Below are 255,080 nucleotides of genomic sequence, written 5' to 3'. Positions count from 1 at the left end.
CTCATTGACAGCCATAAAACATTTGTCTGGTAGAGAACAGCTTTTGAGTGCAAGAAATTGATTAGAAAAGATACAGTTGTTAATCTCATCAGTTTATTTTCAGATCAGATTTGCTGTTACCATCTGTGTTCTTGTCAATCAGGATCTGTAGGACATCCCTAGTTGTCTATGAGAATGGTAACTCTGCAGAATTGTTAATTATAATTGTGTCGGCTACAAATTAACAATTACATTTTCTGTGTCAAAAAATGGACAATAGTGTTTCCATGCATTTGCTACTCAGTGTCAGCTCTGTTCAGTCTCGATCCTGCAGATACAGGAAAATTAATACTTACCTACAGGGAATTTTCCTTTCCTGGTGCAATTCCATGGCAGCATACTCTGGGTTATGGCCCCGCCCCCTAACCCTATTGGACACCATAACTATAAGTTCTTTGCCTGCACGCTAGCCCACCATTCTTATAATTATTGTCCTCCCCACTTTGGGTGGGACTGTATGCTGCCATGGAATTGCACCAGGAAAAGAAAATTCCCTGTAGGTAAGTATTACTTTTCCTGTTTCCCTGGTGCTTCCATGGCAGCATACTCTGGGATTTAACTATCCAGAATAAATAAACAACAGGGAGGGAATGCATACACTATTTATTAAATAGCCGAAGCAGCATTAATAATTGAGTGACCAACAGTAGCAGTGGTAAGCATACAAGGATCAATTCTATAATGATCTATAAAGGTATTCGCAGATGACCATCCTGTAGCCTTACAGATGGACAACAGCGAAATAACCGCCAAAGATGCCCAAGAAGAGGCAATACCCCTAGTAGAATGTACTGATGTATTTTGAGGAGGCTGAAGTCCTTTAAATTTATAGGCGTTACAGAAAATTTTCCAAATCCAAGAGGCAATTGTTCTGATGGAAACTTCTTTCCCCTTTCTATAACCTTTGGGGGAGACAAGAAGATGGTCAGGCTGTCTAAAGGCTTTTGTTATGAACAAGTATCTTTTCAACAGAGAAACTACAGTGGCTTGCAAAAGTATTCGGCCCCCTTGAAGTTTTCCACATTTTGTCACATTACTGCCACAAACATGAATCCATTTTATTGGAATTCCACGTGAAAGACAAATACAAAGTGGTGTACACGTGAGAAGTGGAACGAAAATCATACATGATGCCAAACATTTTTTTAAAAATAAATAACTGCAAAGTGGGGTGTGCATAATTATTCAGCCCCCTCAGTCAATACTTTGTAGAACCACATTTTGCTGCAATTACAGCTGCCAGTCTTTTAGGGTATGTCTCTACCAGCTTTGCACATCTAGAGACTGCTTGAATCCTTGCCCATTCTTTGCAAAACAGCTCCAGCTCAGTCAGATTCGACGGACAGCGTTTGTGAACAGCAGTTTTTAGATCTTGCCACAGATTCTCGATTGGATTTAGATCTGGACTTTAACTGGGCTATTCTAACACATGAATATGTTTTGTTTTAAGCCATTCCATTCTTACCCTGGCTTTATGTTTAGGGTCGTTGTTCTGCTGGATGGTGAACCTCCGCCCGAGTCTCAAGTCTTTTGCAGACTCCAAGAGGTTTTCTTCCAAGATTGCCCTGTATTTGGCTCCATCCATTTTACCATCAACTCTGACCAGCTTCCCTGTCCCTGCTGAAGAGAAGCACCCCCAGAGCATGATACTGCCAATACCATATTTGACAGTGGGGATGGTGTGTTCAGAGTGATGTGCAGTGTTGGTTTTCAGCCACACATAGCGTTTTGCATTTTGGCCAAAGAGTTCCATTTTGGTCTCATCTGACCAGAGCATCTTCTTCCACATGGTTGCTGTGTCCCCCACATGGCTTGTGGCAAACGAGACTTCTTATGCTTTTCTGATAACAATAGCTTTCTTCTTGCCACTCTTCCATAAAAAACAACTTTGTGCAGTGCACACCTAATAGTTGTCCTATGGACAGATTCCCCCACCTGAGCTGTAGATCTCTGTAGCTGGTCCAGAGTCACCATGGGCCTCTTGACTGCATTTCTGATCAGCGCTCTCCTTGTTCGGCCTGTGAGTTTAGGTGGACGGTCTTGTCTTGGTAGGTTTACAGTTGTGCCATACTCCTTCCATTTCTGAATGATCGCTTGAACAGTGTTCCGTGCGATGTCCAAGGCTTTGGAAAACTTTTTGTAGCCTAAGCCTGCTTTAAATTTCTCAAATATCCGCAACATAGACTAGCTCAGCATGTGGCAAAGGCGGCTCGTCTCCATATAGCACGTCAATGGTTAAAATCTAACCTTTCACTGGACATGACGGACACCATCATCATGGACATACTCATCTCTGAAAGACTATTAGCAATAGTAAACGATGCGACGCTATCTTTTACACGCACCTGGCAACCATGGCTCTCAGCTTCCGAGTCTCTGGGACTACGGTCCTGTGCCCTCGCCTTTTAGGGGCTATGCCCGCCTCGGCGACTGTCCTGCATTAACAAGTAACAAACTGACCTGCATGTATAGTTTGTGCTGTTTATATGTTTATATGTTATGATGACAAACTGTATGACACCCTTTGTTAAGGGAATTTCTAAAAGCTGTAAGTTTTCTATTGAAATTTTCAATAAAATACTTTGAAACTAAATTTCTCAGTAACTTTATCCCTGACCTGTCTGGTGTGTTCTTTGGACTCCATGTTGTTGTTGCTCCCAATATTCTCTTAGACAACCTCTGAGGCCATCACAGAGCAGCTGTATTTGTACTGACATTAGATTACACACATGTGCACTTTGTTTAGTCATTAGCACTCATCAGGCAATGTATGTGGGCAACTGACTGCACTCAGACCAAAGGGGGCTAAATAATTACACACACCCTACTTTGCAGTTGTTTATTTGTAAAAAATGTTTGGAATCATGTATGATTTTCGTTCCACTTCCCACGTGTACACGACTTTGTATTGGTCTTTCACTTGGAATTCCAATAAAATTGATTGTTTGTGGCTGTAATGTGACAAAATGTGGAACACTTCAAGGGGGCCAAATACTTTTGCAAGCCACTGTATATCCAGGGGATGAGGATTAGTCTGATCCGGATTATCAAACAGAGCTGGAAGAGACCACTCACTATCTAAATGGAATACAGTTACTACTTTTGGTAAGAAGTTCATCATTGGTCTCAACACCACCCGGTCATGATAAAAGACCAGGAAGGGTTCCTTGCAGCCCAGAGCATGTATTTCAGACACCCTTCTTGCTGAGGTTATTGCCAACAAGAAGGCTAGCTTATCTGTTAGATTAATCAATGAACAGTCTTCCAGAGGACAGAATGGAGAAGAGCTTAGGAACTTCAAGACCACAGGTAAGTCCAATTTGGGAAACATATGTCTTCTGAGTGGTCTAAGTTTTAACGTGGTTTTAAGGAATTGTCGTACCAAAGGGTCAATAGCCCATTTCTTCCCCGACAAGGTGGATAAAGTTGTAGTGTGTACTTTTAAAGTATTATAACTCAATCCCATTTCGAGACCTGCTTGAAGAAAGTCAAGAATATTAGATACATTGGCTGTAACAGCATCAAAACCAAATCTTGATGCGAAGTCCATGAATTTTGTCCAGACCTTCTTATACACCACATTTGTGGAAGGCTTCCTTGCCTTTAACAGAGTATTAACGACTACTTCTGAACAGCCTAAACTGGACAGCTTTTGTGTGAGAAAACGCGGAAAAGCCGCCGCATATGCCAAGAGCAAGGCAGCTGACTCCGCGTCCAACGCGGTGGTTTGCACGCATAGACACGCGTCTGGTAGTATGGTGGAATGCGGAAAAGCCGCCGCATGTCCTGACAGCAAGGCGGCTGTTTCCGCATTCAACGCGGCGGTTTGCATGCAGCAGCGTGCGCTTGGTGTGGCTGGGACTGTTCGTGCACATAAGCAGATGGAGAGCTACGCGCGCGCGGGCCTGAACTCAGGACCTTTATACCAGCAGGGGAAGTGTCAGCTGATCAGGAAAATCAGCTGATTCCTGCAGGACTCATGATTGGCTGAATGGCTCGGGCGGGGCGGCAGAGTCTAGCAAATATATATTCTGCTGCTTGTCAGTTGCTGGTTGTCTGCCATTGCTAACACTTGCGTGAAGGCACTCAGACCATAGTCAGATCCTTACAGTGTGTTTGAACTAGGTGGACCTAGGAATTCACACTTAGCCAGATTCTGTTAATAGCTTAAAGTACTAATTGAATTGTATTATTTGTTAGACTAGTTCCAGGGTGTTGATGATCACGGAACTCACACCCAAGACTAGGGAACTGTATTGTCTTTGTGTTATATTCCAGACTAGTTCCAGGGTGTTGATGATCACGGAACTCACACCCAAGACTAGGGAATTGTATTATCATTTATGTTATACTCCAGACTAGTTCCAGGGTGTTGATGATCACGGAACTCACACCCAAGACTAGGGAATTGTATTATCATTTATGTTATGCTCCAGACTAGTTCCAGGGTGTTGTGAATACGGACCTCACACCCAAGACTAGGATTGTGCTACTACTGTATTACGTTAGCCCAGTTCAGGGCAAGACTTATATATTAGCAGCAGGGCTTCCTGCAACCCCAGCCTCGGTCCCTCGCTCAGGGGTCCACAGGCTACAGGAATATCACCCACAGTCAGGGGTGAATTCCTCAGGAGTCTCAGGCCGCCAGCTCCTCTGGTGGTCTTCACTCATAGTTGTTACTGTTGCACCAAACACACTCTCTCAGGTGTCTAGAGGTTAGACATATCTGATTATTGACGATTCCGCAGATCCTCAATAATCGGGTATATCTGTATTCTTGGGGATACTGCGGATCGCCAAGGATCAGATTCTCTCTCTGGTTGCTGACACCGATCGTTACACTTTGCCTCTCAATATCCAAGCTGCCAGGTGTAGTTTGTGTAGGGCAGGATGGAGAATCTCCCCTTGGGACAGAAGGTCGGGCAAGTCCTGAATGAACAGAGGTTCCGATTGGGCTAACTGTAACAGTAGCGGGAACCAGATCCTGTTCAGCCAATATGGCAGTATTGCTAGCACCGTTGCCGATTCCATCATCAATTTGCGTAGGAACCGAAATATTAGCGTAACCAGTGGAAAGGCATATAGAAATTGGCAAGGCCATGGCTGAGTCAAAGTGTCCAGTGCCTGAGTTCTTGGCGACAGATGTCTCGAGAAGTATAGAGGTAACTTGTGATTCTGAGCCGATGCGAACAGATCTATTTTCGGGACCCTGAACTTCTGCGTCAGTTGGAAAAAGACATCCTGGTTCAGTGACCACTCGTTGTTGTCTAGGGACTCTCTTGACAAGAAGTCTGCTTTCCTGTTCAAGTGCCCTGGAATGTGAACAGCTTTCAGATATAGTAGATTGACTTCTGCCCAATAGAGAAGATGACCCACTTCCTGGGACAAAATCTGACTAAGTCCTGCCCTGATTTTGAATGTATGCCACTGTTGTAGAATTGTCTGTTCTTATACAAACTGGTTTGCCTTTGAGTAGGGGAAGAAACGCCTCCAGAGCTAGGCGTGCTGCTCTCAATTCTAATAAGTTGGAACTGCACAGGACGACAAGGCCACCGAGCTTGGACTACGTGATTCTGACACCATGCACCCCAACTGATCATACTGGCCTCCATTGTCAGATAAATCCATGGAATTGGGTGAAGAGAATAACCCCTTTCCAGATTTTTCACCTCCAACCACCAAAGAAGAGAACTCTTCGTGGATTGTGAGATCATTATCCTCTGTTCCAGATCTCGTTTGTTCCACTGACCTAGAAAAGGCAGCTGAAAACCCCTCATGTGCCAATGAGCCCACCTGACCATAGGGATCGTTGCTGACAGGGTACCGAGGAGTTGGAGACACTCCCTCACAGTCATATGAGAGACTAGCTGAGTCCTTTGAATCCATTAAATAATGGTTGGTATTTTTGATGCTGGAAGGGAAACAGTGTTGTCTATGGAGTTGAAGAGAGCCCCTAAATAAATCATATTCCTGGTTGGAACTAACTGACTTTTTGGATAGTTGACAATCCAACCTAGATCTTCTAACAAAGTGAGACACCTCTTCACATCTTGGAGAAGATGAAGACGAGAATTCGACAATATTAAGACGTCGTCTGAATAATGATAGATTTGCACTCCTTGCAGGACTTTGATCTACTTCTGTGATCCCTCCGTAAGGAGCAATGCTTAGAAGATGATTCGTAGACTTTTGAACAGAGCTTCCTGTAAAAAATATACTGTAGTCTCGCGCGCGAGAAGACGCCAGCAGCGGCGAACGGATCTTCATCCAGCCGACACGCTACCCTGCTCACTCCCCGCTGGGAGAAAAAACCTGCCCGCACGGTCAGAGCGGTAGAAGGACTACTGCTCTGCTATTCATCTGCCGCCCAAGCACCAGGAAACTGCGACACTGGGAAGCCAAAAACGGGGTAAGCAGGAAATAGAAAAAAGGCAAAGTAAAGAAGGAATGCAGCCACGCACATCCTCTGCATTTAGCAGAGATAATGCAGGGACCACTCTGAAGTGCATTTAGCACCCACTGGAGTCTTCCCCAGGGAAAGGGATAAACCCTGGAGGATACCTGTTAAAATATAAAAGCAAAAATATAAATCTTGTCCATAGGAGGGGATGACAAGGAAAAAAAGAATGGTGGGCTAGCGTGCAGGCAAATAACTTATTGTTATGGTGTCCAATAGGGTTAGGGGGCGGGGCCATAACCCAGAGTATGCTGCCATGGAAGCACCAGGGAAATGAGTAATTGTGATCAGATACAGTATAACAGATTACTTACCCACTATTATCATTGACAATCTGTCCATCAAAGGCCTGTAATAGCCATACCCTGCTAAATTAGTATATGTGGCCATTATACTTGATATACTTGATGTGATCTTGCTGTTTTCTTAATGTAGTGATTTGATCTAAATGATCAAATGTTAAAGAGTAACTTTATTTTAGCTAAATTGTTTTGTTTGCTCACCGTTGTGAAGATGACTAGGTGTATGGCTTTTGGGTTTATTTTCATTTGTTTTTATTTTTGTTAACTGTCTATGTACCACACAGTAGGTAACATGTCAAAAAATGAAAGGTTATACAATGTGTCCCAGGTGAACAATAAAGTAGAGTAGAGTTCATACAATATAAAAGTTATAAAAAAAATCTTAAATTTATTTTTATTTTTCTATTTAGGTAAGATGAAAGATTGTTTTCTGGGAGAAAAGTGGATAAGGGGCAATATCTCTTCAAGGGAGTTGTCTACGTATATGTAAAAAAACAAAACAAATGTTATATACCACAAAAATGTGATTCGCCAAGTATATAGGTACAGAAACCGGTTTTACTATTGAACCACACAGCACTTCCCTATAACAGTCTCAAATATAAATAATACACTCTAAATCAGATACTATGCAAACTTGCATGCAAATAAGATAGTGCTGCACTTCCCTATAAAAAGTTTCCTGTTTAATAGTAGGTTTTACATGAGTCACCACAGTGTTCCAGACAGTCCTCAATCATCACATAGGATCTCCTCCATCTGTACTGCTGGGTTCTGTTCGCTCTCATGCAATACTCCAGTGATCCTCTAGATTAGTGTTTCCCAACATTTTAGTGGTATGTACCCCTTTTAAAACCCCATACTCACCAAGTACGCCCTAGCATAGTAAACGTTATCACAAGTACCCCTTGACAATTATATATTTGATTGTATTACTTGATAATTGGTTCTAAACAATTTCCAAGCATTTACTATTGCTTTTAATGAGCTAAAACGCTAATTTGGTTTTGCTTAAAGAGGAGCTGTTAGGTATAAGGTCTCAGAGAAAAAAAAACACATATATCAGTAGCTAAATATTGGCTGTACTTACATTACATATGCATTTCACTGTCCACGTTTGGATTTCACAGAATTTTTATATAGTATTTGCAGAGAATGATGCTCCTGACAGCTCATGGCAGGTTCCATGTTTGTCTGTCTCCTATGAAGCCAATTGTGTTGCCATGTCCTCCCTGCTTCCTGATGATTGGACTCACAAAAAAAGATCCTAATGGACAACCCTACTGTGCAGTGAATATTAATTAGCCATGTGGCTAGGAACAATAGCGGACTCATGCAGTATACTCTGCCCTGTGATTTTTCAGTGCTGTGAGCTGGGCTGCATTACAACAAGCTGCTGTAACATAAGCCTGTAATTTCTCACTAGCAGCCGAGGGGAGGACCCAAGGTGGGGAGAAGCAGCCCCAGAATGCTTTGCAGTATGTTATGCGGCCTCTCGTCCTTTTAAGAGCTTGGGAATAACAGCCTTGCTGTTCAGCACACGTCAAAAGTAAGAGAGATTTTTAACTTCAGTATTGCCTTTTTGGCTTCCTTCTAAACTGTTTAACACAGGAGAATAGAGGTTTAAATTAGCTTTTGCAGCCTGACAGTTACTTTTCAAAGCAGAACTGAAAACTTGTATTATACAATATTTTTTTCATTTCGTTATGTCCCTTTAAATCTCACATACCTCAGCGTTGTTTAGTTTTATAATTGCAGGCTCTCCCGGTCCCTAAATCCGCTCGTTAAAATCATCAACTTGCAAGTCGATGTTGCGCTGACAGGACTTGCTTGTGCTCTTCTGTCTCTGTGACCTACGCAAACAGCGTCTGCCCGCATTCTCATCCCTTTCTCCGCGGCGCCTCCATACTCGTTCCTTCAGCAGGATCAAATTTCTAAGTGCACAAAAGGACAAACTGAGCATGCTCAGTGCTAGAGTCCTCTCGTGCACATTATAAGGAGGAAGTGAATGGGTACAAGTGACGCGCAATGCCCTGGAAGTATTTAGGCATCGCGCCTATGTTGCCTGGATCACAGAAACTGAGAAACAATTAAAAATTCCATGATTGCGGCGGGGAGCGGCAAAAATTAAATTAATGTGTATAGAGAGACAAGAAGAAGCAGGTGGTATGTTTATTAATATTTCACTCAATATTTCAGTTCCGATTTAAATAAAGCTAAAAAGTTGAGGATGCAAGGACTGGGGAAGAGTCTGTGTTCATGGATAGGGAACTGGCTAATGGACAGAAAACAAAGAGTTGTGTTAAATGGATCGTACTCAAAATGGGAGACTGTTAGCAGTGGGGTCCCACAGGGGTCTGTTATGGGTCCAGTGCTCTTCAATTTATTTATTAATGACCTAGTAGATGCAGTAGTGAGCAATGTTGCTATTTTTGCAGATGATACAAAATTGTGCAGAATCATCAACTCTCAGGAAGATAGTACATATTGCAACAGGATCTGGATAGGATGGCTATATGGGCACATACATGGCAGATGAAATTCAATGTTGACAAATGTAAAGTCATGCATTTTGGACGTACTAATGGTCTAGCACCATACAAAATAAATGGGATACAGTTGGGGACATCAAACTTGGAGAAGGACTTAGGAGTACTCATTGACAACAAGTTAAATAATCGTACTCAATGCCAAGCAGCTGCAGCTAAAGCTAACAAAATTTTGGGATGCATTAAAAGGGAAATAAAAACTCGAGATGCTAGCATAATATTGCCCCTGTTTAACTCTCTAGTAAGGCCACATCTGGTGTCCTCCCACCACCAAGGTAAACCCCCCAGCCCCACATCCACCACCACTGTGGCCCAGCAATGTTGCCTCCTGGCCCCACAGGGCCCCCACTGTGTCTGCTCCGTCATTACCAGCCGAGCAGACGTGAAATCAGGAATGCTACCCCTCGGGCAACCTGGTCCGCGTGAACTCTGCTGTCCGCCTCCATTATGATACCCCCCCAGCTTTCTCAGCCTTCTTTCTACTTTCGCGGACAATCGGTAGCACCTGTCTTGTTGGGAGCGTGTCGCTGTGTAGCGTCCAGTGCCGAAAATGGCAGCGCTCATATCAGCTCTCAGGCTGCTCCTCCAGTCCCACTCTTTTCTGTTCCTGCTATCAGTGTATGTTTTGCTATGTTGTACTATGTTAACTGTATGTGTATGCTGTAATGCTCTCTGTTTTTGCTTTTGTTTTTGCTTTTTATTGTTTATATGTATGTACCATGCTTAACTGTATGCAATGCTGTACTCTGCTTAATTGTACGCACAAGCTGTAATGTTGTCCTATGTATGCTTGTCCCCTGTCTATGTATGTACCTGCTTATCTGTATGCTGCTTCTTGTTTCTTTTTTTTCATCGACGACCCTGTATGCGCCAAAACCAATTCCGGGTACAACCCACTGTTGTACTTGGCGATAATAAATTCTGATTCTGATTCTGAATATGGAATTCAGTTCTGGGCACCACATTACAAAAAAGATATTGCAGTTTTAGAGCAGGTGCAGAGACGAGCAACAAAATTGATACGTGGGATGGAAGGTCTCACTTATCAAGAAAGGTTAGATAAACTGGGTTTATTTAGTCTAGAGAAAAGACGCCTTAGAGGGGATCTAATTAACATGTATAAATACATCAGAGGGCAATATAATAGCTTGGCGGATGAGCTTTTTGTCCCTAGGCCTTCTGAAAGGACTAGAGGACATGATCTGCGCATGGAGGAAAAACGTTTTAGCCATTTATTTAGGAAAGGATTCTTTACAGTAAGAGTGATTAAGATGTGGAATGCATTGCCACAGGAAGTCGTTATGGCAAACTCTATACCTGCATTTAAAGGGGGCTTAGATGCTTTCCTTGCGTTGAAAGACATCCATGGCTACAATTACTAGGTAATGCCTAATGATGTTGATCTAGGTATTTTATCTGATTGCCATCTGGAGTCGGGAAGGAATTTTTCCCTTTAGGGGCTAATTGGACCATGCTGTGTAAGGGTTTTTTTCGCCTTCCTCTGGATCAACAGGGATATGTGAGGGAGCAGGCTGGTGTTGTACTTTATACTGGCTGAACTCGATGGACGTATGTCTTTTTTCAACCAAAATAACTATGTAACTATGTACAGTAACTATCATTTTCTAAAACTCTAAAGTTGTTATTTTTGGTTAAAGAGACTCTGAAGTTAAATTTTTTCCATGTTTTTTTAATTTAATCTTGTTAAGCAGTATAACCTAAGGGGAATCGCTGCAATCCCACCGCAAAACGAGTGTTTATTAATAGAGAAATCAACCTGCAAAGTTCCATGACAGATTGGTTGCAGATTGTGCTGCCCGGGAGATGCAGAGGTTTGCTCAGTAGCTCTGCCTCTCCACAATCAATCTCCGGCTTTTCCCCACCCCTCCCAGTGAAAGAAGACTGAGAGTGGCAGGAGGAGGCGGCGATCCGGCAGAGATTGACTGTGGAGGAGGCAGAGTTACTGCATGCAGCTCTGCCTCTTCAAGGAAGTAGAGCCGTGCGAGCATGGGAGCTTTGCAGGGCTATTTCTCTATTAAAAAACACTTGTTTTGCGGTGGGATTGCGGTGCAAGATGCCGACCTCGCCAGGTTAGCATCTACTGCGCCTGTGTGAGAGCGTCTTGCAGTCGCACTGACCTCATCTGGAGTGTTCTGCACAGGCGCACAATTACTGCACAGTACACTCCAGATGGCGCAGTAGACGCCGACCTGGCGAGGTCGGGATCTTGCACCAGAGGGGACCCCGGGACACTGACGGGAAGCAGAGCTGCGGCGAGGGCACAGGACGTCACCAGGGGCTGGAGGAAGCCCTGGGTAAGTAGATTTTTTTTTTTAATCCTCTGAGATTCTCTTTAAAGTGAACCCAAGGTGAGAGTGAAATTGAGGCTGCCATATTATTTCCTTTTAAACAATACTAGTTGCCTGGCAGTCCTGATGACCTATTGGCTGCAGTAGTGAACTGAATTACATCAGAAACAAGCATGCGGCTAATGTTGTCAGTTCTGACAATATTGTCAGAAACCCCCGATCTGCTGCATGCTTGTTCGGGGTCCATGGTTGAAAGTATTAGAGGCAGAGGATCAGCAGGGCAGCCAGGCAACTAGTATTGCTTAAAAGGAAATAAATATGGCAGCCTCCATATTATTTTCACCTCGGGTTCCCTTTAAAGACTGAGTTAGGGCCATGTCACTCGCCCCCAACTGGCCACACCGCGTAGTGCCTCCCTGCTTTAGCCCACATATCATCCAATCTCGTGAATGCAATTGATGTGCAAGAGTAGCTGGATTTGGGCAAACAGACAGGTCAGGGGGGAACGTGTGAAAATGCCAGCACTACTACATACAATTTTATGGTAAAAAAGCTGCTACCACCTCTCTATTATATGGGGAAAGGTCCCTTCTGCCTATTCTAAAGGCAGCCATACACTGGTCGATTGCCACTAGATCAACCAGCAGATAGATCCCTCTGTGATCGAATCTGATCAAAGATTTTGAATCGATTTCACTATGAAACAGATTCACAATCTGTGGCGCTGCCGCCGCCCCCTGCATACCTTACCTGATTCGGCCGGCGCGAGTCCCCCCGGTCTCCGCTGTCTCTACTCCGCTCTGGGCTTCAGCTTCACTTTACTTCCTGTCGGGGGAAGTTTAAACAGTAGAGGGCGCTCTACTGTTTAAACTTCCCCCGACAGGAAGAAAGTGAAGCCAGCTGGAGCCCAGCGCGGAGAAGGAACCGCGGGGATACGCGCTGGCGGAACAGGTAATCTATTGCCGCTAGTGTCGATCGCCGGACATTCGAACGCCGCTATCGACGCACTCCCGACCCACCGGCGATTGAGCGAAATTTTTCCACGCGTACAGATCTACGGGATCGATCGATTTTGGACGGAAATCGGTCAATCGGTCAGCGCTTGCGCATCGATTTCACAGCAGATTCGATCACAGTGATCGAATCTGCTGTCTATCAGTGGGAAATCTAGTAAGTGTATGAGCACCTTAAGCCTGCAGAAAGAAAAGAGTTAACATAACCTAATCTGATTAACACAATACAATCCTCTGGGTAGCATATCTTCAGTGAGGCAAGGGTTCCTTCTGTGCTATTCAAATCAAATCAGCCCAAAAAAATGACATTTTGTTGTTTTATTAAAGTTATGCAATATAAGTTAATACCTACAGAAAAATTATTATGAATCTTACTAATATTATAAATGTGAAAGTTTGGATGTTTGTTACTCAATCGCGCAACAATGGCTGAACGGATTTGATTGAAATTTGGCACACACATAGTACATTACCTGGAATAACATACAGGACACTTTTTATTCCCATAACCAAAAAGTGGGTGGAGACTAATACAAATTTCACTGGGAAAATGTAAACTGCAGCCATTCTTACACTGTTATTGGCAGGGATCTCACACTTTGCACAGTTGGTCACTGGGTGACTGGGATTAATATTCAGAAAAGTGGGTAGAGCCTACAAAAGCCAATCAAAATTCACCTATTGCTTTTCAAGGGGAATATTTAATTGCTGCCATTCTTGCACTGCTAATGACACAAGCCTCAAATCTGGTACAGTTGGTCATTGGGTGACTGGAGTACAAATTCAGAAAAGGGGGTGGATCCACAAACAGCCAATCAGATTTGTTTCATTTTAATGCAAATGATTGATGCAAAAGACTGCAAAGCTAACAAACTTGGTCATTGAGCAATTGTGTGTTAGGGTTAGAAAAAGTGGGCGCAGCCAACACCAGCCAAATACATACCCGGGCAACGCCGGGCCATCAGTGGACCGAGACAAATACTAATTTGGGGGGTTTGGGTGGCACCTGATACTGCTAACTTTAAGGGAGTTGGCAACTTGGCACCTCATACTGCTATTTTGGGAGTCTAGTGTATATGGGCAGCACATGATACAGCTAATTTGGGGGTGAAGAGGCCCCATGATAACATTTGCCCAGGGTCCCATTTTATTTTGTTTAAAGCACACCTAAACTGGAACAAATTTTTTTTTTTTTTTTTAGTTACTTAGGGCTTCTTCCAGTCCCTGTAGTCTTTCAGGTCCATCAGTGTTCTCCGCGACCCCTCCTTTTTGCTACTGCCCTCTCGGAAAGATATGTAACTAAGACTCCAGTCGCAGCTACTGCGCATTTGTGGTTTCATCCAATATTCTTTTGTGAACCGCACATGCGCAGAACGCTCCTGACCACGGGAGAGCATATGCAAAGTGACATGAGGAAAATAGAGCAAAGAGACAGGCACTCTAGATTACATCCGCACAGCTGTAGGGATAGTTTATAGCTGTCCTGTAGCCACCTCTGATATCACCGGTCAAGAAATTTGTTTTGCGCTTTACTGGTGTGGCGAAATATTTTCCATCCTGACAGATTTTGCAACTTTGCGTTCTGCACATGCGCAATGTACAATGGGATGCAAAAGTTTGGGTAACCTTGTTAATTGTCATGATTTTCCTGTATAAATCGTTGGTGGTTACGATAAAAAATGTCAGTTAAATATATCATATAGGTAGGAGACCCACACAGTGATATTTGAGAAGTGAAATGAAGTTTATTGAATTTACAGAAAGTGTGCAATAACTGTTTAAACAAAATTAGGCAGGTGCATACATTTAGGCACCACAAAAAAAGAAATGAAATCAATATTTAGTAGATCCTCCTTTTGCATAAATTACAGCCTCTAAACGCTTCCTGTAGGTTCCAATGAGAGTTTGGATTCTGGTTGAAGGTATTTTGGACCAATCCTCTTTACAAACCATCTCTAGTACATTCAGGTTTGATCTTAAAGGGACACTGTAGGGGGGTCGGGGGAAAATGAGCTGAACTTACCCGGGGCTTCTAATGGTCCCCCGCAGACATCCTGTGCCCGCGCAGCCACTCACCGATGCTCCGGCCCCGCCTCTGGTTCACTTCTGGAATTTCAGACTTTAAAGTCTGAAAACCACTGCACCTGCATTGCCGTGTCCTCGATCTCGCTGATGTCACCAGGAGCATACTGCGTAGGCCCAGTATGGTCTGTGTCTGCGCGGTACGCTCCTGGTGACATCAGCGGGATTGAGGACATGGCAACGCAGGCGCAGTGGTTTTCAGACTTTAAAGTCTGAAATTCCAGAAGTGAACCAGAGGCGGAGCCGGACCATTGGTGAGTGGCTGCGCGGGCACAGGATGTCTGCGGGGGACCATTAGAAGCCCCGGGTAAGTTCAACTCATTTTCCTCCGACCCCCTACAGTATCCCTTTAACTCACACCACAGATTTTCAATTCTATTCAGGTCTGGGGACTGAGATGGCCATTGTACTTGTTCCTCTGCATAAATGCCTTAGTGGATTTTGAGCAGTGTTTAGGGTTGTTGTCTTGTTGAAAGATCCAGCCCCGGTGCAGCTTCAGCTTTGTCACTGATTCCTGGACATTGGTCTCCAGAATCTGCTAATACTGAGTGGAATCCATGCGTCCCTCAACTTTGACAAGATTCCCAGTACCTGCACTGGCCACACAGCCCCACAGCATGATGGAACCACCACCACATTTTACAGTAGGTAGCAGGTAGTTTTCTTGGATTGGTGTGTTGTTTTTCCTCCATGCATAACTCCCTTGTTATGTCCAAATAACTCAATTTTAGTTTCAACAGTCCACAGCACCTTATTCCAAAATGAAGCTGACTTGTCCAGATGTGCTTTAGCATACCTTAAGCGGCTCTGTTTGTGTTGTGGGCAGAGAAAAGGCTTCCTCTGCATCACTCTCACATACAGCATCTCCTTGTGTAAAGCGCGCCGAATGTTTGAACGATGCACAGTGACTCCATCTGCAGCAAGATGATGTTGTAGGTCTTTAGTGCTGCCAATGTTGTCCGTATCGCTGGGAAGCGATTCGGACGGCTGCTGAGTTACCGCCTATGGCAGAGTTTCCCCACGCAACTTGCCTGCAGGGAAACTCTGCAGATTCGGCCCAATTTCCGCACTGGTGGAAACAGGCCCTTTTCCACTACACTGCGATTCAGCGAAATTGCAAACCATGAGCGATTTTTAAATCACTAGGTTTTGCTATTAACATAGCAATTGCGGTAGGTATTTTCCACTGCCGCGATTTAATTTTGGCCAAAATGCGATCATGTTCGTGATTTTTACTGCGATTAAGTGCATTGTGTATGCAAAATTGCGATTGGTTAAAAAATTAGTGACAAAACGCAATCGCTAGCGTTGAGCAATTGTGATTGCGATTCCTAGTGGAAAAGGACCCTTAGGCATAGGTAGTTAGGGTTAGGCATCGGAGGGGATGGTGGTTAAAATAGCCACTAACAGTCCAATTTCGAGCAATCAGAATTTCTGATTGGATTGGTTGTAAATATAATAATATATAATAAATCTCTATTGATGGGCAAAATCGATTACAAATGATTATAGAAACAATATTTCAACTGAATTTTTGTCTAACCAAAATTTGGATTTTCTTTTTGGTTGTGATAGATAGGTAGCAAAGATTGGTTCATTGATGGTGTAGTGAACGATTTTAATTCCAATCAGAATTTCTGATCGCTCAAACAATTTTTCGCTAGAAATTGGACCGTTAGTGGCCACCTTTAGGCCTCCTTTCCACGGACTGCTGATAGGCAGTGAAATGCCTCACAAACTCTGAGGCCTAGTGCACACCAGAGCGGTTCGGTTGCGTTTTTAGGAAAGCTTGCTGCTGAGGAAAAGCTTCGGTAATGTATTTCAATGGGCTGGTGCACACCAGAGCGGGTCGGTTTTAGCTAAAACACAAACTCTCGGGCTGCAGCATTTTTTGGATTTCTGAGGCGTTTCTGCCTCCAATGTTAAGTATAGGAAAAACGCAAAACGCTTGATAAAACGCCAGATCAGAGCGGTTTTCCAGGCGGTTTTGTTACTGTAGCTGTTCAGTAACAGCTTTACTGTAACAATATCTGTAATCTGCTACACAAAAACGATACCAAAAACGCTTCACTTTAAGTAAAAAACACTACACAAAACGCTAGCAAAACTCTTCATTAGAGGAAAAAAACGCTAGCGTTTTGCGGATCTACTAGCGGTTTTTGGTGTGCACTAGGCCTGACAACTGCTTGCTGCAGCCTGGTAACTGCTCACTGCAGCCTGGTAACTGCTTGCTGAGCACACAACTAAACAGTCCATGGAAAAGAGGCCTAATGCTGGGAATACAGGGCTCGATTCTGCGCCCAATCATTTTTGCAGCTCGATACTGCGGGTGATTGTCTTATCTTATGCTGGATCCACACGGTGCGTTCACACACTCGATTTCCCGCTCGATTCCCGTCGATTCGTTTATTTCCAACATGTCCGATTTGGATTTCGATGGATCGTTAGGTCGATTTGCCATACTTTGCATGCGAATCAACCTAACGATCCATCGAAATCCAAATCGGACATGTTGGAAATAAACGAATCGACGGGAATCGAGCGGGAAATCGAGTGCGCGAACGCACCGTGTGGATCCAGCATTACGCTCGTTTTTCTTATCTTTTTCAATTGTCCTCAATGCAGAATCGAGCGCAGAATTGATCGGAGGGGAGATCGGACGTGTTGGAAATCATCTATAGAGCCATCTAAATGAATTAGAATCAAGCTGTGTATTCCCAGCATAGGTACTGAGGGAGGGCTCTGTGTGAGAATAGGATTCGATTAGGTTGCATTTATAAATAATTGCAGCTTGTTGCGCAATCTGATAAAATAGCAAACATTTTCACCACACCGTGACCCCTGTGTGTGACGTCTCACCGCAATATCTGGACTTGGGGGGGGGGGGGGGGGGAGCAAAGCACACCTAAAGTAATTGCAGTGTCCGAGGTACCTAGGCACCCCCTGCTGTAAGCTCTACACAGGACGGAGGAACACGCCGAGAACGGAAATCTCTCAGTAATTACAGATTTATGGTGTAGGAAAGTCCTGACTTCTGAGCCCACTCCGTTTTTTTACCCGCAGCCCCTGATGTGTGAATGGAGGACATGCTGCAGCAGTGATGATGATGTGCCAACACTAGTAGCAGCCGCATCACACCTAGTTTCCCTGCAAAACTACATTCCCCAGAAATCTCTTCGGGGTGGTCACGTGACCGGTGAGGGTCGGAAGCTGGAAACATGGCGATCTTCAGCGTTTATGTTGTTAATAAGGCGGGTGGTCTTATTTATCAGCTGGATAATCAGAATCCCCGTGCCGAGACAGAGAAGACCTTCAGTTTTCCGATGGATTTTGTGCTGAAAGTGCATGACGAGCGGGTGCAGATTTCATTTGGTCAGAGGGACGGCATTAGAGGTGAGAGACCTATGGTGGTGACAGGAATGGGCCAATGCCAGGATGGCTGTGTGTGGTGACATGAATGGGCCAATGCCAGGATGGTTGTGTGTGGTGACAGGAATGGGCCAATCATGCCAGCAGGATGGCTGTGTGTGGTGACAGGAAATGCCTGATGTCCAGTGTCAAGTACCCACAGTCAGTGATGGTCTGGGGTGCCATGTCAGTTGCTGGTGTTGGTCCACTGTGTTTTATCAAGGGCAGGGTCAATGCAGCTAGCTATCAGGAGATTTTGGAGCACTTCAAGCTTCCATCTGCTGAAAAGCTTTATGGAGATGAAGATTTAATTTTTCAGCATAACCTGGCACCTACTCACAGTGCCAAAACCACTGGTAAATGGTTTACTGACCATGGTATTACTATGCTCAATTGGCCTGCCAACTCTCCTGACCTGAACCCCATAGAGAATCTGTGGGATATTGTGAAGAGAAAGTTGAGAGACGCAAGACCCAACACTCTGGATGAGCTTAAGGCTGCTATCGAAGCATCCTGGGCCTCCATAACACCTGAGCAGTGCCACAGGCTGATGATTGCCTCCATGCCACGCTGCATTGAAGCAGTCATTTCTGCAAAAGGATTCCCGACCAAGTATTGAGTGCATAACTGAACATAATTATTTGAAGGTTGAATTTTTTTGTTTTAAAAACACTTTTCTTTTATTGGTCGGATGAAATATGCTAATTTTTTGAGATAGGAAATTTGGGTTTTCATGAGCTGTATGCCAAAATCATCAATATTAAAACAATAAAAGGCTTGAACTACTTCAGTTGTGTGTATTTGAATCTAAAATATATGAAAGTCTAATGTTTATCAGAACATTACAGAAAATAATGAACTTTATCACAATATGCTAATTTTTTGAGAAGATCCTGTATATCAGTTTTACTGACCCAACTGCGTATGGTTCTCCCCCTCCGGTAGGCATACACCGGCAGATCCCCAAACAGTTTCCCGAACTCGGGATCCTGTCCAAGGATCGGCCAGTAGCTCCGCACCACAGAACGGATCCGCCCAGACAAAAAAGCAAAGTCACAAACAAAGGGGATTCTGCTAGAGCCCTGCTTTACTTTTGGTAACATAAGACTATTCCTGTCTACAGCCCGTACTTCCTCACTGACTCGTCGAAGGACACCTTCATCATAGCCTTTCTCCGTCACTTTTTTGATGAGTCTCTCAGCTGCCTCATCGTAATCCCCGATCCTCGAGGAGATCCGATGCGCCCTAAGAAACTGTCCCTTAGGGATACCTTTTTTCACTGTCGCTGCATGGAAACTGTCGGTGCGCAATAAATTATTGCGCTCCGTAGGTTTCTGAAAAAGTTTCGTATATAACCGGCCATCCTCAACAAAGATGGTGACATCCAGGTAATTAATAACTTCCTTTGAATATTCCGCCGTGAACTTGATGGTTGGGTGAGATAAGTTTGCCTCCTCCACCATTATTTAAAACACATCCTTTGGGCCATCCCAAAGGATGAGGATGTCGTCGATAAACTGAAAAAAACGCACAATATGTTTCTTGTATTTCACATTGTTAATGAACATGTCCTTCTCTAAGTCAGCAAGGAACAAATTTGCAAAGGACGGGGCCACCGGAGAACCCATGCTCGTGCCTTGACACTGATGTAGAACGCAAAATAATCTCAAGCGCATCAAGCAAAAAAAAAAGATTTTGTCATTAGAAAGTGCTGTTTCCAGCAACCTTTCTTCAATCCGACGCTTTCCCTCCTCATGGGGAATTGAGGTGAAAAGGCTCTGAACATCCAGTGTGCACAGCATGAAATCTCCGGACACCTGCCCTACACCCTCCAATCTACCGAGCAAATCTTTTGTGTCAACCGGACAGGTCTCAATATTCGTCACCAACTCCTGCAATGTGTTGTCAACATATTTTGCCAGAGGGTAGAGGACAGACCCAAGACCAGACACAATGGGCCGACCTGGAGGATTCTCCAAATTCTTATGCACTTTAGGCATAAAAAATTGGTATCTGCGGATTTTCCGTCACCAAATACGCCGCAGTCTGGTCATCAAGGAGTCCATCCTCCACCCCCTGGCTTATCAGCATATCCACCTTCTTTTTTATTTCCCTGGTGGGGTCATAATCACGTTTTCTGTAGTGGCCCTCACAGACGAAATGCTTCTTGTGTATACTCTGACCTGTCCATAACCACAGTAGCACCCCCCTTATCAGCCTTGACAATGATTATATCCTCATTAGATTGTAAGCTCCTTAGAGCTTCGCTTTCCAACACCGACAATATGTTACATACTTTTAACCTTTTTTTTCTGATCACAACGATCCCAAAGGGCCCTTACTTCATGCAAGACAGCACCCTCAAACATATCCACTGAGCTGTTTGATAGATCAGGAATCCAATCACTCTTTTTAACCCTCCTGGCGGTCTAATAAATTCCGCCAGGAGGCAGCGCAGCGTTTTTTTTTCTTTTTTTTTAAATCCTGTAGCGAGCCCAGGGCTCGCTACATGATAGCCGCTGCTCAGCGGCATCCCCCCGCCCGCTTCGATCGCCTTCGGCGATCTCCGATCAGGGAATCCCGTTCAAAGAACGGGATTTCCTAAAGGGCTTCCCCGTCGCCATGGCGATGGGGCGGGATGACGTCAGCGACATCGTGACGTCATTGGGAGTCCCGAACCACACCTCAGCGCTGCCTGGCACTGATTGGCCAGGCAGCGCATTGGGGGGGGGGGGGGGCGTGGTGATCGAGCGCAGGGCGGCGGCGATCGGTGTACTGACGCAGCTAGCAAAGTGCTAGCTGCGTGTAGCAAAAAAAAAGTAAACCGGCCCAGCAGGGCCTGAGAAAACCTCCTGCGCGGCTTACCCCGAACATACCGCCAGGGAGGTTAAAGAAAATACCTTTCTGTACTGAAGGTCCATCACTAAAAGTCATTTTCAACTTAATGGACCTAATAAACTTATAAAAGTCCACCTCCCAGTTGAATAAGTCCCCTTCAGTAGTGTGAACAAAGCCCAAACCTTTACTTTATGGCCTAATAGGTGGCTGCTGAGCTGGGGGTGGGCTGCAGCTACGTAGGTGCAGGTTGGCCGCAGTTTCGAAAGTACTTCAGACTCGCCGAATACAAAATTGTGATGAGACACTCCACCTGGCATCTATCCATACTTAGTATAACAATCACAGAGGTTTACACTCTGTATTTCATGTTTGGGATGTAATATTTGCTGCATTTCATACGCAGTGGGGTAATGTTTGCTGCGTCTCATGTGGCAGTGGCAATTTTTCCTGCTTTTCATGTATGTTGCATTTCATATCTGGGGTAATGTTTGCTGCATTTCATATGTGGAGGGGTGATGTTTTCAGAAATTTTCTGATATCCATAGTAACATTTGCTGCATTTTGTGTGTGTGTGTGTGGGGGGGGAGACTGCTGTATTAATTGTTAGATGGTTTTGGAGTTATTGTTGCAGCAGTTGGCATTTTTGAGGTTCGTGATTACTACTGCTACTGCTGTGCTAATAAATGTACCAAAAGAGATATGACAGGAAGATCTATATATTCTGTTGGTCACTTTATTAGGTACTTCTTGCTAGTACTGACTCGGACCCCTTTTTGTCTTCAAAACTGCCTTAATTCTTCATAGCATACCTCACAGATTTTGGTCCATATTGCCATGATGGAAACTAGCAGGCAGGCACGTGTTACCTGCTCTGTATCTATACACTATTCTGGCCACCAGTTGGTGTATTGGCTAAAAACTGCAAGCTGCATCTACTGGTGAAACCTAAGCTTCCTGTGCAAGCTGCTGCTTGATTATTGAGGGAATTGCCTATCATCTGTGACTTGCTTGTGCATGGCTACAACACTGCAGTATTATCCAGACTGCACAGAAATGTGGACAGAGAACCACACTATCAGTATTGTACCGGCATTAACTAGTGAGACTTGTGTTTCATGTGTGAGCTATTGCATGCAGATCCCTGCATATTGCACACTGTGCAATGTGATCTAGCTCACTTGTTGAAGCATTGAAAAGAAAAAAAATTACTCCTGTATGTGCTTGAGTTTGACGATTTCTGATGTTAAACTTCTGATTTAGTAAACTACTTTGCCTGGTCGCTTGACGTTTACGTTAAAGGATTCTACTCTAGATTTTACATTTGCTCCCTTTTTCTGTTTGGTTTCTTGACATTTCTGCCGTGTTCAGCTGTAAGGGCCCTTTTCCACTAGCAATTGTTAGTTTGCGCTAAACGCTAGCGATTGTGATTCAGCAAAGTCCTAATTTTTCCCTGCGATTGTGATTTTGCTATGCAATGCACTGCATAGCAAAATTCGCTCCATGGCACGATCGTGCTTTAGTAAAAAACGAATCGCGGTAGTGGAAATTACCTACTGCGATTCCTATGTTGTGTATCAAACCCTAGTGATTTTAAAATCGCTAGCGATTTGCGATTCAATATTGCAATCGCCTCTAGTGGAAAAGGGCCCTAATAGTTTTCCTAATATCCTGTGTATATCTCCTTCTAGTGGGACATGCTGTGCTCTCTATCAATGGCATTGATGTGAATGGAAGATATACAGCAGAGGGAAAGGAGGTTCTGGAATTCCTGGCAAACCCTGCCAACTATCCTCTCTCCATCCGCTTTGGCCGGCCTCGTCTTACATCCAATGAGAAGCTAATGTTGGCTTCCATGTTTCACTCGTGAGTGTTTGCATTTACTGTTGCATGTGTTTAATGTTTATTGTTACGGTCACTACAGTGAGATCAGATCACAGCCTTTCAGCAATGTGGCTAGGTTCACACTACAGGGAGAAACATACTGTTTCCCAGGAAGGGACATGTTGACAGATCCTAATGTTAAGTATAGGATCCATTCAGACATTTTCGTTGCTTTGACGCAATGAAAAATCCCATCCTGAACGACTTTACAGGACAGCGGAAATCAGACATGTCAGAGATGGCATACTATTTATGAGATGTCCGTTGCAGTACTTTTCCACCAAATGCATGTGATTCGCATGTAATTTGTCTTATGCAAGTTCGCTGAATTTTTTTATTTACGTTTTCATTCAAGAAGGAAGTCCCATTGACGTTATTGATCATGCACGTGTCTAATGGAAACAGGCCCATAGGGAATCATATCATTGCTATTTGAATTTGTGTGCCAAACAAAAACACTCAAATATGCACCTAGTGGAAACCTGGACACCAGTGGCAAGGACAAATGGGACAGTGACAGTAGATCATACATCGAATATGCTGTTACTGTCCATGGCACAACACCAGCAAGTGTTGTGTTAGTTGGCAGTGAATTTGACAGCAGGTAGCTGTACCAGCTATACTGGTAAATGGCTGCCTGTAGGTAAATCTGCGTACATCAGCCATAATCTTGATTATTAATCCAAGACGTTTTCATATGTTTGATATAGAAAGGTGACAAGGCGAAGGTTAAAAGAACCAACAGAACAAAGAATTCATGTTTATCCAGTCATATAAAAGTTCTTTAGATTCCACAGAGACCTGATCTAATATTTTTCACACTGCTGCCTCCTTTGTGTTGCTTGGTGCAAATCGAATGCCGTAGTTGTTTGCGTACAGCTTCTACCCACCATCCACGCACATTAGCCTGCAGCAAGTGCAGCCTTTCGCAACCAGTATTTGAGGAACCATCAGTCCTGAGGGGTTTAAATTTTAATAGTTTCATGTTAGTAGAAATGCTTTATCTTCCAATCTCAATGTAGTTATCACACTGACTACAGAATTCCTGGCTAGGACTGGATTACAGTGGCTGCTCCAGCGGATCTGTTGCCGGGCAGATTCTGTTCATTTCTCAAGGTAATGACAATGGACCCTCTGCTGAAAATGCATGCAGCAGTGCATCGTGTACTGCAACCACTGTGTTGCCATTATATTGTATAGGCAAAACATCAAGTCAGCAACTGGTGCATCCATTGTAAACCTAGACTAAGAGACATGGCTCCTGCAGTGCCTTATGGGAAGAGGTTTGTCTTTGACTTCCAGGTGTGTTAAATCCTGATGGGCAGTCAGTTATGAGGGGATAAGGGCTGCAGTAATGGTTACAGCATTTAATGTTGATGTAAAACTGCCCTAAATGGGTACTCGCCTCAGGAGAGGTGGCTTCCCCCTGTCCTCCTCCACCAGGCTGTTTGCCCCAAAAGACTTGCGCCTACGCAGTAGCACAGACCTGCTGGGGCTTCAGCAATAAAAGCCGGGTCTGATCTGGTCCATGCTGCTGCGCAAGGTATTTGCGTCTGTGCAGTTTCAGAGACCTATCCAGACTCGTCTTTATCTGCCGAAGCCAGAGCAGGTCCGTGCTACTGCGCAAGTGCACTGTGACCCCGATCTTCACTCTCAGCGCTGGAGCAGCCTGTCGGAGAAGGACAGGAAACCTCTGAAGGACCTGGAGGTAAGTATTTAAATTGTGGCATTGCAGATGTCACTGGAAAATAAAGCCAATATTTCTTACAGTATGGTAGTGTTGTTTGCTTGCGTGAGGGGTGGAGACTGCATAATGTACAGTTTACAAATCCTAGAATTCTGCTTTATTTTAAGAGACCGTTTCATTAGAAAAAAATTAATATGCAGCAATGTTTCAATTTTTGTTTATTTTCAGATTATTTGCTATTGGATCACAACTCTCTCCAGAGCCAGGAAGTTCAGGCATTGAAATGTTAGAAACTGACACGTTCAAACTCCACTGTTATCAGACTCTAACCGGTGAGTGGTCACCGAAGTGACTGCAGCATATAAACCTCTGCCCTTGGACCAGTTTGCTTTTGTGTTGGAAATCTGTTAATAAGTATAAGTTCACAGTTTAGTTTTTTTTTTTTTTTTTTTTTTTTTTAACTATCCATCAAAATTCTGCTATGGCCAAATTGTTTGTCACTCGTGTTTTGGAGAGTGCATCAGAGAAGGGATCCTTGTACTCACATTTGACTGTACGGTGTATTCTATTATTTTACAGGGCCTTAAAGTTGACCTAAACCATTAATGTATCTGTGCCTCTTTAAATACAAAGTGTATCCCTCTAACAAAACAACTGTGAGTACCTTATGTTCTCAGAAGTCACCCCCTGTCTCTGCCTGTGCGCACTTCCGCTTGCAACCACGCCACCCCCTTTAGAAAACTTTGCCATGGCAGTCTTTCATAGTGCAGAGAAAGCTCTGTCATCCACATTCTATAATCCTGTGTGTCAGTGTGTAGCTCTCCCAGAACCGCAGTCTTTTGCACAGCTCATCACTGCCTACTCCAGTCCAGTATGTTATCTGCCCATGTGAGTAACTGATGATTTATGACTTCCAGATATCCAGATATCCTTGAGACAAATTCTCAGCCCAAAAGTATTTGGATATCTGGAAGCCACAAATCTCACAAGGGCTGGAGAAAGAATTTTATTGTTTTTCATTCATTTAATTAAATGGTACCTAAAGTGAAAGAAGTTGGCAAACTTCAGCAGCAGTGCCCTTCTGAAAACTGGCCGGCCGATCCAGTCACAGGCTACTGTGTATTTGCAGCCCCGGCTGCGCACCTCGGGAGCTTAGGGAGCGATCGGTGCATCCACAATTGCATCCTTACTAACGGCACAAGCCCTGAACACTACGGGAGCACAATGAAGGAGGCCCGGGGTTGCACATGCAGCTTTTAGAGGGGCACAGTGGCTGAATGGAGCACAGCGGAGTGACTGCAAGAGACCAGCAGAACTGCAGGGGGCTGGAAGAAGCCCTAAGTAAGTTATGACCATCTTTGTTTCACTTTAGGTTTACTTTAAGCAATTGCATCAAATACTGTACATTCCATTTAAAATGCTAAGGCTAAATGTTAGTAAATGTAAATTATCATTTTTGTTCTTTATCTACAGGTATAAAATTCATGGTGTTGTCAGACCCACGCCAGGCTGGAATAGATGCTTTGCTTCGTAAAATATATGAACTCTATTCTGACTATGCCCTTAAGAATCCATTTTACTCACTGGAGATGCCCATTAGGTAAATAAAAAAAAAATTTCAATTGTTGGAGCTTTTCCTCACTGAGCACATAATGCAGTTTAAGCCATCGGTACCGCCCCCTGGTCCTGTTCTTAGAGCAGAACTCCAGTCAAAACCTTTTTTCTAATTCTGAATAGAGAAGAATCTGTAAATGTTGGTTCCGTATCCAAATACAAGGGAAGGGGATGCACAGTATTTGCTTTTAAACAATCTTCATTTGCACTCGGAACACAGGCCCACAACAAAGCCGTTACACTAAGGGCAATAAAAGCAACAGTTGTCAAAATGGAGGATCTTATTTTCCCCCAAAAATACTTGCAGTAATTTTGTACTTTTACCAGTTCACCTCCAGTTCTGTCCTTAGAACTGATCCCGACTGTAACTATGGCAGTCAACATGTAGGCGAACACTTTATGCTCTCAGTCCACAACTTCAGTAATCCACAGGTCACAGTTCGTTAGCCTAAAAGTAACAGGAGGTGCGTCTTCCACCAAGGATCTGAATTAAACCTTTGCCACTTATTTTCGCTTTTGAATTTCTTTAAGAAATGTAAACAATAAAAAAAAAAAAGTACGATACTGCCTATTATGAACCGTTATCCTGCACCACACCTGATTGCTGAAGTGCCAAACAATAGCTGTGCATACCCCCTCATCAGCATGTGCATGCAATGCGCTCACCACAGTGTAATGCTGACATATAACTTACTGAAAAAAATCAATGACCAGCCACCTACAATCCCTGAATCATTTGCTCTTTCCATTCTGTTTATTCACACTTACTTTTGGATTGGTCAACCCCATAGGAAACTGCCTCTGGTTACCAGCGTAGCCAACTGTCAGGTCAGAAAGTACTTGCTGTTTCCCCTTCTGCTCGAACATCCACCTTAAAAGGAACCTAAACTGAGAGGGATATGGATGTTTCCTGTTAAACAATACCAGTTGCTTGGCCTCCTGCTGATCTCTTTAGCTGCAGTAGTGGCTGAATCACACACCTGAAACAAGCATGCAGCTAATCCAGTCTGACTTCAGTCAGAGCACCTGATCTGCATGCTTGTTGAGGGGCTGTGGCTAAAAGTATTAGAGACACAGGATCAGCAGTAGAGTCAGGCAACTGGTATTCTTTTAAAAGGAAAAATCCATATGCTTCTCAGTTTAGATTCCCTTTAAGTAACTTGAAAAAACACCTCCATCGCATATTGTTAAGGTAAAAAAAAAATTACACATGTTCCAATTACAAAATGTGCATGTAAAATACATCAACTTCCGTCATATGGATCTCCAGAAATCCCTTCTTGGCATCTCCCCATCACCACCTCGCACTTCCCAGTGTGTTTCGAGGCAGGCAGTGCATCATAGGGCATTTAATATGTATGCATAAAATGTGTGTATAGATTGCCAATATAATTTTTTATTTTACCCAGAGCATGGTGGGAGAGATCAGGGATGTGGCAGTAAATATGGATGTTATAGGCGTAGAGGTGGTAGTTTGGGCCAGTTGAGGAGATGAGTTTGCCAAGGGAGGAGGTATAGAGGAAGAAGAGTTAGGGGGCTGAGGACAGAGTCCAAGAGTGAGTGAGGGAGGTAGATAAGGAGAAGGATCTGTTAAAGCAGCAGCCATAGAGAGAACCAGGTCAGGGCTGAGTGCTGGATACGGATTCGGTGTAGAGTTTGGAGCAGGAGGGGCTGGTTGACAGTGTCCAAGGGAGAGGAGAGGTCCAGGGGGTGAGGGCTGGCCCGTGTTTGTTCGATTTGGCTGGGATGAGATCGTTGGTGACCTTAGTGAGTGCTGTCTCTGTGGAGTGGGAATAGCGGAATCCAGGTTGTAGGGTGTAAATAAGGCGTTTGAGTTGAGAAAGTCTAGCGTGATTACATAGCATTACACTGCTAGTGAAATATGTGAATACGAACAATTGCCTTTCTTATATGGGTATTTGAAGTTACTGTTGTCATTGGTTTTCTTATTATATACTGAAAAGATGATTAATGGGACACTGTAGTGAGCAGGATATGGAGGCTGCCATAGTTATTTCCTGGTAATTGCCTGCCCGTCCTGCTGATCTTTTTGACTGCAGTACTGTGTAAATCACACACCTGAAACCAGCATGCCACTATTAAGGCCAGACTTAAATTTGCAGCACCTGACATTCATATATGTTCTGGCTCAGTGGCTGATGGTATTGGAAATACAGGACAGCCAGGAAATTGACATAGTTTAAAAGGTAAAATAAGCAGCCTTCACATCCCTCTCGCTACAGTATAACTTTAAATGCAAAACTTAATTTTACCCCTTACAGTTTGCTTCATTGAATTATTTCTTATTTGTTTCTTAGGTGTGAACTTTTTGACCAGAACCTGAAGTCTGCTTTAGAAATATCTGAAAAAGCTGGAACGTTTGGACCAAGCTCTTAGCCTTCTACTGTATATTACATTCTGCCTTACTTGTAAATAATGTAAAGTTTGTAATTTATGTCCGATGTTTAAAGAGTACATCCAGTGTAAAATAGTGAGACTGCAATTTAAGGCTGGTAATTACTGCTGTACGGATTGGCGGGTGGGAGGGTTAGTCACCTGCTTGCTCTTTATCAACAGTCTCCCCAACTTGACAAAGCAAGACTTCTGAAGCTTGTGGCCACTCCCACTTGCTGTTGGGGGCGGACCTCCACAAGCAGGTGGGGGTGGCCACAAAGCCTTGGAAGACTTTAGGAAACATGGCCACGTCGGTCTTACAGATGGAGGGGGCAAAGTTTGTCATTGATAAACTGCAAGCAGGTGAGTAGTTAACCCTCCCACCTGCTGATCCATACAGCAATAATAGAGAGCAAGAAAATAAGGCGCCATTAATCGTAATTAAAAGGAACCTAAACTGAGAGGGATATGGATGTTTCCTTTTAAACAATACCAGTTGCCTGGCAGCCCTGCTAATCTCTTTGGCTGCAATAGTGGCTGAATCACACACCTGAAACAAGCATGCAGCTGATCCAGTCTGACTTCAGGCAGAGCACCTGATCTGCATGCTTGTTGAGGGGCTGTGGCTAAAAGTATTAGACACAGGATCAGCAGGAGAGTCAGGCAACTGGTATTATTTTAAAAGGAAAAATCCATATCCTTAGTTTTAGGTTCCCTTTAAAGGGATACTGTAGGGGGTCGGGGGAAAATGAATTGAAGTTACCTGGGGCTTCTAATGGTCCCCCACAGACATCCTGTGCCTGCGCAGCCACTCCCCAATGCTCCGGCCCCGCCTCCGGTTCTCTTCTGGAATTTCAGACTTTAAAGTCTGAAAACCACTGTGCCTGCGTTGCCGTGTCCTCGCTCCTGCTGATGGCACCAGGAGCGTACTGCACAAGCCAAGTATGGTCTGTGTCTGCGCCGTGCTCTCCTGGTGACATCAGGGGAAGCGAGGACACGGCAACGCAGGCGCAGTGGTTTTCAGGCTTTAACCACTTGCCGACCGCACACTCATAACGTGCGTCGGCAAAGTGGCAGCTGCAGGACCAGCGACGCAGTACTGCGTCGCCAGCTGCAGCCTAATTAATCAGGAAGCAGCCGCTCGTGCGAGCGGCTGCTTCCTGTCAAATCACGGCGGGGGGCTCCGTGAATAGCCTGCGGGCCGCCGATGGCGGCTCGCAGGCTAGATGTAAACACAAGCGGAAATAATCCGCTTTGTTTACATTTGTACGGCGCTGCTGCGCAGCAGCGCCGTAAGGCAGATCGGCGATCCCCGGCCAATCAGCGGCCGGGGATCGCCGCCATGTGACAGGAGACAGCCTGTCACTGGCTGCACAGGACGGATAGCGTCCTGTGCAGCCCGGCTTACCAAAGGGGGCCAGGTAGGAGAGGGAGGGGGAGCATTTCGCCGCGGAGGGGGGCTTTGAGGTGCCCCCCCCGCCAGCCACTCGCAGGCAGCAGAGATCAGACCCCCCCAGCACATCATCCCCATAGGGGGGAAAAAAGGGGGGCAATCTGATCTCCCTGCCTGCACCCTGATCTGTGCTGGGGGCTGCAGAGCCCACCCAGCACAGATCAATCAAACTAGCGCTGGTCCTTAAGGGGGGGTAAAGGGTGGGTCCTCAAGTGGTTAAAGTCTGAAATTCCAATAGTGAACCAGAGGCGGGGCCGAAGCATCGGTGAGTGGCTGCACGGGCACAGGATGTCTGCGTGGGACCATTAGAAGCCCCAGGTGACTTCAACTCATTTTCCCCCGACCCCCCCCCCCCCCCCCCCCCTACAGTATCCCTTTAAGGCTCTTTGTCACATAACGCAACTTTTTTAGAGCATATATTGCATGACAGTCAAAGGGTGCTGGCTTCTTTCTTCGATTACCTGTTTGTTTCAGGACTGCCAAGACACCTCCTGACTCAATAGTGTGCATCTTCACTACTACTATGTACAGTAATAGAGAGCCTTACATTATAGGCTCTCCATTTTATGCTGGAACTATTCAAAGGACAAATGTGGAATGACTTAAAGCTGAACTCCAGGCAGTAATTAAAGTGCCCCTCTAAACACCCTTCCCGTCATATTGCTTTAAAGTTTAAAAAATAGATCTAAAAAGTGTTGCTTTAAAAAGTGAAATTAATATAATTAATAATAAAACAAGTCCATCAAATATTAGATGCAGAGATTTGCAGTGCTCAGTCTGGCTGGCTAAGCTGCCTGTTTGAATGTGTCAAAGCAGTGAGTTTTTCTGTTGGACAGACTAACTCCTGAATTCCATGTTAATTCTTCCTACTCAGTTTTAAAGGCGAAAGAAAAGCTAGGCTATGCCTAGGCAAAGCTGCTTATTATATTAACACAGCAGCAGAATTAAAAAAAAAAAAAAATCTTGAAAATATTTAAACCCAGCACACAATGCAGTTTACGTGCAGAAAAAAAACTGCAGTCTTTCAGTGTATTGTAAAGCAATATCCCTATAAGTGATATTCTAAATTAATTGCAAAAACGTAACAAAGGTGATTCTTTATATAAGACTTCCTGGAATTCTCCTTTAAACTGAGCATGAAGGCCTCCTGATATGATGGCTCATACACAGGGGGAGAGGAGTATTGTTATTGCTGCCTGGAGAAGTGTTCTAAGTTACTGCTGAAAGTACATGAGTTTGAAAAATTTATAAATAAATCTATTGACAGGGCTGTTACGTTGGTCACTTTCATAAGAGAGGAGGAATCCTTTATTCTGAAAGGAAAATATAATATCTATGGCTGGCTGTTTGAAAATGATACCCCATCAAATGTTTTTGGCTTTGTCACGTCATTGTGAAACACCCCAGTTTGAATCTAGACTGCAAGTTGCTGAGAGGCATGTGTGTTAGTGGTTGTGAACGCATGGAGAAGCATGTGATCAGTTTGGTTCTGGGATAATGCAAGTCTCTGATTATGTGCTAAAGCAAGATGTAATTTCAGCAAATCAGAGCTTTGCAAATCTTATCAGCTGATTAAATAAATCACATGCTTCTCCTAGACATGACCATCACTACATGGGCACTGGACAACCATATGCTACTATATAACTTTTTCATGTTTTGTTACAGCTCCCAGTAATGAATATAGAAACACCATGTGCTGCTACATCAGCAAACGATAATCTGAAATTTGTGAACTGAAAGTACTAATGGGCAGACTTTGGACTTGTCTGCAGAGGGTAGGTTGGACATGGATGCTTGCCAGCTTACCATCTGCAGATTAAAGTATAATTTGTATAGCACTGGACCTATTTCAAAGAGTGTTTTAAAGAAAAATATTCCATTTACATAAGCCATAAAGAGGGTGGTTTGGAGGTTTGTAGTTTTATCTTAAAGGGCCTTGCTACCAGTTTACTGGAGTGGACAAGTGTTTGGTGTGATGACCGACACTTACCTTCTGTTTAAAAGTAAATACATATGGCAGCCTCCATATCCCTCAGTTAAGGTCCCCTTTAAACAATACCATTTGCCTGGCAGTCCTGCTCATCTTTCTGGTCAGTAGGGTCTGCATCACACACCTATAACAAGCATGCAGCAAATTTTGGCAGAAACAGCTGATCTGCAGACCAGGGTTTGAATCTCAGCTCTTCTTGTTCAGTAAGCCAGCACTTATTCAGTGAGGAGACCTTGGGCAAGACTCCCTAACACTGCTACTGGCTATAGAGTGCACCCTAGTAGCTGAAGCTCTGGGCGCTTTGAGTCTGCCAGGTGAAAAGAGCAATATTAATGTTCTGTGTCTTGTCTTTAATGCTTTTAGCCATAGACCATGAACAAGCATGCGAGACACAGGATCTGCAGCACAGCCAGGCAATGTGCATTGTTTAAAAAATACATGTCATGCTGGATACACACCATGAGTTTCCGCGTCGCACGCGTCCGTCGATACGCGTCGATTCGAGCATTTCCGAGCGCATTTTGATTTTTAGGTCGAATGCCATGTAAAGTATGGCAAATCGACCTAACGATCCATCGAACCGCGAATCGGACATGTCGGAAATAATCGAATCGACGCGTATCGATGGACGCATCGAACGCGGAAACGCATGGTGTGTATCCAGCATCAGCCTCATTGATCCCCTCACTTTCGTCTACTGGAAAAAAATTGATGCTGTACTTCGCAGTATTTTACCAGAGAGCATAAAAAGATGGTTTAGGCTCAATTCACAAATCCCTGTTGGTTCTGCATAAGCTACCCTGCATGACAATGGAAACAGAAATGCCTAAAACTAGACAACATAATAACAAACATTAAACCAATTATAAAGAATTTTATTGCATTTTATATGTATGAAATTGTTAATTTAATATTATTCACAGAGGTATATATTACAGACGGTAGATGCAGAGTTCTTATTGAGATCACAGTTAAGGTGCAGTTACATTTCTTCCATGTAATGCAGCAATCCAGTTCTATGTTTCCATGAAATGTGTGAATGTTCCATGTGACTGGTGGTACAGTGTGCTCGACCTTCATAGCAATCACAAGTACAGCTTTCCATTCTCTCCTGCTTGTAGTGCAGTGTAGACACTTGTGAGTATGGTCACAGAATGATATCACTTGCTAATGGCATCCAGTCAGGACATTGCAGAGCCAGGCGCTGAGAAGCGATGATGGGAGCCATTCCCTACTGATTTTGATCCTTATCGGTGGAATTAGGGAAGGGTCCTTGACTTTCGTTTCAGTCTGACTTTTTGGGCAAACGTCCCATCTTAGTCTGGATGTTTCTTAGAAGAAAAAAGATGATTGTGATGGCTAAGCAGGCCATCTCTGCTGCCCAGAATGCTGTATCCCAGCTGTAATGTTTTGCAATAGTGCTGAAAGGCAATCCTGCTAGGAAACCTCCAACTGCAAGGAAAGAGGAAAGAAATGCTTCAAGTGCCAAATCATACAATAATAAAATATACTTAAATACATGTAGCAAACATTTCCTTATTTGTATTGCCCCTCTACCATTGCTCACCTACCCTAACTAGTGATAGAGAGTGAGCAGCTGATGTCTGAAATGGGTACAGGCACAAAGCTGCAATACCCAAGCAGGTGACATGTCTGATCTGTTGATTTTAAGACAATGCTAGGCATTGCTGGGGTAGCCATTGTGTATTGTTGAAGGATTTTTTATTTTTTAAACGCCCAAAAAATAGCAACTCTTGCCTTCAGTGTTGGGATTTGTATGGACTGTATGTTCTTCCCATGTTTGCTTGAATGGCGATTCAAGGACACTGCTAGTTAGGATTATGACTATAGATACAATTGTTTCTCAAATGATTTTTACTTTCGGTTTGCTTTAATGATTAACTACTTTAAAAATAGTTTGTTAAAGCGTACCTGTAACCTGAACAAATAAGTTAGATACCTCAATCCAGATGCGTCCCCAGTCTTCCTACATCCCTCCTTCGCTGTACTGGGACTCCCAAAACCCTAAAGTTAAAGATTGCTTGTGACAACACTCGAATCCGTGTACCACTGCCGCCACACTGCCTGTGCAGTATCATTGAGCTGCTACTGCGCAGGTACAAACCTATTGGTGCCTACACGGTGAAGCCGTGCTCATAAAAGGAGGGGAGCACAGCCGAGAAGATAACTGTCCCAGCCAGCAGCGGTGGGGTCGTGGGGGATCAGAGAAGCCTCTGGACCATCCAGAAACTTCCCCCTACTGATACTGATTTATTTATTCATTTTATACAGGTAACAGATACGATTTAACAAACCCTATTTAAAAGTAGTTAATTATTAAAGCAAATCTAAAGTGAAAATAAACTGTGATAAACAATTGTATCTATAGTCCTAATCCTAAATAGGAATGATGTAACACTATCACTTTTTTTTTTTAATTACAGGTATATTATAAATACAGAACCTGTTCCCATAAAGTATTTATAACGCCCACATGCTGTCATCCAGGCTTTACAGATTGATGTGCATTCCAGTTGAGGGCAGATGAGATTAATGATGTAATGCATGGCGAGATCAGGCTGGTTGGAGTGGAGCTGCAGAAAAACTGGTTATTTATGAACATAAAACAAAACTAGCGCAACTGCTCAGAACTCCCAATCAAGTTTCAACTGACTTATGTTTGCTGGTCGAACATTAGAGAACACCTGCATGAGTTGTTTTGTTTTTCATATAACCTGTCTAAATAGTCCCAGTGACTGCCACATTGATTATTACTACTCTAATGCTACGTACACACATGCGACAACGATCGTTCGTTGAGAATGACGAACGAACTTTTAATTGATGAAAGAACAACCTAAGTAAAGATAGTTTTCAAAGGTGTGTAACGATCTGATCGTTAGAACGAACGTTGCATCACGTAAAGCAACTATTGCGCCTGCGCATAAAAATTAGAAGTTTCACGGAGAAATAGTGAAATGCGCATGTCAAGCCTAGTACGAACGACCGTTTCCAACGATGTACTACTTTTGCAAACGATCGTCGTTGGTTAAAATCTGCCGAGACAGAACTTTCTTTTGTAGCGATTTGGCTCGTTCGTCGTTTGCCTTAATAGTCGGTGGTTCGGTTTTTGTAACGATCGTCGTTGGTAAAGATCGGGGAACGATCGTTACAAACGACTATAGTCGCATGTGTGTACGCACCTTAAGCTTCAAACACAGCTTATCAGGGGTTTTTTTTAATCTGTGTACTATTACTGCAACACACACATTTTCAAACTTATGCAGACTGTTCATACTCAGCAGTGTATCAATAGCCCCCCAACACCAGCAGCCAAAGAGCGCCTTCACCACCCCCCAACAATAGTTAAAGTGGCGCACTGGAGCCTTTCCTGCCCCCTGTGCCAGGCAGTCATCCCTCCTCATCTCAGCCACATGACTTGCTGCAGTATACCTGTGCTCCTATGGCTCCCAATGCATGTCATGTGACATGCACTGGGTGCCCAACCAATCGGCGGTATGGTACTGTACCACACATTGGTGGCTGCAGGAGAGAATGCACTGTTCAGCATTGGGAGCAGGTAAAGCTGCAGGGTTTTGCAGTATGGGAAAAGGGATTGTGGACTTGCCTCACAAAAGGTAGGGGGTAGGGATGCTGTGCTGGCCACACTTGTATGGGCAGGTTGGCAGTAGGGTTGCTATGCTGACCACACCATTTATGGAAGGGGGTTTATACTAGCCACAGTTGTTGATACGGTGTTGGGGGTTATACAGCTACCCATGCTGTGTGTGGCGGTAAAGTTATGATATGTTGTGGTGGGGGGGGGAAATGCCATAAGAACCCCATGGTTTGTAGTTGTGCCATAGCTGATACTTAACCTCCTTGCCGGTTTTCCCGACCTGAGCTCGGGGTAGAAAAAAGAAGCTATTAGCGGTGATCCCGAGCTCAGGTCGGGGTAGGCATTGCAGAGCTTTACCTGTAGTTTTGGAGTCCCGCGCGCGATCTCGCTGCGCAGCGGGACTCCAGCCTCTCTCCCCGGCAGTGTGGGGTCTTTCCCTGGCCGCCAGGATCCCCCATGTCCCCGCTATTCTTCCGGGGACCCGGCAGCCAGTTGGAGCAGCGCAGCCGTGGTGGCAGCAGCAGAGCGGTGGTGGCAGCGTGACGTCATGGGGGCGGGGCTAATATTGAAAACGAACTTCTCTATATTAGAGAAATATAGAGAAGTTCGTTTATATGTATATTAGCGCCATCTTGTGGGCAAAGAGAAAACTGCAGCACAGGAGCCCAGGAAGGTACTTTTTTTTTTTGCTGCAGATCTCCCTGCCAGAATGATTTTTTTCAGGTTTTAGGGTCTGAAAGAGTGGAAAAAAATTGCACCGCTTTTAGACCCTAAAATCTGGAAAGAATCAGACCGCCAAGGAGGTTAAAGGATACCCGAGGTGACATGATGAGATAGACATGTGTATGTACAGTGCCTAGCACACAAATGACTATGCTGTGTTCCTTTTTTTCTTTCTCTGCCTGAAAAAGTTAACATCAAGTATGTAAGTGTCAGTTCCTTTCAGGACTGGGTCAGACTACAGTGTAACCCTCACTGATAAGAAATTACAACTATGAAACACTATCCTAGCAGAAAATGGCTTCTGGGAGAAGGAAAGAGATAAAAGGGTAAACAGTTCATAGATTTTAGCTCTGGCATACTTCAATGAATGTGTCATTGAGCAAAAACAATAAAACAGTAAAAACTTTAAAAAGTAGATTTAAATATAAAATAAAACTGTGGAATATCTTAAAGTCATTTTTCTCAGAAGGAGGATAGATATAATTGTTTATTTCATTAGTTTATTTTCACCTTGGGTGTCCTTTAAAACCTGCAGAAGCTGGACGTCCAGCAAAAAAAATGTTCTTATTAAAAGCATGTTTGCATCTTGTGACTTATTCACTTCACTTGGAGATAAGGCCACATTTTCATGTGCTGTCTTTACCGATCTAACTTAGGTGCCTCTTGTATCATAATTATAAAAGTGACAGCTTTATAAGATGAAAGCTCACTGTTTATTCATCTCTAAGTTAGCCAATAAATAGTATCATCCTGATTCAAAACTCCTTGCTTTTACTGATGGCTAACACAGTGCAACACTCTACTGCTTTCTATGTAATGAAACTATATTCATGTAATGGTAATATATAACAGCAGATATGAAGTTACTACAGTCCAGTAAAATCAATGCATGGATCATCCATCATCAAACTTACTATTTGCAGAAAGGGCCACAATTGCATGAGAAGTGCCACAGAAATTGGATGGAGCGCTTTCATTAGCGATAACTCCAAACAGTGCAATGGGTCCATAGGAACAAAAGCCAAAGATGGCTCCAAGGATCAATATCCACACCTGAAAAACAAAATGGATTTTGGTATCTAAGAAGGTAAATGTCTCTTAGTACAGTTCATGCTCCGATCTGAATCCTTAAATTCCAATTCAGAGATAAAAGTTGAATTCAGGACCAACCTCTCTCACACCCTCTGAAGCCCATATTATATACTTGTACTTACCTTAATGGGCATACTCTTAGTGAACTCTTTCGAAGACTGAGTAGTCATGTGAGTAGTCATCCTCTGCCCCCTCCAGCCAGAGCTGATGCATGTTTTACTAATAAGTGGGTAATTTGCATGCATGGAGAAGGCTGAGTGTTGGTGTTCAGGTTCTGAACCATGTGGTCTCGTATTCAAACAACCTCGATCAGCACCAGACCGCAGGATGGCATGTGTTCCATTTAGCTCTGATACTTCCTGATTCCAAGGTGAAAGTATCAGCACTAAATGGAATGCACCCAGTCCTGCTGTCCGGTGCTGAATGCGGCTAGTTAGGTTCTGAACCATGTGGATCCCAAATTTGGATGCCAACACTAACTGAGACACCAGGTATGTCCTGAAGATGCATCAAAAAGGCACCAAACCAACCTGTTCTGATGACGTAAGCTGCTCCTAAATCCTTCTAGGTGGCTCACTTATGTGGGTACTTTCTGATAATGGCCAGTCATGTTGTCTAACTGCAGTTAAACTTGATTAACATGAGTTTACTTGATTGCCCACTAGTTATATTTTCAGTGTAATGCACTTGTTGGGTTGTCTGTAAATACTAAAAAGTAAATGGCATGCTTAACAAACATTGCGCAGTTTTCACAAGTTTGGTTATTTTACCATTACTTACACTGATGAATACAGTGTGTGTTGTGCAATTAACGACTTAGGTAACGTGAGTGCTGCTAGGGTAATGTGCACAACTGCACATATGCTACTTGAATAGTGGCTTGTGCCACCTAGGTCGCATTGGTTTGTGCTAATTGTGCAACTTGTGCTATTCTGATAGTGGAGGTAAAGGTAACATTTCTGTGCACTCACTTTACTGAACTTTTGTGAATATGAGCCACTGGGCTGAATGACTCTGCAGCACTTTCATGTTAACATGCAGCAGACATCTACCAGAATTTTGGTTGCTCTTCTACAGATATCCTACGTCAATCTTCTCTGGCAAAACCCCCCAAAAAATAAAATTAAAATAAAATAAACATGCATTGTTACTCATCTTTCTGAGCAGTCAGGAGGTGTAAGCTATTGATTCATACCAAAGCAACTGTGCAGCAGAAACAAAGTTTCCTCTCTTCTAATATTTCCAAAATTGTGTAGAAATATGCTTAGACACAGACACATGACAGATCACTTACTGATGAGCATATAGAGCAGGGATGTCAAACTTCAGCCCTCGAGGCCCATAGCCATGGCAGTGTTAAAGATGAACTTAGAAATGGAGCAATGTCGTCTACGTGGTGAACCGCAACTTTCCTGATTCAGCACCATCAATTAATTTGAGCTTTGCTAAAAATAGCCCTTGAGCACTGGAGTTCCGGTGTTGGAAATTTGGGCGCACTCAGAAACTTTGGCATTTATGGCTCTATCAAGCAACCAGTGGACAAATTGGGCGCCGAAGTAGCAGAGATTGCTGTGGCGGTAGGGTGCGTCACTGAGTGTGTGTGTGTGTAGGTGTAGATTAATGTTAGGGGTAGGTTAGTGTTAAGCTCAACACACACCATACAATCTTGGTTGTACAGATCTACCAAATCTATGTAGTATAAGGGCTAACACATTGAAAATAACTTGAATGATTGATTGGATAAGCTCTTATACTACATGAAAGTGGTAAGATTGAACAACCAAGATTGTATGGTGTGTGTTGAGCCTAAGGCCTAGATAGCAATATATTTTGTGTTAAATAGGTAAGGGGGGGGGGGGGGGTTAGTGCTAGGCTTAGATAACAGTAAGTTAGTGTTAGGAATAGATAGAGGGAAAGTTAGTGTGAGAAAAAGGCTAGGTGGAGGATCGGAACCGGTATTATGCAGCGCCTGATAGTAGAATATCGCCGTATTGCTGACATTCTACTAGCAGCTTCACCCTGCATCCAAATTTCCTTGACACTCTTCTTTCATATGCACCTGGAGTTTAACATCCCTGCTACAGAGGGTCTATGATGGTATTCATATTATCTGGGTAGGAAGCTGGATGTTTCTTCTGGCTTCCAGCCCTGATTTGTGCTGTAGTTTTTAAAAAGCAGGCCAATTTTATTTAATGCACAAAACAGGTTTCCAAAAGGCACCCATACCTATGCCTAAGAATTATAGTGCTGCCTAATAATAGTGAAATAAAGTGTAGAAAATCATAGTAGAAATGAAGATGAAAGGGGTGAAATATAGAGACCTCTTGTTCATTCAGACCGGACATCTCAGCGAGAGGCTCGAGAGCGAGAGATAAGATCCCATCAACCTGAAAGATCAGACAGCAAAGAAAGATGGAAGAAACAGAGAGTTTACTAATAAAGTCTGACTCATACAAAGAAAAGCATTCCTGACCAACCTGGTGGGAATAATGTGTTACAAAGTGAAATATCATGTTCAACAACAAACTCCACAAAGCGTTAATTAAATGTATGCACTAGTCATTATTGCAAATCATTTTAATGCCTTCTGGCCCCATACAGTGTTTTTATGCTATCCTACTAGTAATGTAAGGAGCTCAACCTGCCCCAACCTCAGGCACCCATCCGTATGTGTCCTTTCCCGCAATGGATGTTATTCTGCCATGACCTGGAATCTGCGTACAAATGGCTTACTCTGTTCTCACTAAGTCACAGAGCAAAAAATATATACAGTCAGGTCCATAAATATTGGGACATTGACACAATTCTAACATTTTTGGCTCTATACACAACCACAATGGATTTGAAATAAAACGAACATGGTGTGGTTTAACTGCAGACTGTCAGCTTTAGTTTGAGGGTATTTACATCCAAATCAGGTGAACGGTGTAGGAATTACATCAGTTTGCATATGTGCCTCCCTCTTGTTATGGGACAGAATAATAATCATGAACCAAACTTTCACTTTTTAATACTTAGTTGCAAATCCTTTGCAGTCAATTAGAGCCTGATGTCTGGAACGCATAGACATCACCAGACGCTGGGTTTCATCCCTGGTGATGCTCTGCCAGGCCTCTACTGCAACTGTCTTCAGTTCCTGCTTGTTCTCGGGGCATTTTCCCTTCAGTTTTGTCTTCAGCAAGTGAAATGCATGCTCAATTGGATTCAGGTCAGGTGATTGACTTGGCCATTGCATAACATTCCACTTGTGTTTCCTTTCAAAAACTCTTTAGTTTTTGTTTATGGTACGAGTACAGCATTAGTTAGACCTCGTTTTAATATAAACTTAAGCAACCAGAAAGTACATTTATCTAGCATTTACCAATCCCCATAGGTTCCAGATAACGGAGATGCTACTGTATATGAAGACACTATAGGGCAGGGGTCTCAAACTCGCGGCCCGCGGGCCATTTGCGGCCCTCAAAACAATATTTTGTGGCCCTCGCCGGCAAAAGCTTCCTTATAGTTCGCTTCAGTGCTCCCAAGTAATCCGCCGCATCCCCGCCGCTAAACGAGGGCTGCAGAGCCCCCAAATCGCCCGGGGGGCAATCCGCCGGCATTTCCTGGAAGAGGCAGAGCTTTCAGCTTCAGCTCTGCCCCTCCTGACGTCAATCGCCGCCTCTCCCCGCCCCTCTCTGTGAAGGAAGAATGAGAGGGGCAGGCAGAGGCGGCGATGCGCCGCGATTGTGAAATTACTTATGCAGCCCAGCCTCATCCTGACTTTGCCTTCTGCGGCCCCCCAGATAAATTGAGTTTGAGACCCCTGCTATAGGGGAATGATAGGCACTGATAATCCACTTGACAATGAAATATCACTAAAAGCTACGTATTGGCTACAACCAGACTAAGGGCTTTGGGGGCGATTGCATTTTGATTCTCGTCCTATTGAACGGGAATGCCAATCGCAAATCACGGTAAAAACTCTTTTTTGAGCCACAAATTTGTGATTGCGATCGCGATTCATGCTTCAAATGTGAACTATGCTTTCAGCAGCAATTGTATGTAAGAGCCTTTTCAGTCCTCTGGGACCAACCTTGGCCCTAGGAGATTAGCAATCTGCTATTTGTAAGATCCTCACTGTATGCCCCTGCAGCAGGAAGTCCTCAGATCCTTTCCAGAGAACAGAACAAGCTGCATAGATTAACCAAGCAGCTTGTTCATGCAGTCTATGGTCAGATTACACTTTGCACATCCAACAACTGTTTTATACTCAGCTTTACCTTGGGTGATCCAGGGGTGACTGTAATACGGAAGAGAAACATGGAGCCCACTATTCCGGCCATCATAGCGAGAAGTAAATTATGGCGTGGATTTCCATGGGTCTTAAAACCAACCTATAAAAAAAGTATATTCGTGAATAATTGTCATGTAATAAGTAGTCACATCATTTGGGTGATGGACATATGGCCATCTTCTTCAACACATACAGTATTAAAGAAAAACAATCTTACATCACGAGAAACCCTACGTGATCCTTTTTTTTTTTTTAAACCAAAAAACACGTTTATTGGCATATTTTCAAAGGTCACAATATATAAACATGTATTATTTCAGCATTGCATACAAAGTCGATTTTTCTACACAGCATAAGAGAAAAGGGACATGTACAATGTAGAATGTATATTACAGCTAATAGGAACGGACATAGACACATGAACGTTGATAACACAGTGCCCAGTGGTATATCATGTAGGGTGTTATTCGGTACAGTTAAGGATAAATAAAATAACCACCGTAGCACATACTGTATGTTTCCCTGAGGCAAAGTAGCTGTAGGTGTGGGTAGTCACCTAGACTTTAGCTTAGTTCAAATTCTATCTTTCCACCTATCCCATATTAGGGAGAATTGCTGTACTCGTTTTCTATGTAAATAGACTAGCTTTTTAAATGCAAGTGTATTGTCTAAGCGTCTCTTCCAGCCAGAGAGTGAAGGTGGTTCTATGGATAGCCATTTCAAAGCAATTTCCTGTCTTGCTGCAAACAATGTCTCATTAATAAATGTTTTTGTACAGGGTTAAGCGTCCTCGTCTATTTGCAGGCCTAGTAGGCACATTTTAGGGTCAAGGGAAACTGGGCAGCCCATTTTATCATGTAAAAAGTTGATCACCTGCAGCCAGAAAGCCACTAATGGTGGGCACTCCCACATAAGGTGATAAAAGGTGGGATTGGTGATATTGCACTTAGGACAATTTGCACTGGCTTCAGAGTTGTACTTGGCCACTCTAGTAGGCGTTAGATAAGCTTGGTGCAATATGTACAGTTGAGTGGGCCGCTCTTTGATGCATACTGAGACTTTACGCACGTTGCTTAGGGCATCTTCCCAATCATCATCGTCTATATCTAATCCTGCCTCTACCCAGTTATTTTTGGATGTTTTCGTGCGATCCACAGCTTTAGAGCTGATTAGTTCTTTATATATATCGCCTATTAGATGTTTTTTGGGTCCGCTTTGGATCAGTGTAAGTACCGGGTGTGCCATTGTTGCAACAGGGGCCTGAGTAAATTGTCTGCGGAAGGCATGGGATAGCTGTATGTAGCGAAAATACTGAGAGGATAGTTTTGGAAATTGTGCTGCGAGCATATCAAAGGGTTTTAATTTACCCTGGTGCAGTATATGCTTTAAAAAAATCACACCTGAGCGTTGCCAGAAAAGTGTGTCTGGGATGGTTATAAATTCTGCCAGTGTCTTATTGCTCCATAGTGGTGTGTGTGGATCAAGTGCTCCATTTTTATATAGAGAATAGGCCCTTTTCCATACCAATTGGGCTTGAGCGAGTATAGTATTCGTAGATTTACCCATGGGGATAGCTTGACATATTAATTCCTTTGCTACATTTGATTGCCATGGGTCCATGCTGTATCCCAGGGCTTCCGGGTTATAAAGTCTCTCCATAGAAAACCATGCAGATATTTGTTGTAGTTGGGCTGAGAAGTAATAATATTGCATGGACGGGAGTGCTAAGCCCCCAAGAACATTTGGGTTAATAAGCAGGGCATGTTTAAGTCTAGCTCGCCCATTGTTCCAAATAAAAGCAATGAATAGGGATCTAATGCGCTTAAAGATAGATAGTGGCATATAGATGGGTGACTGGTGGAGAACATATAATAGTTTGGGCAGAAGAATCATTTTAATTAAATTGACTCTTCCCACCACCGTGAGATACAGCCTGGACCAGGTTTTGCATTTGGTTTGGACTAAGTGGAAGTATTTCTGCTTGCATATATTGTTGGGGGGATAGATGTATCTTTACCCCTAGATATTTGAATGATTGGACTACCTGCAGCTGAATGGGTTGAGAGGGTTGATCCACATACATCAGAACTGATTTGCTCTTATTTAACTTTAGCCCTGAGTAGTATCCAGCTTCTTCAATGGTGTCAAGTGCATTCTGCAGAGATGAAGCAGGATCAGCCAAGTAGAGAATAGTATCATCCGCGTACAGGCCTATTTTCTCCTCAGTATTACAAGTGCGGAAACCGTGTATCTGAGGATGAGCCCTTATGCGACAAGCAAGTGGTTCCACAGCAAGGGCATATAGCAGAGGAGAGAGCGGGCACCCCTGTCTAGTACCGCATCCCAGCGAGAAGGGCTGGGATATCCAGCTGTTAGTGCATATTCTAGCGGTTGGGAGAGTGTATAGTAACTTTACCCATCTTATGAAATTGTCTCCAAAGCCAAACCTGGCAAGGACCGCCATCAAGTAGGGCCATTCTACAGTGTCAAATGCTTTGGCCATGTCTAGTGAGGCCACTACCCTGGACCCAGCATTGGAGTGGTCAGCCTGTAGGTTGGTGGCTTTGAGTCCGCAAGGAGAAAAGCGCAATATAAATGTTATTTGTCTTGTCTTGTCTAAAGAGGCGGCGTATGTTCATTGCCCTGTTTTTGCCCGGCATAAAGCCTGTCTGGTCCTCATGTATAAGTGACAGAATTACTGTATTTAGCCTAATTGCTAAAAGTTTAGCCAGTATTTTGATATCTGAGGGGAGGAGAGAAATAGGGCGATAGGAGTAGCAAAACAGGGGGTCCTTGCCGGGCTTGGGGAGTACAATTATCAAGGCCTCACGCATGGAACGTGGAAGGGAGCCCTTCTCAAAGGCATCATTAAAAGTTTGGAGGAGTAGCGGTGCTATATTTTCATCGTATTGTTTATATATTTCAATTGGCAGGCCGTCTAGGCTTGGTGCCTTTTTCTTTGGGAAGCTGGCAATTGCAGTGTACATTTCGTCTAGTGTTAGAGGCGCATCTAAAGCCTCCCGCTGGTCAGGGGATAGTTTTGGTAGATTTGTTTCTGCCAGGTATATTTCTGAGTCCGACTGGGTAGCAATAGTGTGGGAGGTGTAAAGAGCTGAATAATAGGCAGAGAAAACCTGATTAATTTCTTGGCAACCTGTTACAGTCTGGCCTTGTGGGTCGGCAATGTGTGTAATGACTGGGGGGGAGTTGTAAGTTTTGGATATCTTAGCTAGTAAGGTGCCCGTTCTCTCCCCCTGCTCTTAGAATGCCTGTTTGCTGAAGAAAAGCTTGCTTTTGGTTATTTCTTCAATGTGGCTTTTATGCTGTCTCTGCAGCCTACACCAGATTTCTTTATTTTTAGGAGTAGGATCATCAAAGTAGTGATCTTGCGCTTGCGAAAGACATTGAAGTAAATCAAGCTCTTTACGTCTAGAGTCTCCTTTGCATGAAGAGATAGCTGCTATCAATTCTCCCCGAAGGAATGCCTTAAAGGCATACCAGACCATGTCTGGGTTTTCTGCGTCTCTATGCCTGAATATATAGTCTTCAATGTGGGCAGCTATCTCTTCATGCTTGTTTATAAGTTCAAGCCAAAATGGGTTTAGTTTCCAGAATTGGAAAGGAGGTTTTTGGCCCCACACTAGTTCCAACTGAATTGGAGTGTGGTCTGAAGCCAGACGTGGTAGCATCTCAACTCGCGACACACTTGCAAGTGTGGCAGGGGTAACGAGAAAGTGATCTATACGGGATCTGGTGTCGAAGGTCGCGGAGAAGCAGGTGTATGCTTTTATATTTGGGTTAAAGTGACGCCAGGAGTCTGTTAGTTGTATTTCATTAATGAGATTATGGAATGGAGTGGGTTTATCCGTCCTGGGTGGGAATCTATCAACAGCTGGATTACATACGGCGTTAAAGTCTCCCATCCATATTGCATGATGGCAGGGGTACCTAGCACCAAATGCAATGCCTTCTTTAAGTACTGTCGAGCAATAGGGAGGGGGTATGTATATATTTAAAATTAATAGGGGGGTGCCACTTATATTGCAATGCAAAAATAGGCATCTGCCCATGGGGTCAATACGAATATTTAGCAGTTGAAAAGTGAGGGATTTTCTAATCAATAGGGAGACACCTCTGGAGTACTGTGAGTATGTGGAATGGAACATCCAGCCAATCCAGTTACGTTTAAGTGCCTGCACTTTATCACCCGTAAGGTGCGTCTCTTGGAGAGCCACCACGTCTGGTTTGTGCCTGTTTAAATAGTTTAATAGCATTTGCCTCTTTAAGGAGTCATTTATGCCACGTACGTTCCAGCTGATACATCTAAGAGTAGTCATAGGTATGCCGTGATGTATCTATACCTTCGAGTATGCAGCATAAGGAGTTTTAATAGCAACACTGAGACCTTGCATATTGACTGTGGTAATAGTAATAACAGAGAAAGAAAAGAAAAAAAAACTGAAAAAACCAAGAGAAGAAAAAGAAACCCTTGAACACCCATCCCTCCCTGACCTGAGAAAAATATCAACAGGTCCTTATAACCCTGAACAAGTTTTGTAAACCTGTAGAGCAGACCTATACCTTAGAGACAAGGTATTACAGTCTGCCTGGGGGGGAAAAGCTTACCAACTACTGCAGGAACACCTCAACTGGAGCCTCCCGCTCAACTTATAACAAGCATATGCGTACACACGTATATAGCATACCCCATCATCACCCAAAAGAAAAGAAAAAAATAAATAAATGGATGAACAGTATATATACACTTTTAGCAATATAAACCACTGTGCACATTTCTTCCTTCACCGGCCAGTTTCTACTCAGGGTTGACGGCCGACTCTACAAGCCATGACTTAGGGTGTTGAGAGTTAGGCAATATGGACCAGCAGCACCACTTAATAAGTTAATGTGTCCTCTGCAGGTGATTATTGCTATAGGGTACGTTGTAGGTAGTGCTGGCAAGAAGTGGTCATTTGCAGAGTTCCAGACTGAAAAGGCGGATGAACATTATCGTTGACTGTCAGTCCAGTGCATTGCTGGTGAAGGTAAGTAAACACTTATGTATGGGCAGTAATGTAGTAGTGTACTTTGTCCTCAGCATGTTTCAGGCGGAGTAAAAGGCAGTTCTGTAATTTTACCGCACTGATATTTTAGTTCGTTTGGGGTGAGGGGGGATAGCCAAGTGGGGCTCAGTAAACACCTTTTAGGAGGCATAAAGCGTTTCAAATGTGTGTACAGTACTTACAGTTCATGTCTCATTGTCTTCCCTTTGCGGTGATAGAGCAGCCGGCGATGGAGCAACCTTCGGCCTAGCATCCAGCCATGTCTGCGCGCCTTCGGGTGTGGTAAAGAAGTGGGGCCGTCCGCTATCACATGCAGTTTAGTAGGGTATAGCATTGAATATTCAAGCCCCTGGTCACGGAGCCGCTTCTTGACGTTGTAGAATTGGGCTCTTTGCTTTTGCAAATCAATCGAGAAATCCGGATAGAAGGATAGCCTCGCGTTTTCATACGTAACTTCTCCTTTTGGACGTGCTGCCCTGAGTACGGTATCGCGGTCCCGGTAATTCAGCAACTTAAAGATAAAAGTTCTGGGAGCCTGGCCCGGTTTGGGAATCTTGGGGGACACCCTGTGTGCCCTTTCAATAATAAAAGCGGAGGAGAACACGGGCCTACCGAACAGCTCCACTAACATCTCCGTGAATTCTTCCGGGGTTGTGCCTTCCACTTTCTCCGGCAGGCCGACAATCCTAACGTTGGAGCGGCGGTTTCTGTTTTCAATGTCCTCCTGTCGTTCTCGGAGAACCTTGATGTCTTGCTTAGCTAGTGAGGAATCACGCTGTAATGGCGGCAGCTGGTTTTCCACGTGGCTGATGCGCTCTTCCGTCTCCGACACTCTGTTGCGGAGCGTTTGCATGTCAGCTCTCAGCAAGGAGACGTCTGTTTTCACTTCCTCCAGCCGTGTGGTTATGGTGGACAGGGCCATCTGACAAGAAGCTACCCCTTTCCATAATCTGTTTTAGGGAGGGCTGCAGCTCTTCATCTTCCGAGGTTGCGTCGCCATCTTGTTCATGGCGATACTTGCGTAGCTTAGCCACCGCTTCTGAGCCACGTCTAGCTGTCATGGCTGGTGTCTACCGAGGACCCAGTGGATGGGGAGTGCAATGCAGGCCCACAACTGAGCTGTTGATTTAGCGAATTTCTATTAAAAATCGTGATTATAGGATTGTTGAGCGGGAGCTCCTCTCCAGCACGTCCTACTCCATCCGCTTCCGGTCAGGCCCCCCCCCCCCTACGTGATCCTTAGGATGGTGATACAACAAAATACTTTTTTCAAAAGGTAAAAAAAAATCCTTGTGGACTCCACAAAGCAGTCAGATAAAATGGATGCACTGATTATTGAATTTGTCAATAATATGGACCTGATCCAATTCACTTTTTCTCCTAGATGATACGCTAAAACTTGTCAGTGAAGTGTTGAAAAGTAATTTTCATAAGGGTTTTTTCCATTAAAATCCAGAGCAATTATTACTTTTCAGCACCGCTTCTACTAGTTCACCAATAACTTTATCGCTACTTATCACATCTAAATTAGCTATACATTTTTTTATTTGTTACCAACTAGGCTTTCTGAGGTTGGTACTTTATGCAAAGAATTATTTACTTTTATATGCATTTCAAAGGGATTAAGAAGAAAAAAAATTGAAAACGTTTTTACAAAATATTATTTCTCAGATTTCAGCCATTATAGTTTTAAAAACAAAATGTGCTCCTGTAGATAAAACCAACCAATTTTATTTGCTCATTTGTCCCAGTTATTACACAGTTAAAAGCATGTCCCTAGTACAGTGTTTCTCAAATCTGTTCTCGTGACCCGCCCAACGATGCATATTTTGCAGGCAACCTCACCTATGAATAGGCGTAGTAGTGTCTCAGCTAGGTGGATTCCATGTAGCTGAGACATAGGTGCGGTTGCCTGCAAAACGTGCACCATTGGGGCTCACGAGGGCAGGTTTGAGGAACACTGCCCTAGTACAATGTATGACGACAATATGTTATTTGAAAATAAAAGGTGTATTTTGGTTTTCTACAAGCCGTAGAAAATTACATAATTACAAGCAGTTATATGCAAAAAAATAACGGTAAAACACCCTCATGGCATATAGTAACAAATTATGTAGTGCCTTCTTCATTTCGTTTTTTTTTTTTTATGTGTGTTATATGGGAGGAAGGGGTTAGAGGGAGTTAATAAGCTTGTTATAGGAAAATTATAGTGCAATATTCTTTATTGTAATATTATTTTGGCCTCTAGATGTCCCCTGTCTGTTTGGAACACTGGATCTCTGCGTTCCAACCAGCAGGAAATAATTGTTTTTTAATTTTACTATGCATTGCATAGATTGCATTGCATTTACTATGCTTGAACATTTATACATTTAGGGCCTAAGCCCACTAACGCAGTTGTGTCCGCTTCTATCAGCTTTTTAGCATCTGTAACATTGATGTGTAACCGAAAAGCAGACACAACTGCGTCAGTGGGCTAAGGCCCTAAATACTTTGGTGAATAGGAACATAAGTTCCCTAAGCAAATCAATCTGTGCACTGGCGCTTGCTCGCAAACAGGTAGAGACTAGTATCTACGTCCCTGAGAGCTCAAGTGCAGTTTTCAGGGACGTATATAAGCATCCTGTGGGAGGATAACTGGTCAAGCCACGGGGCAGCAAGAAAATGCTCAGAATAATTTTGACAGAACTTCTTAACCTACTTTTGGTATTTTTTTCAGTTGCAGTGTTCGGAAAAGTTATTATAAATAGAAGATGAAAAATGATCTTCATATTTTTACATCCCTGAGTATACATGTCACTGCAGCAGATTATTATTATTATTTAGTATTTATATAGTGCTGACATCTTACATAGTATATTGTCTGGTCACTAACCGTCCATCAGAGGAGCTCACAATCTGAATCCTGCCATAGTCATATGAACTGTGTGTCTCTGAGGCATAATGTTGATGCAATTGTTAATAAAGTTTGGTACTGTATATTTCTTGCTCTGAGCTCCCTTAGTGTATTACTTCTAGAGATTATATTTTGGAGGTGAGATGAGTATTATATATTAACAGGTCGATATCCCGCATTTAGCATAGTCATATGTCCATTGTAGTCTAAAGGTACCAATACACTATAGAATATTTTTACTAAAATAGAAGTCGGATTCGACAAAAACATCTAATTGGGCAGAATTTGTTTACTGTATGTATAACCTGTTATATCTGGAACCCCTTGTGCGCATACTCTTATTGATATTTCTGCCTTCTTTTGTATTGTGATATTTTATTACTGTCCAATAAAACCTTTGCTGGGACCAATACTAACTACACCTAAATAATTTCTGCCAGGCAGATTCTTTTCAACCACACACACACTCATAAATTTCATTTTTGTTACGTTCCAGCTAAAACCTTTTTCCTTCAGCTGTTATTACAACAAGAAGGAAGAGAAAATTATCTGGTATTAGAGATGGCTTGCATAAGGCAGTGTTCTTACTTGAGCACTTCCTGTGCATTTCCTGTGCATTTCTCCTTGAGTAAAAACTAGTAGCCCATGGTAATTAATGACACCCCACGTTACCCAATGAGCTCATTCAGATTTAATGCTTTTTTCTGAATGCGGGGAAGGGAGGGGGGGGGGGGGACTTAACGCATGCAGCATTTTTCCGCACACTGCACACGTTTTTCACTTACAATCCTCAGCTATTGTGCCAAACTACAAGCATTACAAAAGAGACTTGGGTCATGTGCAGTAAAATTATGTGTCTATTGTCCATATGCTACAAGTGCGAACCTTCCCTAATAGGTACTTGGCTGAAAACTCAGCCCCAAGTCTCGTACACACAGGCAGCCAGATCAGTCTCTGGCCCAGGCACTAAGATAAAGGTCAGGGGCCACTGTATGTAGGCTAGGTTCTCGGCAGAGGTGGCCCTGTCTAGCGTGTGTAAACTCTACGTCTTTACTCTCTAGGGCAATGTTTGACAATATCATTACAGCATGTACCGCTTTGTGAAAGGTAATGTTTACCAAATACACTTTGTGTTAGTACTTGGACCTAATGCCTGATACACACCATGCAATTTCCCATCATAGCGACGAGTGAAATTGATAGGTTGCAACAGGTCCGATCTGATTTCCAATCATTTTTCTGATCGATTTTGTACAGGAGTAATTGGAAAATCAATCAGAAAAACAATTGAAAATCAGATTGGACCTGTCGGAAATTGTCGATTCGACCCAATGATCTGACAGGAAATTGCATGGTGTGTACCAGGCAGGCATTAGAGTGAATCAACCCAATCTTGCTGAATTTACAGTGATGGTTTGCCTTCTTAAAACATAAATTCACATTTAAAGGAGTTGGATTGTTAAAAAAACAAAAACTGACACTTACCTGGGGCTTCTATAAGCCCCCTGCAGCTGTCATGTCCCGCGCCGTCCTCCTACAATCCTCCGTTCCCCGCCGCCAGTCCTGGTCCAATTATACCTATGACACAAATGCGGCTGCGTGGAAGTGGCCGCACGTGTGCTCGCTCCCGCTCGCATCTCCGGGAGCTTACTGTGCAGGTGCAGTACGAGAAAACCTTGGAGCGAGCACTATTCATCTAGTTAGATGAATAATTGACCAGTGCCAGTGGCGGGGAACGGAGGGTCGTAGGAGGACGGCGCGGGACATGACAGCTGCAGGGGGCCAATAGAAGACCCAGGTAAGTTTCAGTTTTTTGTTTTTTTTATGATCCACAGAAGCCCTTTAAGTGTGTAACTGTGGTTACCCATAACGCACCACAGCTGAATATACAAATTATCTCTTCATGCCCCTGAAGCCAGGCTTACATCTAGAACCGCTGGTGTATAGCAAGGGAAATACAGTGCCGGTCCATCCACCTAGACCAAACTTTTTCAAACTTTTTAGGGATCTTTCTGAGCTCATATACCTGCTTAAAGGGAACCTAAACTGAGAAGGATATTGAGGTTTCCTTTTAAACAACACCAGTCGTCTAGCAATCCACCTGAGCTCTTTGGCAGTAGCAGTGGCTGAATCAAACACCTGAAACAAGCATGCAGCTAATCCAGTCTGACTTCAGTCAGAGCACCTGATCTGCATGCTTATTCAGGGGCTGTGGCTGAAAGTATTAGAGACACGGTCAGCAGGAGAGTCGGGCAACTGGTATTATTTAAAAAGGAAAAATCCACATCCTTCTCAGTTTAGGTTCCCTTTAAGGGTTGGTAACTCTTGTGCAATATAAGCCTCCCAGTTCACCGTTGGGGGGTCACCATGGTTCCACCTGAAGATTATAGTCTGGCTCTGTAAAATGTATAAGCTATAGGCTTGCTAAACACTAGCAGTTGTGGATGTAAGCCTGGCTTCAGGGGCATAAAGAGATAATTTGCATATTCAGCAGTGGTGCATTGTGGTTAACCGCGATGCACACATTTAAATCTGAATTATCGCAAATACATTCTGTTTTAAGAAGGCAAACCACACTAAGCATTGCTTTTTTAGTAGGAGGGCTTTTCGGTCCCCTATACTTTCTTAGTGTTTTTGTGTCACCCTGAGCTGCTTGGGTATTCTGTTTAACAGTGATCAAAACCATCACTAATAAACTTTTTGATCAGGCCAATAAGGTTAAAGGACAAATTAAGTTAGAGTGCCTACTTTTGCATACTTTTAGCAATAAACCCTGGACAAGCATATGCAGATGTTTCTGAAATTAATGTCAGATCTGACAAGATTAGCTGTATTTAACCACTGATTAGCTGTATGCTTGTTTCTGGCGTGATTCAGACAGACACTACTGCAGCCAAATAGACCAGCAGGGCTGCCAAGCAATTGGTATTGTTTACATGGAAATAAATATATATATATATATATTTCTTGCTTCAGGTTCCCTTTAAAAAGATATTTTTATAGTCATAAAGGTTCGTTTCTGTGTATTTCTTTTATTAACGGTTTATATGATACCCTGAAAAAAACATGCTGTAAGGTAATACAGTATGTTGTAGATATTTTCAATAAAAATTTGAGTTGCTAAAACAGTGGACATTTATTTTTATAAGAACAGGTTTTCCTGTCTTACCGGTTCACTATATCGCTACTTTCAATGACCTTTGAATACAATTCCCCCACTAACCATCCGCATTATAGAATGCCAATTGTGATTACTTGCAGTAGGACCCAAACAATGGTGTGATAAGTTACGTTTTCCCTCCCTGCTACAACCTGGAACTTCACTGACTGAAAGAATAATGAAAGCTCAGTCACCGTTGGCCCAAAGGTTTGCCTGGTTGGCAATACAGGAGAGCTCACAGTCACAGGTTATGCTAAAACACTTATGGTACGATACGTCTTCTGTGTAAGAAGGGTAATTGTTGCCAAATGGCTACTTGCACACTGGATGACTGGCTTAAAGGACACCTAAAGGGAGAGGAATGCGGAGGCTGCCATATGTATTTCCTTTTAAATAACGCAAATTGCCTGCTTGTCCTGCTGATCCTCTACCTCTAATACATTTAGCTATAAACCCTAGATAAGCAGTTTGACTGGATTTGCCGCATACTTCTTTCAAATGTGTGATTCAGACACTACTCATGCATGAAAGATCAGCATGCTGGGCAACTGAGGTAACTGCCAAGTACTACTAGTCAACAAAGAACCACTGTGACCACATTTTCATCACTGCATGCCAACAGGTTTCGCCTGTAACCCTGGCTTTCTCAAGGCTGTTGCGTTATCCTATGATAGCAGCTATGAATTGCACCAATCATGTAGGTGGTACCAGAATCATTTCTGAGTAAGGATATATACAGTCCTGAGGAGTAGACTTCTAACTACATTATTGGATTATTGATTTAAATACTCAGCTAGTTGTAGCTTCTTTTTGATGCATAATTCTCTAATAATATGACTTATCAGGCATAGGAAATGGCAAATAAGCGGTTCAATGCTTTGTAAAAAAAATATTCAAGATTCTTACTCTTGCTACAGCTCGGTCAGATAGCAACCCTGCTGCAATGCTCCCCACCAGACCACCAATCTCAAGAGCACTCATGTAGGAACTTCCTGTAGGAGACAAGAAAATGGAAATGAAATTATATGAAATGTGTCAGGATGACCTACAATTACTATTGTCTATATTTTTGCTTTTGGGCTTACCCTTGCTATGTAAGGATGACCTTATAAATAAGGTGCCCCAAAAATACAGTTGCAGAACTCAAGAGTCTTATTAAGTGCAATGATCACCCAAAAATTATATTGATGGGGACAAGACCAGGGTTGCTCTCATGAGTAACATTAAACAAAAAAAGTATCCATGGTCAACAAAGTCAAGCAACCACTGTCTTCATATAGAAAAAGTAATAAATATTATTGAAGACATATCCAAACAAATAAAAACAAGAACAAATCTCCAGTGTGGCTGAGAGAGAATGTATAATAATCAAATGATTGGTTAATAATCAGGCAATGGAGGTGAGGAAAATACAGGACAGTACAAATGTATGTCACCAAAGCAAACTGAACAGCGCCTGCTCCTGAATGTGAAATACCTGAACAAATGCATGTAATGGCTGTCAGTATTGTAAATATAAAAGCCTCACCGTTACCAATGGCACTGACCCTCACAGCCCCGCCGGAGACAAGAGACCTCACATGTATCGCACCTCACGGATGCTTCTTCGGAGCTTTTATATTTACAATACTGACAGCCATTACATGCATTTGTTCAGGTATTTCACATTCAGGAGCAGGCGCTGTTCAGTTTGCTTTGGTGACATACATTTGTACTGTCCTGTATTTTCCTCACCTCCATTGCCTGATTATTAACCAATCATTTGATTATTATACATTCTCTCTCAGCCACACTGGAGATTTGTTCTTGTTTTTATTTGTTTGGATATGTCTTCAATAATATTTATTACTTTTTCTATATGAAGACAGTGGTTGCTTGACTTTGTTGACCATGGATACTTTTTTTGTTTAATGTTGTGCAATATTTTCCATGGATATGGAAATTTATCTATTGCTCTATTTTTTGATGGTATGTTGCTCTCATGAGTAATCACAAGTGGTTACCCGTGATTCAAATGAGGCTTAATTGGTGCAGGTGTGCAGCAGGGATGCAAGGGGTTATCTAACCATAATTCCGCTGTCCGCCCTCTGTTCCAAACAGCTTGCACGCGTCCTATTGGTCGTGTTGCAAGCCTCACACCGGCGCACTTCCTCCTTCCGGCTTGAAGAAGGAAGTGCACCATGGTGAGGCTTTCAACGCAACCAATAGGACGCATGCAAGCTGTTTGGAATGCAGGGTGGACAACGGAATTATAGGTAAATAACCCCTAGTATCCCCGCCGCACACCTGCGCCAATTAAGCCTCATTGGAATCACGGGTAACCACTCGTGAGAGCAACTCTGGACAAGACATTGTTCAGTTAACCACACACAATATTGCTAAAATTGATCAATGTCATATGTATATGCTCAGGTCTGGATTTACCTAAAGGTATTGTAGGCATGTGTCTACAGGCGCCTGATGATGGAAAGGCGGTTCATTCCCCTCCTCTAGTGACTTTTCTCCTTACCTATACAGAGTCCCGAGCAGAGCGTAAATGACAGGTTACTCACCCACGTCTCTGCATTCCACTGACGAGATCTCCCTTCAGTTGGGGTCACCACTAGCTACTTAACCACTTGAGGACCTAGGGCTTTCTACCCCTTAAGGACCGGCCACTTTTTTTCCATTCAGACCACTGCAGCTTTCACGGTTTATTGCTCGCTCATACAACCTACCACCTAAATGAATTTTGGCTCCTTTTCTTGTCACTAATAAAGCTTTCTTTTGGTGCTATTTGATTGTTTCTGCGATTTTTACTTTTTATTATATTCATCAAAAAAGACATGAATTGGGGCGGCGCCTAACCTTCGTGCAGGGCAGACGCATGGAGGACTAGCTCCGGCAGACTTAGCCGCTTACAGCACGCCTGGACCCCGTTCCTTCTCCCTCCTCGCTGCGATCTTCTCCCTCAGGACCCCTGGAGCATCCTAGCATGGGTCCCAAAAAGAATCAGACGACCGCAGACCCAGGAATCCCTGAGCTCTTCTCCAACAAGCAGAAGGGGACTGCGACCCAAGATGGCGCCCGACCTAGCAGCGAAAGCAGCTCACACGGCGGTAAGAACGCAGACACTGATAGAGTCACTAAAGCGGACTTACAAACTCTGTACCTGAATCTTGAAAGGCTCATTAATGCCTCCAAAACGGAAACTGTCAAGCAGATCAGTCAGGAGTTGTCAGCCCTGGGTGAGCGTGTACACGAGGTCGAGGAGGGACTGGAGGGGGTTAAGGCCTATTGCAGCCAGGCCGACGCTGACATCCAGGGGATGCGTGCAGACATTGCTACACTATTTGAGGCGAGGGAGGACCAGGAGAACAGGGACAGGAGAAGCAACTTAAGGATCCGGGGGGCCCCAGAATCTATCACGGAGGTACGAGACTTTCTCCTTGCACTATTCCGCCACCTTGTCCCTGACCTCCCAGACTCAGAGCTGCGAATGGATCGGGCACACAGGGCCTTGAGACCTTTGCCCAAAGAGGGCGATCCCCCCAGGGACATAATCACCAAACTCCACTACTTCAGCTCCAAAGAAGCTATCATTATGGCCTCTCGGAACTTACCACATGTGGACTTCCAAACTCATAGGATTCTGATTTTTCCGGATCTCTCCCCCATCACCCTGAATAAACGCTGGGAATTCAAACCCCTGACCACCGCTCTTGTCAAACATGGGATCAAATACCGATGGGGTTTCCCCTTCAAACTGATCGTTCCCCATAATGGTCGGCAAATCATCATCTCCGACCCCAGCCGCATACCGGAAGTTTTCCACAAACTGGGTCTCAAATATGTTAAGCCACCCCGCGGAGAGGCTGCAGCTTCACCTAAGAGACTCTCTCCACCAAGGCCCACGTGGTCCACAGTCCCAGAGCGGAACCCCCAAGACAGAGAGCGCTCGGATGATCCTTCAAGCAGTCCTGCTAGCCCTGCTTCCCTGGGCTCCAATGCCTGACCATTTCTCACAGCACCCTGCATTTTGCCCTTATTAAGAGCCTGACTATATTTCTTAACATGCACAGGCGGCGGGCCATGACCGGCGCTCCCGTCAACCTGCCCTGGCACTTACTTGGGTGCTACAGCCCTGAACTCACCTGTAGTCTTAGCACTACAGTTCTGTGATGTCTACTCGGGGCACTTGGATAAGTGTCCCCCTTTCTTTTTCTTTTTTATTTTTTTTATTACTGTCTGTCTTACAGCTTAACGATAAGACTAATGTTATGCAGATATATGCTGTTCCTGTTTTTGGTGGTTCCTTCCCGGGTCACAGGGACCTTAATAGGTCTGGCCGCTTAATCTTCAACTTAACCTTCCTTTGTATTCTTTTTTGTTTTTGTCGGATCGCCGTAGTTTATAAATATGTAGGACCGACTATATATGCTGTTAGGGGGATGTTCGGGATGTACTTTCTCTTTTTCTTTTATTTTATTTTCATTGTGCTCTTATTTGCTTTTGACTCTCGTCTGGAATCATGGCCACACCAATAGTATCCTCAGACAGCCCCCTTAGCCCCTCAGCCAATGAGGCCCCCTTTTCGGCGCACATAGACCCTTCTGCCCCTATGACCATTATTACTCACAATGTCAAGGGACTAAATGCCCCACAGAAGAGGCGTCTAGCATCCCAGTATTATAAGAAAGCTAATGCTGATATCATCTTTCTGCAAGAAACACATTATGTCTCCAAAAAAGAACCTAAATACTGGCATAAACTCTACCCCCAGGCCTATTACGCTTCTGCCCCTCAGAAGAGATGTGGTGTGGCTATGGTTCTTCATAAGAGGCTCAATTTTAATGTACATAAGGTTATCCGAGATCCTGAGGGCAGATACCTAATTTTAGTTGGGGACTCCAACGGATTGCTCTTAACGCTAGTAGCTGTCTATGCTCCTTCTGAGGGGCTACGCCCCTTCCTCACCAACCTGTCATCCAAAATTTCCACTCACAGAGCAGGTAAACTATTGGTAGCGGGAGACTTCAACGCTTCATTGGATGGTGGGCAGGGTAGTCATCGTCCCCCCCCTAAATGCCTACTGAGATTTCTGTCTGACACAGGGACTTGGGATGTCTGGAGGGCGCTTCACCCTGGGGAGAGGGGGCACACCTTCTACTCTCACCCGCACGACACATACTCACGCATTGATTTCATTTTTATGGACGCCACACTCTTATCTGAAGTAATTAAGGCTGACCACTCTGAGATATCATGGTCAGATCATGCGTTTGTGTTGGTGCAGTTCTCTTCCTTGACCCCCAGACCTAAAAGCACATGGCGCATTAATGAATCCCTCCTGGGCGATAGTGAGATTAAACTAAAAGTGGCCTCCGAAATCTCCTCCTTCTTTAACATCAACAAAGAGGGGGATACCTCCCAGGGGATCAGATGGGCAGCTCACAAAGTGACCATTAGGGGAGAGTTGATTAAGATCTCTTCTTTTAAACGTAAATCAGCAATGGCTAGGATAACTGAATTAAAAAGGGAGATCAGGCATATGGAGCTTAAGCACGCGGCAGGGACACCTTCTGTGTCTCTCTCCCATCTCACTACCCTGAGATCTGAGCTGAAATCTCTTCTTTTTCAGAAGGCGGATAGAGCCATGCGCCTGACCGCCCAGAAATTCTACGAAAAGGGAGACAAACCAGACACTATGCTGGCCAGGAAACTGAGCAACCGCCTAACACTTAATAGACTACACCCCATCCGAGGCAGCTCAGGGACCTTGATCCACGACCCTAACGCCATAGTCAGGGAATTCCAGAAATACTATGCCCAACTGTATGATGGGACTACTACGGATAAGACTCGCACACCAATAAGCCATATTCAGAAATTCCTGCATGATACCCCTATCCCTAAACTCCTGTCAGAAAGAAGCAGATTACTAAACTCTCCTATTACGGTCAAGGAGGTCCTGTCCGTTATTAAGGGCTTAAAGTCTTCTAAGGCCCCTGGTCCGGATGGATACACTGCTTTATATTATAAAACCTTTAAACAAGTGCTAGCCCCAGAACTATCCACGTTTTATAACAACATTTTGAAGGGTAAGGAAGATTTCCCCCCTGACCTGACCAGAGCGTCTATAGTGGTTATACCCAAACCTGGCAGAGACCTAGCTGAGGTCACTAATTACAGACCGATCTCCCTTATCAATATAGACGTCAAGATCTTCTCAAAGATCCTGGCGAACAGACTAAACCCTCTCCTGCCTAGTATCATCCATCCGGACCAGACAGGTTTTGTCCTCGGGAGACAAACAACGGATAACATCCGTAGGATCACGGGGTTGATTGCCGAGATGGAGCGCTGTCGGACGCCTTCTCTGCTCCTTTCTTTGGATGCGGAGAAGGCGTTCGACAGGGTTGACTGGAGGTATCTTAGACTGGTCCTACTCAAATTTGGGATAGGAGGTGAATTCTTGAATGGGGTGCGTAGCCTTTACACTAACCCCACGGCCTCGGTGTGTAACATGGGCATAACCTCCCCCTCTTTCTCCATCAAGAACGGCACGAGGCAGGGGTGCCCCCTCTCCCCTTTGATATTTGCCTTATGCATTGAGCCTTTGGCCATCAGGGTCAGGCGCTCTCCGGACATATCTGGGATTTCAGTGGGTAGAGCCCTCTTCAAAACCGCCCTCTTCGCAGACGACACAATCTTTACTCTCTCCAATCCCCTAATTTCGGTCCCAAACCTATTCAAAGAAATTGAAAGCTTCTGCACCCACTCAGGCTTTAAAATTAACAACTCAAAATCCGAAGCAATCCCGTTTGGCCTTACAGAGGCACATCAGTCCTCTCTATCCCAATCCTTTGGCTTCAAATTTAGACCCAACGGACTGAAGTATCTGGGGGTTACAGTCTCTCAGGATCTCGGAGATCTCTACAAACTTAATTATGTACCTATGCTTAAAAAACTCCATAGGCTACTGGATGATTGGCAGCATTTTCATATCTCTCTGCAGGGTCGCATATACGCAGTCAAAATGACATTACTCCCCAAAATTCTGTATCTTTTCAGGGCCTTACCCATAAGAATCTACAAAAGAGATATAGAGGGGTTGCAAACTAGGATCACTAACTTTATATGGGAGGGACGCAGACCCCGCATCAAATACACTAACCTGGCCCGCCACAGGCTGCAGGGGGGACTGGGGGCGCCTAGCCTCCTATATTATTACTATGCTGCTAGACTCTCTCAGCTCCTTCAGTGGTCCTCTCCTAGGGGAGTTGTAAGATGGGTTGATCTTGAGCAGGAGCTCATCTACCCATTCCCAATAAAGGCACTCCTCTGGACCCCCAAACCATGTCTAGGTCCAAACTCTTCATTCTTCCCAATAAGTGAATCTCTATTGATTAAAAGGATGCTGAAGAACCTGACCCCAAAGGGCCATTCTTCGGTCCTTGAATCCCTTTTTTATAATGAGGATTTCCCCCCTGGGGTTTGTGGCTTGGCCTGGGGGAACTGGAGAACTAGCGGGGTCCATACTATCAATGATATGGTGTCAGACGGGACTTTGCTCCCCTGGCCCCAACTTAAGGTAAAAATGAATTGGCCAGATTCTGAATTATTTAGATATCTACAAGTCTGCCATTTCATCCAGTCTCGCCAAACTGCAGGACTACAACTATCGCGCTCCTCCATGGAGTCTATTTCTTGCTCCCACCCCTTGCCACAAGGCCTTATCTCTACGATATATTACGAAATTTGGTACACCAAATATTCAACCCCTTCTACGGCAATGGTGAAATGGATGGAGAGGCTCACTGGACCTAGCGATGATGAACACTGGGAGCATATCTTTAGTGCTATGGCTAGCTCCTCCAAACATACCCTTACCAAAGAACGTAGTTACAGAATCTTCTACGACTGGTTCCACACCCCTGCACAGCTTGCCAAATGGGGGCTGATCCCCAATAACCTATGCTATAGGGGTTGCCAGGCAGAGGCGGACCAAACCCATTGTTGGTGGTCTTGCCCGTGCGTGGCAAACTTCTGGGATCTGAGCTTTTCCCTGGCATCAGAAGTATTAGGCCTAGAAATCCGACCCAACCCATGGACAGCTCTCTTCCACAAACCCCTCCCCCAACTTAGCAGTCCCCAAAACAAATGGCTGGGCCAAGTATGCAACGCAGCTAAAACTCTTCTAGCCAAAAGCTGGAAGTCACTCCCTCCTTCTAAACCCGAATTAATTAACAAAATCCAGTCAATCTATATAATGGAGAAAATAACCTCCACCATTAGAGAAACTACCCCTCTGTTTGATAAGATCTGGGATCCTTGGGAAGCTTGGCTCTCCTCTCGGCCCTAACATCCCCCTACCTTATTATTACACTTATCTTGCAATACCACGGTGAACCCTCAACCCCCCGGCCCGGGCGGAACCACACTTGACGTTAGCTTCCCCCCCCCCCCCCCCCTCCCCTACTGGTCCGCTAGGTTCATTGCGGCCCTAACTATCCTGTTAAAGTTATATCTCTATACTGTTTGTACTAATTACGGTCAATGTGTCTGAACATAATGTTGTAACACTATGGATACAATGTACTGCAATATTTGCCTTTCCCAGGTTTTCTGGGCCATTGTTTGTACTTCTTATATATAAACCAAAATAAAACCAAGTTGAAAAAAAAAAAAAAAAGACATGAATTTTGGCAAAAAAATGATTTTTTTTAACTTTCTGTGCTGACAGTTTTCAAATAAAGCAAAATTTCTGTATACATGCAGTGCGAAAAATGTGGACAAACATGTTTTTGATTAAAAAAAACCCCATTCAGTGTATATTTATTGGTTTGGGTAAAAGTTATAGCGTTTACAGACTATGGTGCAAAAAGTGAATTTTCCCATTTTCAAGCATCTATGACTTTTCTGACCCCCTGTCATGTTTCATGAAGGGCTAGAATTCCAGGATAGTATAAATACCCCCCAAATGACCCCATTTTGGAAAGAAGACATCCCAAAGTATTCACTGAGAGGCATAGTGAGTTCATAGAAGATATTATTTTTTGTCACAAGTAAGCGGAAAATGACACTTTGTGACAAAAAAAAAAAAAGTTTCCATTTCTTCTAACTTGCGACAAAAAAAAATGAAATCTGCCACGGACTCACCATGCCCCTCTCTGAATACCTTGAAGGGTCTACTTTCCAAAATGGGGTCATTTGTGTGGTGTGTTTACTGTCCTGACATTTTGGGGGGTGCTAAATTGTAAGCACCCCTGTAAAGCCTAAAGGTGCTCATTGGACTTTGAACCCCTTAGCGCAGTTAGGCTGCAAAAAAGTGCCACACATGTGGTATTGCCGTACTCAGGAGAAGTAGTATAATGTGTTTTGGGGTGTATTTTTACACATACCCATGCTGGGTGGGAGAAATATCTCTGTAAATGACAATTTGTTAATTTTTTTTACACACAATTGTCCATTTACAGAGATCTTTCTCCCACTCAGCATGGGTATGTGTAAAAATACACCCCAAAACACATTATACTACTTCTCCTGAGTACGGCGATACCACATGTGTGGCACTTTCGTTTCAAGACTACTTCTCACGGTTTAGGGCCCCTAAAATGCCAGGGCAGTATAGGAACCCCACAAATGACCCCATTTTAGAAAGAAGACACCCCAAGGTATTCCGTTAGGAGTATGGTGAGTTCATAGAAGATTTTATTTTTTGTCACAAGTTAGCGGAAAATGACACTTTGTGAAAAAACACAATTAAAAATCAATTTCCGCTAACTTGTGACAAAAAATAAAATCTTCTATGAACTCGCCATACTACTAACGGAATACCTTGGGGTGTCTTCTTTCTAAAATGGGGTCATTTGTGGGGTTCCTATACTGCCCTGGCATTTTAGGGGCCCTAAACCGTGAGGAGTAGTCTTGAAACGAAATTTCTCAAAATGACCTGTGAAATCCTAAAGGTACTCATTGGACTTTGGGCCCTTTAGCGCAGTTAGGGTGCAAAAAAGTGCCACACATGTGGTATCGCCGTACTCGGGAGAAGTAGTACAATGTGTTTTGGGGTGTATTTTTACACATACCCATGCTGGGTGGGAGAAACACCTCTGTAAATGACAATCTTTTGATTTTTTTACACACAATTGTCCATTTACAGCGGTATTTCTCCCACCCAGCATGGGTATGTATAAAAATACCCCAAAACACATTGTACTACTTCTCCCGAGTACGGCGATACCACATGTGTGGCACTTTTTTGCACCCTAACTGCGCTAAAGGGCCCAAAGTCCAATGAGTACCTTTAGGATTTCACAGGTCATTTTTGTTTCAAGACTACTCCTCACGGTTTAGGGCCCCTAAAATGCCAGGGCAGTATAGGAACCCCACTAATGACCCCATTTTAGAAAGAAGACACCCCAAGGTATTCCATTAGGAGTATGGTGAGTTCATAGAAGTTTTTATTTTTTTGTCACAAGTTAGCGGAAATTGATTTTAATTGTTTTTTTTCACAAAGTGTCATTTTCCGCTAACTTGTGACAAAAAATAAAATCTTCTATGAACTCACCATACTCCTTACGGAATACGTTTGGGTGTCTTCTTTCTAGAATGGGATCATTTGTGGGGTTCCTATACTGCCCTGGCATTTTAGGGGCCCTAAACCGTGAGGAGTAGTCTTGAAACAAAAATGACCTGTGAAATCCTAAAGGTACTCATTGGACTTTGGGCCCCTTAGCGCAGTTAGGCTGCAAAAAAGTGCCAATCATGTGGTATCGCCGTACTCGGGAGATGTAGTATAATGTGTTTTGGGGTGTATTTTTACACATACCCATGCTGGGTGGGAGAAATACCTCTGGAAATGACAATTGTTTGATTTTTTTTACACACAATTGTCCATTTACAGAGAGATTTCTCCCACCCAGCATGGGTATGTGTAAAAATACACCCCAAAACACATTATACTACTTCTCCTGAGTACGGCGATACCACATGTGTGACACTTTTTTTGCAGCCTAGGTGCACTAAGGGGCCCAACGTCCTAATCACAGGTCATTTTGAGGCATTTGTTTTCTAGACTACTCCTCACGGTTTAGGGCCCCTAAAATGCCAGGGCAGTATAGGAACCCCACAAGTGACCCCATTTTAGAAAGAGGACACCCCAAGGTATTCCGTTAGGTGTATGGCGAGTTCATAGAATATTTTATTTTTTGTCACAAGTTAGTGAAAAATGACACTTTGTGAAAAAAAAACAAAAATCAATTTCCGCTAACTTTTGACAAAAAATAAAATCTTCTATGAACTCGTCATACACCTAACAGAATACATTGGGGTGTCTTTTTTCTAAAATGGGGTCCGTTTCTGGGGTTCCTATACCGCCTTGGCATTTTACGGGCCCAAAACCGTGAGTAGTCTGGAAACCAAATGTCTCAAAATGACTGTTCAGGGGTATAAGCATCTGCAAATTTTGATGACAGGTGGTCTATGAGGGGGCGAATTTTGTGGAACCGGTCATATGCAGGGTGGCCTTTTAGATGACAGGTTGTATTGGGCCTGATCTGATGGATAGGAGTGCTAGGGGGGTGACAGGAGGTGATTGATGGGTGTCTCAGGGGGTGGTTAGAGGGGAAAATAGATGCAATCAATGCACTGGGGAGGTGATCGGAAGGGGGTCTGAGGGGGATCTGAGGGTTTGGCCGAGTGATCAGGAGCCCACACGGGGCAAATTAGGGCCTGATCTGATGGGTAGGTGTGCTAGGGGGTGACAGGAGGTGATTGATGGGTGTCTCAAGGTGTGATTAGAGGGGGGAATAGATGCAAGCAATGCACTGGCGAGGTGATCAGGGCTGGGGCCTGAGGGCATTCTGAGGGTGTGGGCGGGTGATTGAGTGCCCTAGGGGCAGATAGGGGTCTAATCTGATAGGTAGCAGTGACAGGGGGTGATTGATGGGTAATTAGTGGGTGTTTAGGGTAGAGAACAGATATAAACACTGCCCTTGGGAGGTGATCTGACGTCGGATCTGCGGGCGAACTATTGGTGTGGGTGGGTGATCAGATTGCCCGCAAGGGGCAGGTTAGGGGCTGATTGATGGGTGGCAGTGACAGGGGGTGATTGATGGGTGGCAGTGACAGGGGGTGATTGATGGGTGATTGACAGGTGATCAGTGGGTTATTACAGGGAAGAACAGATGTAAATATTGCACTGGCGAATTGATAAGGGGGGGGTCTGAGGGCAATCTGAGCGTGTAGGCGGGTGATTGGGTGCCCGCAAGGGGCAGATTAGGGTCTGATCTGATGGGTAACAGTGACAGGTGGTGATAGGGAGTGATTGATGGGTGATTGATGGGTAATTAGTGGGTGTTTAGAGGAGAGAATAGATGTAAACACTGCGTTTGGGTGGTGATCTGATGTCGGATCTGCGGGCGATCTATTGGTGTGGGTGGGTGATCAGATTGCCCGCAAGGGGCAGGTTAGGGGCTGATTGAAGGGTGGAAGTGACAGGGGGTGATTGATGGGTGATTGACAGGTGATCAGGTGGTATAGATGCATACAGTACACAGGGGGGGGGGGGGGAGTCTGGGGAGAATCTGAGGGGTGGGGGGGTAATCAGGAGGGGGCAGTGGGCAGGGGGGGAGATTAAAAAAAAATAGCGTTGACAGATAGTGACAGGGAGTGATTGATGGGTGATTAGGGGGGTGATTGGGTGCAAACAGGGGTCTGGGGGGTGGGCAGGGGGGGGGGGTCTGAGGGGTGCTGTGGGCGATCTGGGGCAGGGGGGGGAGAAATCAGTGTGCTTGGGTGCAGACTAGGGTGGCTGCAGCCTGCCCTGGTGGTCCCTCGGACACTGGGACCACCAGGGCAGGAGGCAGCCTGTATAATACACTTTGTAAACATTACAAAGTGTATTATACACTTTGTATGCGGCGATCGCGGGGTTAACATCCCGCCGGCGCTTCCGTGTAGCCGGCGGGATGTTGCGGCGGGCGAGCGGTGACAGGCGCCGGCGGAGGATCGCGTCACGGATGACGCGATCGCTCCGCCCATGCCCTTAAATGGACCGCCGCCTCTGTGGGTGAGCCGGTCCTTAAGGGCTCCACTTCCCGGCCACCTCTGTGCGTTAGGCGGTCGGGAAGTGGTTAATACTGAGGGTACCTCTGTCTACCTAATACTAAGCTACCTTAGGCAAAGAAAGTAAGGGAGAAATGACAGCTGGGCCAGTCAGCAAACTTGCGGTGCTGTTTGGCGCGGTTTGTAGGTTCATGGAGGACAAAGTCTAGGGTGCCAGGACATCTGTGCCTATAGACTCCTGCGAGTAAATCTGGGCCTGTATATGCCTAGAGTCTAGTCTAGGCCCTAGACATCAGTCCATTTGGGAATAGAGTGTGATTTGATGTATGCATGCATACACAGCCGGCTGTGCTTTTCTAAAAGTTGATTTAGAATGCAACTGGTTTTAAATAGTTTTTTATTACTTTTATTTTATTTTTTTGCACTGGAGTGTGTTAAATAAAGATTAACTTATGTGCATAAAATTGATATGAGCCTAGACATTGATCAGTTTTGGTACTATTACACATAAGGTGTAGTAGTTTGTGTAGGTTCATCTTTTAGGATTCTGTGATGTCTTGTCAGATAAAATGAACCTGTAATGACCACAAGGCATGACTAAGGGCTCGTTTCCACTTGTTCGGCGTGCGTCTGCGAGATGCACGCCGTCACTGAGCGGGTGGGCAGGATCGCAGGCGAATCCCATGAGCCGTGCCATGCACGGCTACGGGAATCGTAGCCTCCGCCTCGAATTCTGTGGGGGGTTCCGGCCGAATCGATACCGTAAGCAATTCGGTCGTCGGCGCCATTTTCCCCTATTGCAGAGTTTCCTCGTGAGATTCATGTGCGTGGAAACTCTGCGGAATCGCATCGGTTTAAGCCACAGTGGAAACGGGCCCTAAAGCTAAGTACACACTGATTTAAATTCAGCTGGGGCGGCTGATAACAGCTAGCGTGCATATGGGAGCCCCGATGTCACTGATAATTTCTGACATATCCGAAGTGCTCCCAAACGATACCGGAATAGATTTTCAGATCACTACTAAACAAAATCGATTCAGCTATCAATTGGGAGCAGATCGTACACACTGGAAATCATCAGTTCAACCCATTTATTTTACAACTTGTAGGATGCAGATGCAGGTTAGTGTAGGGAGGGGGTGTGACAGGTTTACCTGCACTTGATGCCCCCTGCTGGTCACATAGTCTACGATTATGTGTAACCGAACCCTCTCGTCTGTTTTTTTGCTGAACCTGTACAGCACCTGCTAGATGTGGTTACTGCAGACTAGGGATGCTCATTCGTATTTCGCAGAATTGAAATTTCTGAGTTTCCAGTCGGAAAGCCAAAATTCTAATCGGAAAAACTCGGAATTCAGATTTCTGTGGAAATACTGCATTACCACAACTCGGTAATTTTCACAGAACTCGAAATCAATAGACCAATCAGAGAATGCAGAAACAACTCGGAAGTATTTGGCCAATCAGAAAATGCAAAAAATGACAAAAAACAAAACAAAACACTACTCGGAAATTCGAACTCTGATATCGGATTTCTGTAGAAATACTGCATTCAGGCCCGGCCCTAGACTTTTTTCCCGCCTGAGGCAATTTTCAAAGAAATCGCCGCCGCCCTCCCCCCCCCCCCCCCCAAGCCGTTGTTGTTGGGGGCCGCCCGAGCTGGAGGGGATAGCGGGCAGGAAGGGGGTATTGGGCCTAGCGGCGGGGAGGGGGGTCGGACCCCCCCCCCCTCCCTCGCCTGGGTCCCCCGTCCTCCGCTCCCCTCTAGCTTTAAAAAGGTCCGTGCTGTGGCTGCAGCTATTCGTAAGAGGCAACGGGCGGGAATTACTCACCTCTTCCTCGTTCCAGGCCACCGTGCGCTCCACTGACGTCACTTCCTGCGGCGTAGCAGGAAGCGACGTCAGTGGAGCGCACGCTGGCCTGGAACGAGAAAGAGGTGAGTAATCCCCGCCCGTTGCCTCTTACGAAGAGCTGCAGCCACAGCACGGACCTTTTTAAAGCTGGAGGGGAGCGGAGGACGGGGGACCCAGGCGAGGGAGGGGGGGTCCGACCCCCCTCCCCGCCGCTAGGCCCAATACCCCCTTCCTGCCCGCTATCCCCTCCAGCTCGGGCGGCCCCCCACACACATGGACGGGTGGGTGCCGCCCCCCCAGAAGTGCCGCCTGAGGCAAAAGTTTCACCCCGCCTCATGGGCGGGCCGGCCCTGACTGCATTACCACAACTCGGTAATTTTAGCCCAATCACAGAACTCGGAAGCATTGGACCAGTCAGAGACTGAAGAGTCAACTCGGAAGTACGGTATTTGGCCTATCAGAGATTGCAAAAAATGACCAAAAAAAACACTACTTGGAAATCGGAAACCGATCTGAAATCCGCTGGAATCGGTAATCGGCATTGGCGGAAATCAGAATTTCTGCGGAATCAGAAATCGATATTTCTGACCATCCCTGCTGCAGACGCAGATGTTTATAACTACACTTGGTTGGCTGACAGGCTGTCTGCAGACCAATATAAATCGGCAGGGTGCTGGCTGGGAGTGAGCATTTGCTTCTTGTGTTTTGCATTCAGCATTCAGAGGCAGTGTGGGTGAATCCCCAGGTTGTGGGAGCAACAGGACTCACCTGCACTCCCCCTGTTGGTGTTGCTTGTGGTTTGGGGGGTCCCGGGTGGAGGCAGAGCCCAGGGCCCTCTTCCATCATGTGCACCAGTGTTTGTGTTTTAAACCTGTTTATTTGACAGGAAATTGCATCGTGTGTACCTAGCATAACCGTAGGGTGTATGAGCCACTGATAATCAAGGATCTATTACCGGAGCGCTAATCTGAAACATTTTACTCAATCCCTTTGGGAAGAGGTATTTCCAGTCCAGGAAATACAATCTACAAAGTTGCCTGACCTCTCTGAATGCAAAGCTGGAAGAGGGAATTCTCATACAGAGGAGAAGTCAGCGAAGACAGGAGAGAATGTATAATCCTAATAAACTGATGGCATCTCCTCACAGTAGTCTGACTAGTAGGGAAAACCTGGCTATCATTTGGGGACTGTTTTGGACTGGAGGAGAACATTGGGGGTTTTCTTTTTATTATTTTTCTATTTTACAAAAATTAATACCTTATGTGATGGGAAAAAGGAGGATGGCTAAAGGATTAAAAACTTTAGCCGGCAGCATTTTTTTAGACAATGCACATACTTTTGTATCTGCTGTGCTTTTATGCGGATGTATAATTATCCCACAGGAATGCAGATGCTATGTGTTAAAAATGTGACCACCTACGCATTGGGATAGTGTGAATATAGTGTCTATATAGCTGGGAAAAATGATGGTTTAGGCTTGCTTGAATGAATTGGCTTTCAGCTGCAGTGATACTTTCTCCATATATATAGGTGAATATATAGAATGTAATCAGAGAAGAAGAAACAGCCACATACTAACCTATCAATATAGACTGTCCTTTATCCTGAATTAGAAAGAGCTGACCCCAGTCTGTGCAACAAGTCTTCACTCCAAACACAGTCAGGTACCCGGCACATAGCAGCCACAGGTAAGGAGACAGCAGGAACTCCTTCAGGGTAGTCTCATCCGAACCCTGAGAACCTGGGGAGACATGAATAGTGAAGCAGTCATACAGTAATAGCAGCAAGTGGACTGGTAAGGCACAAATGCTTGTAGTGAGACAGATGACTGGCATCATCAGTGATCAGGTATGCTTGAATCATAACTGTGCTGCATCGTGTGCTGCTTTCTTGTCTCCAGTCATGAGGCAATGTACAGAGAACAGCAAGCAGATGAATTGTTTTCTTCTCCCAAATACAGTCATGCTGTTTGCAGTGCAGACACAGCTCACTACAAAATGAATTATGTGTTGATTTAAGCTCCATTGTTCTGAATACTATTAGTCACAACAGAAACTATAGAACTCCTTTACTAAGGTTCCCTTGGCATGAAGAACAGACTAGGTATGTTCTCAATACTTGGTGCACATAACCCAGGGGGTACTAATGTTGGGCTTAGAAGGTACTCCTTGATTGGTGAAAGGGAACACATGTTCCTATTCCCGGATCAGTACTCTGCCACGGGGGAGGCACGTGCCTTCTAGAATAGTGTGACGCATGTATTTACAGCCTTGGTGCTAAAGTGGAGTGCACAGGGGCATAGATACATAATACAGCGGTGCTGTACAAGTTAAAACCAGTTGCATTCTACATGGAGTTTTAGAAAAGCACAGCTGACTGTTTATGCATGCATACAGCAAAAGCACTCAAACATCCATTCAGGGATGCCATATATCACACTGATATGACTATCAGATTTGGGAATAGAGTGTGATATGGCATCCTCTGAATGGATGTTTGAATGCTTTTGCTGTATCTGTGGATACAGTACACAGCCAGCTGTGCTCTTCTAGAACTGGATGTAGAATGCAACTGTTTCCAAATTGATTTTATTACTTTGGATTTTTGCAATGGTTTGTACTAAATAAAGATTAACTTATGTGCATAAAATTGATATGAGCCTAGACACTGATCAGTTAAGGCATGACTAAAGCTAAGTACACACTGGTTTAAATTCAGCTGGGGTGGCTGATAAAGAGCTCCTTAGGTAAGAATTTAGCACGCATATTGGAGCCCCTGACGTCACCGATACTTTCCGACATGTCTGATGTGCTCCCGATCAATAACTGGATCAATTTTCAGATCACTACTGAACAAAATCAATCCCGATATCGACATGTCAGAAATTGTTTATTTGATAGGAAATTGCATTGTGTTTACATAGCATAACAGTAGGGTGTAGTATGAGCAACTACTTATCAAGGATCTATCACCTGAGTGCTAATCTGAAATATTTTACACGATCCCTCTGGAAAGCGGCATTTCATGTCCCCCAACCTGCCCAGGAAACAGAATAGCCACAAAGGTGGGCTGACCTCCCAGCATGCCAAGCTGGAAGAGGGAATTCTCATACAGTGGAGAAGTCAGAGAAGACAGGAGAGAATGTATAATCCTCTGATGACATCTCCTCATAGTAGTCCCTGACTGGTTTAGGAAACCTGGATATCATTCGGGCACTGTTTTGAAGGAGAAAAAAAAATGGGGTTTTATTGCTTTTTTTCTATTGTTCCAAACATAGCGGTCACTGTGGTGATGTGATAATCTGTCCACACAAACTCAAGGCTGTAATTGCTGACAAAGGTGTATCTACTAAATACTGACACATGAAGTAGGTGGATACTTATGGAGTAAGTTATTTTGCGTTTTTCTTTGAAAACAAAAACAATCTTTGCATAGCTCTTCTTTCATTTTGACATGAAAGGGTCTATACTGTATAGGTTAATCAGAATAAAAAAAAAATTACGTTTAACACCACTGTTACAGTCATTTTACCATACAATGACCTGACATCAAAGCACTGCTGATTTACTGTTCAACGAACAAGCATAGTAGAAGCAGAAGAATGTTGTACTGTGTTAGCCATCAGTAAAAGCAAAAAGTTATGAATCAGGATGATACCATCTATTTGGTAACTTCCTAATGTTCCTGTACATTGGCAAGATGTTAAAACACGCAATTTATATACAGTACACTGGACATTTTCAGGAGAAATATTCTTTTGCAAACATAAATAAATATCATTAGATGCCTTAAAGCAGTGTTCCCCAACCCTGTCCTCAAGGCCCACCAACAGTGCATGTTTTGTGGAAATCCACAGAGGTAGTTCATCAGCTCTGCTGATACACTAATTACCTCACATGTGCATCTTTGTGGTTTCTTGCAAAGCATGTACTGTTGGTGGGCCCCGGGGACAAGGTTGGGGAACTCTGCCTTAAAGGAGTCATCAGGCCAAATGAAAAAAAAAAAGCTTTACTCACCTGGGGCTTTCTCCAACCCCTTGCAGCCGACTGTCCCATGCTGACCACTCTGCTCTCTGCCACTGTCCCGGGCTCCCCGCACGGTGCAGGGGCCAATCCCGAGGTCGGCCTTACTGCGTATGCGGGAAGCGCCGTTGTCAATCATGGCCACGTTGCCCACAGCGTACTGCACAGGCACAGAACTACTTCGCCTGCGCAGTACGCCGCGCCTGCACAGAACGCCATTTTTCGAGTAGCCAGTGTAGTGAACAAAGGATTGGTTTTATGTGGCAATGCCATTTTTGGCTTGTTAACAGTCTTGCAGCAGCATTCTGTACTAGCTGCAGGTGGTGAAGGTCTTTACTTGGAAAGCCTGCATAAAGGGGCATTGCAATAGTCCAGCCGTGATGTGATGAAGGCGTGAACTAGGGTTGGAAGATCCTCTGAAGGAATGAGGTGCTTAATTTTTGCAATATTCCTTAGGTGAAGGAAGGAATGTTTCACCACAGCTGAGATTTGATTCCTGAAGGTTAATTCCCCATCAATCAGTAAACTCAAGCTGCGCACAGTGTTGGAGCTAGTAAGGTCTGAGTTCCCTAAGCTCAGTGGTGTTGACTGTGTCTGGAGCTGCTTTGCTGTTATGCACTGACCTCCAATGACAAGAACTTCTGTTTTGTCAGCATTTAGTTTAAGCCAGTTTTCATTCATCCACTCCTGAAGCTCAGCTAAGCATGTGTATATTTGTAGAGCCTGTCACACTGACTTACCTAATTTGCTTTCCTCTACAGATCTGGGCCTTTTGTGCTGCTTCTTGGCTGTATGTGCTTCTTTGATGCAACATTTAGCCAACCAGGCATAGCCAGGTCACTTGAAGTGTAGTATGTACATGCCCATTCCAAAATTAGGGTACAAGAGTCCTTATTTGTAGCAAATGTGAAGCTCTAGAAACTAGGAAGGTCTAGACAGCAAGATCCTTACAATGCTGGCTGACTATTGCAGGCACACACTGGTGACATTAGTCCAGAATTGCTTTAAAGAGGAATGCTGGCGAAATTCATTGATAGCTTATTTAGTCAGTGTTTGCCCATTGTAAAATCTTTCCTATCCCTGTTATTTCCCCGCAATGCAAAAAGGATTACAGACAGCAAACTGTCAGGACCAAGGTCATGACATCACACTGTGGAAAGGGTTTCACCACAATATCAGCCATACAGACCCCCGCCCAATGATCTAATCAAGAAAAGGTAAAGATTTCTCTACTGATTGGAATTAAGTTGCTACAGATGCACTAGTGAAAGGGAAAATTGGAGCTATGATAGAGCTCTTGTTCATAGTAACCATTAAGGCTTTATATTTTACATGCAGCACAGCAGCAAGGACTAGTTGTGGTGAATAACAGCTCCATAATTTCTTTGCTCCATGCCCTGAAATTTGTGCAGGTAGGTAGTCTATCCTATTGTGCCATGTGCCCTCAAAGAAGAATGTAAAAATAATTGTTCCAATGCTAGGTTGCTGTGACCAAAATGCAGGAATTCCCTTTCACACAGAAAAAAGACCAAACAATTCACTAGAGTTGTACAAAACACCCGAGTCACTTCAGGAATTTTCAGAGAATGTTAAAAAATTCTTGACTAAAAGTCAAGGGCAGAGCACAGTTTCCCTATATATTCACATGTAGCTTTATCTCTTATGAAATGACAAGCTCATGTTAAATTCCCATTTCCTAATCAAGTCAGGCACAAAGATTGGACGATCTTTCGATTATATTACATAGGTTCACAGCACCTGCACCACAAGTCGTACATCTTACAAGTATAGAAGGAATTTCCCATAGACAAAGTGTCTGTACTAAGCAGATATAAATATTTATTTAAAAAAAAGACATTCGGGGTCAGGTACATTCAGCTGTACAATTTTCAAGGAATAAGGAATGCAAGGATTAATAAGCACCAATGAATCTTGCTTACTTTATGTCTCTATGTGTATATAAAACACCATTTCACAGACCTAACAGGAACTGGCAGGGAGAAGTGTTAAAATGTGCTGCTATTAAATGGATCTATGTACATGTACATGTACTATGTAAAAAACAAGTAATAATTGCCAGTTTTGGCCTTTACCTTGAGTGACCTTAGCAGCTGCTCAGAGCATCACAATATTCTTCTTTGAGATTATTCTTAGTGTTGTGTCAGCCTCTCTCAGGATTCTTTTTACCCAAAGGCATTTCAGGCCATTGCCTGGATTGCCACTGGTCCTGGAAGGGGGGTGCCATGCCCTTGATTAAGTCCTGCCCCACCTCTGAATGAATCCCCGCCTCCCACAGGTGTTTGTTCACCTGCTTCTGCGGCTTGTGTGTGTAGCAGCAGAAGTTCGGTGTCCTGAAGAGCAGGAGCATGGCCAGTCCCTGGAAAGTAGACATCTCAAGGTCTGTATAGTGCAAGTTGCAGGCAACCTCCACTGTGTACCTCTGTGCCCCCTCAGCCCCCCACCCCCCAGGCCATCTTTCCCCTCTGTGCCTTCTTCCGTTCCTCTTTGTAGCTCCTTCTGTCTCACTGCAACTCCTGTCCCCATTTGTGCCTCCCTCTGTCCCTGGCCCCATCCTGCGGTCCCCAAGTCCAGTGTATATATGTAGATCATAGTGCAGCAGAAACTGTGCTCTCACCTCCACCCCAGCGCTGTGCTTGTGCGACTATCCTTTCTGTCTCCTGCTCCCCCTAGTGCTGGCTCTCCTCATGTCGCATATAATAACACTACATACGGTAGGAGATGCCAGATACTGGGCTTAGCAGTTAGTGTACAAGCTGAAGCACAGCACTGGAGTCTGGTGGAGAGGTGAGAGCATAGCTTCTGCATTTACACACTGGACTGGGGGACCTCAGGAGGGGATGGGGACAGATGGAGGAACAGGGGGACAGAGGGAGGCACAAATGGGGACAGGAGAAGGTACAAAGGCAGGGCAACAGAAGGGACAGGGGGGTCAAAGAGGTATACAGTGGAGGTTTCAGCTCTGCCAAATTTGCCTCAGGCGGCAAAAAGTGACGGGCCGGCCCTGCATTTAGCCTACCTACACGCTGGCACATTATATTGGCAGTTGGACAGAGCAACTGTCGTTCAGTGAGTGCTTTTGTAAATAAAGAAATACGTGTGTGTGTGTGTGTGTGTGTGTGTTTACCATTTGTTGCAATAGTTGTCTTTTAATTATTTACTAAGGGGAGACACTCTGCACAAATGCTTGGGGCACTGCATCTTATAAGGATGTTACCAATCAATGCCTTTATTATTGCAAAGTTGTATTTCAAACGATGTACTGTTGCCATAGTTGCAAGGAAGTACAATTTGACCTACCTGGCAGTTTTGGAAATTGTTAGCTGGCTGCAAACTGACATGGAAATATAATTTTTCAAAAAATGAAACTGCATAAAGACTTGTACACCACTATGTTTACTGCCGTCTGCTCACCTTTCTTCCCTTTCTTGGGCCCAGGCTCAATATTCTTCAGCCCCACATCTGCCGGCTCATTCTTGATAAGTATAAGGCACAACACTGAGGCTCCAACACAGATCAGGCCAGACATAGAGAGAGTGCTACGCCAGCTGTAACTGGCTGCCACTAGTGTTGCAATAATGGGACCAAGGCTGCCAGCAAGATTCATGCTGCAAGACAGCACTGCCCACCATGTGCCAAACTGGGAGGGCTCAAACCACTGAAAAACACAGAGAATGCAACCACAACCTATTAACAATATATTCAAGTCTTAGCTGAGCTAAAGTTCTATCACAGGATGAAATGAGCAAAGTAGTTTACATGAACCACAATTCTGCTGATATAAATGCATTTTTTTCAATGGGAATAAACTCCATTCTTAACCATTTAACAATGCATTGTTGATAGGGATAGGGCTTAGCCCAATGTGATCTCGTGCATTATAGGCTTATGTATTATAGGCTTACCTGTCAGGTCGGTGCGACTCCTGGCCTCCTCCTGTGTCTGGCAGTTTTTCGCATTTCCACCACCATGCAATTTCCCATCAGATTGTTGGGTGATATCAATAATTTCTGACAGGTCCGATCTGATTTCCAATCGGTTTTCCCATCCTTTCTATACAAAATTGATCGGAAATAATCAATTCGACCCGACGTTCTGACAGGAAATTGCATTGTAATTACCAGGCATGAGGGCCATTGCTACAATACGGGCAAAGGGGGCAACTGCCCCAGGGCCCAAAAGTCTGTAGGGGCGCCCCAAGTGAGTGTCCCCCATTTATGCCTCTCAATTTCAAATTCAATTTGGCCGGCCATGGTAGCCTTTCTTCTTTGTGCTGTTACAGCTGGCTACAGCCGTGCTCTCCCTGATGTAACACAGCCATGTGATGTCACGTCAGTACGCACATGCCTGCGAGGAGGGAAGAGCCGCCCTGCTGTCATCGGGGGTGGATGCTGAACGTCATCTTTCGTTGAGTGGAGTTAGATGCTGCAGGCTGGGGGGGGCATCAGCCGGCTTGGGAGCCCCGGAAACTGACTTTGCTGGGATAGGGTGGAAGGGGACCCCCCAAGTTACTTTTTCCCTGGGGCCTCCATGTCGCTTAAACCAGCCCAGCCAGGCATTAAAGACAAGACTGTCTACAATTAACACTTTCCCTCATTTTTAGTCAGGTTTCTTCTGGGATTTTCTTGCATCTGTGTTTTTGTTCCAACTTTCTAAAGTTATTTTTTAATCTCAGGATCTGCGGGGCTTAGTAGATCTACAAAAGTTAATTTGTTACGGCATATTTCTGTTATTTAAGTTTGTTCACATACTGTAAATAGATTTTATTATCACCTCTTTATTTGATTCCTGCTGGTTTCCTGGATAGTTCTGGAGAAGCTCCAAACAATGCTTTGTGGTGTATGGGGTTTCATGTGACTATTTGACTTCTAAAAGTTCTACAGGGGTTGGGGGGGTGAGGGTCTCAGACTCACCAGGAGAGAAGAGCCAATTGGAGTTCAAGGAAGAAGAGAAGGGGCTCTAATGCTGGGAATACACGGTTCGTTTTTGAGGCAGATAGATGGTTCGATAGATAATTAGATATAGATAGATAATTTTCGACATGTCCGATCTCCCGTTCGATCGCTTTTCCGCTCGATTCCTGATAGACGTCAATGGAAAAAGATAAGAAAAACGAGCGGAAGATAAGAGAATCGATTGCAGAATCTAGCGGCAAAAACGATTGAGTGGAGAATCGAGCGGCAGAAACCAACAGTGTATGCCCAGCATAAGAATTGGCACACAACCATTGTTTTATTGATTAACACATCAACTTATTTTAAAACTAACAATTTTATTTATCATTAATTTAAAATAATCAAATACGGTATTTAAAAAGGATATGAAAAATATGCTTGAACTGCAGCTTTAAAATTTGCCCATATATCATACTTCAGCACAACAATCTACATAAATTGACACTTTACAATGAGTTAGTTAACAGCTTCTGCTGTATCAGTTTATTGAAAACTTACCTTGCGGAGTACTTTGCCACACGGTGGCCAGCCAAATCCCTGCGCCAGGCCATTAAAAAACCAAAGAATTGCAAAGACTGAGACGCTGGAGCTCCAGGAGAAGACAACATTTACCAAGCCAACTAAGCAGAGGCCAGAAGAGAAAAGCCAACGGGCGCTGATCTGGTCAGACAGGACTCCACTGATAAACTTGCTGATGGCATAGGCAGCGGACTGGCTGCTGGTGATCAGACCTGTGGGTACACAAATATAGAATTACATATTCAACAACTCTTTGCAAACAGATCAGGCCTACACATTCAAATATTTTAAGGTTGAGTTCACACTATATCCGTTGCATTGCACAATAATAGGTACGTGAATGGGATGTCTCGCACACACTTCAGTAGAATCAAAATGGATGACCAGGAGTGCTCAGTTATATATTGGGGATGAGGCCACCCAGCACAAACTAGTCAATGAATCAACCGGCACATCCTAAGAGACTTTATTGTTCGATATAAAACCGCGAAGGCAACGGTTCGTGATCACATTGGGTCCCTTTATCGAGGCAAAATAGCTCTAACTCAGATCAGATCTCTTCTCCTCATCCTTTGTGGGGGTCCTCAAGGATCTCTGTCCTTGGCCCCCTCCTTTTTTTTTATCTACATGCACAGTCTTTGTGATTTAATCAACTCATTTGGGTTTCAATACCACCTATATACAGACAATACACAACTGTACCTCTCGGCCCCAGACCTTAACTCCCTCCTCACATGTGTTCCTGAATGCTTGTCTGCTATATCTTCCTTCATGTCCTCTCGCTTCTTAAAACGTAATATGAGTAAAACAGAACTAATCATTTTTCCACCGTCTCTGTCCACCACTCACACAATAAATGTTAAGAACACTCCCATAACTTCAGTTCCCAAAGCACGGTGCTTGGGGGTAACATTCAAGCGTACGTTAAAAAGGGGCGCTGGGAAAAAAGGGCGCGGGGTTTTAAATGATAAACATGGATAACGTTTAAAAATATAATGTACTATATTTCGTTTAAAAATAATGTTTTATAAAGTTATAAATCATTAAATAATGTGCATGAAATTGGCAATTGTGAAAACGTTAATCTTCCGTTTAAAAAGTGAAACGTATAATAACGCTTAAAAAAATAGTTAGTAACCCTCCCTGTACCTACCCCTAACCCCTAGACCCCCGTGTTGGTGCCTAAACCTAAGACCCCCCTGGTGGTGCCTAAACCTAAGACTCCCCTGATGGTGCCTAAACCTAAGACTCCCCTGGTGGTGCCTAAACCTAAGACCCCCCTGTTGATGCCTAAACCTAAGACCCCCCTGGTGGTGCCTAAACCTAAGACCCCCCTGTTGGTGCCTAAACCTAAGACCCCCCTGGTGGTGCCTAAACCTAAGACCCCCCTGGTGGTGCCTAAACCTAAGACCCCCCTGTGATAAGCATTAATAACGTGTGAAAAAAATATTGTTTTCGTTTAAAAATAATGTTTTAAAAAAAGATTGTACTGTTTTTCGTTTAAAAATAATGTTTAAAAATTATAAATCATAAAATAATGTGTAATCATGAGAAGCAGTTATAAAACAGTAAAAGTCTCCGGGCGCCGCTTATAAAACGTTATTTTTCTCCGGCGCCCCTTTTTCCTGTCGGGCGCCCATTAAACGATATTTATTATGGGAGTGAATGGCGGCGCCCGATTTGTCCACTTGCCTCAGGCGCCCGAATTTACTGTTACCAACATTCAACTCATCTCACTCTTTTATTCCTCATGTTCACTCCCTAACCAGCTCCTGCCATCTCCAACTCAAAAACATATCTCGCATTCAAACTTTTCTCACTCAAGACACAATTAAAATGTTTATACATGCTGTTATAATATCTCATCTGGACTATTGTAACATACTACTTTGTAGACTACCTTCTAACAGACTGGCCTTGCTCCAGTCGGTACTGAACTCAGCTGCTCGTCTCATTCATCTTTCTTCTTGATCTTCCTCTGCTGCCCCTCTCTGTCAAGCTCTTCACCGGCTGCCAATTTACCAGAGGATCAAGTTCAAACTCCTAACCCTAACCTACAAAGCTCTTCACAATCGCTCTCCCTTGTTCATCTCTTCACTAATTTCCAGATACCAACCCAATTGCAATCTCAGGTCTGCACATGATTTTCTGTTGTCCTCCTCTAGAATTACCTCCTCAAATTCACAGTTGCAAGATTTTGCATGCTCTTCACCCCTCCTGTGAAATGCCCTCCCAAAACACATCCGTCACTCGACAACCTTTGTTACCTTTCAATGGTTACTAAAAACTCACTTGTTTTGACAAGCATATGCGCTACCTTAGGCCGCTTCCCCTTTGTCCTAAGACCAAATTGTACTCCTACTAGGTATCCTAAACACACTGCCTCTATATGTTTGTTGTATACTATCCCACCTGTTGTCCCCTCATTCCTTTAGATCAGGCATGGGCAAACTTGGCCCTCCAGCTGTTAAGGAACTACAAGTCCCACAATGCATTGCAGGAGTCTTACAGCCACAGTCATGACTCAAAAAGGCAAATGCATTGTGGGACTTGTAGTTCCTTAACAGCTGGAGGGCCAAGTTTGGCCATACCTGCTTTAGATTGTAAGGTCACAAGGGCACTCTCTCCCCTTTTGTGTCTTGGAAATCATTATAAATTATATACATCATGTTACTTTTATCACTGTCATTACCAATTCTGTATCTTGTATTCTGTATTGTTTTTCTATTTTGTCACCAATTATGTACTTTGTATATTGTTGTACACCATTGTCTGTATTATTTTGTACCTGTGTTCGTTTCTTACTTTGTACAGCATCACGTAATAGGTTGGCGCTTTGTAAATCAATAATAATAATAATTCAATTTAAAAAAAGTTGTATACTCTTAACATAAATACATCAAAGTACATTTAGTAAGATCTGGGTTGACTGTCTGCTTCCATGAAAGCAGGAAGTAGACACACTGCAGATTTATTGCAGGATTTATATCAGCTGTAACAAAGAAATGCTTGTATTTAAAGGTCATTATGCTGTTGCTTATCTTTTAGCACAGAGAGTAAATTCTGAGCTCAAGTCCGCATTACGTGGACTGAGGCCCAGTGAAGGAGATACAAGCACTGGGAATGATTTTTGTTCCTAAGATATACTGAGGGGTACACCTGGCACGAGGAGAGGTGGCACATGTTGGGGCAACAATTTTCTACATTCACTGGTGTCAACATGATCAATATTTACTAATGTAATTTACAGAGAAACATGTATGAGCAATCACAAGTCCCTGTTCATTTGTATGGTGCAACTATAACCTGAGGTTATTAAGTTCACCAGCGCTTCACCCTCCAGGAATGGAAGGGAATGCTTACTGCCTGGCAAACGTTATTGGCAGCTAGTACAGTCTGATGGATTAGTGAGTGCTGAGGCTTTGTGAGTCATGCCTAAAGGACTGTACAGTTAAAATGTAACTTCATTCAACCCTTTTCATTGAATAATATACAGAGCGTTCATAAAAACAAACATTCTTATAATGGGCTTCAAAGGGTAAAAGTTTAAAGTTGGCCATACACTGGTCGATAGTTTCCATTGATATCTGGCCGACCCAATCATTTCATCGAATCTGCTAGAAATCTATACTGCAAATTATTATTATTATTATTTAGTATTTATATAGCGCCGACATATTACGCAGCGCTGTACAGTGTATATATATATTGTCTTGTCACTAACTGTCCCTCAAAGGAGCTCACAATCTAATCCCTACCATTGCCATATGTCTATATTATGTAGTGTAAGTACTGTAGTCTAGGGCCAATTTTAGGGGATGCCAATTAACTTATCTGTATGTTTTTGGAGTGTGGGAGGAAACCGGAGTGCCCGGAGGAAACCCACGCAGACACGGAGAGAACATACAAACTCTTTGCAGATAGTGCCCTGGCTGGGATTCGAACCAGGGACCCAGCGCTGCAAGGCGAGAGAGCTAACCACTACGCCACCGTGCTGCCCAAATGATTCATTACCTAACGATTTCCAGATGAAATTGCTTGAAACCAACAGATATCGCTTGATTGGGGGCGCGCCACTAGCGGTGTTCGATTTCAGGATGACTGCAGCAATGGAGCTTACTCTCACCTCTCCGCTGCTTTCTCCTATGTCTTCTCTCCACAGCCATGTGCTCCTTCCTGCCTCTTCTCTCTCGGGGTAACCTATGTCATGTGACAAACACTAGAGGCTAAAACATTAGAAGCCTCTAGTGGTCAAGTCAGGTATGTGCCACGGTGGCTTTAGTATTTGGCCTCCAGCATATAGTCACGGACACAGGCACCGTGGGAGAGAAGAGGCAGGGAGGAGTAGCAAAAGGTGCAGCGAAGACATGCGTCGGCAGACAGGTGAGTGAAAGCTTCACTGCGCTGCCTACATGGTCTGGGGGGGAGGGGGGGTAATAGATGGGGAGAACCAGCAGGCAGTGCGCACAGATTTTCCATCAATTTAATGCTAAAATCTATTGAAATTCTGTGTACAGTATGTACAGAAGGTGGAGGGATTTGATCAGATAGATACCTCTCTGATCAGATAACGAACTGAGAGTAATCTATCTTTTGGCCACATGGACCATCTTCTTCTACAAGCTTATTAGTCACTGAACAGGGCACTTTTCTCTCTGAATATAGGGAAAAAGCCCTTCTTTCTGCATGGCATAGATGGGGTGAACGGTGTAGAGCAGGGCATACTATGGTAAAATATTAACCACAATTTTCCCTTCAACTCACATACATCAGGATCAGACAACAAAACTATACAAATGTGTTGCAGCTATGCAGTCTAAAGGTGGCCATACACTAGCAGATGGCCACAAGTTCGACCATCAGATTGAGATCACAGCGGTATCTATTGGCTGCCCACACACTGAACACAGATTTTAAATGTATTGCCTTGCCGCCCCCAGGCCTCTTCCCATCTCTGCAGCCCCCGGCTAACAGCAGTACTCTCACCTGTCCAGCTGGTGCATGTCCTCCCAGGTCCGGTGCTTTAACTTCATGCAACAGGTCTCTTCCTCTGTGTGTCATATTCTCTTCCTGGTCATGTGACAAGCTAAAGTTCAAACACTAGAGGGCTGGCGTGTATGCTGCCAGCCCTCTAGTGTTTAAACTTTGGCTTGTCACGTGACGCAGAAGAGAAGAGGGCACATGGAGGAGGAGACCGCCATGACATTAAAGCACAGGACCCAGAAGGACACACACCAGCCAGACAGGAGAGAATAATCCCGCTAGCAATGGGCTCACGTCCAGCCCCCAAATGAGTAAAGATCTACTTACCTGGGGCTTCCTCTAGCTCCTGGCAGTCGATCTGTCCCTTGCCGCAGCTCCAGTGTCCCGGGGTGACCTCCCTGGGTCGGCATCTTCTGCGACTACACGAACGCACGGCCGTGCCACTTGTGGTCGCGTTTCCATGGTTGAGCAGAACTCTCTGGGCCATGTGAGCACAAGCGCGGTTGCGCACTGTCACAGGCGCAGAAGATACCGACCATGTCTAACTCATTTCTAACAATTTATTAAGCGAGTGAGGTGTAAAAGCAGCAATGTAATGCTTACAGATTGAACTGGATATAAAAATAATATGCAAGGTGGCAACTAGCAGATTGAAGCGATACAGAAAAAAAATCTTTTGCTTGATGGTGTCTTCTATATGAATGTATGGGACTCTTAACACCCTTAAAAAGTGTAACTGTCAGGCATAAAATCAAAAATCAATTATTTATTTTTATCTGGTAAACAAGTAATAAGAATGCTAACCAGGCAATCCAAAAGTTAAAAATCACTCTAATTGGGCCCATACACAGTACAATAAAAAATGTTCGATTTTCCCATTTATTTGACCAAATAATCAAATCGAATGAAAGTCAAAAAGAATCTTCTTTTTTGATAAAGAAAAACAAACGATTATCCAGTTTTTTCATTAAAAATCTGATCTGACATGTTGGAAAAATCTTTACATTCAATCTAATAGAATAATCGAGCAAAATTATCTAATTTGAAAAAAAAATGAAAAAAATTGTACCATGTATAGGTGCCATAAGTTTTCTTATCCATAAAACAACATTCCCCAGTTTCCGTGGCTCTTATTTAGTACATCTTCTGCACAAAGGAAGTTGCAGGGCATGCTGGGCTGTCGTTTTTTGCTTCTCTACTTTCCCCTTAAAGGAGTTATCAGGCTAAATTTAGTAAAATGAGCTTTACTCACCTGGGGCTTTCTCCAGCAATCTCAGCAACAACTCAAGGTGAGCTGCTTACTTTCAGCAATGGGCTGCCGAGTAGGAAGCTATTCGAATTCGGAATTAAAATTAGGCTTAATTGCCTCAGGTGTGAGCACGGGAGACAGGGGCTTACTTACCCAGAAGAGCACGGGATACAGGGTCTTACTTACCCAGAAGAGCACGGGAGACGGGGGCTTACTTACCCAGAAGAGCACGGGATACAGGGTCTTACTTACCCAGAAGAGCACGGGAGACAGGGGCTTACTTACCTAGAAGAGCACAGGAGACGGGGGCTTACTTACCCATACGTGATCTATGCAGGAAGGAGGAAGTGCGGTAGTGAGTCGTGCAATGCGTCCTATAGGTCTTGTGCTAGGTGGATTGAGACGCATAGAAGCTGACAGACGTCTGGGTAAGTAACCCCCTGTCTCCCGTGCTCACACCTGAGGCAATTAAGCCTCATTTTAATTCCGAATTCGAATGGCCTCCTACTCAGAAGCCCACCGCTGCTTACTTTAACCTCCCAGGTGGCAGGGCTGTGGAGTCAAGGTGGGAGTCGGAGTCGAGGAGTCAGAGTCAGAGCAATTTTGGGTACCTGGAGTTGGAGGTTTCATAAACTGAGGAGTACCAAATCCACAGCCCTGGTAAGTATTAGACTGAGGAGTCAGATCCATTTTGGGTACCTGGAGTCTGAGTTGGAGTCTGTGATTTCATAAAGTCGGATGATTTTTTTACAGACTCCACAGCCCAGCCTGGTGGTAACCCAAAATTAGGCTTGGGGTGGAAAAAAGAAGCCAGGAGTGGCAATCATGTGCCTAACTCGGGGTACCCGGAAGGTCTATGCAGAGCCTGAAGTGCAGGGGGCGTTTCAACTCGACTCCCCCCGGGATTCAGATGCTGACAACCATTCTCCTTCCTGTCCTGGATCCCTCGGGTAAGATCACGGTTTGTCGCCATGACAACAGACGGCAATCTCGCTGTAGCTTTACAGGAGAAGAGATGGAGAACTGCAGCGCTGGATCCCTGGGAGGTGAGTAAGTGCAGGGCTGCTGCAGATCTCACTGGAGAATGAAAAAAACGCACCGTTTTTAGACCATAAAAACCAGAAATAATCATACTGCCAGGGAGATAAGTATCCCCCATACACTTAAACATAAGAGCCCATATGCAATTAACTTTAACTCTTGCGTTTTCTCCTAGGTGATATTTTTTAACTTGTCAAAATGTTTTTTAAACCACCAGCAAGCAAGACAATACTAAAAATCATTTTTGATAGTAATTTTTTACCTACTTTTTGGTACTTTTCCCACTGCACAGTTGTGAAAAGTTATTCTAAATTGAAGATGAAACGTTATCTCAAAGAAGAAAACTCAGTAGAGTTAACTGCCTACTGCCCAAGTAGCACTTCTCTTTTTGTCTATCTCCAGAATTGCCCTTCTGGCTGGTAATTAATGTGAGAGGAGCTGCTCACTTGTGTTTTCATCAGTTTAAGTGATCAGTGTGATTGAAGTGAGCTCTCCCGTGGACTTTAGGGGTCCCCCATTGTTTCCTTTATATATGAATATGGATTTTAAAATGAAGAACACCTATGTTCCTGTACTCAAAGCAGAACATACCGTAAATATGAAAAATGAAATGATTGTGAAGCATTATTAACCACCCTGGCGTTCTATTAAGATCGCCAGGGAGGCTGCGGGAGGGTTTTTTTTTAATAAAAAAAAAACTATTTCATGCAGCTAACTGAAAGTTGGCTGCATGAAAGCCCACTAGAGGGCGCTCCGGAGGCGATCTTCCGATCGCCTCCGGCGCCCAGAATAAACAAGGAAGGCCGCAATGAGCAGCCTTCCTTGTTTCGCTTACCTCGTCGCCATGGCGACGAGCGGAGTGACGTCATGGACGTCAGCCGCCTCCGATCCAGCCCTTAGCGCTGGCCGGAACTTTTTGTTCCGGCTACGCTGGGCTCAGGCGGCTGGGGGGACCCTCTTTCGCCGCTGCATGCAGCACTGCACTGCAGCGGCGATCAGGCAGCACACGCGGCTGGCAAAGTGCCGGCTGCGTGTGCTGCTTTTTATTTGAGCCAAATCGGCCCAGCAGGGCCTGAGCGGCAGGCTCCGGCGGTACTGGACGAGCTGAGCTCGTCCAGACCGCTCAGCTGGTTAAGCCCTTCACGAGGACAACACAAAAAAATGATTCCTTCCTTACCTCCCTGTAAGTCTCCAAATCCTGCTGTGCTTTTAGGGTTTTGAAAGTGTAGATAAGGCCTTTTTGGACACCATCCACTGGCTTTTGCAGAGACTGGTGTGCTGCCACAAGGGGGAAGGTCCAGGGTTTAAGCCATTGTGATTTTTACTGAGTCTTTTAGCAAAGAGGAACCTTGTTAAATGTAGACATTTCAGTGGGGTATGTAAAGCTGCAATGCATTTATATTTTAAAGCCATTCATCCCCCTTTAAAAGTTGGCCCACGCTTTCCACCCACCATCTCCCAGAGCCAGACCATTTAAAAAAATCACTGTCCTGTTTTGCCTCCTAGGATAGGGTATGGACCAGACTGCCAGGTTATCTATCCTTCAACAGAACAGAGGCTTGGGCAGTCGGATTCCCAAGGACTGCAGCAACTTGCCTGCTAGTTTTGCCTGAACAGGAAATAGATCAGGAGCAGATAAATCTATGGATTATATTTTTAAACAGGTAGATGGGCTATTCAAGAGGACTAGTATGGAGATCCTCGTGCACTTGGTACTTCTTAGGACAAGAACAACCATATTTGAGACCAACGCTCTGCTTCCATTCACATAACCATACATGAGTCTCTGCACTGGCGCAAAACCTGGAGGGCAGGGGATGAAACCACATCCAACACAACCATACCAGCCACCGGCCCATTTTGGTACACGTGTATGACTGCATGGGAGCATGACACTGTTGGGTATATGTCTATAACCCAAGCCCATCCACTTGACTATAGGCCAGTCTCTACTCCAGTGCAGAGACTGACGTATGGCCACAGGGGTGGGGTGGGGGTATTCACCTATAACAGGAACTAAGGGACATGGACATGGGTTTCCTATGTAAATAGGAAATAAAGTGGAAAACAACACTAGGGTAAGGGCCCTTTGACACTGTCATGGGGCAGACTGATGCTTCACACTGTCACTGCCAGGGGGATTCCCTTAGGGTTTTTCTGCCAGGAAGTTCAAAGAGTCATTTGCTTTGCTTTGTTTCATCAGTTAAAATACAGCGTGTAATTTGTAAACTGCAAATATTAGAGAATGATGCAATGTTATAGAAAAACAGCTATATATCTGAAAATAAAACTATGAGACTTTTCTTTGCTACTCATGTTCTATTAATTATCTACACATACAATTCCTTATATCATACGTTTTTGTTTCGTTTTAGTGTCACTTTAACAAACACAGCGCCATTCAAGGCTGTGTGTTGCGTTCCCATGTAAACATGCATCTAGATGCATACTGAAGTGGTGGCATAGGACGGCCCCAATCTCGTGTACACACACAGTGGTAACCAGCAGCAGTGCCGAGCCATGTGCACCACAAGCAGTGTGAACAGGCCCTAAAAGGATTTTTTTGTGCAGGATTGCAGGTCATTTATGAAATTACATTTATTTTTATTGCCAACGCTATTAACAACTTGCATTTTAAAATACCTTTTACTTTACAAAGTATGTAGCATAGCAGGGTCATACTGAAGCCAAAGGTCACAGGTCTGATAACCTACACTGCCTGAGCGACACAGCATGCAGATTGGCAGTGCAAACTTTGTAGAGCAAACATTCAACAACTCTAAAAACATATACGGTAGATACACATGAGGAAAAGAGAAATTGCAGAGTGCATTGTGCAAGAAAAGAACAGTGCATAAACGCCATTTAAAAACCTCTTATTAAAGTGGAAGTGAACTCTTGTACAGGACAGAAGGAAGCAGAGAAATGCACCCTGTATGTATTTAGAGAGTTTAGCCCAGTGATGGTTAACCTTGGCACTCCAGCTGTGGTGGAACTAAAAATCCCATGAGGCATTGCAATACTCTGACAGCTCTAAGCATAACTCGGGGAGGCAGGGGCATGATGGGATTTGTAGTTTTTTTCACAGCTGGAGTGCCAAGGTTAGCCATCACTGGTTTAGCCTAATTCCCCCTCATCTGTGACTAATCACAAGTTGTAATTTTATCTCTCCCTGTGTCACTTGACTGCCATGTCAGATAAGCTCATTTAAAAGCACAGGATTTTAACAATATGTCTGCATCCATGAAAGCAGGAAGTAGAAACAGTGCAGATTTATTTCAGGATTTGTATCAGCTGTAACAAAGAAATATTTTTCTCTAAAGGTTATTATGATGTTGTGTATCTTTTAGACCAGAGAGGAGTTCTGAGGTCAGGTTTGCTTTAAGGAGAAACACTCACCCAAATCATCCTTGTCCAGCTTGATTTCTTGCATCACAGATGGCATGACAAAAGAGAATGTCTTGCGATTAAAATAGTAAAGAGTATATCCCGCAAACATAGCGCTGAAGATGATTGTCCTGTAGTAGCCATATCCCTGTCCCTGCTGCCCCATCTTGTCCACGTGGAGTTTCTTGTGATTTAAATCCAGTAATTCATTGAAATAAATGGCAGATGGCAGAAGTAGGTCTCGCCGCACTCAGTCTATAGATGCATGAATGTATGTATCAGCACAGCTCACATATAAATAGACTCTTGGTGCAGAAAACACGACCTCAGGAGGAGCCAGCCCAGTGGTAAGAAGAGAAAGTCAGAGGAGGGGAAAGGATTCTGCCAATCTGTTTCTGCTGAGTAGGGAGTTTGCTCTGTTCTCTGTGAGGTAAGGAGAGAAAATACTTTAGAGAATAATTAACCTGAGAGGTGTCACACACATACATTGCCCTGCAGCCAGGGACAGAAAGCAGAGGATTTACTCAAACATACAAGACTGACCAACAGGCAAATATTTGTGACACATTTTCACTTTGAGTATAATAATAATGATAAAAGGTTACAAGGATAAAGAACAACAATCGTGAGCAGGTCAGTCAGAAGATATCAACAGGCACATTAAAGGGGAACTGAAGAGAGAGGTATATGGAGGCTGTCATGTTTATTTCCTTTTAATCAATACCAGTTGCCCGGCAGCCCCGCTGGTCTATTTCTCTGCAGTAGTATCTGATTAAAACCAGAAACAAGCATGCAGCTAGTCTTGTCAGATCAGACTTATAAGTCTGAACCACTGAAACACCTGATCTGCTGCATGCTTGTTCAGGGGCTATGGCTAATAGTATTAGAGGCAGAGGATCAGCAGGGCTGCCGGGCAACTGGTATTGATTAAAAGGAAATAAACATGACAGCCTCCATATACCTCTCTCTTCAGTTCCCCTTTAAAAGCAACCGGATGAAAAACAAAATAGTTGCTGTTAGGGGTTGTTCACATTATAGAGAATAGTGCAATAACATACAGTATATGCTTTACTGATTGCAGCCCAGCATGCTAATGGCACTATTCATATACAGTAGATTCCCTCTATAGTAAACTCCATGGGGCCAGGAAAAGTGGTTTACTATATCAGAAATAGTCATACTCAAGCACATGAAGTATACTATAGTGCTGTATCCTAATTCAATCAATATTTGTGAGTTGGTTTTTTTTTCAATGCTTCAGCAAGCAAACATTGTCAGAATACACGGTGCTCATTATACAGGGATTTGCATGCAATAATGATGCACCAGCTTGCATAGCAAGCATAGATCTCACTAGTTAATGCAGGTACAGTACGGACAGTGTGCGGCTCTGCCCACATTTCTGTCCAGCCTCGATGATACAGTAGCTTTGTAGCCATGCACAAGCAAGTCAAAGATGACAGGCAATTCCCTCAGGCAGCAGCTTACACAGGAAGCATAGGTCTCACTGGCTGGTGCTTTCTAATTAATCCAGGCAGGCCCAGCATAGTGTGCAGATAACGAGCAGGCTACAAGTGGCTGCAAGCTTGCCCACCGACCACGGCTCATGGGTCTCCGACTGACATATCACGCATGCGGCCCCCGTCCCCTTTCCACTATGGCTGGCTACAGAATACCGAAGGGGTCAAAAAACAAGTATATTACAGTATTATTATAACAAAAAAGTTCTATTATATCAGTTTACTATACCAGACGTTAATCCCATATACTTATAATGGCGCTTGGCCGGGACCTGGACACTTAGTTTACTATTTCAGAATTTTTACTATAACGGGATTAAACTGTAATTTACCATATGAACAGGTCACTTCTGAAACAAACAGCACTACTGAAACACAGTTTGAGAAACAATTCTGATGTGTGAAAAGGCAAAGGAACATTCACTGTGTTGAATTGTGCTGTGTGGAAAACATACACAAAAACACACATATAGGTGCTTAGGATTTCTTGTATTTTTTTTTTTTTTTGTATTGTGTACATTTCATACATTGGGCTTGATTTACTAAACCGGGATAACTCAAATATCACACCTTATCAAAGATATTACACCTTATTAGAGTAGCATAGCGAGCGCTACGAACCCGCAGGGGCTCAGGGCAGGGCGAGTGCCATTGCCAATTAGCAGGCATAAGTTTGTAGCGCTCACTATGCTACTTTGATAAGGCGTGATAACTTTGATAAGGTGTGATATTTGAGTTATCACGGTTTAGTGAATCAAGGCCATAGAATCTTGACAGTGAATATTAACTCATTTTTTTTTCCTTTTTTAAGATCTACAAACCATTACTACAAACCATATCTGCAGTCCCTTCCATATTACCCATTCATTGTGCATCCCTTTTAATGCTCCCACATTGGTATACAGATCAATACATGCAACGACAAACTCACTCTGATGACAGGCACATTTTGCTAAGAGGTAGAGACAACTGATAAGCAGATTGCCATCATGACCCCTATACCAAAAATGCAGACCTATCATGTCCCCCATTTGACAGGTGCAAAACCATCATGTTCCTATTATGACAAGTGCATAGCTATCATGTTCCCCGAAACGATGAGTGCAAAATCATCATATGTTCAATATGACAAGTGCAGAGTTATCATGTGTCCCATTTGACAAGTGCAAATCCATCATCTCCCTCAGATGACAAGTGCAGAGCTACCATGCGTCCCACATGACAAGTGCAAAGCCATCATGTCCCCAACATGACAAGTGCATTGCTACCATAGCTACTATATGACAAGTGCAAAGCCATAAAGTCACTCACATGACAAGTGCATAGCTACCATGTGTCCCATATGACAAGTGCAAAGTCATCAAGTCACTCACATGACAAGTGCAAAGTCATCATGTCCCCCACATGACAAGTGCAACGCCATCATGTCCCCCACATGACAAGTGCAAAGCCATCAAGTCACTCACATGACAAGTGCAAAGTCATCATGCCCCCCACATGACAAGTGCAAAGTCATCATGTCCCCCACATGACAAGTGCAACGCCATCATGTCCCCCACATGACAAGTGCAACGCCATCATGTCCCCCACATGACAAGTGCAACGCCATCATGTCCCCCACATGACAAGTGCAACGCCATCATGTCCCCCACATGACAAGTGCAACGCCATCATGTCCCCCACATGACAAGTGCAAAGCCATCATGTTCCCCACATGACAAGTGCAAAGCCATCATGTCCCCCACATGACAAGTGCAAAGCCATCATGTCCCCCACATGACAAGTGCAAAGCCATCATGTCCCCCACATGACAAGTGCAAAGCCATCATGTCCCCCACATGACAAGTGCAAAGCCATCATGTCCCCCACATGACAAGTGCAAAGCCATCATGTCCCCCACATGACAAGTGCAAAGCCATCATGTCCCCCACATGACAAATGCAGAGCTACCATGTGTCCCATATGACAAGTGCAAAGCCATCATGTCCCCCACATGAAAAGTGCAGAGCTACCATAGCTACTATATGACAAGTGCAAAGCCATCATGTCTCCCACATGAAAAGTGCAGAGCTGCCATGTGTCCCACATGATAAGTGCAAAGCCATCAAGTTCTCCACATGACAAGTGCATAGCTACCATGTGTCCTATATGACAAGTGCAAAGCCATCAAGTCACTCACACGACAAGTGCAAAACCACCATGTACCCCACACGATCAGTGCAGAGTTACCATGTGTCCCATATGATAAAATGCAAAGCACCATGTCCCTCGTATGACAAATACAGAGCTACCAGGTGTCCAATATGACAAGTGAAGAGGCATTATGTCCCTCACGACAAGTGCAAAACCATCATGTCCCCATATGACAAGGGCAGAGCTACCATGTGTCCTGTATGACAACTGAAAGTCATGATGTGACCCATATTACAAGTGCAAAACTATCATGTCTTCTGAATGACAACTGAAGAGCTATGTGAGCACAGCAGAGCCATGGTATCCAGGAGACAGGCCAGAGACACTGTAATTGCTGGAACTGGAGGGGCAATTATTTATGTGGCAGCGGGTGCAGAAGACACTGAAGTGGATCAATGTCTGAGTTAGATTATAAACTTGTCTGGAGAGTGGATTTTAAGGGTGCACTTGAAAGTTTTAAAGCTTGATAGCAGTTTATTATTAAGATTATTTTAGGTTTTGGATATGGGAGCATGAGGAGGTAACCAAGGTGAAGGACAGGGCAATATCATTTGCTGAGTCAAAGGAATGTTTGGTGTGGTATCTGGAAATAAGAGATGGGGACAGCATATGGAAAGCTTTGTAAAAAGAGTGAAGGAGATTGAATTAGATGTTCTGGGTAACAGAGTCAGGGGCGTAGCAATAGGGGTTGCAGAGGTTGCGACCGCATCGGGGCCCTTGGGGCCTCCCTCAACTACAGTATTAGCTCTCTATTGGTCCTGTGCTCATAATAATCACTTCTATAGATACTTTTAGGACCATTGTAGTCCCTTACACACCCCAATGAGTTCTGGGTCACCATGAGCTTGCTGGTTAGTCTGTGCCTCTCGGATTTACAAGCCCTACTCCATAGAGCCAAATTAATCCATGCCATGCACTGATGAGGATCAAACAATCCGAAACAGTCTGTATGCATGTTGGATTATTTTGGCTCTGTACATATTAACAAGCTGACACATCATTGCATTCCAGCGGTTCTGGAGGTGTGTTTAGCTTCTAAGGGTACAATGGTTAATTTGCATATATTCAGCAGTGGTGCCTGGGAAACATCTCGAGCTCACTCCAACCTGAATTATCGCAAATTCTTTCTGTTTTAGGAAAGCAAACTTTTTTTTTTCTATAGATACTTTGAATAGTGGTAATCGATAACAAACTGTTCCCCATCCCCTTCTTGTATGTTACGCTTGGTGGTGTATTCTCCACAGTCAGTATGCAACGCATGAGCTGGCGTGGAGGAGGTACACACACTAGCACCAGGAAACAGGCTATCCCTAGTATAGTGGAGGGGAGGACTGACTCCAATAGGAGATTGTGGCGCACAGAGCCGGTGCAGATCTGACAGCCACAAACAATGCTTTCGTTATGTCTCAGCGCAAAGTAGCGCTGAGCGCACAAACCAGAACTGAGGAGATCAGGACAGGTAGACAGAATGAACGCTTGCTAGCTAGCGGCTACTTAGCGACAGCAAGCGTCCAAAACCAGACAGACTGGAATGAGGCAGCCAATGCGATGCGGCGATGGCGTGCCTCACAAAGACAGGACAGGATAGTCAGAAAATAGCAGGATTAAGATAGATGAACGTAACACAGATAAATATACAATAAGTATGTTTTCCTAGCGTATTACAATTACAGCTATCAATGAAACTATTTGTAACGTCTGACTAACATATGTATATATCGGCAATGAACCGATATATGACATAAGCAGGAACGCTGACTAGGAATGGAGTAACACAGGGAACAGGACTCAGAAGGATTCGCTATCTCTTCGCAGAGATGAACGCAATCCACAAACGGTAACGGAACAGGATTCAGAAGGATTCGTTATCTCTTCGCAGAGATGAACGCAATCCACAAACAGTAACGGAACAGGATTCAGAAGGATTCGTTATCTCTTCGCAGAGATGAACGCAATCCACAAACAGTAACAGAACAGGATTCAGAAGGATTCGTTATCTCTTCGCAGAGATGAACGCAATCCACAAACAGTAACCAGGAGCAGGGTAACTACCTCAGCACGGGTGGTCACGGTACGCGCAACCTACCAAAACGTGCTGGAAAGCTGACAAACTGCACACAGGATATAAACAGTTTGTGTACGTATACATCAGCGACACTGATGTATTAACGTAACACAAATACAAGGAAAATAATAAACGTGCTGGTATGCATATATATTGGCAATGAACCAATATATGATGCAAAAACCAGCAAAGTATCTTTATAACAAGAAACACGATCGGGGGCTAAAGCGACAGCAAGACGGGCTTAAGCTGAAGCTATGAAAACCCAAGGAAACCCTGCAGGAAGCAGATCTTTATACTGAGGTCATCCAATGGGAGCAGACATGCAGATTCCCACACAGGTGAATGATAATCAGTCACAAGCTGACAGCAGGGAAAGACAGACAAAGTTATGCAGCTTGCATGGAAAGACATCAGAACTGCCTGAGCTGCAGCACTACTTCCAGCAATAGCTGCTGCAGCAGCGATCATTACAGTACCCCCGCCTTTAAAAGCGGATTCCAGACGCTTTTCAAAACTGAAATTTCCAACAAAACAGTCTGACTGATAATTCATGATGACCGGGACAGCCCGGCAAGACCGAATTCCAGAATCAGTCCCCACAAGACTGGACCCATCAGAACCAGAACCTACAGAACCATGCCCATCAGTACTACAAGCCCCAGTGTGACACCCATCAGAACCATGATTTCCAGAAGAAAGCCCTCCGAAACTCCCTGAGCGATACCCACCGCCTTCCAGGAACAGTTCAGAAACGCCAAAGCCTTTGCAATGCCCACCGGTACTGTCTTTACCAACACAAAACCCACTGTTGAACCAGTCCAAGGCACCAGGACAAGTTTTCTCAGAGACCTCCCAGAACACCTTGAAGCTCCAAAGAGATCCACATAGGTCAGAATGCCCCTTAGGCTCACATGGAGAACTATCAAGAACCTCTATGGAACCTAGGGCAATTCCCGAGTCAGGGCCACAAGGACAAACATCAATATCAGGGCTTTCAGGGACCAGAACCATCTCTGGGCATGCAGGCAGACTGGCAACATCAGAACATGTTCCCACTAAGGAAGCATCAGAGCACGCTAACACCTTAAACACACTTGGGCATTCTGGCACACAAAGAACATCTGGGCACACTGGCACAAGAGAAACCTCTGGGCATGTCAAGGAACTGTGAGCCTCAGGGTCAGCCAAGACAGGACCAAAACCAGGACTGGCCAAAAAAAAATCATCATGACTAGACTTCGCAACTACTGGATTTTTACACGAGAATGCAGGATCAGACTTAGATGTCGCTGATTCCAGCAAAGTCAGTAACAAATCAGATTCAGGGGCACCAACAAAACAGGACAAATCTTCTGATGTATGCACTGAACCAGATAGGGACTCCACAACTACCTCTGGACTGGACAGAGACTCATTTAATACACTGGATTGGAGCTCATGAGGCGCTGCAGAACAAGTCAGTATTGCAGCAGCCCCCACTGGACTAGGCAAAACTGAGGAATTCCCTGGACAGGAAGGGGACTCTGGAACCTCTGCCACAGCGGCCAGAGAACTAGAATCTTTCAGGATACAGGGCTGGGTTTCAGGAACACTCATCGGACCGGACTGAAATTCTGAGATTTCTATTATTTTGACCAGAGAATCAGAATTATCCATGTTACAGGGCAAGACTTCTGAAACATTCAGAGGACAGGGCTGGAGTTCCTCGGCTGTTACAACACTGGAGAGGGACTCAACAACATTGGTTAAATCAGACTGTGTACAGGGCAAGGTAACTGACACACTTGCTGACGAGGACAATATTTCAATGGCTTCTGCTTTGCTGGGCAGAAATTCATCAAGTTTTATTAGAGCAGACTGTAATTCCAAAACAGCTGCTAGACAAGTGAATATTACTGCAACACCAACTGAGGTAAGCAGTGCTTCAGCCTCCTCTGCTAGAGGGTTTAAAGTATCCAAAATACTGGGTGAAGCATAAGACTCTGCGACCACAGCTTCACTGGACAGGATCACTGAACAGTCCATATTGCAGGGCAAAACCATGGAAGCACCTGCTGGACAGCATAATGATTCTGTGACCTGAGTTTCATTGGAGAGATCTACTGCACAATTCATGGTACAGGGCAAATTTATTGGAAAATTTTCTGAACAAGGTAATAATTCTGCGATTTCAGGTTCACATAGCAGATGCTCTGAGCTATTCACGAAACTAGAGCGAGGTGTAGAAACAGGAAGATCAAGACACAATGTTTGCGCATCTGCTGGATCAGACAGGAGTTGAACTTTATTAACACAGGTAATTTCTGCAGAAGTGTTTGCAGAGACAGGCAAGATTTTTCTGGTGTCTGTTTCACTAAACAAAGAGTCATGAGTACTGGCTAGGCTGGACTCGGAAGTCAGCAGGACCTCTGGATTCTCTGCTGAGAAATTTGCGCAGGGCAAGGTTAAGAATGTATCAGTGGCTTCTGTTTTACTGGGAAGTAACACTGAGTTATCCATGGTACAGGGTGGAATTGCAGGAACTTCAATTTCACACAAAAAGAGCTCCGAATCACCTGCTGAATCAGCCAAAGGTGCTGAAGCAGGCGGTCAGAACGCCAAATTTGCGAATTCGGAGTCACAAAAAAATCATCCAAAATCAGTTCCCACACATCAATCAATGGAGCCACAAAGTCATACTCACACACACCAGTTTTTATTAGGTTATAGGCAGACTTAATGCATGCATTCAATACCAATTCACTTTTTGCACTGTAAAATTGACAAAATGAACTTGAATCATTCTTCCATTCATTGACCAGAGCTTCCATCTCTCCTTTCTCAAATGGAGGATTCCAAGCATACTTAACAGGCAGATCATGGTTTGCAGATATGATTGTGGCAGGCACATGTATAGGGTTAATTAGCAGGTGATTGGCAGATTCCTTATTCTTAAGAATCTCCAATACCTGTAGCAAGTGTTGAACTGTAGTGTATGCAAACTTCCCTTGGTTCACAAATAAGTTGATTTGTTCAATACTCTGTAATATCTCATCATAATCATACTCAGATAATTCTTTTAAACAAAAATCTTTATTTTCCCTAGCCAGGGAGGAAAGTTCATTAGTAGTTTCATAAGTCCATTTAACTCCCCTGAAAGACAATTGCATTTCATTATCTGTTAATGGCAGAATCTCATTATAGGTCTCAGTCGCTAAGGATAACGATTCTGCAGATTGGACACGTTTCTTAGAACGTTTGCGTCTTGCCTTTGACCTTGCGGTTTTTGGTGATTTATTCAAAGCTGCAGGAAAATTATCAGTAACACTTTCTGCTTGCTGCTCATTCTTGCAAGCAATTGAAGGAGCAGCTGATTGGCCTGCTGCCAGGAGTTCATTAAGAGGAAAAGGCAATGGATCTATGCGCAACCAGTTATGGATCACAAACGCTAGAAATTCCAGTGGTCTCTCTTTCAAATCGGAATGATTGAGAACATCAAATGCCCACTGGAATAAGTCCCCTTTAAACAAAATATAACTTAGTTGGAGTGCCCAGGTTGAAACAGGAGTCGCTTGGAGATCAGGATTGGTCAGGAACCTGGCACATTCAGAGAAAAACTCATTTTCTGTTTCAGAGCTAAGTTCTTCAAATTTCTTAAAGGAACAGGAACCATAATTGACAGTGTCATACTTTCTGGGAATCCCCCCCACAATGGGGATTGGTAATGGGGTTTTCATAATGTTACGCTTGGTGGTGTATTCTCCACAGTCAGTATGCAACGCATGAGCTGGCGTGGAGGAGGTACACACACTAGCACCAGGAAACAGGCTATCCCTAGTATAGTGGAGGGGAGGACTGACTCCAATAGGAGATTGTGGCGCACAGAGCCGGTGCAGATCTGACAGCCACAAACAATGCTTTCGTTATGTCTCAGCGCAAAGTAGCGCTGAGCGCACAAACCAGAACTGAGGAGATCAGGACAGGTAGACAGAATGAACGCTTGCTAGCTAGCGGCTACTTAGCGACAGCAAGCGTCCAAAACCAGACAGACTGGAATGAGGCAGCCAATGCGATGCGGCGATGGCGTGCCTCACAAAGACAGGACAGGATAGTCAGAAAATAGCAGGATTAAGATAGATGAACGTAACACAGATAAATATACAATAAGTATGTTTTCCTAGCGTATTACAATTACAGCTATCAATGAAACTATTTGTAACGTCTGACTAACATATGTATATATCGGCAATGAACCGATATATGACATAAGCAGGAACGCTGACTAGGAATGGAGTAACACAGGGAACAGGACTCAGAAGGATTCGCTATCTCTTCGCAGAGATGAACGCAATCCACAAACGGTAACGGAACAGGATTCAGAAGGATTCGTTATCTCTTCGCAGAGATGAACGCAATCCACAAACAGTAACGGAACAGGATTCAGAAGGATTCGTTATCTCTTCGCAGAGATGAACGCAATCCACAAACAGTAACAGAACAGGATTCAGAAGGATTCGTTATCTCTTCGCAGAGATGAACGCAATCCACAAACAGTAACCAGGAGCAGGGTAACTACCTCAGCACGGGTGGTCACGGTACGCGCAACCTACCAAAACGTGCTGGAAAGCTGACTAACTGCACACAGGATATAAACAGTTTGTGTACGTATACATCAGCGACACTGATGTATTAACGTAACACAAATACAAGGAAAATAATAAACGTGCTGGTATGCATATATATTGGCAATGAACCAATATATGATGCAAAAACCAGCAAAGTATCTTTATAACAAGAAACACGATCGGGGGCTAAAGCGACAGCAAGACGGGCTTAAGCTGAAGCTATGAAAACCCAAGGAAACCCTGCAGGAAGCAGATCTTTATACTGAGGTCATCCAATGGGAGCAGACATGCAGATTCCCACACAGGTGAATGATAATCAGCCACAAGCTGACAGCAGGGAAAGACAGACAAAGTTATGCAGCTTGCATGGAAAGACATCAGAACTGCCTGAGCTGCAGCACTACTTCCAGCAATAGCTGCTGCAGCAGCGATCATTACATTGTACCTCTAACACTGTAGTTGCCATTGGCAAGTTTTGGTGTGCCGTATCAATTGTTATGTATAGAGTGCTTGGGGGGCCCCATTATAAAACTTGCATCGGGGCCCACAGCTCCTTAGGTACGCCACTTAACAGAGTCAGTGTAGGGAATGGCACAGAGGGCATCACATGAAGAACAATAAGAGATAAGGTGAACAACCATGTTTTGAAGGGTCTGGACTAGAGATATTTTCTGTCACTCTCTACTTATGTGTATATATATATGTTTGTGTGAAAACCCACCGCAAGTTTTACGCGTACTGCATGCACAGAAAAACATTTTTTTGCAATACGCTTCTGCACACGTGGTCGATTCGGACACTGAGAAATAATGACTTTTTCAGTTTTTATTCTCTTTATTCCTTTTAAAATGCATGCAAAATAAAATAATTCTTAGCAAAATGTACCACCCAAAGAAAGCCTCATTGGTGGGAAAAAAAAACAAGGTATAGATCATTTATGTGTGATAAGGGTTGATAAAGTTATTGGCTAATGAATGGGAAGCGTGTGAAATGTTGAAAATTGCTTGGGATTTTTAGGGGGAAAAGCCCAGGGACGCGAAGTGGTTAAAAAAAAAAAAATAATAATAGCATGTTTTCTCTATCCTGCACTGCTCCCCTGCTGGCACAAATCTAATGTTCCTTTTTTTTTTTTTTTTTTTTAGCTTGAACATGAAGAAAATGTTGTTTTTGTTAAAAGAATGAGGTGAAACATACACAGGTCAAAATGTCTAACCTTGATATATTTTTTTCCCTGCGTTCTCAGTAACAAGAGCAACTGTGCAGTGCAGAGTTATTCCCGAGTCACTTTTCTATACAATACAGGAGTGTTGGACTAATAAGTAAAGGATTCTAACCTGAACAATAATATTAAATAAAATTAACTGTCTATATACAGTAGTGATACTTTCATTAAAAAACACAAGGGTCCAATCAGGTCTTGTCATCTGCATCTTCAAATTATGGAAGTGCACACACTCCTGATGTCAAAGCTGATGTGCCTATTGTGGCCACACACAACACACATTTTTATATTTTTGATATCACAAATGACAATCAATTTTACTGATTGATTGTAATATCTGGAAAATCTGACCACCGTATGACCCAACACCATTCAATTTTCATAAAAACTGATCAGAAAAAAAAAAAAAAAATTGGCCCGCCCTATCAACTTGTATCTATAAAAATAAGAAATTTGATCAGATTTCTTTCTTAAATAAAAAAGTAAAAATAAACTTAAAGGGAAGGTGCGAGCAGAAAAAAAAAAACAGATCTACTTACCTGGGGCTTTCTCCAGCCCCTGGCAGCCTAGGTGTCCCTCGCAGCAGCTCCGGTGTCTCAGGATCCCCTCCGTTGCAGGTCGCCTTCTTCTGTGCCTGCATGTGGCTGCGCCACTCGTGATTGCGCTCATGTGGTCTGGAGCGTTCTGCGCAGGTGAGGTCAGCATCTGCAACAGAGGGGACACCAGGACAACAGAGCTGTGGCGAGGGACACATAGGCTGCCAGGAGCTCAGCTGGAGGAAGCCCCAGGTAAGTAGATGTTTTTTTTCTGATCGCAACTTCCCTTGAAGATCTCTCCTAACCAATCGTTTTTATTGAATTACAATAAAAAGATTCGATTTTATTGCATTGTGTGCGGCCACCTTTAGAAGCAGTTTTGTATTCCATAAATATGTGCCCATGCTATGCCCATGTAGAATAAAACAAAAACAAATGTTAAGAGCGGACTAGATCAGTGTTGACTGCGGTACTTGCTCTTGCAGCTGCTGCCCGCTAGCAGCTGTATGGCCCATTTTAACCTGCAAGCTAGTACTAGGCTATGGCAGCCAGTAATGCAGAGAGGCACCAGAAACAAGGAAGAATCACAGTACTGGCTGCTTGGGGATAACTGCTAGTGCAGAATAGAGGAGGTCAGAGGGCAGGAGCTGTGCAGTAGTACTAGCATGATTAAGTGTTCTGTTTTTTTCAACTTTACATCTGCTTTACAAGGTCGCTCAGGGCACTGTTGAAATATCTAGGTAAAGAGGTCCTTTGGCATATTCCTAGAAATGGGTTTCCTGTCGGCTGCCTTCGCTGACTTAACACCTGGTTATGGACTTTTAATATAGGACACTAGACTGAAAGAGGAATTTTAACCAAGGATTAACACGGAAGATAGGAGGCGCCCTGATGGGTACTGTTAGCACGACATTTCCATTGAATACAGACAATTTGAGAGTTAGACCAAAGGTCAAGTCAATCTAATAATACAATAGGTGGTACAGGTATGTATCCCTAGTGCCGAGAGTGTTGGTATCAGTTTATGTAATTATTTAGTGATATTAGCAATAGATGGAACGCTCCTATCTTAAAAAGCAGTCATTCCATAGTAGTTGTAAAAAAACTTTCTTTATTGGAGCACTAAGAATGACAACGCGTTTCGCGGTTCAAAACCGCTTCATCAGGTCGTGTATCGTGCCTTAAAATAGAAAAAAGAAGACATGGCGCTAAATACATGGCGCCCATCTGTGCAGGCCGGCCAAGTGTAGGGAGAAAGCCGGAGTGTTTTCATGTATATCAATAGGAAATTCGTAAAGCAACTGTGGGGACAATAAATACCGCTATAGAAGCAAGATTCCCAAAAGGGTAAAATACATAAAATATTATATTAAGATCGGACACACGTATTAGAAACTGTGAAATCGTACTATAATAAAAAAGTTAAAAAATTCTATTAAATCGCCATTAGAGGAGAGCAACATTGGGTGTATATGATTGTATATATATATATATATATATATATATATATATATATATATATATATATATATATATATATATATATATATATATATATATATATATATATATATATATGTATGCGTTATGACCATATAACCACTCACAACGAATACAGAGAGTGGTGCATGTGCTATTCTCTACACAACAGTTTTTTCCATCACATATACTGTATGATGCATGTTTTAACATATGGATATACCTGCTAATTCAACTGCCAAATTGTGTTTTACAACTGGATTTTATACTGTTATGTGTGTGTTTTTTATCTAATGGGAGCCTGCCCCCTGTATTTAGCGCCATGTCTTCTTTTTTCTATTTTAAGGCACGATACACGACCTGATGAAGCGGTTTTGAACCGCGAAACGCGTTGTCATTCTTAGTGCTCCAATAAAGAAAGTTTTTTTACAACTACTATGGAATGACTGCTTTTTAAGGTAGGATCGTTCCATCTATTGCTAATATCACTAAATAATTACATAAACTGATACCAACACTCTCGGCACTAGGGATACATACCTGTACCACCTATTGTATTATTAGATTGACTTGACCTTTGGTCTAACTCTCAAATTGTCTGTATTCAATGGAAATGTCGTGCTAACAGTACCCATCAGGGCGCCTCCTATCTTCCGTGTTGCTTTATCACCCCCTCCGCCATAGACTGGGGGTCACCACCTGGCAGGTGGTAACTCTTTTCAAAGGAGCTGCGACCATCGAGAGTACCTCACAAGGCCGAGTGGGGACGGTACTTCCCCACATGCGTTCCAGACTGGTTGCTCTATACGCAACCCAGCTTTGTGAGTATATTTGATCATTTCCTACTACTGAGGTAACCACACGTGATATACTACACCAGATTGGGCTCCCGGTGTCTTCCCCTCCTTTTTTCTACCCTCTCAGCACAGACGTTTAACCAAGGATTGAACTTCATCCCAATCAGTGGCTCAGCTTCAGGGTAATTTGCATGAAGCAATGGTGCCATGCGATCATCCTGCCCCAGGGCTCTCCTGCTGCAGGACAATTGCACCTCTCAAAAGTGAAACTAGCCTTAAAGCGGACCTGAACTCAGAATGTCCTCTCTGCTCTAAAAGATACACAACAGCATAATAAGCTTTAAATAAAACATATTTCTTTGTTAAAGCTGAAGCCAATCCTAAAATAAATCTGCACTGTTTCTACTTCCTGATTCATGGAAGCAGACATAATGTTAAAAGCCCGTGATTTGAAATGAGCTTATCTGCCATCTCTGCCATGGCAGTCATGTGACACCGGGGAGATATCAAATTACAACTTGTGATTAGACACAAACGAGGGGGGAATTAAACAGGCTAAACTCTTTAAATACATACAGGTTGCAGCTCTATGTTTTCATTCTGCCCTGTGCAAGAGTTCAGGTCTACTTCGAAGAGGAACTGCAGTGAAAATAACATAATGAAAAAAGTACTTACATTTTTACAGTAATTATTTATAAATTATTTAGTCAATGTCTGCACATTGTAAAACCTTTCCTCTCCCTGATTTACATTCTGAAATCTTTACTGCTGGCAGGTGATGTCTGTGCAAGGAAATGCTGCTTTTTTGGAAGTTGGAAACAGCTGTTATTTGCCACAATGCAACAAGGCTCCCACAGTGTGATGTCAGTACTTAGGTGCTGACATCACACTGTGGGAGGGATTTCACCACATAGCCATACAGAGCCCCCTGATGATCCATTTGAGAAAAGGTAAAGATTTCTAATGGGAAAGGGGGTATCCGCTACTGATTAGGGTGAAGAAAGAATAGAGACACAGAGAGCCTAATATAGTGTAGTATGTACTGGTATGTGGATATAACAAGTAAGTATCTATTTATACTCACAAACATGGGTTACCGTCCAGGTAAACCAATATATCAGCAGGTGAGGAGATTAGATGTGTCCCCACTCAAGATTAAGAAGTCATTCTCTGTAGATAGGAAATAAGGGGCAACACCCCTCCACCAAGGGTGGACTCAGGAACTGTATAGATGTATAAGCAGACAGAGGCGCCAAAAGGGAGGCACTGAGCTTTGCACCAGACCTATTTGAGTTGTATGCTCCGTTTCTATTGCCTGATGAACTGGGAGATGCCCGTGAAACGCGTTGCACTTGCACTTTCTGGAGTAAATAAATACATTTTTGTTGTTTTGAATATGAACAACACTCATGTGTGTCTGCTTGGAGGAGGTAAGTCCATCTCTGTCTCCTCTCATTTTAAACGTTTTAGAATATTTTATCCTTTTGGTGCCTCTGTCTGATTGGGATGAAGGCCAATCCTTGGTTACAGTTCCTCTTTAAATGAGGCTATACTTGCACAGAGAAGCCAGCCTAGATCTGAAACTAGCTGTAACGATCTGCTCAGCTGTCTGCATAGGCAGACAGCTGTTTGTCCATTCTTTAGGCCTGAATGCTGCAGGTCTCTGGAAAAAAAGAGACCTGTCTTCGCTTTGCAACTTTCAGAGTTGCTCTGCTGGTGAGGAATTTGCATATACTTGTCATGCAAATTGGTTAGCTGCCTCCTTTGATGGCTTGCAGTATAAATACCTTTTGCTCCCAGAATCCCTTGCTGGTCATGAAGGTTTGTTCCTGCTAAACTCTCCTAGAGTGTCAGCCTTGCTTGTTTGCTAAAGATTATCTTAGAGTAATTCCTGGAGACTGCACTAGGCATCCCTTCTAGTGCAGTCAGGTTGTATTATTTGTATTGCCTTGTTCTCCCTCTCTGTCTCGATTGCCTTGTCGCCAGCGGCGGTCGACAGGGAATCGTTCTGTCTGTCTGGGAGTGTAGGCCAGAGCTGCAGTTGCTACTGGCTGCTCCATCTGTCTGGATTGCATTAGCCCTAGTGGTAGTGGCAGTGCTTCCTTCTGTATTCTGCCTTAGGGGTGCTAACCAGAGCTGCGGTTGCTACTGGTAGCCCCATCTGTTTGTTTGTTTGGATCGCATTCGCTCTAGTGGTAGCACCGGTGGTTCCTTCTCTCTGTCTGGGAGTGTAGGCCAGAGCTGCGGTTGCTGCTGGCTGCTCCTTCTCTCTGTCTTGTCTTGTACGAACACTTGCTGTAGGCTCGGTGAGGTAACCGTTTAGCAAGCGTTCGCGTTCTCTATTTCGTGTTTGTGTTACATTGGTTAGTTAGGGTAGCACGCTTATCACTGGGCCCCTAACACGCGGTGATCGTGCTTAAACGAGTTCGCTGTTGTGAATGAGTGCGGTGTTCGCGTTTAGCTAGCGTTTGTTATTTTCCTTGATGTTCTGTTTGTTCTTGCTTGCTGTGCCTTTTGCTACTCTCGTATTTTGTCCTGCTCGGTCTTCTGTTGCTTTTGGCAATCGCCACGCTTGCAATTGCGTTCATACTTTGTTTCTGCTAATGTGTGTTCACCGTCGCTGGGTGGCGACTAGATTGGTGGACACACATTCATTCTGTCTCTGTGCTCTCTCTCTTTAAGGGCCATCTTGCCCTGCATTGCTTCAACTCGTGCAACTCCCATCTGGCATATGTGGCAGTACAGAGGCTGTGTCCGTCTGTACTCCACAGCGCCATCTGCCGGTGGGAATCTTCCTCTACAGGTGCAAAGCACCATAGCTGGGTTCTATATAATTACACGCTTGTGGAGGATTTCCGTAGTGTCGGCGCGCGTTCTGTGCGCTGACCATGGAAATAAATTCCACAATCGTTACACTAGCTCAGTTTTTCAAAGAACATTTCCTTTTCCTTGGGGTCCAAGTCCAAAAGTGACCAATTAGAGGTCCAGCAACTGTGATCTACTAGAGTGCAGAGAGACAATGGCAGTGCATCATGATCACCTGCCCTGGTGAAGCAGCATTCCTGCCACTGCAGTACATCTGCTGAGTGCATGCTCAATTATAACAAAAACAGCTAAGGAATAACAAGTCTCAGACTGCAATGAGATCATGTCAGGAAAAACAAAAACACTTTGATAACAAGTACATGTGCAGGTGAAAATTTGCCTGGTATTTCAGTTTGACCTTCTCAAGAGCAGTTGTGTTCTAATTGTAATAACTAGGTTACAAAAGAAGAAACTCCACAAGGCAGTTTTAATTATGGAATTTGAATTCGGAATTTACGATGTCTCCCCATCACCAGAATCTGCTTTATGTCATGTTGAGGATTCTATTGATCTTATCAATTTAGATAGGATGCCTGGGAAAGCCTCCTCAGTAACAGTTAAGGCATCTAATTACATTTATGTTTGCTAAAGAATGTTTCTCCTCTGTATGTCAGTGTATATAAGCTGTGTTTTTCAGTTTTGGTCAGGAACCAGTCCTACGAAGGCTTTTTATAAGTCGAAAGCTCACTGTTTATCCATCTCTAAGTTAGCCAATAAATGGTATCATCCTGATTCAAAACTTCTTGCTTTTACTCATGGCTAACACGGTACAAACACTTTACTGGCTTTAATTATGGAATGAATGCCCAACAAATATGTACACAGCTGAGGACAAAATGTAGATAGGTTTGGACTGTGTGCAAGGCCACCTAGACAGGTCAAATCAGAACTACACATTGTTCTCACAAGACAATAACATAAGGCCACAACAACAGATGACAGCAATATCCTGATGTATGCCTATATTGGTTTCTATAACAGTAGGTAGATGGAAATAACAAAGCATTGTAAACATCCACTGAGCACTATATAAACTAGCTCAGCCAGGACCTATGTGTAGGAGCTTATCAGAACTAAAGCTACATATACGCAGGTCAATGGCAGCACAATACGTCAAGGTGATCAAACCCTCTGTGATTGGAACTGGATCAGATAGCTTTCGACTCAAGGTGATTACACAAATCCAATTTTAATTGGCCAATGACGGGACAATTTTACCACATGTAGTATGAGAGCTTACCAACACAATCTGTTCATAGTATTCAAAGTCTGTTGGCCCTTATACTACATAGAAGTGGTAGAATTGGCCAATCAAAATTGGATGTATTTATGTACACATCCAATTACATGGCAAACCTATTCTATATGGCAAACCCAATTTTGCTAGATTACGGCAGAAATCTTTCAAGCGTTGATCAAACCACAACCATGATACTGCTTGATGCAGAGGAACACTGCTGGCCATCAGTCCCCTCCGCATCTGCCACACCCAGTGGCGTAGCTAAGGAGCGGTGGGCCCCGATGCAAGTTTTACAATGGGGCCCTCCCAAGCACTCTACACGTAACAATTGATACGGCGCACCAAAACCTGCCAAGGGCAACTACAGTGTCAGAGGTGCAAGAAAAGGATGGGAAACAGTTTGTTAAGGATTACCACTATTCAAAGTATCTATTGAAGTTATTATTATGAGCACAGGACCAATAGAGAGCTAATACTGTAGTTGAGGGAGGGCCCTTCGGGGCCCCTCTGGCCCAAGGGCCCCGATGCGGTCGCTACCTCTGCAACCCCTATTGCTACGCCCCTGGCCACACCCCCATGGTGTCAGATCAGACTTTCGATTGATACATTGCTCCAAATTGGTAGAAATATTTGGAATATCTGTGGAATAACGTCAGCCAGCCTGATAGAAATCGACTTCTGGTGAGATAAGGTGACCATACACTTATAGATTTGCAGCAGATTTGACCATCAGATAGATTTCTGTCAGATGGCTGTCAAGTGACAGTCTAATCTGACAGGAATCTTTTTGATGTGTGCCACACACTAGGAACAGATTTCCAATAGATTTCAGAATGAAATATATTGGAAATCTATTGAAAATCGATCTAAACGCATTATTGGACCATTAGATCTCATGTAACTCAATGGGCCATCGATCTGCTGCCAGCAGCAGATCGACCTAGCAGATTGACCTAGATCTTCCATCCTGTCAGATAGATCAAATTGATCGAAATTGATTGAAGGCTGAAATGGACCAGTGTATGGGCCCCAATACAGTCAAATACAGATACAGCTGTTGTCACTTGGTGTCAACAGCTTGAAGCCATGCACCTAATCTGCCTTGTGTCAACAGTGCAAGCTGGTGGTGGTTCATGAGTGGCAGAAAAGGAGATCACAATCTGAATGTGCAGCTGACTATTCTTCACAAATTGCTGATGCAATCATGTCAACATGGACCTGAATGTAAAGGCCCATACTCACGGGCGAGAAATGTGGCCTGTCGCCAGCACACGTGAGCGTGTGGGCGACAGGCCGGCGACAGCTTCTCGCCAGGTCCCTCCGCGTACACACGCGGAAGAGGGACCAGCGGCAAGGCGGAAGCTGTCGCTGACGTTCCTCCTCCCCCCGCCGGAAGCTCCATGTACCTACATGGAGGTTGCTGTCGCTAGTCCGCGTACTCACGCGGACTAGCGACAGTTGCGGCGGGGGGGCAGCGGCGACTGTCGCCATGCGATTGAAAGTTTCAATCGCCTGGCGACATGAGCGACGGGCGACAGTTCGGGGTGCGCGCGCGTGCGGCGGCCCATACTCACGGGCGACCTGTCGCCGCAACACGCGCGCGCCGCGTGTTGCGGCGACAAATGTCACTCGTGAGTATGGGCCTTATAAGGAATGTTTACAACAGCTTCTGGAATCCATGCCATAAAGAGCTGAAGCTGTGTTGAGTACAAAGGGAGGCCCAACCTAGTATTATTACAATGTCCTAATGAAGTGTTTAATGAGTTTAAAACTGGAAAGATGGCACTGCCCACAAATACAAGTCCTTTCAAGATATTACCCTTTCAATATATTGCTACCAGAAAGGCACTCCCTGTGAATACTTATAAGGTTTCAAAGCTGTATGGGATTCTTTCCTCATGGAACAAATCAGTAAAATAGTCGTACAAGGCATGGTAATTTAGTAATCTTCTTTGTGATAAAGGAACTATTGCTTTTTGAGAAGAGGTTTTTCTGATCACATAACCTGTATTGATTGCTATTTTTCACGAAGGGCTGAAGAAGCGCTAAGCCTGAAACATGTAGTGTGACTGTGTATCCACTAAGCTCCAATATAGCTTGTTGCTGCCTACTGCCTACTGGGTGCTGTGTCCTTTTCTTGTGCTTTTGCCTATTGAATTTAAAGTAGTGTATATGCTGGTCATCGGCAGCACGGTGTCGTAGTGGTTAGCGCTCTTGCCTTGCACCACTGGGTCCCCGGTTCGAATCCCAGCCAGGTCAACCTCTGCAAGGAGTTTGTATGTTCTCCCTGTTTCTGCATGGATTTCCTCCAGGCACTCTGGTTTCCCAAAAACATACATATAAGTTAATTGGCTTCTCCCTAAAATTTGGCTCTACACTATGATAAATGCACTACACGATATAGACGTATGACTAGACGTATGACTATGGTAGGGACTAGATTGTGAGCCCCTCTGAGTGACAGTTAGTGACAAGACAATATATACTCTGTAAAGTGCTGCGTAATATATCGGCGCTGTATAAATACTTAAATAAATAAAAATAAATCGACTGGACGGATAATCACCAGTTGTATTTCCCATTGTTTGAAGCCTCGTTACTAGGTGTCGGGAGACTGCAAGGATCCCTCCTGCCGGTTGCAGCGGAGCTGCAGCCGAGCAATTTTGATATTTCTGCATGCATTTGGTTGCTTGGTTTTGTTTGCATTTGCCATGAGAGTCTTGGCTGTTTGCAAGCACACTGCAGTTCAGAGTAGCCCAGGATGTTGTCATGAATCCACCTATGGTTGGCTGCAGTTGAAATGGAGTCAGACAGTCGTGGATTTCTTACATGCATGTGGTTGCATAATCTGGCATGTATTTGTAATGAGAGTTCCATCCATTCCCAGACAGCTTGCTGCTTTCAATCAGTGTAGCACAGGATTGCATGATTACTATTCAGCTGTGTGGGAATTTGCACGTCATTTTCCATTAGCTGATGTCCACATAAAAGCCTGCCTCTCATTTCAGACCTCACCCGACATAGCGTTCAGCTTACCCGAGTTGTTGCTGGGTCCATGCTGTGATAATTGTATTTTGTATTGCCTTGCTTTGTATTACCTTGCCTGCCTAGATGGTCACTGCACTCACGGGGGCACAGTGAAGTCTCACCTTCCTGCTAGCTGGAGACTGCCTTCATCATGTTGGTGACTGGTAGTTATCCTGCTTACTCTGTTCCGGAGGACTTAACTATAGCTGCGGTTGCTATTAGTTACGCTCCTACCTGTTTGTCTTCTGTATGTCAGTGTGGATGTTTGCCGTTGCTGGGACAGCGACTAGATTGGCACAGCATTCCATCTGTCTGTCTGTGGTCTGTCTTGTTAGAGACTCAGGCGGCGGGCTCCCCGAGCAACCATTGTATCTTATTCGCTAACAGTCAGTCAGTCTGTCTATTGTCTATCTTTGTGGATGTTTGCCGTCGCTGGGGCAGCGACTAGATTGGCAAGCATTCCGCCGGTCTGTCTGTAGTCCATTGTGTCTCGTTTATTTGTGGCGGTATCGTAAGCCCAGAGCTGCGGTTGCTATGGGCAATCTTGCTTCCTCGTTCATTACTCCTGTGACAACCTGTTAAGCCTCTTCCATCACCCAGCTACATAGTCTTGTTTGTCTGGTGGGTGTAACCGAAGTCGGGCAGGTGTTGCTCTTCACCTCCCGTTCAAGCGGAGACGCACCACTTCTGGTGAAGAAGGTGGTGGTAGATTGGGGCATAGCGGCTGAAAAGAAAGCAGGAGATTTGCCAGGCATTACAGAGATCTTATTTATTGAAGTATAAAACACTAACATTTTCCCCCCAGGTTTACTTTAAGATTTGTAATTAAAGACCCTGGAGTGTGCCTTGTCACTAAATTGGTAAATAATTGTGTAGATCAAATTCATTTTAACAGCTGTGTCACCCTGTATCACATTGCTTCACTATTCCATTATAGAAGCTCACATTTCTATTGGACAGCCTTCTTAATAGAAAGTACAGGAGAAAGTTCTTCAGCTAAAGTCACCTGAACAGGCAGGGCTCTATCACACGAGCAGCTGACAGCAGTACACTTAACTGCTTGTCAGCTGCTAGGGTTACAAACGCTCCTCCCATTCAGTTTTATTTTGCTCCCGGAAGGTGATTAACCTCAGCGATTGGGAGGCTAAATGGTATGTATAATGCACTATGTAGCCTTTCGTGTGAATAAGCCCTTACAATCATATCCTTCATTTTGTACGTAGCATTCGCCAATCACTTTGCTGCCTGCTGCTTCTGAATTACTATTATGAGCGAGACAGAAATAGCTGTAGAAGTATGAATACTCATGTTATTTTGAGTGTTTAGTTTTACTTACTCCATAGGCTGGAGTCTTAGGACGGGTGCATAGATGTAAGGTTTACAGTGCTTGATGGGAAGGGACTAAATATATAACATGCTGAGCTATTCAGCACTTTGGCTCTGGGGGCTGGCTGACTGCCTTTCACAAATGGCTGAGAGACAAATGTGACAGGCTTGGCCACCCATTAACTCTACCCTGTCACTAAAATACAAAGTATATTATTATTATTATAGCTCCAGCATAATGGGAGCAATAATGGGAGCAGAGGTGTCCAACAGGTTTAGAGAAATTCAGGTAGCGTCTTATGCTGTCTGTCATCCATCCTCTTAGAACAAAACCAGTTTGGTCAGGATGAATCAGTCTGTAAAGAACAGCATCCATAGCTAGGATCTTGGCAGCATGTTAACCACTTGAGGACCACAGTCTTAAAGGGAAGGTTCAGGGAGGGTGGGTAAAAAATAAAAATCAATTTCCACTTACCTGGGGCTTCCTCCAGCCCGTGGCAGGCAGGAGGTGCCCTCGCCGCCGCTCCGCAGGCTCCCGGTGGTCTCCGGTGGCCGACCCGACCTGGCCAGGCCGGCTGCCAGTAGGGGCTCTTCTGCGCTCCAAGGCCCGGAACTTCTGCGTCCCACGCCGGCGCTCTGACGTCATCGGACGTCCTCCGGGCTCTACTGCGCATGCGCAGTAGTTCTGCGCCTGCGCAGTAGAGCACGGAGGACGTCCGATGACGTCAGAGCGCCGGCGTGGGACGCAGAAGTTCCGGGCCTTGGAGCGCAGAAGAGCCCGACCTGGCAGCCGGCCTGGCCAGGTCGGGTCGGCCACCGGAGACCACCGGGAGCGGCGGCGAGGGCACCTCCTGCCTGCCACGGGCTGGAGGAAGCCCCAGGTAAGTGGAAATTGATTTTTATTTTTTTACCCACCCTCCCTGAACCTTCCCTTTAACCTCCTTGGCGGTATGAAAAATACCGCCAGGAGGGAGCGCAGCAGTTTTTTTTAAATTTTTTTTTTTTTAATCATGTAGCTAGCCGCTGCTGAGCGGCATCCCCCCGCCCGCTTCGATCGCCTTCGGCGATCTCCGATCAGGAAATCCCGTTCATAGAACGGGATTTCCTGGAGGGCTTCCCCCGTCGCCATGGCGACGGGGCGGGATGACGTCACCGACGTCACTGACGTCGGGACGTCATTGGGAGTCCCGGGCCACCCCTCGGCGCTGCCTGGCACTGATTGGCCAGGCAGCGCTGGGGTCTGGGGGGGGGGCCGCGCGCCGCAGCAAATAGCGGCGATCGGGCGGGGGCCGGCGGCGATCAGAGTGCTGGCGCAGCTAGCAAAGTGCTAGCTGCGTCCAGCAAAAAAAAAATTATGAAAATCGGCCCAGCAGGGCCTGAGCGGCACCCTCCGGCGGCTTACCCCGTGTCCAGCACGGGGTTACCGCTAAGGAGGTTAAGGACCAGAGCCTTTTTCTCCATTCAGACCGCTGCAGCTTTCACGGTTTATTGCTCGGTCATACAACCTACCACCTAAATGAATTATACCTCCTTTTCTTGTCACTAATACAGCTTTCTTTTGGTGCTAATTGATTGCTGCTGCGAGTTTTAGTTTTTATTATATTCATCAAAAAAGACATGAATTTTGTCAAAAAAATGACTTTTTTAATTTTCTGTGCTGACATTTTTCAAATAAAGTAAAATTTCCTATACATTTGAGTGCGAAAGTTATTCTGCTACATGTCTTTGATAAACAAAAAAAAAACATTCAGTGTATATTTATTGGATTGGGTAAAAGTTATAGCGTTTACAAACTATGGTGCCAAAAGTGAATTTTCCCTTTTTGAAGTATCTCTGACTTTTATGACCACCTGTCGTGTTTCATGAGGTGCTAAAATTCCAGGATACCCCCCAAATGACCCAATTTTGGAAAGAAGACATCCCAAAGTATTCACTGAGAGGCATGGTGAGTTCATAGAAGATTTTATTTTTTGTCACGAGTTAGCGGAAAATGACATTTTGTGACAAAAAAAAACAAAAACAAAAAAAAAACCTTTCCATTTCTTCAAACTTGCGACAAAAAAAAAAAATGAAATCTGCCACGGACTCACTATGCTCCTCTCTGAATACCTTGAAGGGTCTACTTTCCAAAATGGGGTCATTTGTGGGGTGTGTTTACTGTCCTGGCATTTTGGGGGTGCTAAATTGTAAGCACCCCTGTAAAGCCTAAAGGTGCTCATTGAACTTTGGGCCCCTTAGCGCAGTTAGGCTGCAAAAAAGTGCCACACATGTGGTATTGCCGTACTCAGGAGAAGTAGTATAATGTGTTTTGGGGTGTATTTTTACACATACCCATGCTGGGTGGGAGAAATATCTCCGTAAATGACAATTTTTTGATTTTTTTTTTACACACAATTGTCCATTTACAGAGATATTTCTCCTACTCAGCATGGGTATGTGTAAAAATACACCCCAAAACACATTATACTACTTCTCCTGAGTACGGTGATACCACATGTGTGGCACTTTTTTACACCCTAACTGTGCTAAGGGGCCCAAAGTCCAATGAGTACCTTTAGGATTTCACAGGTCATTTTGCGACATTTGGTTTCAAGACTACTCCTCACGGTTTAGGGCCCCTAAAATGCCAGGGCAGTATAGGAACCCCACAAATGACCCCATTTTAGAAAGAAGACACCCCAAGGTATTCCGTTAGGAGTATGATGAGTTCATAGAAGATTTTATTTTTTGTCACAAGTAAGCGGAAATTGATTTTAATTGTTTTTTTTCACGAAGTGTCATTTTCCGCTAACTTGGGACAAAAAAAAAATCTTCTATGTCAGAGGCGCTAAGCTGACTGAAGCTGTTCACAGTGTTTGATTGCTCCTATTTATAGCCTGATGAAGTGGGGCGAGCCCACGAAACGCGTTGCAAAATATTGGGAGTATATAAATAAAACGTTATTTTGTCGAAAACCCGAATTTTTGCCTGTGTCTGCATCAGGGAGGTAAGTCCACCTATTACCTCCCTGTCTTTTAAACATTTTATCTATTTTTACACTTTTTGGCGCCTCTATTACATTGCTTACACGGTCATAAGCAGGGTGGCCTTTTAGATGACAGGTTGTATTGGACCTGATCTGATGGATAGGAGTGCTAGGGGGGTGACAGGAGGTGATTGATTGGTGTCTCAGGGGGTGGTTAGAAGGGGAAATAGATGCAATCAATGCACTGGGGAGGTGATCGGAAGGGGGTCTGAGGGGGATCTGAGGGTTTGGCCGAGTGATCAGGAGCCCACACGGGGCAAATTAGGGCCTGATCTGATGGGTAGGTGTGCTAGGGGGTGACAGGTGGTGACAGGAGGTGATTGATGGGTGTCTCAAGGTGTGATTAGTGGGGGGAATAGATGCAAGCAATGCACTGGCGAGGTGATCAGGGCTGGGGTCTGAGGGTGTGGGCGGGTGATTGGGTGCCCTAGGGGCAGATAGGGGTCTAATCTGATGGGTAGCAGTGACAGGTGGTGACAGGGGGTGATTGATGGGTAATTAGTGGGTGTTTAGAGGAGAGAACAGATGTAAACAATACACTTGGGAGGTGATCTGATGGCGGGTTTGCGGGCGATCTAATGGTGTGGGTGGGTGATCAGATTGCCCGCAAGGGGCAGGTTAGGGGCTGATTGATGGGTGGCAGTGACAGGGGGTGATTGATGGGTGATAAGTGATTGGCAGGTGATTGACAGGTGATCAGTGGGTTATTACAGGGAAGAACAGATGTAATTAATGCACTGGCGAATTGATAAGGGGGAGGTCTGAGGGCAATGTGAGCGTGTGGGCGGGTGATTGGGTGCCCGCAAGGGGCAGATTAGGGTCTGATCTGATAGGTAACAGTGACAGGTGGTGACAGGGAGTGATTGATGGGTAATTAATGGGTGTTTAGAGAAGAGAACAGATGTAAACAATACACTTGGGAGGTGATCTGACGGCGGGTTTGCGGGCAATCTAATGGTGTGGGTGGGTGATCAGATTGTTAGGGGCTGATTGTTGGGTGGCAGTGACAGGGGGTGATTGATGGTGATTGATGGGTGAATGACGGGTGATTGACAGGTGATCAGGGGGGATAGATGCATACAGTACACCGGGGGGGGGGGGGGGTCTCGGGAGAATCTGAGGGGTGGGGGGTGATCAGGAGTCCCCAGGGGGCAGTTTAGGGAATTTTAAAAAAATAGCGTTGACAGATAGTGACAGGGAGTGATTGATGGGTTATTAGGGGGGTGATTGGGTGCAAACAGTGGTCTGGGGGGTGGGCAGGGGGGGGGTCTGAGGGGTGCTGTGGGCGATCAGGGGGCGGGGGGGCAGATCAGTGTGTTTGGGTGCAGACTAGGGTGGCTGCAGCCTGCCCTGGTGGTCCCTCAGACACTGGGACCACCAGGGCAGGAGGCAGCCTGTATAATACACTTTGTATACATTACAAAGTGTATTATACACTTTGTAGCGGCGATCGCGGGGTTAACAACCCGCCGGTGCTTCCGAACGGCCGGCGGGTTGTCGTCGCGGGTGGGCGGAGCCAGTTGCCGGGGGAAGCGCGCGTCATCAATGACGCGATCGCTCCCCCGGCATGCCGAAAGGACGCAACGCCCTTGGGCGTATTGCGGTCCTTTCGGCGTCCACTTTGCCGCCACCCATCGGCTGTGGGCGGTCGGCAAGTGGTTAAATAAAGAGACACTGAAGTCTCTTTTTTTTACCTGATTTTCTGCTTAAGTCCTTTTCAGCATTAAATTCTAGGCGGATTCGCTGCATTTCACCGGCAGAACAAGTGATTTATTGCCCTGAAATAGCCCAGCAAAGTTCCTGGGCTCACAGATCTTCCTTCCCGGTAGAGGCAGAGCTGTACGCAGTAGCTTTGCCTCCTCTCCAGTCAATCTCTGCCGATCTCCGCCCCTCTCAGTCTTCTTTCACTGAGATGGTCGGGGAGAGGCAGAGATTGACTGAATATGAGGCAGAGCTACTGCATTTCAGTGTCTCTTTAAATATATTGGTCTGTATTTTGTGCCTAAAGTAGAATCCATGCTAAAATCGAGGTTCGAGTAAATCCAAGTGAGGCCCAGTGCACACCAAAAACCTCAGATTTCTGAGCCATTCTAGGCATGTTTGGAGACGTTTTCTAAACGCTTTGCCTAAGAGAGACGGTCCAATCAAATTTTCTGACCTAAAACCAACCAATTTTCTGACCAAAATTTACAGAGTCTGTAGAATTTTTTAAGAAGTTAGATTATAATAATGGAAATCTCACAACAATGTTGGTGAAATGTATATTTTATGGCAGATTCTCCAGATTTTTTTCATATCACTCCCTCTCCCCCATACTCCCTGCAATGATGTCATGCTGGAGCTTCCATCCAGGTTCCCATAGCAGCTTCCAGGAGGGGGGTTGCAGTGCTCATCTGAATCAACCTTTTCCTTTACCACTTGGAGGAGAGCAGTTTTGGTTAAAGCCATGAATCTCACATGATTTTATCTAAATCTAAGCCAGTTATGCAGAAGCACTTACTACCCTGAATGTCTCCTGAAGATTCTCCACCTGGAAATGCCTAAAGCTTTTACTCCCTCTCTGTCCAGTCTCCACCACCACCATTCCACTGAAAAATTACTCTCTCCTCCATCTTGCCCATCCTGAAACGTTGCTGGGAAAGTTTTGCGCCTGCACAATACTACTGCTCAGGTGCAAAAAGCTCTTAGAGACAAGAGCACGATGGGGGGAGCGTGAAGCTGGACTGCGAAAGCTCCGACTGGCCCCCAACTGAAAGAATATCCAAATAGAGGAGGACCCAGGCAGCGCGGGAGGAAGGAGAGGGAGTGATCAGCCTGAAGGGGCCTGGATAATGCCCCAGATAGAGTAGGTATCTTTTTTTTTCTATCCCCATCTCAGGTACACTTTAAAGAAAGCAAAATGATTTTCGCCATAAAACTTATTTTAGTAGGGGAACTTTTGGATCATTTTAGCCTGGTTCCCTGTGACTGGGTAGTCTGCAAAACAGTTTCCCAACTCCAACCCACAGAGCCTAATCAATCTATACTTTGCACCAACGAAGGCCAACATAGTCTGAAACAGCTGTTTGCACACTGGACTAGAATTTATAGGCATGATGTGATCTAGAGTTGCTGGATATAAGGCTCCGTTCCCACTACACTTCTGCATCACGTGTGGCCAGCTGTAATGTCTGCTCTGATGGTCCGCAGTGATGCGGCTGGAGTCTGGGGAAGATACGCTCTCCCATAGGCTATATTCGGGAACGCTTCCGCCTGGCCCACAGAAGTGTGGGCCGCTTGCTGCCACGGATCCCGCGGATGACAAGAGTAAACCGCTCCTGTGTATAACACTCACTCTCTGCTCCAGTGGTAACAAAGCCTAAGCCTCGGTGAAAATATTCCAGCAATCACTCCAAGTAAATATAAAGATGCACTACACGTTTTAATTTCAATTAATTTTAACTTTTAGTAAGCACAACATACCCCTTTATAAACATACCCCTTTATAAAAAGGAAGTCACAATAGCAGACATAGGCCAGTCCCAAGACTTTAGCACTCGCATAAGTAAAGTAATGTGTAAAGGTGCAAACACGTACAATTAACATCGGTCGGAAGGATTGGGCGCTCACTGCCTATAGGCCAGCAACGCCTTCTGTTATGGAGTGAGGAGGATGGACAACATGTGGTGCTTAACCCATTCGCGTTCCGTCGTTTTCACGTGAGAAATGTTCACCTCCCATTCATTAACCTATAACTTTATCACTACTTATCACAATGAACTGATCTATATCTTGTTTTTTCCGCCACCAATTAGGCTTTCTTTGGGGGGTACATTTTGCTAAGAGCCACTTTACTGTAAATGCATTTTAACAGGAAAAATAAGAAAAAAATGGAAAAATTCATTATTTCTCAGTTTTCAGCCATTATAGTTTTAAAATAATACATGCCTCCATAATTAAAACTCACGTATTGTATTTGCCCATATGTCCCGGTTATTACACCATTAAAATTATGTCCCTATCACAATGTATGGCGACAATATTTTATTTGGAAATAAAGGTGCATTTTTTCCATTTTGCATCTATCACTATTTACAAGTTTAAAATAAAAAATATATAGAAATATTTCATCTTTACATTGATATTTAAAAAGTTTAGACCCTTAGGTAAATATTTACATGTTTTTTTTTTTTAATTGTAATGTTTTTTTTATAGTAAACAATTTATTTGGGTAGTTTTGGGAGGGTGGGAGGTAAACAATAGATTTATAATGTAAAGGTGTGTTCATTTTTATTTTTATTTTCCTTTCAGTTGTAGTATTACTTTTTGGCCACAAGATGGCGGCCATGAGTTTGGTTACATGACGTCACTCTAAGCGTAACACACGCTTAGAGTGCCGCATCGGGGAGGGAACAGCCAGAAAAAGCACAGCTTTCGAGAGAAGCTGTCGCTTTTTCAGCGGGGGAGAGGAATCAGTGATCGGGCACCATAGCCCGATACATTGATTCCGCGGCTACCGAATCCGCGGCCGGGAGTGCGCGTGCACGCGCGCGATCGGCCGCGGGAGCGAGCGGTAGCGCGCATGGTTCCTGGATGTAGTTTCTACGTCCAGGAACCAAAATAGGTTAACGTGGCAGCCATCAACTATAAAAAACCGGAGCCCCAAATGGATACTTCACTCAGTAGAGGGAAGCCTCTAGAAAATCCAGAGGCATCCCCCAGTCACCCTCACCTCCAACGATCCAGCGCTGGGAACCTCTTTGAAAAGTGCTGTGGATGCGTTTGTGATCCCATCAGTGAATAAGCGTGGCCGCACTGCGCAGGATGCCTCACTTCCAGAGGGTCTCAGAGCTAGACTGGTGGTCTCCAGGACGATGTGAGAAGCCTCTACTGACTTTTTTACTTTTAAATTACAGGTTTACTTTGAGATGCTATCCATCCTTCAATTTACTGCAGCCACATCCTATACAGAAACATACACAGTGTGCAAAGCTCTCACTTTTTCTTTACACTGGATATAGGACTGGGTTGTTCAAACACATCAAGAAAAAGGAAGGATTTACATATTCATTAAACTGAAGAGATTCTGGGAGTAAATGATGCAATGCAACAAAAAGGTGGTAACGCACATTAACACTGCGTTACTGTTGCATACAGTAGGTATAGGAAAGCATACAGGCAATGAAAAGTATGCTTTCCTGTACCTGGTAACGTTTGCGGATAGAGGTTACGCACTGCAAGCAGTGAGTTACCATAACGCTACACGTTACAATGCGACGCTAAACTCACACTGTGAACGTCCCATTAGATTAGCATTACAGTGCAGTAAATTGCGTTATAAGGCTTTATAACACAGCTCCGCCACGTCCCACTGTGAATGTGACAAACCCTCCCCCCATGAAAGTTATTTGACCAACTGGACAAATATGCTTTGGGGAGTGAAGGCTTAGGGAATACCCAAAGTTCTGAGGACTCTCAAAGCCACGGACCGGACTTTCATGGGGGGGCATCAGTGGACCTCTCCAATTTGTTGTACATACGTGTGTGACTCCCCTATGAGGAGTTGGACTAGTCCGAAACCTGTCAGATTTTTACAGGCCTATTATAAATGACAGCAACAAAGGAATACCGTATATTCCGGCGTATAAGACGACTGGGCGTATAAGACGACCCCCCAACTTTTCCAGTTAAAATATAGAGTTTGGGATATACTCTCCATATAAGACTACCCCTCTTCCAGCGCACACCAAATAAATAAAAATAAAAAAATCATATACTGGTGCTGAGTATGAACAGATACTTGTGCTGTACTGTATGTGTTACCCAGTATATAACAGTATATAGTCAATTGACTTGTTGCATTGGTCAACTCTCCTTAAGTAGACTGGTCAGCTCTCCTTGTCTACCTGTTTATCAGAGAGGTATGGAAGAATAGATTGCGCTCAGCAGGGAGATCTGAGAGGCGGTAATAGGATAGGGCGTATCACCCGGCATCAATGACACCCGGCGTAGAAGACGACCCCCAACTTTTCAGAAGATTTTCAAGGGTTAAAAAGTAGTCTTATACGCAGGAATATACAGTACTTAAATGTACAGTGCATTTTACTCTGGAACAAATCTGCATTTTATACATTTGCACTTTTACAATTTTTTGCTAGTGTATTAAGAAGCTGAACAACCTGCCCATTCTTAGCATGTTCCCTGAGCTCCACCTATTGGACAGCAGTGCTGAGTATTGCAGCCCATTCATATTACTTCCTGCTAGCCCATTAGCAGAATTACAGTAATAATATTATCTGCTCTGCATTTATTTTCTTTCCTGCAAGCATACAGAATATAGACAGTTCAAGTACATGTAAAAACTATTTAGGTTGAAGCAAAGTCTATACTGTGCACACTCTTACCTTCAAGCGAGTGATGTGGCAGCAGGATGAGCCCCAGAACTCATCAGTAGCCTATGCAGGACTCAAGCTGGTCCATAAATCAAAATATAATGAATGTAATAAATGTAATGGTGGCTGGAGGAAGCGCAGGCCTACCTTCTGTCAGTTATAAATAAATAGAACATAAGTCACATTCCTCACCTCTCCTACGATAGCCCGGCTGTCTGTCTATTGCGACTCTTCAGTTATACACGCCTACCGATTACATATGCAGAGCCACAGCCATTTGTAGCCGCGAATAGCTTTTACAGAAGGCAGCCTTGTTCATTCACCACTCCCTCAGAACAAGAGACCGGGAAAAATAACACCCCTGCATCCCTGTAGATGTGCATTATTATTGATTTATTTATTTTTGACACTTTTACCACTAGGTGGTACACAAGTTAGCTGTGGAAGCTTTATTTTTCCATTGTTTTATTGTACAGTATACAGTAAAAGCAAAACGGCATATTTTACATACAAAATTTGGTAGAAACAAAAAAGTGGAACTACAATGCCAAATGTTACCTAGGCTGCAGCATTTGGCTAACATTATATAAAGCAAAATACAATTTTTTTTTTAAAACAATGTCATTTCTAGTATCCACCACATTAGCAGGAAGTAAGGAGTGCTGTAAAAAAAAATGTATATTTCTTATTTATTTAAGTATTTATATAGCGCCAACATATTACGCAGCGCTGTACAGAGTATATTGTCTTGTCACTAACCGTCCCTCAGAGGGGCTCACAATCTAGTCCCTACCATAGTCATATGTCTATGTATGTATAGTGTAGTGTATGCATCATAGCCCAGGGCCAATTTAGGGGGAAGCCAGTTAACTTATCTGTATGTTTTTGGCATGTGAGAGGAAACTGGAGTGCCCAGAGGAAACCCACATGGACACGGGGAGAACATACAAACTCCTTGCAGATGTTGACTTGGCTGGGATTGGAACTGGGGACCCAGCGCTGCAAGGCGAGAGCACTAACCGCTATGACACTGTGCTGCCTCACTAAGATTTGGGCCCACCTGGCGCCACCATAGGCCGTAATAGGCATTACAGCTATAGTGGCGCTCAGTGAGTAATTTGGGCGCTGTCAAAAGATGCAGCACAAATTACTACAAAAAATTGTAATTCGGCAGCCAGCAATAGCTGGCAGCTGAACTACATATTTCCCCACTGTCCACGGCGGCCTGGAGAATAGTAATTAATGCTGCCGGGACTTGTGCAGGAGCAGGGTTAACCATTTATCGCTTTACCCTGGGCCCAAATCTCCCGGCGGCTGATTCATAGGTAGGCAGGAGTGACCCCTAGAATCACTTCACTTCAGGACAGAGTGACACAGTGTGTGGCCTAAGCAGTTTCTAGGCTAAATCGGTCCCAGATTTTTCTTGGCTCAACCTGGGACAGAGGTGGTGTGTGTGTGGAAGAGGAAGGGGGGGGGGGGGTAGTACACTGCACCAAAAAATGGGCGTGTCCCTGATCACAGTAGGAAAATGTGGATGGAGTGAACTGTAATGTAACTCTGAGGCAGTGGGCCAGAGTTTCCTCCTGAAACCCAGATAGGCAATGTGACCCTAAAGGTAATTAGGCAATGTTCCCCAGACACATGAGTAAAAGCAGTGTTCCCACAATAATGTGGTGAAATGGGAGATTTGCATCATGGATGACAGTCCATGACATGACATGACATGACTATTTAGTCTGTAAAGTGCTGCAGAAGATGCAAGTGCTACATAAATACATAATGATATGGTGGGACATTACACTTTGACTATGGCTGGGATTGGATTGTAAGCTCCACCAAGGACATGACTACATTCTCTGTCAAGTGCTGCCTTAGATGCCAGTGCTATATAAATACATAATAATATCGTAGGACATTAGTCTATGACTATGGTGGGATTAGATTGTGCATGTAATCTGCAGAAGCTGCTGATGCTATAGTATTAGCATACCATTTAATAACCATGAGCCCACAACATGCAAAATGCTGCAACAATAACCCCAAAGTAGAAAATGCAGTCTCTATGACCATCAAATAACTGCAGCAACTGTTACCTCTGACACAGGAACTGCAATAACCGTTACTTCTGACACATGAAATGCATTAGAAAACGATTACTCCGACTCCGCAAACGGTAAATGAGGCAAACATTACCTCATGCGGCCACAGAGTCTCACGGCTGGGACACCCAACAGCCAAAAGTGGGACATAACCTGGGACACATTGCAGCCTGGGACAGGGGACCCTGAACCTGGGACATGTCCCAAGTAAAATGGGACATCTGGTCAGTGTAGGAGTGTATAAAAATTCTGCCCCGCCCTGTCCCACAATTTGCGATGTGATATTAGGCAGCCCCCTTTCGTGTCGCCCCACCCCTACAGAGCTTTAGTGCAGCGAATATATACTCTGGGCTCCATGCACTAGAGGTCCACTTCCCTTCTGTCTTTTCTGTCTATATTGCCACTTGAATTAGGAAAGAGAACAAGCATGCTGCAGACAGAGAAGACAGACAGGATGTGGACTGCTATTGCATGGAGCAGGTGATTCTCCACTGTAACCCTACTGGTGGTAAGGGGGTGGGGGTTGAGTGTAGGTCAAATAAGAGACATTACTGACATCTCATAGAGTATGCTTCACAACACATGGAAGTTTCAGATTACATTCTCGAAGCCAGCTTAACGACTTGCTAAAAGGCAATAGAACTGCCAGTACGCCTATTCATCATTCTTATACTGACAATGTAAATATCCAATTGATTGGATATCGTCAGACAAGTACTGCATAATAAGTTATTCAATGACTTTATCATCACACATCAGAGGCACGTCTACAGATGCGGAGCTCTGTAGAGCACTTGGCCCCTGATCTGTCACCCAAGGGAATGAGTCCCAATCATTTCAGGTGACAACAGTCATGCGTGCATGCATGCACTTAAAGGATACCCAAAGGGACATGTGACATGATGAGATAGACATGGGTATGTACAGTGCCTAGCACACAAATAACTATGCTGTGTTCCTTTTTTTTTTTTTTTTCTCTGCCTGAAATCGTTAAAGGGGAACTGAAGAGAGAGGTATATGGAGGCTGTCATGTTTATTTCCTTTTAATCAATACCAGTTGCCCGGCAGCCCCGCTGGTCTATTTCTCTGCAGTAGTATCTGATTAAAACCAGAAACAAGCATGCAGCTAGTCTTGTCAGATCAGACTTATAAGTCTGAACCACTGAAACACCTGATCTGCTGCATGCTTGTTCAGGGGCTATGGCTAATAGTATTAGAGGCAGAGGATCAGCAGGGCTGCCGGGCAACTGGTATTGATTAAAAGGAAATAAACATGACAGCCTCCATATACCTCTCTCTTCAGTTCCCCTTTAACCAGCTGAGCGGTCTGGACGAGCTCAGCTCGTCCAACACCGCCAGCGGCTGCCGCTCAGGCCCTGCTGGGCCGATTTTAACGAAATAAAAAGCAGCACACGCAGCCGGCACTTTGCCAGCCGCGTGTGCTGCCTGATCGCCGCCGCTCTGCGGCGATTCGCCGCGAGCAGCGGCGAAAGAGGGCCCCCCTAGCCGCCTGAGCCCAGCGTAGCCGGAACAAAAAGTTCCGGCCAGCGCTAAGGGCTGGATCGGAGGCGGCTGACGTCAGGACGTCGGCTGACGTCGATGACGTCACTCCGCTCGTCGCTATGGCGACGATATAAGCGAAACAAGGAAGGCCGCTCATTGCGGCCTTCCTTGTTTATTCTGGGCGCCGGAGGCGATCGGAAGATCGCCTCCGGAGCGCCCTCTAGTGGGCTTTCATGCAGCCAACTTTCAGTTGGCTGCATGAAATAGTTTTTTTTTTATTTAAAAAAAACCCTCCCGCAGCCACCCTGGCGATTTAATCAGAACGCCAGGGTGGTTAAGAGTGGAAAAACAGAAGACATCCAGGTAGTTGTATCACTAAAAAGAGAGAAGAAGAAAAAGCAAGCCAAAACAGACAAATCCCAGCTGGCTATCCCAGTAAAAGAAGAAGCTTTAAAAGATAGGATAGTCACAGAAGAAGCAGTGCGGTTGCATGATCTGGGGTGATACCAGGATCCAGGGTGAAACTGCTTGTTACAAAGAAGCAATTTCCCCTCCTCCCTCCTAATCTGCCAGAGAGGGGAGGGGAATTTGATATATACATTTTTATTTCATTAGAGGCGTACCTCCATGAGAGAATAAAACCAATAAAATGGAGGGTGGGGGGGGGGGGGGGGTTCCACCCTAATTCATATGTGCTATTAGTAGAATTAGAGAGGTGCATATAAACAAGGATAATTATGGAGTGCAATAAATTACGTTTCAAACTCATTCACGCTTATTTAAAAGGATACCTGAGTTAAAAATAAACTGATGAGATAAACAACTACATCTATCCTTTTTCTGCTAGCAATGACTTTTAGATATCCCACAGTTTTATTTTATATTTAACCACTTTATCCACCACTACAGTATATCTACTGTACATCCTCTGTGACTTCATCTAAACCACGAGTCAGTAGATATACTGTACGTCTTGTACCAGACGCAGTGCTGTGTAGGATTGGGCTTGCTCCTGTGCACATTTTTGGCACTATCTGATGCAGCACTAATTGGTGAACAGGAATATACCGGTAAGTTCCCTGAGCTAATGAGATTGATTTTTACCATTAAAAATACATTTATTTTCTCAGTTCAGAGTGAAAACTACACTCTGTAGCATTATTTCAGAATCAAATATCTTCACCATAAATTGTGACAGGAACATAATATAAGTTGATAAGCAGTAAGAATAGCCAAACAAAATGTGTGTTTTTTATCTACAGTAGCACTTTTTATTTTTAAACTGGAATTGGTAAAACTGAGAAATAATGCGTTTCTTCTATTTTTTCCCTTGTTTTCCCATAAAAATTCATAGAAAACAAAATTGTTCCAGGGAAAGAATGGCATACAATGAAAGCCATATACCTGGTAGATTTCATTTCTGGGTCATAAGTAGGGATAAAGTTATTTCTGATTAAATAAGGACATAGCTAAACTGTCAAAACTGCTCTGGTCCATAAGTGGGAAACAAGGTCTGGATGCGAAGTGGTTAAATCTAATTTTTAACTTTTGACTTTCATTGTTTCTGCTCAATGGCACATTCATTGAAGTGTGCCAGGGCTAAAATCTATGAACTATTGGCCCTTTTTATCTCTTTCCTGCTCTCAGAAACCATTTTCTGCTAGGTAAGTGTTTTATAGTCCTAATTTCTTATCAGTGAGGGTAACACTGATGTCCGACCTGGACCTGACCCAGTTAGAAACTGTAATTTGCTAAAGTGCTAGCTGCGTGTTGAAAAAAAAAAAAAAAAAAAAAAAAAAGAGGCAAATCGGCCCAGCAAGGCCTGAGAAATCCTCCTGTGCGGCATAGCCCGAGCTCAGCTCGGGCTTACCGCCAGGGAGGTTAAAGGGGAACTGAAGTAAGAGGTATACGGAGGCTGCCATATTTATTTCCTTTTAATCAATACCAGTTGCCTGGCAGCCCTGCTGCTCTATTTCTCTGCAGTAGTTTCTGAATAACACCAGAAACAAGCATGCAGCTAGACTTGTCAGATCTGACTTTAAAGTCTGAAACACCTGATCTGTTGCATGCTTGTTCAGGGGCTATGGCTAATAGTATTAGAGGCAGAGGATCAGCAGGGCTGCCAGGCGACTGGTATTACTTAAAGAGAACCCGAGGCGGGGTTCTTACATCGCAATCCCCATACAGAGGCTGGGTCTGCCTATAGAGCCCAGCCTCTGTTGCTATATAACTTCCCCCAAAGCAACCCCTGCATGCTGCGAGACCCCATAAAACACTATGCGGCTGTGTTTACCTCACTAATGTCTCCGCTCTGGCCCGCCTCCTGAATCACTCTGGTCCCCGCCCGCGTCCCTTCCCTCCAATCAGCGGCGAGGGAAGGGACGTGGGCAGGGACCGGAGCAATTCAGGAGGCGGGGGAGTGGCGAGACTGGCATTAGTGAGGTAAACACAGCACGCTGCGACACGCTGCATGTCGACAGCGCGGCTGTGATTAATGGGGTCTCTCAGCGCCCAGGGGGGCTTTGGAGGAAGCTACATAGCAACATAGGCTGGGCTCTATACGCAGACCCAGCGTCTGTATGAGGATTGCGGTGTAAGAACCCCGCCTCGGGTTCTCTTTAAAAGGAAACAAACATAGCAGCCTCCATATACCTCTCTCTTCAGTTGTCCTTTAAATAGTCAACCTGCAACCTTTCTAAATGACAAAAAAAATAAAGGAAAAAAGAAACGGAATCAAAACTTTGGTATAGAGGTGTTCTCAGGACCGACAGCGCTTGCCTGGATTGATCCAGAGGAGAAAGGCAGATCCAAGGGCGCTCTGAAGGCCTACGGAGTTGACTGTGCAGAGAGGAGCAGTCCTCTGGGTATTGTGTCTGCTGTAGCTGTGCCCACCAGGAGACACAGTGGGGGTTTAATCAGCTGGTGGAGGCCAGAAGAGCTCTGGGAACAGACAGGAAGAGTCTGGAAAGAACAACTGTGCCAAAGTTCGATTACGACACTCCATTAAATGTTTGCTAATTTTATTTATTTTTTTATTTATTTTTTTTTGCAAAAAGTTACTAGTGTGATGTACTAAAAGAACACTAAAAGTCCACTTGGAAGATCTATGGCATATAGAAAGGGTATCCACATCATTCTTGAGAATTATAACTGGCAAATAAGAGTTTTAAAATTCTGTGGTACATACAGTAGATGGTTAAGAAATGTCTGAAAATGGACAGTTTCTTTAAAGATGGACCAAAATTACATCCGTTGGATATACACATGGGAAACGCTTCCCTTATGCACTGAATTGCAATACTGAATGTACTTCTAAAAATGTTATTGGATACTTGCAGGCTAACTAATGTACTGAGATGACATATAATGGAGTCCTGACCAGTGAATTGGAACTCACGTAATGCAGTGGCTTGCTTTTGGCTGCTGTTGCCACCCATGAGTTGTGACACCATATATCTGGTAAAGGATATCTGGAATACAGACTAGTAAGCTGATTACTTATTGGAACAATTCTCTGCTCAGTCCAAGGCTGGATTTGCCATAAGGCACTGTAGGCACATGCCTACAGACACCTGATGGTGGAAAGGCGGCTCACTCCTCTCCCTGAGCGCCTTCTTCCTTATGCAGAGTCCTGATGAGAGTGTAAATGAGAGGTAACTCACCCTACTCTCTGTATTCCACTGATGAGATCTCCCTGATGAGTCAGGGGCACCTCTAGCTAGTAGCTACTTAATACTGTGGTACTGCTAGCTACCTAATACTTGGGGGCATCTCTAGTTACTTAATATTGATTTCAGCAAAGCTTGGTGTGAGAAAAGGCAGAAAAGCCGGCACATGTGCCCAGAACAAGGCGGCTGATTCCACGTCCAACGCGGCGGTTTGCACGCGTAGGCCTACATCTGTTAGTATGGCCGAACGCGGAGAAACCGCCGCATGCCCTGATAGTCTGGTTCCGCGTCCAGCGCGGCGGGTGGTACACAACATATGTCTGGTGTGGCTGGGACTGATAGTCCACACAGGTTCAGAAGGGCGCTGAGAGGCAGAACTTTTTATGACAACCAGAAGGGAATCAGCTGACCAGGCCGGTCAGCTGACACTTGTACCAGTTCCCATTGGTCCAGCACTTAGGGGAGGCACTGGAGAGCGCTGTGCTATATATACTGGGTGCTGGTCAGTCTCTGGTTGTCTGCCGTTGCGATCACTACGTGGAAGCACTCAGACCTTTTGTCAGAATCTGTATTTACCATTCTGTTATACTTCAGACTAGTTCCAGGGTGTTGATTATCATGGAGCTCACACCCAAGACTAGGGATTTGTGTTACCATCCTGTTATATGTCAGACTAGTTCCAGGGTGTTGATGATCACGGAGCTCACACCCAAGACTAGGCATTGTATATTATCTGTTATGACCTTCTGCTTTCCTGACCAATCTTCTGATCACTGATTTGGTACTTCGCTAATCTGATACTCTGTTGCCATACCCTGCGTATTTGTACTTTATTTGTACTTTATCTGACTGTGTGTTGCCGACCTGGCTTGCCCGACCTCGAGAGCTATCTCCCCAGTTTAGAGATAGTTCCCAGATCAGTCAGTGACATCCACCCATTGGTGTCACTCACTCTCTGGTCCTTCCTACTCCCAGCCTGACTCCTCTCCCCGGGAGATTCTCAGGCTACTGGAAGGTCCTGGTTCTCTAGTGCAGTATTCCTTACTGCCTTTGTACCTGCTCTCCAGGTGCTTTTCTCAAAGTATTACTGTTGCACCAAACCCTCATATCACTCAGGTGTCCAGAGGTTAGTGATATATCTGTATTATCGATGATTCTGCAGATCATCAATAATCAGGTATATATCTGTATTTTTGGTGATACTGCAGATCACCAATAATCAGATTCTCTCTGTGTTTCACCGATCGTTACACTTGGTGTACAGAGGCGCCAGAGTAGAATAAAAACGTTTAAAATCCGTCTAAAAGAGGGGGATGTTCAGGTGGACTTACCTCCCTCAAAAATATAAAACTCAATTGAGTCACAATATATCAATACAAAAAAATGTTTTATTCAACTCCACTTAGTGCAACGTGTTTCACGGGTGTGGTCCCACCTCATCAGGCAAACAGGAGCATAACTCAATGGGTGTAAATACAGAAGTGAGCGCCTCTGTGTATTGATATATTGTGACTCAATTGAGTTTTATATTTTTGAGGGAGGTAAGTCCACCTGAACATCCCCCTTTTTTAGACGGTTTTTAAACGTTTTTATTCTACTCTGGCGCCTCTGTACACAAAGCTTTGCTGAAATCTTGATTCCACCCTCGGAGGGGTGCTACCCCGTTTTCCTATCTACAGAGAGCGACATCTTAAAAACCTGAGTTGGGTCAGGTTCTAATACTCCCCACCTGCACTTGAAGTGGTTGCCTATGGGTAACCCATGTTTGTGAGTGTATCTAAGATTTATTTGCCTTAAACCACAACCAACTTAACATTACACCATATTGGGCTCTCGGTTTCTCTTTGTTCTTCCAAGCATACTTAATATTGAGGGTACTTCTGGTTACATAATTCTAAGGGATACCCCTAGCTACCTATGATGGGCAAGGGAAGTAAGGGAGAAGTGACAGTTGGGCCAGCCTGCACACTTACGGTGCGGTTTGGTGGGGATTTGTAGGTTCATGGAGGGTGAAGTCTAAGGTGCCAGGACATCTGTGCCTATAGGCTCCTGTGAGGTTAAAATCGACCCGGCCCAGTCACCAGCTAGTAGTACAGTCTGGAGATTATCTCCCTCTACAGCGTGTTCTAGGAATATGTGCAATATTCTCCATCCTTTTATCAAAGGCTGTGGCACTAGCACCATTATACTTGCTCTTATAAATTATCCCTCATGCCAATTTTTTTTTGTATGGTACAGGCATTTTGGGACACTGCTTTTCTTTATTACTGATTTTACAAAAGACTTTCCAGACGAACATGATCTGTTAAGATTATAGTGCATACATTAAATTGTGATCTGTTTGACCAGATTTGAAATGTCAACATGACTAGGAACCTTCATGGGGTCCCCATGGCCAAATCTCTGGGATTGCCATGGGGACCCCACTTAGCCTACCATAGTGACAGAAAAAGGTTTGTTTGAGACCATTTTGTCTCCCTTAAATCCCTTTAAAAACACCATTAAACTATGGAAAAAAATGAAGTTGTCTGGAGCAGTAACCAAGAAGAGTTTGCAGAATTTTAAAATTCTAATTCCGATAATATCAATAGAGAGTTTGGCAGACTTTGGTGACACTAGAGTCAAGTTTTTGGACCTATGCATCGAAGTTTGTGAGGGTCGGTTGACCACAAAGGGTTTAAGGGTAAAAAAAAGAAAAAAGGCTACAATAGCCTACTTCATTCTGAAAGCTACTACCCAGCCCACGTAAAGGATGCCAACTTATATAGGCAGTTTTTGAGACAAGTTTTTGGCAACAATTTGACCCTTCTGAGTTTGAAGCCGAGGCCTTGTAGTTAGTTAATTAAGTTTTTATTAGTCAAAAAGAAAGACAAAAATACAAACATTCCGTAATAATTCAAAAGGCATTGTGTAACAGACATCTGAAATGTAGTAACAATATTAAACCTTTCAGCAAATAGCAAACATTCAACATTATATGCGGGAGTCCAAATTTCTGATATAGTCTGCAGAAGTGTAGCATATACTTTGGATTCGGAACAGGTTTTTTAGTGATGATACACTTAGAATATGTCACCTCCAGTGCCAAGGAGGATATAAGAAGAAAGAAGAGGAAGACGAGAAAGTGGAGAAAAAGAGTCAGAGAGAAAAAAAAAAAGTCACAAGCCTGGTTAAGTTGCATTCTCATGAAAGTAATGGATTTGTATTCCTGCGAACATTGGAATTCCACCCACACCAACCAGGTGATAAGTACTGATCATTTTTGTCTTGGGAAAGTAGGATTGACCTCTCCATCGATTCTAATTTCTAAGGAGTCTACACATTTAATCCATGTTTTAGTTGAGGCGGCGAGACAGACTTCCAATTCACAGGATTCAAAGCCCTAGCCACAGGGCTGTGCCGAGGCAGAGGCGAGAGAGGCTCCAGCCTCAGGGCGCAGTGTAGGAGGGGCGCACAATTCCCTCAGCTATCATTCCCATATTATGTTTGAAACAGAGAAACGTAAGTAAAGGGGATATATGGCAGTGACTGCAAGCCAGATAACTAGAGATTAAGGCGTTGGGGGCCCTGGGGCGCCTCTTAGCAATAGCAATCAGTGTGTGATGGCTGGGGTGGGAGGGATGGAGGGGCGCACTTTGGTGTCTCAGCCTTGGGTGCTGGAGGACCTTGTCCCGGCTCTGCCTAGCCATGTTAATCATGTGGATTGCCAAGGATTTTTTTTAAAAATCTTTTTAAAGGTTCTGGTGTAACATGGAGCAGAAAGGTCTCTGGTGTAAAATTAAGCTGGTCACATAGGCTTTTCTCCATGAAATGATGGATTTGTCTCCAATAGGGAACAATTAGCGGGCATGACCAGAGAATATGCATCAGTGTACCTTCAAGTATTCCGCATCTCCAACAGAGATTAGACACGGAGGGAAAAATCTTGTGAAGTACTGAAGGGGTTCTGTACCATCTTGTGATGATCTTATAGCCAAGTTCTTGAGTATTGACACACATGGGCCCTTTATGGTTTAATTGTAAAGATTTTTTGCCATTGGTCTTTATTCAACTCCCTCCCAAGATGTTTCCCGCTGAATTTAAAATTTTAGCTTATTTGAGTGTACGTTATCCAGAAGCATTTGATACAAAAGTAAAATCAAATGGCCAGGTTTGGATTTAGCAAGAATGAGATTTTTAAAAAAAATTGTTGAGGCCTTTGACCAGTCGAATTTGTGTCTCAGCGAGTTCAAGTAATGTCTGATTTTAAAGAATTGCCATGGTGTTAGAGCAATGTCATCACGAAGGGCTGACCTATCCAGAAAAGATTTGACAGCTCCGAGATATAAACTCATGAATTCTTGGGCTATTGCCTGAGGGCCAGTTTTGCAGAAAAGGAATGTCAGCCGCAGGAGGGAAGTCAGGATTGTCCATGAGGTGTCAGTCTACCTGGGAAGAATGCTAAACCCACTGATGCCAGACCTTTACGTAAGGCCTTAACAGAGGCCAACATAAGTGGGTTACCCCATGCTAACATTTCTCTTCTCAGGTTTTCCACCCATCCCAATGCAAATGAACCCATCCCCATTGAAACCTGCTCTACCAGTACCCAAGCCTTGGGGTTTTCACTGTTAGACCACTCAACAGAGTTGTGAGGATAGGTGCTATTTGTGAAGATCAGGGAGTGCCATTCCTCCTTCATCCTTTGGAAGAGACAAAGTTTGCTGCTTTATTTGGGGGGGGGGGGGGGCGGGTTTGTGTCCCCAGATACATGTATTAATATATTTCAGCATGTCCCGGATGAATTCTGGGGGTAAGGTGATGGGGAGGCATTGGCTGACATATAAAAAGCGGGGGACAAGGTTCAATTTTGACTGAAGCCAGACACCCGAACCACAAAAGGCTCTTTTGTTGTCCCCACTTGGCTCCCCAGTCTGCTTTCGGCTCTGTAAAATTTTAAGTGTACCAGAGCTGTAATATAGAAAACAAAACAAAACGGATTTATACATATCTGGGGCTTCCTCCAGCCCCATCCGCTCAGATCGCGCCCATGCCACAGACCTCCACTGCATGCAGCTTCGGGAACCGGGTCCTGTCACTGCATTCAGTCGGCTCCAGTCTACGCACGAGAAGTGCACCCTTTGCATATTTCTCCAGCAGCCGCTGGAGAGATATGTAGAGGGCGCACTTCTCGTGCATAGACTGGAGCCGACTGACGGCAGTGACAGGACCCGGTTCCCGAAGCTGCATACAGAGGAGGATGGCAGGGTGGGAGCGATCAGAGTGGATGGGGCTGGAGGAGGCCCCCAAGTATGTATGTATGTATGTATATTTTTTTTTTTAATATTACATCTCTGTGCCCGTTTAAAGGTATAGGCTTGCTAGACACCGGTGGTTCTGGATGCTAGCCTGGCTTTCACGAGCATAAAGAGATAGTTTGCTTATTCAGTAGTGGTGCATTGTGGGTTACCACGGATGTTCATTTATAGCAGAGTTATTGTAAATTTCTTCTGTTTTAAGAAGACAAACCAACCTAAGCATTGCTTTTTAGTAGGAGGGCTTTTTTGTCTTTTAGTCCCCTATACTCTCCTTGTGGTTTTGGGTCACCCTGAGCTGCTTGGTTACAGAGTCCCATTGTCTTCTTACAGATTCAGGCCCATTGACTTGAATGCATTTGGTGAACAAAATGTTTCCCTATGCTTGCCCATATATTTTTGAGTATATTCTCATCTGCGCAAAAATCTGAAATTTGTCAAGATTATGGCTAAATGAAAATGGCCACATTCACTCATCACTAATAATGATTCCCAGGCGGTGGAGTCACTTCAGAACGTAACTTTCAAATATATACTCATCCTGTAACAAACATCCGAATACAAAAGCAGGGAGTCATATAGGGGAGCTAAAACTGCAGAGGCTTTGGAGAAAAAAAACCTGCCAAATATTGACAGCTGAATTAACATGGGCACAATTGAATCAACCTATAAAAAAAAAAAAAAAAATAAGAAAAACACTTTTACACCTGTGATTGGGTTCTCTTAGAATCTCACAGGAGTACTGGCTGCAAATGACACATGCTTCAGATAATGTCACGGTAGGGGTCACCTGATCCATGTTTGGTGGTCACTATCTACAGTATGATACTGTTGAAATAATGCTCACAATGCTATTGCACTACATTGTGTTCTAGTAGTAGTTATGCATTCAGAAGCGGTTATAGTTAAATCTTGAAAAGTAGGGACACCTGTAGAAGATGGTAGCACCAACTTTCAAAGTTATATCAACCTAAATTACTGCAGAAGAGCGGTGAGTTGAATACATGGTTTTACCTGCAAATGTCATTTTGCCTAATTCTGAAGTGTACATTATCTTTCAGTTTCAGGTAATGTTACTTTGTTTTTTTTTAACCTTTGGCAGTTCATCCTTTACCTTTGTACCATTTGAAGATATTTAATAAACTTGCTTGAATTTCAATAAAAAAAAAAAAAATTATTTCCAGGGCATCTGCTGCATTAGGTAGCAAAACAAATTTAGTCATGCAGAGCGAGAGCCGTTTGTTACCTGTCCGGCCAGATTGGCACTCTTCTCCTCCACCCACAGTGCTACACTCCCGATCGCATGATAGGACATGTGATTGGAACCCTGCTGGAAGAGGGGTGGTAGAAGAGACTCTTCTATCACCGGGCAGTGCTGCACCATCAATCAGGTCATATCATGAGATCAGGACTCACAAGAGGATGTCAGGAGTGTAGCACCGCGCATGGAGGAAAAGCAGAAGAGTATCCAGCATCCGAACAGGTAACTGACAGCTCCCTGTATATCATGGGAGGGCGGCCTCAAAAAGGGAAAATGCCAAATATAGCATCTGTAGTTACATAGTTAAAATACCAAATAATTTATGAACAATAACAATGTCTGGTATACCCTTGCTAGATTCTGAATTCCTGGGTCCTCGAATTTGAGGTTTCTTATAATAGTTGATTAATCTGAAAAGCCTCTAAATGTATGTAGAAAATGCATGACTAACAGTTAAAGTCATCCGGACACCAGACATAGGCCTCAATTCACTAAGCTTATCTCCTGTCTTTAATAACGTTTCTATAGTTATCACCATGGTGATGAGGCATGTAGTATTCAGGAAACATTTTGCCTCAAGCAAACCTAAAGTTAACTGTCTTTAAGTTAACTCTTCAATCCTTAAACACCAGAGTTAAAGACAGGCTGTTAATTAACTGCGTGTGAAAATAACTACACAGGAGGTAAATTAACTACAGAGGAGGTAACTTAAGGAATGAAGAGATAAGATAATTATCTCACTGTGTGGTGGCAAGTTTTCTCTTGCCTTATCTCCAGCATGATCTTAGTGAATTGAGGCCATAATTATGATCGTGCAAAGCACCAGGACCAAAAGTATCAACTGATGTGAGAGGAGGAAAGGAGTCCTGGTACAAACATGCAGCCTGCTTGTACCAGGACTTCGTTCCTCCTCTCACTTTATGTGCAGTAAGGATGAGTGATATGTTGAATTAATTCAGGAGACCAGCACAATTCCAGAAATATAAAAATTTTATTTTCTAGGATCCGGCAAAATGAAAACCAGCACATACACACAAGGTAAAACAAAAAACGAACAACATAGTCATATGGTCTTTAGCAAGCTATAGTATTTTTTTTTTTTAAAGGGAGCTGTTGTGTGCCACCTAAGAAGGCATTTAAAGCTGAAATCAGGCACAGGAACTTATAATAAAGCCTAGCTTAGCTAATCACTGCTGCATAGTGTCTGGCCGGACCCCCCCCCCCCCTCCCACACACACAAAAAAATCATTTTATGCTGTGGCCATGTGTGCTTGTGCAACTTCCTCCCTCAGCAATGCTTTCTGCCACCGTCTCCAGTACAGTAGGCAAGGCCACAACCCTCTCCAAAATCTACAGGAGGTTGTGTCACAGGTCAATAGCACTCTGTCACCATATTTTAATTTTTCACAACATGGGGATCTTGTACCAGTGGTCTTATACACACTTTTTTTTTTCTAATCACTTGGCAGCGATGGGCAAGGGTTATTTTATGCCCTGGCTGGTTTTGCCAAGTCTGGAGCTTTGCTTTAACCTAACTTAAGCACTACTTGCATAAACAAAAAAAAAAAAAACAACAAAAAAGTAGATTTGTGAAGTCCACATTTCGGAGTAGCCATCTTTATGATCCCACCACTTAGACCTTTAGTCAAAGCAGATCACTCTACTATAGACCTGGACCACTGCACATCTTCCAGCTACTCCAGAGGGAAATATGATCCATAAGTACACTTAAAGCGGAATATAACTCTGCATTTCAACTTTGCTCTAAAACATTATTTACAGCATATTATATGCAAAAAGCATTTTTTTTTTTACTAGACCAGCATTGGAAGGGTTAAACACAGAGGTTTTAAGTTCCATGCAGACCTTCAGATAGTTACATTCTATTTAGTTATATGTATATATTTAGAAATGTTACACACTCTTTGGCTGTCCTCCAACTCCTCAGTGAGAGAGATGAGTCACAATAAACACTTAGATACATTTATGTAAACAAAACGTATCTAACTCAAGTTCGGATGCGTCTGCAGAAATCTCTAGGGACTTTAAAGCCCTGTGTAACCCTTCCAATGCTGGTCTAGTAAAAAAAAATGCTGGTTGCATATAATATACTGTAAATAATGTTTTAGAGCAAAGTTGAAATGCAGGGTTATATTCCGCTTTAAAGTGGAGCTCCAGGCAGAGAGATCAGTATATGTAAAACTTATCTGCCAAAAGAGGATTTCCCTAGTTTTATTCAGCAATTCTGTAATTTAGGGAACTGAGCAGCACAGCCAGCAATGTGCCCTGCTGTTAGGAGACTGCAGGTTAGCAGCTTATCATTCTGCTAGCTCCTCTCGAAAGAACACTCCAACTATTAGAACACTAACATACATAAAGTGCACCCTCCACTGCTAACGTGAATATGGCTGTAAAGGGCATTACAAGAAGAGAATATTAACAGGAAATCAGGTATTTCAGTATTTAGGCTCAAAACACATTTAGTCGTCACTTTTCTTAATGGAAAAACAAGGTTAAACTACAATTTTAATTTTTTTTTGCATGAAAATCTGCTTAATAAAATCATTCCAAATGTTTGGATACATCTAAAACAGAGCATAGGTTGGCACAATGCAACAGCCCGAGTCAAAAATGTTGAAGGCAGCAGAACATATTTGTTTTCAAGGCATTAATGAGGTTCTAAGAGGTCCTAAAAGTCAGAATTTGTATTTGTATCACATTTACAATAATAATAATAATATCAACAACTATGTACTGTGATGGTCTACCTAAACAATCCATGTAATGGTGGCCATACACGGTACAATAAAAACGTTCGATTATCCAGTTTTTTTTATCTAAATGATCGAATGAAAGTTAAAAAAAAAATTCGATCAAAAAATTCGAACGATTATCCCGTTTTTTTCGAGAAAAATCAGATCGGACATGCTGGAAAAATCTTTATATTCGACCTAACGGGATAACCTAACTAAATTATCTAATCGAAAAAAAATTGAAAAATTGTACCATGTATGGCCACCATAAGAGAGAATGTATAGTGTTATTTGGTTTATTGGCCAACTTTAAAAGGTCTATAAAAAAAAGGAAAAACTGGCAGTTATGGGAACAGAAAACAAGTCCATTTACTGTTACACTAGCAATGTCTCCAGAACTGGTGGAAACTAGGTCCTGTTTTTTGTGTAAATATTCCATCTTTATTACACACAAGTAAATAGACCAGTATTGAACTCACAAAACTGGTCATATTAACAAACAAATACAGACATTTTAAATGTCATATTTAATAGCTTTTAATTACATTTTTACATTCCCCTTTAAAGCATAGGGCACAAGCAAATTGCTCTTCCCTCAAAATTCTAAAAATGGAGCACCAGCAAGCCCCATTCTTTTGAACTTGTGAACATGAGAACTACAGGTGTATGCCACTCCTAACCATGTCATACTCTGATCTCTGTAAAAGCCACAGCACGGTGACATGTATAAAAAGACATTGAGGTAGACTACTTAAAGGGAACCTGAGGTGAGAGGGATATGGAGGATGACCTGTTTATTTCCTTTTAAATAATGCACACTACCTTGCTGTCCTGCTGACCCTCTGCCTTTAATGCTGGGAATACACAATGAGTTCTCAGCAGATTTACTGGCCAATTGATTTTCTGATCATTTTCCCAACCGATTTTCATTCACTTCTATGAGAAAATCGATCAGAAAAACAATCAAAATCAGATCGGACCGGTCATAAGTGATCCGTCAAGCCATCTGCCAAAGAAACTCATGGTGTATTCCCAGCATATAAACTAAGCTATAGAGCCTGCAGATCAGAGGTCTATGACAAATCTGACAAGATTAGCTGCATGCCTATTTCACGTGTGATTCAGACACTATGGATCAGAAAGATCAGCAAGATGCCAGGCAACTGGCAATGTTTAAAAGGAAATAAATATGGCAGGCTCCATTGATCTCACACTTGGGGTTCCTTTTAATATGCAGCCTTCCCTGAGAGACTTGAGTTCCACACTGTACACAGTTGTTGACAAATGCTTGTCTGGAAACTAAAATGTAGCTAAGCAGTTTTCTTTGCATGGTTACCAGTGGTGAAGTTAGCACAGTAAAGCATTTCTGAAGCACACCAAGTTAAAGAAAGAGCATATGATGAAAATCTACATAAAACACAGGATACTTACAGGTGCAAATTTTTCAGCTTTCATTAGTTTCAGACATTAAAGAAGGCATAAGAAAGTAAAATGAGAATGGATAATAAGGTCTGTTGAGCACTTGAGCTCCTGTATTGGATCAGTGAAGATATTCATCACATTGAACTAACAAATAGATAAGGTCTAAGGTCGCATTCACAGTGGGACGTTATGGTCGCACGTTATAAAGTCTTATAATGCAGCGTACCGCACTGCAATGCTAACCTTAGGGCCCATTCACACTTACAATCGCAGAACGCCGGCGATTACCGCCGGCGTTCTGCGGGAGTGATTTTCCCGCGATTAGCGCGGAAAAATCACTGGACACTGCGGCGGTTTTGGAGCGATCGCGATTAGCGTGCTATGCACGCTAATCACGATCGCAAATCGCGGAACGCTCGTCGCCGGCAAACCGCTGCATGCAACGCGGTTGCGGTTATCGCTAACCGCAACCGCGGCAGTGAGAACACGGCCACTGGCTACAATGTGTTTGCCGCGAGCGGGAATCGTGCGATTCCCGCTCAGGTGTGAATGGGCCCTTATGGCCCATTCACAGTGTGACGTTAAAGTTGCGTTAAAAAAAAATTGCAGTGTGTTACCCCTTAACGCAGACATGTTGCGACTTAAACTTCACATTAAACCGCAATGTCCCACTGTGAATACAGCCTGAAAGGCAATGGAATGAACAGTAGTCATTAGCATATTAGCCATCAGGGTATAAGCTCTGGAGCAAAATGCAATCTGGTCATAAGTTTGCACTAAAGCCAATTTTGATTGTATACTTTAAGATCACATGCTTAGGTTATAGGTCTTAGGCTTATTTCAGGATCACTTTAAGCCATTTTATAACCAATTGCTCACAGTAGAAGGTTTTAAAGCATACCTTAGCAATCAATTTTTTTCAAAAAGGACGCCTACTGTGTGTGGATAGTCGTGCGGATGCTTACCGCACCTGGAGTCTCCCTCCGTTCTCTTGTAATTGCCCAAGTTACGCTCTTCCTGGTCGGTGCCCTCCGACTCGGACATACTATGCTGCGCATGCGTAGTGTGTCTGCTTGGGCACCTCGAGACTGCACGAGTGGTGCTTACGTCATATGGAGTCGCTGGGGAGCACGGTCGCAAAGCGCCCAAGTGGACATACTGCGCATGCACAGAGTAGTATGTCCTGGTTGGGGGGCACCGACCAGGAAGTGAAGAACTCTGGCAATTACAGGAGAACGGAGGGAGATGCCAGGGCAGAACTCTGGCAATTACAGGAGAACGGAGGAAATGGAGGGATTATAGGGCACGGGAGGTGTGGTAAGCATCTGCACAACTCCCCCCCCCCCCCACACACACACACACAGTAGGCAACCTTTTTGAAAAAGATTGAGCGCCAAGGTAGCCTTTAAACACGTCCTCAGGCTGCACCAATATTGCACGTTCACAGATTACAAAGTTTCAGAGGAACTCAAGCTTCTTAGTTCACCCTTCTGCTTCCAGAAATGGTAAAAGACCCGTGCATGGCTGGCAAATCTCTATGACATGTTTGAAAACCTCCGAACCTTACTGAAGCAAATGCATGATATTTACACTTTAGACATCAATATAGCTGAGCACATTCTAAAAACAAATTTACTGACTTTACTCAGGGAAATATTTTAGGTTGTGGAAACAAATCATGATATGCTCAATACAGACAGGTAAATGTTATGGCAACTGTATCACCATGCCCTGAATTAACAATGATTGTGGAGCACATGGCTTACACTATATAGGGGGGGGGCATGAGCCAGGCTGCTTTCAGTTTGCAGAGGCATGAACCACTAGGGTCCTGAAGAGTACAGCATCTTGTTACCTGGAGAGAAAACCTCTCTCCAGGTACTCTCCTCCTGTCAAGGGAAAAAGTGGAAGGAAGACTAGGTAATATCTTCCTCGATTCAGGGTACCAGGTTTTAATTGGAAAATTGCAGTTCTTAAAAAGGACCTTGAGATAAAGAGCCGTATAAACTGACAATCAAATTGCAAACAAAAAGATTCATTGCTTTGGAACGATAAACAAGCTATTAAATAGCAGAAGTAGATCTTACCGACCACTCCCCTACAACGTGTACCATCACTGGAGAGGGACTACGAAGCAATGCGTGTGTGTGTGTGTGGCATTTCATGAGGCACGTAATTCCAAGTAAAATGGGAATGTTAGATTCTCAGTCAAGATGGCGCCAAACAGTTTCAGCTGGATTACCCAGAGTGTGTATGAGGTCTAAAAGGGTCAACAGGAAATCCCTTACCTTGTTTATACTTAATGTGATTATTTATACTTAATGTGATTGGCAAACCGGGAACATGACTACTTGTGCTAGATTTCAAATTTAGCATATGCACAGGAGCAGGTCGGATTTTTAGCGACCTCAGATGTCAAAGTGACCCCTAAGCACATTGTTCTCCCACTTACCCTGCTAAACTGGAAGTCACTATGGCATGCACTGCGTGGACGTCCCTCTACCATCTGAGTAATAAAACACATCGATAGCCTGCAGACTAGCAACATGTCTGTACAGACTCACCCCTGAACGTGCGTACAAGGCTTACACCTGCTTCAATATCTGGAACTGCCGTTTTCACTATAGGTAGCCTCTAATAATGTAGTTTATCATATTATGGTACCATATAAGATAAAGATCTATAATGTGTTTACAGAAAAAAAAAATCAGTTCTCATCAAATGTCATTTCAAAAATCTACAATAAATACATTATATTGAGATCAAAAAGGTTGCTCAGACAAGCTGAGAACTTTCTGGAACAGATCACACCGTCAATTTTCTCCAATTTGGAGACATTTAACAGACCTGTATAGAGAACTAAATATATACATATGCAAGTAAAGCCAAACCACTAACCTTTACAAAATGTGCATAAGTATTCTACATACCTGCACAAATATTAATATATTTGAGGTTCACATACAGTATTTTGCTGTGAGTAATATTGCTTCATATACAGGCATTGTGACACATGCAAACAGAAAGATCATTTTACACTATACTCGTCATTTAAAATAGATTCAGCTCTGACATGGCGAGGGAACATTGCACCCTTAACAGAAATAACCAGTTTTATTGTGTGCAAGCATGTTAATGGACATATTTCACCTGCAATATTTATCATACAGTTCAAGCATTACAGATTAAAAAAAAAGACACCTCTTACTACTTCCCACTTATACAACTAAAAACCTCAAAGAAATAAACACGCACACAAATATAAAAAAATAAAAAATTAAAGGAAAAAGTCCCAGGAAAAAAAAAAAAAAAAAAGTTCTGCAAACTCAGAGATCACAGATTTCTTTGTAACCGCAGATGCTGAGATTTGATACTGGAGAAAAGAAAAAAAAAAAACAATGGTAAATTAGCTAAATGCAGATGGTATAATGCCCTCTCCTAACAGGCCACATTTCAGTACTGGTAGTAGGGGGGTTGAGGAGTGGTGCACAGCAGTTCTAGAAGCTAAAACAGCTGTAAACTCTTGAGTAGCTACTGTATATATTTAATGAAACTTTACACCTTGCTTGGGTATTTGGACTTGTGCTGACAATACATAGCCATGGTCACCAGTATCCAAAGCTACTCTTAGACTGGTGGAGCAGAGGTCCTCCTCCGCTTCTGTTTAATTTTTTTGCGACAGTGGGTTTTTTAGATTTGAATCGACTACACTCAATTTACTGTACAATACAATGTATATTGCTACATAATAGTTAGCTATTAAAAGTCGGATGTCGGTACAGCTCGTTACTTTCTCTGCCATCATCTATCTCCTCACTTCCTTGTTTTCCCTCTGCCAAACCTTTCTTAGCAGCCTCTCACTCTTGTCTAGATTTCTGCCCCTTCACACCTGTAAATCCTACAGCTCAATCTACTTCTACTCCTCCTGGCAAACAGGCACACCATTACTAGCAATGTCTGTATGGCAGCACGTAAGAAAAGGCTAGAGGACTGTACCTTTTATGCAATAATGCTACACAACAGGTGGGACTTTAACCTACATTACATAGGATTTGGATGAAAGGACACCCTTTGCCATGAGGTTTCCCAGAATATGAATTTTAAACCAAGCTCTGAAAATGTATAAAATTTTTTTGTATATTTGAATCGATCATATCTGTTTGAGTATTTAAATTTAACAATGATGGAACCCTAAATTAAACCACCTCTGTAGCTCTAGATCAGGCTTTCTCAACCAGGGTTCCTTGAGTACTCTGCAGGGGTTCCTTTGCATTTCCCCCATTGTGGTGGTGGTGGGGGGTATAATAGCACACATAATAGGGGGTACTGTACAAAGAAACCCTAAATTGGGGGTCAGAATAATAATCAGCACATTAATAAAAAGCACTAGGATAAGGAGACAGTATAATAAGTGGCAGTAGTAGTGAAACACAGCCTCACCTACTAAAATAAATGCAGGGGTTCCTCGAGACCGAAAAATAGTTTGCAAGGGTTCCTTGAGATCCAAAGGTTATTTGCAGAGTTTCTCCAGGGTAAAAAGGTTGAGAAAGGCTGCTCTAGACGGTTTCTGATTATGTAAATATCCCAGTTCATATCTAATTTTGTTGAAATATCTTTACTACTGCACTATCCATTTGCTATCGAAGGGCAGCATGGTGGCGTAATGGTTATCACTCTCAGCCACGTGTCTGTGTGGGTTTCCTCTGGGCTCCCCAGTTTCCTCCCACACCCCAAAAACATACAGATAGGTTAATTGGCTTCCCCTTAATTGGCACTAGACTACATAATACAAGCATAGAATTAGAACTATGGTAGGGATTCCATTGTGAACCCCTCTGAGGGACAGTTAAGCAACAAGACAATATACTCTGTACAGCGCTGTGGAAGAGGTCAGCACTATATAAATATTACAAATAAGAATAATTATTTAGTAACAGCCACTGACAAGATATGTTTAAATTATTAATCTGAACATGATCAATCAGCTTCTGTGTTCTCAGGTGAAGATTTTGCATTTTCCTCCTGAATGCTCCAAAGGGCCTGCTTAGCTGATGTCACTGAGGGCCACAGCAGTCAGAAAGTTTCCATAACAAGAATCTGCTGTCAAGTTAGTTTAAACCATTTCCTAAAATCTTCAGCCTGACTTTAAGCAGAATACCCTCTGGGATATACAGGCAGGAAAGAGCAGAAATATGCTTTCTAAAGTCTGTCATGGAAACAAACTTTCTGACAGAATGCTTCACATAAAATATTCCACTATAAAACTGTGAAACAGTTCGCAGAAAGATCTCCATTCCAGACATCGAAAGTATAAGTGCTAAGTTGCCGACACTTAGGGCCCTTTCACACCAGAGGGATTTTTCGGCGTTTTAACGCCACGGCCGAAGTTGGCGTTTTGCTAGGTAAAAGAAAGTCCATAGACTTATTTTACCTTTCACATCTAACTCTGCGTTTTGGAGCGTTGCGTTTCAACGCTCTCAGGAGCTTTTTCAGGGCTGTTTACAGCCGAAGTTGGCTGTTGGCGTTTCAATGATAGTCAATGGAAAACGCCAACTTCAGCGTTTTCAAAGCCTTTTCAAAGCGTTTTACAGCTATCTTGTTCACTTATTTTTATAGAAGAAAAAAAAAAAGGACGTTTTCATATGGGCTGTAAAACTCTTTCAAAACGCTTTGAAAACGCTATGTATTGGCGTTAAGCAAAAGGCTGACTTTCAGCCTTTTCTACCGCAGCCTCTAGTGTGAAAGAGCCCTAAAAGGAAGAGAAACTGAAAATGTCAGTCTTTTATAAATCTGACCCAATGTGCAAAGACTACGGTGCACTTTTGCTAGTAGGACATTAGCGTTTCACCAGACAGATCAATCAGGATCTCAGCGCTTAAAGTTCTGTGAACATTAACCATGCCTCTAAGAGCCGGTTCTCATTTTATCTTCTGCCGAATCCCTTCCCAAAGCAGCAAGTCAACAGAAATGGCGAACAGACCCCATGCTTTCCTACAAGAACACTTACAAGAAAGCATGGAACCATTCATGCCCATTCTGCAACACAAAAATCTGAAATGCACATTTTTTTCGCACATCAAATGCATAGTCACAAATCCGCTCCTAAGTGCCTCCCCAGCATAGTGTGAACTGATTCTTAAGGTACCCACACATCTAGCTATTTTGGGAGCCAATCCATCAATGGATAATTCTCTCTGATCCAAAACAGATCTGTTGGCCGCCATAAACTGCAGGCCAATTCCCAGGCTACTTCAGTATGAAAGCTTTCGGAAATCGGCCTCCTCACCAGGGCTGTGGAGTCAGACCAATTTTGGGTACCCGTAGTCTGAGTGGGAAATTTCATAAACTGAGGAGTCTGATGATTTTGTACAAAATCCATAGCCCTGGTAAGTATTAGACTAAGGAGTAGGAGCCATTTTGGGTACCCGGAGTTGGAGTCGGTGGTTTCATAAACTGGGGTGTCGGAAGATTTTTGTGCCCCGAATCCACAGCCCTGCTCGTGACGCCACCCCTGGCCGTGTACCCCCAAAATGTACACTCTTCCTAGTGCCTATGCATTAATACTTTACCTGTCTGGAGTCCACACTGCCCTTCCGCATTCGCGCCCTATGTGGCTGCCGTCACACACGCTCCCCATGTGCAATGCGTCGGCAACCATGTGGGGCGTAAACGTGGAAGTGCGGACGCCGCATTAGTAAATCAATGCAGGGGCAACTGGAGGGGGGCGGGGGGAGGAGGGGGGGGGGGGGTGTCAGGACAGGTAAATTGGTTGTATCAATTGAGCATGCTTTTGCAGCACCGATTATCCAATTTGATAATTATTGATTCAGATAGTCGGTTATCTGCCAAAACCACAGATATAGGGCTTCCTCCTGTGTAATCTTTATCGGGGTCCTTCAATATATACATCTTTGTTCAACAACAGAACAAGTGTGTTTTAACCTCCTTGGCGGTAACCCCGTGTGTGACACGGGGTAAGCCGCCGGAGGGTGCCGCTCAGGCCCTGCTGGGCCGATTTTCATAATTTTTGCTTTGCTGGACGCAGCTAGCACTTTGCTAGCTGCGCCAGCACTCTGATCGCCGCCGGCCCCTGCCCGATCGCCGCTATCTGCTGCGGCGCGGGCCCCCCCCCCCCCCCTCCAGACCCCAGCGCTGCCTGGCCAATCAGTGCCAGGCAGCGCCGAGGGGTGGCCCGGGACTCCCAATGACGTCCCGACGTCAGTGACGTCATCCCGCCCCGTCGCCATGGCGACGGGGGAAGCCCTCCAGGAAATCCCGTTCTATGAACGGGATTTCCTGATCGGAGATCGCCGAAGGCGATCGAAGCGGGCGGGGGGATGCCGCTCAGCAGCGGCTATCATGTAGCGAGCCCTCGGCTCGCTACATGATTAAAAAAAAAAAAAAATTTTAAAAAAAACTGCTGCGCTCCCTCCTGGCGGTATTTTTCATACCGCCAAGGAGGTTAATGTAGGTGGTAAAACAAATGCACATCCACTCCAATCACTAGAGCTTACAATGTTGTGACAAATAAGGGTGCCTTAAATAAGAACTGAACTGAAACTAGCATAAAATTGCTAATTTTTACATTACTTTATAAATCATTTAGTCAACGTTTGCCCATTGTAAAATCTTTCCTAATCCCGGTAATACAATCTGAAATTTATCACAGGTGGGAGCATGTATACTGCTGTCAGGTGCATCACTGTGATAGGTTTGTTGACTTTCTGTTCCAAAGCCAGTAGAGAATTCCGCATAGCTAAACAGCCTAGGCTATGACATCACTGGGAAAGCAGGACTACATAAATATACAGCAATATATACTGTAGATATAGGAAGGGTTTCTATTGCTGAAACCAGGATTTAACGTAAAAGTGGGTATCCCAAATAATTTTGTTTTGTAATAAATTATAGATGGCAACAACAAAGTTTTGTGCTTAGCACCAGGTGTGACATTACGATTTAACAGACAACTATCCAATATTTGCAGAAATGCCAAGAGCTACATCCAGGCAGGCCTCAAAAGGATTGAAGGAACTAAATGTAACAAAACACAAAACACTTAAAATAATCATCTGTGTTGAGGGTTGCCGATTGTTTCACACAAAAAAAGCCTGATTCAATGTCAAAATGGTGCTGGAAGCATATTAGCTCATCAGGTATGTATTTACTAGGTCAAAGATTACTTCATTTACATATTTACCTACGAGAGGGTAGACAGCTGGAGACCCCTTTTTAAAGGGGGTAGATCCCAATTTATTTTTCTTTACAAGTGTAAGAAAGAAGAAAAAAAAAAAAAAAAAAAAAAAAAAAAAAAAGGAAGCACTGAGTTGAAAAGTGATGCATGGTACTCAATCGCTCAAGTTGAGCAGAATTAGCATTTGCACAGGCATCAGGAGCATTAACTTGATTGAATCAGTCGTAAGCTTGCGTGTTTAGCAGGGCTATAGGAGACTTATGTTCAAGTATTTTCAATTTGGAATTAAAAACAGGCCTCCTGATCAGTAAACTCATTCTTGGTCTGAGACTCCAGAATATTAAAGGCAAATGACCAAACAAATAACATTTAAGAGTATGTCAGCAATGGCCTTTTCCATATTTTTTTCATGTTTTCTTTAAGTTTCCTTTAAAGGACCACTACAGCAAGAATGGTGGCACTTTGCTACTGTAGTTGGGTATGTAACAGAAGTTGAACAAGAGTTCCTATATACGTTGTCCAAAAGTGCCACTTTTTTTTTTATATAAAAGCTTCTCATTTATCAGCAGGGCCACAAATGTGGATCAGGGACTCCCCTCTTCACTTTGTCTCTTCCACCTGACAAAGCAACTAATAGCCATTAAATCTCTACTGTAAGCGGATGGTTTAGAAACAGCCTTATCAGTCCGCCGACAGTGCGTACACACACACACACACACACACACTACTGTCGGCTGACCGAGGGGGTTTCTGAAGGACAATTTGTTGCCACATGTAGTGCGTGTGTACGCACCTTTACTGACAGGTGAGCAGCTGTGTGCAGAGAGGAAATGGTAGTCTTGCCCTGTTCCCATCTGTAGACAGGCCAACAGGTGAATAGCGGAGAAAAAAAAAAACTGGCGTTTTGTAGCTCAAAATATATTTAACATTTTACTCTATTGAAAATATTTTAATAAGTGTAAAGCATACAGAAGGTCACCATTTTCACTCTAGCAGACCTTTTAGAGATAAATTACCTTTAAAAAACCATTACAACTGGCAAAAGTCAGGTAAACTACGGAAAAACATTTATTGTTTTTAAAACAAATGAATTCTCCCGAGTACCTAAAATCTTGAATGGATTGGTACTATATGCCCAGTGTTAGACCTTTGCTAGCATCAGTCTGCTTAAAGAAAAAAAACTGTAGCAACAAACACTACATTTCTTGTATATAGATTTCATATCTTCCAAAGGGGCTAAACCATTTGGTTAATGCTGGCCACGTGACAATTTTACCTTTCATTTCATAGATGCAATTTCAGTTTGTGTGGTAAATTATATAAAAACTTTCAGGAAATTTGTCTTCGAGGAAAACCCCCACATTTCAGATTTCTCTTAATTCATCTAGAATCTATAAACAAATAATGGAACGACTGACCTGAAACATGTGTCACCAATATAACACTTCTAGAATTGTGATACTTGAATTTGTGGGTGGCAGACCACAGGTTCAGAGCAATAGTTAATATAAACAGAAATAAATTAACATAGAAATGGCCTGGGTGGAAATGGGCTATTTAGGCTGAAGGGATGTGGTCTAGAGTTGGTTGTGCCAGTTCTCAAGTGGAGGGGATGTCCAGAATCCTCTTGTATACATTCACAGTTAAATTAATAGCACACACACAAATCTAAGTGGCGCTCTGACAGAATAGATATATACATCTTGTTTTCCGGTTTTAGAGGTAAATAAAGCAAGGAGGAAAAAAAAAAAATAAAACAGTTCAGATGGTATGAACAGTCAAGGGTCCATTACAAAAAAAGTAATGTCAATAAGTATGAGTGCCAACAGCAGACAAGGGTGCAAAGCAATTATAGCTCAGTCTTCTGGTTGTCCTCTGCATTTTCTTGTTGTGTTGTGGACTCTGATAAAGTAAAGAAGCAGAAAAAAATAAAGTTAAATGTTGCCCAGACCTTTAAGCATCTATGAAAGTTAACTATAGCTCATATAAACCTAACATTGTGCTCAGAGGATTATAGCTCTTGTTCATGTCTACGTGTACCTTCTTCTGAACCAGCTATCTCTAGCATCTTCTCTCCTACTACTGGCGGCTCCTCTGCTGGCTCTGGTTCATTTGGTTGATCTGGAAAGAGGACATACATATGCTTAGAAGCAAAACTCCAACAAAACACACTTTAGCTGAGAGTCAAAACTGTTAAGGTAACCTAAAAATTAAATGAAGATGATAGGCTGATGGACACTTAAGGTAGACCAACCATATGAAAATTATCCTTTATCAAAAAATTGGCAATGCCACACTGAATGAAAAAAGAATCCATACGCCAGCTGTTGACATCAGATATGAAACAATTCAAAACTCCCCTCAGCGTTTTTCCGCCTCGCTCCCTTTCCCTCCCTCCTTCCCCTGGGCGGCACAGGACGGCAATGCGTCCTGCGCCGCCTCTGATAGGCTTCAGCCTATCAGAAGCCGGCGATCCCCGGCCAATCAGAGGCCGGGATGGCCGATCTGCTTTACGGCGCTACTGCGCAGCAGCGCCGTATGATGTAAACACAGGGGATTTCTTCCCGTGTTTACATTTTGCCTGCGAGCCGTGATCGGAGGCTCGCAGGCTGTTCACGGAGACACCCTCCTTGAACTGACATGGAAAGGCCGCTCGTTTCCATGAGAAACCACTTGCGACCTGCCGACGCCTATCGCGTTAGGCGGTCGTTAAGTGGTTAACAATACAAAATGCACAGTTTTCATGCACATAAAAACAAGCATTTCCCTAAACTGCCTTGTGTATATGGAGATTCCTTAACTTGTAAACCGAGTCACTTAATGAGTATGCATTTCAGGTGTTCTGACTCTACTCTGCCAAACTTGGCTAGATGACCCTTACTGCTAGATATTATGCTGGCTCATAATTTCTCAGTTTTGGTCTGCTTCAAAATTTCTCTTATAGGAAAAAGTGCTCAGAAAAACAAGGGATGCAGCCTCAGAGTGGACGAATAAGCCTGCAGTGGAGTATTATTCTGTAGGTTATTGGTACATGGAAAGCAGAAACCTGTAAACACCGCATAATGCAATAATTATTCAAAAATAAGTTTATCACAATCTCTTTGTGCGTGTTCCGATTCTCAAAATTTCAGCTTCAAATGCATTTGAAAAAACTCTTAAAGAGACTCTGAAGCGACACTAAAAATTGCTTTTTAACTCAAGATGGGCAGGTTTGCCCCTGCTAAAACGCTGCTATCCCGCGGCTGAACGAGAGGTCTTTACCCCCCAAATCCCCCCCCCCTCCCCCCTGCAAAATCCACAATCAACATGGTCGTAGATTTTGCTGCTCATGGAGGCAGAGCTAATGGCTGTCGCTCTGCCTCCATGCACGTCTCTCAGCCGGCGGATCTCCACCTCTCAGTGAAGGAAGACTGAGGGGGCGGGATCAGCACTGATAGACGCGCTGAGAGGCAGGGCTGCGGCCATTAGCCCTGCCTCAACAGGAAGCACTGCCCGGGAACAAGGGAGGGGATTTGGGGGGGGGGTAAGGACCCCTCGTTCAGCCGCGGGATAGATGCGTTTTAGCAGGGGCAGACATGCCCATGTTGATAAGTTAAAAAGCGATTTTTAATGTCGCTTCAGAGTCTCTTTAAACAAGCATTTTATAATTACTGCTTACCTTCTGACCCTTCTGTTTTGGCTTTTATAATCTTCTCCGTGGTGTCTGTAGCATTTTCTCCATTCTGTGCTTTTGTGGTGTTGCTTTTCGGCTTGGGTTTGGGTTTCGAAAATTTGGCCTTGTTCAGCAAGTACTGAATTTCTCGGTCCAGAGCTCCAAGTTTTAGTTCGATATCCTTAGAGAGCAGGACAGGTTTCTCGGTGGCAGATAACTTGGCCTGGTCTGCTAAAGTTTCTTTCTTCCAAATCTGTAGGGGGAAAAAATGGCTTTTTTAACTCAGGTTTTAAATGACAGAAAATAGATGTAAACTGCCGGTTATCAAAAATAAATCATATCCTGAAGTACAGTACAATGGACCCAACTTACTAGGGAATTTTTAACATCCCTTGTGAGGATACCGCAAACGATCCAGCAAAGATGGACTGAATTTGCACGAGCCACAGTTTATTTCACAACAAAAACAGCCATTTTTTGTCCGTTTTACGAGAACATTTAAACGGACAGATGAAGGTTGCTATATTAATAACAGAGTTCGAAGTTACAGTTGGGGGAGTGGTCACCCGGGTACCGGATGTCTACCGATTAGGTTAAGCTAATTATAATCAAGGAGAGTGTAAGTGTGATTTTAAAACCTTTTTATACATTAAAAAATGATCTTCACTATTGGAGTTCTTTAAGTTTTTAGCATGGACTGTTGATGAGGCACTGATGGCAGAGGAGATTAGGCCCCATCTCTTTCCCCAAAACAAGCAATTCCAGTGCTTAGGAAGGCTGCCAGGGTGAGTACAGACACATAGGGGGAGTATTGCAGCACCGGTGGCAGGTCGCACGGTTTTTGGAGTGTCACATAACACTGGAAAGTGGTAGTGGCAATCATTTGCTAGACAGAGTTACTCTATGTGTGTATGTTTTTTCTGTCTCTCACATATCACATTTTTGATTAAGAGTGCAGAGAGCGAACAGGATCTGAGGACTGTCCCAACTGGGTTTTTCCTACTGTAAACGGACTTGAGAGCTTGTGGTAACCGTTTCATCTGTGACAGTTAGATCTGGAGTACGGTCTCCAAAGATAGTTTGGTGATATTTGTATTTTTAAAGAGTAACTCCAGTGAAAATAATGTAGTAAAAAAAGTGCTTCATTTTTTACCATAATTATGTATAAATGATTTAGTCAGTGTTTGCTCATTGTAAAATCTTTCCTCTCCCAGATTCACATTCTGACATTTATTACATGGTGACATTGTTACTGTGGGCAGGTTATTTAGCTATTTCTAGCTGCTCTGTCTGTTACAGACAGCTAATAACAGCTATTTCCTGTCTCTGAACATTGTTACATTGTGGCAGTTTGCCAGCAGTACCGCGGTATTCAGAGCCTCTTGTGGGAGGGGTTTCAGCACAAAATCAGTCACACAGCGCCCCCTGATGGTCTGTTTGTGAAAATCATTGTCTTTCTCATGTAAAATGGGGTATCAGCTACTGATTGGGAAAAAGTTCAATTCTTGGTTGGAGTTTCTCTTTAAAGACCCACGCAAAATGTGTGTGTGTGTGTGTGTGTGTGTGTGTGTGTGTGTGTGTGTGTGTGTGTGTGTGTGTGTGTGTGTGTGTGTGTGTGTGTGTGTGTGTGTGTGTGTGTGTGTGTGTGTGTGTGTGTGTGTGTGTGTGTGTGTGTGTGTGTGTGGGGGGGGGGGGGGGGGGGGAGTAGGGACAAACACACCCCTCAAAGTAAAGGTTATAGTACTTTTTAATTCACCTACTTTTTGGTACTTTTTTTTCATTAGTAAGTGCTGAAAAGATATTCTAAGATCAAAGCTAAAAAAAAAAACAAAAACAAATATCTCCTAGGAGAAAATGTTAATTGCATATAGGCCTCTATCTCAATTTTCCTCTCCACAATACAATAGTTTGATCTCTTCTGCATAGCACTGAAATAAAAAAAACAAACAAACAAAAAAAAAACATATGCAGCTTGAAATTGAACCAATTCCAATCTGCAGGAAGTGCATTTAATTGGTTCAATTCCAAGCTACATGAGCACATTTAATTTACATTAAATTTGCATGCAAGCCTGAAGTAGCGTCTCATTGACTATCTCTTCTACTTCTCTGAACTACATTATTTCCCTGCAGCTCATCTTGCTTGTACAGCTTACAGCCTCATATGACAGCTGACATCATGCCCCCACCCCCTACACTATGTGCTGCTAGCTTCTAACAACCTCAGTATCCACACACTTCTAGTGTCCACACTTCAGTGATCCTCTAGTTGCAACAAAATACAGTTTAACTTTTCCCAGCCTCAGCAATGCTCACAGGCTGTCTTCCTCTGAGTGCAGACCAGCCTTCTTTTACAGAAATTAACATCTGACATGGTGGCATAGTGGTTCCCAATCTTGCCTTGCTGTGCTGGTTCCCCATTAAAATTTCAGCCAGGGCCCCATCTGCATGGAGTTTGTATGCTCTCTGTCTGTGAGGGGTTTCCTTTGAGCATTCCGGTTTCCTCCCACATCCCAAACACGTACAGATAATTTAAATTGGCCTCCCCTTAAAAGTTGGCCCTAGACACATAGACATACAACTATGGTAGTGATTAGAGTGCGAGTCCCTCTTAGAGACACAGTTATGTGACAACACAATGCACTCTGTACAGTGAAGTGGAATATTGTCGGCACTATATAAATACTAAATATCATCTCAGATCTGCAACCTCATTTTGATGCCAAGTTCAGCTGTGTCTCTATTCCTGCCATCCTCTCCTCACCATTCCCCATTAACGTGTGCTTATCTTGTGCAAAGGTCAAATCTGAGAAGAGCAGCTAACGTAATTTGAGAGCAGATGTCAGACACAGAAATAGCAAGCACAGCTGGAAATGAAGATCATGCCTCTTATTAATGTTAAACGGTAAAGAAACCCATTGAAAAGGTAGCATAAACATTTGTTACATGCTTTACAGGCCCGGTTCACTTCACCAGGAGTCAAGGAGGAAATACAATCGGGAAGATTAAAAATGAATAAAGGGATTTATAAAAAACACAGAATATTCTTCATCTCTTACCAATGTCTCATTAATTAGCTTTTCAAGTGTGTTCATCTCAACATCTGTGAAAATCTGATCATCTTCAGGAATCGTTCTGGCACTCCTGAGGAGGAAAAGAAAAGGATTGAGAATTTTGGCATATAATTGCTAACTCGGGTTCAATAAATCAAAAGCATTCTTACACAAAGTGTGTATGTATATATGTGTGTGTGTGTGTGTGTGTGTGTGTGTGTGTGTGTGTGTGTGTGTGTGTGTGTGTGTGTGTGTGTGTGTGTGTGTGTGTGTGTGTGTGTGTGTGTGTGTGTGTGTGTGTGTGTGTGTGTGTGTATATATATCTCTTCAGCACACCTTTTCAGTATGAGCACATATCTAGTTTGCTTTGTAAACACATGTGAGCACAGCATTATCTCTTATTTCAGCAGCATCTGCAGAGGAGGGAGGTTCTCAGCCTCAGTCTGTCACACTGAACTGCCCTTAGCCAATCAGTGAGGAGCAGGAATATATGGGGGGGGGGGGGGGGGGAGATAACAAGCTTCCCTTTCCTCTGCAATATACCAAATAAAGCCGGGCTGACTGAGATAAGATTTAGGACGACAGATAATGTTATGATTATATTGGAATGCTTGCAATGCAGGGTCAGGTTGTAGACTGCATTATAAACCGAGCAAATGGTAAATGGAATTTGATTTCATGGCTGACAATTCCACTTTAACAATTCTACACACATTTAGGCTGCTTACACACTAAGACGTTACAGGTGCACGTTAGTGCAGCCTGTAACGCTCCCCCAACGCACAGCAATGTAACACGCCCACGTTGCGTTACATGTAACGCTGCACGTTCTCCCGAAAGTGCAGCATGCTACGGCGTTACAGCGGCTTAAGCCGCGTTAGACTGTTTGCACATGCTCAGTCAGGTTGGGGAGGAGCGGAGAGCGGCCAGGCACATGGCTAATTAATATTCACTGCACGTTGCAGTACAGTGAAGTACAGTGATGTACAGTGTTTACTTCCTGGTGCGGCCGCTCTGTGCGGCGATTGGCTGGCGGGACCACGTGATGCCGCATGCGTCCAAGAGTACGCATCATGGACGCCAGTGTGAGCTGCACAACGTGGCTCACTCTGACGTCCACATCAAAGTGCACCAGGCCTTGCGTTAGGTGCACGTTATGCGACCTTAACGTAGCACCCAACGCAACGTCTTGGTGTGTAACTAGCCTAATCTGGTGAGAAAAGTGATTATACCTCGTTATCTTAATGAAATATTAGGTCTTCTGCTTCTACATACTAGTTCACAGAACTTTGACACAGGCATGCACCACTTACTTCAGGAAAATGCTGGAGTGATTAAGCAGACTGTCCAGTGCTGCCAGTCTATCTGGCCATTTCCTCCTCTCCTCTACCTTGAAAAATAATGCCTTACAGGCTTTCTTCAGTTCACTCAGTTTCTCCTTCAGCTCCTGTTTCAATTGAAAACATTACAGTAAAAGAACTAAAATGGAATACTGCCAAATGCCAGAAACCTTTCCAAAACTTATATTGACAGCAACAGTTACAGCCATACTATTCCAGAAAACACCACATATATAAGTAGATAAATACTTGTTCTACTTACATAGTAAGGATGCATAGTCAGGATGTAGACAACATAATAAACACAGCGCAGTAGATAAATGGAATTTGATTTTGTGGCTGACAATCCCACTTTTAGAAAGACATTTAGTGGATTCCTTTTCAAAGTTCAGCAAAAATTGTTAGACCTAGCACTCAAAATGGAGACCAGCGTGCTATAGCGGATTAAAACTCGTTGCTCACCAAGTTCAAAAAATATCAAAAAGAGAATTGTCAGCAGCACTGCTAAAGTGAAAAAAATAGCTCTTTTATTTGTGCAATAAAATCACATGTCAAGAATAGGCTGAGGGCAGTTGCCCTCAGCCTATTCTTGACATGTGATTTTATTGCACAAATAAGAGAGCTAATTTTTTCACTTAAGCAGTGCTGCTGACAATTCTTTTTTGCTTCCTAAAAGTTCTGAAATATCTCTTCCATAAAACTGGTTCCTCTACCTGCATATTCCTGCCTATTATAGCAGATTTCTGAGCTGTTGCAAACTGCACGAAGCCTATCAACATCAGAATGAATTGCATATCATTGGCCGAATTGTGGCAAAATTTCAGATTTTGGAAAATTAGTGTCATCTCCACAAAAAAAAAAAAAAAAAAAAAAAAAAGTAGAGGGACCGATATGGCAGCTGCAATTTTTATTCATCCCCCTCAACCCACCTTTATCTTTACTGTGACCCAAAATAAATATCCGGCTTCTCAGATTCAAGTCTGACTCTTCTGGCTGCATATTTGTGGTTTCAGGTTTACAACTAAAACACTACTGAATTTGGAAGGATAACCACCCTGACAAACCTGTCTGTTTAGGTTTCAGTTCAATATGTTTTCACAGCTACGGCTATATGGTGAAATTGATCATTTCATAGGTAATAAAAATCAGATTTTTAAGGTACCCTAGGCAGAAAGAAAAAAAAAAAACCCTATATTGGATTGGTATAGCCTAGGTTTTGTTATACCTTAGTTGTGGCTCCAAATCCATCCTCTTCTAGCCAGTTTGAGGCCTGTTTAAGCTTGCTGGAAATCTCTTCCCTCTGTTCTTTAGTGGAGACTTTACGAAACTCCTCCTGCTCAAGCTTGTCCTGTTCCAAAAGATCCAGAGTGTACTTCAATTCCCCCAACACACTTATATGCGATATACACTATTTGCTTCACAGAAAAGCAGTCTAACTCACCTGTGTCTCAAATAAAAATGCTTCCAAACTATTTGCTGCTTTTTCATGCTCATGTTTCTCCAAGTCCCGTTCTGTTAACTCTTGAAGTCTGAAAAGAAAGAACACATTTAATAAAAAAAAAAAAAAAACAATTAAAAAAAAAATATTCAAGAAAATAAGATGGATGCTGCCCTCACAGACTTTGAAAAAAAAGTCAGATCAATAAAGCTAGAGGTCTAATTCTGAAGTAGTAAAAAAAAAAAAAAAAAAAAAAAAAAAAAAAAAAAAAAAAAACATGGGGCCCGATCCAAATCACTTTTTCTCCTAAGTTTTGGATGAGGAGAGGAATGGAATGGCTTAACTTAGGTAATTTTGCCTTGGGTCATGTACCCTTTAACGTTAAAATAAAAGATATTAGGGTAGATTTTAAAACTAAAAAAGGAAGGGGCGCGCCATAGTGCATTAAACGTTTAGGGGGGTATTTATTGACACATACAGGTTGTACTCACAAACATAGAAGTTAAAATCGCATGTCAGCGGACAGCCAGCCGCTTCCCTCAGTGGTGGAGAGTAGCACGCTGTGGCCAGCAGCGCGAATTTCCGATGTCCTGGGCTCCGTCTCGCTGGGGGGTGGGCGTGGCTGGATTCAGTAAGCGTGTGACGTCATGACGCGTTTCGGCGCGCTGCGCCTTCGTCAGATCACCACTGAGGGAAGCGGCTGGCTGTCCGCTGACATGCGATTTTAACTTCTATGTTTGTGAGTACAACCTGTATGTGTCAGTAAATACCCCCCTAAACGTTTAATGCACTATGGCGCGCTCCTTCCTTTTTCAGTTGTTCTGCTAACTACCCATTACCGGAGCGCTGCAGTGCTGGAACCTTCAAAGGGGAATCATCTTTGACCGTGTAACCTCGATTTGGAGCGCAGGATAACTTTGTGTGTAGATTTTAAAACTAGATTTACCTCTCTGGGATCCAGCACAGGCGCAGTAGTGGCTCTTACTCCAGGTAAGGTGGAAATAGTGGAACCAGATTGTATCCGCAGTAGAGCGGATCCGATCAGGTTTGGCTATTTCTGACTTAACCCGAACAGAAAGCCGCTAGTGCGCCTGCGCAGGATAGCGTTAGGAAAATATCTACCTCGGCGCACTTCGGGGGACCCGTGCAATTGAAAAGAAGGCCGGGGGAAGCCTCTTTAGGATCCAGAGGCTTCCCCCTTCTGAGGTAAGTATCCCCCAGAGGGTCCCCCCCCCCCCCCCCTTACAGATTTCTCTTTAAGTAGTTTTCAATGCAGTTTTACTTTACAGCTATCTGACATGCCCTAGATAGGAGCTGACATTTTATTAATTTTTTTTTGCTAAAAACTAGAGATGGTACCAAGGTGGAATTAGACTGGTCAATAAAGAAAAAAAAACAAAACAGATTGGCTGCAATATTAAACATTTGGCTTTAGTAGAGAGTTGCGCGCTTGCAAGAAGAGGGGAGTCAGAACTTCTAATCGGCTTTATTTGTCTGGGTCACGGATTAAGAAAGTATGAAAAACAGACAATTGGCATACCAGTTGGACAATTACCGTAGTACTTTCTAAAACGTACAATTATTTGTGCTAAAGGAAGTACGGAATTTGCCAATACTGAAAGTGCTACTTGCTGGGCTGTTTTATGCTTCGGAGTCTAAGAATGACCCTGCAAATCAGGTGTTGGGGCTACAACCCACTAGAGCGATTTTTTGAGTGTTTAGAGAGTCATTCAAAACGCTAGCAATTTTCCTAAACTCTCAGCTAATGTTAATGGATGGGCAAGCTCCACTAGAGCGATTGCGATTAGCAAAATTGCTAAGACAGGACATGCAGAATTTGAGCGTTAGCATTTCTGAAATGTTAAGTATATAAGTTGGCGTAATAAGCATTAAAAACGCTAATCGCAAATCGCTACACAATCACTGGCAAAAAGCTTACACTTTTTAAAAATCGCTACCAAAAATCGCCAGAAAACGCTCATGAAATTGCTTACAAAACGCTCATTAAAAACGCTAGCGATTGCGATTTGCGCTTTGTAGTGGGTTCCAGGCCTTATGCGGTTTTCACCCTTAAAAAAAAAAAAAGTGAGGTTTATAAACAATTAGTCCATCCACAAGGTATATGGAACTTGTTGCTGTTACTCAGCTCAAGTCTCATACAGTAAAGTCCATAAATATTGGGACATCGAGACAATTTAACATTTTTTGGGGCATTTTCCCGACAGTTTGTCTTCAAAAAGTGAAATGCATGCTTAATCGGATTCAGGTCAGGTGCTCATATTCAGCCAAATGCTTCAGAACTCATTGGACGGCACTTCACAATGCAGATAGACAATGACCCATAGTGTAAAAGCAACCAAAGAGATTTTGAAGGGAAAGAAGTGGAATGGTATGCAATGGCCAAGTCACTCACTTGACCTGAATCCAACTGAGCATGCATTTCACTTTGCTGAAGATAAAACTCAAGGGAAAATGCCCCAAGAGCAAGCAGGAACTGAAGACAGCTGCAGTAGGGGCCTGGCAGAGCATCACCAGGGATGAAATCCAGCGCCTGGTAATTTATGCATTCCAGACCTCATGCTGTAATTGACTGCAAAGGATTTGCAACTAAGTATTAAAAAGTGTAAATTTGATTTAGGATTATTATTCTGTCCCATTACCTTTGGTCCTGTGGGAGGCACATATGCAATCTGATGTAATTCCTACACCGTTCACCTGATTTGGATGTAAATATCCTCAAATTAAAACTGAAAATCTGCACTTAAAGCACATCATGTTTGTTTTGTTTCAAATCCATTGTAGCAGTGTATCGAGCCAACAAATTTAAAGGTTACATCCAAGGAGAATAGAAAAAAAAATCCACTTACCTGGGGCTTCCTCCAGCCCCTAGCATCGTCCTGTGCCCTCACCGCAGCTCCGGTGGCTCCCAGTCTCCTCTACTGCAGATGCCAACCGGGTCGGCTTCTTCTGCGCTCCACCGTGCGGGTCACGTGGTTGCTCTGACGTCATTAGGACAGTACTGCGCAGGTGCAGTACTACTGCGCCTGCGTAGTACAGTCCTGATGACATCAGCGCAACCACATGACCCGCATAGTGGATCGCAAAAGAAGCCGACCCGGAAACCGACCTGGCGAGGTCGGCATCTGCGGCGCAGGAGACCGGGAGCCACCAGAGCTGCGGCAAGGGCACAGGACGCTGCCAGGGGCTGGAGGAAGCCCCAGGTAATGGGAGGTTTGTTTTGTTTTCTCCTTGGACATATCTTTTAACCACTTGACGACCAGGCAATTTTCCCCTTATCTGTGCTGCGTGGGCTCTTCAGCCCACAGCACAGATCGTGTTTGTAGCATGGCGATCAGACTTTACCCCACTAGGGGGGGGGTTGGGGAAATGTCCTGCTGGGGGGGGGGGGTCTGATCGCCGCTGGCTGTTTGGGTTTTGCGGGGGGGGGGGGGGGGGTTATCCTCACTGCCCCCCTCCGCAGCGCTATTCTGCCCTCTCCGCCCTTCCCTCCCTCCTTGATTTAGCCTATCAGGTGCCGGCGATCCCCGGCCAGTCAGAGGCCGGGACCGCCGATCTCCTTTACGCCGTACGCAGCGCCGTATTGATGTAAACAGCGTGGATTTCTTCCCCGCGTGTTTACAATTAGCCTGCGAGCCGCGATCGGAGGCTCGCAGACTGTTCACGGAGACACCCTTCGTGAACAGACATGGAACGTTTCCATGGAAACCCCACTTCGAACTGCCGACGCCTATCGGCGTTAGGCGGTCGTTAAGTGGTTAAGAACTGAGTCAATATGCCAATTTATTTATGGACCTGACTGTACATTTTTGGTACTAAAGTCCAGCACCCTGTTTAAACACAGGAGTAAGTAAACAATATCCTATTTAGGTCAATGGGTAAGCAGATCTATTCTGTACAACTCACTGTGTGACCAAAAAGCCTCTTTTTTTTTTGCATACAAAAGTTTTCCACGCTTACAAAAACTGTTTGGACCTTCAACTACAATGTCAAATGGTACACATAAATTCATAGCAGATTCATAGTCATTAGAAATATCCATATTAAATACTGGGGAAACAAAAAAAAGTTAAAGTAGTAAAAAATAAATAAATATTTCCTATAACATTCTGACCAAATCTATGCGCAAGAGTATAAAAGTACCATGCCAAGAAGATTAAAAATTATTTGAAAAAAAAAAAAAAAAAAAAAAAAAAAAAAAAAGCACATATTCACACACTCCGCACAACAGTAGTGTGGTGGTGAAATAAACTAATTTTAACTGTGTGTTGTAGTTATGCATTTTGTATTTTTTACATGCAAGTTTTGCTAAAAGTTAAACTATTGCACACAGTCATTCTCTTTCACTTCAATTAACTTAAAAGCCTACTACAGTCAAAAATAGCAGGCTATGGACATGCATACAAACACAGGGCTTTACACACTTTTTACTAGATTTCTTCACATCTTCTTCTGATACATCTTGCACATCATTTAAAGTTTGCACGGCTTCAATCTCATCAACAATCTTTTGTTTCTTAGGCACCACTGGCTTCTGAGCCTCCTCCTCTGCACCCTTTGTGGCTCCAGCATCTTTAGAGTCTTCGGACTTGTCCTTACTGTCCTGGTACACAATAAATATATAATTTGCAAGGGTCAAAAGATAATAGAATATGAAGTTATGAAACTGCTGGTGAATATAATAACTTTACACAGAAATCACATACACATTGCTCTTGCTAGAGTAGCATTTGAATAACTTCTTGCTTTGTTTCCACCTAGTCACTCTCAATTTTAGCATTCTGCCTTTGCTTACATTACAGATGGAATATTATGGCCTAACTATACACAAAAACCTGTAACATGGTAAAAAAAAAGAGGAATCCAGTTTTGCATTTAGACGTGGGAGGCACAGTTTCATGCAAAAGGAGAAAAACATTTTCCACATGCTTTGCCTAGGTAAAAAGACAACTCATCTCCGGATTAACACTTCCTTTATCAAAAGTAAATATATTGGAAAAAACAAACAAAAAACCCCCCAAAAACCATACCAAAAATAAATACAAGTGTGCTAATCCAACCCACTATCACACAATCCAGCAGATACTGGCAAGGAAGGCAGGGCCGGCTCCGCCATCTGAGCAATATCAGCCTCGCATGGGGGGTATGTTCACAGAAAAAGGGTCAACTTAAAAAGAAACCGGGGGGGAGTGTCCAAGATGGCGCTCTGTTAGCAGCATCTGAAAGGAGCTCCAGCGCCCGGCTTTCAAATTCACTGTGATTCGCTACACCGCTGCACTCAACGCTACTCCTGAACAAGGCTGACACTCTCCAGAACCAGCAGGAAAAAAACTGGAGCGGTACGACCTGCCACGTACAGATACGGAGGAGGAATCCGTGCTGCCGCTTTCGTATAGTGGTGACTCGCCAGGCCCGTCTAGATCCCAACGGACGGCTGAGAGGTTCTCTCCGTACAACCCTGACATGTCGCAAAGGAACAAAGGGAGAGACAAAGACAGAGAGAAGGACAAAGGAGATAAAAATACCTCTCCAGAAAAGGCTGTCTCTCAACCCACGCCAGCGAAAGCAGCCCAGAAAAGCAAGCACGATGTACCGACTACAGGCCATGAGGTGCATCAAGATGGCGGAGGGGTTCCTCCTTCACCTCCCCCAGACCCGCATGAAATCCTGGAGGCTATAAAACAATGCCAAGCCACCTTAACCCTCAAGATGGATAATTATGAGTCGGGTCTCGACCTTTTAAGACAAGATGTCTCCAACTTGAGAGACCGAACAAGAGAGTCGGAGCGCAGGATCTCAGACTTGGAAGACACACAGCAGACGCATTCCCGCGCAATCCCGAGAATGGAGAAAAGGCTGGGAGCACTAGAAGCAAGGGCAGTAGATGCCGAAAATAGGAATAGGCGAAACAACTTGAGACTGCTCGGTCTCCCAGAAGGATCGGAAGATGAGAATGTCCCAGACTATATTGAATCGCTACTCCGCAAACTCCTTCCGGAGGACACCTTTTCGCCATTTTTTCTAATTGAAAGAGCGCACCGTATGCCTGCGAAGAAGGACCCCCCTGGAGCACTCCCTAGGCCAGTGATATTTAAAGTACTTAATTACAGAGACAGGGATGCAATACTGAACGCAGCACGGAAGAAAGGAGACCTTATGTTTGAAAATACCCGCCTCATGCTCTTTGCAGATTTCACCGCTGAGACTCAGAAGCAAAGGAAATCGTTTGCCCAGGTGAAACTGAAACTTAGAGATAAACAGATAAAGTACGCAATGCTGTTTCCCGCCAGGCTAAGGGTGCAAGATGGCGAATCGACAATTTTTTTTGACAAGCCTGAAGAAGCAATGACCTGGATTAAGTCACTGCGGTAAAGCCTTTAAAGTTTAGAAGCTGACCCTCTACCACTCAGGTACTGTTGCTATGTGTGTATGTTCCTTCTGAATTTTGGCGGTTTCTGTATCTGCTGCCCCAAATTACGTACTTATCCCCACTTCTGGGACTGAGAGGCTGGTCTGCTATAAGCCCATGCATGTGAAAGCCGGCAGTATAATGACTTTGTGCTGGACTGCAATGGCGGTTGTTTAACCCACCACACATCTTGAACCCTCTTGGACAACCAGATAACCCGCCGGGGTGGCTTACCAGCCCACAAGAGTTACCCCCCTTCCTTGCTACGAACTTGCCGATAATGGTAATCGGAACGAGCCCATTGTTTTGCTCTTTTCTAACTCAAATATATACGATGGACAAGTTGGGCGGCTACTTAATATTAGAGGGAAATGTTAATTACTGCGAATCTTCTTGCTACTTGATGTGACACATGGCCTGTGCTGACACTCTAGCCATCAGCATGATAAAACTTATATATGCTATACGCCAGTATAATACGCCGCACTGGGTTATATAATCATAATGTTTGGCTGTATAGAAAGGGAGCCCATGTGCCTGGTTGTCGCCCGTGGGGTAGCGGGGGACGGGAGTGGGTAGCCGGCCCCGTCAATGGGTCAGTGTTTTACTGGCCTACACCCCGGCTGGCGCCTGCCCTGTCCCCCGATTTCACCACTTTGGATTGTGGGCACGGGGGAGAGCCCGAGATGGTGAAATATCCTTGTTGTGGCTCGGCTGTGGAGGGTGGACGGGGAGCGGCTAGGGTAGCGGGCCCCGTCACTGGGCCACCTCCTGGCCTATACCCCGGTCTGCGCCCGATCTGTCCTCCTCCGCCCTCCGGGGCCGAGCTGACACCTCAACCGGACTGTCGGGGCGGTCACCTAGGGCCTGCAGTTGAGTCCCTCCTGGCATATATCACCGGGGCCCCTCCTTCATAACATATGGTGCTCTATTGGTGATATACTTTAAATCCATCCTTTTTGGTCGCACTCAGCAATAACATGTATTTCTGTGGGACGTGATGCCCGTCTGGAGGAACATGCAATTGAATATAACTACACGCAGATTCAGCGGAAGGTGCTGTTTCTCTACATTAACACCGGTATAGTTATCATTGCTAGATACACAGAATCTTGCTGTACAGTTTCACTCTCTAGACCTGGAGAGGGGGGGATTAGATGGGAAGCCGCCACATCATATACATATAGCACGAATACAGTCCCTTTCCCAAGCAGAGTGATATACCTCTGAACGCTAACAGACGCCCTCTTTGTACTATTGTAGATCACAATAGCTCACACTCAGCAAAGGATCAGAGAAAGTACATGAGGGCCAGGGCACTTGGCATACTCTAGGTATGTCGTATGCACAATAAACAATCCTGAGTGGGTTAGCTTAACTTTTTATATCTAGAGTTTGCAACGGTTTAAAATTGTACCCCCGGTCTGACCGGGTGAAGCCGGGCGTGGGACCCCCAAGCCATCGCACGCCCTCAACTTCTTCTTAACCTTTCTAACTAATCCCCTACCCTCTCTGTTTCCCCCTCTAGCCTTTACTCTTCTCCCTTTCACCTTTCTTACTCTCCCTGCTCTCCCCTAATTCTCTATCTCTGTTGGGTGTTGGTTAGAGAGGAGTGGTCTAGCACCCGGCACATATAGCTGGGTTCTACGCTACTCTGTTATAGTGTTGGGATTAAAGCTGTAGTACTGTATAGTTTTCAATTCACTACAGCAGGGTAATTGTTTAGTTTTGGGTTTATAGAAGTTTATTGTTAAGTATCCATGTATCTCCACATGTCCTATGGTTGTTCGAGACCTGCCGGCACTAACACATTGATTGATCACTGGCCCCTTTCCCTCCTAAACATTCTAAAGTCAGGCCAATGGAGACCCCCTTAAGCATTGTATCATGGAATGTCAGAGGTCTGCGCTCCCCGTTTAAAAGGTCCCTAATGTCCCAGTATCTACTTAAATATAAACCACATATATTAATCCTCCAAGAAACTCATCTTGATGGTATGCTGACTAAGTCTCTAAAGAAACAATGGGTCGCCACTGCCCTACACTCAACGTACTCCTCCTTTTCTAGAGGCGTATCTATTCTAATTAATAAATCTTTAACGCATAAAGTTATAAGCTCACACATAGACAATGAGGGTAGATTTATAATTATTAAACTCATGGTGGCTGGGATGATATTATGTATTGTAGGATTATATGCACCACCACCCTTACAGAGATCCTTACTGGACCTTATCACAGCTACTTTACAGAAGTTTCTCCCTGCGAAGTTACTAATCATTGGTGATTTTAATGACATCATAAAAATGGGCAAAGACTCCACCAATCCCACACGTCTCCCTAACTCTGATCTGTGTGGATGGGCGGACGCTCTTTCACTATGTGAGGTTTGGAGATGGAAAAACTCTCAATCAACTGCATATTCACATTTCTCGGCTACACATAGATCAGCAGCCAGAATAGACTTGGCTTTTGCTAACGCAGACTTTCTCCAATGTGTTTCCAGTGCTGCTTATCTTCCGAGTGGCCTCTCTGACCACGCCCCACTGGAAATTGTTTGCAAAATTGGGATTTTTCACGATAAGAATCTGTGGAGGCTAGACCCTAAATGGATATCAGATAAAGATATTGGTGACAAAATTACACTTGCTATACAACAATACTGGGAGTTAAATGAGGGTACAGCCTCCGTACAAATGGTCTGGGATGCCTTTAAAGCTACCATAAGAGGCGAATATATCAATCAAATAACAGCCAAAAGGAGGGAATATGCATCTGCCCATACCTCACTACAAGATGCCGAGGAGCAGGCAGCACTGGAACACGCAAACAACCCCACAGACTCTACGTATGAATCCCTTATGCAGTCTAAACGCAACCTCAATCTCCATATGTCTGATATTACTAAAATTTCCATCCTGGAATGGAGGCAGTTGACTTTTGAAAAAGGAGATAAAAATGGGAAATTACTTGCAAATATCTCTAGACCTCCTGACGCCCTTTCTAATATCCCTGAAATTAAGCTCCCCACTAGCGACATTACCTCATCTCCGGCCCATATCTTAAACTCATTCCACTCTTACTACACAGACCTATACAAATCTCACTCTAATACCAGTCAGGAGCAAATGAATACCCACCTATCTGCTCTTAACCTGCCCACCCTAGAGGATGATGTTGCTTCAGCAATGGAAACAGACATTACAGAGGATGAAATTTTAGATGCTATTACATCCTTTCCCCCTAACAAATCACCTGGCCCCGATGGAATACCAATTGAATTCTACAAGAGGTATTCACGTATATTAACCCCTTACCTACAGAAAACATACCAACAGTGTCTAGACCAAGACCAACTACCCCCTTCATTCTATAAAGCGCATGTAATACTTATTTTAAAACCGGACAAAGATCCCTTAGAGCACCAATCGTACAGACCTATCTCCTTGTTAAATAATGATTTAAAAATCCTCACAAAGTTAATAACAAAAAGAATAAATTCCTCAATTACTGAAGTCGTCAGCCCAGATCAAACTGGTTTTATGCCACATAAAACCACTGATATCAATCTTCGCCGCATCCACACTCATTTATGTGGAGTAACCATAGACTCCCCCCCCAAAGCTCTCGCATTTATTGATATACAGAGGGCATTCGACTCTGTTGAATGGCCGTACCTTTGGGCCACTCTATCCAAATTCAACTACGGTGCCAAAATTATAGCTTGGATTACCACCATTTACAAATCCCCTGAGTCGCAGATAAAAATTGGCTCTGCACTATCTGAGACAATTAGACTACATAGGGGAACCAGGCAGGGGTGCCCTCTCTCTCCGGCGCTCTTCGCCCTCGCCATGGAGCCGTTAGCTTCCGCACTCAAGCAGTCATCCCGTATATCTGGATTCCGGGTGGGGGCGTTGGAGGAGAGGGTATCCTTGTATGCTGACGACTTGGTGGTTTATTTAGAGAACCCGGGGGCCTCGATACAAGGGGTATTGGAGGTCTTTAACACATTTGCACCAATGTCTGGTCTGAGGGTAAACTGGACCAAATCTAAACTGCTACCACTCAACCCGCTCCCCACACTTCACTCCCCACTGGAGACTGTCTCCAAAACCAAATATCTAGGGGTCTGGATCACGAAAGACGCCTCCCAATATCTTGACAACAACATAATTCCCCTGTTACAATATACCAAACAGAAACTTCAGGGTTGGCAGACCCTCCCCCTGTCACTTATAGGTAGAGTAAACTTGGTAAAAATGAAATTACTTCCAAAATACTTATATCTCTTCAGAAACTCTCCAATATGGGTTCCTAAACAATTTATCTCCCAGCTTAACTCAATACTTACTAGTTTTATTTGGCATAACAGAAACCCTACCATCAGCCTTAAAAAGTTGCAGAGACCCTGGACAGAGGGGGGACTAGCTTTCCCAGATCTGTATAAATATTTCCTGGCAAGTCAATTAGTGACTGCTAGGTGGTGGCTGGTTCAAGATGACTCCAATGCAGCCACGACCCTAGACGCAGCCACACTTGGTTCCTTCGAAGCACTCAACCAAATAATATACAGAGGCCTTAAAGCACCATATAACCTAACACAGAATACCAAAACGGTTCTCAGAGCATGGAATATTGCCAATGGCTGGCACACCTCCCAGAATAAAATATCCCCTAAGACCCCCTTATGGAATAACCCATCCTTGGAACAATTCTATAAAATCCCTGACCCAATAGTGTGGATAACTAAAGGAATAACTCACGTTGAGCACCTGATAACAGCTGGAACCCTAACCCAATTTGATACTCTCAAAAATAACTTTATGCTGCCCAATTCACATTTCTTCCGGTACCTCCAAATCAGACACGCATTTTCCAAACAATTTGGCAATAATTTAGTAAGGGTCGGCCTCTCGGAGCTGGAAGAGACTATGCATAAGAGTCATCTCCCTAAAGCCCTCTCTGAAATTTATAAAAATGTTGTCTTGATCACGGAACCACATATTTCCGCCTTCAAGCAACCCTGGCAGACTCTAATTCCTAACAGACGATGAGGACTGGGAGGATGCCTGGATACAACCCTTTAAATACCTTATTGCCTCCAGGGACAGGCTAATTCAATTTAAAATCCTGCACAGATCCTACCTAACTCCTGCTAAGCTTACCAAATTCGACCCTAACAATCCTGTAGCATGCTGGAGATGTGGCTCAACAACAGCCGACATAGATCATATCCTGTGGCAGTGCCCCAAAATATCTCCCCTATGGGATGGGGTAAGAGAATTCATAACTAGAGTCACTAAAATAACCATCCCTAATGACCCTATGGTTTGTTTATTGGGTATAGTATCAGGAATAGCACATCTAAAAGCTCATCAGACACTGGTGGGAATACTGCTATACTACTATAGGAAATCTATAATTCTTAACTGGAAGAAAGAGGATCCCCCATCCCTGCCCTTTTGGAAAAAATTGATCAACGATTCTGTCCATCTGTACAAGGCGGCATACCTTGCTAGAGGGTGCCCACAGAAATTTGACAAGGTCTGGAAGCCCTGGATTAGCAACAAAAACACGGCTTGAAATACCTTCTACGGCCACCCTGCCTAACGATAAGCTGAATGTATGCAACAAATATGTATAATGAAATGTAAGGAGGTGGAAAACGGTTGTAATTGTTAAATAGAGTAAGTTAAATCGATAAGGGGAGGGAAATTGGAGCGGATAAATCGCTATCGGCACGGATTTGGACGATATTGTATGTCATGTGGAGAATGTTCACCCCACCTGCGTGTGGGAATGTTTTTGTTGTGTGTATTTCTCTTTTAAAAGAAAATAAAAAGAATCTTTAAAAAAAAACTTAAAAAGAAACCGTAAACAAGAATTGCACTTCATCCCAATCAGTAGCTGATACCATTTCCCATGAGAAATTTTCCTTTTCACAAAGAGATCAGGGGGCTCTGTACAGCAAATAATGTGGTGAAACACCTCCCACAGTGTGATGTCAGGACCATGGTTCTGACATCACACTGTGGGAGCCTTGTTGCATTGTGGGAAATAACAGCTGTTTCCAACTGTCAAAAAAACCAAAAAAAAAAAAAAAAAAAAAAAAAACCACATCTCCTTCCAGTGACATCACCAGCAAGCAGTAAAAATGTCACCATGTGATAAATGTCAGAATGTAAACCAATGAGGGGAAGGTTTTTACAATGGGCAAACATTCACTTAATCATTTATAAATACCGTAGTTACTGTAAAAATGAAGCACTTTTTATTACATTATTTTCACTGGAGTTCCTCTTTAACGTGTATACATAGTACAAATTAAAGTTTACTGAGATTTACGCAAGTTAAGTAGCGCATTATATTCATGTATCATTTACGTTGCAAGCAATGTAAGTGTTGTACGTTTGCAATTTGCACAGCTTGCAATGCAAATCCCAGTAAAGTTTACATGCACATAGACTGTGCCCTGAAGTTTGATAACTCGCTTCTGCTGTGCAAAGCTCTGCAAGGGGGAAGGTTAGTGTTATTTTAGGGCTGGTTGTTTGACTTCTCAATCATCCAGCAAGAAAACATCCTGCTTAAGGAAATTCTTTCCTGTGGCGGATAATACGGATTCTACTATATTGTGATATGGGAAAATTATCAAAAGAACTTTGCCACCTCTTGTATTGTCAAAAATTTTTTCCATCACTCTACACTGTGGCTGCCTTTGGACAACGGTGCAAGTTCAAGCCTACATATATACACAAATGGTAAAGGCTTTGGATCTCCTTACATGGAAAGCTGCAATACGATTTTAGATTGCTCAACAGCAGTTCTATGATGCTCATTCCTGATCACCGATTCACATTACAAGTAGTAGAGTCCATTAATGCAAAACAGGACTAGAAGTGATGCAGTGTGGTGCATAAATGTAGGAATTCCTTTTAGTTTTTTAGGCAAATGTAAATTTGCTTGTTAGGAGAGTTTGTCATTTCTAATTGTGATATACAGAATACGTAACTAGCAACATTTCAGGAACCGAGTAGTAACTTGGGTATACCTTGCTCTCTTTTTCATCACTCTTCTCCTCCTGGTTTTGGTCCTCTGCTTTTGAAGCACCTTTATCTGCATCTTGCTGCTCAGCTCCCTCTGGTGTGCCCTGATCGTCCTCTTTTGTAGGCTCAGTTGGAACTTCTTCTTCTTCCTACAAAGTCACATGTGATTTGCATACTTCTAATGCAAACTTATTCATACACATATTGGATAATAATTGAGCAGGCATGCTCCCCAAACATCTTGCAGCATTTTGTAGAATCTCGCTTCTTAAAAGCCTGTACAAACCATTTAAGGACCAATACACTTTTTACATTTCTAAGGGCCCTTTTTCACGAGCAGTTGATAGGCAGTGAAAAAGACTTTCGAACTCACAACTGCTTGCTGCTGCCTGACAAATGCTCACTGGATTTGCAGTTCAACCGACTGAAAAAGGCACCCCCCCCCCCGTCTGATCACTGTGACTGACTCACAAGCACAGGGTCAGGAGCAAATGAAACTGGCTCTGAATCCTTACAGTGCGAACGAGACTGGAGCACAAAAAGCCAGTGTTGTTAAAATCAATGCTGAGTCAAGATTAAGCATACATAAGCACAACGTAGAATTATGTGCAATCTGAAGTTTAACAAAACTAAGCAGCATGTTCTCCAAAACAGAATTAGGCAGGTTGTGACTCCCACAAAACAGTAAAACAGCATATAGCGGCATATCAGCATCTCCCTAAAATGAAGTCATTAAGGCAATATCCCCTTCATAATTAGGCGGTTGACCTTCTTAAAAATGGAGTGTTCAATAACGCCCCAAAAAATAATTAGGAAGGGTCTCTTCTAATGCTAGGCATACACTGCTCGAGTTTGCCGCTCGATTCCGCACCCGATCGTTTTCCGTGCTCGATTCTGCAGGCGATTCTCTCATCTTCTGCTCAATTCTCTTATCTTTTCCCATTGTCCTCCATGCAGAATCGAGCACGGAAACGATGGGGCGGGAGATCGGACATGTTGGAAATTATCTATCGAGCCATCTAAATGGCTCAGAATCGAGCCGTGTATTCCCAGCATTATACAAAAGAAACAGTGCGTCACCCAAATAGCACCCAGTCAATCACTGGTGCCTGCAGAAGAGACACTATCTTCACTTTCTCTTAGGGCCCTTTTCCACCAGCGCGTTTGCGCTGGCTGAATCGCAAACCGCTAGCGATTTTACTATCGCTACGGTTTGCTTTTTAACATAGGAATCGCGGTAGGTCATTTCCACTACCGCGATTCGTTTTTTACCCGAACGCGAGGCGGAGCGATATTTGCCGCGATTTTGCTATGCAGTGCATAGCATAGCAAAATTGCGGCCGCAAAACGTCGGGGAATCGCTGGTTTTGCGATTCAGCAATCGCTAGCGTTCAGCGTGAACGCTAGCGACTGCAGATGGAAAAGGGCCCTAACAGAGGTAAAAGGCTGATAACAAATGTGCTAAATCCTTGCAATTCTCGAGAAAAAAAACCCCCCCCAAAAAACCAACGAGGATCGATTTTATCCATGAATGCAAACTGGCACTTTTGTAAGATCGTGTTCTATGTTTAACCAATACGTCTCTTACCTGAACATCGGTAGCATTTTCCTTGCTTTCCTTTACAGAACTTCCTCCTCCAAACAGGCTAGATATTGTGTTTCCAAGTTCTGTCAGAAGCAAGGTACTCACACTTAATATCAGATACATAAGCTATACATTCAAAATTTACCAAAATAAAAAAGTTGGCTGATTACAGGCCACCTCCAGGCAAAAATCTAACATATACAGTACCATTTGAGAGCTTACTTCGAAAGGAACCCGAGGTGTAAGACCTATGGAAGCAGCCATATTGATTTCCTTTTTAACAAGACAAGTCGCCTGGCAGTCCTGCTGCTCTTTAGTAGTGTCTGAAACTCTGATCTGTATGCTTGTTCAGAGTCTACGGCTTAAAGTACTAGAAGCAGAGGATCAGCAGAACAGCCAAGCAATTTGCATAATTTAAAAGGAAATAACCACGTCAGCCTCCATATCCCTATCATCTTGGGTTCCCTTTCAGCAACTGCTCAAATGTTAGCAACTGAGGTTACTGCAATTCGGTCACATGACCTGAAGCAACCCAGTTGAACCAGCAGGTTCGGTGGGTGGGGCTGTGGCTGCTTGGCTTCGGCCTAAGTACCTTACAAGTTATATAACGGACACCTAGACCAACCAAAGAATGTACATTCACACTAGGAAAGCACTAGCACTAGGAAAATGGGTACTTTGAGCTGAACTTAAACTGTGAACAACTAAAAATAGTTTGCATAAACCACTCCAAAACCGCATACAGCAAAAAAGAAAAAAAAATTCAAAGAAGAGATCCAGGCAAGCAGCAGTGGCCTAAAGAAAAATTCGCCATAACGACTTCCTGTGGTACGATAGTCCACGTTTGAACTACTCTCAAGGTGCCCGTCATTGATCTCACCAGATATATGGAGTAGAAGGGTAAACTGAGTGAATATACAGTAATCAGATACTTTAGGTAGTCCCTCGTAATACACTGAAGTGGTAAAATGAAGTTTGTATCACTGATGGTACATTACCCCTTTCTACACAGATAGCAAAACTCCTCCATGAGCAGGTCAAATCTCTTGTCCTTTGTTAGTATATCACAATTAGTTACTGTAATTAGTAGGTTATAAATGGCATTGTATAAAGAGAATAGCATGTGTTTCTGTCCTACAGAGCCTAGAGAGACACTTTCACTTACTTGTCAATGTGGATTCCTGCTCTTCTTTCTCTTCTACTATAGTCTCAAACACAGATTCCACCTAAGAAAAGAAACACGTAATGTGGGTTCAGAATTTCCAATTACTGATTTGTTTGGCAATATGATCACTGTATCAGCATTAGGCTTATTGATTTATAAAGCCCCAACATATTACATGACACTGTACAACATAAGAAACAAACATGGGGTACAGAATACAGACAACAAAATCCACAGACTATAGCCATTTGTACAGAATTGGAAGACATAGTAATCACAGTGGCAAATGTAACATGATGAACAAAATGTATAGCAAGTTGCAAGACACAAAAGGGTGAGAGAACCCCACCCTTGCAAGTCAGAAAGGGTTACTGGTTTTAGTTTCACTTACTCAGATAGAGTCACCAGGCAAAGCATTGTGCTGGGGGGAGGGGATGGGGCGGCACATAGGAGGTACTGCCAACCTTAATGAAAATTTTGTTTTATGTATCTGAATAAAGTTCATTGGGGTCAATTCATTAAAGGCTGTGCAGGGGAAAAAAAAAAAATCTTGTCGGGAAAAGATCGCATTCTGTATTGTAGACTTGTGTGCCAATTCATAAAAATCTTTACAGTTGCGATAGAAATGCGGTATTTTCCCACACTAAGCTGGCGGTGACATGAGAAGCTGCCCGAGTTGTTACATTTCTCCGTGCTGAGACAGCGTTACAGTATAAGAGGCAGCCCCAACTTCCCTTTACATGTGCATTTTTTTGTTATACTGCCTCTGTTTGCCCTGAATCTGTCTATTAGATTTTCTAAATCTATTTAATTGCCACAGCTTAGAAGAACTAACGTTATACAAGCAGGCTTTCTGATGTGAAATATATATGAAAACAGGTACCTACGAGGTTAATAAATGCAGCCTGGGGTATTCTGGGAAGCCTTGTTTGTTCCGCTCTCACCGCTGCTGCCTGGGAGATCTGTCTCCATTAACTTTGCTCGTATCCGCTCCCTTATTACCTCTTCAAAGCAGACGGTAATGGCATGGAACATACCACCTGCTCTAATCTTTATGAATTGAAATTTACCGACATGTTGAGGTATTCACCGCATAAGGCGGTAATTTACCTCAGGAATTTCAGCTTTTCCTGCGGTAACAGCTTTTATGAATTTACATTTTGCTAAGTGTTTGGTAAAGTCAGCTGTTTTCAGCATTACCGCATGCGGGAATGCTTTATGAATTGACCCCATTATGTGCAGAAAAAAAATTAAACATGGACACACAAACAAAAAAAAAAAAAAATGCCAAGAAAAAGGTAATGCTATAATACTAATCACTCACCTAAAAGTCAGCACTGTCAATTAAAAGCTCTTTTATAAAGAAATATAACACCACGCTACTGCTGATGACTGTGTCATGTTATTTTTCTAAATAAAAGAGCTTTTACATTGATGATGCTGACCTTTGGCGAATTACCTATTGGACTCCTACAAGTGCAAGCGGATACAAGCACAAATTGTTTGGCAACAAAGCCTCCCAGTTATATGGGTGCAGAGCTCATTAGGTTTCTGCATAATTCTCATAATTTTTATCATAAGCCCTTCATTCCAGGCTACCTTACCCTAACAAGACTGAGTATTCCACTTTCATCCATGTTGAAGTGGGCTTTGATGCCTTTTGACTCGTAGTTTGATTTCGACTGGAAACTTTCCCCAACTCCACTAAGTTTCACAGTAGTGAGATTAAGAGACCCAAAAATTCTGAGGGGATGAAAAATAAGTTATGACTTTTTCACGTTACAATAACATAATAGAAAATAGAGTGAAATATTTACTTTAGATCTTCTTTATCCAGGAAACTGAGGTCTCCATAATTAATTTCAAAGTCAAAGTCATCAATGTATCGATTAAAGGTGATGACTTTGCGCTGTGGATATGGTGCAAGCCTCTGGAAAAGAATTCTCTTGTTGTGTTTTAAACTTTTTACGCCATCTTCTTCTAGCTCTCTGGTGAATTCCACCTGCAAAATTAAAAGATATACAAGAAACTAGTGATTAAAGGGACCTTGATCTCAAAAAACAAAAATGGTACTCACCTGGGGCTTTCTGCAGCCCACCGTAGTTCGGGAGGTCCCTCTGCATCCTCCTGGCTCTTCTCCCGGTCCCTCCGCCGCATACCGCACCGCCCACACTCGCGATGGGTGTCGGGCTCCCACTTCCTGAACTGGGACGCTCTTCCTCATTACGCCGGCCGCTGCGCGTCATCACGAGGGCCGGCGTGACAGTACTGTGCATGCGTGATTTAACCGTGCAGTACTGTCATGCCGGCTGCCGTGACGACGCTCAGCGACCGGCGTAATGACGAAGAGCGTCCCGGTTCGGGAAGTGGGAGCCTGACACCCGGTCCGGGTGTCGGCGGTGCGGTATTCGGCAGAGGGACCGGGAGAGGAGCCAGGACCATGCCGGGAGACCTCTCGACCTACGGTGGGCTGCAGAAAGCCCCAGGTGAGTACCAATTTTGTTTATATTTAGAGCTCGGAGTCCCTTTAAGGGGACAAAAGCATTACTAAGCCAATGCAGTAGTGGGAAGGTGTGTAGCCATTAAAGGATACCCAAAGTGACATGTGACATGATGAGATAGACATGTGTATGTACAGTGCCTAGCACACAAATAACCAAGCTGTGTTCCTTTTTTTCTTTCTCTGTCTGAAAGAGTTAAATATCAGGTAAGTGGCTGACTCAGTCCTGACACAGACAGAAAGTGACTACAGTGTGACTCTCACAGATAAGAAATTCCAACCATAAAACACTTTCCTAGCAGAAAATGGCTTCTAAGAGCAAGAAAGCAATAAGAAAGGGAATTTCTTATCAGTGAGTGTCACACTGTAGTCACTTCCTGTCTGAGTCAGCCACTTACATACCTGATATTTAACTCTTTTGGGCAGAAAAAAAAAAAAAAAAAAAAAAAAACGGAACAGCATAGTTATTTGTGTGCTAGGCACTGTACATACCCAAGTCTATATCATCCTGTCACTTCGGGTATCCTTTAAAGACAGTCTGAAGGCAAAATAAAATATTTGCCTTCTAACTGTCTTAAGCATTATAGGTAGAGCTGAAATGCTGCATTCCCGCTGCAGAACAAGGTCTTATTACCCCGCCCCCCCCCCCCCCCAAATTCCCGGGGCAAAATGCAGGCAGCACTTCCAGAAAGAGGCAGAGCTTTGCGCTGTAGCTCTGCCTCTACAGTTGTCAATTGCAGCTGATTGCTGCCTCTCCCCGCCCCTCTCAGTCTTCCTTCAGAGGGGCGGGGAGAGGTCGAGATCCGCGCAGATTTTCTTCAATAGAGGCAGAGCTACAGCACTAAGCTCTGCCTCCCCAGGCAGTAAAATCCATGACTTTGAAAGACGTGGATGTTTGCCCCCTGGATTTGGGGGGTATAATGCCCTTGTTCTGCAGCGGGAATGCAGCGTTTCAGCATTACCTATACTGCTTAAAGAGGAACTCCAGTGAAAATAATGTAATAATAAAAAAAAAAACCTGCTTCATTTTTACAATAATTATGTATAAATGATTTAGTCAGTGTTATCCCATTGTAAAATCTTTTAAATCCCCGATTTACATTCTGACATTTTTACTGTTGGAAAGTGATGTAGCTGCTGCATGCTTTTTTGGCAGTTGGAAACAGCTGTAAACAGCCATTTCCCTCAATACAGCAAGGTTCACAGACAGGAAACTGTCAGGAGTACGTACTCAGTTTCTTGTGGGAGGGATTTCACCACAATATCAGTCATACAGCGCCCCGATGGTCTGTTTGTGAAAAAGAATAGATTTCTCATGTAAAAGGGGTATCAGCTACTGATTGGGATAAAGTTCAATTCTTGTCAGAGTTTCTCTTTAAGATAAATAAAAAAGTAAAAAAAAGATTTTATAATGGCTTCAGACTTTCTTTAAGCTTCAGGCACACACAAATACTGTACCTGTATTGGAAAGAGAGCGCCATCTCGCACCACAAATGGCTTCACTTTGAAGGCCTTACTAAGTACAGCTGCTTGATAAACAGCTCCCATAGCTGCTGCTTCATCTGCATTGATGCTCTTTCCCAGCTCCTCCCTACAATAAAAATATAAAAAAAAATAATATAGGACATAGGCGATTGGCACAAGCAATATAGTGTGACTGCAAAACAAGCCAACACTACAGGAATTAAAAAGACCAGCAGGTTAGTTCAAACTTGCAAAGGCTGAGGTGTAGATGAACGTATTTGGTTTATTAGGATGATAGGCTAACAGGACCCCTGAACTAAATCTTCCTCCACTTAAACTCATCTCTACCATGTAATACCTACCTAAAAAGACATTCTACTAATGCAGTTTGCCATGTTATCTAGCTGGCAGGGCTACAAAATGCATAGTCTGTGTTATGGGAGTAGCCATCTTGCAGTCTGCAAATTCTTAAAATTATATCTGCATCGGATACCATAACTTTAAGGTCTGTATCTTAAAGGGAAGGTCCAAGCAAAAAATAAATAAATAATAATAAAAAAAAAAAAAAATGAGTTTCACTTACCTGGGGCTTCTACCAGCCCCATGTAGCCATCCTGTGCCCTCGTAGTTACTCACTGCTGCTCCAGTCCCCCACTGGCAGCTTTCTGACCTCGGAGCTCAGGGCCACATTGCATACATTTTTACGCATTCTAGCTAGTGCAGGAACAAAAATGTATGCGTTGCACCACTAATGCGTAAAAATGTATGTGTTAATGTTCCTGCACTAGCGGGAATGTGTAAAAATGTACGCAATTCGGCCCTGACCTCCGAGGTCAGAAAGCTGCCAGTGGGGGACTGGAGCAGCAGTGAGTGACTACGAGGGCACAGGATGGCTGCATGGGGCTGGTAGAAGCCCCAGGTAAGTGAAACTTTTTTTTTTGCTTGGACCTTCCCTTTAAACCTTGTACATGTGCTAGACAGAACTCTGCATAGGCAGCCATTAGTTGAGCACATAAATACAACTTTTAATTAAAAAAAAAAAAAATCAAAACATCACTAGAGTGCAGAATACCTTTAGGTGTTAGTGCCTGTGCAAAGAAGAGGCAAGAACTGGTTAACACTTTTGTTGTTGTGAAGGAGGAAGTATGCGAGAGCTGGAATGTGACATGGAGGGCAGCGCACACAGACTGTGACAAGGATGAGTTAACACCTCCTTGCCATGGTGCGCATGCACAAAGATTCAGGTTCAGATAGGTAGAATGTGGAGCAAGGTTCCAAATTTGAATATGCTGAATGCACCAACACTAGCTGTAACCCTTTTGCTCTCGCCATGCATGCTCCAGAAGAAATTACAACAGCTCTCCCCTATATACAGTGGAGGAAATAAATTATTTGACCCCTCACTGATTTTGTAAGTTTGTCCAATGACAAAGAAATGAAAAGTCTCAGAACAGTATCATTTCAATGGTAGGTTTATTTTAACAGTGGCAGATAGCACATCAAAAGGAAAATCGAAAAAATAACCTTAAATAAAAGATAGCAACTGATTTGCATTTCATTGAGTGAAATACGTTTTTGAACCCTCTAACAATAAAACTTAATACTTAGTGGAAAAACCCTTGTTTGCAAGCACAGAGGTCAAACGTTTCTTGTAATTGGTGACCAAGTTTGCACACATTTTAGGAGGAATGTTGGTCCACTCTTTGCAGATCATCTCTAAATCCCTAAGGTTTCGAGGCTGTCTCTGTGCAACTCTGAGCTTGAGCTCCCTCCATAGGTTTTCTATTGGATTAAGGTCCGGAGACTGACTAGGCCACTCCATGACCTTAATGTGCTTCTTCTTGAGCCACTCCTTTGTTGCCTTTGCTGTATGTTTTGGGTCATTGTCGTGCTGGAACACCCATCCACGACCCATTTTCAGTTTCCTGGCAGAGGGAAGGAGGTTGTCGTTCAGGATTTCACGATACATGGCTCCGTCCATTTTCCCGTTAATGCGATTAAGTTGTCCTGTGCCCTTAGCAGAAAAACACCCCCAAAGCAAAATGTTTCCACCCCCATGCTTGACGGTGGGGACGGTGTTTTGGGGGTCATAGGCAGCATTTTTCTTCCTCCAAACACAGCGAGTTGAGTTAATGCCAAAGAGCTCTACTTTGGTCTCATCAGACCACAGCACCTTCTCCCAGTCACACAATCATTCAGGTGTTCATTGGCAAACTTCAAAAGGGCCTGCACGTGTGCCTTCTTGAGCAGGGGGACCTTGCGAGCCCTGCAGGATTTTAATCCATTGCGGTGTAATGTGTTTCCAATGGTTTTCTTGGTGACTGTGGTCCCTGCTAATTTGAGGTCATTCACTAACTCCTCCCGTGTAGTTCTAGGATGCTTTTTCACCTTTCTCAGAACCATTGACACCCCACGAGGTAAGATCTTGCATGGAGCCCCAGAGCGAGGTCGATTGATTGTCATTTTGTGCTCCTTCCATTTTCGAACAATCGCACCAACAGTTGTCACCTTCTCTCCCAGCTTCTTGCTAATGGTTTTGTAGCCCATTCCAGCCTTGTGCAGGTCTACAATTTTGTCTCTGACATCCTTGGACAGCTCTTTGGTCTTTCCCATGTTGGAGAGTTTGGAGTCTGCTTGATTAATTTATTCTGTGGACAGGTGTCTTTTATACAGGTGACTAGTTAAGACAGGTGTCCTTAATGAGGGTGACTAATTGAGTAGAAGTGTCTAACCACTCTGTGGGAGCCAGAACTCTTAATGGTTGGTAGGGGTTCAAAAACTTATTTCACTCAATGAAATGCAAATCAGTTGCTATCTTTTATTTAAGGTTATTTTTTCGATTTTCCTTTTGATGTGCTATCTCCCACTGTTAAAATAAACCTACCATTGAAATGATACTGTTCTGAGACTTTTCATTTCTTTGTCATTGGACAAACTTACAAAATCAGTGAGGGGTCAAATAATTATTTCCTCAAATCAAATCAATTTCTACATATGGTGGCACTACGTAAAAATGAAGCATGCCTATACTTACTTTCCAACTGCTTTAAGGAGAAGTTCTTGTACTTTGGGTACACGAGTGCTTCCTCCTACTATAATCACCTGATCAATTTCATCCTGAAAAGTTGAAAGAAAAAAAAAGTGGTAATATGCAAGTCTCATCTATTGTATTTTATGGTTTCTTACATGAGAAGATCTTTCTAAATGTCAGTCCTTACCATGTTCATTTCGGCACTGCTCAATGCCTTTTTTACAGGTAAAGGCACTCTGCTAAAGAGGTCTTCACACATTTCCTCAAGTTCTTGGCGGTTTACTTTGGTTTTGAAGTCAATATCATCCATAAGACCCTCAATCTAAGCAGAACAAAAACAAAATTAAAAAAATAAAATCAATTTTGTTTACCAATAAATTGACTTATTTTTTGCTCAGGGCAACTAATCAGAAACCTTGCTTCATGTAACATCTAAAGTCTGATTAGCTGTTCTAGTCAGCTGCTACATTTTGCTCCAGTTTTCTTTGTACCCATCTTGATAAATCTGCCCCACTGTTTGTGTAGACATGATGCACTCAAGAGACCTCCCCCCCCCAAAAAAAAAAAAAAAAAATTGAAGGTGTATTATACCTGTGCCATGTGATCATTGTTGGCGCTCAGAATAGTTTTGACACGGTTTGCCTCCTTCAGTAGCTTAGCCATTGCTCTGGGATTATCTCGAACATCTTTGGTGGATTTCTTCTGTTCATTAAAGCTTTTTGCCAAATGTTCCCGCAGCCTCAAGTCTATTTCAAGGCCACCAAGCGTACGATCAAACCTGATTGTAAAGCAAACAAAAAAAAGTGAAACATCTGGAAAAAAAAAAAAAAGCCAAACGAAAAAGATAAAATTTCCTACCAGGTTTTTTCTTAGATACATTTGATAAGTTATCTATTGCTCTTCAGTCTTGAATAAATCCTACATTAACCATTAATATGTTAATATGCTCATTCCATTTCAGCACTACTTTAGGCTAAGCTAGGGCTTTTCCATCCTGGTCCTCAAGGCCTACCAACAGTACGTTTTTTGTGCTCACCTGTAAAGGATAGGGGTTTCCTGAAAAACATGCATTGTTCGTGGGCCTTGAGAAAAGGGTTGAGGAACAATGCTCCAGGCAACGGTGTTCACTTACTGTGAAACTAGGTTATAAGAATGCGTAAATAAAAGGTTTTGTGAAAGGCTACTCATCTGGCTAAACTTTTTTAGATTGTAACCAATACATTTTACCTCAGCATGTTTCAGATAGTCTATACCAGTGTTTCTCAACATTTTATTGGTATGTACCCCTTTTAATAATACCTTAAAGAGAACCCGAGGTGTGTTTAAAGAATGTTATCTGCATACAGAGGCTGGATCTGCCTATACAGCCCAGCCTCTGTTGCTATCCCAAACCCCACTAAGGTCCCCCTGCACTCTGCAATCCCTCATAAATCACAGCCACGCTGTGAGGCTGTGTTTACATCTGTAGTGTCAGTCTCAGCTGCTCCCCCGCCTCCTGCATAGTTCCGGTCCCTGCCCCGTCCCTTCCCTCCAATCAGCAGGGAGGGAAGGGATGCAGGCGGGGACTGGAGTTCTGCAGGAGGCGGGGAGAGCAGCAGAGTGACACTATAGAGATAAACACAGCCAGCTCTGACAAGCTGTTTGTCAGCAGCGTGGCTGTGATTTATGAGGGATTGCAGAGTGCAGGGGGACCTTAGGGGGGTTTGGGATAGCAACAGAGGCTGGGCTGTATAGGCAGATCCAGCCTCTGTATGCAGATAATATTCTTCAAACCCACCTCGGGTTCTCTTTAATAATACATTTTTTTTGTATAGCGCTTTTCTCCTGTCGGACTCAAAGCGCTTGCGAGGCAGCCACTAGTGCGCACTCAGTAGGCAGCAGCAGTATTAGGGAGTCTTGCCCAAAGAACTCCTTAGTGAATTACTGGTTTACTGAACAGGCAGAGCCGAGATTCGAACCCAGGTCTCCTGTGTCAGAGACAGAGCCCTTAACCAGTACACCATCCAGCCACTTTATGAATATGTGTTGGATGAAATTCTTATATGGAGTCCTAGTTGCACCTCTGCTGTAGCTTATGATGAGCAAAATACAGCAAACCCTGTACTCACCAAGTACCCCCTAGCATAGTAAACATTATCACAAGTACCCCTTGACAAATATATATTTAATCGTAGTACATTATAAATTGGTTTTAAACCATTTCCAAGCTTTTACTATTGCTTTTAATTAGCTAAAATACTAACTTGGCTTTGTTTAAATAAGATGTATCATTTTCTAAAACTCTCTAAATTTGTTATTCTTGGTTAAGTATATCAAGCCCGAGTACCCCCTGGAACCATCAGAAGAACCTACCACACGTTGAGAAACTAGGGTCTATACCACAGAACAGATGAAGTATATTAAAAAAATAAATAAATAAAAAAAATAAAAAAAAAACACTCATGGTTTGTGGCACCAAAAATGTTATGCCAAATACATATGATGAAATTTTCCGACAGATTTCCTGTCAAATCGATTATTTCCACCAGGTTCGATCAGATTTCCCATCGATTTTCTGATTGATTTTCCACAGAAGTGAACGGAAAAAATCAATCAGAAATCAAATCAGACATGTTAAAAACAATCTATTTCACAGTAAATCTGTGAGAAAATTGTATCATGTGGACCTAGCATGAGGGCTTGTTTCCACTGTTGCGACGCGATTTCGGCCGCATTCCGACGCTTGTAAAAACGCATGCGGATGTGTTTCCACATGCGTTTTTACCCGCGATTTCGCCTGCGATTAACCATGACACTGCCAGGGCTAAATAAAATTGAAAAAGGTGCGAAATCGCACGCGAAATCGCGGGTAAAAACGCATGTAACAAACGCATGCGTTTTTACTATTAAATACATTAGCGGCGATTCGCACGGATTCCCGACGCAGGCGAAATCGTTGGCTCTTTTGTGCGTTTTTTTCACGCTGAAAAAAAACGCACCTCAACAACGCTACAGTGGAAACAGGCCCATCCACTTGTATTACATGTGCGGATCTGCATGCATTGGACGCATGCAGATTCGCGATAGTGGAAACGAGCCCTAAGACTTCCTAACATCTTCAGCAGCTGAAACGAAACACACAATTAAGGACAGGGAACGTTAACTTGTAAAGAAAAGAAAAAAATAGCTGCTAAGTGACCACTAAAAAACAAAAACAGACAATAAGAATAGCAGAGAGGAGATTCAAAAATGTGGCTACATATACAAGTATGGCACACCTGAACTGAGGGATATGGAGGTTATTATATTTATTTCCTTAAAAAAAAAACAAAAAACACAGGTGAGTAAAAAACAAAAAGGCACCATAATAATTACATTTCTGCTTGCAATCAGGTCCACTCTGCTGTGCAGGTGCAGACAGTGCCTGTGCAGTAGAAGTAGAGCAGACCCAATCGGGCTCAGCCATTTCCAATGAAGCCTGAGGGGAAGCAGATACTGTGTCTGCACAGGCTCGCAACAAGCGGGTCTTCAAAGCTCCCAGCGCTGCACCCCCTCTGGAGGTGAGTGGAAGCCTCTACAGGATCCAGAGGCTTCCCCTTTTTCGAGGAAAGTATACCCTAGGGGCACTTTTTTTCCTTCAGGTACACACTTTAAACAATACCAATTACCTGTCATTATGCTGATCTTTAAAGGGAAGGTTCAGGGAACTCTTGAAAAAAATAAAAATCCCTATCCACTTACCTGGGGCTTCCTCCAGCCCGTGGCAGGCAGGAGGTGCCCTCGCCGCCGCTCCAGAGGCTTCCGCTCGTCTTCGGTGGCCGACCCGACCTGGCCAGGCCGGCTGCCAGGTCGGGCTCTTCTGCACTCCATGGCCGGGCTCTTCTGCGTCCCACGCGGGCGCGCTGACGTCATCCGACGTCCTCCGGGCTGTACTGCGCAGGCGCAGAACTACTGCGCCTGCGCAGTACAGCCCGGAGGATGTCCGATGACGTCAGCGCGCCGGCGTGGGACGCAGAAGAGCCCGGCCATAGAGCGCAGAAGAGCCCGACCTGGCAGCCGGCCTGGCCAGGTCGGGTCGGCCACCGAAGACGACCGGAAGTCTCTGGAGCGGCGAGGGCACCTCCTGCCTGCCACGGGCTGGAGGAAGCCCCAGGTAAGTGGATAGGGATTTTTATTTTTTTCAAGAGTTCCCTGAACCTTCCCTTTAAGGGATCTGTAGTGTCTGAACCACCCATCTAGAAACAAGCATGTGGAAAATCCAGTCAAATTTGCATCATACATTTGATCTGCATTCTCCAAGTATATATCCACAGCGCTAGGCGATCACAATGGTATCTGCAGTCACACCACAGTGTATATTCTCAGACAGTGACCATCACCAAGGATAAAATCAATAGGTCACTTACTGTCCTTAAAAACACAATCTTTAATAAAAATCCAAACAATACCACATATACAATATCTTACTTTAGGGGTCCTTTTAACAGGGACCCTTAGTAGTAATAAGCATATAGTGTATCCAATACACAAAAAAAAAAAAAAAAATAGTCTCACGGTCTCTTGTACATTTGCCCAGTCTCCAGTTACCGTTCCGACCTTTCGCCGTCGTCAGGTTCCCGGTTTGGATTTTTATTAAAGATTGTGTTTTTAAGGACAGTAAGTGACCTATTGATTTTATCCTTGGTGATGGTCACTGTCTGAGAATATACACTGTGGTGTGACTGCAGATACCATTGTGATCACCTAGCGCTGTGGATATATACTTGGAGTTTGCGATACCGATTGTGGATTTGGTCATCCTGAGCAGCTGGTGAAAGATATACAGAGGATTTTACTTGGAGCAGCGCCTGTATTTTATTCTAAATTTGATCTGCATGCTTGTTCAAGGTCTAAGGCTGAAAGTATTAGATGCAGAGGATCAGCAGGGCTCCCAGGAAATGTGCATCATTTAAAATAAAATATGGCAGCCTCCATATCCCTCTCACCTTGGGTATTCTTTAAGTTACATTCATTTCTTACCCAACACCTCGAATCTGAAGCTGAGGCTGAATGCCTGAGTCTTTTGTTTTTGTCGTTTGATAAGTCACAATTGTACAGGTTGTGCTTCTTGCACCCATGTCATAAAACATTATATTCTGCAAAAAATAAAGGGATGCCAAATGACCTTTGCGGAGGAAGACATTTTGCTTTTCTTATACAAGACAACATACTATATAAACAGGTATTAATTCACATTCAATAACTACCTACCTGGGCTGTAGCGTTTATATCCTTCCTTCTGAACACCCCATAGTTTAGTGCAACTGCGGTATTATCATTTATAAGTTGGAGCACTTTCAGACCACCAAGCTTGGCAGCCTGGAGGACAGCTCTGCGTTCCGCCTGATTAAAGAATGCAGGCACTGTAATTACTGCATCCTTAATGGATTGCTCTGCCAAAAAAAAAAAAAAAAAAAAAAAAAAAAAAAAAAAAAAAAAAATGAAAAGAAGTGAAAAAGAAGCATGAAAATGAGGTCAAAGAGGAGAACATTCTTAATGTCTATATATTGTAGTTTGGAAAAGGATTTTGATTTCCTCCACCACATATTTTTACAGTGAATAGTTTTTCCTTAAAGTATACCTGAAGTGGCCTTAAAAGTAATGAACTAAAAAGGTCTTAATGCATCAAAGCGGGAGGGTCTGGCGGACCCATCGTTGCATTTAGTAGTTGGCACTCAATCTGCAATAGCAGATTCTTCCTCCTCACTGTAGAAGTGTAACGTCCTCTGAAGCACAGGGCAACCCAAATCAAGACCATCAAAGCAGTCACCTGGAGAATCACTGAGTTGCAGTTTTAGCCTGCACTTGCCCAAACAGTGACTAATCTTTGCTCACCTTCACTTCACCATGTACATGCGGATGTGTGAAGGGGAGATGGGCTGGCAGTTACATCACTTTGTGCAGAGAGGGGCAGAGGCTGGCACTGCATTTCAGGTAAGGGACAGGTGACTGTTTTGACAGGAAACTTGACAGACGAGATAATGCCACTAAACTAGTGAGGAGGAAGAAATGGCTTCCACAGCTTACAGATACTGGCTCCCCTGCGTGTGCAGAAATGTTCATTTTAGGGTGTTAGAGGTGGTTTACACAGATGTTTTACTGATGTCAAAACACTACTTCTAAAAGCATTCAGAGTCATCAGGTTTCCTGTCAAAAATGAAACACTCACCAATGTGCAGCATTAAGGATCAATAAAATGGTAAATTTGGAAAACCATGTGCTACTGCATGAAAGGCTGATAATGCCTATTCAATATGCTTGAGTATAAACATACAAAAAGTATTTTGAAAAAAAGCACATTACTGTATTTTCTTTTTTGGATACTTCTTTAACCACTTGAGGACCCAGCCTTTACCCCCCCCCCCCCCCTTAAGGACCAGCGCTGTTTTAGAAAATCTGTGCTGGGTGGGCTCTATAGCCCCCGAGCACAGATCAAACAACAGGCAGAGCGACCAGATCGCCCCCCCCTTTTTTCTCCACTAGGGGGATGATGTGCTGGGGGGGTCTGATCGCTCCTGCCTGCGTGTGGCTGGCGGGGGTGGGGGGGCACCTTAAAGCCCCCTCCACCGCAGGATTCCCCCTCTTCTCCCTCCCTGCCCCGGAGATCGGAGGTTGCACAGGAACGGATCTGTCCTGTGTAGCCTCTAACAGGCTCTAACAGGCTGATTGGCCGGGGATCGCTGATCTGGTACAACAAAATGTAAACGCGGATTATTTCCGCTTGTGTTTACATTTAGCCTGTGAGCCGTGATCGGCGGCCCGCAGGCTATTCACGGAGCCCCCCGCCGTGAATTGACAGGAAGCAGACGCTCACGCGAGCGGCTGTTTCCTGATTAATTAGCCTGCAGCCGGCGACGCAGATCTGCGTCGCTGGTCCTGCAGCTACCACTTTGCCGACGCGCGTTATGAGTCGGCAATTGGTTAAAATGTTTGTGTAAACTGAGCCTTAGTGCTCTCTTAAACTCTATGCATACATTAAAGAAGAATAAAACAAGAAGAAAGAAAAAAAAAAAAGTGTGACCTATAATGGTGTGGTTCTGCTAATGAAAAAAAGAAATAAACATGATCTTCAAAAAAAAAAAAAGCAGGGTAGAGACAAAATCTCGTTCGTAAAAATCCCCACCTCCTTGTTTTTTCTACACCAATAAAATATTTTTTTATGTTTATGACAACACTAAAGGACAAACTATCAAAAACCAAGTGTTCTAAAATTACAAATGTACAAATGATGTCTAGCTGTGTAAGCAGTGCATTACCCTCCTCACAGCCAACCCTCAAAGCCAAAGTTTTGTCTCTCTGAATGAGCTATTCAGAGAGACAAAACTATATTTTTAGCAGATGACAGGTCTAAGCTGCAGCTGTAATGTACCCACAGAGTTAACAGATGTAGGGAGAGGGATTTCCTCCCTCCCCACATGATTCACTGATCCGACACACTGGATAGAATGTCCAACAGCATTCCATGAAAGGAATTAGAGAACATTAAAAAGGAAGACATAAGCAGGTGGACATATACAGCACTGCTTAGCAACAGCTAGTGAAGCTATTCGCTGCCCAATTTAAAAAAAAAAAACAAACATGTTAATAGATAGTGGTCTTTCAATACAAGTATGCTCTGTTTACATCAGTAAAACAAAATCAGTTTGTAATGCAGCACTCCTTACTGTCTTATCAGTACCTCCATTTTTCACTGTTGATTACAAGTTACAAAAAAAAAAAAAAAAAAAAAGTACATGAATAAAGACAAACACACGTTATGTGAGGACCTGTGCTTACTGTTTGGTTGATGCAGAAAAGGCCGGTAACGTAGTACACCACATGGCAATGATACCAGCCTGTACTGAACCTAGTAATGCTCAATGCGCTGATAGCAGAAGAGCGTTACCATAGCAACATGCAGTGTACGCTGTGGAAAGAATTTTATAATTAATCTGTTAATCTTTACGTATACTCTGTATATTCTGTATATCCTGTGTAACCTATGTGACTATATAGTCCACATGCACAAGATTGGATTATTGTGTTAGAGTGACACTTTAAGTAATAGGATTATTGTTAACCAAGGAGTTATCACGATACCATTGAATATATGTTATATATGTTTTTGAACCATATACTGTGCAGTCTCCTTTGTCCTTCACAGTGAAATTCCAGAACAACCTCCAAACCTCCCCCCAGTGTCATTCTGTACCAAGCACGGGGCAGTGAGTTGGAAAGAACAGCCTAAAACCAGTTCTCTGAAAGTGTGGGTGATTTTGAAGGACATGAGACAAGGAACTGATGTCAGAGGATTTCTTCTTCCTGTTGACTTTCATTTATTCATGAGGGACACAGAGGAAGAACAGACCCACCCAAAAGAAGAAACTGGACATTGCTCATTGGACTTATGGGATTACAGACTGTTTAGAGGGGGGAATATATTAGCATGTTAACTGGGGTATAAAGATTTACAGAGGAAGGAAGTCTCTACCCTTTTGTGACTAGCCGGGCTGCAGCTAGCCTGTTTCTCCTTTCATAAATGCTGGTATATAAAAGGGTCCTCAGCTGAGTGAATAAAGATTTCATTTTCATTGGCACGAAATGGAGGAGTCTCATTGAGTAAGTTTATTTCCTTTAACAACGCGCGCTACCCCGTACACTGTTTGCACTTGTTGCTATAGTAACAATACTGCCATCGGTGCAATGATTATTTCTAGGTTCAGTACAGGCCAGTAACATTGCCACGTGATGTGCAACGTTACCGGCATTTTCTGCATCAAACCGTGTGTGTGGTGCAGTCTGCTCTGACACACCACATGTTGTGCAGTGTGCATGGACATATGAAAATCCACAGATCATATAAAAATAAATAAATAAACTCAGTTTTCTGGTGTACTGCGGCCACAAATGTGTACGTTTTAACGTGTACGATACACACAGTTAACATGGCTAAGACTTTGCATTACAGCTGCGCACAAATTCTTAGTGAAAGTAAAGATTGAGTGATTATTTCCATGTGACAAGTGCATGCAAAGTAAATAAAAAAAAAAAAAAAGTTAAATATTTGTGGAAGAAAAAAAAAAAAAAAAAAAAAAAAAAAAAAAAGTGCATTACCTGCAAATTCTTCAGCCAGGGTCCTGGAGTAGTTCAGCAACATCGCTAGCAATTCCTCTGGTGAATAATTTAGTTCTCTAAAAAAACAAAAGCCAGGTTCACATAATCAGTGACACAAATAGTTCTTTCACCAGGTTATCACTGTATACATCAGCTTCCAATCTGATGACTAGAAGTAACCAGTCAATAAGCAGCTTTAGGGTTGTTACGAGTAACCCAAAATATAAATACCGGTATCACTTCTGTATAGACCGTATTTAAAATCCGTATGACCGATCTAGAGTGGAGTATATCTGCTCCTGGTCTAAAGGTTCGTATACACGTCCGACAAAGATAGTTCGTTACGAACGATTCGTGACGTTTACACGATGTTCATTACGAACGATCTTTTCGGTCTAATTTGAATGATTGTGTACACACGTGAACGATAAGTATAAAGTACTGAACGACGAACGATAAAAATGTGTGCGCAAACGGAAGTGACGTTATGACAGGCAATAAGAACATGCGTACTACTCCACAGATTATCGGACGATCTTTGTACACACTGCAACGATTGAACGATTATCTTTAGAAAAAATCCGCCGGGTTGGATCGGTCGGATTGAACGATAACGGTTGTTATTGTCCAAAAAAACGATCGTTGGAAAATTTGGAACGCACGATTATCGGTCCGATTGTCGTTAGCGTTCGTTTTCGAACAATCGTTATCGTATGTGTGTACTCAGCTTTAGCAGACCATAATTTTTTTTTGTAACACAGTTTGTTTTTTTTATTAAACGTATATTGTATCGTACAGAAGTTTGAAAATGTCAATATATGTCCATATTAGCAAAAAGATACATAGGTTTAGAATACAATAAAATTGAAGGTACGATTAATGAGTTATGAGTTTGTATTATTTAACTTTTTCAATTATCAAAGCCAATATATGAGATTTGGCTAGGACCAAAGCAAAATACAGAGGAGAAAAAATAAAATATACGGTAATATAGCATAGAGAAATTCGTTCATTGGGTCTGTCCACTAATGTGGAAAAGAAAGCATAACGCTTGCAGTATGAGTTGTGGCCCACAAAGGAGGAGAAGCAAAGAAGCACGAGTTAGTATAAAATACTTTAATTAGGTCAGTCACAGTAGTCTATAAAATCCCAAGAAAATATTTTCCCCATATAGCGTCCCAAAGGTCATTTTAGTAATGGTTAAAGAGTACCAACACATATCAGGGAGGGGTGCAATTAAGAAAGTATGTTTCCCATGGATCCCATATTTGTTTAAATCTATCTTCTGTATCCCTTAATAGAGCAGGGAGATATTCCATAACCTTAGTCCAGCTAATTTTTGTAATAACTGCAGAGATTGTAGGAGAGAGGGATTTACGCCAGTGGGATGCTATAGATAATTTGGTATGTGTAACCAGTCTCATCGTATATTTCTTTAATCCTGGTATTGGTTTGCCTAGGAGCATGTAAAGAGGGTCTAAGGGAATATTAGAATTTGTTACCCTTGCTATTAAGGATTGAATTTCAGCCCATAGTGGTTGAACTATTGGACAATTCCAGAAAATGTGCTCGAGAGAGAGCCTAGCTGATCACAACCCCTCCAACACTGATTGGAAACATCAGGGTATATTTTTGATAGCACTGTTCTATACCACCGAAAAATCAATTTATAAATATTTTCTCTCTTTTACTTGTGTGCATATTGATGTTTTTTTTTAGCATTCTCCCATATTGAGACCCAGTCTTCCAATAGCAGACCATAATTAAATTTTTTTTGTCTATACAATAACAAAAAAAAAAAAAAAAAAGTGTAACTCTAATAGCACCTTATCGTTTACCTTAAAGGACTTACGAGGCCAAAATATACAAAAAAAAAAAAAAAAAAAAAAAAAAAAAAAAATTTGAAAAAAAAAAGTTAGCTACCTGGATCAGCTTGTAAGGCACGGAGGACGCCGTCCGTGCCCTCCGTGCCGTTCCGCCTGGTCCCCGCCGCTGAACTGTTCGGGGGGCTGTTCAGCGGCGGGGACCAGGCGGAACGGCACGGAGGGCGCGGATGGCGTCCTCCGTGCCTTACAAGCTGATCCAAGTAGCTAACTTTTTCTATTTTTTTTTTTTTTTGTATACTTGGCCTCGTAAGTCCTTTAAAGAAGCAGTCTAGTTATGCTGAATCCTCTGGAGTTATTACACTGCCCCCTCTCCATCATAACTCTAACAAGTATTTAACCTCCTTGGTATTCTGATTGATTCTGGATTTTAGGGTCTAAATGTGTTGCAAATCATTTTCACTTTCAGACCCTAAATTAGACTAATCAGAACACCACCAGAGACCCCCCCCGTATAAAGTGCAGCTCTTCTGCACAGTAACCTGCCCACTGGTTGCCCCTTCCCAGGCTTGGGGATTACCACTTGCAGCAGGTTTATTTTTCAGCCCAAGTTTGGGTCGGGAATACCGTTAGGGAGGTGAAGTGAGAGGAATACGGAGGTTGCCATCTAAGAGCGAATGGGCCCTAAGAGATTGTTGTCAGTTGTGCCTCAGAAAGGGTAAACACTTGACCATTAATGGCCAGGGGGCAAATCATTTTGGATGTCTCATTTATGTCCTTGGTTTCAACTCTGTAGCAATAAAAATAACCGAATAAAAAAAAAAAAAAAATATATATAAAGCATGTTACCGGTTACTTTTTGGGTTTCCCTTCTGTCCTCTTCTGCCCTGGTTGTGTCCGTCTCTGTCCCCATATGTGCTCCTTGCGTCCTTATCCTTTCTCCCGTGGCATTATCTCTGCCCCGTGTGTCAGATGTGCTCCATGTGTCCTTATATATGTGCATTATCTCTGTCCCCGGTGTCCTCATGCCAGCTTCCCTGAGCACCGTCCCTAATCCCCTCTGTCCCTTCTGGCTCTGTAAAGTATAAGGCTTACCCCATAACATCACTACGAGTAGCGGTAATCCTTGTTGTAAAGCCGCTGAAGAGTTCGCTCTTGCAGGCAAAGTATTTCCCTCTTCACTTCCTCATAAGTCAATAATGCCAAAGTGAAGAGTACTTTGCCTGCGAGCGCGAACAATTCAGCGGCTTTACAAAGAGGATTACCGCTACTCATAGCGGCGTTTGGCTCTGTGAAGTGTGAGGCTTACCCCCAGACAGGACAGAGGGGATTAGGGACGGCGCTTGAGGAAGCCGACATGAGGACACCTGGGCAGCTATATGGACACTGGGGGCAGAAATACTTTATCCGCATAAACGGCCTGGAGGAGCCGGGGGAAAGCAAAATAAACGCCTGGGGACATTGCCGACAAGCGGATCGGAATGTTCCACTACCACTTCTTTAGGGGAGACAGGTCTGTATTGGCACATTTGGACCATAAGACGCACCAATATTTTCCCCCCTCTCTTTGGGAAGGGGGGGGGGGGGGGGGAGTGCTTCTTATGATCCGAAAAATATGGTAAATGATTCAGAGCCAGGGAAAGGGATCTTAGAACTACAACTCCACAGCCTCCACCTTTCACCAAAATATTGCCTCAATAACACTACCACCAGGGCCAGATTTGTACTCTTTACCTCCCAAGGCCACTGTCACCAGCCGCCCCCCCTTCAGTATAGGTAGCGAGATGACCCCTCCCCCTACGCTCCAGTGCAGTATAGGTAGAAAGATGACCCATCCCCCCTTCCATCCAGTATAGGTGGTCAGATGTCTCTTTTAATCCCTCCTTTTCCCACTCACCTTTCAGTATAGGTAGCTAGCTCACCTCCACACCGCAACAGCCATCAGTGTCACTCATTTCTTCACTTGTTTCCAGTGCAGAAGCTTCCTCTTCCTTTCCATCTCTAATGCTGCCCCAGTCCATAGCTGCTGGCCACAATGCAAACGTGCACAGAGAGCAAGGTGGCTGCTGCACAGGCGGCTAGCAGCGGAGTACCGCGGTCAGGCGCTCGCCTGATCTCCCTGCATGGCAGCATTTGCAAGCTTGCAAATATAGTACCAGTTTTGCCTGCTACTTTGGTGCCCTTGCTCCTGTGGTGCCCTAGACCATGGCCTAGGTGGCCTTGGTCTAAATTCAGCCCTGACTACCACAATAAAGGATTGTGATCTACTTACATTAACATTTCATCAAATGCAAATACCGTAAACAAGGCCACTTGATTATATAACTTACTCTGATAACTTAAAACGTGTAGTGCCCCTGACCTCATCCTTCACTATACTGTACTCTGGAAACCTCTTCTTGAAGTTTTCAACTTGAGGGTTCTCTGCCAACTTCCCTAGTAAATCCTGGAAGTAGCGAAATGTCAACTTGGGGTTCTTTGTTGCCTGTGGAAACATTGACAAATAGACAGAAGTTATGAATATTTGCTCAGTATAGGCACAGCTACTCTCTTAGCAACATCATTTGGCTTCTCATGTTGGTGTAGACTGTTTGGTCATTTAGAAAGTACTGAGCGATTTACAGCTCCTTATCCTACCACCGCATTCACTAGCAAACCCAGTACAGCGATAAGCTAAGAAAATACACTACCTATCAGGCAGGGGAAATTGGCATTGATGAACTGTCCTGGATGATGCCTCCTATAATATCCATTAATACAACATGGCTGCTGATGGAATTGAGCAGATCACTGCAGCGTTTCTACTCATCCTTACCTTTGATTTTTTTTTTCCCCTTGATAAAAAAGGGACCACATGAGGTCATGAAACTGGTTATCATCAACCAAGTTTTTAAAAGGAGTGCGGGCCATACTTTTTTTTTTTTTTTCCCCCCATGCTTGAAACAAACAAGTAATTTTCAGCACATCTTAAAGGCAAGATAATATATTTGAAAAAATAAACACCCCTACCTCTTTAGAACAAATGCTCACTCTACTCAGGATATTTTGTATTTCAAATAAATAAATAAAACCCCTTACATTTTCCACTCTAAGATGGACGGGCACTGTATATAGGGGGTAGTTTTATTGTGTTATCCAGACATGGTGCTTTAAATGAAGCTCATACACTTATACACACACATCAGACCATAGTCTTTGGAAAATGAAAGATCACAGACCAATTTTACCCCCTTCCATGTAGTATGAGAGCCATGCTCTACACAGTCTATTCTATGGAGCTGAACTCCCCATCAGACAGAAATCTTTGCAAGATGCTGCACACACACATGCTGCACACACAGATGCTGCACACATTCAACAGATCAGTATCTGCAAAAGATCTGTTCCTGCAAAATGCATTCATACTCTATGAGATCTGCAGATCATCATACACACCTTGTTTAACAGACATTCATCTGCAGATCAGATCCACCAGGATGGATTTTCAGATCTGCAGATGAATGTCAGTTAAACAAAGTGTGTATGATGATCTGCAGATCTCAGACTATAAATGCAATTTACAGGAACGGATCTTTGGCAGGAACAGATCTTTTGCAGATACTGATCTTTTGTGTCTGTACAGCATCTGTGTGTGCAGCATCTTGCAAAGATTTTTTTTCTGATCGGGAGTTCAGCTCCATAGAAAAGAATGTGAAGGTATGGCTCTCATACTACATGAAGGGTGGCAAGATTGGTCTGTGATCTTTCATTTTCCAAAGACTATAGTCTTATGTGTGTATGAGCCTTTACTCTTAGGCCTATGGCACAAAGCCAGTTTCTCTGGTTGAAAGCATGTCTGAAATGATTACCCTCGTGATATAACATTACAGTACAAAGGGGGGAGGGGGGGACAGAACATACATAAAATGATGTTGAAAAACATTACATTGAATCTAGCTATCGATTTCCCCCCAGTCTTGCCCGGAGGAGAGCTCCCAGCAGCAGCCATTCAGTCATGCGGCGCCCAAAGAACGTCTTTGTGCACCAGACAGTGAAGCATACCCATGTGACAATCTGCCTTCCAGTTGGACAGCAGTCACCTGATGCAGAATGGGATTAGAAGCCAGCGAGTTACTGCTCGCTGGCTTCTACAGTATGTGGATGGGTGGTGCCAAAACTTCTATTCTATAGCCAGGCCACCAATATTTAAAAAGGTGCAGTGGGCCACATCTATAAGTTATATATTTTGTGTTTGGGGGGCCAGTGAAAAAGCCTCAGGGCGCCGAATTCAGCCCGCGGGCCATAGTTTGAGGCAGGGCTGTGGAGTCGGAGTCGTGGAGTAGAGTCGGGAAAAATGAACTAACTCCTAATGAATTTAAACTGTAATTAAAATAGAAAATATGATAAAATGTTCTATTTCTCAGATAATAGTCATCAGAAATAATTTTTATATACAGTAATAGCTCTGCTTAGTCCACAAAAATGAAATAACCCAAGCAAAATTACTTATGCTGCTTAAGTTACTTGTGCTGCTTCAATAAAGCAGTCCCCGTATTTTTAAAGTCAGATATACATAACTGATTGTGACTGTACAGTATATATATATGATGTGTACAGAGGAATCACATATTTACTAAATAACATTTATACTGTAAGAATTAAGCCTGATGTGTAGCTGTGTCACTAATAGAGATGGTCAGTGTGATGGAAAGAATTCTGCGCTGATGCTGATTTATGCAAAATGTATGCAGTCCCTTTGCTCATGAAATCAAATAATTTGATATGTTAAAATTTGGTTTGGTGACTACAAATTAAAGGGTACCTGAGAGAGATGAAAAGAAAAAAGTTTTATACATACCTGGGGCTTCCTACAGCCCCCTTCAGGCCAATCAGTCCCTCGCTGTCCTCCTGCACCACCTGGATCTTCTGCTAGGAGTCCCGGTAATTCAACCAGTCAGCGAAGTCCGGTCATGTGCCACTCCTACAGCCAGGAGCATTCTGCACCTGCGCAATAGTGCTGCGCAGGTGTAGTACGCTCCCAGCGGCGGAGTGTGTGCATGCGCACTATGCCCGACCAGCTCAAGTACCTGGACTCATAGCAGAAGATCAAGGTGGTGGAGGAGGACAGTGAGGGACTGATTCAGGGGAGGACTGGGACCTTTAGGCCTGGAGGGAAAACACAAGACCCGGTTTCACTGCAGCCCAAGCCCAAATGACAACACACACGTGCCCCACGTGCTATATGCCAGTAGTCACATGGGAAATACAGTAAGAACACTTGAGGGACAACGGCTGGGGTTTCCGTCGCATTCAGAATTTATCATTAGAATTCACCTGCAAGCAGCCTTGTTGGAGTCTAGGGAATGTCTGCAAGCAGCCCTTCTGGAGTCTAATGACTGTCAAAAACTTTTCAACCTAGACAATACCTTATGTAGCTTTGCACATGCAGTCATTTTAACAATGATGAGAGACTAGACAGATTTTTTTTCCCATGGACCCTGCAGGCAAGCTTCTGCTCTGCATCATGCTGTGTATATTTACAAGCTTGCCTGACCTCTAATTGCTCTGAAATTGGGCGTTTGTTTCTCTCAGTCAGCCTAGTGGTTCACATTGCCTTATACAAAAACATGAAAGCACCAGGCACTGTACCAGCCCTAAATCATTAAGCCTGGGGGAAATCTCCCCCTTTCCCCCTGGCCAGTCCTCCCATGGACTGATTAGCCTGAAGGGGGCTGGAGGAAGCTCCAGGTATGTATAAAGAAGAAGGGGGGGGGGGGGGGGGGAAACACTTTCATTTCATCTGTCTCAGGTTTACTTTGTTACACAGTAGTACTATGCACTCCCCACAGAGCTTTAGGGAATCCACTGAGAAGGTTGTGCACATTGAACACAGAGATGTTGTCTATCACCCATAAACCTGGTTCAGATTGTGCATGAAGAATTTGAAATAGAGGAAGAATAGCCCGATTCTCCTGCAGAGTACAAGCACATCGCTCTTACATGTACCCACAGTCACATTGCCTAGCCCTAGGGCCTGATCACTGTTCAGATTGTGCATGAAGAATGTAGAATAGTGGAAGAATCTCCCTATTCCCCTGCATAGTACCTGCACATCATTCTTACATGTACCCACAGTTATATTGCCTAGGGCCTGACAGGTGTTCTTTGTTCCTACATATCCTTCTCACTGCAGTTGTCTTTTAAAATTCCTAAGCATTGGAAGTTAACGAATTTCATGTTACATACTTTCAATCAACAAGATTGTGATATGCAAATTAGAGGAGTCGAAGTCAAGGAGTCGGAGGAATTCTTAACTGAGGAGTCAGGAGTCGGTGGATTTTTTGTACTGACTTCACAGCTGGTTTGAGGACCACTGGTATACACTAATGCTAATCAACTAACAGAGCATAAACTTACCATTCCTATGGCACTATCCCCAAATAATCGCTCATTCTCTTTCAATGTAACAGCTAGCGGGGTTTTCCTCCTCGATTCTCTGAAAAAAATAGATTTGCAGAAAGTAAATACATGACTTTTTCCATATTGAAGCAAAGGTTTTCTTTTGGGCAATCTTTCTATACTTTAATATGTGCAAATGCCACCCATTGCATAATATGACAGATGGTGCCGCACAATGTTGGTTTATCGCTTTGCATGAAAACACCTGCTTTAAAGGCCATTTTATTATAATCCAGCGCTGAAGATTTCCATGAGAAGCATTTATAGTGTCTCATGGACACCACCCTGCATTCTGAGCCACTTGCATCATTTCAAGCCTGGTACACACCATGCAATTTCCCATCAGATACATGGGCCGAATTGATAATTTCTGACAGGCCTGGTCATAACTTCTGATAGTTTTTCCTAGAAATTTTCCAATCACTTCTATAAAAAAAAATATAAAATTGAAAATAAATAATATAGATCAGAATCCTGTCGGAAATTGATACGAACCATGACAGGAAATCGCTTGGTGTGTACCAGGCATTGTGCGTCACATAAGATTGCTCGTGCTGGGAACAGGTTTTTCAGCAGATTTACTGATTCACTGTCTGATCGATTTTCCGATCGTTTTGCTTATCAATTTCCATTCGCTGAAAAACCGATCAAAAATAAGATCGGACCTGCCCGAAATTATCTATTGAACCATTTATCTGCCAAAATATCTTATGTTGTATTCCCAGCATAATTTGCATTTGAGAGCTTGAAGTTCATCTTTTAGGTGTTTTTCACTGACAGCATATTTTGTATTGCAGAGAGTCTGTAGATGCCAGGTTTCATGTAATACAGCCCAGAAGCCACAGAAGACTGGGAAAGATGCAGAACTGTTTGTACTATTGATAAGGGAATGTTTTCTGAGAGAATGGAAAATGTGCTTGAAGAGTCCATGTCCGTTCTAACAAGGAAGTGAACAATGCATAAGCAAATACAGCAAACCGAGTAGTTGCATTAATCAGTCATCGAGTGTTAAGCATTCAACAGGAACCATTACACCACTAATCCCACAGCTGCTCTTTCAGTAGGGTGTTGTATAAAATACAATGCAACAAGTACAGCAAATGAGGTTATACCGGATAAACATATAGTACAGAAAATTAGCACTTTATATACTAGAGCAGGGGTGGGCAAACTTTTAGACTCAAAGGCCACATGAAGTTCTTAAGTTCAGACCACCTCAGACAGCAAGACACATAATGCAGTAGTACAAAATACATTTAATGAGTTTCCTCCAAAATACACATAATGAGGCTGCATTTCACATAATACACACATAACCCAGCAGAATTTACCCCAAAATACACATAATACGGCATTGTTCCCATAAAATACACATGATGCGGAAGAGTTTCCCTATAAACTACACATAATGCAGATGTATTTCCCCCAAAACACAATGCAGACGTATTTCCCCCCAAAAATACACAATGCGGCAGTGTTCTCACAATACACACATAATGTGCAGCATTTCCCCACAAAAAAAAACACACATAACTGGTAAAGCTTCCTTCAAAATACACACAATGTGGAAGTTTATCCCACAAAATACACATTACATACATACATACATACATACATATGCTTTACCCCAAACAATACACAGTGTGGCATAGTCCACAAAGACATATGAGGCAGCATTTCCCCCCCTCAAAAAATAAAGTAGGCAGCTTTCCCTAAACATATTAAGCAGAGTTCCCCATTGAAAATTATTTCTGCCACCCCCCACCCCTGTTAGTGCCTCCCCATATCCTGGTGTCAGAGTGGTTGTACCCGAAAATAAAACCAAAACTCTCACGAGGCAGGAGACTACCCTTCTGTCTTCTAGAGCTACTCCCCATCTTCACTGCAGAAGCTCCGGCTGCACATGTCCCGCATTGATAGGCAGAGCAGGGCTACAGGAAATTGGCCACCTGAGCATGAGCTTCTGATGCCATTTTCCCATAGCCCTGATGCCGAAATCTACCAAGACTGCCGCAGCCTGCAAGTGAAAGATACAACTGAAAAACTACCGTGAGGTTCGTGTGATGCCACAACGCCAGTTTACCTACTGGGGGATAAATACCCACGGCAGTGTATCTAGCCCTGCATCAGTGTGCCAGATAAAGTCGAGCAGGCCGGGTATGGTCCGCAGTTTGCCCGCACCTGTACTAGAGCATAAACTGACCCAGGTATAAGCCAACCCCTGACTTTTACCCTAAAAATCTGGAGAGGCATGACGGGGCGGAGGGGGAGACAACGGGAGAAGCCAGTAGAGACAGAGGTGCGGGCAGCACAAGCAAGCAGGTAAGAGCAGTTGTTCAGCAATAAGTTACCTTAAGTTTATCCTTGATAAAACATGTCAGGGGGTTGTTGCGGTTAAGCCTGATGCTACTGCATCAGGGGTGAAGATCTAGAAGACCTCTCTTTGCAGCAAGACTTTCTCTGTCACCCCACAATGCAATCTGGGTACATGGTCAATGGCCATGAAGCTGAGATTGCCAGCCTGATGCCTGCAGTCAAAATGCACTGCTACATGCTTAGACACATAAGGTTTCTCACCTTTTGCTTGTGCAACTATTGTGACTCACATCTGATCAGCGTTTTTGAAAACGTTTAGGCTCCGGTAGCCATTATCATGTAACCGAATCCACATGGACATTTCAACAAATGGACACAACTGACAAGGGGACAGGAGGACACTGAGGTGTGGGGGGGGGGGGGGGAAACACAGGACACAAGAGGGGACAAACATCTACAAGACGCACCTGGGCTATGAACGTAACAGGTTTAGAATATTTTTTCCCCTGGTTTTTGCCTTCTAAATCTATGTGAGACTCAGTCTGGAGCCTCTTATAGTCCGAAAAATACAGTATTATTTGCACATAATCAGAAAGATCGTGCTGCTCAACAAATTATGACCCTACCTTGCCGAGTTCTGTGCATATGCAACGTTCCCATTTTGTTAACGCTAATTACTGTTAATTACACAGCAACTCTCTACCTAGCAATCTTCAAGAACAGTAACCAGATACCTAAAATAGTAACAGACTCCAGTAACTCACTACCTTATCCATCACCACTGCTTCAAAATAATACAAGGAAAAGAAAGACAAAAGGAGGAACCAGGTGCAGAGCGGTGTTTGGTGTGTTATTCTACCTAGGCTTGCCCCTATCTCCTAATAACAGCTCTACCTACTACCCAAACCACTTTAGCCCAAACAGAGTACTGCTTCACATGATTCTGCAGCTGTTAATCATAAAATTCAAGTTATAACATGGGTTGCTGTTATGTCTTCAGCAATCAGCATTGCTACTGACTACAAGGGTACCAATTCTCTCAACCAATGTATTTCTTTAAGTACTGGTCCTAATGACAAATCCACTTTTTTGAAAGCTCGCCATACAATTCCAAAACTAAAAAACTGTACGCTCAAAGAAACTGCTGGCTGATAAGTTTAATTTTTTTCAAAACCCAGATCTAAAAATAGATAACAGCTTAGAAATCAAGCTGTAACATTTCATGTTCTGTGGGTGTGGCTACTGCAGGAACTTTGATTGCAACATCCCTACTGGTCAGACTGGTTAGAAAAAGCAGCTTAGAACTGGAGCGATCAAAATAAGTATCAATTCAAGATTATTAATCTCTCGTTGACCATCTCTGTCAGTCAAGATATTGGGGTCCCTCATTATCTTTAGTCCAACTTTCAGGCATTAGATTGCTGACTAAAAAGCAGAGTGAACAAAATTGGGAGGTTTAAGGCCTCTTTTTCACAAGCAGCTGAAGGTGATGATTTGATCCATGTGTACAGTTGAGCAGGGAACAGACTTGTCTTTAAGTTTTCCGCGCGCGTTTTTCTGCATACTTTTTCTGCACACCAAGTGTGTTTCTATGGAGGAAAACGTGCGCGTGCTTTCACAGCAGCTGATGTAATTGATAGAGAAAACTGCCAAAATGTGCAGAATCAGGATGCAGAATGTCATTTTTTTTTCTGCGTACGAACAACACAGTAAGTGTGGACTAGCACATTAATTAACATGAGTTCTCAGTTTTTCTGTGCAGAAAACGCGTACGAAAACTGTCAAGTGTGTTCCCTGCCTCAGATTCTTGTCAACTACAACAGCGTATGCAGTTTAGAGTGTTCACTGCACAGATACATGTGCTGATTGGCTCAAGGCTGAGCAGCGAGTACTGCTCTATGGTGGGAGAACAGTGGGGGTGGGGAGGAGAATCACGATGGAGAAGCAAAAGAGGCCTTAAGGAACAGTAATTTGCTCCGGTGAATGGGGGGGGGGGGGGGGGGGGGGGGGAGGGAGAATGTCAGATTGCTGAATGCTGAAGTAAACTGGAGTTATTTGTTTGTTCTACCCATGTTTAAATTTGCTTCACCAAACTCCATGTTGACAATGTGCGTAAGCCAATAAGTTCCCCTAGAACTCAAATGGCAAAAGAGCCAAAAGTTAACACCCAAAAGAACTATGCAAGACCATGCAACAATATATACTTACAAGACCTATTGATTCCCATTTCAAAAATCTCACACTGGGTTTCCAAATACAATAATGGTTTATAACTGTTTACAGACTTTGCTGGACATGCATTTTCTGTGATTTCCCCTTGATTTCATCAGCATCTGGAAACTGCCATATCAGTTTTTTTACACTAAAGCAGAAAGAAAGAATGACTCACTTGTTTAAAACAATTTCCATGGGAACTCCAGGCTTGACTATGGCAATTTTCATCCATTCAGAGCCCAAATCCACAGACATCACTGCCACCGACTCTGCAACATGAAACAGTGGAAAATCATTCAAGTTTTCTATGCAAAGGAAAATGAAGCACCTTTTGTACATGGACATTGTTCTGAAAAATGAACCTGTAGTGTTCCTCATTACACATCTCCAGCTGCTTGCTCGTTCTGCGTTAGTTAGTTGGGAGACATGGATTCAGCTAACGGCAGTAACTCTCCCCATTTGTGCAAATGACTAAAGGGGGAGTGGTTCAGACTGGCAAGGTGAGCGAGAGCTGGAAGCCATCAGTCCATAACAATCTACTAGTGGAGCAGGTAGCATTCATTTTTTTAGCTTTTACAAAAATAAAGTTAAGCTTTGGTACCCCTCATATGCTTAATGAGAAATGTTATCTGAAATGAATATATGACAAAACCATTGTCTGATCTGGGGCTTTAAGTGCCCTTTCCCACCAAGTCAGTTGCTTTGCGCTCTGATTGTAACATAGCCAAAAAGTCGCACAGTGTGGTACAACTATATACAGTGAGGCACACAGTACAATGATCGTATACCTCACTGCAAACGTACTTATTACCTGGTTAACGCACAGTATGTTGTGGTTTACTGCATCAGAAACCACTGCATTTAATGAGTAAAGCCCCACAGGAATATCAATGCATCTCATTGCCGTGATATTGTCCATTGCAACCCAACAGACTCATTGTGGAAGAGCCCTAAAGTTCTGGATTTCCCTTCTCTTTCTGAGGCCATCACACACATTACATATTTGATGCAGTAATTCCAGAGAAATTGCATTTAGAAGAGTCTGTCATGTGACCCAGAGATCCCTTCAGCAAGCATGGAGCACATCTCACTTCCCAGCTGTCCTCTGTGCTGCTAAAAGATGAATCTGCAACACATTCATATTAGAAGACTGAGCTGTAGCTGAAGGCTCCAAATAGTGATAATCTCTCAGTGGAGGGAGAAAGAGTTCAGGTAATCTGTGCTCAGGTTGGCTGCTGCCCAATCCCAGTTACCCTCAAAATATTTAATGTGTGGGTTTTGATAGGATGGAGGGAGGATGAAGAGCTATTTATTTCTCTAGCACAATTAGTGTATCATTTCAAAAGGAAATGAAACTCAAGGACTCCAGCTAGGCATTTTAAAATTTTCTTATTGCAAAAAGTACATATGTGCATATTAAACCTTATGGGAGCCCTCATTTTCTAGAGAGTTGTTAAACAGTTCTATGTAGACTTTAAGCTGATGGGAGTGTAAACATTCCTAATGTCACAAGACCTTATCAGACTGGCCAATTACTGGTATTACAGATACACTCTTCCCATTAAACTTTTCAACCTCCTCTACGGACCATCTTGATAATGGTAGAAAAGCAGTCTGTGCTCTATGAATAAACTCTTAAAGTGGATCCGAGACCAAGTAAGGATGTCCGCATTTTTGTGCTGGTGGACATATTTTGGGGGCATTAAACCCTATAAAATAAGCTTTTTTTTTGAATAGATTTCACAATAAAAACCTTATAATAATATTAAGCTACGCCCCCCAGCACATCTAACGCCGCGGCGTTCAGTCCTGGGATGCAAAGGGTCATGGGATCTAATTATAGGCAGGAGGAGGCAGAGGTGGTGATTCAAGTCTGGAGCTGCTGAACTCTCGAGATACTAGCGTGAGCAGCACAGTCAGTGGTGATTCTAGGAGGAGTGACACCCGGACACAGAGTGTAGTGAGGATGCAGGGAGGGGGGGTCCGACCTCACTCCTCCATCACTCACCATGGACCCCCCTCGTGTCAGAGCGCAGCGTGTAGTTTCCATCAGCTTTGCTCCCATCCCTCCCTCACCATGGCCCCCCTCTTCTGCCCGTGTGTGTATCAGAGCACAGCGTGTCTCTTACCAGCGCTGCTCCTGGACGTTCCCTGGACGTGTTGAATCCGTGTAGGCAGACATTATGGTACATCATCCAGCCAGCAGCTCTCTGCATGTCTGTGTAAACGCGACATGCAGAGAATAGGAAGTGGTGAGAGCTGCTGGCTGGACGGTGTACCATAATTTCTGCCTGCACGGCTTCAACACAGGGAACGTCCAGGAGCAGCGCTGATAAGAGACTCTGCGCTCTGATGCACACAGGCAGAGGAGGGGGGCCATGGTGAGGGAGGGATAGGGAAGAATTTGTATAGCAGCCTCACTGCCTGGAGCTGGAGGATTGGATGTCAGGTGGTACTTTAGCTGCAGCCCCCCCCACTATCCCTCCAGCTTTTATTGCTCCCCCATCCAGAATTCTCACAACCCCCTCCCCATCCTGAATGACCCTTTCCTCACCCTCACCATGCTGCAGCCTGTCACCACTTTTCCACTCTCTCCCATCACCTTCAGCATGTTGCTAGAATTTCTCATCTACTCTCCCCTCCTCTACTACCACCTCACTCTGCCATCCTTTCCTTGCCTGCTGACCCCCTCTCTGCCACCCTCCCCTCCTTTTGCGGGGCCCTCTCTGCCACCTTCCCCCTCCTGTCACCCCTATACCCCCCTCCCCTCCTGTCTCTTCTTTGCCATTCTCCCCAGCTCACACTGAGCATGCACGGGATTTCAGAGACGAGGGGAGGAGAGGGGCGTGGCATTATCACAGGTTGAGGTGTGGAGATGCATAGCTAATTACCTGTGTAATGATTGCAAGCCTAACATGGCAGCTCTCATTGTGTCATAGGAAGAAATGTTCATATATTGTTTAAAGGGAAGGTTCAGGGACAGTTGATAAAAAAATAAAAATCCGAATCCACTTACCTGGGGCTTCCTCCAGCCCGTGGCAGGCAGGAGGTGCCCTCGGCGCCGCTCCGCAGGCTCCCGGTGGTCTCCGGTGGGCGACCCGACCTGGCCAGGCCGGCGGCCAGGTCGGGCCTCTTCTGCGCTCCATTGTGCGTTCCACGCCGGCGCGCTGACGTCATCGGACGTCCTCCGGGCTGTACTGCGCAGGCTCAGAACTACTGAGCCTGCGCAGTACAGCCCGGAGGACGTCCGATGACGTCAGCGCGCCGGCGTGGAACGCACAATGGAGCGCAGAAGAGGCCCGACCTGGCCGCCGGCCTGGCCAGGTCGGGTCGCCCACCGGAGACCACCGGGAGCCTGCGGAGCGGCGCCGAGGGCACCTCCTGCCCGCCACGGGCTGGAGGAAGCCCCAGGTAAGTGGATTCGAATTTTTATTTTTTCCCAACTGTCCCTGAACCTTCCCTTTAAGCTGTATGCAGCTAGATTTACTGTGTAAACCATCTAAATTTTAGATAAGATACAAAGACAAGTTACTTGTTATAGTTAGTGTTTCACCTCGGATCCGCTTTAAGGCTTGCTCACCCTATGAGTTTTTTTTTTTTTAAGCGATTTAAAAGCGCTTGTGAGAATACTCACATTTGAATTCATTACACATAAGCGTGGAGCTTTCCAATTGCAAACGCGGTCCTGCACCATTTTCTGAGCGTTTGCACTTCAATGGAAGGTATAGGAAAATCACTAATCACCTTAAAGAGACTCCGTAACAAAAATTGCATCCTGTTTTTTATCATCCTACAAGTTCCAAAAGCTATTCTAATGTGTTCTGGCTAACCGCAGCACTTTCTACTATCACAGTCTCTGTAATAAATCAACTTATCTCTCTCTTGTCAGCCTGTGTCTGGAAGGCTGCCAAGTTCTTCAGTGTTGTGGTTCTGCTATGAACTCCCCCTTCCAGGCCTCTCTATGCACACTGCCTGTGTGTTATTTAGATTAGAGCAGCTTCTCTCTTCTCTTTTACAAGCTGGATAAATCGTCCTCTGAGCTGGCTGGGCTTTCACATAGTGAGGAATTACAGACAAGGGCAAAGCTGTTTGCAGGAAGAAAAGAGCAGCCTGAAACTTCAGTGCATGAGAGATGCAGGGGGAAAGAAACACACAAATGATCTCTTGAGATTCAAAAGGAAGGATGTATACAGCCTGCTTGTGTATGGATGTATTTTCTGTGTGTGGAAATACTGTACATCAACCTACTTCCTGTTTTGGTGGCCATTTTGTTTGTTTATAAACAAACTTTTTAAAACTGTTTTAACCACTTTTAATGCGTCGGGGAGCGGCGAAATTGTGACAGAGGGGAATAGGAGATGTCCCCTAACGCACTGGTATGTTTACTTTTGTGTGATTTTAACAATACAGATTCTCTTTAAAAAGTGCTTGGCAAAGCGATTGTGTAAGCACTTTTCAAAAACTGCTTTACTTACAATGCATTCAGTTCCAGGTTAAACTCTTGAGGACCACAGACTTACACCCCCTTAGTGACCAGGCCATTTTTTACAATTCAGGACACTGCAGCTTCAACAGGTCACTGCAGGGCCATACAACTTACCACACAAATGAAATAAATCTTGCCACCGAATGAAATGCATCTTGTTGGTGGCATCTGACTTCTGCGATGTTTGTTTTCTTTTTATAAAATTTTTTTTTGGGGGGGGGGGGGGGGGGGGGGGTTTATAAAACTTTTCTTTTTTTTTTTCTTCTCCCCACCTAACCTTTCGGGAGCAAATCGCATAGAGGGATCAGCTTGCGAGCCTCTCCTGGGGACAGCTCAGTGAAAGGGCTGGCACCCGTACAGCGCTGCACAAGCAATTCCCACTAATCTCCGCTGCCAGGACTTGACACCGATCGGCGATAGTATGTCCTGGGGGAGCCACCTCCCCGACACCTATCGCCGTTAGGCGGTTGGGAAGAAGTTAAAGAGCGCACTTCCTGTAGCCTTCACACAGAAAATCGCACACCAAAAACTAATTGCACAAAAAAAGCTTCAAAAACTGCTGCGTGCAGCACGCTCTGAAGAAGCCCCAAGGGTGGGGTGAAATGCATTAGCGATGGCCGCTGCTGGGGTGCGTCCTGGATGATTTGAATGTTTGGGCAGTTCCCACGTGGTGGCTACCCGTTATCCCCTGCTTATTACATCTTATGGCAGCAGAGCACAGTATACAGATAAGTGGAAATAGGCAGTAGCCTGCATACTTATATGAAGTGCTGAGGGAAATGCACATTGCATTTCAGCAACCTTCTATGTGAACTGTCTGGAAGGGGCATCACCGCTATCAGCTAACCGGAGAAGAAGGATTTGTGTGGCAAGGACTGATGATCACACATACAGTTTGCAATCATGATCGGCACGTGGTGGAGCTGCCCCTAAGTGATCTTTTCATCTACCAGGTCGTATGCTGCTTTTTATCATTATTATGACAAGTAAACCTTATTGGGACATTGCCTCAGCATTACATTGTTTTTGATGCAAAGATGCTGCTAACCATCTCACATGGACTATATGGGCATAATAGAAGATTGCTTGAATTATACATAGGATTTCCTGGATAGGAACTACTATTTTTTGCATATGCAGTTTTTTTCTACCTAAAAGTGCACTTTACTTCAGAAGAAAGCTTTTTTTTATTAGCTAATCTTTATGAATTGTTGATATCAATCACTGCATAATGTATTGCATCTTTGGATTGAAGTCGTATCCCTGCATATTTATGAGTGAGTGGTGATGCGAGTGGTTTCTCTCTGTTAGATGTATTGGGGCCCCAATTGGATCTTGTCATTTTTTGATTTATGCAATTTATACCCTATATTTATTGGGGGGGGGGGGGGGGGGGGGTTGCTCAAATTTTCAAACAGTGAAGCATATTTTTGTGCAATAAATGGTTCTCTCATGAGTGCAGCTAAACTGGTGTTGGTGTTCTGTATTTTGGGTGGTTTATTATTACCAGTGCTAGCACCTGGGAGGTTTGATACATATTGTTGAGCAATTGTACATATATTTTTTCTCTAAATTTAAAGTGAACCTGAAACCTAGGCAATGCATTTTAGAGGGCAAATTCCAAAATGCATACTTTTTTGCATTAAAGCAGACGTGAAGTGAGATTTAATGTAAAAAAAAACTTATTTTTCTACACCGCTTGTAATTCTGACTGCTGAGAAATTCGTAACCCAGTGTCTTTCAGTCATCTCATGGGTGTCCAATTGCAAGTCCTTTATGTTAAATTATGCAAAAAAGGTGCACACTTTCCACATACTTTTCAATATTCCCAATTTGACCAGGACAAGATAAGTAACAGAACGTTTATATTGCCGATTTCTCCTGGTGGACTCAGAGCCTAAGCTGCTGCCATTAGGGTGTGCTCAACAGGCAGGACTAGGGGCAGTATGGGTGTACACACGCTGAGCACAAAGGTATACACTCTTTTGGCACTTGATGTCCCTGTTCTGAGCACCTTGGTCCACACTTTAAAAAGGCATATGGTTGCAACAAAAAAAATTAAAAAATTGATAAAAACTGGAATGCCAACTAATTTTAGACCAATGAAGGTCTTTCTTCAGGATCTGAACTGAGTACCCTGCATTTTAAACCTTTGATACTAGTTGTATTGCGATTGATCATTTGGACAGTGTATGCAAGAGGTTTCCTCTTCATGGGTCATTCCATAATGCACCGCACATAGCTGAGCAACTTTGTAAATGCAATTGTAGCAGGGGTGTATAACCCTTTAATAAGTTCTACACAGAGTGAACCTCTCTGTCCTCTTTTGCACCAGAGCCTGTGGAGTCAGGCGATTGCAGCAAGGAGAAGTAGTGAGGAGAGGAGCTGGGACAGAGCTGCACATAGTGAGGATTACAAAAAGCTGGAGATGCCACGATTGGTGTAACCTAAGGAGGGGAATGTACAGTGCACTTGGGACTGCCACTACGTTGTCTGAAGGAACAACCCACACAAAAGTGGTAAAAGCCTGATCTGGGCAGGACAGCGTTTCCAGTGGAGACTGTGTATTGGCAGGTTCTGGCCAGGGGTAGCCAGAAACTTTGATTAGAAGCAAAGTAAGAGGAGTACCAGAACCTTTAGGCTTCTTTCCCACCAAGACGTTGCGTTAGATGCAACGTTAAGGTCACATAACGTGCACCTAATACAACACAGTGTGGGGTAGAAGCTGGACATCAGATCGAGCCCCGTTAATCGGCTCTTCACGCGTCCTGTGATGCGTACTCTTGGACGCATGCAGCATAACGTGGTCCCGCCAGCCAATCGCCGCATACTGCGGCACTCCAGGAAGTAAACACTGCACGTCACACCATGCAGTGAAAATTAGCCATGTGCCTGGCCGCGGAGGAGGAGGGGAGACCTCCTCCTCCAACACTACTGAGGATGTGCAAACAGTCTAACGTGGCGTAGCCGCTTATAACGCACAGCACGCAGCACTTTGTTTTTGCCTGCTGCGTTACAGTGTAACGCAACATGGGCACTGAACAGCCCATTGATTTTTCATTGCTGTGCGTTGGGCTGCCTTACAGGCTGCACTAACGTGCGCCTGTAACGTCTCACTGTGAAAGCAGCCTTAAAGAGAATCTGTATTGTTAAAAATCGCACAAAAGTAAACATACCAGTGCGTTAGGGGACATCTATTACCCTCTGACACAATTTTGCCGCTCCTCGCCGCATTAAAAGTGGTTAAAAACAGTTTTAGAAAGTTGGTTTATAAACAAACAAAATGGCCACCACAACAGGAAGTAGGTTGATGTACAGTATGTCCTCATATAGAAAATACATCCATACACAAGCAGGCTGTATACACCCTTCCTTTTGAATCTCAAGAGATCATTTGTGTGTTTCTTTCCCCCTGCAGTTCTCATGCACTGAAGTTTCAGGCTGCTCGTTTCTTCCTGCAAACAGCTTTGCCCTTGTCTGTAATTCTTCAGTATGTGAAAGCCCAGCCAGCTCAGAGGATGATTTATCCAGCTTGTAAAAGATAAGAGAGAAGAGAGAAGCTGCCCTAAATAAATAATACACAGGCAGTGTGCATAGAGGGGCCTGGAAGGGGGAGTTCATAGCAGAACCACAACACTGAAGAACTTGGCAGCCTTCCAGACACAGGCCGACAAGTCTGACAGGGGAAAGATACATTGATTTATTACAGAGATGGTGATAGTAGAACGTGCTGCAGTAAGCCAGAACACATTAGAATAGCTTTTTGAACTTGTAGGATGATAAAAAAACAGGATGCAATTTTTGTTACGGAGTCTCTTTAAGGTACACATGCTAGATGGCACTCAGTGGCCAGTAATGGCGGTCTTGGCTAAAAAATATAGCTTGTGTACAGGAGTCCCCTACCAGGTCACCTAAAGATCCGCCACTCCAGATATTTAGTAACAAGGATGCCGGATTGACCCCAAGCACATTGTCCACCTCCTTAAACCTGCCTGCAGGAAGTCACTATGCCATGTGCCACACTTTGCCCCACCCTCCCCTCTATAGCAACAGATATATAGCACTAGCCTTTATGGCCAGAACTGTTGCCCAAAAGATCCAGTCTCCATCCCTGTGGGCAGCAATACATTTTTATATCTCATATACGCTCCAAATGACCGAGTAACACTGAAGAGGTGAAAGGGTTGCAATAAATTAAACCCGCTTTGTGCACGATTATAAAGCAAAGAAACAAACGAGAGGAGAATTGTGGTTCTTGACATCTTCAGCACCAAGCCATAAACCACAGCCAGCAAGTTTTGATTATATAATTTAGTTCGATTATTCCATTAGATCGAATATAAAGATTTTTCCAGCATGTCCGATCTGATTTTTCTCGAAAAAACTGGATAATTGTTCGAATTTCTTGATAAAAAAAAAATAAAAATAATTTTCAACTTTCATTCGATTCGATCATTTAGATCGAAAAAAAACACGGGATAACCGAACGTTTTTATTGTATCATGTATGGCCACCATAATGTTGACATTAATTGCACAAAGAGAGACCAATTGTTACTCATTTTAAAACCTGCACTAATCCATTTATTGGAATCAAACGTCAAGACAACTACCTGCTCAACTCTGATATAAACACAGTGGAATGACTAATATTGCACAGGTATCAAATTGTTCTTGCACCCTCCTTTCTCACAAGAACTTCCCATTAACCAATTGTCACCAAGTCACTAAACCGGTAACTAATGTCAAATGACTAGAGATAGTGACACTTGCTCAGTAGGAGCAGCTTAGGAAGGGAGGAAGGGGCGAGCACAGTTTATAACTCAGCCTTGAGTTATAAATTCCATAAACAGAAGGGCACAGTTTAACTTCAGGAGTCAATATATTTCTTCCAAATATTAGCTGCATAGCAGGTTCCAACTGAATAAGGCACAAGAACATTGGCAGGCTAAGCTCATAATGCATCTTACACCAGGCATTTTTTTAAGCAGTTGGTTAGCCAGAAAATATGGGGATTTCGCCTGTGGACAAGTTCAGAACACTCAGGGTAAGAGTCTGACTAGTAAAAACTGAGTGCCTAAAGTTGCCCCCCCCCCCCCCCCGGCCAGAACCCAAAGTTTGCCCACTTTGCGTTGTGGCTGGCCACTTCGGGTTCTGCCCGGTCAATGTGCGAAGTGGCCGCGGTGCATGTCCGAAATGAGCCGAATGCTGGCGGCTCCAATCATTTTACCCGGCGCTGGCTCCGCCCCCTGCTATTGGCTTCTGACAGCCGGGGGACACGTGTCCCCCCAGAGTCGTTTGTGGCTGCAGAAAGGCAGAGGCAGGAAAGCAGGAATTCGTTCGTCCCTGCAGAGCAGGTGCTGACAGAAGCAATGCCTGCAGTGCTCCCCGCTCTGCTTTCCTGCAGCCACGAACGACTCGGCGGGGGGAGGTACTCGTGTGTCTCCGGCTGACTGAAAGTTGATAGCAGGGAGGCAGGGGGCGGAGCCAGTGCCGTGGAAAATGATCGGAGCCGCCAAGATTCGACTCATTTCGGAGATTGGCCGCAGCGGCGCGGCCACTTCGCACATTGACTGGCCAGAACCCGAAGTGGCCAGCCACAACGCGAAGTGGCCAAACTTTGGGTTCTGGCCGTAACATATACAGCGAAATACTACAGATTTGCTCAACTGTGATCTTCAAATCAGAACCGGAATCTTTATGCATGTGGACCTCGGCAAGGGGTGTTACCCGACCCTTTACCAGCCTCTGGCTGCTGCGCTCCACCACGCCAAAACTTCCTCCTTCAAAGCCATTAGGACGAAGTATCAAAGAGCTGAATAAAGACGTGGAGCGCAGCGGCAATAAGGGCGAGTTAACACCCCTGTTTCTAACTGCCAAAAAAACAAGCATCTCCTTCCAGTGACATCACCTACCAGCAGTAAATATGTCACCATGTGATACATTTCTGTATATCAGGGAGAGGAAAGATTTTACAATGAACAACACTGACTAAATAATTTATACATAATTGTAAAAATTAAGCACTTTTTTTATTACATTATTTTCACTGGAGTTCCTCCTTAAAGAGAACCCGAGGTGGGATTTAATTATGTTAGTGGGGCACAGAGGCTGGTTGTGCACACTAACACCAGCCTCTGTTGCCCCATGGTGTGCCTCCATGCCCCCCCTGCGCGACGCTATACCTGTCGCAGTGCTGGCGACACACAGCATGTCGCCAGCACAATGTTTACCTATGCGTTGTCTGTCAGCGCCGCTCCCCCGTATCGGTGCTACCCGCCCGTGTCCCTTCCCTCCCGCTGATTGGAGGGAAGTGACGCGGCCAGGTAGCGCCGATACGGAGGAGGCGGGGGAGCGGCGCTGACAGACATCGCATAGGTAAACATTGTGCTAGCGACATGCTGTGTGTCGCCAGCACTGCGGGGGGTATAGCGGCGTGCAGGGGGGGCATGGAGGCACACCATGGGGCAACAGAGGCTGGTGTTAGTGTGCACAACCAGCCTCTGTGCCCCACTAACATAATTAAATCCCACCTCGGGTTCTCTTTAAAACAAGTTTGAAAAAAAAAAAATTGTCCTTGGAGCTGTAACGCAAATATATCCGTGTGGATATCTCCAGATTCATTCAGGTAGTCCGGCAAGCTGGCTGGAAAAAAAGTGTTAAAAGGACACCATCGCGAAAATTGTAAAATTTATAATACATGAAAAACACATACAAAGAAGAAGTTTATTATCCGCCAAGCGGATCAGTGAAAACCAGCCTTATCAGTCTGACGACAGCCTGTACTCACGTGCAACTGTCGTCAGAATGACCGCCCCGCGGGCGGGTCGTTTGAAACAATCTGGCGTGTGTACGTGTCTTTAGACTTACTTTCATATAAACAACCAAAAACAAAATATTACCATTATCTCCCTGCATGAGAAACTCTGCTAAGTATGCCAAGAGAACCCAAAGCCAGTTACTGACAGCAGCACTGCAAGAGCTCCAGACATATCCATACCTGTCTGAGAAGGCAGGAGAAGGGCTAAGAGAAGTGGGAAGAGCACTTTTGCAAACCTCATCACGAGCCCCATTTTTTTCTCAGCATGAACCGATTCTCAGCATCTGAAAAAAAGAAAAAGGAGTCAATTACCGGTAATTGCTATTTCGCCAATTACGGATATCCCACTGTGCACAAAGCAGCCATAACCACACTTGTAGTAAAATGTAATAAATGGAATATTTTACATTGTATTGCTCTTTAAGTTGACCTGATCTCAGAATTTCCTCTCTGCTCTAAAAGATAAGCAAGTGCAGAACAGCCTTTATAGAAAAACATATCTTTGTTACAGCCGATGCAAATCCTGAAATAAATCTGCAGTGTGTCTACTTCCTGCTTTCATAGAAGCAGACATAGGGCTTGATTCACAAAGCCATTCAAACTGTTTAGCACGGGTGTGCTAAACAGTTAGCACGTAAAGTGCCGTTCGCAGACTTTTGCGCGCGCAAAAGTCTGACCCAGTACCTCAATGCCAACTCACTACTAGACCCACTGCAATCTGGATTTCGGCCTGCCCACTCAACCGAAACGGCTCTCACCAAAGTGGTCAATGATCTTGCCTTAGCTAAAGCTGAAGGTAAATACTCCATTCTCCTCCTCCTTGACCTTTCAGCAGCTTTTGATACAGTAGATCATCCCCTACTGCTTTAGTCCCTCCAATCCATGGGCATTCACGATCTCGCCCTGACCTGACTTTCATCCTACCTCTCCAACCGCTCCTTCACGACCTCCTTCAATGAGTCCTCGTCCACCCCCAACCACCTCTTGATGGGAGTCCCCCAAGGCTCGGTCCTTGGCCCCCAACTGTTCTCCCTATACACATCCTCCATTGGCAAGGTTATCTCCTCCATGGGTTTTTAATTATCATCTGTATGCAGATGACACCCAAATCTACCTCCACGCACCTGACATATCCACCACTACCATGGACAAAGTCTCATCCTGCCTATCTGCCATCTCCTCCTGGATGTCCGCTAGGTTCTTGAAACTAAATCTAGACAAAAAACGGAATTTATGATCTTCCCACCCCAGTCATCCCTGGACCTCCCAGATGTGCAGGTCACTGTTAACCACACTACCATTCGCCCTACCTCTCAAGCCCGCTGTCTGGGTGTCACCCTGGACTCCGCACTCTCCTTCACTCCCCACATCCAAAACCTCACAAAGTTCTGCAACTTCCACCTTCGTAACATCTGTAAGATTTGCCCTTTCCTGACCTCTGCCACCACCAAACTCCTCATCCATGCCCTCATAATTTCCTGCCTCAACTACTGCAATGCCCTTCTGTCTGGTCTACCTATGACCCGAATGGCCCCACTGCAGTCCATCATGAATGCGGCAGCCAGAATTATCCACTCCTCCCATCACTCTACCAGGACGGCTCCCCTCCGTGAATCCCTCCACTGGCTTTCTATCCAGTCCAGAATCAAGATATTCAAGATAGTGTCTGACCTACAAATCCGTCCACAAAACCTGTCCAACCTACATTTCTTATCTTACTCAGAGATGCACACCAAGCCGCTCACTCCGTTCCTCCAATGAATTTCGCCTGACCGTCCCCCGCATCACCAGTCACTATATGGAACTCCCTACCTCCACCCATTAGGGCAGCCCCCTCCAACACCTTCAAGAAGGCCCTCAAAACTCACCTTTTCACTCTGGCCTACCACCCCTCACAATTGCTCTAAACCCACAGCTGAACTCTGGTCGCCTACCTCTCATGTCCCTACCTCTCCCTCTGGATTGTAAGCCTTTGGGCAGGGTCCTCCTCCTATGTCCTACCTGTCCTACCACCTCCATTACTGTGCACCCATGCTATGCATTTGAGTGAACCTAACTTGCCTTATCTCCATGCTCCCCTCCAGTGACTGACTAAGCATTACCTTGTACTTATACTGTGCTGCGTGATCTGGTTTTCTTGTATTCCTGTATGGTCACCCTTAAATATTGTCTGTAACCTAAATTAATGTTCAGCGCAGCGTAATATGTTGGTGCTTTATAATTATTATTATTAATAATAATAATAATAATAATAATAATAATAATAATAATAATAATAATAATAATAATAATAATAATAATAATAATAATAATAATAAACCCTCTCTGGTGGTATGAACAAGCCCAGGGAAAAATAGCTGAAACTGACATGCTCGTCCAGCAGTTCTAAAGTAGGATTCAGTTTATCGCATTAAAAAAAAAAAATCATGTTTGTATGCAAATGTTAGCATGCGCTGGAAAAATGCACGTGACATTTCATACATGAACTTTAATGCAAAAAAACCTGAACGTTTTCTGCCAAACAGCTGAAGAGTGGGGAAATTGTGGCCTGGCAGAAAAAGAAAATAAAACTACATTTATTTTTTTTTTACAGGATTTTGTGTTTGAAGCTTTTATTATACTCATAATGTATACTAGACCCTTGATTGAAACAATAAGTTACAGGCAAAAAATGTCATGAAAATTTAATTGAACCACTTTTTGCACAGAAATTGAATATACCAGGAAAGTTAAAAACCATTAAGCAATAACAACAGACATTTCTATCCATAGATATCCAATTTTGCAAAATATTTTAAGAATAATTATTAAGAAATTACACACTAAGAAGAATTATATGCTTGATTATAGTTATGAAGGCAACTCTAATGCTATACTTTACATTTTAGATGGAATTCTAAATGTCTGTTCTTTTGACAACTTTTTGAAGTGCCACTCTTTGTACAGTACATTTCCAAAGAGCAGACGATATGATGGGAATGACAGAGCCAACCATAATTACAGTATTTTACCTTCATGTTTGCCATTATGTGAAACTTATCGGAACAAACATTAACCACTTCAGCCTACAGTGTTAACGTTATGCATTCGAGCAACTTTCACCTCCCATTCATTCGCCAATAACTTTATCACACTGAAATGATCTATATCTTGGTTTTTCCGCCACCATTTAGGCTTTCTTTGAGTGGTACATTTTGCTAAGAATTATTTTATCCCAAATCCATTTTAACAGGAAGTTTAAGAAAGAAATGGGAAAAAAAATCTCTCATTTTTGGCCATTATAGTTAATTAATGCTACCGTAATTAAAGAGACACTGAAGCGAAAAAAAATATATGATATAATGAATTGGTTGTGTACTATGAATAATTACTAGAAGAAGATTAGCAGCAAAGAAAATATTCTCATATTTTTATTTTCCAGGTACAATGGTGTGAAAAACTATTTGCCCCCTTCCTGATTTCTTATTCTTTTGCATGTTTGTCACACTTAAATGTTTCTGCTCATCAAAAACCGTTAACTATTAGTAGGGTTGCCGCGGTATACCGGTATGACGGTATACCACGGTTTCAATATGCATGATAATCATACCATGCACTTTTTGAAAATACCGGTTTTTTGGCTCTATTTCCGCATCCCCCGCCACTGTCCGGCTCTCCGTCAACCTCCGTTACAAAAGCAAGCTCCCGAAGCTAGTTCGTGGTAGCGGGAGGCTTGTCAACAGACTGTGCAGGCGCCGGGTGATGACACGGCCGGATCGCATAGGCAGAGCGCTGCTGGCGGCTGGAGCGCAAACGCTCATTCTGCGTCATGAAAGGACGCTCGTTCTGCGGCTCTCCGTAGTGTGCACTGTGCACACTGTATGACACTCCCTGAGCGATGAAGAAGGAGCCTAGGCGGCGGGTGCCATGTTATTTATAACGGAGGGGGACAGAGAGAAGGACAAGTGGGAAGCAGAGGCAAGGATGATCCCCTGCGGACAATTAGAAGGAACGCAAGCACCATAAGGTATGTCAGTGCCAGAGACATTAGTCCACCACTACTCAGCCCCCACACGCCCAGTCACTCCAGCGGCCTCTACGTTCCCCCACTGGGAGTTGAGACACAATTACTCAGAGGGCCTGCTTGAGCACCACACCATTGCACCTCCAGCATTTTTAAAGTGGACCTGAACTTTTGCACAGATTCAAGGAAAACAGAGAACTGGATCCTGTATGCATAGAGAGTGTTTAGACTGTCTAATTCCCCCTCATCTGTGGCACAGCAGCAAACATTTTTGATCTCTCCCGTCCCGTGTCCCTACCTGTGACCTGTCACCTGACTGAGGACAGAAGGAAAAACGAGACATGCACCCTGCATGTATTTAGAGAATAGACACTGTCTAATGCCTTCTCATCTGTGACTGAGCAGCACAGCACAGGTTGTATTTTGATCGCTCCCCGTGTCAGCTGACTGCCACCGCAGCTATGCTCATTTTGAAAGCACGTCTGTGAGAAATTGAAGTAAAATTGACCATACACTTTTAGATTTGCAGCATTTTTCGACCATCAGATAGATTTCTTGCAGATGCCTGTCAAGTGCATTCTGACAGGAATCTGATGTGTGCCACACACTAGGAACAGATTTCCAATAGATTTCAGAATGAAATCTATTGGAAATCAACCTAAATACATTATTGGACCATTAGATTCAATGCAACTCTATGGGCCATGGATCTGCTGCCAGCAGCAGATCGACCTAGATTTTCCATCCTGTCAGATAGATCAAATCGATCGAAATCAGTTGAAATCTGCCGCAAATCGATCAAATGGGGAATTTGATAGAATCGATTTCTGATCAATCGAGTCTATAGAAATCGATCGATGGCTGAAATCGACCAGTGTATGGGCCCCTTTAGTTGTAATTTGGTCCCCTGTGACCCGTCACCTGACTGCCACCACTGCAGATAAGCTCGTTTTTAAAGAGAACCTGTTGCACTGCAGATAGCTGAGGAATACCAGACACAGATCAGGCAACAGAGATGCAGGAAGCTGTATCTGAGCCTATACTAGCTAGGTTAATTGTAATGAGAATAAATGTGTAATACCGTATACCGTGGTATTTTTTTTGACGATTATCATACCGTGAATTTTCATACCGTTGCAACCCTAACTATTAGTCAAAGATAACATAATTGAACACAAAATGCAGTTTTAAATGATGGTTTTTATTTAGTGAGAAAAAAACTCAAAACCTACATGGCCCTGTGTGAAAAAGAATTTGCCCCCTGAACCTAATAACTGGTTTGGCCACCCTTAGTAGCAATAACTGCAATCAAGCGTTTGCGATAACTTGCAACGAGTCTTTTACATCGCTCTGGAGGACTTTTGGCCCACTCATCTTTGCAGAATTGTAATTCAGCTTTATTTGAGAGTTTTCTAGCATGAACTGCCTTTTTAAGGTCATGCCACAACATCTCAATAGGATTCAGGTCAGGACTTTGACTAGGCCACTCCAAAGTCTTCATTTTGTTTTTCTTCAGCCATTCAGAGGTGGATTTGCTGGTGTGTTTTGGGTCATTGTCCTGCTGCAGCACCCAAGATCGCTTGAGTTGAGAAACAGATGGCCGGACATTCTCCTTCAGGATTTTTTGGTAGACAGTAGAATTCTTGGTTCCATCTATCACAGCAAGCCTTCCAGGTCCTGAAGCAGCAAAACAACCCCAGACCATCACACTACCACCACCATATTTTACTGTTGGTATGATGTTCTTTTGCTGAAATGCTGTGTTACTTCTACGCCAGATGTAACGGGACACGCACCCTCCAAAAAAAGTTAAACTTTTGTCTCGTCGGTCCACAAGGTATTTTCCCAAAAGTCTTGGCAATCATTGAGATGTTTTTTAGCAAAATTGAGACGAGCCTTAATGTTCTTTTTGCTTAAAAGTGGTTTGCGCCTTGGATATCTGCCATGCAGGCCGTTTTTGCCCAGTCTCTTTCTTATGGTGGAGTCGTGAACACTGACCTTAATTGAGGCAAGTGAGGCCTGCAGTTCTTTAGATGTTGTCCTGGGGTCTTTTGTGGCCTCTCGGATGAGTTTTCTCTGCGCTCTTCGGGAAATTTTTGTCGGCCGGCCACTCCTGGGAAGGTTCATCACCGTTCCATGTTTTTGCCATTTGTGGATAATGGCTCTCACTGTGGTTCGCTGGAGTCCCAAAGCTTTAGAAATGGCTTTATAACCTTTACCAGACTGATAGATCTCAATTACTTTTGTTCTCATTTGTTCCTGAATTTCTCTGGATCTTGGCATGATGTCTAGCTTTTGAGGTGCTTTTGGTCTACTTCTCTGTGTCAGATAGCTCCTATTTAAGTGATTTCTTGATTGAAACAGGTGTGGCAGTAATCAGGCCTGGGGGCGACTACAGAAATTGAACTCAGGTGTGATAAACCACAGTTAAGTTGTTTTTAAACAAGGGGGGCAATCACTTTTTCACACAGGGCCATGTAGATTTGGAGTTTATTTTCTCACTAAATAAAAACCATCATTTAAAAACGGCATTTTGTGTTCAATTATGTTATCTTTGATTAATAGTTAACGTTTTTTGATGAGCAGAAACATTTAAGTGTGACAAACATGCAAAAAAAAAATAAAATAAGAAATCAGGAAGGGGGCAAATAGTTTTTCACACCACTGTATATAGTGTTTTTTCTAACATTGCATCATTCACTAATATGTGCAGATTACACAACACTCAGCATTCAAAATGATTATTTCAGAGCAGTCTGTGAACTAATGACCTCTCCTCTGGCAGAGAAAAAGAAAACAGTTGAGATAATAAAAGTCAGAAGACAGCCCTCTCCACCACTTTCAAAGTTGTAGAGCTTAATGGCTTTATTGCATAGAGATAACAACTGGAGTTTCTTAACTCTTCCTGTACTGGAAACAATTACACTGATGTATCTGATCTTTATGATATTATGATTTGTATGTGTAGTACAGCTAAGAAATAAAACATTTTTTTTCGCTTCAGTGTCTCTTTAAAACCCATGTATTTTATTTGCCCATTTGTCCTGCTTATTACAACATTTAAATTATGTCCCTATCACAATGTATGGCGCCGATATTTTATTTGGAAATAAAAGGTGCATTTTTTTCAATTTGTGTCCATCACTATTTACAAGCCTATAATTAAAAAAATGATATTAATATACTCCTTTGACATGCATATTTAAAAAGTTCAGACCCTTAATTTTTTTTTTTTTAATTAAACATTTTATTTGGGTAATTTTTGGTGTGGGAGGTAAACAGCGAATTTTAAATGTAAAATAATGCATTCAATAAAAAAATAGATGTGGGTGTATATTTACTATTTGGCCACAAGATGGCCACAGTCAAAAAGTCCTGAAAGCGATCGATGTCGCTTCCATTAGAAAGAAGGGAAACTTTGTTTTTTAATGCAGAAAGACCACAGCCTCTGATAAGAGGCCGTCGTTTTTTCTGCGGGGGACTTAGATCGATGAATGAGAATTTTATTCCCATTCATTGATCTGTGGGCTAACGGCAGGCGGCAGTGTTCTCCCCAGGCCTAATTAGGTGGGCAGGCTGCCCGGGTGATTTGAAACCCCGCCCAGCTGCCAAACCCTCGGTGCTGTTTAATTAAATGCAGGAAGGAGTGCTCCATTGCTGTCAATCAGCGTTCGATAGCGAAAACCGTTGCTGAACAGCACTCCTCTGTCATACACTGGCTGGGCAGGTTGTAGGTGGTGCTATCGGCAGGGAGGGGCCTCGGCGGCTCGGCATTGCGAGCAATGGAGCTTCTATCCAGCCCCTCGCTGACTAGGCGGGTTGTAGGTGGTGCTATCGGCGGGGAGGGGGACGCGGGTAGCTGAACGATTATCACGATCGGAGCCGATATTCAGATCGTCGCTACTGCCTGCTCCACTCTCAGCCTCCTCCTCTGTAAATTCTAATTTCATTCGGCGCCGGAGAAGAAATAGCTGTGCCGGTGGATGGGGGCGGGTCCCACCTCTCAGGCTCATTGCGGCCAATCAAGCTTTCTAAAAAGTTCGCGCGGAGTACAAGTTAGGATGGAGACTCCGCCTTCCACATGCTCGATAGACATGGAGCGCATAACAAGGGGGATGTTCCCCGCTCCTCCTGATCCTAGTGCTACTGATCTGCCTGGCCGTCCGGAGCGCTGCGGGTGAGGGAAAGTGGCTGCCTGTACCCATGCAGAATATAGAAGGACATACTACATGCACAGAGCAGCGGTCCTTTTCTGTGATGATAGGAGATTGGGGAGATGGAATGGGGAGATGGAATGGTGTGGGGATCAGTAAAGGCAGAAGATTGGGGTAGTGAAGGTATCAGTGACAACAGAGGATTGGAATAGTGCAGGGATATTGAGTGAAGGCAGAGGCTAGGGATAGTGCAATGATCAGTGACAGCAGAGGATATGGATAGTTCAGGGATCAGTGAAGGCAGAGGATTGGGATACTGCTGGGAATCTGTGAAGGCAGAGGAATGGGATAGTGCAAGGATAGAGTGAAGGCAGAGGATTGGGATAATGCAGGGATCGGTGACAGCAAAGGATAGCGGTAGTGTAGGGAACAGTGAAGGCAGAGTCTAGGGATAGTGTGGGGATAGGGTGAAGGCATAGGATTGGGATAGTGCGGGGATAGGGTGAAGGCAGAGGATTGGGATAGTCCTGGCTAACCTGTACTGTGTCACCTTGACTGGCTAACCTGTAGTGTGGCACCCATACTGGCTAATCTGTACTGCGGCACCACCCCACTAGCATGACTATCTACCCCACTAGCCACCGGCCTGGCCACCTACCCACCCACCCACTAGCGTGAGCACCTACCCACCCATCCCACTAGCCTGACAACCTACCCACCCACCCACCCAGTAGCCTTACCACCTACTCACCCATCCTACTAGCCCCCAACCTAACCACCGACCCAGTCCCCAGCCTGACCTACTTACCCACACACCCCACTTAGGTGTAACTTTCCCTTTACACCCAGCATGACCTTAGGGCCCTTTTCCACTAGCTGCGATATACTTTAGAAAGCGGATCACAGCAGTTTTTCTGACCACAATGAGCACCACAATAACATGTTAATCGCAGTGCTCATTTCCCACTAGCATGTGTCACTTTATCCGAATCGGAATTGGTGGGCGATCATGCTCTGTTCCCAGTAGCTACACGGTGCAATCACGGATAGTGGAGATTATAGGTTGCGTGATCGCAGCCCGATTGCGATCACACCTCCTAGTGGAAAAGGGCCCTTACTTCCCCACCCGGCTACTTTTTCATGCCACCCGGCTGAAAAAAAATTCTGGGGAGAACACTGGGCGGCGGGAGCACGCGCCTCAGGCAGCTGAACAGCCTATCTGGACGAACATATTCGTCCAGATAGGATAAAACTCTGAAATAACATTTAATGAAAAAAAAAAAAATATTTGCTTTGTGCACGATATTTGCTTTGTGCACAATATAGTCTGTTTACAAATTACAAGCTCCCAAAGCACAGTTTATCTGCTCTGAAAGCAGACATTGCATAGCTGCTGTATTTATATATTAACCTATTTTAGTTCCTGGACGTAGAAACTACATCCAGGAACCATGCGCGTTCCCGACCCGCGGTTCGTTAGCCAGGCAATCAGTGAATCGGGCTATGGTGCCGATCACTGATTCCTCTCCCCCGCTGAAAAAGCGACAGCTTCTCTCGGACGCTGCGCTATTTCTTTTCATGGCCGCCATCTTGTGGCCAAAAAGTAAAACTACAACTTAAAGTAAAAAAAAAAAAAAAAAAAAAAAACTCAAGACACATTTACATTGTAAAACTATTGTTTACATCCCACCCTCCCAAAAATACCCAAATAAAATGTTTAATATAAAAAATAAAAAAAAAACATTACAATAAAAAACAAACAAACATGTAAATATTTACCTAAGGGTCTAAACTTTTTAAATATCAATGTAAAGATGAAATATTTCTATATTTTTTTTATTTTAAACTTGTAAATAGTGATAGATGCAAAACGGAAAAAAATGCACCTTTATTTCCAAATAAAATATTGTCGCCATACATTGTGATAGGGACATAATTTTAACGGTGTAATAACCGGGACATATGGGCAAATACAATACATGAGTTTTAATTATGGAGGCATGTATTATTTTAAAACTATAATGGCTGAAAACTGAGAAAATGAATTTTTTTCCGTTTTTTTCTTATTCTTCCTGTTAAAATGCATTTACAGTAAAGTGGCAAAATGTACCCCCCCAAAAGAAAGCCTAAGGGCTCTTTCACATTAGGGCAGACTTTGTGCGTTAAAGAGAACCCGAGGTGGGTTTGAAGATTATTATTTGCATACAGAGGCTGGATCTGCCTATACAGCCCAGCCTCTGTTGCTATCCCAAACCCCCCTAAGGTCCCCCTGCACTCTGCAATCCCTCATAAATCACAGCCACGCTGCTGATAAACAGCTTGTCAGGGCTGGCTGTGTTCATCTCTATAGTGTCAGTCTGCTGCTCTCCCCGCCTTCTGCAGAACTCCAGTCCCCGCCTGCATCACTTTCCTCCCTGCTGATGGGAGGGAAGGGACGGGGGCAGGGACCGGAGCTATGCAGGAGGCGGGGGGAGCAGCTGAGACTGACACTACAGATGTAAACACAGCCTCACAGCACGGCTGTGATTTATGAGGGATTGCAGAGTGCAGGGGGACCTTAGTGGGGTTTGGGATAGCAACAGAGGCTGGGCTGTATAGGCAGATCCAGCCTCTGTATGCAGATAACATTCTTTAAACACACCTCGGGTTCTCTTTAACGCAAACGGCAGCTGTTTGCGTTAACCAAGGTAAGATGAAAGTCCATAAACTTTCATTTTACCTTTCACACTCGACGCTGCGTTTCGATGCGTTGCGGTTCCGACGCACCCGGGCGCAGTTTTTCCTCCAACGCACCCGCGAGCCGGCGTTTTCCGTCGGGTTTAATTACCAGCTACCGCCGCTGATTGCACCGCAGATACCCGACGACACGCCGCAGGCAGACAACGCGTGCAGGAGAACGGCTCCTGCTCGCGTTGTCTGATGTGAAAGAGCCCTAATTGGTGGTGGAAAAAACAAGATATAGATCAGTTCATTGTGATAAGTAGTGGTAAAGTTATAGGCTAATCAATGGGAGGTGAACATTGCTCAAGTGAAAACGACGGAACGCAAATGGGTTAAAATCTATCTAGTGAGCACTTCTCAGCTCTTACCAAATGCATCTGACAAAGGAGTGTAAACAAACTATAATGTTAAATGTTACCACCTCTTTGGAGCTTTCCACTAAAGAACAAAGTGCTGTGTTTAAATGCAGTTCTGCTACAATTTTTTATTTTTTTTTATTTTTTTTATTTTTTTTTGTGGTAGCAGCTTTTATGCTGTAAATAATATTTTACAGCAAAGAGGACATGCCTCACAGAGGCGCTTAATTTGAATCCTTGTGCAGATTGTTTGATACTCCTCCCTATGTTGCTTGATGGGGCGGGGTTGAACCTGCAAAACGCGTTGCATTTCTTTTTGGAGTTCCTAATAAATGTGTTTGACTGTCTGAATCGCAGTCGTTGTCGTGTCTGCTTGAGGGAGGTAAGACCACCACTTCCTCCTTCAATTTTGCCATTTAAGTTGGTTTTTAAGCTCATTTAATCTAATCTTATACTTTTGGCGCCTCTGTTCATTGTATACAATTTTGAGTCCACCCTTGGTGGAGGGTTGCTACCCTTTCTTCCTGTCTACAGAGAGCGACTTCTTAATCCTGAGTGGGGTCAGGACAATCTTTTTTTGCATGGTTTTCGCATGTTTACTATGTAATTACACATTTCCCAAATTTTTTTACGCATTGTTCCCGCATGCGGAACATTTTTAGTGAATGTGGAAAAAAAAAAGATGCAGAAATGATCACATGCCGTAATATAGCGGTAAAAAAAAAAAAAAAAAAAAAAAAATATCTTACCGCATGTGTGATTGTGAATAGAGCCCAATTGTCTCTGTTCAGTGACACATTCTTTGAAGTATGCCAGAGCCAGAATCTATGAATTAATGACCCTTTCTATCTATCCATTTCCTGCTTTCAGAAGCCATTTAGGCCTAGTGCACACCAGAGCGGTTCGGCAGCATTTTGCGATCCGCTGGCGACTGCGGATACGCTTGGGTAATGTATTTAAATGGGCTGGTGCACACCAGAGCGGGAGGAGTTTTGCTGAAACGCATACTCCTGGGGTGAGGCATTTTTTGGATTGCGGAGGAGTTTCTGCCTCCAATGTAAAGTATAGGAAAAACGCAAACCACTCTGAAAACTACTAGATCAGAGCGGTTTTGCAGACGTTTTTGTTACAGAAGCTGTTCAGTAACAGCTTTACTGTAACAATATATGAAATCTACTACACCAAAAACGCTTCACAAAACCGCAAAATGCTAGGTGAAACGCTACAGAAAAAGAATAAAAAGCGTTTCAAAATCTGCTAGCATTTTGCGGATCTGCTAGCGGGTTTTGGTGTGCACCAGGCCTATCTGCCAAGAAAGTGGTTTATGGCTGTAATTCCCCATCAGTGAAAGCTATGCTATAGTCCAACCCAGTCCCGACCCAGACAGACTGCCCCTTTCATACCTGATGTTTAGCTCTTTCAAGCAGGGAAAAAAAAAAAAAAAAAAAAAAGACACAGTATAGTAATTTGTGTGCTCGATACTGTACATACAGGTCTTTCACATGTCACAAGTCATCTCAGATGTCCTTTAACTCGACATGTCTGTAAAAGAATAGCTGGCTGCAGTCTGAACAGTAAAGGCATTATTATTTACAGCCCCTAACATAGTTTAAGGGCCCTTCACACTTATTCCGCTGCAGAGCAACGGACATTATTATCACATAGTGATACAATAATATTCTTATGGGGCTTTCAAATGGGCCTCCATTCCACATTTGGTAACAAAATGTTGGAAAATTATTTCACTAAGACCACCATGTTACCACACTACTTTATTGACCTGTACTTGAACTTTGTAACATTTTTGTGAATGTTGGAAAATAACACATTTACAATGGTGCTAATTTTCGAACCTAAATTGTGTTACCACACATGGTATTGTGAATGGAGGCCTAGGTGATACGAGTTCCGTCATAGCATGCTGTGCATTAACCAGGTAACACATGCATTTTCAGTAGCAGTGAGACATATTTTCATTTTACTATACGCCTCACAGGATGGGTGCTCCACAACATCACGCTGTACAACTTATTGGCTCAGCTGCGTCGCAACTGCAACTTTACATTGTGTGAAAAAGCCTGAAAGGCAATTTTGGGAGAGAACCAATTAACTTATCTTTATATGTAGCAAACAAATCTAAATCAGTTAATTTCTTTTTACACCTAAAAAAGTGGCCTAGACCTACATTAGCTAAGCCAGTGGCCATCAAAGACAAAAAAAAAAAAAAAAAAAAAAAAAAAAAAAACCCTATCTGAACTTAAAAAGTAAAGCTAAAATGGCAAGTGAGATATGTGTAAATTCAAATCAGACTTTTCTGCATGGAAACGAGAACTGGAAAAATAAGAAGCTAATAATTGACAGATAGTTTAACTAATCAATTAAGCTATCAGATAGCCATCAGCCATCAGATCACCACAGCCATCAGCTTCTGAATCAAGTTAGCCACATGCATGGCTTCAGTTCAGCCCCAAGTATTGGTCATTCCATATCTCTCTTCCCCTCAAGAAACTCAGCCAAATGAAAATACGATTACATATCAGGGGGCTTCACTCTTCTGAAAAATGTAATTGTCTAAGTCATGTCAGTATTTTGGAATCAGTGCTTTGTGTGTAACACACCTCCAACAGGCAAGCATCCAGTAGTACAGTATCAACATTCAGAAAGAGTTGATGACATAGGATCAGCACAACAGTCAAACAAATAGGATTCGCAATAAGAGTCAATGACAACTTCCACGTTTATCTCACTTCACGGTTTCTTTATGAATTAAATATATCAGATCATGACTAAAATTAGAGCAGATACTTAATTGCATGACACAAGAGGCTACCTATCTGCTAACGAACAAACACAAGCAGACTAATGTACAACATGAAAATAATAATTGACACCACAGTCTATAAAATGATCACGGTCTACACTAAAAACTTCAGTCCAGGCCTGATTATATTTAGTTGCCCCAGTTAGTTCTCTGTGTCAGGGCTGCTGCTGTAACACTCATGCTGTCCCCATGCTTCCAGTCACCTCACCCGAGAACACGTTGTCCAGCTACGAGCTGCCTCTGTCAGGGCTGCAGGCGCTAATGATGCATATAGAACCTTAGCAAGGACTCACTTATTGCTACGACTCCAATGCTTCGCGCACAGACCGGAACGCGGCGAGACCTGATTGGTGGGTTTACCGGCAGCTGAAACGTCATCGGAGCGCGAACCCCAGCCAATCACACAGCAGAGGTTTTCTAGTTTACATTGGTCCACGTTTCTGAGAGGCTTCTATTGGTCCACGCTGTCGTGACGTCTCCTACAAAGAGACACTCTTGACGCTGTCACATGTGAACAGACGAATGTAGGTTCACATTGCAGAATAAGAAGCTGTCATCATTTGGATAATGCTATTGCTTACTGGGGCTAAAATGATGGTATAAATGTAATTTCATGCGTAATGACTGCCCATTTTTGGGAGAGACAGCATCTACGTTGCTTTCTACTTTATGTGTCCCTCTTTTTGGTCTGATGTACAGAAGATACGTGTATTTATTTGAAATTAATGTGATTACGTGAATGTAAACTTTGTAGCCGTTGTAGTACATTTTTTTTAGTAACTTCATCAGATTTTGCAACCAGCTGCAATTATTTATAGCAGGTATTATCATAAATACACACAATGGGCTCTATTCACAAAACTCAAATATGGCTTATTTATCACTCAGCTAATTGATAAAAATAACCTTCCAGCATATTTGCAAGCAAAAGAATCACTCAAAGTAAGTTGTTCCTGATTAACTTCATTTCAATATTAATTTTCTTACCGTAATTATATTATATTTTTGCTCTTTTGGGAGCTTGAAAAGGTGAAAAAGCTTAATAATTCCTGCCTAATCAGATGGCAGAAGTCGGAGAAGGCGCTGATGCTGGAAAAAAATTTGGGCAAAAGGAGGAGGGGACAGCAGAAAATAAGATGGCTAAATAGTATCATGGAAGCAACAAACGTAAGCGTCGAGAGGCAGTTGAAGATAAAGGGGCCTGGCATAATGTGGTGCAGAGTTGGACACGACTGAACACTATCATAAAATGCAACCTAACCAATTACTTAAAGCTATTACTATCATCAAATGCAAACCAGCCCAATTACATTCTCATACAGAACCCTCCCTGTACTGATGCCTTGCCCTAACGCACCATTTCCTGACCTTAAAAAGAAAAAAAACCTGCCTACGCCTAACCTTAAAGAGAAACTCCGACCAAAAAATGAACTTTATCCCAATCAGTAGCTGATACCCCCTTTTACATGAGAAATATATTTCTTTTCACAAACAGACCATCAGGGGGCGCTGTATGACTGATATTGTGGTGAAACCCCTCCCACAAGAAAAGTTCAAACTTTTGGCAGTTTCCTGTCTGTGAACCTTGTTGCATTGTGGAAAATAGCTGTTTACAGCTGTTTCCAACTGCCAAAAACCATGCAGCAGCTACATCACATGCCAACAGTAAAATGTTCACTGGAGTTCCTCTTTAAATCTTTCCATCACTGATGCTTTATCTTACACACACACAACCTCCCCCCACCCCCCCAACACCTAACCTTAAACGTCCTACTTGCTACAATCCCAGCAAAATAAAGAGAAATGTTGTCTAGGCACCCGCTTGCAAAAAAAATTACAGCCAGAATTATAAAAAGCAGGTGCGCATGCGCAGCTATGCATAGTGCTTAAAGTGCGCAGGCCCTGAAAAAATAATTTTTTTTGTATGTTCATACATGTTAATATGAAGGAAAAGAAGTATTGTTAGGAAGAAGTTGTGCAGTTGTTCAAACTATTAAAAATCTGTTTACTCTCATATTACATGGAAAAAGTAAAATTTGCCAAACAAAATTGGATGTGTGTATATGCACTAGGCCTGAACGATTTTGGGAAAAGATTGAATTGCACGATTTCTGTTAGAAATTGCGATTTCGATTCGATTCACGATTTTTTCAAATCGAGCCTTAGCACTAAATTCATAAGGAATAGGAAGGAAATGAATAACACCTTAGTTTGCACAAATTGAAAGTGCCCCACTGCAGCTTTGCAGACTGCAGAAAGAATAGATCACCACAGCCACACCACAGCAGTCATCATCATTATCATGCTGACACACTGTGCAAAGGAGGCGGGGGCGATACACAATTTGAAAGACAGGCGTGCAGGCGGAGTCTGCTGCCCATGACACAGTTTGATTGACATGCATGCAGGCAGAGACTACCGCCCACCCAGCAAATGATGTGGAAGTGCTGGGAGGAGTGAGTCGTGAGTGACAGCCTGTGGGTGGAGTTTTCCACCCTTAATACAAAATTATTTTTAGCCAAGCCTGGAGTGAGCCGTACCAAGTGTGAGAGTCTTCAGGTGGGCGGAGTCTGCCGCCTGTTACACAACATGTGATTGACAGCCTGGCATGCGGGAGTCTGTCGCTGCCCAGCTAGTGAATTAGAGGTGCTGGGAGGAGTGAGTCGCCACAAGTGTGAGAGCCTGTGGGTGGAGTTTGCCGTCCGCTCCGCTGATTGGCTGCACACTTGTAGGCAGAAGTTGGGGGAGAGAGTGAGCCACTTTCGTCACGGCGAGTGAAAGCACTGGCGCTGACTCACTGAGCCGCCGCAAACCGCTGCTGCACGGAGCAGGAGAGGCGAATGCTGGGCTGACAGCAGAGGGGGATGAAAATCGCCGCTATGGCGTTCACGGAATCATCATTTCTGTGATTGCGATTTCGATCCAAAAACGGTTTATCGTTCAGGCCTAATATGCACTATGTGATCAAGGTTCTCATAGCTTTGCAGGAGCTTTAGGCTGCTTGTTTTGAAAAAGAGGAGGTGGACCAGAGTATGGAAGTAAAGGAAGGGACAAGTGTGACACCTGCTTTATGGGGGCAAGCACCGCAGTTAAAAGAATTAAAGGATACCAGAAGCGAAAATAAACTAATGAAATAGACAATTGTATCCATCTTCCTTCTCCTAAATATGACTTTTTAAGATATTACACAGTATTGTTTAATGGTTAAATCTACTTTTTTTTAAGTTTTTTAACTGTTTTATTGTTTTTGCTCAATGACACATTTTTTTGAAATATGCCAGAGCTAAAATCTATGAACTATTGACTCTTTTTATCTCTTTCCTGCCCTCAGAAGCCATTTTCTTCTAGGAAAGTTAGGATAATTGTAATTTCTTATCAGTGAGGGTCACACTGTAGTCACTTCCTGTCTGAGTCAGGACTGAGTCAGCCACTTACATACCTGATATTTAACTCTTTCAGGCAGAAAAAGAAAAAAAGAAATACAGCATAGTTATTTGTGTGCTTGGCACTGTACATACCCATGTCTATCTCATCATGTCACTCATCACTTCGAGAATCCTTTAAGGTGGCCATACACTAATGGTGCCCATACATCAGGCGATGTATGGACAGATTGACCAGGAGAGAGATCTCTCTCTGGTTAGAGAGAGATCTGTTGGTCACCATAAACCACAGACAGATTCCCGATCAATTTCAGCATTACAGGGGCACTATGGTGAAAAATTGTAAAATTTAAAATATGTGCAAACGTAGACAAATGAGAAGTACGTTTTTTCCAGTGTAAAATGAGCCATAAATAACTTTTCTCCTGTATTGCTATCACTTACAGTAGTTAGTAGAAATCTGACAGAAGCGACAAGTTTTGGACTAGTCCATCTCTTCATAGGGGATTCTCAGCAAAGCTTTTATTCTTTATAAAAATATTCCCTAAAAGGGATTTAAACAATGATGCTGGCTAGCCTCCCTGCTCACTACACAGTTTTTTGGCAGTTGGACAGAGCAACTGCCATTCACTAAGTGCTTTTGAAAATAAATACATCCCAGAGAATCCCCCATGAAGAGATGGACTAGTCAGAAACCTGTCGCTTCTGTCAGATTTCTACTACCTACTGTAAGTGACAGCAACATAGGAGAAAAGTAATTTATGGCTCATTTTACTCTGGAAAAAAAAACGTACTTCTTTTTTGTGAGAAAACGCGGAAAAGCCGCCGCGAGTACTCAGAGTAAGGCGGCTAATTCCGCGTCCAACATGGCAACTTGCGCGCATGGGCCTGCATCCACTAGCCTGGCGGAGCGCGGAGAAACCGCCGCATGCCCAGTGAACAGGGCGGCGGATTCCGCGTCCAACGCGGCGGTTTGCACGCATGGACCTACCACTAGCAGTTTGGTTGAACGCGGAGAAACCGCCGCATGTTCTGACAGAGATGCAGCTGGCCCCGCGTTCAAACCGGCAGATACATTACAACACATGTCTGGTGTGGCTGGGACTGATAGTCCACACAGGTTCAGAAGGACGCGCGCGCGCGCTGAGAGGCAGAGCCTTTATGACAGTCAGAATGGTGTCAGCTGATCCAGCCGGTCAGCTGACAATTCTACCAGGTTTCATTGGTCCAGCACTTAGGGGAGGCGCAGGAGAGCGCTGGTGTATATATACTGGGTGCTGGTCATTTCTCTGGTGTCTGGCGTTGCGATCACTACGTGGTAGCACTCAGACCTTGTCAGTATCTGTGATATTTTCTGTGTTATTACTTCAGACTAGTTCCAGGGTGTTGATGATCAAGGAACTCACACCCAAGACTAGGGAACTGTATTACCATTCTGTTATACTTCAGACTAGTTCCAGGGTGTTGATGATCAAGGAACTCACACCTAAGACTAGGGAACTGTATTATCATTCTGTTATATATCAGACTAGTTCCAGGGTGTTGATGATCACGGAGATCACACCTAAGACTAGGCATTGTTATCATCTGTTATGACTTTCCGCTTTCCTGACCACTCTCTTGATCTCTGATTTGGTACTTCGCTATATCTGATACTCTGTTGCTGAACCCTGCTTGTCTTAAGATTCCGTATCTGTCTCTGTATCCGATCTGTCTGTCTGTTACCGACCTAGCCTGTCCGACCTCGAGAACTATCTTCCCTGTTTGGAGATAGTTCACAGACCTGTCAGTGACACTTCACCATTGGTGTCACTCACTCTCTGGTCCTTCCCACTCTCAGCCTGGCTTCGCCCTTTGGGGAGCATCAGACCAGTGGAAGGAACCTGTTCTCTGAGCAGTATCTTGTACTGCCCAGCATCCTCTATACGGGTGCTCTCCTCAAAGTATTACTGTTGCACCAAACACTCATATTACTCAGGTGTCCAGAGGTTAGAAATATATCTGATTATCGGTGATACTGCAGATCATCAATAATCGGGTATATATCTGTATTTTCAGTGATACTGCAGATCATCGATAATCAGATCCTCTCTGTGTTACACAGATCGTTACAGAACGCCAGACCAAAAATGCAAATGGACGCACACACCGACCGTCTGGGCGCACTTACCACTTCGGTGGATACCATCAACCAAGTGCTGGGTAATCACCGGGCGTTAATTGACGCTTTGTCCAGGTCTTTACAAACCCTCCAGACGGCTTTGGACGAAGTGCGATCTCCTCCTAGCACAGACATACGTATGCCTGTACCTGAAAAATGTTGTGGTCACAGATCTGATTTCCGAAATTTTAGGAGTAGAGTGTTATCTTAATTTTAGTTGAGACCTAGATCTTCAGGAACTATGGCCCAAAGGGTCAAATTTATTAAGACTTTGTTATCAGGCGATTCTCAGACCTGGGCATACAGTCTACCCGCTGAAGACTTAGCCCTAACCTCTGTAGATGACTTTTTTAAAGCCATGGCAATAATTTACGACGATCCAGACATTGCCTCGACATCTGAGCGGAAGCTCAAGTTATTACGTCAAGGCAAGAGTCCGGTCGAGGAGTATGCTGCTGAATTCAGAAGGTGGTCAGTATCAGCCAGGTGGGACACCTTTGCTCTGTTAGATTGTTTCTTATCAGGATTGTCAGATGAGGTCTCGGATCTTATGTTAAGTCAGCCTGAACCTAAGACTGTTGATGAGGCCATCTCATCGGCCATCAGGATCGACCGTAGGCTACGCTATCAGAGACAGACCCGGGGTAAAAATCATGTAAAGATGGTGTCCTACGCTGCGCCTCCTGTGACTCCACCTCCTCCCGTTTCGCCTCCACCCGAGCCGATGCAGATTGGCCGGTCGAAGTTGTCCCAGGTGGAGCGGAAACGCAGGATTTCAGAGCAGTTGTGTCTTTATTGTGCAGAGGGGGGTCATAGAGTACAGAATTGCCCTAAGAAGTCGGGAAACACTACTGCCTAGGAGTAGTTGGGGGTAATACCCTAGGCGTACAACTTTTACCCCTAGATAATAAAAGCTTGCTTCTTCCTTGTACGATTGCATGGGAAGATAAATCTGAAGTCACTGAGGCCTTCGTTGATGCGGGCTCAGCGGCTAATTTTATGGATTACGAATTTGCTAAAAGATTGGGTATTCCGCTCACCCCGGTAACACCACCTTATCCAGGTTACGGCAGTGGATGACTCCCCCCTGCAACGTAGCTGTCCTCTGTCTCAGACACCAGAGGTGGGAGTCACTATAGGGGTGCTGCATAGGGAGAAGTTGCATTTTTTTGTGTTACACATGACAACCTCCACAATCATCCTTGGCATGCCTTGGTTACACCTTCACTCCCCTCAGATTAATTGGGCCACTGGTCAGCTAACAAGCTGGTCAGCTCATTGCTTCCATCATTGTTTACTGAGGGTGACCTTGGGTCAGACCAGGATTCATGTGGAGGGAGTCCCGGAACAATATTCTGAATTTTCAGATGTGTTTTGTCCCAAAGCTGCAGATAAACTACCTCCACATCGCCCCTTCGATTGCCCCATCGATCTCCGATCTGGTTGTATGCCCCCTGGAGGTCATCTCTACAATTTGTCTGGGCCGGAAAAACTGGCCATGCAAGAGTACATCCATGAAAACTTAGCTAAGTGTTTCATTCACCCTTCCCGGTCGCCTGCCGGAGCAGGTTTTTTTTTTTTGTAAAGAAAAAAGACGGAGGCCTTCGGCCATGCATTGATTACCGGGGCCTGAATAAAATCACGGTAAAAAAATCGCTATCCATTGCCTTTGATAGACGATTTATTCACTCAGGTCACCAATGCTAAGATTTTCTCGAAATTGGATTTGCGGGGTGCATACAACCTGGTACGAATCAGAGAGGGCGATGAGTGGAAGACGGCCTTTAACACACCCGATGGGCATTACGAGTACCTGGTGATGCCCTTCGGGTTGTGTAACGCCCCGGCCGTCTTTCAGGAACTCATTAACGAAGTATTCAGGGAGGTGTTGGGTAAATTTGTCCTGGTATATCTGGATGATATACTAATCTTCTCAGATAACCTCTCTGAGCACAGGGCTCATGTCAAATTTGTACTGCACAAGTTAAAACAGAACATGCTTTATGCTAAATTGGAGAAACGCATTTTTGAGGTAACATCTGTCACTTTTCTGGGATACATAATTTCCCCCTCGGGCCTTTCTATGGATCCTGCCAAAGTCTCTGCTGTCCTGGAATGGCCTCAGCCAGTGGGACTAAAATCTCTCCAGAGATTTTTAGGATTCGCTAATTACTATAGAAGGTTCATAAAGGGGTACTCCACAGTCATAGCACCCCTCACCAGTCTCACAAAGAAAGGGGCAGATACCAACTATTGGTCCCCCGAAGCTCTAGCTGCTTTCTCCACTTTGAAAAAATTGTTTTGCTCTGCACCCATTTTGAGACACGTCGACACCTCCTATCCCTTTATTGTGGAGGTGGACGCCTCGGAGGTCGGGGTAGGGGCTGTGCTGTCTCAGCGTTCTGGGTTACAGGGAAGATTACACCCGTGTGCCTATTTCTCTCGTAGGTTTTCACCAGCAGAGAAAAACTACGATATAGGCAACAGGGAGCTCCTAGCCATTAAATTGGCCTTCGAAGAATGGCGTCATTGGCTAGAAGGAGCAGAACATACGATTACCGTTTACACTGATCACAAAAATCTGGAATACATTGAGGGGGCTAAGAGATTGAGTCCCCGTCAGGCTCGGTGGTCACTGTTTTTCTCGAGATTCAGATTTGTAATTACGTACACTCCGGGTAGTAAAAACGTTAAAGCAGACGCTTTGTCCAGATGCATTGAGCCAGAGACTGCACAGCCCTCAGACCCAGAGACTATTATCCCACAGAAAGTAGTATTGGCAGCCACAGAGACCTGGAAAGACTGGATGGAGACTTTAAGTCCCTTCCAGCAGGATGTCCCTGAAGGAAAGCCTGAAGGGGTGATATTTGTAACACTGCCTTTTCGTCTCCAGATATTGCAGATGTTCCACTCCCACAAAAAATGCTGGACATCCTGGGGCCACTAGAACACAGGACCTTGTTGCTAGGTGTGCTTGGTGGCCTTCATTGGCAACTGACTGCAAGGAGTACGTTAGAGAGTGTGCAGTATGTGCAAAAAGCAAACCCTCCCGTCTGGCACCTGTGAGAACGTGGCAGCCTTTGCCCACCCCGAGTGAACCATGGACCCACTTGTCCATGGATTTTGTGGGTGAGCTTCCGAGGTCTGAGGGCATGTCGGTCATTTGGGTGGTAGTCGACCGTTTCAGTAAAATGGCCCATTTTGTGCCCCTGAAAGGACTCCTCTCAGCCCAGGAGTTGGCCGATCTTTTCATCATCCACATTTTCCGGCTACATGGCATTCCGGAAAACATTGTGTCAGATCGGGGAGTCTAATTTGTTTCTAAATTTTGGAGGGCATTTTGTCATCAAATGGGCATGGAACTGTCATTTTCGTCGGGCTACCACCCACAGACCAATGGTCAGACTGAGAGAGTTAATCAGTCATTGGAGCAGTTTCTAAGGTGTTATGTTGCGGATGCGCAAAATGATTGGGTCAAGTTCTTGCCGTTTGCAGAATTTGCGCACAATAATTTGAAAAGCTCTTCCTCTGGATTTTCTACGTTTCAGGTGGTAACTGGAAAGTTGCCTAAGTTCTCTCCACTGCCAGTAGCTTCCACTCCGTTTCCAGCTTTGGAGGCTTGGCAAAAGTCATTTAAGAACATTTGGGGGATCGTGAAAAATAATTTGGAGAAGGCTTTTCAAAGTCAGAAATGTCAAGCTGACAAGAAACGTTCCATAGAGTGGAAGTTCCGGCCAGGAGACTTGGTCTGGGTGTCCACGCGTCATTTGACCCTGAAACAGCCCTCACCCAAGTTAGGACCCATATTTGTGGGCCCTTTTCCAGTGACCAGGAAGATCAACAATGTTACTTATGCCATTGATCTCCCTGCCAGCATGCGTGGTGTAAGATCCTTTCATGTGTCCCTGCTTAAGCCAGCAGTTCATGTAGGTTCCACTCCTCCTCCTCCTGTGATGGTAGATGACCAACCTGAGTACGAAGTAGAAAAGATTTTAGACTCACGTGTTGTACAGAACTCAGTGCAGTATCTAGTTCACTGGAAAGTGTATGGTATTGAGGAGAGAACATGGGTACCTGAGTGTCGCATGCATGCGGATAAATTAAGGAGGGAGTTCCACGCTTTATATCCTGAGAAACCGGGTAGGAGCTGTCCGGAGTCCACTCCTCAGGGGGGGGTACTGTGAGAAAATGCGGAAAAGCCACCGCGAGTACTCAGAGTAAGGCGGCTAATGCCGCGTCCAACATGGCAACTTGCGCGCATGGGCCTGCATCCACTAGCCTGACGGAGCGCGGAGTAACCGCCGCATGCCCAGTTGACAAGGCCGCGGATTCCGCGTCCGACGCGGCGGTTTGCACGCATGGACCTACCACTAGCAGTTTGGTTGAACGCGGAGAAACCGCCGCATGCTCTGACAGCGGTGCGGCTGGCCCCGCGTTCAAACCGGCAGATACATTACAACACATGTCTGGTGTGGCTGGGACTGATAGTCCACACAGGTTCAGAAAGACGCGCGCACGCGCTGAGAGGCAGAGCCTTTATGACAGTCAGAAGGGTGTCAGCTGATCCAGCCGGTCAGCTGACAATTCTACCAGGTTTCATTGGTCCAGTACTTAAGGGAGGCGCAGGAGAGCGCTGGTGTATATATACTGGGTGCTGGTCATTTCTCTGGTGTCTGGCGTTGCGATCACTACGTGGTAGCACTCAGACCTTGTCAGTATCTGTGATATTTTCTGTGTTATTACTTCAGACTAGTTCCAGGGTGTTGATGATCAAGGAACTCACACCCAAGACTAGGGAACTGTATTATCATTCTGTTATATATCAGACTAGTTCCAGGGTGTTGATGATCACGGAGCTCACACCTAAGACTAGGCATTGTTATCATCTGTTATGACTTTCCGCTTTCCTGACCACTCTCTTGATCTCTGATTTGGTACTTCGCTATATCTGATACTCTGTTGCTGAACCCTGCTTGTCTTAAGATTCCATATCTGTCTCCTGTCTCTGTATCCGATCGGTCTGTCTGTTACCGACCTAGCCTGTCCGACCTTGAGAACTATCTTCCCTGTTTGGAGATAGTTCACAGACCTGTCAGTGACACTTCACCATTGGTGTCACTCACTCTCTGGTCCTTCCCACTCTCAGCCTGGCTCCGCCCCTTGGGGAGCATCAGACCAGTGGAAGGAACCTGTTCTCTGAGCAGTATCTTGTACTGCCCAGCACCCTCTATACGGGTGCTCTCCTCAAAGTATTACTGTTGCACCAAACACTCATATTACTCAGGTGTCCAGAGGTTAGAAATATATCTGATTATCGGTGATACTGCAGATCATCAATAATCGGGTATATATCTGTATTTTCGGTGATACTGCAGATCATCGATAATCAGATCCTCTCTGTGTTACACAGATCGTTACATTATTGGTCTATGTTTGCACATATTTTAAATTTTACAATTTTTTTGCCATAGCGCTCCTTTAAATCTTTCAGGAATTGGCCTCGTAACGCCGCATTGTCACCCCAGTGCTACCCCCCCTCCCCCACCAGTGTAAATTGTGCCCCTTGCATAAATACTTTACCTGTTGGTGTCCGTTGTGGGCACTGTCCACATACACGTGCCCCACTTGGTTGTCGGTGTATACATAGGCCACGTGAAGTCATGGGCACATTTTACACTGGGGGGGGGGGGGGGACAGTGCCGGGGGTTCCGTCGCTCATCCCGATATCACACGCAGTTACTGCCACACACCTGATCGAGCATCTTACAGCATGTCCAAATTAGACCAGAAATTAGTTGTATTGATCAGGCATGATTATACTAATTAATTTGCGTGGTCGATAGCCGCCAAGACACCTTATCATTGGCCACCTTTATCATTTTTTTTTCATCAATATGAGTGCAATGTAGTTTTCGGATACACTTACATTGAAAGACGACATCAATGTAATCTCTTCATAGGCCTCAATGCACTAAAGTTTATCAATCTTTTGATAATTTACCTCATGAGTAAAATCTAATTATTAATTTACTAAGGTGCTATAGATTTATTGAACGTTTTATCGATAATACATTAGATGAATCTATTAACACCTTAGTGAATTAAAAATTAGATTTTATTAATGAGGTAAATTGTCAAACGTTCCATAGCAGGTGTCCCCAACCTGTGGCTCGTGGCCCACTGCTGGTCCGTGGGATGTTTGCAGTTGGGCCGCGGGACTGTCCTCTAGCCAACCCCCCCCCCCCCGCGGGTCCCCCCCTGCGGGCGCCGCTGCTGTTACCTTAGCCAGTGGCCGCTTTCTCTCTTATATTCCCCTCTCTCCTGCTGGCGTGTGATTCACAGCAGCGTGCTGTGATGATGAGACAGGAAGCAGGAGAGAGAGCAGCTTCCTGTACCGGCGATTTGTATCGCCGTTACTATGGGAACCGCTCTCTCCTTCCTCATCATCATCACAGCAGCCACGGGGCGCGCTGCTGTGAATCACACGCCGGCAGGAGAGAGGGGAATATAAGAGAGAAAGTGGCCGCCGGCTAAGGTAACAGAAGCGCGGGGGGGGGGGGGGGTGTTGTTGGATGGGGGCGACTATACTGGGCACTTCACTAGCTATACTGGGCACTATACTACCTATACTGGCCAATATACTAGCCATATTGGGCACTTTACTAGCTATACTGGGCACTATACTACCTATACTGGCCACTATACTAGCCATACTGGGCACTATACTAGCTTTACTGGGCACTATACTACCTATACTGGGCACTATACTAGCTATACTGGGCACTATACTAGCTATACTGGGGCACTATACTAGCTATACTGGGGCACTACCTACCCTTACTGGGCACTATGCTAGCTATACTGGGCACTATACTAGCTATACTGGGGCACTACCTACCCATACTGGGACTATTCTGGGGCACTATACTAGCCATACTGGGGAAACTATGCTAGCTATGCCGCCACACCCGTCTTTCCCCCTAACCCCCCTCCCCGTAACCCGCTGTGCATGACACCGTCCACTAGGACACACCCCGAAGCCCACCCCCTCCCCCCTGAGAAACATTTGGTCAAAAAGTGGTCCCCGGGCCAGAAAAGGTTGGGGACCCCAGCAAAGTGTTCAATAAAGCATAGTGAATTGAGGTCAAAGTGTTGATGGATGAGGTGGATTTAGTCAGGTGATCAGATCGGTGCTAGAGAAGGACCTCCCACTCTCCTGATAATACAGGATAAGAGGACCATAATAAACAGCTAGCCAGCCAAACTGGAGAATGAACTAGTGATTTAATCCATGTAAAACCAAGTAAGGCACTTACTCATACCATTTGGAAATATTGAGATTAGAATTGGCTGAAAATGTTATCAGATATCTAGAAGCAGAAGAGTACCAGGCTAGGCTTTTTGCATTACCTAATACTTTTGTTCTTTAACAAACAAACAGGTGAAAAAGCTTTGTGAATCATGGCCTATAGTGTGAAAGTTGTCCGCCTCTCTACCCCATTCCAGATTTGCACAGAATAGTACCAAAACAATCACACTGTTTGAGATTTGTCTACACAAATATGTAAGTGAATAAATCCGATACAAATGCAGATTAATTCAGTGTTCGGTTTCACTCTACAAAATAAGAACAAACATTCCAGCTAAAAAGCCGCCGCCTGGAGCTACTATCACACCACGTCAGCTGGGATGCGGAAGCGAAAGGGTTATTAACTTCCGCAAGGCGCAGATCTTCAACAACTTCCTGCATTCCCTAACGTCACCTCCGTCGCCAATCCTACGGTGTTCCTGCATCGCCACTGCAAATATGGGCAGCGGCCAAGCTGATAGAACGCTGTTCGTTGGGAATTTACACCCAAAAGCCACCGAGGAGCTGCTTTTCGAACTGTTTTTGCAGGTGAGGAAATAATATGATTGTATTCGTTACGATTTGTATGACCAGAGTGTTTACAGATCACGCGAGGCTTGTTACGTAGGCATATGTAGTCTCATCGCGATCCAGTCCAGCTGTTTGATTTATAATAGTTCACGGATAGATTTAGTCAGATTCATAGAGGAAATTCAATATATATTTTTTCACAATGCTTTTAGAATACGGTCCAGTGGGTGATCACCTGCCTTCTATTAGAGCTCTTACGCTACCTGTGATGGCTGGGAGAAGCAGCGCGTTTTCCTATGAAAACTGATACTACAAGAATAGATTCAGTGTTTGGGTCCTTTTTCAGTTGCTCTTTTAAAGTAATGTCCATGTTGTCCTATGGCTCATTCCTCACTATACGTGATTGAACTGAAAGTTTTTTTTTCACAATGCACTACTAAGGGCCCGTTCACACTGCACGCGTTTCCAGCCGCGTTTTGGAAACGCGTGCAGGTGGCCAAAACGCACGACATCAGACATTGCATAGAGCGCAATGTCTGATGTTCACACTGCATGCGGTCCGGGAACGCATGCTGCACGCAGATTTTGCAAAACGCGTGGCTGTCCCATTCACTTTTCAGTGATGGGATCAGCCACGCAACGCACACAAACGCGGATGGCCATGCGTTCGTACGCGTTGCGGTCCGCACGCGTTCCGCACGCATGGCCATCTGCATTTCTGATCTGAACGGGCCCTAAGGAAAATGAAAACGCATCAGTTTTTCAGTGTATATAAGCCTTAGGGCTCTTTTTCACTATGAAATGTGATCGCCTTTCAGTTTCCACCATGCGATTGCGATTGAGCTACTATACTCATTATAGTACAGCTCAATGGCATACAAAATGCGGCAGGCAGTTTCCATTAGTTTAATGTACCTTGCGATTTGCGATCAGAATCAAATAGCAGGGTAGTGTAAAAAGGTCCTTCAGGCCCTGTGTGGCCAGTGGGAGCAACAGTATAATATCCGCTCTGATGGTCCATCTGTAGCCCGGGGCAGATGCAATCCCACATAGGCTTTAGGCTGGTTTCACAGTGGGACGTTGCGTTTTAGGGGACGTTATGGTCGCATAACGTGCCCCTAATGCAACGCCTGGTGGTGTAGGAGCAGGACGCTACCAAGAGCCGCGTTACAAGCAGCTCTTGGTGCGCCTGCTCTGTCGGAGGCACTGCGGAGACCACGTGAGCGGAGCTCTCCGCATCTCGTGGTCCCGCCAGCCAATCCGTGGCCGCTCCAGGATGTAAACACTGCAAGTGCAGTGAATAATAAGTAGCCATGTGCCTGGCTACGTAGCGGCCTCTCCCCGCCTCCTCTCCGCCCATAAAATAAAAACCCTACTGAGCATGTGCAAACCGTCTAACACGGCTTAGCCGCGTGTAAAATACTGCATGCAGTACGTTATGTAGATGTGGGCACTGTGAACAGCCCATTGATTTTTCGTTGGGGTGCGTTACAGGCTGCTCTAACGTGCGCCTGTAACGTCCCACTGTGAGACCAGCCTTATAGGGAAACTAATCTGTCTAGACCAGAATTATCGCAGACTACACTGAAGTGTGTACTGTTTACTGCAATGGATACTTGCAGTGTGATCGGCTCCTAATGTATAACATAGGAGCTGTTTCACTGTCCGCTTAGCAATGAGCAGAGAACAGACAAAACATGTCTGTTCTGCGCTCTAGTGTAAACAGAGGTTTCCCCATTATGGTGTGTTATGTTTGCTAGGGGCAGATTACGTTTAGGCTGGGTAGGCATTTCTCATTATTGGCGCCACAATAATGATTTTTGAGTGTGCTTGATTTCCAGTGACTACTATGGGTATCATTCATAAAGCATTACCGCACGCGGTAATGCTGAAAACAGCAGACTTTCCCGAGCATTTAGCAAAGTGTCAATTCATAAAAGCTGTTTCCGCATGAAAAGCTACAATTACCGAGCAGGGAGATAAATTACCGCCTTGTGTGGTGAACACCTCCAGCACATGTAAAATGCAATTAAATGTTGCTTCATAAAGATTAGAGCAGGCGGTATTGACATGGAGAAATACCGTCTGCTTTGAAGAGGCAATAAGCCAGCAGATGAGAACAAAATTAATGGGGACAGGTCTCCCCCAGGCAGCAGCAGTGAGAGCAGAACAAGGAGGCTTTCTGGAATACCCCAGGCTGTGTTTTTAACCTCTTGGGTACCTGTTTTCAAATATATTTCACTTCAGAAAGCCTGCATGTGTAAAGTTTCTTAAGTTGTGGCAATTACATAGATAGTTTAGAAAGACTAATAGACAGATTCAGAGAAGATTCAGGGCTTTTGGAGGCAGTAAAAAAAAATGCACATCTAAAGGGAAGTTAGGGCTGCCTCTTTTATTGTAACGCTGTCTCTGCACGGAGACCAGGAATGTAACTAATCAGCCTGCTCATTAATGAACTCAGCCTCGTGTTACTGACAACTCAGTTCGGAAAATTTCCGCATTTTTACCGCAGCTGTGAAAATGTTGATGAATTAGCACACAGAAGTCCAAAATACCGAATGCGGTATTTTCCCTCTCAGATTTTTTTTTTTTTTTAATCGCACTGCTTTTATGAATGGAGGCCTATGTGCAGAGTCCTTTCCAATGCCTAAAGCTAAGTACACACATCTAATAACTGTTGCTCATTGGGCATCATGAAACGGTCCCTCAGGTGACAATTCTGAGAACGATGTTGTTCAGATACATCCCTAGTCTAGAATTTTGTACCAAAATTGTTATCCCTAGGCTTGAGGATAGTGACAGAACGGCTTCAATCGGTCGGGAGCTTGAAAAGAACATTTGTGATCGGTCGTACTTGGGGATGGGTAATGATCCATGTCCAGTGATTGAGCAGATTGATTGGTGGTCAATGTACACACAAGGATCGTCAGCTGAAATGGTTATCATCGGCCATTTCAGCTGAGTTATCGCACGTGTGTATGTACCTTTACACTTGCCTCCGCCTCTCCTCTGCCTAGCAGCTCTTTTGCTTAGGCATGTAGACTGCTTCAATGAATAGGCTGACCTGTTGGCACACCGGCCTTCACGCTCAATGGCCTCTCAGAGAATCACAATATTCTGTGAAGCAGTACTGAGTCAGCCTCCTGCACATGCTGGGGCATATTTGTGGGAAGGCCTAATGTCTGGTACACATGAGATTTTCTGGCAGATTCACTGTCGGATCGATTATTTCCAGCATGTACGATCTGATTTCTGATCAATTTTTAGTTCACTTCTATGGGAAATCTATTGGAAATCAGATATGTTGGAAATAATCAATCTGGCAGTAAATCTGCCAGAAAATGTAATTGTGTGTTCTGGGCATTAAAGACATGGTAGGCTGGGGCGATTTTGCAGAGCTGGGGGTGGAACAGCTTTAACATAGTTGCTTGTCCCAGCAGGTGCTTCGTCTTCCTCCTCAAGTGGCCCACATCTGCTCTGCTTTTTGACCTTTGTTAGTGGTGTCATAGTTGTGCAGAGAGCAGGGAAAGGGAGCAGACTGGCTGGGGACACTATTAAACTGAGTGACCTATACATTTTCCTTTCGTCAATCTAGGCTGGCCCCGCGCTTAATGTGAAAATTCCAAAGGACAAGGATGGAAAACCAAAGCTGTTTGCTTTTGTGAATTTTAAACATGAGGAATCTGTTCGTTATGGGATGAATCTGTTGAATGGAATCAAGCTCTATGGAAGGCCTCTAAAACTGCAGTTTAGATCAGGTAACCATGTACATCGATTATAAGGCATTTTAAAGGAGAACCCCTCTCTGCTGCAGGCTGATAAAAGCATTTTGAACTTGATATCTCCATTTTAAAAGTAACCAGAGGTGAGAGGGATATAGAGGCAGATATATCTATCTCTCTCTCTATCTATCTATCTATCTATCTATCTATCTATCTATCTCTATATATATATATATATATATATATATATATATCTCCTGAATATAACTCACTCAGACATGGGCTTACCGTCTGACTTGGGCTTACCACTAAGGAGGTTAAAAGAATGTAAATATGCCACCCTTCATATGCCTCTCACCTCTGGCTTGCAGTCGCCCTGTGCTCGCGCCAGTACTCAACGATCCTCGGTCCCCCGCCGCAGCTCAGTTTTGATTTTTTCAAGTAGGAAAGAAAACAGAAGATGTCTGGCACTGTAGCTTTAATGTGTGACAGCAGGTGTACAGTTGATTGGCAAGCAAACACACAAGGACAATGTCCGTGAAGATGATAATACTTATCGTGCTCTGCTGAAGGTGGAGAGGCGACTGTGGGCGCCAGTGGCCTCTCCACCTTCAGCAGAGCACGATAAGTATTATCATCTTCACGGACATTGTCCTTGTGTGTTTGCTTGCCAATCAACTGTACACCTGCTGTCACACATTAAAGCTACAGTGCCAGACATCTTCTGTTTTCTTTCCTACTTGAAATGGTCACAATGCTTGAACTATTCATGTCGTGAGCACGTAGCTTCTGCTGAAGTTTTGCACACTGCCTTTCAGTGATCTGTCCCATATGTAATTTACTGAGTGCCTACCTACCTTCTTCAAAGTTTGTCAGTTTTGATTTTGCTGACTTAGCCAGTCCATGGCCACTGCACCTGTGTGGCCCTAGCCTCGTGCGTCGCCGGGAGCGACAGTAAAAAAAAATATCTCTATGGCGCAGTGGCCATCAACTGACTCAGTCAATAAAATTGAAATTGAGCTACGGCGGGGGATGGGAGGACCGGCGTGGATACGGCGACTGCAGGGGTCCGGTAGTAGCCCCAGGTAAGTAAAACCGGCATAATCTTCTCCCAGCTATGTAAGGATTGTTAAAAGTGATGAGCATAAAATCTGACAAAGCAGCAAATTTTGGCTCTACAGAAACTGAAATTTGTAGAGTCTGAACCTGAGATTTTCAGGTGGCTAATCAGATTTGGGAAATATCGAGACCCACAAATTCCATTTTGTTTTGAACCAAAGTTTGACAGTTCTCTGAGTTTTTTATATTCGTCACAAATTAGTTGACCTCCGCTTACGTCTATATACTTTTTCTCCTTTATGTATATCCATAAAGCATCATTTCCTTTCTTCTTCTTCTTCTTCTTCTTCTTCTTCTTCTTCTTTTTTAAAAAAAAAAAAAACAACCATGTTTTGAAGCTAATGAGGAAGAAAAAATACCTGCAGTAATACTTTAAAAGGACAACTGATGTGAGAGTTATATGGAGACTGCCATATTTCTTTCCTTTTAGGCAATACCAGTTGACAGCCCTGCTGGTGAATTTGGCTGGATTCATTTATAATTAACACAAGAAACAAGCATGCAGCTAATCTCGTCAGATTTGACAATAATGTCAGAAACACCTGATCTGCTGCATGGTTGTTCAGGGTCTATGGATAAAAGGTATTAGAGGCAGGGGGTCAGCAGGGCAGCCAGGCAACTGGAATTGTTTACAAGGAAATACATATGGCAGCCCCCGTATCCCTCTCACCTTGGGTACTCTTTAAAGAGACTCCGTAACAAAAATTGCATCCTGTTTTTTATCATCCTACAAGTTCCAAAAGCTATTCTAGTGTGTTCTGGCTTACTGCAGCACTTTGTACTATCACAGTCTCTGTAATAAATCAATGTATCTTTCCCTTGTCAGACTTGTCAGCCTGTGTCTGGAAGGCTGCCAAGTTCTTCAGTGTTGTGGTTCTGCTATGCACTCCCCCCTCAGGGGGGAAAGAAACACACAAATGATCTCTTGAGATTAAAAGGAATGCTGTATACAGCCTGCTTGTGTATGGATGTATTTTCTATGTGTGGACATACTGTACATCAACCTACTTCCTGTTTTGGTGGCCATTTTGTTTGTTTATAAACAAACTTTTTAAAACTGTTTTTTACCACTTTTAATGCGGCGGGGAGCTGCGAAATTGTGACAGAGGGGAATAGGAGATGTCCCCTAACGCACTGGTATGTTTACTTTTGTGCGATTTTAACAATACAGATTCTCTTTAAAGAGACACTGAAGGTTTTTTTTTTTTTTTTTTGTACCTTATTTTCATATGCAGCCAGCTTCAGCATTCAATTCCAAGCGGATTCGCCGCATTCACGCGGCAGAACGAGTTATTTATGCCCAAGAAATAGCCCAGCTAAGCTCCTTTACTTTTCAAGTCGCAGATTTTGCTGCCCGGGAGAGTCAGAGCTGTGCGCAGTAGCTCTGCCTTTTCTCCAGTCAGTCTCCGCCCCTCTGTCTTCTTTCGCTTAGAGGGACGGGAGAGGCGGAGATTGACTGGAGAAAAGGCAGAGCTACTGCGCACAGCTCTGCCTCTTCCAGTAAGAAAAATTCTGCGACCTGTGGAACTTTGCTGGGCTATTTCTTGGGCATAACTAACTCGTTCTGCTGCGGGAATGCAGTGGATCCACTTGGAATTTAATGCTGAAGCTGGCTGCATACAAAAATAAGGAAAAAAAACTCTTTGGTGTCTCTCTTTAAGTGATGATAAAAAGAAAAACCTAGAAAAGTGAATGTTACAACATGGCACATCACTGATGAGCTTTAACCCTTAGAGAAACATGTGCTGGTTTATCAATGGCCTTCATTATCTACAGTTGTCCCTCAGCAGTTGCCAAAAAGGTGAGGGTCAAAGGAACTGTGATGATGAGAAAAATGATCTTATAGCAGTTGCTAACAGTGGCCTATGAGCATGAAGTGGACATGGCTTCTGCATATGGGAGTAGACAGAAGCATGGCCATCAAGATGGAGCATCAACCTTCAGACACTCATCTGAGGCTTGTTCTCTATAGGGACTATACCAATGTCCTTTTTATGAGGAAATAACAGAGCAGAGTGATTTGGCCGATATATAATCTGTTAAGTTGCCACTAAAGACAACTCCTCCTACAAACTTAGCATTATTTGTTAGGAGGCAAGAGTTTAAATCCCTTGCTTCAGTCACATCAGACTGGAGCAGATACTGAAAAAAGGTGGTTTGTAGAAATGTTCAAATGTCCACAGGGAGAAACGTATTTTTAAATTGCCATGGCTGTATACAATTATAATTGCACATCCAGTGATATTTTTTTTTGTTTGTTTTTTTTTGTTATAATCTTAGGCCTGATAAAATAAGCCAGGCCAATGGTTACAAAACAGAATATCAGTAGTTTGTTTTCCATGATTCATGTTGCAAAATCTGGCACACTGGTCACACATTTTGCATGTTTGTTTTTCTAGGAAGTTCTCATGTTTCCCAAGATGCAAATTCTACATCTCATTCTTCACAAGAAAACAACCTCGGTGCTGGAAATAGAGCAACGCCAAGTGACAACAGGTAAAACAAAATTCTCAAAAGAAAAAAAAAATCCCAGTTTGGTTATGATTTCTTTTATTATGCAGATATCAGTGTGTGTCATTATAAACCAGTTAAATTATTCTTTTAGGCTAGATTCACAGTGGGACGTTGCGTTTTGATGCCACGTTAAAGTCGCACCGCAAGCTTACAACGCAACGCGCCCAAAAAGTGGCAACGCGGCGTTACCGCCGCATACAGCAGATACAGTAAAAAATACAGGCAATGAAAAGTATGCTTCCAAGTCATTACTGAGCATGTGCAAACAGTCCAACGCAGCTAATAACGTGTATAACGCACTGCATGCAGTACTTTTACTTAACGTGCAGCGTTAGACACCAATGCAACGTGTGCACTGTGAACAGGACATTGATTTTTCATTGCAATGAGTTATTCTGCGTTAAATGCTGTTTTAACGCGCGACTTTAACGTCCCACTGTGAACTTAGCCTTAAGGAAACCTGTGGGGGGAAAGTTGCCAATTTGGGTACTTACCTTTTTAACCTCCTTAGCGGTAACCCCGTGCTGGACACTGGGTAAGCCGCCGGAGGGTGCCGCTCAGGCCCTGCTGGGCCGATTTTCATATTTTTTTTTTTTTTTGCTGGACGCAGCTAGCACTTTGCTAGCTGCGCCAGCACTCTGATCGCTGCCGGCCCCCGCCCGATCACCGCTATCTGATGCGTCGCGCGCCCCCCCCCCCCCCCAGACCCCGTGCGCTGCCTGGCCAATCAGTGCCAGGCAGCGCCGAGGGGTTCTTCGGGACTCCCAATGACGTCCCGACGTCGCTGACGTCATTCTTTGAACGGGATTTCCTGATCGCCTATCGCCGGAGGCGATCGGCGGGGCTGGGGGGATGCCGCTGAGCAGCGGCTATCATGTAGCGAGCCCTGGGCTTGCTACATGATTTAAAAAAATAAATAAATAAAACTGCTGCACTGCCCCCTGGCGGAATTTTTCATACCGCCAGGGGGGTTAATAGAGGGGAGCTCCTCCAGAGGCTTTCCATACTCCTCCACTGGGTGGTTCCAGCGCTGTCCCCTCCACAAAAGCGCCAACACGGGTTTGTTGAAGTCTCGCACATGTGCAGTAGCACGAACCCGATCACGCTTAGTCAGAAAAAAAGCAGAGCCCGATTGGGTACGTGCTACTGTGCAGGCGCGGTGTGGTCACGCTTCGGGGGGTCTCATAGCTGGCAGCCTGGCAGAGGAGGACTGGGGAAGCCTCTGGTGGACCCAGAGGGTCCCCCCTCTGGAAGTAAGAAATTGCCTGTCTCGCAGCATTTTCCTTGGTCCCATAGCAGTTATTATCAGGGCTGTGGAGTCGGAGTCGAGTCGTCGGGGCAATTTTGGGCACCTGGAGTCTGAGTTGGAGTCGTTGATTTCATAAACTGAGGAGTCGGATGATTTTTGTACAAAATCCACTGTCCTGTTAAGTATTAGACTAAGGAGTCGGAGTTGAAGAGTCTGATTCAGGGCCATTTTGGGTACCCGGAGTCGGAGTTGTGGTTTCATACACTGAGGAGTTGGAGTAGGAAGATTTTTGTACCGACTCCACAGTCCTGGTTATTATTAGACTACCTACAACATGGTTCTGGCAGCCCTCCCTTTTTTTTTTTTTTTTTTTTTGTTATTTTGGTAGTTTTGTAGTAATTGCTGCGGGCGGGGGGGGGTCGACAGAACAGCAACACAGGTTGGGCCATAATATTGATGCAATGGTGTGTGTGCCGCAGGTAATTGGGTATAGGGGCCACTGGGAAAGGCTCAGCGGGCTGCATATGGTCCCCAAGCTAAACTGTGCACTCTTACTTTATTTTATAGTCTAATTTCCATTTTTTTTATTTATGTATTTTTTAATTTTATATAGTATGAAAAGGGGATGTTTTTTCATGAAATCTAAATACTGGTAGTCCTGGGGACAGGACATGAGGCTGTGCAATAAAAATGTATTAGTTGGAAAAATGATGCAGTGCTATTTTGTAGATAGGACTTTTTAAACTTGTATTGAAACTTGTCTAGTCTTAAAGAGGAACTTGAACTAAGGATTGAACTTCATTGCAATCAGTAGCTGATACCCCTTTTCTCACAAGTAATGTTTACCGTTTCTTTTCTGTATGGCTGATATTGTGGTGAAACCCCTCCCACAGTGTTATGTCATGACCAATGTCCTGACAGTTTCTGTCTGTGAACCTTGTTGCATTGTGAGAAATCACTGCTTCTCCAACTGCCAAGCAAGCAATATCTCTCTCTGTGCATGGAACTCTCAGTAACGAACATTCCATACAAATCACCTGACAGAACTAAAGATGTTGCCACCTATGATACATTTCAGAATGTAAATTAGAGAGAGGAAATATTTCACAATGTGCAAACTGACTAATCTATAAATGAAAATTGTAAGCAATAAGGAATTTTATTTATTTTCACTACTGTTCCTATTTAAATTCCCACAAACCTAGTATTTTCATGAATAGGCTCATCAATGGTTTTTGGTTTATTCCTATGGGGGGACAGGCAGGTGTGATATCTCTGTAAGTAGCCCTTAAAGTGAACCAGAGACGAAGCACTCTCATGTATTTTACCATATAGATCAGTGGGAACATTAGAGAAAACACCTACCATGCTTTCTGTTTCATCCTTCACTGCTCAGCCTGCTTATCAGCCCTGATAAAATCCCTGACTGAGTGTTCAGTCTGTCTTTGCTCAGGAATCATTATAGCTGAGTCATTATAGCAGAGCCAGAAGGGGGCAGGCTTGGGCTTGAAAAGACACTCAGCTATAATGATTCCTGAGCAAAGCCAGACTGAATGCTCAGTCAGGGATTTTATCCAGGGCTGATAACAAGCAAGCTGAGTAGTGAAAGATGAAACTGTTCTATGGTAAATACATGAGGGTGCTTCGTCCTCGGTTCACTTTAAAGGACATCCGAGGTGAAAAATAAATGTTGAGATACGCAATTGTATGTATCCTCCTTCACCTAAAAAAGACTGTTATCCCGCAGTTCTATTTTATAATTCAGTCTAATTTTTAATTTTCTGGCAGAAAAGTGTTTTATGGTTGTAATTACTTATCAGTGAGGGTTACGCTACACATGTCTATCTCATCATGTCACCTCGGGTTTCCTTTAAGCATAGAACTCTGTTTCCAGATTGACTGCCACTAATCCCTACAAATAGCTACTCTCAGCTGAAACATTGGCCCACCATAATAGAGTTGTTTAGCTAAGTGTCTGTCATAAAGTGTTTATAGTAACAGTACCATATGATAAATAACATTTCTCTATTTACTACCATGTCTGTGCTGCATAACTGCATCTTGGAAAACAGCACTTTTATGGTAGTTAACCCTCGTATCATGTGCTGAGTCTACCTAGAGTTTTATTTGGTTTGAACAAATAAAGTTGTTTGCAAAAGTATTTGCATTTTGTGATATTACTGCCACAAAAATGAATCAGTTTTATTGGAATTCCACGTGAAAGATCAATACAAAGTGGTGTACACGTGAGAAGTGGAATGAAAATCATACATGATTCCAAACATTTTTTTTTTTACAAATAACTTCAAAGTAGGGTGTGCGTAATTATTCAGCCCCCTTTGGTCTGAGTGCAGTCAGTTGCTCATAGACATTACATGAGTGCTAATGACTACATAGAGTGCACCTGTGTGTAATCTAATGTCAGTACAAATCAGCTGCTCTGTGACGGCCTCAGAGGATGTCTAAGAGAATATTGAGAGCAACAACACTATGAAGTCCAAAGAACACACCAGACAGGTCAGGGATAAAGTTATTGAGAAATTTAAACCAGGCTTAGGCTACAAAAAGATTTCCAAAGCCTTGAACATCCCACAGAGCACTGTTCAAGCGATCATTCAGAAATGGAAGGAGTATGGCACAACTGTAAACCTACCAAGACAAGGCCGTCCACCTAAACTCACAGGCTGAACAAGGGGAGCGCTGATCAGAAATGCAGTCAAGAGGCCCATGGTGACTCTGGACAAGCTGCAGAAATCTACAGCTCTTGTGGGGGAATCTGTCCATAGGACAGCTATTAGTCCTGCACTGCACAAAGTTGGCCTTTATGGAAGAGTGGCAAGAAGAAAGCCATTGTTAACAGAAAAGCATAAGAAGTCCCGTTTGCCACAAGCCATGTGAGGGACACAGCAAACATGTGGAAGAAGGTGCTCTGGTCAGATGAGACTAAAATTGAACTTTTTGGCCAAAATGCAAAACTGCACATCACTCTGAACACACCATCCCCACTGTCCAATATGGTGGTGGTGGCAGCATCATGCTCTGGGGGTGCTTCTCTGCAGCAGGGACAGGGAAGCTGGTCAGAGTTGATGGGAAGATGGATGGAGCCAAATACAGGGCAATCTTGGAAGAAAACCTCTTGGAGTCTGCAAAAGACTTGAGACTGGGGTGGAGGTTCACCTTCCAGCAGGACAATGACCCTAAACATAAAGCCAGGACAACAATGGAATGGTTCAAAACAAAACATATCCATGTGTTAGAATGGCCCAGTCAAAGTCCAGCTCTAAATCCAATCGAGAATCTGTGGAAAGATCTGAAAACTGCTGTTCACAAACGCTGTTCATCTAATCTGACTGAGCTGGGGCTGCTTTGCAAAGAAGAATGGGCAAGGATTTTAGTCTCTAGATGTGCAAAGCTGGTAGAGACATACCCTAAAAGACTGGCAGCTGTAATTGCAGAAAAAGGTGTTTTTTTGTTTGTTTTTATGTTTGGAATCATGTATGATTTTCGTTCCACTTCTCAGTTGTACACCACTTTGTATTGGTCTTTCACATGGAATTCCAATCAAATTGATTCGTGTTTGTGGCAGTAATATGACAAAATGTGGAAAACTTCAAGGGGGCCGAATACTTTTGCAACGACTGTATATTACCATATTAATGTATCACAGGTTTACAACTTCAAATGTTGTTGTGTTTGTAATTGTAAGTGTATTTAATAATGTAACATCAGAAATTGTGTTAAATTCTGACATTTTCATGGTTATTTTGGAAGCTCTGTTTATATGTTTGGCAGTGTTCACTTTTTGCTTTTTTGAGTTTTGATTTATTTATTTTGCTTTTTACCTTTTTTCAGACATGATGGTAATGGGGACCCTGTAAAGTATGAACAATCACACGGTGTTCCAAGCTACCAGAGATCTTACTCCACTCCAGACAATCTTCATAGACAAGTCATGGTAAACCTACATCTGTGTGTGTGTGTGTCATATATAAGGCATTTTAGGGTCCCTGTGTATTTTCCCTTACAAAATCATCAAAAATGTTCCTGCTGTTCTGTTTTTTGCAGTAGTAGTAGTTTAGGGTTTGGCAGCATGATATCCCTAGTTTTCAGTTGCTGTAATTTACACAGTTGGACTTTTTCTCAAAGTCAGCAGCTCCATTCAGCAGAAAAAGTCGCCCTGTGTAATACAATGTAACTATGGAAAGATGGATATTATTTTAAAGCTCTCTTTCTGGCAACACCTAAATCGTCACCCTACGCCTTTTAGTTTTCTTTATTTTCGCGATCGAAGTCGCGGCAATTTCGATCGTGAAAATAGCGAAAACTAAAAGGCGTAGGGTGGTGGTTTTATATATCATTGGAAAGAGGAGAAAGAGAGCTTTAAAATGATATGCATCTTTCCATAGTTTCTGCACTGCTCGGAGTCCCTTTAACTCGCCTCTCCTTGGTTACAGCATTGAGAAGCTCCCCATTATTCAGCATCACAGCTACGCTCATACTGCCGCAAGTACTGTGTCCCGGCTTAATGACGACCCAGTACTTGCAACCGTACGAGGCTGGCTGCAGTGCTGGACAAAGGGGAGCTGTGGAGGAGAAGTGAGACCCTAACCTACTTTAGTAATCACTATTATTTTAGTAATCCTATTTATATTGATGATCTTCATTTCCTGCCCCCATGACCATCTGGGCATCCTGTTAGCTATGAAGGTCTAAGGGCTGGTGCACACCAAGAGCGATTTTAAAAACGCTAGTGCTTTGAAAAGTGCTTGGCTAATGTATTTGAATGGGATGGATCACACCAGAGCAATGTGATTTTTCTCACAAACGCGGGTCTTGCAGCATTTCTGCTCTTTTCTGAGGCTTCAGGGCTCGTTTCCACTATTGCGTTGCGAAATCGCTGCGGAAAAATTCGCATGCGGATGCGAATTTTCGTGCAAATTTGCATGCAAATTCGCATGGATGACGATGTATGCGAATGTAACCATGGCAATGCCGGTGTGCTTTTCCATTGATTTCATGCAAATTCGCATGGATGACGATGTATGCGAATGTAACCATGGCAATGCCGGTGTGCTTTTCCGTTGATTTCATGCGAATTCGCATGAAAATTCGCATACCAAAACAGCATGCAAATTTCCTATTAAATACATTAGCGGCGATTCGCATGCATTCCACTCGCAGGCGAATTCTGCGGCTCTTTTGTGCGTTTTTTTTTCCAGGGCTGTGGAGTCGGCGCAATTTTGGGTGCCTGGAGTCGGAGTCGGGAAAGAATGCACTGACTCCGACTCCTAATGAATTTGTAACTGTAATTAAAATAGAAAATATGATAAAATGTTCTATTTCTCAGATAATAGTCATAAAAAATAATGTGTGTATATATACAGTAATAGCTGTGCTTAGTCCACAAAAATGAAATAAACCAATCAAAATGAGTTACTTGTGCTGCTTCAATAAAGCAGTCCCCGTATTTTTAAGGTCAGATATACATATCTGATTGTGACTGTATATATGATGTGTACACAGGAATCTCTTATATATACTAAATAACATCTATGCTGTAAGAATAAAGCCTGATGTGTAGCTGTGTCACTAATAGAGATGGTCAATGAGATGGAAATAATTCTGCATTGATGCTGATTTATGCAAATGTATGCACTCTCTTTGCTCGTGAAATCAAATAATTTGATATGTTAAAATTTGGTTTGGTGACTGCAAATTAAAGGGTACCTGAGACTGATGAAAAGTAAAGTTTTATACATACCTGGGGCTTCCTCCAGCCCCCTTCAGGCCAATCAGTCTCTTGCTGTCCTCCACCACCTGGATCTTCTGCTAGGAGTCCTGGTAATTCAGCCAGTCAGCGCAGTCCAGCCACGTGCCGATCCCACAGCCAGGAACATTCTGCACCTGCGCAATAGGTGTAGTATTCTCCTGGCGGCGGAGTGTGTGCATGCGCACTACGCCCGACTGGCTCAAATACCTGGACTCATAGCAGAAGATCCAGGTGGTGGAGGAGGACAACGAGGGACTGATTATCCTGAAGGCGGCTGGCGGAAGCCCCAGGTATGTATAAAACTTTAATTTCATCTGTCTCAGGTTTACTTTGTTACACAGTAGTACTATACTCTACATATGCACTCCCCACAGAACTGCAGGGAATCCACTGAGAATGTTGTGCACATTGAACACAGAGGTGTTGTCTATCACCCATAAACCTTTTTCAGATTGTGCATGAAGAATGTGTAATAGAGGAAGAATCTCCTCATTCCCCTGCAGAGTACCTGCACATCATTCTTACATGCACCCACACTTACATTGCCTAGGGCCTGATAGATGTTCTTTGTTCCAGTTTGTACCTTTTTACAAGTACTCTTACCAAGGACTAGTTTTAGTCTAAAGGGAATAAATATGGCAGTCTACATATCCTTCTCACTTCAGTTGTCTTGTAAAATTCCTAAGCATTGGCAGTTAAGAGACTAATTTCACGTTACATACTTTTAATCAACAAAATTGTAGTATGCAAATTAGAGGAGTCTGAGTCGAGGAGTCTGAGTCGGTGGAATCCTAAACTGAGTCGGTGGATTTTTGGACCGACTCCACAGCCCTGGTTTTTTTCACAGCTGAAAAAAACGCACCTCAACAACTCTACAGTGGAAACAGGCCCATCCACTTGCATTACATGTGCGAATCCGCATGCGTTGGACGC

The 255,080-nt window shown here is 43.8% G+C and overlaps 4 protein-coding genes across 9 annotated transcripts in view; 2 read left to right on the top strand and 2 right to left on the bottom strand.

The window, feature by feature from the left end:
• Positions 1-17,687: 17,687 nt before the first annotated feature.
• On the top strand, positions 17,688-28,616 carry TRAPPC4 (trafficking protein particle complex subunit 4). Its single transcript, XM_068242805.1, has 5 exons — positions 17,688-18,144; positions 22,686-22,860; positions 24,794-24,897; positions 26,039-26,165; positions 28,498-28,616. The coding sequence occupies exons 1-5, from the start codon at positions 17,970-17,972 to the stop codon at positions 28,574-28,576; spliced, it is 660 nt and encodes a 219-aa protein (XP_068098906.1). The 5' UTR covers positions 17,688-17,969; the 3' UTR covers positions 28,577-28,616.
• A 4,262-nt stretch (positions 28,617-32,878) lies between these two features.
• SLC37A4 (solute carrier family 37 member 4) lies at positions 32,879-126,703 on the bottom strand. Of its 4 annotated transcripts, none has more exons than XM_068240864.1 (10): positions 126,576-126,703; positions 87,935-88,345; positions 77,242-77,474; positions 75,203-75,446; positions 69,328-69,489; positions 53,752-53,837; positions 41,713-41,826; positions 39,775-39,840; positions 37,276-37,414; positions 32,879-33,471 (listed from the first exon to the last, which is right to left on the bottom strand). In XM_068240864.1, exons 2-10 carry the CDS (start codon positions 88,086-88,088, stop codon positions 33,305-33,307), a joined length of 1,365 nt encoding a protein of 454 aa, XP_068096965.1. In that variant the 5' UTR covers positions 88,089-88,345; positions 126,576-126,703; the 3' UTR covers positions 32,879-33,304. The 4 variants fall into 4 exon arrangements, with proteins under 4 accessions (XP_068096965.1, XP_068096963.1, XP_068096964.1 ...); XM_068240862.1 differs by lacking the exon at positions 126,576-126,703 and adding an exon at positions 120,388-120,498; XM_068240863.1 differs by lacking the exon at positions 126,576-126,703 and adding an exon at positions 120,208-120,329.
• Positions 126,704-147,434: 20,731 nt separating this feature from the next.
• On the bottom strand, positions 147,435-226,726 carry HYOU1 (hypoxia up-regulated 1). Of its 3 annotated transcripts, none has more exons than XM_068240860.1 (25): positions 226,644-226,726; positions 212,476-212,579; positions 201,166-201,259; positions 196,419-196,497; positions 192,353-192,507; positions 188,200-188,276; positions 184,318-184,499; positions 184,087-184,202; positions 179,680-179,866; positions 179,276-179,410; positions 179,092-179,174; positions 176,052-176,184; positions 173,911-174,095; positions 173,698-173,836; positions 172,094-172,154; positions 170,932-171,011; positions 169,349-169,492; positions 160,314-160,492; positions 155,875-155,962; positions 155,659-155,781; positions 154,407-154,540; positions 153,100-153,184; positions 150,048-150,294; positions 148,430-148,510; positions 147,435-148,291 (listed from the first exon to the last, which is right to left on the bottom strand). In XM_068240860.1, exons 2-25 carry the CDS (start codon positions 212,546-212,548, stop codon positions 148,239-148,241), a joined length of 2,913 nt encoding a protein of 970 aa, XP_068096961.1. In that variant the 5' UTR covers positions 212,549-212,579; positions 226,644-226,726; the 3' UTR covers positions 147,435-148,238. The 3 variants fall into 3 exon arrangements, with proteins under 3 accessions (XP_068096961.1, XP_068096962.1, XP_068096959.1); XM_068240861.1 differs by having other exon boundaries at positions 148,386-148,510; positions 226,559-226,679; XM_068240858.1 differs by having other exon boundaries at positions 226,559-226,678.
• A 12,914-nt stretch (positions 226,727-239,640) lies between these two features.
• The window catches only part of RBM7 (RNA binding motif protein 7), a 16,460-nt gene continuing 1,020 nt past the window's right edge, over positions 239,641-255,080 (top strand). Inside the window, exons 1-4 of the mRNA XM_068242804.1 lie at positions 239,641-239,791; positions 243,369-243,531; positions 247,014-247,110; positions 252,230-252,332. Of these exons, the coding sequence (XP_068098905.1) occupies positions 239,702-239,791; positions 243,369-243,531; positions 247,014-247,110; positions 252,230-252,332 (453 nt within the window). The 5' untranslated portion in view covers positions 239,641-239,701. The remainder of the gene's footprint in view (positions 239,792-243,368; positions 243,532-247,013; positions 247,111-252,229; positions 252,333-255,080) is intronic.

The sequence above is a fragment of the Hyperolius riggenbachi genome, chromosome 6 (assembly GCF_040937935.1).
Source record: "Hyperolius riggenbachi isolate aHypRig1 chromosome 6, aHypRig1.pri, whole genome shotgun sequence".
NCBI classification, from domain to species: domain Eukaryota; kingdom Metazoa; phylum Chordata; class Amphibia; order Anura; family Hyperoliidae; genus Hyperolius; species Hyperolius riggenbachi.
Note: the sequence above shows the minus strand (reverse complement) of the source record. Positions and strands in the feature narration are given on the sequence as shown.

What these genes read in the sequence shown, in the direction of transcription:
- TRAPPC4 (XM_068242805.1), top strand. Translation starts at nt 17,970, where the DNA reads ATGGCGATCTTCAGCGTTTATGTTGTTAATAAGGCGGGTGGTCTTATT. An exon ending in TTGGCTTCCATGTTTCACTC is followed by an intron (nt 22,861 to 24,793) that starts GTGAGTGTTTGC and finishes GTTTATTTTCAG; the next exon opens with ATTATTTGCTATTGGATCAC. An exon ending in TCACTGGAGATGCCCATTAG is followed by an intron (nt 26,166 to 28,497) that starts GTAAATAAAAAA and finishes TTTGTTTCTTAG; the next exon opens with GTGTGAACTTTTTGACCAGA.
- HYOU1 (XM_068240860.1), bottom strand. Translation starts at nt 212,548, where the DNA reads ATGGGGCTCGTGATGAGGTTTGCAAAAGTGCTCTTCCCACTTCTCTTA. An exon ending in TCTCCTGCCTTCTCAGACAG is followed by an intron (nt 201,260 to 212,475) that starts GTATGGATATGT and finishes TTCATGTTGCAG; the next exon opens with AGTCGGTGGCAGTGATGTCT. An exon ending in ATGGAAATTGTTTTAAACAA is followed by an intron (nt 196,498 to 201,165) that starts GTGAGTCATTCT and finishes TATTTTTTTCAG; the next exon opens with AGAATCGAGGAGGAAAACCC.
- SLC37A4 (XM_068240864.1), bottom strand. Translation starts at nt 88,088, where the DNA reads ATGGGGCAGCAGGGACAGGGATATGGCTACTACAGGACAATCATCTTC. An exon ending in CTGACCGAGCTGTAGCAAGA is followed by an intron (nt 41,827 to 53,751) that starts GTAAGAATCTTG and finishes CTTTTTTTATAG; the next exon opens with GTTGGTTTTAAGACCCATGG. An exon ending in TGTGGCCCTTTCTGCAAATA is followed by an intron (nt 33,472 to 37,275) that starts GTAAGTTTGATG and finishes CTTTCCTTGCAG; the next exon opens with TTGGAGGTTTCCTAGCAGGA.